General features: G+C 38.3%; 1 protein-coding gene across 5 annotated transcripts; it reads right to left on the bottom strand.

The window, feature by feature from the left end:
* Nucleotides 1-145240: 145240 nt before the first annotated feature.
* Nucleotides 145241-285439, bottom strand: SMOC2 (SPARC related modular calcium binding 2). Of its 5 annotated transcripts, none has more exons than XR_003945720.2 (14): nt 284812-285439; nt 240022-240193; nt 227794-227900; nt 226585-226684; nt 218990-219037; nt 214886-214969; nt 213652-213726; nt 188958-189144; nt 181769-181851; nt 153200-153302; nt 152036-152310; nt 149523-149566; nt 146736-146817; nt 145241-146249 (listed from the first exon to the last, which is right to left on the bottom strand). XR_003945720.2 is itself a non-coding variant. In XM_030236231.2 (13 exons), exons 1-13 carry the CDS (start codon nt 284884-284886, stop codon nt 146794-146796), a joined length of 1377 nt encoding a protein of 458 aa, XP_030092091.1. In that variant the 5' UTR covers nt 284887-285439; the 3' UTR covers nt 145241-146793. The 5 variants fall into 5 exon arrangements, 3 of the variants coding, with proteins under 3 accessions (XP_030092091.1, XP_030092092.1, XP_030092093.1); XR_007777283.1 differs by having other exon boundaries at nt 152063-152310; XM_030236231.2 differs by having other exon boundaries at nt 145241-146817.
* Nucleotides 285440-288358: the final 2919 nt, after the last annotated feature.

The raw sequence follows: 288358 nt of genomic DNA, 5'->3' as shown, positions 1-288358 counted from the left end.
TTCTCATCACTGAAGTGACAGTGATGGAAATATTGTGACTTCCTCTCTTCTCCTGTCAGAAGAGGAAATTAATACTTTGGAGAAGACAAAGGGAGCTGGTCTGAGGGTTACATGCTTGTGACTGTGTCTAAAGGATCAGATGGAAACTTCAGAAGAAAATAGACTCCACAATGCTTTCTAAATCACTAAACAGTGTGGAGAGAGATCAATAGCACAGAGTTTATCATCTGAAAGAAAATACAGAATTTTATAGCCTTCCAGCACTTGGCCAGACTAGCTGGAGAAACAGGGCAGATGGAGAAATACAAGGTCCTTATACAGGAAAATATATTTTATAAAACAAATAACAGTACAAACCCAGCAAATCTGATACCAGTTTTTGAGACCACAGAATGAGACCATTATTGTGAACACCATGTGTTATGGATCATCTCTGCCAATAATAATATGGCATCAAGGACAAATATCCACTCCTGCCATAAAAAAAACCCCAAAATGCCAAACAGCATAAACAAATGGCAAAGTAGTCATTATAATTTGCAGCCATAAATTAGAGATGAGAAAGCTTTTGCTACCCCATAGCTCATCTGCAAACATACATGATGGCTCCCAAGGCTATGATAACTATTTATGCATCCAGGCTAGACCTGGCCAGAAATAAATGTTTTCTTATCTTATGAATGCTTTTGAGAAAAGAAAGTTGAAATTCTGATACTTCACCAACACAAATGCTTTGAAATACAGAGTTGGACAACAGCCCAATCTGTTGGCACACTCAGATGCAAGGTGCTCTTCTGTTCCCTCTACATTTAATCAGAAATTTTAGTCTGGAATACAGATATTACTTCCTAACTAGAAGGCAAGAAAGGAGTAATCTTTTCCCTGTACATCCAGCTTTTGGCAATTAGCAACATAATGACTTCCTGAGGCAGAGGCTGGATCTGAACTAACAAGTTTAATATTTCTCAGTGGGCCTAACCTTCACAAATTTATCTAATCCCTTTCTTGATATTTTTGGCACATTCTGTGGCCAGGAGTACCTCAGTTAAGTGACATTTGAAAAGGTGCTCTTTCTGTTTCAGTGAAATTTGACTCCTGATCTTTTAAGACAAGAATTCCTAATTAATTTTCTCTTCAGCCTTCATGATTATTCTTCTTGAGTCATGTGTTTTTTAAAATAGATAGTTCTTCCTCATGTGAAATCTACAGAAGGCATTCATACCTCCAGCTGTTCATGGCAATTAACTGCAGTTTTCAAAGTTGTAGATGAATATTTTTCCTTCCTTGTTACTACAAATATACACTTGAGTGTGCATTACTCAAAACATAGGTACACTATAGCTTCGTTCTCTGGCATAATGATATTTTCTGGTTTGTTTTCCTTTGTTTCCTAAAAAATTAAGTTTGCATTTTTGAGCATCATTGAATGTGGGGATGATCTTTCCAGAGGACCATCCATGGTAAGACCACCCTTCTCATTATGTATTTATCCCATGTGCATCATTGTGTACCTTAATACTGAATTTCACATTTTAATAAAAATGTAGATACCTGAATCTCTTCAGTGAGTGAGAATTTTGAAAACAGACATTAAATGGGCTTTCCAATTATAAGTTATCTACTTAAAATCTAGATATTTTATAGACATTTTTGAACATTTACTTCAATATATATGTTTTTTTAATGTCATGTAGATGATCCCTGTAAAATCAATACTATTTGCACTTCAGTAACTGAGTTTTTTGAAAAATCTGAGTTTTCAAAAATCTCAAATATTACGAATGAATCAGATCATGCAATATTTGGCATAGTTAGGTTGCAATGGAAGTCTGCTGTTTATGGTGGAATAGCATAGAAATGAAAAAGCAAAACAGATTGTTTAGAGCTTCTTGGAGAGTATGTCTGACTCAGAAGACATGGATGACTGCTGCTACAGGTAGTACAAGAGGCTTAATACAGAAACCACTAACACAATCTAAATATTCGAACCTATAAGTTTAACAGCAAGTCTGCCCTTGTACTCCTAAGGAAATAGTTTGGACCCAACACTTCAATTATTCCCATTTCTTCATCCCCTCAAAATTAATCTTCTTACCAGTCCAGTCTCTCTACTTTAGTAGTCTGAAAACTAGTCCTCCCTGAAATTATATTTCTGTAATGTTTCTGTCCCAAGAGTGACTGACAAAAAGAGCGAGTGAGGAAGACCATTCTTTACAGTTACCTGCCTCCAAATGTCTCCAAAAGGATATTTTCTTGGTATCAGAATCTCAGACAATTTAAATGGCCTGGATTCTTCACCTTGGTTGGAACAGTGAAGATTAATTACGTTTAGATAGGTTGGCCTAAAACAGAATTTATCAAGAGAGTGATAATTTAATAGACCTTCTGATTTATATTCTTTTAAAATAAACAGTTCTTCTGAGGACTTATAACAATACATTAAATTCTTAATTTTTTTTGGTTTTGTAGTATCAGAAATTTCCTCAACACAAGGATGACTTGGTCTGCACATTTTCATTCTGCACAGACTTCCCAAACACTTGTTCATCTTAGAAAGACACAATTAAAACTGATTTGCAAGTATGAGCAACTATCCACTGTCCACTTGAGACAGGGAAGGAAAGCCTAAAACTCATAAATATAATGAACAGTGATTCCTCATTTTAACTGCACAAGTAAGTCAACATTTTCAAGACACCAGATTTTAATTCTGAGTTCTACATAGTTCATGTTTATAGTCACAATTCCTAAAGAGCAAGCGACTTCAAAATTACTTCAGAGCTGCTTTCTCAACAATGCAGAACTGTTTTCTCAACCATACAGTGACCTTTTGGGAACATCAGCTGACATTGGTGACCATGCAGGTGAATTTTATTTTGTGAGCTTTGGTGTTGGTGTGTATTTCCTTCCTCCATCCAATCAGTCCTTTCGGCAGAACAGAAAACCAGCCAAAGTCCTAGGGCAGCTGCCCACCTAATACAGTCTCCTCTGTCAAAAGGCAGTTGAATGCTGAATTCTTCTAAACACACATGCAATCAAAACAAAAGATTTAAAATAGTGACATTATGGAAGTCTGGGGTTTTAGGGACTTCTTCAACTCTAGTTTGTGTCTGAAACTTGCGGGCAGTAAGCCCTCAGCATATTTTTCTTCCATATATTTTTCTGGATTCTTCTTGGTCCTGAGTCATTAGTAAAGTATTACTGATTATTTTTAGCAGAACATTACCATGCAACTCCTTTTCATGATTGATTATGAGCAGGTTCAACAATACAAGTCTCACTGATCCCCTATTACAGCATATAAAATATGCCCATTAGAAAAATAAGCAATTTTTCTGTACCTTTGGCTCCTTCATTTCATTAATTGTAAATTCAAAATCAGATCTTTTTGTACACCATAGTATCTTTTTTTTCCTTCTGGTATGAATTACAAGGAAAAGTATGTTTTCCAGGTGGGAACAAGACCTTTTTCCTTTCTTTCTTTTTCCCACCTCTTCTCATCATTAGATGAGAACACATGTGAAATAAACCCAGTACAACTCAGTCAGGATATTGGGATTCATTTCCACACAATTTGACTCAGGTTTTAAGACCTTTGTGTCAAAAGAGGTTCGAAAATTGCAGGTGCATTTTATCAAACTGGTTATCCTTCATGATGATTATTCTGAGTTCTCTAATAGACACTGGAACACAAGGCATGTTGATTCTTTCCCTTCAAAATTTTATAGCAATCTATCTGTATTTCAATGTAAACTTCATTTTGCATTTCTTTGTTGGTATGGAAGTCAGCTTACTGCTCTGTTACAACCTGAATCAATTTATAAAAAAGGTATTGCTTTTCATTCCTCCAATCAAAAAATATATTGAAGTGGAATGCATTCATTCAGACTTCCCTTATTTCTCAAATGCCAGTCTTCAAGAGCTATAGCTGTTCACCTAATTGCATTTTTCCAAAGGCTCTTCTAGTGACACTGTAATTTCAGGAAGTTCCTCAGAGTCATGTAGTTAAAGGAAGGTTTTCTTGTAGAAACATTTCTAAATTTCTTCACTCTAAGTAATAAAAACAACCTAGTTATTTTCTCCCTGAAATGGTCTTATTTTTTGTGAATATTGTATTTACATTTCTGTCATTTACAAGTCCTAATGACTCTGTGGCAAGATTTTTTTCCTCTGTGTTTAAGAAATATTACCCCAACCCTTTTGCCTCTAGTAAAATGTTCCTCAAAACTCTTTTTTGACCTAACTTGGGCTTTTATGTTTAACTTGCCAAAGGTTTTGGTTCATTGTTGATTTTTGGTTTTGTTTTTATGGTCTTCATTTTATTGTCTTCATTCAATAGTTCTGAATTTTGAAGCTTTGTTTTTAATTGTCTTTGTTTTTTGGTTTTTTTTTTTTTTTGTACTTCTCATAGTTTCCTTTACCCTAAAGCTTAACTTTACCACAACTTATGCATTGCATTACCACATTCTTTTTTGTAAGGAATATGCATTTACTTTAAGATGAACAAACTCCATTCTGTTTCACTTGTTTCATTCTTTCAACTGCTCCTTTGAGTTTTCTTTTAGCACTCTCACATACTTTGGTGATCTTTTAAAAACTGATGTTGCTCTAGTGATTTCTTGCTGGGTGAAGGAACTTAATTTTCCTAGAGACTTGCAGTATCTGTATGTTACAAATGCTTCTACAGAGATGCTTTTTATAGTAATACCCCAAGAAGGTCTGTCAGATTCTGGTTGATCTGACCTACTCAGGTCTACTTCCAGAATTTCTTGTGCCTCTGTGCATTCCTTTAATGTTTATCTCTGAAAGTAGTTATAAATGATAGATCAAAATCAATTGTTTGTGCTAAATTTTTAATGACTTTAAGCTGTGTTTAACTACAGCATTATTCCTCCTCTGGCAAACCCTTTGTGTTTAGTGCTTTGTCATTTATACACTGGTATTACAGTGCTCTTGTCCTCTTTCCATCAAATTTCTGAGGCATCTGTTCTGTCACTTAAAAGTAGCCATCCTAGTACACCCATCTTGGTGTTTAGACTGAGCATTTCTATAGAAGTAGCTATAAAATTGGCATCTCATGTGAATCCATGACAGAATTTACATTTGGATTTTCCAGCTAAGTTCCTGGATCTCACATCTGATATATACAACTTAATTCAAGGAACAGGATTTGCTCCATTGGCTCACTAGATCCTTTCACGTTCTTAAATAAAGCAAATGTATACTTGTTCACAGAAAACAGCTCATTTTCACTGCAGGGCCAGATGACAAAGTGCTATTTGTGCATGCTGTCATTGAAAAAAGACACAAGAATTCAGACTAGAGATGTGTGGAAAAAGTAATGCAGTAAATTAATGTAAATGTGAAAAAATAAAGCAATAAATGACTGATCATGTGGCTGCAGGAATGAGTGCCAAAGTCTATAGCTACTGTTAAGGCTCCTTTAATGGCACATCTGTAGAATATAAAGCAAAAAAAGCCTACATGGAAAAGGCACTTCTAGTCCTCACTGTCTGAGATGGTGGTGAGGAGTGTTTATTGCTATTCATGGAAAATCATTACCAATTGACAAGCCAAAAAACATACCAATTTCTGCCAGAAGAACTAATTTTTAAGCTGTTGATGTATCTCTTCCATGACTTTCCTTATGGAATGTGATTTGGATGGTCCCTTACCCACAGCAGGAGAATGACAACCAGTCAGAGTAATTCACTGCACTGAATGGGAGCTTTAGGATCTGTTTGAGGGAATTTAACTCTACATATTTAACATCTATTTCACATATATATATATATATATATATGTGTGGTGAAGAGTTTACAGGGTTTTGCTGTATATCTAATTGTTGTCAGAATAAACTAAGCCACATTTACCTGAATATATTTATTTAGAACATCACATCTGTTTTTCAAATCCTTGGTGAACCTAAATGTTCCTTGTGTTTTGACATAGCTTGGAGCAACCTCTACTGGCTGCTTAGGTTTGAAAGGGATCTTGGCTGAAACGACTCATTCAATTTTGTGTGATGTATTGTGTGTCTCTACTGTCAAAAACATTGAACCTGCAGTGGCTGCATGTTCAAAAAGTGCATTATATGTCACAAAAGATCAGCATTCATTAAGATGTATGTGATTTTTGAAAAAAGATAGAATGGAGATCTATTTCAGTTCTGTTTTAGACAGTCTTCAAATAAACCATTCACAGTGCCCAATCCAAAGCCCAAGGTCACCAGTAAGAATAATTCAATACATTTCTAAGAACTTTGGATCTAGACTCAGATTTAACCCAGACTATATAAATATACCAAAGAAAAAACATTTTACTTTAGAGATATTTTTATTTTTTGTTATTACATCAAAAATTGAATATTAATTTATTTTTTCATTTAAGAGGTAAATATTGATAGAATACTTTTTTTTCCTGAGAACTCAACTTTAAATTTGAGAAATTAAAACAATTTATAGGATAAAGATGGACTAACTGGAAGCTTAAACAGCAGAAAATTGGATTTTCAAATTCATCAAATGTTCACTCATGCACAGTAAAGAGCACCTTATTCAGCAAAACTGTCCTACTCAATGAGTAAGGGGATATACAAGGTTACAGAATGTAATCTGCAGAATGTAATCTATGTAAATTTTACCAAAGTGGAAGAAGGTCTATGTTCCTTTTTCTACTGCTTTGTCCTCGTATTTAAACAATGTAAAACATCCTTTAACACTCTTGCAGAAAAAAATGTTTGGGCACATAAATCTGTATTTAAAGAGATATTTAAACCATCTGATTTTCATAATAAACAAACTGTGCAGCTGCTCACCCATAAACAATCTGGTAGATAATTTAGTGTATCTATGCAGAGATTAAAATAATTAGAGCATTTTAAGATTCCAGCCTAGCATTTGTGTTATCAGTAAACATTTCTTTATCAGTTTCTCTGAGATCAGGAAGGCATTGTCATACTGTTTATTCTCCCATACAGTCAAGTGCAGCAGATAATGAACAGTAAAATGTGGCCTTTTCTGTTGAATACTCAGGCCTCATTTTCTAGAACTGAAAGCTCATTGGAAAGAATGCTGAATTTTAGCCACTGCTCATAGGTAAACTTACTCCTTGGGTAGGTATATTAGTGTCAGAAGCTGGCCATATATTTCATCTTGTAAGACTAAAGTGAGATAAAATGGAAAGACAATCATAGGAAAAATAAGATCTCAACATCTTGAAACATTTTTAAATTAGTCTGCCTCTGAAAAATATTTAATTTTTAATGGAACTCAGAAGTGAGAAGCTTTTATCTAAGTCCTTTACAAAGATTAATTTATTCACATTATTTATGACTCAGTTTATATTAGTCTTTAATAGTTGAACAATTTAAAATGCCATCAAGGTAATTACCAATTGTTTAAAATTTTACATTTCTAAACAGAAGCCTTGGTACTAATGTCTCATTCTACAGCGTTTGCATTCAATGTCCATGCTTGAATGTAAGGGTTGGGATTGTGGAAAGAATGACTTCATGATACTCTTCAGAGCTTGAAGTCCATATATTTATTTAGTTGGTGTCTGCTTTTCTAGGAGAGAATTAAATCTGCAATATGAATATTTTTCATGTAATAAATCCATTTGCCAACCACTTTTTTACTCAAACTATGCTTTTTTGTATATCCAATAGAGTGTGATCATTAAATTTATTATTTCAGACAGTCTTACAGTCAAAAAAATTTTAATGTTTAGAAACAGCAAAAAGACAATTATTTCAGAATAAGAGATATTGTTTTTCCACATGGTTTATTACATTCTCGGATCATTCCAAGGGTATCTAATTAAACTCATAAAACAGCATAAAAATATGAATAATCTGCAAACTCATCACTATAAGATAGATGTTAGGAAAGTAACAAAACCCCTTCCAGAAGAATAGACTGATGAATTATTGTGGTAGGGCTTTGATTCTTCCACTGTTGGTGGCCTTTGAAATCTAAATGCAATTAAAGATAGATTTCCCAAAAGTGTAAAAATGATCCACAAAACCAAACTAAACTAAACTAAACTAAACTAAACTAAACTAAACTAACCAGAAAAAACCAACCAAACAAGCAACCCACGAAATCCCTCCAAAGGACTTTTTGTCCAAGACCGTTCCTAGCTACTGAGGTTACATTCAACATCTCACAGGAAATAAGGCATGCAGTAACAGGCATGGAGGATCATGACAGTTTCTGAAGTATGGGGGTCGACACTGATTTTAAAAAAATCAGGTAAGGGGAATCTGAGGGAAGATGAACATCAGTTACGGAAAGGAGAAGAGCCCCTTATGGTACCCTTTGGACCCCAACAAACTAAAGCCTTAAACCTAGCTGCAGGAAAGAACTAGGTGCAGCTGCATTCCTAAAACACCAGAGGGAAAAAAATCCTGTGGAAAGACATATTTTTCCCCTTTCCTTGTTTCTAAAGCAAGTGGAATCTCCAATTAAGTGAGAAGAAGACTAAAAACTAGGGGAAAAAACACTTGGAAAAAAAAGAGCTCTATCCCCTCTGCAGAAACTTTTCTTACTATCATGTTTTCTTTCTTGCTTGCTTTCAAGTCAAATTTCCAAAATTTGACCAAATCTGCGCATAATTTTTGGGATGGGGGGTGGGGGCAGGAGGGCTATAACCAATCAAATAAAATCATCATCAAATATCATCTTATGTAAATATAGTGCACTCTTCATAGGATGCCTTTAGAAAAATATATTTTCCCAATAATCACAGAATTTTTGTCCTATGATGTTTTGTTCTTTTTGCAGCACACTTGCATTTTCAAGGTCTTAAAGGAAGTACAATAGAGGTATTGTAGTATTTATTTTCCATCAGGTAGTAGCATATGCTGATCATTACTCACACCTAAAGTATTTGCCTAAAAATTGAACAAATTAAATAGAATAACAAAGCTATCACACATTTCTGCGAGTAAACCAGTTTCCCACATTACTCTGTTTTTCCATAAATAAACATTTGTGATTATTTATATTCCTCATTGGACACTATTTTGAGAAGGAGTCATTCAGTCTCCTATAATTTGCTATGAATTCATCTTGGACAGTTAATACAAAACAAAAAGATAAAATATGTTAAGTTAAAACTAAAGGCCAAGCTGAGAGAGGTCTACTGGAGGACATAGGACTAAAAGCCAGACTGGAAACCACTTGGCAAACATATAAAGTTAAGAAAATACTTGGGTTGGGCAAGGATGGCTGAATAAGCTTCTTGACATTATTCTTCTCTGCAGAACTATGCAAAAATGTCTCTGATCCAGAGAAAAATATTTCCTGAGGCTGTTTCAGAGAAAGAGGGACACAGGATGAAGAAGAAAAAATAAGGTACTTAAAAAAGGAACTTTTCCGATGTCTATCCACCCATTGTAAAACACACTGCCCTGGATTGGTGCCAAGCTGTCCCTCTGTCTCAGGGGGATAGCACAGACCCCACCTGTGAGATTCACAATATCCAGCACCCTGAGCTCTGAAACTCTTTGTAGCCAGCTCTCAGTATCTGCATAAAAAATTCTGACCTCACACATGGATTTTCTCTGGCTTTCCTCAGTCATTTTAGGGAATTTGACATGGTTCCCTGTCCTTTCCTCTCAACTTCACTTTTTCTTCTACAGTATGAGAACTACTATCGTTTCTCATCTGCAGGAAATTATTTTTCATTTCACAAGCTACTTAATTGGGTTTGTCTGTAAATTCACCTTCTTTCCCATAAAGAAGAGAGGGAACTCAGGAAGTCCACATAAAATACATGCAATATCGTTCAGATTGTTTCAGGTAGTAATCTCAGTATAGATTTCATATTTATCCTTCTCAATTCAAAGCCTTTCCTTGATTCATCTTTAGCTGCTCCCAAGTTCGGTATCTTGAAATTTTGTTATATACTGTGCTAGAGAAATCTCTGTAGCTATTACATTTTTCTAGATCAATCTGAGTAAGTGCTCAGCCTTTATCCTACTCCTTTTTCATTAAAGCTTTTTCCACAAAGGACCTGATTCCTTGTTTAATCATCAAATTCATAAAGCTTTTGATCACTAGAGATTCTGAAATTCAGCATCAATAAAAAGAAAAATATGATTTCTACTAATATGTGCTCTATTCTGGACAGGTAATCAGGAATAATATGATTACCTAGTATCCAAATCTAATCGTAATTCAACTGCCTCCAAAAGAATTCATATTAGCTATTATTAGAAATGGCTCTTGACCTCAGTTTGAACTGATTGTGGAAACATTAATGGAGCTTTAATTGAAATCTATCTCTAGAAGTCGTGAGAACTGCCTTTCCTCATCCTTTAAGAACTCACCAAGACTGCAGTAATTTTGTGTTAAATTTATATTTATTTATAACCCTGAAAGACTCCTGAAATTAAAAACTACCTCTCAAGATCGGGGACAGAGCTATAGAAGGAAGTACTGTGATCTAACTCAATTAAATAATAATAAAAAAATCTCTTTTAATCAATTATAATCCCTAAATTAAAGTCTTCATTAAACATCTGCTGTTGACTTCTGGGTAACAACTAATTATCTTAGAGCCTTTTCTTCTCAAATTTGAGAAAATCTACTCTCTACTTAACCCAAACTTTGAAACTAATTTTTTTTGACTGAGAAAGGCTTATTTTCCTTGGCACTTTGGACTGATACACGGTGGCCAAGTGATTTCAGTTTTGTTAAGTCTTTGGAAACCTTTCCTTGGCTGTTGCTGAGAAAGGGGAAACCTGACTCTTTTGCTTGTGCTATGAGTTCAGGAAAGGGCACAGAAAGAAAGCATCTACTCTGAAACTTCAGCATAAGAGAGAAAGCTTTTTTTTTCCTCACCAATAAATGTAGAACTATTAAGCATTGGACTATTTTTTTGTAAAAGAGAATTGTTATTTTTCTCCCTCGGATTGACATTGTATTTGTTCAATGAGTTTTGCAAGTTCCATCTCTCATGTCCTTTCCTAGTTGCAATTCTGAGGGTACACTGTCAGACTACTTAAAACTGCTCATTGGGATCCCAGCCATGTCTTCTGCTATTCAAACAAAATAACTCTTGAGAGGATTCACTAAATTTTTCCAGTCAAGATAAGCCAGACTTGCTGAAACTATTTCAATGTAGTATCTCTGCCAGCTGGCTTATTTGGACTGGAGCAGGTAGGAGAGTCTTCACCCTTGATGCTTGATGGGAAGATTTGCAGGTGTGATTTCAAGTGAAGCTGTGCAGCTGACATTGGGCTAACAACAATATTATAATGCCTTCAGCCAGCACAGCTGGAACAGGAAAGATGAATGTTGATTGAATAATGGTGAAAAATAATTTTGCTCAATACTTGAATTTATTGGTAAGTGAAGTATCAGCTTCTGTGTCTGGGAGTTCAGGACAGAAATGCCTTTCAGTGAAGAAGAATGCCTTAGGGTTATGTTGTAGCTCATAAAGTTGTGGAGTAGAAATCATTTTTTTAATAGAAAAAACTACTATTGTATTAACTTTAAAATATTGAAATTATCATAATGATTAAAATACAAATTGAATGGGTTAAAATCAGTTTCTATGCCCCAGTTATGCTTCAGATATACCACCCATATAACATAGTAATAAGTCATCTATAGAGGCTCAGTCCTGCATGTCCCATTCAGCCTGCCTATTTCAGGGCACTCTCTTTGATTTTGATAACTTTGTTCTTCTAATTTGCAAAATTTTTTTATACAGTTCATTTTCTTCTCAAGAGTTCGTGTTCTTGAAGGAATAGGCATATTTGAGTCTGCACAGTAAGGAGAGACTCTGCTGACCACCCATTGAGGCTGCTCTCATGGACTTCTGGCACCATCTGGTGGAGGCTTTACCTCCAAACGATAGATTATAGAAAGGTTCGATAATTTGCTTTTATATCTCCAAAATACAAAACTGATGAGCCATATCAAGACATGTATTGTGCTATAGCAGTCGGGGGTGAAGAGAGACATGGCATGTATGCTCACTTGCTCCTTCAGAGGGCTTATGAAGTGTATGGGAAGACAATATGAATTTCCACATAGAATATTTTGGTCATCCAGTTACATATATATTTCAGAATTTTCTCCTAGACATTGGTGAGTTGAGGCAGGTACAAAAATTGTTCTTGGTTAAAATGTAACAAGGGGACTTGGTTGAGAAAGAACTATCTCTTTAGTAACCCCAGAACCTTGCTTCATACTGCCAGCTGGTCAGAGCCAGAGGATTCTTGTTTCAGGCATTTCACAGCAGTGAAAGAAAGCACTGTGCACTTTTTAAGGGCTTCTGTTACAACACCCATCTTTCTGTGCACTGCTGCAGGTGTTTCCTTATGTTCAGCACAACAGGGAAGTAGCTCTCAAGTATTCCCCAGCTTGATCTTGATAGCAATGCATGCTAGAAAGTTCTTAAAACAAGCTGATGGAAGTTGCTTCTAAATATAGGGGCCAAGGAAGATTTTACAATATAAAACACCACCAGCAGAGGCTGTATGTGTCCTTCCACAAATCCCAATGTAAACCAGATGAGAAAACAATTGTCTGACAACTAAATACTACAAGATTTCTGTGCAAATGCCAACAATACAAATTCTCTTCTCATTAGATTTGGCTGAAAAATTCTTTTAAGCTAAATAAAACCATGTCCCCAAACTGAGACTAAACCTTCCCTGCAGTTATAAATATTCAGTTAATTTCTTTATTGTTTTTCCTAATCTCCTTATCCTTTTATTTCAGTTCAACTTTTAAAAAGGAGTAGCTCTTTATATCTGATACCAATAATTTCTGATCCAGTAGGACCTGGAAACCTTTTCAAGAAAATGTAACATCAGTCTGTGGTTATTAGATTGTATTATGAGAAGTCTGGATTTGCTTCTAGGAAATACCTGAAGTTCTGGATCCTTCTCCAGATAAGTCTTTGAAGCAATATGTAGGTGACATTTACACATAATGCAATCTCATTTTCATGAGGTCTCTGCTGAGCCATCTGCCCCAGCCAGTCACACAATCAGCAACCCATTTCTGTCCCTATTAATAGTTTGTGTGCCATGTAGATTTACCAGCCAATTGCTTGAGGTGACTGAAAATAAGGCTAGGCATCAGATCCACTCACATGGACACTTTGGCTGGAAAGCTACTGCTCCTTATGCACAAAAATACTGATCACAGAAAATGTCTCATCATTCCATTGTGACTGCACAATGCATCTTATTTCTAAGAGCAGGGATGCTTCCTATTCATGTTCTTTAGGTAATACTTGAGAAGACTTCTGCACTCAGTTTTCTCTGAGTCATATCATTATGAGGCATTGCCCATTTTCATTATGAGGATGAGTATGCTTTCTGTGAAAAATAATTGTGTGGGAGTAACATCACTGATGGAATAGTGTAATGTTTAAAGGACCGGGGCATGATGTGACCAAAGGGAGATTCCTGAAGTGGTGGCTGGTTGCTGTCTCCCCTTCCTGTGACCTGGAAAAAGAACAGAGGATAACAACCATCAGGAGGTGCATCTACTTCTATCCAATCCAAGCACTGGAGACTGGTTAAAAATAAGCCTATGCTCTTGGGATTAATAGTGTCATACTTGACAGCAGTGACTTCAAAAAGTTTCAGTATAGTAGTACTGATTGTGGGTTTGGGAATTCTGAGGACACAGCCTCTTGTGGTTATTAAGCAGTGTCAGGGAGCTTCTTGGTTAATTTGAATATCAGTACTAGAACTACGAGGGTAGTCTCTGTCTCAGCTCGGAGACATGGTAAGAAGCAAACCAGAGAGCTGGTGGTGCCTATGGGCTATGGACCACTTCCAACAGCCATTTTTATGCATCCAGCCTTGTTTGGAGAGACCCTAAAAGAATTTAGCAATATGGAGACAATCAAATTTTTCCACAGACCTAGATAAAGGATTCTGGCTGTCTTGTTTATCAATATTGATACTGAAAAATATACATTGTGTTTTCTAGAGTTGCCTGTACTTACATTTCACATAGTATCAATTTAAAAAAGAAAATAAATTCACTTTCTGTAAAGTTAAAATTTTGGTTAGTAAGTTCAAAATTCTTACAAATCAGGGTAACAATATATGTGCACTGTAACGTGCCAGTCTGTAATTAAAAAAGGAAGTTTTCTCTTCTGGCTGATTTTGTGGCTTACACTTTTCCATAATCTTAGTGTGTGCTCATTGCTTGCCATGCTCTCTTCAGATTAAATTACCCATGCTTGTCTTTTTCACCATTCCCAAGGCTGCTTTAGAATTGTACAAATAATGTCATAGGAGAAATTATTGTGTTAATGTATCATATGTCAAGCCCAACATCCCTGGTTAGCTTTCCATGAAATCACACATGACACATTAAAGTACCACAGATGACAGACTTAGTATATTGCTGCCACTCTCTACCCCATTCCAGAAAGCTTTGCTGGAGTCTGATTGAAGAAGTACAGCCTACTTCCAAACCAGCTGTTGCAAATTGTTGCAGTCTCTGTCCCCTTGCTGTAGTCTCCTCTTTCACCTCTTTTCATTGTCTTGTCTCAGGGTTGAAAACACCAGCTGATCCAGGTTGCCTGGGTCCCCCCAGGAGCTGACAGTGTTAGGTGAAGGCACTCAGCACATTGCAAAGTTCTTGACTCCCCTTGTACTAATGAGGCAGGCTAAATAGATGTCACCTAACAAATCTCTAATTTGCATGTGATGAAAATATGAGTATTAATGTCAGAGAAACCCTCTTCATTGGTCTGAGCTGATACAAGCTTGTTTTTTTCACTACTAATTTTTATAATCTCATGCTTTGTTTTTTGAGACAAATGTTATTCAGAGGAGAGGAAAGTGACAATGTATTGAAGTTTTCTGCTGAAGACATGATAGTAAAAAAAAAAAAAAAAAAAAAAAGCTGAAACAAGCTAGTTATCCTGAAACTATCTTATCCAGATTTGTTTAATTCATAAGACTGTAAAGTAAGATTTACACATTCAAGGCCATTTATATGATAAGGTACTCCAGGTCATATCAAGATATCCTCGTGGGTATTACAGTAATGGTGAGCAGACATTCTCTAGTGTATTTTAGTCAACAGGCAGAAAAAAGAAGTTCAATCCTTCCCTTGAAGAGGGCATTCACTACAAATGCAGTTCTAATGAAATTGTGGTTTTATTCCCCTGGCAAATTTCAGCCCAAATTTTGTGACCAATGTCTGCATTTGAGTAGAATAATCCTCAGCCACTGAGGTTAGAGTTGTTTTAGGGATTAAGGAAGAAATTGCAAATCCAGCTTCAATGGAATGGAATTTGGGGCCTTACATTTCAGCATTAGCTTTTTCTGGAACTTTTTAAAGGTTTTTTTCCCCCAGACATGCATGCAATTTCTCTTTGCTGTTTCTTATGGTGAACATTCATGTTTGTTTTCCTGTGGCTGAATTCTGCGCTGAGGTCCCTGTTGAGGGAAGACATGAGATACATGATAAGAGGAAACCTTTCAGACTGCACCCTCTGAGGGCCAAGTGTTCTTTAGATCATGTGCAACAAGTCCCAGAACATCCCATTTTAAGTCCTCCAGGACTTTCAGTGTAGCAGGGATTTGTGAGGAGGGACCTTTGCCTGTCGTCCCAGGCTACTGTGTCATTATTTTGTGTGCAGCTTCAGGATATTAAGGAATACATTTCTTTTCTCTCTGTTCAGGTTGTTCCCCACTGTGGAGGGCTGGCATGGACAAGATGCCCCATGCCCACCAAAGCCACTCTAATGTAGATCAAGATAAGGACAGGGAGAGATCACTCACCAGTTACCTTCATGGGCAGAGAAGACTAGAGAAAAAAAAATATTTTGTGACAAATCAAATCAGAGTACAATAATGGGAAATCAAATCAAATCTTAGAAACATCTTTCTCCACTTCCTTCCCTCAAGGGTGAGGGAAATAGGGGTTGTGGTCCCTTCATCACAGCTTGTCTCTGCCACTCCTTCCTCCTCAGGAGAAGGACACCTCACATTCTTCCCCTGCTCCAGCATGGGGTCCCTCCCATGGGAGACAGTGCTCCATGAACTTCTTCATAAGTTGCAGGTCTTAACAAACTGCTCCAGTGTGGATTCCCTTTGAGGTCACAAGTCCTACCAGAAATCCTTCTCCAACACAGGCTTCCACACGGTTGCAGCCTCCTTCAGGCATCTGTGTGCAATGGCACGAGACCTTCCAGAGGTTGCAAGTAAATCTCTTCTCCTCTCCAGACCTCCATGGGCTGCAGGGCCACAGCTGCCCACCAAGGTCTACACTGTGGGCTGCAGGGGAATCTCTGCTCCAGCACCTGGAACACTTTCTCCACCTCCTTCTTCCTTGACCTCAGTGACTGCAGGGCTCTTCCTATGACATATTCTCACTCCTCCCTTCTTTGTCTTCATATGCTCCTGTGTAGGGGTCTTTCCTCCCTCCCCAGCTTCTTATCTATGTTGTCCCAGAGATGTTATCTCTGCCACTGTGATGGGCTCAGCCTTAGCCAGCATCAAGTCCAGTTTGGGGAAACTTCTAGCAGTTTCTTACAGAAGCCACCCCCATAGCTCCCCCATCATGGGGAGATGGCTGCTGTTTTATCCAGAGCACAGTCTGGTGATCTGACAAAAGCCTGGTGCACAGGATTCCACCCAGAGTAAGCCAATCCTACTAAACCTCCTACTCACTGCTCTTATATGGACAGATGTGCTTACACAGGCTCTGGAGTAAAATCACTGCCAGAAAGATGGGTGAACCCCTGTACTTCTTATTGGGAATAAGAGACTTAGGTTATACAGGTATCAGAGAGTGTCTTTGTTTTTAAAAGAGCAATCTTAAATCCAGAACTGATGCCTGCAGTTTTTGGAACTTCACATCAAGGCTCTTTAAACAGATTATTGCTACAATATATCAATAATTTGATTTCAGCAAGCACTCACTAGAAAATATTAGATTAAACCTCAGACCCTCAGCCCACAAGTGTGTCAGAAGACAACTACCATGAACCAAAGCCACCTTTGCTGGCTTGCATCAGCAAAAATACTACCAAAAACACTGCCAGAAATTACCAAGATTGTTCTAGGTTAATGTAAAAGTCTTTTCTGTTGAGGAAACAAGACTGCAAAGTTTCTCTGAGAGCAGGAGTAGTTAGAACTGCTCCACATTACGTCAGTGACCCTGTCTGAAAGTTACATTGACCTGCATTCATCTTGTATAAAAACCCAGAAAACCCTAAATAGAAAAATTAGTCTATATTTAAAAGTAAGTCTAAGACCACCATTGCTCCTGATAGTGAGATAAGAAAATATTTTCATGCTTTGGAGAGAAACTTCTGTTAAAGAAAACACAGTACAACTTGCAACCTGAAAAATAAATCAGAAATTACTTAAGGTCAGGGATAAAATCTAAGGAACATTGAAAGGAGAGAGTTTTATTATTGAAGGGGTTAGAAATTTTGTAGTTGAACCATAAAATTTTAAGAGAGAAAGAAAACTCACAACCCTTTTTTCCAGACATAAATATTTTAACACAATCAAACTGATTTGTTTTCCCAGCTTTACCTTATATACAAATGTCTTGTGACACCTGAAATAAGCAAGATGGAATTTTCATTTTGTCAATGCTATAGCAAAACAAAGCATGTTGACACAGTAAGAGCAATTGTGGGTAGCTTGTTTTCTTTCTACTGATAATTCTTATGTAATATTGTGAATATTTTGAGGCATATTCTGCTTTATTTTTATCACATTTATGATTAACCAGACTTTCACCACCTTGATATCAAAGAGCCAGTAGATGGCAGAATGGGCTTATTTATTGTAAAGCTGAGCCCAGCTGCCTCTGCTCACTCAATAAATTTAGACCCTAAGGAGAAAAGATATCTTTGGGCTATGGTCCACAATGTGGCTCTGGCTGATTGCATGTGTCCATTTGTATTGCAGTTTTTATCTTTTCTATTGAATTATAGAAAGATAAAATACTGACATGTATCTTAAAGAGACCCTCTGATGCCTGTATAACCTATGCTTCTTCTTCCTCTTGAGAAATACACAATTTGGGGCTTGTTTGTTGTTGTTTTCTTCAAATAGACCAGTGTAGGAAGGACTTTAAAATGTGAGGGGGAACAATAGTGATTCCCTGCAGCCTTAATGGAAACTTGTAGGAAAATCCCATTTTGCCTGACTTCCAGCTTTACCTCTAGCCTCCAGTCTTGTTGGCACCCATTGATTGAAGAGGTTTGTATCACATTTGGAGCTGATTTCTGGAGGCTGCCCGGGTACAAGGATCCTATTTCAAAAATAAATATTTTTTGATTTTTTGAGACGTTTTTTTTTTTTTCCTTCTGCAATGGGATTAAGCCAAAGCTTTTAGAAAGCTGTCAAGATCAACCAAAAAATGAGGAAACTAGAAAGTAGCCCTCACCTATGGGTGTTAGCCTTGGGGGTGAAGTGCAGCCTCTGGGATAGAAAGTCCAAACACAAGTTCCTGCTCTGTCTGATATACTCAGCCTTCAGTCATGCTTTGTCTTGGGCTTCTGGGGGAGATTCCAGCCTGTCTGTAAGTCTCACCAGTTGAAAATATCAATGAAATTGGTATAGGTCTGAAATTAACACTTAGAGCTTTGAAAATCTCAAGTGGTGCTTTCTATACCACTGGCTAAGGCTGGTTTATGAAAGGATTCACAGTGGAGAACTAAGGAGAGAAAAGTCTTCTCTCTTTTTATCTCTGAGATTATTACAACACTGTTGTATTTTTCTGTTCCAAGGAGAAACAGCCAAACATTTTGCTTGTGATCTCAGAAAGTCTGCCTTAAAATACAGTGTGCCATATCATGTAATCTTAGCCCAAGAAGGAGTAGGTTTATTCATTTATTTATTTATTTGAGAGAGAAAAGCTACCGCTAAAACATAAGATATTTTATAGGACCTCTTTTATAGGACCTCACATTTTGTTTTTCTTGACATTTTGTTTTCCTTTCTTTACATTTACTTTAATATAGACTTCTAGGCTTGGTGAGGTGCCAAGTACATAGAGATTAAAGCCATGAGCTGGGCTGCAAATCAGTGTTATTCTTTTAAAGCAGAAATAGTTTACTAAATTCATGTTTATTTAAGCCTAATGAGTGAACTTTGCAATATGCAGTGTGCCAGGGCCATGAAAAGACAGGAGGCCAGATTATAATCTCATTAAATGAAAATAAATGGGTGCTATTCCTATATTAAAAATATCAGAATTTCATCTTTTTTGTTGCAGGCTAGATCCACAGGGAACCTACTAGGTTGTAATGCTTTATATCTGTATACCTAATAAGGAATATAGCAGCATAATAGAAATGAAATCTGAATTTAACTTCCTACAGAATTTACACAGACTCTGATCATTCCCAATGGGTCCAAAACAGCCAGCATGAAGTTCACCATACAAAGTATGCAGGCACATGCCCACTAGACACTTAAAGGAGAATATATTAAAATCCCAGTAAGTCCCAGCCACACTTTTATACTTTTCCCTGTAAAGTATGTCATGGTGTAGTCAGGCTGTTCTGTTTTACATGATAACTCAGTGTTTATAGTAGCAGTTGCTTAAAGCAAAGACAGAAATTATATAGGCAGAAGGAAGGACGACACAATATGTTATGTTCTATTGCTTTCTTCTCTCTTGACCCTCTCTATTGCATTGAGCATTATTTTCTTTCCTTACAGTGAAATTTCCACCATAACTACTTAATCTGGAGAATTGAAGAATCAGAGAATCATAGAATGATTTGAGTTGAAAGGGACCTTGAAGATCATCTGGTTACAACCTCTCTGCCATGACAAGGACACATTTCACTAGACCAGCATGTTCAAAGTCCCATGTGTTCAACCTGGCCTTGAACACTTCCAGAGGTGGGACATCCACAGCTACTCTAGATAACCTATTCCAGTGCCTTACCATTCTCACAGTAAAGAGTTTCTTCCCAATACCTAATCTAAACCTATCCTCTTTTAGTAAAAAAGTTGTTATCCCATGTCCTATCCCTGTATGCCCTTTACAGCTTTTTTGTAGGCCCCCTTTAGGCACTAGAAGGCTGCTATAAGGTGTCCCTAGAGCCTTCTCTTCTTCAGGTGGAACAATCACTCAGCCAGAAGGATTTATCCTAGAGGCTGGGAAATTAGTCCAAATTCCTTTGTATCTGCACATGTACTCATACAACGCTATGATTACACTTAATATTCTTACATGAGACAAGACTGCTCTATTAAAAAGCAATTAGCAAATACAAGAACATCTGCTGTGACTGCATGCTTTGTTTAGTCTGTTCCTGGATGGATAGCAAGCCAATGCCAACAAGAGACCTGGGGTCTAGAAAGCTTTTGCCACCTCTCCTCTACGTTAATAAATGAAACAAGCTGTGAAATGCTCCCAGTCAGATACATGGACAGTTAGATTGTTAAAACAATCCCTACCACAGCTGTGGCCTGGGAAGACTTCTGGTGCCCAGAAATATCCCCCCACACAGCTCAGGAATGTGAGCATTTCAGGGGGCATTTCCAGCATGCCACTTTCCTGCCTCCAAGGGGGCTTTGGATCCCGGAAAGTTTATGAGCTTCAACACAAGCTGTAGGATACCCTGTGTTGGTTTGCCACAGTGTCTGGAAATGTTCCTGTGTGTTGAATTCCCTAGCCTAGGGCAGAACATGTTTCCTAGCTCTCAGCCAGGCCAGACTATGAATTGAGGCAGGGGCCTCTTGGAGCTATTGTCCTGCCAGGCAGCCACCTTTCATAAGGCTGTATTTTTGGTGCATTGCCACAATTAGCATCTGAGCAGCAATTTTTAGTGCCATGACTTTTGATAGCGTGTCCTAGGGTTGTCTTAGGCTTGGCCCTGCTTTTCCAACAAAATGTCTCAGCCTTCCTATTCCTTCAGTTTTCCTTGAGAGGAAAGGAAGGAAGACAAAATAGGGGCTCAAAGAGTGCAGCTACTCAACCATGGGGGTGAGAGCTCAGAAACCCTTGCTTTCCTTGGAGGAAGCTCTTTTCACTGTCAACAGATGGAAAGGGGAAACTGGGGGTGGGGGCAGACTGCTGAGGGCTGCTTTGATGTTGGCCTGTTTGTTTGCTTTCTGCTTCCTGGACCCCCAGCCGAGGGGCTGGGACCGAGAGGCACAACAGGATGGCCGGCAGCAGCCTGCAGACAGCAGGGCAGCAGATGTCAGCTACAGGAGTGGGTGGCATCAGCTGAAAGCAAAGCAGGGATGACTTGGAAGGATGAGATCAGGGAGTGAAACAGAGTGCTAGGGAGCTCTGGTGAGGCAGTAGGTGTCTGGGGTGGGACAGCAGTGCTCATTCAAGTGGGTAAAGCACAAGTTTTGGGAAGTTTGGGAAGCTATGAGGCAGAGCCTTCTTTGAATTAGTCTGAAAGTTACTAATTCTCAACCCTGTCGCAGTTCAGCTGTTTGTGAGTGAGGATATCACATCCTAAGGGGCTGTGGCCCTACAAGCCCTCAGTCAGCACAAGGCCAGTGGGTGCTGGGCAGTGTGACCTTGAGGCTGGACTCCTTTGGGCACCAGCTCCCTTCAGCCAGGTTTCAGGCAAACCAGAAGCCCAGTTGGAGTCTCTGTGACATAGCACAGGACAGACTGGCAACTCCTGAAATATTTTCAGACATCTAAAGGTTTTTTTATCCCTTAACCTCTTTGTTTTTACAGTATCACATGGCTGAGAAAAAGTCACGGCCGAGACAATCTCATATTGACAGGTAAGAAAACAAAAATCTGGATACTTTCACGTTATTTAGATCCACTGTGATACCACACAACTGGTTTAATAAAAGAGAAGATAAATTAGCTCCAGAATTAGTCAGTCAGAATTCCCGTCAAGGGAATGACCATCTTGAAAATGGTCAGCCAGATGGATCAAACAACAAAATACCAGTCTGTATCTCACAGTTGCAATGGGACACCCTGGTCAAAACTAGTCATTTATGACATGCCAATAGGTACCTTCATGTAGTTCTCATACTTCTGTCCTAACAGATGCTTACTTCATTATTCAGCTGACATTGCCAGCGCTAGAAGATAAAGGTAATTAATATGCAGAGTAGTAAGAAAATATGCAGTGCAGTGTAAAAACATGGGTCTTCTGCAAAAAAAAGTGACTGTGAAGTGTTTCCTGGTAGGAATGCTTCCCCTGAGAGAATTCAGGGAGATGCACATGCAAACAAACAGCACTGATTCAGCCGTGGTGTACTTGCCCTTCTGTCAGTGACCCTGTCTCAGCTTCAGGAAGATGTGATGAATAGTGTGTGTCTTTGGAGACAGCTCTGGGATTTAAGGGACAAAGCTGAGGACATGTTGCATGTCCGATACCTTGGCTACAGCAGGTATGTGATTATGTTACTCTAAACACTGCAAGAAGGCTTGAATTAAAGAGGTGAAATGAAAGCCACTGCTGTTTTCGTGGAAATCCCTTTTCTCTGAGGGAAAAAGAGAAGAAGGACAGCGGAGGGCACAATTTCATTTTGTGAAAAACCTGTTTGCAAAGTCATATAAAATTGGGAATTATTTGAGATACTTATGCTCTCCCCTTTTATTTTGGTGTTTCCAGCCTTCTTGGAGAGAGTTTGTCTACTTTAAGAGAGCAATAAAATTAAATATCTATTTTTCTCTGTGTATAATTCAGCATTGCACTGATCAGTGGCCTGTGTATGATTAAGGATTAGGACTAGTCCTGCAATTCTTGACAAGCAAAACCAAAACATTGGTCAGCAACTGGATCTTTGCACGCAAGGATCTCTTGCATTCACATCTCAGAGGCCTTTGATTAGGACCTGAAGGTCCAGGCCATTCACTGCACTTTGCAGGCATTTGGGAAATGAGTACTTGCTGTTTCCAAGTCACTGTAAATTGATTAGACACCAAGCTGCTCTTAAGGTACCAAGACCAAGAACATCATATATGCACATACTGGAGCTATGCACTTATGTTTATGGAGCTTAAAGATGCTACACAATGCTTTTGTTTATGGAGTCTTTACAGTTCTGTCAGGAATACAGTACTTTAACAGAAACTCCAGATACCACATGTAGGTATGGAAGAGGTGGAGAATTGTGGCTTAACCATGGCTTCTACTTTTCAGATAAATTCAGAGGGTAAAATGGCACAATCTCTAGAATGAGATGCTTGAGTCAAGGAACCATCATTTTCTAGGGATAATCAACCTGTTAGGGAATTGCTTGCCTCTTATTATTGGTCATAAGACTGTTTATCATGATACAAGCACAAGACACTTATATCTATTTTGTATTTTGTCAGCAGAGTATTTTGCTCATTTTACAGTGCTCTTATAGATCAGGCTTGCTGAACACAACTAAGAAAAGATAAGAGGTTTTTACAGCTATGTAACTGTGTTTTGGACACAGGTGACAGGAAAACAAGATACAGAGTAACGCAAATAAACCACTCAAAGTATATCAATAAATTATTTTATTAACCTTTTTCAGTGATTTTTAAATAATATTATAATTATTAAAATTTGGAAAAAATATTGGAATTTCTAACGTCGGTATGGGAGGTGAGCCAGGCAAAATCTACAACTACAAAATGAGTAATTGCATACACAAACAATGTTTGTGGATTACAATTATCCATTTTGCCTGGTCAGCTACCATGAATGCATAGATTCAGCTTGAGGCCACAAGACTGACGTCTCCAAAGTCTGCTGGGAAATTAGAGATGTGAACCAGTTTGAAAGAACAAGCACCAATGCAATCACCCTATAAAACTCAAACCAACCCAAATGGGAAAATAGATGGTGGGAAAAGATAAAACCTTCTATTTTTGTTTTAAATAAGCATTTCACAACAAAAGAAAGCACAAGCCCCAAAACTCTTGTCCTTTTTGTGTTTGGCCAAAGTTATAATGGAGGCAACAGAACAGTGGGGGGAAAATCTTGTTTTTCGGAATAACTGGACTGAACAGACTTTGCTTCGGGGCTCAGGCTGTTAAAAAATGTCACACTGAGTCTCTTCAGCTGAGTCTTACAGGAGAAGGACCAATGTGCTGGCTGCTGTTCTAAGTTCAGCTTCAGAAGTTTCAGTGTGCCTCTTGCCACCACACTGCACAGAGTTTTATGTGTGATTGAGCATGCTGAATGCCTGCACAGATCTTATGTTCTAGCCATGTCCCTAAAATGGCACGCATGTCCTAACTGACTGTCTGCACCCTAGCCATTTCCATAGTCTGTCCACAGAAGTCTGTCTGTCTGCCTGCATAATATATTGACCTCCAAATGTAAACTAATAGTGTGGGCACCCTTAGTAGCCTCCCTTTACCTATATTGTGGCCCACCAGCATATTTGAAGAATTGTTATATTTCAGTCTGCACAGTCATCAAGGAGACCTTGCAGTTATATTATCTCATCTGTGGTTATTTGGCTGCAGAAAATCCCCTTTTCCGTGATACAGTTGGAGCCCAATTTACCACATTCCAATTAACTACCTCTGTTAGTATTAGTTTTCATGTGGTCCATTGCTTTTACTTGTGATGGGGTTTTTTTGCATCCAGAGCCAAGTGGTTAACCAAAGTTCAGGATCTTACAGGTTTAGAAAAAATCATAATGATGTTCATATACAAACAAGTATATATACATAACCCCACACCCCTTAACACAGCAAAAATGAAAGGCAGGTAGATTACTTTCCTAAAGCATGTAAGAAGTCACATTATATCAAAAAGGTTTCCCAGATGTCCTTCGCTAAAGAATTCTCTGCATCCTCTCAGGATACTTTCAATGCCTTTGCCACTGAACTGGGGATTGCAAATGAACTCCCAAAGTTGATTTATAGACACAGTCTGTTCAACCCTGAATCTGACATGGCCTGTTTTCCTTATGGTAAGCTTTCCCACGATCCATCAGGATCTCTCTGCTAAGAGTCTTACTTCACTGGAGTTGTGCAAACTTCAGTGTGCATCCAAGATAAAGGCAATGACAACTATGAATATTGTACAATGCAACAATAAAGAAAAAAAAACTGAAAAAAAACCAACCAAAAACCCCACCACCAACAAAATGTCTCCTGTGTTCCATTTTTCTAGTCATAAACTAGGCATTACTGAAGAGGAAAGGAGGGATTCAAGAGCATATAGAAAGGGCAAATGTAGCTTAGAAATTAAGAAATAAGATCATTGACTGTGAGGGCTGCGCTTTTGTAAAGCTGTATATTGCTTTATTTTCTTCACCCTGTAACACACTAGAATATCAAATGAAGTAGAAGAAGCTGATGCCTCATTAAATATACTGTCTTGTTCTTTCTTATTCTTAGAGTGTTTATTCTAGACATGGTGCTATTTCAGGCTTCTCCATCGTAGTATCCACATGCACTCCTGGCAGTGTATTTCACTCTGAGCTGATCTGTTTGAGTGGAGACTGGTCCTTTCTTGCAATTTTTTTGCATTGTTGATATGGTCTGTAATGAAAGCAATAAGAAAGAAATAATATTCACTTCCTATTCTGTGTTTCCTTTTTCTTGTTGAAATTGACAATATAGCTGTGTATATATAGCTGTGTACACTTTCTTGGCTGCTCCCTTAGAAAATGCAAAAATATTAATTTCGCTATGCTGAAAAACCAGGACTAAGCAGATTTCCTGCACTGCAGTACAAATTAGGCCATGTTCTAGAAATATAACCCAGAGAACAGATTGCTACCTCTCACACTATTTGCTGCTCTCTGCACTACTAGTACAGACTGGTCTGTCCACCTCTCATAAAAGTCACCCTTGTTCTGAAAGCCCGTGGAATCCTTGAGGAACAATCATGCTGTGCAGTAGAGATTTAAAGACTTAAAAGGTGCTTAGACCTCATACTGGTCCTTTGCACAGGAGGAACATTTCATTCAGTATAAGATATTTTTACAGTAGAATCTAGTTTTAATAACTGATATTTCAGATTGATTGAAAGCTCAAGGTGCTCTTTAGCTATTAATCTTCCTCAGAATGCATTTAGTAATTTTTTCTTTATATACTAAAAGCAGGTAACCACAATATTGTATGTCTGTTATGACTTCAGGGGACACTGTAGCATCACTGTCTGTGTTATCCCTTTTCTGGTTCCAATCCAGAATCAAGCACCTGCTTGAGACATTTGACTTCAAAGCAGTTCATTTCTGCCCAGAGGGGTAGATTTTTTTTTTTTTTTTTTTTTTTTTTTTTTTTTTTTTTTTTTTTTTTTTTTTGGTGAATGAGTACTTGCTATGGACACATGTGGATTTTCATTTCTTTTGAAGCTAAATTTCAGTAGGTGCAGTGCCACACAACATACTTATTCCAGCTTAGCCATGTCAATTACTTTATAAAGGCCCCACATTCTTCCTGTGCTATGTTGCATGCCTTTGTGTTTTCACAACTGCTAGAGATCTTAAAAAGAAAAAAACTTCAGTTTGTTAGGTAGAATGACCAGCATGTGGCTGCACTGGTATTGATGCTGAAACTTAGTACATTAAAGATAAGAATTGCTTCCAGGTATGTTAACAATAAAAGCTTTCTCAGAGGGTAAGGTAATGAGTTCATATTTACACAGGAAAAATCAGATACTGAAGCAGAATTGTGGGCAAGATCTACCATCCATCTCTCATGGTTACTTTTTCCATTGGTCCCATATCTTAATATAAGCATAGGTTTTGGATTTTTTCCATGTAAGATTATTATTAGTATTATTTCAAGCATCAGTCATTTACTGTTTAATGTACTGATATAAAAAGTAATGAAAAATTAGGAATCTGAGGAAAAAAATGTTTTCAAAATACTTGGAAATTGGGCTATCTTCTCAGAGATCAGATAAGGTGTTCAGAAATCTCTTGGTTTAGCCAACTCTTCTTCAGTGCCAAGAACTGAAAAACCCCAGATTCTGTTGTTCTTTCTCTTTTATCCATTTAAATCTCACGCAGAACATTTTTTCACAGGAAGCAGTCTCCAATCATTCCTGCAGTTATTGAACAGCTGCCAAATTTTGGCCTGAAATTCTCTGTATCTTTATTCCACTAATTTATTAAGCCATAATTCCACCAGATGAAGTTACCAAAACCTGAATTAAATATGCAATTACCAAACATAACATTCACCTGAAAAATATTGTAAGTACCTTTCAAGACCTGAGTTTGGGCTTCTGCTATTTTTATCTTACAGTGACTGAAACTCCATCTGCATATTTTATAACAGTGTACAAAGAGAATCCCAGAATCTCTCACTTCAGTCATTACATAATTTTTGACCCGGGAAATATACCCCCTCAAATCCAAGTTCTGGAAGACGAATAAAGGAGGAAATGAACTCACAGTTTCATCTGGAAAAGTAAGTTAAATCCAGTCACACCTCCCACTGAACCCAAAAGACAGCTTTTTATGTGTCTCTACATGTTAAAGGTATACTATCAGATATTTATGATCAGATTTTAACCACCATGTAATATGAGTATTGCAAACATTGAAATCATGGGGATGTAAAGTTGGAAGGAGCCTTGAGAAATGCCATAATTCAAAGCCCTGCCTATCTTGTGAGATCTGTATGGCTGCAGTATCAGCCTAATCCTTCCTTACCTTTAATAACATTAATTCTCAAATATATCCACATGGGTGCAGGGCATACAGCAAGCCATTAATGGGCAGGAGAGGTAGGAATGAGCTGGAGCACACTGGAGTTTCTGCAAGTCACAGATGTTTCCAACAAAGGAGAGACCAAAAGGCCAAATTTCTTAGTCCCCGCCTGGTCTTTCTACCACCAAGTCAGTTTTGCAGGTGAGACAGAAAATTTGAGATACAGCCTCTCATCACCTTGCTGAGAGTGTTAAACAGCATCAGATTCACATGAGTCTATGACACAGAAATAGGAGGCCACATTGTTCTTCCCTAGTTCTGCCTTTCTTTACTGCTCTAGTACACTGCTGCTTGGGTCTTTTACTCTAGGCAGTTACCATGGCCAGATTTCATAGCCCCCTCTGGCCATGAGAATACTATTAGTAGACTTTTGTCCACCAAACAGAGAAAAGAAACTCTGCATTGTGTCTATTCACTGCTGTGAAACATTCTTAAAATTTGCAGTGTCAAAGATGAAAGGAAAAATAGAAATAAATCACACTGATACGAATGTAACACCTTCATCCGTCCCTGTGTCTGTCTAATACATAATTTCTTCTTCTCTGCCAGATGTGTGGGCTGCTCTCTTCCAAGTCTTTCAGTTCAGACTTGATGAAAGGAAAGAATTTTTCCTAAGATTTTTTTTAATAACTTTAAATTAAAATGTGTTGTTAAGACCATTACTTCCGGGTGTTTTGGGACAGAGTGGCATCCAGGAACCAGCAGGGAATGTCAGAGTCAGCAGAGATTACTTGATGTCATGTGCATCAGAGAGCTGGGAGATGCCTTGTTTGAAGATGGAACGAAAGAAAAGGTGCATTGCACGGTCAAATGGAGCTGCTGGTAAGAACTACAAGTAGAGAAGGGACAGAATAGAAGGAAGGTGTGCTGCTTTTGGTTGGTTGAGAGTGAATTTACTTCACAGTAGCTGATATGGGACTGCAGTTTGGCTTTGTGCTGGAAACAGAGTTGCTAACACTGGGCTATGTTAATTATTGCTGAGCAGGGCTAATGCAGCATCAAGGCCTTTCCTGCTCCTCACCCACCCCATCAGTGAGTGGGCTGGGGGTGCACAAGGGGGACACAGACCAAAAGCATCATGCTCAACAAATAAAGCTTGGGGATAGAAGTTGGCAGTGGCTGCTGGTATTCAGGGACTGTGTAGCCATTTCTTGGTTGGTGGTAGGCAATTACTCTTTTGTATTAATTGTTTTTCTCAGGTTTTCTTTTATTTTTTTCTCCCTTTCTCCTTGTTAGCTTTCTCCTCCTTATTTTTTTTTTTTTTTTTTCTCCTCCTTTTTTTTTTTCTTTATCTCAACCAATGAGTTTTTACACTTTTACACTTCTATTTCTCTACACCACCCCACTGGAGGGGACAGGGGCTGCCAGTGAGAGGCTGTTGGGTGTTTGGATACTTAATGGAGTTAAACCATTACAAATGGAGTTTGGGAAAAGCTTGAACGCTGGTGAGCAGCACTGTGGTTAGGGGATCCTAATCCTTCTCAAGTCTTACTATTTCCCTACAGCCAAAATGCTCATGATACCTAGCAGCAAACCACTTACTGCTGTTAGTCCTTGCTGACAGTTCTGTCAGCTTTTTTTGTCAATGGCTTAAACAACAAAAATCCTCTGAAAATTAATTCTGAAGTTTTGTTCTGTTCAGAATTATTTTGTAAGTCAGCACAATGATGGAAAAAAACTTTTTTGATCTGATTATTTTCTTTTTTAAAACAAAATAAATTTGGGCTCAGGAAGGACTTGCACCAGTGGTGCTGCATAGCCTGCTAAAGAAAGAAAAGCATTTTGGAATCACCCTTCCGCTCAGAATTGAAAGCTGGCTGTCACTAAGATGAACCCAGTTAAGGCAGCTGATGTTGTGGGGACCTGTTCTTATCCTTGCCTCAGCTGGGAGTATCCAATACAATCTCTTAAATCAAAACAATCAGTGTTGGTACACCTACTAAAGAGTTGTACCTGAAGGTAAAGAGTTGTTCCCAATAACAATGTGTATCAGCTGGAACTCTCAGGTACAGGGAAGGATGCATTATATTTTTAAAAGTTTAGGTCCTAGATAACTCAAAGTTGGCATCTGAAATTAGCAAGTACCGCTAATCCTACTCCATGCAAATTTCATATCTTACATATGAAAGAGGGACATTATATACCACTCCTCAGGGAAGTTCTGAAGAAACCCTAAACAGTATTTCTAAAGTAATTGCCTGTTTCAGAGTTATGAGGACATAGAAAAGCCTAAGAGAACATAAATAATAGACATAGTGGGAAATAAAACCACCACTGAAACAACTGTTAAGTAAAGACGAACTGCCTGTTCTTTGCACTGGATGGAAAAAAAGACCATGCAATCACAAAATTTAAAATATTACAATAAAAAATATTAAAGGACTCTGTAATAAAATGTTTTCCTCCAACTTTTTTTTTTAATTTTAAATTTTATATTTATATTTATCATCATATTGTTTGTAGCAAAATCAAATGACCTTCAGGGTATTTTTGTACTATGAAGTGCATGATTACATCATACAGCCAAAAGAATTTTAAGTCCTTCATACTGAATCATGGGATTAATCACAGGAAGCACAGTCCTAAGTGAATTACATAGATCATATCAAATGAATAGAAGTAAAACCTTTCTACCTACCATGCTTCACTCCCTGTACAGCACACTGCTGTAGACTGTTTTAAATTCTTGAAAAAATATGGAAATTCCTGAGAAACTATTTTCCAATGCCTTCTTGCAAAACCAGGATTAATTTTTCCTGTTTTTTCTAGTAAGCTATTAAGCCTTAGCTGCTGTGGTTTCAGGTGGAAGAATAATATGGTAACTGACATATGGGCCAGTGTGTTGGCTGGATGTGAGCATCCAAAGCTTCACCTTAATTATAAAGGCATCCCTGGGGTGAACACACCCAAATGTGTTGCTAGGAATTTGATCAAACTGCCACATGTCTTATCCTGCAGTAAGTCAAAATATTCTCTGATTGTTTCTCCACTTCACTAGACACTTAGTACAGATCAATACATTTGAATCATAAAACACCTTGCACAGTGACTTAGAAACAACAATTTAAAGACATACTGATTACCACTTTCAGCAACCAGGTCCTCCAGCACAGGCCTTTAGGAAAAGTTGCATGATATTCCCATGCTAGACATCTTTAAGAATCCCAGTGGTTTTGCACCGTCTCTAACCCAGCTCATCCCTCATGCAGCAGATGAGTAGGTCACCCACCACTCCCCATGGTTTTCTCTACAGCACAATAACCAAACACAGCCACATTCACTCCAGTTAATTCATGCCCCGAGGTGTCCTAAGACTACTCAGAATCAAACAAGTCATTTTTATCCTTGGAAAGCAATGGGTGGTTCTTGGCCACAAAATTGAATCAGTTTAAAAATTGACAGCACCTGGGTGAGCTGAGGCAGAACTAAGCAGAGCTCAGCTGCATGGACAAACAAGAACTATTTTCCTTTTATGCCTAGTCGGAATTAGAGGATAACAAAGCAGCTTGACATAACATGAGGAGAATTGTCATTCTGTCACCTGCAACTCAGGAATGCTGCAAGGCTCAGATTGTTGCCTTGCTTTGCCCCTTCTCACTGTCTGAATTCTCAGGTTTCCTGTAACCATCATCAGGGTATTAAAGCTTTGCAGGCATCCTCTACATCTGTCTGCACCTGGCAAATCCTGCATTCTCCCCCTTGTATAAATCCTACTGCTGAAAAGTTGGTTTATACATTCCATGCACCCAGGGTTAACCTTGCAGTCTTAAAAAACTTCTGACTTATAAGCTGCATAAAAGGGAAATTAGAAACCAGAGGGAGGGGAACAGACAACAATTAAACACACTAAAATTAATTAGGTTTTTTGAAATGTGCTGGTGACCTGAACAGAAACATGCCAGTGTCTAAACCCTTTCAGTACTTTCACATGAGATACATTTTTCAGTTTCTCTGCTTTCTATCTTATGGTCATTTTGGCCTTGAATGAAGCCGCAGAGATATACTGGTTTACTCCAGATAAGCATCCATAAGATTACTTCCTTATCTGAACTTTGTCCAGAGCTCTTTGTTTGAGAAATCAGACCATAAATCAACTTCCTTGTGGTATTCATAGGAATTATTTATTGTTGGCTAGACTGGAGACAGTGTAAGACACTCTTTCTTGTGGTATTTTGGGATTTCAGATTGTAGCAAGATTACTGCAGGCTCCCAGAACAAATATGGACACACACACAAAATAAACAAGAAGGACCTACCACAAATCTGTGCTATTTGTGAAATGTTCACTATCAGAAAAAGGGAACTAAATTCAGTTCTCTCTCCTGGTATCAACCAGGAGTAATGCTCTTACCTTCAGTGAAGCTATTCTGAATAATCAATAATTAAACTAGGATGGTATCTCAATAAAAACTTCAACTGCAAATTTGTTTTTTCCATCTTCTCTCCTGATGTCATTGACTGAAGGAAGCTACATGACAGGGCAGAACTAAGTTTATTTTCTTTTAAAGGGAAAAAAAAAAGCTGGACCCAGAGGATCCTATCTCCTGTCTCTCAAAACAGTCTCCAAATCATCTGCCTACAATTTGGTAGACATTTGGTGTCAATCAAAGTAAAAGATTATGCTAAAATGCAAGAATTTTTTTCCAAGATAATTGCATGTTGTCCTCAATCAAAACATGACGACTGCAAATGTGCCATGCAGGAGAAGAACATTTCCCCACAGAGTATTTGACTGGAAGACTGTTTTCCTTTAGTGGTGGAAGTTGATTTGCAGTGGCTTGTACTGTGCATGTTTTGAGCATCCACAAAATTCTCTAGCTGATTATAATCATTCATATATTTATTATTGTGGGGTAATCTGAGATTATTTGCTCTCTGCTGTGGAAGGTGGTGATCTGGTGCCTGTGCAGACTCCAAAGCCTGCTTTTTTTTCTAACTCCATTTCTTTGGGAAAGAGTGTAATGCACTCTGGAAATAGTGTTTGCAGGAAAAGCATTATCAGATGTAGAGAACCATAAAGTTTGGCATACTCTCCAGAATTTAAGTTTAAGATCATAAACTTATGGTTCTGCTACTGAGTGGGGTGTTCAGAAATCATCCAGTTCTTCCTGTAAGAAGCAAAAGCAATAGGGAATAGGCATCTCTCTTAGCCATAGACAGATGGTCTGCTTCAGGAAAAGTGCACTAGGATTAAGCTATGGTCAAGAAGACCTGGAGAAGGGTCATGGACCATGCCACACAGTCTTCTCATCAGCTGCACTAACTACAGGATGCCAGAGTACTGGAGTGCTGGCTAGTGAAAGAGATTGAAGGCAGATAGGAAATCTAATGTCATTCTTATGAAACAGCAAGAAGGAGCAGAGTACTGGGGAGATAAAGAAGGATGAGAAAACAGTGGAGGAGAAATAGAAAAGCTTTGTATCTGACTTCCTCCAATTGCTGAGCCATTCCTCAGGCAAGAGGAGAACTGCTCAGATGCCACTAAGGCTCTGTGGGAAGTGGGTTTGTGGCTAAGGATTTCCAAGCTGTCAATGTAAGACTGCTTAACCAGTTGTGTGTCCCTAATGGGCATGGTCAGGAAGAAACAAGAGCATGGGAATTTTCTTCAAAGAAAACTAGAGATGGAGATCTGTGTGAACTTGATGGGGGGAGGAACAGATGAAGAAAGTTAAGAAAAAAAGAGCTGCTGGAAAGCCGAAAATGGGACACACCTGCTGCACTCTGCTAACTGAATTTATGGAGTTTGCAAAATACAGCCAGATTAAGTTCTCTGAAAGTGAGAAAGTGTAAATGTCTCACCTTCTCAGATAGGCTGAAAACGTCTAACTGCAAATTTCAGGCAGATTCATGTGCAGTTCCTGAGCTGACAGGTAGCTGAATCACAGGCTCCCTGTCATTAGACCCTCAGTGAACTCCATAGAGTGCCAGAGGAATGTCTCTTCTTTAATATCAACATTCAATGCCCCATCAAGAAAAATACCAAGGCTAGATTTCAATGGGTCAAATCGTGATGTCTGGAATTTGGATGCTTCCATCACATCTTGCAGTTCCATATTCCCACCACAGTCAACAACGTCCTGGTCAGTTAAGTTCAGTCCTGATTCATCTAAACCTCAGCCAGACATTTTAAAGGTCCCTGATGAATCACACCCTTGAAATGCCCATTTCTTTCCATAAGGTGGGAAGGGAATTGAGGGTGACTAAGTCAGACAAGAGCTACACCCAAAAAGTCAACTAAAAATGCTAGGGAAAAAAAAAAAGAAAAAAAGAGAAGGGTAAGAAAAATGAAAGCTGCAATTTCAAGGTCCCTCCATGTGACAAAGATGTACCTAATGAAGACCAGAACCCCCAGTTTTACTGCCAAAGAAGGCAAATTCTGTTGTGGATGAAGAGGGGCAGGGAGTTCCCACATTAATTCAGTTCCCACAACTAAAACTGGAATTTGGCCTGTTGCATCAAAGTTTGTCAGCATGACACTTCAAAATCCTTTAGTTTAACACTCTATTCAACTCTGATTTTGCCAGTTGCTGTGCTGTTTCATCTTCACAAATCCATATGTTTCACAAAGAATACACTTTTTCAAACATAAATATCTTCAGCTGTTAAATCCCAAGGAAATCAAGTTCAGCTACAAGACAGACAGACTCCCAAAAAGTTTAAAGTAAGAAAAAAAAACAATCACAAATATCTTGCCTTCAAAAATACCTATGCTTTTCCAGAAGCAGTGAGCTGAGAAGGCAAGAGAACATCTGAGGATTTCTTGTGATGTTACACAACCCTGGGAAAAATATTTCCCAGGGATGGGAATTTAAAACCAAATGGGCTTCAGCTACTTGTATGGTCATATCCAGAATACTCCAGTGCATCCCAGTGTGGTGCTATTAGATTAAGCCTTCTCTTTTTCAAATGTTAGTGCATATTCATGGTGAACCACTAAGCAAACACATTCAGAAAAGAGTGGATATGAAAATGTTCTCTGTCATCTGTACAAAAAATTGAAAGTTACATTCCTCAGGTTGAGCAGCAAGCCTCAGTCCATCTGTGGTAGCCTTAGAGAAAGTCCTTCCTTAACAATTTGGATTGGAAGGGGCATTTAGCAGTCCTTCACATAAAAGACCCCTGAAAGCCAAGCAGAAAGCTGAAGTCAGCTTTACTGAGGAAAAGGTGCATTTGGAAAACAAAAATCTGCCTCCTTCTGTTTGTAATCTCAGGATTTCTTAAAGGAGGCAATGTCTCCCCATCTAGTTGGTGAATATACTTCCCTTCAAAAGGAAGGCTTCGTGGATAAGGAAAGGGAATGCCCAGGTTTCAATGATGTGAAGGCTACAGAAGAGGTCATTCATATGCTAATGAACAAAATCAGCTTTGGGGAAGTCTCTCCTGCTTAGATTGCTATTTTTAATTTCAATGTAGATTTTACCCTCATTTAGCCACAATATTTAGTGAAGACAATGTACCTTTCAATGAACTGAAATGAACTTACACTTTGAAATGGAGTACAACTCCCAAACAATTAATATACCCATGAGATAATCTTTAGAGGTGTTATCATGCAGAAGAAAAAACCCAAAGCAACAACCCAAACCCAAACCTAACAACATTCCCCATCTCCTGGAAGAAAGTTTCACCACCTTAACTCCCTTATTTTACTGATTTTATGGTACATGACATGTATAGAAAGGAAGGTGAAACATGGTCAGGACTGGTCAGCAAGCAAGAAATTCTAACTTTGAAACAAGAGGCGTCCACAAGAATCTGGAGACTCTTTTGTTTTCCTCCTCTTCCTGCAAATACAACTTCTAAGTTCCCGTTCTTTTCAGTGATGTTATTTCTACCATGTAACCCCTTCAAACATTTAATACAATTGAGCTAGACATTTTCTCTGAGTCTTAATAAATTGGAAAGAGAATGTTGCAACATGCAATTCCCATTCCTTTCCCTCATTTGACAAACAGTGAATTTATTCAGATAGAGTTACAGCGTTCAGAAGAATAACTGATACTCATTTGTCTTATGAATTTTGTCTACTAGAAACTAAGGTAGAGATTATTAAATCTATGCTATTTGTGAGAGTTTATAGTTAATATTCATGCTTTAGAATGTATTTTTTTTGTGAACCAGAGAAGAATAGAGAAGAAATGCACTATTTATATTTGTTTGGTTAAGATTAGTTGAGATTTGGGCTTTTTAAGTGGATTTTCCTAGGTTTTCATTTATATAAAGATGGTTAATGACACTGTCTGTCCATTCACTTGAGGATTTACAAAGGCTCACCCATTATTGCCTTACAAATCAGGAAGTATGCAGGAGAAATTTTTCAGGACACAGCTGCATGTCCATTCTGTTTTTGAGGCTAAAGTCCTTACAAAGAGTCAGAGTAACCTGAGTTTTCTGTAAGAATTGAGGAGTCCTGCACCTAAATTAATACAGCTCATATTACATTGTGCAAAGGACTACTGTATCTGTGCATAAATGCATAAATACCCAATATTGGGTTTATTTGAAATATTCTTTTTGAAAAACACTGGAAACCACTTGGTACCTTTTGGTGAAGTGCTTGTTGAGTCAGTAGTGGAGGACTTTCCTTCTGCTCTGAACAAATCTGTTCTGAACAAATACCAGACACAAAAATAAACACACGATTCGAAATTCCATGTATCTCCTTATTTTGTAGTGTCTCTTCAGGCAGCTCACAAGAGTGAAATACAGAAAGTGCGTGTGGGCCAGGAGTGGGCTATCCATTTTTCCTTTCCTCAGGGGGGGAGTGGCAACCACTGTTTCTTGGCATTCACTCAGCCCTCCTGCTTTGGCATAATCAGGAGCTGGAAATGTACCGTGACTAAGTCTCTTTTATACCAAATCCAAACATTCTTGTCAACGCCAGGATTCAATTTGCATTTTCAATGCCAAGGGCCGGCAGACTAACTCTACCCTCTGTGTAGTAAGTCAATCCCATAGATGAAGGGAAAAACTTATTCAGCTTAATTTAGATTACCAAGGGACAATTCTGAGATTTACTACATGAATTATAGTGAAAAAAAATTACAGAACTTGAAGAAAATGGTCCTTTTTGTTTCTTTTCTGAAGAAAGATCTGTTGTGTGATCAGCAGTCTGAAAAAGAGATTTTTACCTTCAGACAGAACTGATCCATTCCTCAACTGCTTTTAAGATGAAAATCCTACAGTAAACCCCCCACACGTCCACTACCAATCAAGAGTAAGTGGCACAACCATTGCATGGAAGAATTCAAAGAAAGAGAAGGTAAGGAATCAGATTGCTAGCATAGTTATGGAGATATTTCCTAAGAAATGTTAAGTCAAATTTCAAACATTAATAAAACTTTAATAAAGCAGGTTGTCAGAGAGCTGGGAGAATTTTTTGATTGTATTACCTGCCAATTCAGCTCTATATTCAGTTTCATACTTGGCAGAATTTTTACCTCTCTCTGCATCATTTGTCCATCCACCTGATGCATTGTATATATATTTTTTTGGCTCTCTTCTCATCTTGGCTAGATTTGCCCCTGAATTTACCTTGTGTATCATCTCTAGAGGAAGCACAATGACTTTGGAAACCTCCTATGCACTTGCAGATTTTTTTCAAAAAGAGACAAACTTCTTTCTTTCTCATTCACTATCATACTTTGTTGTCACAGTCTGACTGAGCCTTCCCCCTTCTGTTCATTTGTATCCCTATGCACAGTATTTTTGACAATTTGTTTAAAGGCCAGGCTGATACTTTCTAGAAAAAACTCTCTGTCCTTCATTCCTTTTCTCCTGCTCTCTGTTAATCATAAAATCTGAAGCATTTCAGATTCCTATCAGCTCTGTGCCTGTCAATTTCCTTTATTCTTTTGTTTTTCCATTTTTTTACAAGTTCTTTCCTTTCATATTAAAGCATGATTTATGATCCCCTCAACACCTCATGTTCACTTTCTTCTCCCACAGCAGACAACCCAAATTCTCTTCTTCAATCTCTTATTTACTGAATTTTTTATTTTTTTTGTTTTGTGAAGCTTTTGTTATTTCTCTGTCTTCTTTAACTCTGAAAAATGATCTGATTTCACTAAACCTTCCTCCACTTTGTATTTCTCAAGGAATAATTTCCCAACTTTTTTATTTTCTGGCTTATATTTTACATTAAATATAAAGAGGGCTTTTCATCTCCTGTGCTTTTTGATGCTGATTTCGTTTGATTCTCCTTCATCTGGTGGCTGCTGCTGCCTTGAGGGGTCAGGGTATATCTTCTTTAATACTGAACAAGGCAATAGGGATGCTGAGGGTGCAATGCTAGAAATAAGTGAGCCAGAAGGGACACCCAGCAGTAGCATTATAAGGATGTGCACACCCTTGAATCACTGCATGACAATTTAGCATGCCTGTACAGATTAAATGGTCCGGTTAAAGGAGGCAACTGGGTCTTCCCACCAGGGTTGCATTGCTGCAGCACCCAGGTGCCCTGCAAAATCTCCAGTCAGGCATTTTTTTCCTTTGAGGGATGTAAAGGAAAAAGCATCCCCAGCCAGCTCAATGGCAGTGGGATGTCCAGGGCTAAACTGATGCTGTCTGGTGTGGGATCATGACTGTGTTGCTTGACAGTGTAAAGGTGCCAGGCAGGAGCAGTGCCCCACTGAGGCAATTATTCCCTGTCCCCACCACTGGTGGAACAACAGAGCACCTACTCCACTCTATCAAACTTGGTGACAAAGACCAGGGGTTTAACTGCTCATTCTCTTCCATCTCATGCTTTTGTCAACCACCTTCCCAGGGAAGATTTGGTGATAAGCTTCCTTTCTGAGGAGTCTAGGGATTTTTTAAATGACTGGATATTAATGGGAAGGAGAATTGGGTATGAAATGAATTGGCTGTTGGGCTAAATTCTGTAAATTGTTTTTCATTGGAATAAAGAGAGCAGAGGATCAGTGCTGTATATTTTGAGATTGACTTTTCTGATGTGGACCTTTTAAAATTGGAAATGGATACTTCAAATGCGTTACAAGAGTTAAGATTCCACATGGCAAACATATGATCTGCTCTGCTGCGGTTCAGCAAAAATTCTGTCATGTTCAGCTATGGTCACAAGCTGATTCTACAACTAGAAAGAGCTCTACCTCATAACTATAATTTTCATTTAAGTTTAGATTTCTCTTAGTATTTAATTAAAAAAACAAGCAAAAGAGAAGAGAGGAAAATGAACAACTGCCAGTGAACAACCAAAAAACCTCTATTTTAGACCTCTCTAGAGGTCTCTCTACTGCCTATTTCAGTACCTGTATCTGCATCAGGCACAGGTAAGAGAACAGGAACATGCCATGATACCCACAGTGCAATGTACCCCAATATTTTGTCTCTGATATTGACCAGCATTAGCAGAAAGGTGTGGAAAGTTCTCCTGCTGCTCTTTAGTCATAACATGGATTGAGCCTGGAAGTCTGAGGTTTAATATCTCTCCCATATTTTTTTAATTTTGATTCTATTTATTCCAGTTATTCTTATGGTTCATGTAAATGTCCAAACTGATTAAAACAAATCCTTGCTTCATCTACATTAGATAGATTTTTTTCACTCTTAAATAAAACCAGCACTGCATTCTAAAGTTAGTGGACCAGAAATACAGAGATTTCTGTGTAAGTTATTTCAAGGTAGATGGCACAGAGGTGGTGCTTCTTTGTGAAGCTTCTGCTCTTTTTTAGAGTACAACCCTTGTCAGACCACGATCAGTTCTAACACTTCTCTTTGCTGCAGGCAGTGAACTTTTGGAAGGTTAACCTTAGTTAAGTTGCTCTAGGTGCCAGAGCTAAATTATCTCAGAAGATATTGTTTCAGGCCTCCATGAGATGTGCACAGCTTTCAGGGGAATCAGTAGTTTAAACATATGGAAAGTTTGTAGCTCAACATGTATTTGTTGGATTTGGGTCAAGTGCAGACCTCAATGAAATTGCTAACTCAAAATCTTCCTCAGATGTTGTCAGTCTTGCTGATGCAGCAGCTGTAGCTTACTGGCTTGGTGCCATGGTGCAGGTTTAGAAACTGAGCATCTCTTGCTGGCTGATGTGGACTCACAGATGTCTGGGTGCACCTCCTTAATCTTCTCATGCTTTTGTACTTACTGTTCTCCTGGGTCAGCTCACTGCCACCTTGGTGTTCTGCCCAATGTTCTGCCTATGCGGCAGTTTTGATATCTAATTCTTCAAATTCAACATCTTCCTTTGTGCAGGCATTTTCTCTGCCTTCTTTCCTTTGCCCCAGTTTAACTAACCAGAAAGAAGATAAATTCTTGTTTTTCCTCCAAACCCATTCCCCATGCCTTTTCTTTCATCACTGTTGACAAGTCTTCCATCTTTCCAGACACTCAGATTTACAACCATGAAACTACTTTTCACTCCTCACTTCCTAATATTTGAGTCCCTATTCAATTTTGTGTTCTTTTCTTCTATAATCTTCTAAACAGACCTATTTTTCTTCTGCGTCACTCATCATTTTGCTCTCATGGCCTACCTCAACCTCCTTTTGTGCTCATTTCCTGGAACCCAGCTTCCCTTGTGCAGCCTACCTAATACTCATCAGCTAAAAATACTTTCTTCTTCCTCAGCTGAATAATTGTTCCTTTTTTATTCTAGGTCCTCTTTTCTCTCTCACTCCTTCAACATTCAGTTCACAAGCCCTAACAGAAGTTTTGTTTTTGCTGTGCCCTCATGTCTTGAATCCTGTTGTATTATTTTGCCCTTCCCACCCCTCTTGTTTCATTGCTGTATCCTCCCTTCCCATCCTTGCATGTGGAATTTGGGTCATGCTTCTTCCAGTGTGCAAACTCCCCATTTCTTGCACTTAAATTTCTGCAGACATACCACCTCTGCTCTTGCTTTACCCTAGCATTTTCTTTAATATCCTGCTTACTGTTTTCCACTGGAATTGTTCATGCTCCTCCATATCAGAAATCACTACTCATGTAATTAGTCAACTTCAATGTTTAAGCTTTTCAATTCTGTTCATCTCTGTCCTGTACTTCTTCAGTTTAAATTGCATCCCCTTTCTTTGAAGTGAGTATCCCGGTACAGGAATTCTGTTTTATCACTTAGCAGGTATTTGGAATTGATGTGGCTAATCTGCAGTCAGAATCATTAAAAACATCCACAAAATCATTGGTGAGATGACAAGAATAACAAATATTTCTCTTCATCCTTCTGGGGGACCACAGCATCCAGGGTGATCCTCCTTTGTTCCATGCATGTTCCAACCTTCTGCCTTGCAAGCACTCTGCTGGTTTTTAAGTGCATCCTTTGTTGAAAATAATAGACAGAAATTTGGCAACCACCTTTCCACAAGGATTGCAAAGAAGATTTCTGAAAAATTCACTGCTGTGGAAGTTGCATGTACAAGTTTTTTGAGGTGGAATGTCTTGCAGAGAAAATACAATGAATGCTTAGTACTCCCCTTTTTTACCTTTTTTTTTTGCCTTTAGTAACAGTATCCCAAGAACAAATACTGATGCTTTACCTTTCAAAAAAAACACAGCCTCAAAGAAGCACACTTTATATTTACAGAATGTGGGGAAAATAAATTACATTATACACTCAGCAGTATAAATTACTCCCACACACTTGCAGCAAATGTAATTGTTAATGGCAGCAGCCACAAACTTTGTAGCTGAAATGAATTTGATGGGTGTGATCTGTTTGTTTTAATTATAAAAGCTGTTACTAGTGATAGGAGTATTACTTTGGAACAGGCTTGTCAAACATAACTTCTTTCTCTGGAGATATTTTCAGTAAGAGATCTACTTTTCAAGCCAATAAAATTCCCTCCAGTCTCAAGATGAAACATTATATTCTGTAGAGAAGTTCTACTTTGCCTTCTGAGCATCTAGCTACATGATGTGATATATACATACATACATATTTATTTAAACATCATTCTTTTCTGCAAATCAATTCGCTTTGGCTGCAATCCAGAAATACTTTGAGGCAACTTTATACACGACTTCAACAATAAGTGGTTTCTGCTTGGGTTTCAGTCTGTCTCTTTCATGGGTAATGCACAAGGATAAGGGTCAAAGTACTTAAGTCTTTAGCTAATACTAATTGGAGCTGAGAAGATGAAGCCTTACTCAAACCACTATCTACTTCAAACTTGAACAGAAAGTTAATAATTTTCAGAAGTGATTTCTGAATATTCATCTTGTGACTGTTAGCTGAGACTGCTGAACATCGTACACACTAACTTCACTTGGAAGTGGATGCGCCTATACTTCTCTGTGTTCAGAAACAGCATGAATAGATCAGGAACCCCACCATTTCAAAAATTTCCAGGAGCAGAAAAATTCAGCCTGCTTTATTACTGACAAGGTTCCTTGGGAAAAAACTAGCATATGATACGGACTAAAATGTGACATTTTCCCAATACATATTTTTCTACAATACTTCATATACTGTCCCACCAAGATAAAAGTTTAACGTTCCAGTATACATTTCCGTACCCATTCTCAAATCATATATAAAATAATATGCATATGCATATGTTAGAGAGCAAAAAAATTATTCACAACCATATGGGATGAGAGAAGCTGTGAAACAGTAGCTGTAATAAAAAAAAAATGCAGATACACATTATTTTCTCATCAGATTATTGTAGATTAAATGTTACGGTTCCACAAAGAAAATACAAAACAATACAAAAATAAGACAACTGTTATTTGTCTTGTAAAAATATTTGCTGAAGGAATAAACTCCTTGAAACCTTAATGTTTACATCGCCACAGTTTAAAAAAAAACATCTTTACAGCACTTGGCTTCAAAGATTAATCCTGTGTGTGGGAATAGGAGCTCTAGCAATGGGACCAGTTTCCTGGGCAGGTCTGATTTATATGTGATTTGTAAGGCAGACTTGCCAAGTTTATGCTCCCTGTGCAGTGCTGAGGGCCAAGGTCTATTCAGGTGCCAGCCAGCACAGCAACACTATTTACAGACATACCTAATAAAAATGAGCCAAGCATGTGTCTCTCAGAGTTCCTGGAATAGTCACTTCTATACTTAAAGTATTCCAATGAGATCTTTGCCAGACTGGCACAACTAAGCCCTGGTTCTAACTCTGATGAAGTTTACTGCAACGTATATGTTATGCATCAGTGTTGACATGAGTGTGCTCATTTATAAGCATAGGTTTATTTAAAGCAATTTGGTCTGGGGGGATCTAGTACATATTTTCAGGAAAGATCATAATATTCCCTGGCATATGCATGCAGACATATGCCAAAAAAAAAAAAAAAAGACAAATGTCAAGTAACTGCACAAGGTTATATTACTGGCACCAGCAACTGAAGTCCAGCCCTTAGGTAAATCCCCATCCATAGCTTTTCCACCATATGTACTGCTGTCTTGCTAACCTCAGTCCATAAAATTTTCAGTTAATTTGGAGAACCAGTTCCACAAAGGACAAACCCCTGTTACCCTGGTTTGAGGGACAAATGGGATTCTGATATCTTCCAGAAACAGGATCAAGTCATTTGCATCGTGTGTGTTGCATTAGGACTACTTTCACATTCCTTCAAGATGAAATACATGATAGTTTTACGTGTGTATAACATTAAGGACATGGTCTGGTGCAGCAGGCATGCATCAAGCATCAAGGTGCCAATCAATATGTTCTCAAGGGGTTTTCTACTCATAAGCTAGTCAGGATTTCTTTTTTATTAAACACCTCTTCCCTTGAAAACACTGATTTTTTGAAACTGTAACTCTTCAGGAAAACATCTAGTTTTTTGAAAAGCTTTTTGTGAGGAGTCTCAGATTTAGGATGACATTTCTCACAAGGGAAGAGGAGAGCTATGTCCTATGCTACATGGTGGTTTGGAGTTCTCAGGCGAGTGCTGGTGAGGCTCCAGAAGCTGAGGGTAGCAGCTTTTCATTATGAGGCTTCTGTGTTTTACCAAGTTTCAGAGGGCAAAAAAAAAAGAGGGTTTCAAGATATCCCAGATTCTTCCTAACACAAAATGAAAACAGAAGCTGAAACTTGGTGTGTCTGTGCATGTGTGTATGTATGCTGTGTAAGCACATGTATTGTGCCCATTCTTGTTTCCCAGCCACTGCTATCACACAGTTGATGTATGGTTCTTGCTTAATATTAATTTTTTAAGGTTAATATTGTCCATGAATCCATCAACAGAGGCCCATCTCGCTGCTGGATGCTCTGGGACTTGAAGACTCTGTGAGGCAGCTGTAATCTGCTTTCTCTACAGACTGTTTTGTGCCAGACATGGATAGTTTTCACAAATTCCTAGACAGTAGTGTCTCGTGAAGACACAAAATGTCCAGATGTGAACTGAGGTCTATATTCTCAGCTGGGGAAAATGGTGTAGTACTGACTTTAGCTTTACTGTGCTGAACTTCATGCAAAGCCACAGCTTGCATTTGACCCACCACTTAGGACAACGCCACAGTGCTTGATTGCAGATCCTTTGAACCATTCTGGGTATGTGGCAAACTGGGAAATTTCTATTTGGCATAAGGCCACCTTGTGAAAACCACATTTCTGTTTTTCAATGAGGAAAATTTTGCTAGTGAATGTTCTGGTGAATAACAGAACTTAGGCATGTGGCAAAAATGCCTTCAATTCCTTGCAAAAGGCTCCATGCTGATGCTAGCCTGCAACTTTCCAACATGCAAGAATGAAACATCATGCCAGGGGCACATCTTAAAAATTACTGTTTAGGGAGCAGTGTCATAATCAAGGGAGGAGGGGAAAGAAGCTTTCTATGTAACAGAAAAGTTGACCAGAATTTAAATCTGATTGTGCAGGATGTTTGATGATGTGGTTCACTGAACTTCATACCTGAATAAGTTGTATTGGTTTTTTTTTTAATTCATAATAAATATTTTTTTACTTTAAAAATACTGAATAATGGTCAGCTGAATTTCAAGGTGAATCATGTCATGTGATGTCATAAAGCAACTGATTTTAAGAGCAGGTGCTGTAAAAATGCTTTGGATGCAGTTGTAGTTGTAAAGACAGAAGGAGTTTAGAAATTGCCTTCTGTTGTTATCAATGCAAATAGTTTATGCATTCTCTCCTCCCAACTACCTGGAGCCTTTCCCTTTGAGCAAGCAGAACAAGTAGGAATTCCTCAACTCTCTAAGACTCTTGATTGCCAAGATTCTCATAATTAGAGAAACAACGTTGTTTTCAGGATAAAGCTGGAGATCCACCGCCTGAAGTTCTTACGCCTCTTCCTACATTGCTGCTGATCTCTTGGTGTGACCTTAGGGAAACTGTTATTTATGCAATGCTTTAATTATACTGCTTGGAAATAGAACATAATGACATTTTCTTTTCTTTGTTCAGCCTCTAAACATTTTCCAATTAAGAATACTATGTGGCTGCAATCTAGGGAGTGTTGATCTCAGCTGCAAGCTTTCTGCTAAATTCAGCTTGTTTTATCAGACCATCTAAAAGTAAAGGATTATTAAATGCTGCTGATGCATTTTAAAAAAGCCTTTCACTTTGAAGTTCATCAGGTTCCAAATGCTGTTTATTCTACTGAGGCTAACAGATCTTAGGATGACTTTTTGTTTGTAGTTTCCTAGTGCCTAAAATTCTTTGAAAATTCTTGTTGTTATATTTTCAATTAGCCAGAAGCTCCAAGATGACCCTGAAGCAAACTCTTGCAAATTTTTGAAACTCAGCAAGGGCCTCTGAGGCCCAGATTCTATTCGGCAGACAAGCCTTGTGTGTGGTTTTGTGTTTTATAGCAGAGTCTCCCACAGTTCCACTTTTAATATCTCTTAAAAATTATTTTAAAATAAGCCAAAGAAGGAGAAATTGCCTAACGACATAACAAAAAGCCTGAAAGAAGCAAAACAGTCTGTGATTCAAAACATGGTACTGCAGCTTTAAATACCTTATCAAGTTGTTGAATCCAAGCCAAACTTCAATCATATTTGCAGATTTGGGTTTAAGTAAACAGCACTGCAATTGAAAATGGAATACTCTCACTTCACTGTTTACACTTCAGAAAAGTCAGCTCTGGAGGCCAGCTCTGTTGTGAGTAATAGTTTCAGAATGATTTTGTTTTCTACCCCCTTTGCATTTGGGCATAGAGGTAAACCACTACATCTAGTTAGGCCAAATATATGACCAGAAATGCAGAATGTACTGATTGTGTTTCTATATGACACAATTAGAGCACCTTTCTGAAGAGAAATTGCTTCTTTAATGTGGTAATATTTGCATGAAAATATAGAAGGTTATATAAAAATATATATAATGCATACTTAAGTTTTTTATCTTTTTTTGTTTTCACTTTCCCTTAGACCTCTGTGCTGATATCTTCCTCTGCATCAGTCAATAACAACCTGGCTTTCTATTGGAACACTGATGTCTTAGGAGGGTTCACCTAGGTCTGTGCCACAGTACTAAAACCATTTTTCCACCTGTGTGTGAAAAAATGTTTTAAATGTTGCAGTTCAGGCAGACAGTGCTGAACTAAATAAGGTGCTGACAGAAGCTTAGTGGAAGACCTCAGCAAAACAAGTACCTGCTCACTATTCCCTGCAAAAGGGAATGTGATTCTGCTGTCTTGTTGTCAGAGTTCTCTCTTTTGCCACAGTTGGTAAGATGGATTTCAGCACTCTCCCAATGAGCAACCAAGCACTAGTAATTAGCATCATATCTGGGAGGCTACTGGCCTTTTCCAGACCCAGGCTTAGGTCTTTGAACAGGCACATCCTCAGTGCTGGGCTAGAAGGCTTGCCCATCATGCCTATTTTTCTAGCAAACATTTCAGCAGCAGCAAATGCTCTTCCTTTATATAAGTATAAATAAACCAGTTTTGGAATTTTCTCATTCTTTATGGTTATTGACACGTTTATGTGTTTTTCCAGGGTTTCTTCTGTTACGGCCCGAGGACCACAGCAATAACTGTGCTTTATTATGAAGGTGAATAGATCCCACTGTCAAAACAAGGAGAAAAAACATCATTTAGATTGCAGGTACCTTAGACTTCATGATCACTAAATCATATTCAGTTTTGGACTGTATTTGAGGCAGTTGCTCCCATTCATGATTGCTTTTGTATAATGGCATAGTCATGAATGTGTGAGAGCTGAAATGCTCTGTGTATGACTACGTGAACATGCACAATCCATTGCTCTTCTTACCAGGCATTTCCTGACATCCGACATTTTCAAGGAATCGTATCTTTCAACAAGATTTGTAACAGGCAGTTCAAGTCATACAGACACTCATATCTTAAACATCCTTTCCCCTGACCTTGACAAATGCAGTCTTGTCTGGTCAGAGCCTTTGAGAACGCTCTTTTAATGATCATTTCCCCAGCCTGCTGCTTTGATCTTGATACCCTTTCTCTTAGTGCACAATTGGCTGCTCACCTCCCCCTCAAACAAAAGTGATATCTCTTCAAAGATCATTCAGGGCTTTCTTCCACCTATTTCTTATTCTTTATCACAACATCAACTTCCACCTCTGATTGACTTGTAGCATTAACCTTGTTAATTGTTGCTTGCTGCAACAATTTCCAAGCAAGACCATTTTAGTCTTGCTTGAAATTGGCCCCTCACAGTTGGAGGAGATATTTTAGCTGTGACAGTCACTTGTTAGATCCCTTTTGAGTCTAAGCAGTTTTGTTGGGCTTTTCCCCCCAAAAAAAATGGTGAAGAAATGCTTTAATAGATTAATGCTTTAATGCTGATGGTGTGCCAATACTCTTCATGTATGCCCACAATGTTACATCCTTCTCTTCTGTCCTGCATTGTTTATGTTTTGAACAGGTTTTTTAAGTTTTTCCAGATCCTAGGAGGTTTTTCCAGTAGGATCGTTAAACATGTCCAAAATATTTAAATGCTCCAGCAACACAAATCAAAGTAACAAAGATCTCTTCCTCTCCTAATTATGTGTAAAGTTTTCATAACAGCTGATTTTAAAAAGCAGCCATCTCATAACCCCTTCAGGAGGGCCATACCCATCCCACTTTACTCTGACATGACTACATTTACATTAAATGAAAAATTCATTTGCAAAAACTCATGTGTGAAAATCTTCCAACTTATTCTCCAATGCCAGCAAAGTTATTGACATGAACATTTTTGTGTTGCCAAAAAGGGAATTTCAGTTGGGTTTGGTTACGACTTTCAAGAAGGTAGTTGAAGTACACCTACAAAACACTTTTTCAGTCAGAAAACACTGACTGCCCATTGTGGTTGCACATGGTTTAACCAGCACAACTGTGGAAACAGAAATACTATGTGAATTAGACAAGGGATGAAAACCTACCAAAGAGCCCCTGAAAAAACTGAGCAGTGACAGCCTGGCTCCATTGACATTCACAGGAATTTTGATGTTATCATGAGTGAAGATAGGATTTCACAAAAGATGTTTATGAAGCCTCATACATGGAGGCCATAAACTGGGAGCATATCATAACATCCAGTCCTATAAATGTCATAAATCTACATCCACATTCTTTTAATGAAGTTTCTGGTGTAAGCCAATCAGGATTGATATGATTACTAAAATTAAAAAGAAAATATATATATATATATATATATATATATATATATATATATGTATTTCATTTAAGTGATCTGTTTTAGATTTCCAACACCAAGGAAAGCTCAACCCTTCAGAAAAGGTAGTAAAGAGATAAGAAGATAATTGCAACACATTCTCTTGAAATTCAACTCAGAAACTGTGGAATTTCAAGGGAAACATGAGGCTATTAGATGGCTGTGTGGCCACCTACCTAAGCCAAAAGAAGTTTCCAGGCCCTGAGCTGCTTTAATTTTGTGAGTTTTGTTCAGACAGCTAAAGTGGCAATCAATAAGACTGTTTAACTCCTCAATACAGTTTTTGTGATAAAAGGTCAGAGTTGAGAATGGCCAGACCACAGGCTGTTCTAAGAGGTGAGCTGGGTACATGTTGGATGGAAGTAGAAATGAGTTTTCTAGTGAATCCAGGAAGTCTACTTAAAACATAAATGTAAACAAAAATAAATCAAAATTTTGTTCAAAATGGTAGAGAAATAATACAAGTTTAATCTTACACAGGTGGCAGATACATGAAACATTTTAAAATTTTTAGTTAAGTTCTGCCTGGAGACTTCTGACTTCAGAAGAAAAATGAAGGTAATTTAAGAAAATATGGAAGGAAAGTTAAGTGATCCTTGTTAAAGCAATGATCCTTTCAAAGATTCCTCTCTTAGCTGAACAATTTTGATGTGTGCTTCATTTACTTCAGTTTTGCACATAAAGAAGAAAGAAATCTGAGTCAGGATAGCAGGGGGGAAATCACTGGGGTGAAAATAAAAATAGAATCTTTTGTAACTTTCATGCTGACTTTTATTTTAGCAGTGTGCCAAAAACAGGGACTTCTGAAGACATTCCAAAAGAATGGCTTTTTAATTATCCTACTGTTATATTGCTCAGTCATGAATCTTTTTGACAGTCTAAGTGCAAAAAGCTAAGAAAATGTATTTATAATCTTCTCTCTTTTCCTTCTCTCATGCAGGGGTTTTTTTTCCCATATTGGAGTAATAAATACTGGCATCATAATAGGGAGACACATTGAATGGTTCACTAATGAGCTGGAAGAGCTGAGGCAGAGACTTGATCCAGAAGAAAGGGGTGTCTGTGATGGATGAGACAACAGCAGTGACTTGAAAGCAGGAGCAGGGCTAAACACACTCAGGGTTTTTGGGCTTTTGTTAGTACTCCTTCTTTCTTGCCTGGGGGACAGTGATTTCAATAGGAGTCCAACCACTTGTCCAGATCTTTGGAAAGACCTGGCTGTGCATGGCCTCCAGCAGAGCTTCTCGACGCCCCCAGCCCCAGCAGATGGGGTGTCTGCAGCCAGGGACAGCTGTGCATGCACTGGGCTCTGCACAAGTGGAAGGTGCTGCTCCTGCCACATTCCTCAGCAGCCCCACCTTGCAGATCAGCTGTGGGACAAGGCTGGAGCAGAGCTGGAAGGATAAAGGAGGGGGGATTCCCCAGCTGCCCAAGAGATTCCCACGCAGCAGGATTGTCTCTTGTGCTGCGCACAGCTGGGCTGAGCAGGGTCAGAGCTGGCAGAGAGCTGCATTGCTCTGGCTGCATGGGCTTGCTGAGTGGGCTGTGGCATCCCAGATTAATGTGCACACATACTTCCTCTTTACTTGTGACAAAGGGGACAAAATAACCTCATCATCTTATTAGATTTTTCATAACCATCACGTTCACATTTGATTTCTACAGTTAAATAGACATCATGTTTGAAAACAAGTCCATAAACCACAGCCCTAGCTAATATAATAATTTGAAAATTCTTTTGGAATTTCCTCTGCATGATGTATATGGGTAATTGAAAAACTCACTGTTTAGTTTTAAAGATTGCAATTGCTTTTGACAATATTCTTACCTCAATCTAAGTTGCATCAGAGAGTTTTAGGGTTATTTCAGAGAGAATGAAAAGACTGTGGAAGGAAAAACTCTCATCTCTGATAAGAGGTATCCATATTAATGAATAGTCACTCTTTTTCTGGGAGATAACGTATTTCATGACAGTGTTCAAAGTATATATCAAGGGTATTCAAGTAATTATTATAAAAATGCAAAAAGCAGTTACACCAAATGTAAGGGCTTGTCATCTTACAAGAGGCTCCTGTGCATTTAATTATGAACAGCAGATAAAATACAAATGTTTCTCATTCTGAGATTTTTTTTTTTACTTTCTACTGCAACTGGGGCCATGGGTTTAAGCTCAATTATGTGTCCACATCTAATGAAAACTTGCATAAATAAATATAAAATGCTAAATTACCAAAGAAATCATGCAAATCGGCATTTATATCCATATCTATTATCTATCTATCTATCATTCTATCTATCTATCTATCTATCTATCTATCTATCTATCTATCTATCTATCTATCTATCTATCATTCACATTTTTGTAGATTTCACAAAAAAAACTATTTGTGACTTCAGTTTTTGCTTTGTCAATTGGACTTAGGAAAAATCTTATTAAATTAGAGGAGATTACTTAACATTTCCTTAGTAATAATAATTAAATGTCAGTAGAACCTGTTCTAACTGTTCTAAGGATGGAGAACCAGCACATTTTTTCTTGAATATCTTTAATTCAGTGTATTCCCTTGAACTTCAAAGTGTCTAATGACCTTGTAAATATTTAAACATAAGGGTGATTTTTGACAGTAGTTGTTTGCGTCCGGTCTCATGTGTCAGTACAGTAGGTGGAGAGCTAAAAAAGGCACCTTTCCCCCAAAATCTGTCCTTTAGAAAAGCTGACCTTGTTTTTTCTCCAACATCAGAGATTTTTTTCCTGTTTTGTTTAATGGTTAGAAAACACTGCTTTCCTCTCTGCTTTCATAAGAATGGTTGGAATCAGTTCATCTGTGCAGTCTGAGATAGGTCCTGCATTTTAGGTATTTATCAGCCTAGGACATTCCTTTTCCAGTCTGTTTGCCAGCAAATTACATTCAAATTTATCAGTGAAGCAGAGCTACAAGGCAATGAATAACTTCAGAGATCCTGACCAGGTTCTGTCCTTGCCATGTGTTCTGTCCTTGTCTCACAGATGGGACCTAGGAAAGTCTAAGCATTTTTGGCAGGAGCTAAAATACCTTTGCTACAAAGAAGTTGAGGAGGTTTGGGCAATTTGGGGTGTGGGGTTTTTTTCTCTCCTATTTTCTTTTTAGAGTACACTGAATGCCTGCTGGGACTTGGGTCATGGCCTGTTTCATCTTGCAGTTCACACTGGCTTTAGCTGGGATTTTCTTCTTATTTGTATTAGATAAGAGTTTTTGCCTAGGAGCTGGGCGTTCAATTTTTTGTAAGCCTTCAGGTCCATCCTTTCAGGAATCCTAGCCTTTAGTTTCTGTTTTTGTCTTTCTGCAAAGGTTACCAAAGTGTGAATTTCTGGTAAAAGGTTTATATGTTAGACTTGTTTTCTACAACATTTGCTTTGCTAAATAAGTCTGTGCTAAACCTTCTGTAAACACCTTCATATAGTTTCCCAAGATGTGAAGCTTGATATTTTATCTTTTTTAGTACAGATTTTATTGGCAAAATATATGCCTGATAAAATTTAACAGAAGTTTTCTGGTTTTGGTTTAAAAGAATGTTCAAAGCCTTGATAAACTTGACAAGTGACTTTGAAATTTTCTGTAGGTGCTTAATGCTTGGAAGTAAAGATACAATGTCTCTCTGAGGATCTTCTTGCAAGAAAAAATGTTAAACCTTCTGCTGGTTCTGTTTCATGCACTTCTTCAGTTCATCTTTAATGGGCACTATTCACCATTTTCAATATTTTTAATTTTTTTTTAAGGCTCAGAAATCTACACAAAGCCTTAAAAAATTACTTTTCTCAAATTTTAATAAAGTACATATTCCTTATGTACAGAGCTGGTTTTACATTAATGTTGAGATGCCAAAGGGAAAAATATGGAAGTAGCAGAAATTTCAAAAGTTCTTGTAATATTTTATTTTCAGAAATATCAGTCTGGAAGAGCAACCACAGTTTAGCAAAACGAAATATCTGGCTTTTTTTTTTTTTTTTGCATCAACTTCTCTTTGACTCCATTTCAGAAAGTTCTTGCTCTCTCTAATAAAGAAAGTTGTACAGCAGATAACAGTACCCTTTAGCCTTTAGGTGTTGCAACACAGTGAGGGCAGGGTATTGATAGTATTATCTCAGCTTTGGATTTTGGTGGCTTGGGGGGATATAACAGCAGGATCCCAGTACCCACAAAGAAGTCATCAGCAAGATATAGCCACCAGTGCATGGTGGAAGGATGAGAAATAACAGACATAAGCTGAAAGAAGAGATTCAGACTGGATTTAAGGAAAAAAAATCTCTTATACCATGGGAACTTTTCTCAAGAAGTAGAGGAGCCTACTCAGAGGGATTGTTCTGTCTCCATCCTTGGATATTTTTAAGGGCTAGTCAGCTGTCAAGCTCTGAGACAATTGTGTCTAACTTGAGAGCAGACCATGCTTTGAGAAGGAGTTTGCACTGGAGAACAACTGAGTTCTTTTCCAACACAGAGCCAGCTTATGATCATGCAAGGACTGGCTTCAAGAGGAGCTAAGGGTGACCTGGCCCAGTCCATCCTATAAAAGGGTGGCTAATAGACAAGTTGTAAATATAAAAATAAGTTCTTTTCTTATGACCTAGAAACATAGTGCACGTGGCAAAAAGTGGTTACCAGGTAGAATATAAATCTGTTACAACACAGAATACGATGAAGTTAAAACCAGAGAGAATAGTGCCTTCTGGCACTCTTGCCTGTTAAATTCCCCAGGTGTCCAGATGCTTCCCTCTTCTTTCAGCTCCTCTCACCCTGCCACCACCTCTTTCCCTTCAGCTACAGTCCTTTCCATCATCCCTTGACCAAAGCAGATTCTTTTCAAGGAAAGAATTCTACTTTTGAATTCTGTTACTTTCCTCCTATTTCAAGTAATTGTAGTATTGTCTTTTCTTCCATCAGTGTTCTCCCTTAGGGGAATTCTTCAAGCCTTAATTCTCATACCACCCTTTTTCAAATAGCTTAAGATTTAATGCAAAAAACCTGTTTGTCAGCTTATGTTTCCAGCTTCAGTTATTTCTAGCCAGGGTGTTTAGGAAATCTTATGCTTCCCTTCACAGGTTGTAAAGTTGTGGGTTTGGCCTCCCTGGAATATCCTTAGTGTAATTTCTGCTTTGCCTAGAGCTACCCTCAATCAATGCCCCATGCATTTGTCCTGGAAAACACAGAGCTGCTTCACACCTCTGAAGGTCTATAGTTCTCTGAAGTCATAAGTCTGAGGATCATCATCCTGAACTGTTTAATAAGTTTGGGTTTGGGGATTCCATTTATCAATCATTTTTTATTAGACCCTTCTTTTTTCCTGGCTGTTTCTCCAGCCTAACTTTGTAGGAGTTGCCTGTATGGCATATTCCTTCACAGTGTGCAAGAAGGGGGCTTCTGCCTAATCTTTACACTGTAATAAAAACTAGTCAAAATACTGGATGAAAATGTTTTTGGTGTGCATTCTTTGAGCAAACCAGCAATTCCAGAAGTCTTGCACCCTCTGTATCCAGTTTCCGAGTTCCCCACTTTAAAATTTCTGTCAACCATCCATGCCATTTTGTCTGCTTTCTGCTGCTGTTAACTGGACTTCAAACTGGTGTTCAAATATCCCCATGAAATTTTGAGTTAGTTTTCGTGAGCCATGCTTGTCAGTGGACTTGATGAAATGAGGGAAGCAGCTCCCATCAGGTACCAAATCATACTTTGAGCCTCAACACAAGCCTAGAGCTTGAGATGGCACAAATGAAATTACTATTAAGACAATTTTGTCTCAGCTTCTGAATTCTGACTGCATCCAGACAATACCGAAGTAACGAGCTCTAAAATAATCTCTCATAAACCAGTAAGCCTAAGATTTTCTTGAATTCCATTCTTCACATAAACTGAAAAAGCTGAAGGATTTTCAATATTTTAGAGCTTTTTTTTTCCTCACTTTATAGAGAAATCTTCCTTCATGTCTCACATTTCATGTCTGTGGTAAGATTGCATTTTTCCAGGATTGCCCCACTTGCAGAGGGAGCAAACCTGTACATGTTCTTCCACACAGCCATGGACTGCTGCTCAGCTCATGTGCTTGCAGGCTGCCAGAGAGCCAAGGTGACTGCTGATGCTGCCAGCTAGCCCCAGTGTGCAGAGATGTCCTCTCTGAAGCAGGCATCGATTGCCAGCACCTCCTCATAGTCCTCTGATGTCAAGTAGAACTAGTGCAGACTCCAGCTCTCTCCACACCATCTCTGTCCTTCCACTCTGGCTGATCAGGACACCTGCTCCAAACAGACTCCGTCATCCACCTCTGGACAGAACTGCAGCCTTACCTGCTATTCCTTGTCCTTACAGTCACACTGGTAAACGGATTTTTTTAAGGAAGGAAGGGTTTGAGCAGTCATTTTTCTTGCTTTCTGATACAACAGAGAAAATGCCACTTCTTGGAATTGGTCCTAAATTCAAAATATCTTTATGATTTCTCATATTTATGAGTTTAGAGATGCTGATGCACTAGAAGGAAATACCTGCTAAATTATATTTTTCAGCAGACAAATAACACCTTCCACCTTCATTTGACACCAATAACTTTCCATTAATATATTTTTGCTGGCAAACACCCCAAACTTTCTGTGCTAATTAGGAGGCAGAACAGAAACACTATTTGGCACGTGTATCGTGATCAGTCTGTAGCACAGGTATGTGTATCAGTGTCAAGGTAGTGCTAAGCTGAAGTACAGTACAACCCTGAGCATACTGTAGGAATGGAAAAGTAGAAAAATCAATTCTGTGTATTTCCTGTAGAAGGAATCTCCTATTTTTGATGTGGTAAAATGGAAATTTTTCACCTGAACACAATACACTCAGATAAACACATAAAAGAGTTCCCACCTAAATTTGCTCTGAATATTGCAGGGAAAAGCAGCTGGACAAAAGAAAATTCGAGAAACTGGACAAAGCAGGGGATCTGATGCCTATTGAAAAAATGTTCAAACTGTATCTGATTCAACAACGTATCCTCGAATCAAAGGTATCCTGGGCTGCATCAACAAGGGTGCTATCAGAGAGTCGAGTATTCTCTGAGTAGGTAAGGCCACATCTGCAATTTTGGGTTTTTCACTACAAAACAGACATGGACATAGTGGAGAAAGTCCATTCAAGGACCACTAAACAGGACAAGTGGCTGCAGCACCTCTGCTGAGATATCTGGGAGATTAGCCTGAAGAAAATGACAGCTCAATGACATCTCATCAATGAATTAAATACTCTAATGGAGAGTAAAGATGTAGCCAGGTTCTTTCAGCGAAAGGAACAGTGACAATGGGTACAAACTGAAGCATAAACACTTTCATTTTTACCTCAGAAAACACTTTTGTACTGTGAGAGTGACAGCATTGGAACAGGTTACCCAAAGAGGTTGTGGAGTCCCCATCCCTGAAGATATTTAAAAATCACCTGGTCCTGGTCCTGGGCAACCAGGTCTAGATGACCCTGCTTGAGCAGAAAAGCTGGGTCAGATAACCTCCACAGGTCCCTTCCAACTTCAACCATTCTGTGATTCTGTAATTGCTGTCTACAATTAGAGCAAGTTACAGTAAATTAATATAATACTCAGAAAGAGGTTTGGCTAAGGCGTAACTTTAAGCTTGTGTATGAAATATTTTTGATTTATCTACTGTATAGAGGGTGATCAAAACAAAAATTTTCCCTCTCAAGGGATAGATCAGCCATTTGCTTTTTTTATTCAGTGTTCACATTATTGTGTACTGTGTCATCAAAACCAGGTGCATTTTGCATCTGCTGCTGGAAGCTGACTTGAACAAAAATGAAAATCCAATAGATTTATCAAAGGAAGAGAGCATTGCTATTTCTCTGAAATCTGCTCAAATCTTTCTTTCTGTCCATGAGTAACCATAAATCTACCTGGTGTATTGACAGCCAAATGTTTTCTGACCTGTGCCAAACATAGTCAAATAAATTTTAACTCCTTTGATGCACTACTTTACCAAAACTGAAGCCAGATGTTCAACAGGTGACCTGACAGAATACCATTACTTCCCAATTACCATAAATAAAAGGAAAGCTGTCACAAAGAGTGTGTGAAGATATATCATTCTAACATTCCTGAAGATTTAACCCTTCCTGACCATTCACAAATTGAACATCTGAAAGATGTTCCTGGACTTAGTAATTAGACACAAGGATCTTGACATTATCACTTCTCACTTTTCTCCATACTTAGATACTTTGAAATTAGGTGTTTGGGGGGATTTCAGTCATTTCAGAAGCTACAGCTGTCGTTTGCAGATGGGCAAACAGACCTGCAGCATCACTTCAGAGCCATGCAGAAAGTACAATTCTGCCTCCTGTTAGGCTCAGTAAGAAGATAAATAGGTAGACTAGTATGCCCCTTGATACATTAACAATAATCCTGTAGTCTTCTCTAGTACAGCTATTTTCCAAGTCAGTGAGTTAGTGAATATAACTAAAGCTCTAGGGGTTTGCATTTTGTGTTCCTCTCTGCAACACAAGGTAGGATCTACAAGTATTTTTCAAAATGCTAATTTTAGCTTCATGCCTGGGTCCATTTATGTAATTGCATTGTGCTTGTGACACACACAATGCTGGTAGTATAGGTAATCTAAGCAGTCGTGGGATAATGCATAAAAATTAGCATAATACCATTAGAAATTTTTACATATTTTGAGGAAAACCACTCTTACCCTAGGACGATGAGCAAAAGAAATATTTTCCGGAGTCCACTAACTTCTTGGATTCATTCTGTCATAGCTAGAATGACAGAATGAATCCAAGAAGTTCTGGATGAATGAATGTTCTGGCTTTTAGCTAGACCCCGTGAATTCAAAATATTGAGGGAACATCAGATCTTAAAAGTGGTTTAGAGTGGTTACACTGAAACAAATAGATGCAAATACAGACTCTTTGAAGGATGAGTTTATATAAATATTCACGGAGTGAAGACATGGGCAATAAAATGATGCAATTTTTTATCATTCTGGCAATTCAGTTTAAGCAGTAAAAAAGCAGATTAAGAAAATTTCCAAGCAGTATCTGTGGTTAGTGTTTGAGATGTAGATGGTGTAGTACCAGCTGGTGAAAAGTCACCTGTTAATTCAGCTGATGGCAGCTGGAATACCATTGCAATGGATTTTTCACTTTAGATTCCCAAGGGAAACAGGTTCATAATAGCCACTTCAGGTACAGGAACCCAGCATACAGCTCCACCAAGGAAAAGAAAACATTTCTTCCTTACTCTGAAGTATCAAAATTCACGAGGCCAAGGAAGTGCCCTCTATGTCTATACTTATTCCAAGCAAGGCCTCTGATTAGCTGGTGGTACTGGGGAGAAAGCAGTGATGTCATTATTGCCTCTTGTGACCAGGAATGATTTGTCCAGCCTTTCATTCTTTATGTTAGTAATAAGAGCACTGTAGGGAAGGGAATGGAGATATTCAGAATCACATCAGTCCTCAGTTTTTCTTATGATTTTCAGCAAATACCCATTTACTGTGCTTTCTTTTGGCGTTTCTTTTTCTGAAGCACTTTCTGTCTCTTCAATTTTTGGAATACCTGAGTGACTAAAAACAATGCATTGGCCAATAGTGTTCAAACACCTGGAGGTTAGGCACAGCTTTGGTGACTTCAGCCCTGTATTTCAGTCTGGCTATCCCTTACTCTTGATCTCTGCACAGATCTGTACTTTCATGAATCAGCATACTTATTTCCTACACTTTTTCATTAGATTCTAATGAGCAGTTAAGTAAAACTGGGGTTTCAGCAAGATGATACAATAAAGCTGCACCGTGGAAAAGGTCTGACCCTCATCATCCTCCTTCTGAACCATAATGTGAGCAGGCACAAATTGATGTTCCACTCTACATCCCACAAGCACACAGGTGTGAGCATGAACACAGACACATCTGGGTATGAAAAAAAGTACCTCTATGACTCTGAAATCCCAATATCCGCTCCCCTCATAGTCCATGAAAAAGCCATTTGAAGCCAATAATTTGGCCACATGGAAAGGATTCTGCCTGCCTTCACCTCCATTAAGACTCATTAGGCACAAAAGACAACTCACAGCCAGAAATGCTCTATGACTAGGTTTTCTGGGTTTGATTCATGAAATAGGGTATTCCTGTATGGCTTGTTAGCAGTGAAGCAGCAAGAATAGTCCAGGATTACTTGCACCTGTCTGGATTTAAAACAAAACAAATAGAACAGCAACGACAACCACCTTCCTTTTCAACCTAAATGTTTCACAGACCTCTGTACCTTCATAGTCACCAGAGGGGGACAAAGACTCATAATGCTGAGAACTTGATTGTACTTTAATTTGCCTCAGTCAACAAACCCTTCAATTCCCTGTCTACTCAGATGCTGGCTCGCGTTTGTACTCAAAGCAGACTATTCTTCTTTTCTTTTATGGTTTAGTGTAGCCTTCTTTTAACTGCTGTAACCTATAGAGATGTATATTAGATTTCAGAATTGCTAAACCCAACAAAATTAAACATTCATGAAAGGATCAGATATTGAGGTTTCCTCATGTTCCTCCTACTAACGCCACACAACACTCCTTTGGATTTTGTTTTTCTAGATGGAAATATTGCTATCCAAGTGGTCTTTCAGCTCACACATGGCTTCCTGCTATAGCCACTGACATTTCATGAAAAACTCAGATGTTGCCAGAGAAAGATTTCCCTAAGCTTTACTGAACTTTCCTGGTACTGTTTTTCTTTGCCTGACCTTTGTTTTACAGTACTGAATTATTAGGTTGGCCTTTTTTCTTTATTCAGCATTTCTGAGCAGAAGATATTATGTCTGAAACACATTGAGCAGTTGAGGCCATTGGGCTGTACACTATGGTTGTGAAGAAAAGAGTATATGATAATCCATTAGTATATTCTTGTGGAGTTACAAGAAGGAAAAATTATTATTGGAAGACTCTATTGATCCCAAAAGTCAAGAAAAACATTCTTCTCATTATGCAGAAGGATATGAAGTATATATATTAATTTATATCTTGCAATTTTACAGACCCTGTGAATATAGACTTGATGGAAACAGAGTGCACCCTTCAGGAGTGTGCTGTTTCTACTTCTTTTTTTACTTCTTCTTTTATTTTCCCCCTCCTATCTCTCTCTTAAATGCATAGGGTTCAGCTTCCCTCTGATTATCATGCCCTCTTCTTTGAAGTAATGAAATATACAGACAGGATATATATGTATGCTCTTCTAGAAGACACCAAAGGTGGCCACATCTGACCAAGTTTTGCTTTCTTTCATAAGTAGAAAAGGATGAAAGCAACAACCAGTAATTTCTGCTAGGAAAGGTTTTTATCTAATAAAATAAAAAGCTTGCTCACACACTTCTTTCTCTAGATGAAAGTTTGTGATTATCTTTTTTTTTGGAAACATTCTCTCACATGAGGGTAAATCTGCCATGTGTACTTTTTCTCTCAGTGTGCACTTACCAGAAGGAAGAACAGTATCATAATCATGCCACATGCATCTCCCCCGCTGCATAGTCTGGTATTTAGTATAGTGCATCATGAATCATTTGCTATCTCTTTTATTTGCATGTCATTACCTAAGATACATGCATTAAATTCTCAGGGCTTTTTGGACTCTCAAAGATGCAATTTCATGCCTGACAACTCCATAAAATATATTAGATATTTTCATTTCTTTTAAATTTAAACCAGAAACCTGGCTTCAGTGGATGTTTCAATTGGTTTTTTAAATCTCTCCAAGCTTGTGACATTTGTAACTGCTCAGATGTTAACCCAAACCATTCACCCATTCACCTTGGTAACAGCATACTTTTGGTTTTTATGTACTGGGCTGGACATCAAAGACATGTTTTTATTGCAGAGATTTTATTAGCCAAGTCTGGATTTGTAACAGACCCTATTCAGCAACAGCTGAATTGTATAGACAGCTCTTCTTTGGGATAAAAACAGGTGAACTCTGATCAACCAAGTCCCAATTTAAAATCTTCTCTCCATCCTTGTTCACCTTCAACTCCCTACTCAGATTTTGGCTGGGATGGGACATTTTATGGAAATAAATACAATATTTGCTGTGCTTCTTACCATAGGAAGCCTCAGTCTTCCTACAGGAAGATTAACACAAACACACAATCTCTCCAATGGAGACACTCATAACCTATAGCTATCTGTGGTCCAAAAAGGACCGAGTTAATGATGAATGCATTGAACAATTTATTCATTTTTATGAGGGAAACAGAGGTCTTTAACAATTTGTGTACATTGCCTTCCCTACCCTGTTTCTACTGAACTTCTGGAGGTTCATGTATGTAGCACTGTCATGCCTTGCTCTTACTCAAGCCATTAGCTCCTCCTTCATTCCCTACAGGAAGGAACATCTGGCAAAATAATGGCTTCTCCCTCAGTTCAGTCAAACCCTCTTTCCCCTCAGCCCACACTCCCAAGGTCTCTACACACACATTTAAACATCCATGTGACTGCATGAATAGGGCTGAACATATTGCCTAAGCTGTGTAGCCACTACCACAAGCATGTGGTTTAATACAATCAGGAGCTCTTGATGACCAGGAAGATGTGAGGCAAGAACTCAGAAAATCTATTGACAAAAGATGCTTGAACTACATGTTCAGAAACTTAAGCAGTGTCTACCATAATTTTAATTTGTTGAGCTTCATATAAGAATCCTCTTCTGTCAAACAAGTCATGATACCAGCTGTTTCAGTAGATGTTATCAACCAGATTTTATGGTGAATGTGATTTCCCTATTACTTCCAAGAGAAATAAATGGGAGAGGATGCTGAATGACAGTTTAATAGTAATGATATCTTATATTTTTATAGTGCCTACCATCCCGGAGCAATTTACAAATAATATCCATAAAAGAGTTACCCTGCCCATCCTTGAAATGCCTCCATCTCTCTGCTGGAGGTTGGGATCCAAGCATAAAGCTGAAAAAGAGCAGATCAGCAGGGGAAGGGGAATTTTGGCTGAAAATTCATAGACTTGGGAAACAACATCTCTTGTGGAAAAAAACCAGCCCACAAGAAACCAACACTGAGGAATCGCTAAACTCCCCATAGAACAGAAGATTCTGGTCTTGTAAAAAAAGTTTGATCACATAGAAATCTTCTTGGGAGTTAATTTTCTGCAGCTGAAAGATAAAATACAAATTCTGCTAGGTAGTGAAAATGTGTTGCCATGGAACATCCATAAGTCAAACATAAGCCTGTTTTACTCACAGGTATTGTCAGTGCAGCACACACAGTTGTGTACCACACTCCCTTCCACTCTGACAGCAGCCAATTACCAGGTGTGCCAGCAGGCTGCAGGGCCTGATCTGAAGTCTCTGTTGGAAGCTCTCAAAGAAATACCTCCTCCAGCATTTGTGTCTGTGGTTGAGAGGAAAAACAAGAGCTGTACTCCACTGCTATGAGAGCAGTACTTCATCATTGTTTTTGAATCTTGGTTTTTGTATTGGTTGGCTGCAGCACAGCGATGATTTACCAAAGCACTGGGCGAATACTTTTTGTCACCTTCCTGTTTCCTACCAGCAAACTGAATGCAAACAAGTACATGCTTGGTCCATTCAAAGCTATGGGAAGTACAGATGCATAGTTTGGACAACCTATTCCTTCAGGAGTCATGCAAATAATTTAGAAGTTGTGCTCTATTCCTCCCTTCTGTGATGTCTCATTCTTAAGAGAAAGGGACCACTCAAGATTCATAGATACTTGGAGTCAAAAGAAACAACAGAAGTCAGAGGATCCACAATAGCTGCAAAAAGGCCAGAGGGATTAAACACTTGGCATGGAAATTGGTATGTTAGTCCCTGATCTAACCTAAGCATGCAGCAGTGGGATTTAGATAGAAGGGTGGGGTGAAAGGAAGAGAGGAAAAGAAAGATGAATTAAAATGGGGGAGAGAGAGAAGAAAGGAAAGAAAGAGAGAAAGAGACATCACTAGCTCTGAATCCAGTGTCATTTCAATGGATTCCAGTTGGGGGTGCCTGCATGCCTGGGCTTCATGGACCTGCCTTTCTATAGACATTGCTTTCTACAGATATAGTTTACCCCAGCCTAGAGTAAAGTTTCTTAGTTTCTTACTTCCTATCCAAATTAGTTTTGTGCAGTCTGCTCCTCTAGACCTTTCTGGAAATGAGTCAGGGGTCTTTGGTGGTCTTGATTTCTGTCCCTACTGTCCATGTCTGCTTCTCAGTCTTATTTCTGCACTCTGCAACACTGCACTGTGTTGTGCTCCAGGAACTAGAACAATGACATTTTTCCCAGAAAAGTGCTACCCCACCCCCATATAGACCCCTTCTCCAGCCCTTCCTTCTCCATCCTGCTCTTTCTCACAGTGTGTTATTACCAGCAATCTTTGGCTGTTATTCCCAACAATCCTTGGTTGGCTCCACAGCTATCTGACTATCGGCATTTGAGACATACACATTAGCCCCTTATCTTCTGGGTCTCTACACCTTCTCAGTTTCTCACTCCTCAGATGAGTAGTTTAACCACTGTTTTATGTGATGCTATCTGAAAGGTTAAAACACTCATCTGAAGATGAAGCAGAGTACACAACCATCTGAAGTGCATTATAGGTTAATGAACAATTGCAACAGTAAGTGTAACACAAATAACAAGCGTCCAAATCCAAAACATTAAACTAAAAAGGAAGTTTATTTCTTTTTTCAAATCTGACTCTTCTCCCCCCTTCACCCATTGGTAGTTTCCCCAGTGTAAAATATTTCCCACTAGCCATCAGTCTCTGGGAAAGCATTTAAGAAAGAGAGATGATAAGGGAAGAATGATTTGAGAATAAAATGTTTGCAGCTGAGAGTGAAAATTAGCTGGTTTAGTGCTTCAATATGTAAACTAGCTTGGACTTTGAAGCAAATTCATTAGAACAGGTTGACACAGTCCAAATGACAAGTGGGGGAACTCCTCATGGTGACATTTCTCATGGCTAGAACAGAGCAGCAGGTTAACTTGTTACTGAAGGATTAAGTGTTCATCAGTTACGTGTTGACATGTCTGAAAAATATTTGGCCCCTTTGTCTATGGTTCACTTTAATTCTGCCAGCCCTTTTTAACCCTAAATTGCTTAAAACTTCTGTCCTCTCCCAGCTTTAAGAAATACTATGACACCAAATTTTATTACAGATTTTACTGTGGGCTTTAGAACGTTGGCCTACAAAGTAAACTTCCAGGCTGTAAAGTAACTAATTTTCATCTCTTATTTTCTCATATACTCAGAGAGATTGTTTCTGAAAAAGACATGCACACCATCATGAACTAATGCAGTCAGTGGGGAATTCAGCCATTTTTATGTTGAGTTCTTATACTAAAACAAAAAATAAGGAATAAATAATTCTTTCTCATGCAAACTGATTTTAAAATTTGGTGATTAGAGATCCCATTCCTTAAGAACCATGATATGAAGACAAAGGCAGATAGGAAGGGGGTACTGTGTGGAGTGTTTTGGACAACTCTAAGTATTTACTAATAGAGGTCCTCTTCTCTTCTCTTCTCTTCTCTTCTCTTCTAGCTCTCTTCTCTTCTCTTCTCTTCTCTTCTCTTCTCTTCTCTTCTCTTCTCTTCTCTTCTCTTCTCTTCTCTTCTCTTCTCTTCTCTTCTCTTCTCTTCTCTTCTCTTCTCTTCTCTCTCTCTCTTCTCTTCTCTTCTCTATTGGCCTACCTGCTTTTTATTTCCTGGGGTTTTATTTCTTTTGGTGGGGAGTTTTTTTGGTTGTTTTTTTTTTGGTTGGGGTGGGTTGTAGACTTCTTTTTAGTGGTGAAATATAATAAAAAATATAAGAAATCGGAATCAAATTATGAACTTTGCAAAAAGTTAACTCTAAAAATCATTACAAAACAGGACTTGTGAAAACCACTAGTTCTTTGTATGAGGAGCTGCAACCTTTACAAATCCGTATGCTGAAATGGAGCATGGAAGAGATCAGGCCAGAATTCACACTCTTTAAGGAATTTCTCCATTACACAGGCTTTGTGATCAGGCATCTACAGTGCCTTTCCCCAACATCCTGAAAAATTTTCTTGCATTTTGCAGTTTTTAGAAACCTCTGTTATGTGTCCAGTGTTGAGATGGTCTGCAAATCTGACCAGCAGGGTTGCCAGTCACCTTGCTCAGAACAGAACACTTTCTATCTAGTTTTGATTGAAACTCTTGCAGACGGTCTTCACTCTGCACATTGTTGTGAGAAAAACTGAAGTAGCAGTGCGAGACAGACAGCTGAGACACAGCTTGCTGCTGCTTTAGGACTGTGAACAAAGCTGCCTGGCAAATTCACTGTTGCTGAGTACTGGATGCTGCAAACAGGGTGTAAGTTCTGTTACTTAGGGGATGTTGTTTCTCTAGAAGCAGATTTTCTGATTTATTGTTGTAGAGAAAAGGCCAGAGGGATTATGTGTTGAAGAAGATATTTTCTGAGGTATGCAAACACACAGGGCTGCTGCTATCTAACAGGGTGGTCACTTCAGTAGAGATAACAAACTTTATCTGAACTCAAGCACACTTCCTGATAAAGTGGGCTGTACAGCTGCTAGGTGATATTTACAATAGATGGATTTAATAAGGAAAAGGAAAGACTTTTTTTTTTTTTTTGTTATTACTACTTGGACTGGAAAGCTAAGAATGACTTCAAGCCAAAAGACTCCCAGCTTCTAAGTATATTTAACTCAAACCATGAATGTCCACTAATACTTCCCTCTGATATTATCTCCAGATTCCCAGTATAATAATTCATCAATTCAATTAAAACACAAGCACATTCTGTTTTCAATCTGTAACTTGCTAAAACACTGACCAGCTTGTTTGGGGTTTTTTTTGAGGGCAAAAAATAAAATTATTTTTCACATTTTTTATGCTCATTACACTCTGTAAGCCTCTTTTCTAAGGACCCCAAGATATATTTGTCTCAAAATATTCTCTCCTAGTATTCCAGCATCAAGAACACCTGCTCTTGATATACCTACCCTTAGTGAAGGCTTCCTTCCTTTTTCTTTAACAGGGAGGGATATTGGAAAATGTGCCTGTATGAATTTAATGTTAAGACTCATATTTACAGCTGTCTGCATTTCCAAACCTACTTTGTTCAATTGTTATAATAGAAATGACATCTTCCACATGGTGAAATGTAAGCAAAATCAGTAAGTTACCTATTGCTTCTGGGCAATTTCCATCTGTTAAACAACACTGAATTGATCAATGAAGGGTAAGAGTCCTTCATTGTTTGCTACAAACATCCAGTAAACGTCTGGATGAGAAATAAAATATTTATATTTATTTTATCATCAGCAATAAAATTACCTCTAATAGGCTTGAGTTGTGTAGACATGAAAAAAGCACTAGAAAACTACGTCAGAAACAATTGAGGATATGAAGCTATGATTGTATGAAAAAATACCAAAACACTCCTGAGGCTATGGAGATGTTTATTTTCCCTCACTAAGTATATGATAAGACTTTCTAAATATATGCATCTGGAAGCTGAAAGTGAAATAAGATCAATCAATTAGGTTAAATGGGTAAAGAGGAACCTTCAGTGATGGTCAGAATTCATCAGGGTGAGAGTTAGTTCCAAAAACATTAAAGCCTGGTTTTTATGTTTATTAGTTTTCAGTGCCCAGTGTTTTTGTTTCTCTATTTGCATTAAGGTAAATTCCTCATTATTTGCATTGTGGTACCTCTACCTACTGGGACTTTTTTGTACTTCTGCTTTCGTCATCTGGAACTTGCTGCCATCAGAAACTGTTCCAGGTTTGCTATGAATTTGAAGGCACTGGTGGAACTTGGGCTTCTTCTCTTTCTCCTTCCTGCCATCTTCAAGGAATAAAAGACTGACATTATTTCTAGTCTTTTCTTTCTACTCCCTGATGACCACTGGCAGGTCAACCTCCAAGTGAGTAAAAAGGCAGAGGGAGTTGTTTACACATTGGTACTAGATCTATTATTCTTCCTCCCAGAAAAAGTTCTCCACTTATGGTTCTGCTTAGGAGCTTTTATTCATCAAGAAATTGTAGCCTCTGACATTTTAAGCAAATTTTATTGGATTTCTGCAATACTGATTCCAGCTATGGATAGAATTTGAGACTTTTTGAGGTGACACTGAACTACCTTTTTACACGCAAAACATTTAGCTCTGTAAATGTAATTTATTTTTACACTTTCTTGCCTTTTTTTTGTTTTTAATTTTTATTCCTTCTACATACTCTATGCCTTTGTGAAACCTAATGCCAAAAATTTTTCCTTTCAGGTCCCAAATTATTCCAGGTCTTCTCCATTTCTTGATAGAATATCAGTTTTCTGTATTACACCTGCTCTTCCCCCTCAAAACTCTACACTATGCTACTCTAACCATGTGAACTTCTTAGAGAATCCTCTAGTCTTTTCTCACTCCCTACCCCTTGGACATGTCTAAATATTTTAGGTGTTTCTCATGACTGATCCTGAACATGACTGCGTACCAGAGAGATCATTTTTACTTTTGATTTCTGGGTCTATCCCAAAAGTACTTCAAAAGCCAGTTTGCACCTCAACTCTAGAATTATACTTCTCCGTATTATATTTCCTATAAATCAGCTAAATTTACTTAGGCCAAAGTTTATGCTAAGCCTTTCAATTCTGTAATATGTTGGTAGGAATAAAATAAACATAGAGAAACTATCTTAAAGTGATCTGCAGCAATTCATCAAAGCAGAGTTTTCTTGAAGACCTTACTAATGAAAATCACAAACAGCTTCTGTGCACTAAACAACACCAAATGCTTGCCCTTAAGCTCTAAGGAATCATGGAAACAGTTTCTCAGTGCATTTCCCAGTATTGATCCATAAGAATTTTCATGCTTTCAATTTTGCATAATTCTCAGGTTGAAATGAACTCAGAGCGTGCAACATGAAACGCAGCCAAGAATTCTGCTTCCCATAATTCCAGCTCAAACCCATATATCATGTATCATACCCATATAGCCTGACTTCTCTCAAAGCACTTTTCACAAAAGGAGTGCAAGCATTGACTAACCCCATGCTGGATTCCAAATTTGTAATATGGTTTTGGTTTCATTGTAAACATTTTGCATAGCTTCAGCTTTTTATATTAAAAAGCTTCAGCTTTAATATAAAAAGCTTCAGCTTTTTATATTAGTCTTCAGAGGGGTCTAAAGGAAGAAAAAACAAAATTAACTCCCCTGTCAAAAGGTCCATAACTTCCTTCATAATTGTTGGACTGGCTTCACAACTCAGATAATTATAATTTTTGGGAAATCTGTAGCTGAACTTCTGGGTTTTGCAGCAGATGTTGCACATCTCTTACAGAACAAGTGATTTTTCAACACCATTCACATAATTAACTACCTCACAAGCAGCTCTACATGGTGCTATCACTGAAGCATGGAGCCTTTAGCTGTCTGAGTATTCATACAGAAAACATCCAGAGGAAGAGTACCTTCCTAGTGGGTTAAGGACCTATTGCAAGAAATCCTGATGCACAGACCATATGGATGTAAGAAGAGCAGCATCACTCTGAGTTCAGAGATTTATAACTGAAAGGTCATTAGAGAGGCTATGCCTTTCCTACAATTTAGCTAAGTTGCTTAACAGCTTGCAGCTGTACCTACAAGTGTCCTACAGAGCTGAGAGTTCCCTAGACTACCTTAGCTGTGTCTGCACTTTGCAACACTTGAAGATCCAAACTACACATTAAACCCGACAATTTTGTTGGAGGAGGAGTGTTCAAATAAACAGTTAAGTGGCTGTTCTCAGCTATATTCAACAACAGTTATACAATTCTGAGAGCAAGCCAAAGAGCCTTGCATATAAAAGACCTTCTCTGCATATAAACTGACTTATTTCAGTTTGAGGTGAAAAGAATGAAGCATAAGGTCTCAGATAAAATTGCTACTAGGCCAGAGAGTCTGTTTAAGAAACTAATATACATTAGCAATTAGATATAACCTTCCAGGAAATGATTCTGTTTTACTGTGATATATTTGCAGGTTCATCAAAGTGAGATTCAGATCAGGATTAAATATATGTATTTGTGTGGTTACCTTTGCTACTTTCTTTTCTGGAAAAGGTAAGTACAAGTACAGATCAGTATGAAACCCATAAACAATTGCAGCTTATGAATTTTGTGTTGCTGTATCTTAGCTACAGCTTTGAGAAAATTAGTACTAATGTTTGAAGAGGGAAGAAGTTAGAGCATGTTGATATGGGAGAACCATGGAGAACTTGTGATGCCACAGGGGACATGTTCAAAGACAGTCCCCACCTGCTCACTGGGTACTTGTGAAGCCTTGAAGGCATTCAGAAGCCACTGGTGGCAAGAAGGATGATTTCAGCAATCCTCAAGCTGGGGGTTGGCTCACAGTGGCTAGGTCGACAATATCTAATTCTGTAACCTATGCACTCTTGCTCTGTAAGTGTGTCACATTTTTCAGCTGGACTTTGCTGCAATTCTTCCTTCTGCAGAGCATACATTAGGCTCTTCAGTGGAAAAAGGATATTGTGAAGCTGACTGAAATTTGTTGCCATGTTTTGTTATTGATAACTTGCATCAGAAGAGCGTGAAATGATGCTAGATATGCCTCAGCTCTTCAGAGCTGGAGAGGTGTTTGGGGCCTACCTATTCATTCTTCAGTATTTATTCAGGACAGAGTTTTTGATTCAAAAATTTAAAGCAATCTTCAAATGAGGAAATTGGACCAAGGCAAATAAACAAATGCATTTAAAATTCCAAGAATGAAGGTATTAAGGAGAAAATAACTGCTGAGAAGCAAGTGTTTTCACCCAGCTGGGTTTTGTCACCTCAGGTGAGTTCACACTCTGGTTTGACTTTAAATGATTGTAAAACATCTTCAGCATAAACAGTATATTTAACACAGTTAGAAGTGGTCTCATTAGATGTGCAGTAGTTCCTCACACCTTGTCTGCTTTCAGGGAATGACTGGTAACTCTTCCCAGTGGATGTGCTGCAGACACATTCCAGCTCACTGATGTCAGTAGCAGCTGCACCAAGAACTTTGCTGATGTGCCACATGGCTTATTTGCCAGAGCTTGTCAGATAAGAAAATAAACTTATTTCTGCAACTGTGAGTTATTCCATCTAAAGAAAATCCTCTTGGGCTCTCGTGTTGGGATTCTGTGAAAATCTTGTTTCATGATTCTCTTTCCAAAATTTAGCCTGACTTTGATTCAGATTTTTTTTCAGGTGCTTACACCATGCCTATATAAATGAGGAGAATTTGGCCTAAAAGACTTAGCTAGTTTTATCAAATTTTCTCAAAGAAATTGCTATTTTGGTGGCTTGTACAGCAATTGCAGACCAAGCTATCTTCTGTTCTCAGACCAGCTTTACACACACATAGATATTAAGCATTTCCAGACTTTTCACTGTCCAGTTATGTAGCCACAGTACTTTCCCATGCAAAAGTACAGTAAATTTTAACACTTCCTATGAGACTCCCTGAGATCTTCAAAGTCTTTTTTGATAAAGACCTCCCTTCCTGCTGGATGTTCTGAGCTTCTTCCAGACACTTTCTTTCACTGAAATCACAATGAGTCTTCTTGAGTTGTTCATAAAATCAGCTGGAAGAGACCTTAAAAATCTTCTACCAAGGAGTTCCAAACTCCCTGTCATGGTCAGGGAGCCCTCCACTTGACCAGTTTACTCAGACCGCATCCAGCCTGGTCTTCAATGCCTCCATGGATAGGGCATCCACAACAAAATCTCTGGGAAAACTGTGTCAGTTCTTCATCGCTCTCACAGTAAACAATTTCGTCCTAATGTCTTTCCTAAACCTCTTCTTCAGTTTATGCCCATTGCCCCTTGTCCTGCCACTACATACTCTTCCCAAAAGTCCCTCTTCAGCCTTCCTGTACCTCTCTTTAGGACTGGCACACTGCTATATGGTCTTGCCAGGGCCTTCTCCTCTCCAGGCTGAGACCCTGCTCTCTCAGGCTGTCTTCATAGAAGAGGCATTCCAGCCTGTGACCAACATAGTAGCCCTCCTCTGCATTCATTCCAACAGGTCAAAGTCTTTTGTGCTTTAGGGATCCCCAGAGCTGGACACAGTATCCATGTGGAATCTTCCAAAAGCAAAATAGAGCAGGACTTTCTTTCAGCTAGCACCTAATTAAGAATCAGTCAGCTTGGCCTAAACTGATGATTGACTCCCTAACACCCAATTTCCTCTTTCTGCGGGATTTGGGAATATTCATCTATCCTCTGCCCTTGTCCATTACTCCCAAATACTCCTTTCCTTCAGAAATTTGACAACAAGCCTCTGTCTTCCATACCAGCTGAGTTGTTGGAGGCTTCATACCTAAATTTTGTGGTTGTAAATGCTGGAAAGGTTCCCTGAGCTACATAAATGCTAACAAGGAACTTTTAATACAAAAGAGGGGTTTTTTGTACAATTTAGAGGGGAGGGGAGGGGAGGGGAGGGGAGGGGAGGGGAGGGGAGGGGAGGGGAGGGGAGAGGGATCTGTGTGGCAAGTGGTACCTGAAGGTGAAATATTTCCTTGTTGTGTAGGCTGCGTTAAATAGAATAAACTTTAAAATATATTTAGCTCTTTTACATTTTAATTTTTTTTTCCCATTAAATGCATTGAGAAAACATTTTGTTTACCTTTTTCTTTTTTGTATCTACCTCATTTCTGGTTTTGAAAATTTATAGTGTATCAAAATATGTAGTTCTCATTTTCTCTTTCAGTATATTTTATTGTTCATGAAGAGGAGAAAGAGAAAGGAGAACAGAACACAATTTAAAACAAGAGTAACTTGATTGTCCCTGTTATACTTTGTATTTAACAAGCTAAGTTAAAAAGGTGAGAGAACAAAAAACCCTTTCATAACCTGAGATAAAATGTAATTACAACAGGATCCATTTACAATATTTTAGTTAATTCTAATCCCATTATAGTAGATACAAGATAGAAACAACTTGAACTCACAGAGTTCAACGTGCAGATCCTACATGCCTAATCCACATTTTTATTGAGTATTCCAGTTCTTCAGCAGGTATGTTCCAGCAGATTAAGTACTTAGCTGATCCATTGCTAGCCTTCAATAAACACATTATTCTAAGCAAAAAGATCCAAGAGTACATGGAAGTCTGAGTTGACTCAGACTATATCATATCTCATTTTACTTTTAAAAAAGAAAACAGAGGGGAGATGCAATGAGTCTGCTGGGACTGGTTCTAGCCCATTTGAACTCAAATCAGCAGAAAAGCCTCAGTGTGATGAACGTTTCCTTTGCTGTGATTGCTTCCCTATGCCTGGTCAGGCATGCAGAGTTGGAATGGTCAGAAAGAGAAGTCTCTGTGTAGGGAAGGTATTTGAGGAGTAGCTGCCCTCCCTGGATAGTGACTGACCTGAACTTGTAAGATGCTGAGTCCCAGACCTTTTGAGTCTGAAAATTAGTTTCTTGTACCTAGAACCCAAATAAGACCAGCCCACCACCGCAGGAGCTGGATTGCCTCTTTCTTTTATTACTGGGTTTCTTTTTGGAAAAAAGTCTCACCAGCAATGGTCTCACTGGAGGGGCACCATAGAGAGTAATTAGGATGTCATAAGGCCCAAATCCAATGAACATTAAAGGTCTCCAAATCTATCCTGCTGTAAGGCTCACCTAGGACAGTCCCTCACTCTCTGAGTTTGAAAAGACACTCCAACAGCAGCCCAGCTTTGCAAAACAAGGTCCTTAAGACCCAAGGATCAGTGACAAGTTCAAGCTGACATTTTATTTCAGCTGTTACTTCTTTTCTGCTTTCTGTCACTTCAGTAGTCCCTGCTGAGCAGACTTAAAATAAACTTTTTTGTCTCTGGAAAAATTAATGACATTCCTGTGGAAAGCAGGTTAGTTGAAAAAGCTCTATCAAGTCCAAAAAATAAACAGGAAAGTATTATTAAGAGAAAAATAATCTTTAAGAGAACGTGATTTAATGATTAACAGCTCTACTTTGCCACAGACAGAATTCCTCCAGTGATATATGGAAACCTTCTGGGACTCTCAATTTTTACTAGATAATCCCTCCTGAATGGTAAAATACTGCTATATCCCCAGCATATCACCTTTTGAACTATACAGGCATTTTACTAATTGACCTCAAGAATAACTCTGGCCCAGATTATCTGAGGTGCATGGCTGCCTGGCTTCCAAGAATGAAATAAAATTGTTGCTGTTTTGTGGGGGCTTTTTGAAATTTTTAAGTTTGTCCTGGAGGCCTTACTAAACAAAACAAAACAAACAAACTATAAAAAACCAAACCAAGCCAACAACTTCCCCCTCTCCCTAGAAAACCTCAACAACAGAGAGAAAAAACCCCTGAGAATCAATGTCTGCAAACCATATATATTCTGTTACTCCTCATTCTGATGTTGCCCATTGTATTGTGCATTTGTTTGATCACATAGTTACCATTTTTCCACAGTGCATTCAAGAATCAAAGGGAAACCCAGACATTTTAAATAGCATAGTTTGTTTTTTTTATTGACTATAGAAGGTCCTTTATATTCAAGGAAAGAACATATTTTCTTCTAAACCCATCTTTTAGAGGTGAAACTCATGCAATGGGCCAACTAAAACTGCAGCCATGAAAGAACTTTACTGCTTGGTATTTCTCAGCATAGCTCTCTAAGTTTTCCTCCATAGAAGTGAAAAGCAATAAAGCTTTACTTTTAAGTGACTTGAATCAGAATCAAGTTAGGCACAGGATAAAGGCTGTGAAATGGTTGTCAATACTTATAAAAGCAACTATAGTGTTAAAAGAGGTACATCAAGTTCCTGGAACCTGTCAGGGAGAGAAAAAATGCTCTATTTGCTCCTCGTCTGGAAGGGTGGAAATAAAATACTGACAATACATTTAATTAGTTAAAGTCAGAGAGCAAAATCGGGGCAGATAGCCTCTCCTGTGCATAGCTCCAGTCAGCATTTGGACAGTTGTAGTTATTTACACTACTAGCTCAACCATGGGGCCAGCCTGGGCTAACCACTGTAGGTGGCTAGGAGGAGAGAGCCCCTGCCTTAGTGACCTTGAGGAAAAAAAGACAGTGAGACATAGAATGACAAACAATGCCAATGTTCCTTTTTTTTTCCATTTATAATTCAGGTATAAAAGAATTCAGCACCACTAATCAAATCTTCTGACTTTTCAGAAATCTCAATCATTACAGAAAGCTACCACCAAAATTCCTTACTTCATTTCTTTACTTCTTTGCTGCTTTAATTCTTCACTTCTTTACTTCTTTTTCACTCTTCAAACACATTTTTCTGGAGCTGTGCAAATACCTCTAACATGATGATACCTGTGGTGGGTTTCTGGATAATCTAATATGCCATGGCTGAACAGGACTGGCCAGGCAATGGGAGAGTACAGCTAGTAAGGATTTCTAACACATTTTTCTGTAACCTGTTGTTTCTACCTGGTTTTTATCTTGCAGATGATAAACAATACATAACATGAAAAATTTAGGCTGGATGGTTCTACTACTAAATCTCTGTCACATTCAGATTTCTGGAGTCCACATCTTCATGAGTAGACCACCTTCTCAATTCCCATCAGACCACTTCTTGTGACCCTTGCAAGCCTGCTTCCTGTTAGGTTTTTTCTCCTGAACTCCCTGGAGGAATAGGCTGCCACTATAAAAAAAACTGAAGAAGAAAGCAGGAGAATATCAAAGCTGTCCTGTATGCAGTGAACAAGGGCATATAGTCAGGATGTGACTTGAGGAGATTTCATAACTTATACATTTTCCCAGTGGTTGGAGATGGATAAGTCACACTGTAACCTGAGTGGTGGCTGACATGAAAAATAAAGGATGTTCCTAACAGCCAAGTCAGCAAAATCAGCAGCTCTCTGCAAAGGTACCCTTTAAAGTCCCATCAAATTCTGCCAAAGAACTCAAGGAATGAATCTGTGTCTGATTTGGTCTGACCCTTTCTCTTCAAGACTGACCTAAACCAGAAGCATTTAGCCTGCAAGTCTGACACTAGAGGAGCAAAGGGTGCTGTTTAGTTTGTCTCTAATCCCACACAGCAAAGGACAGAGATACAGAGGAGCTCGCTGCTTGTTTAGAAGAGTTCTTGCTTGCCATGCATGTTTAAAGAGACAAGAAAATCCTGTCAGACGCAATGAGACCTAATTTTATCCTGTCTGTGAAAGGATTTGAGAGTTTCAGAAGGGGCAGGAAGGCTACAAAGGGAAGGCATTTTCTCAGTTTAATGATGAGTCAAGTGTCCTTCACCACAGTGCCTGCATAGCACCTAGCCAGTTATGGGAGAGGACATTGATCCTCAGGAGGAACATAATCATTTCACAGACCACAATCAAAAATGTTTCTATTAGGACACTGACAGCTCCTGAGTCCTTGGTGATGTTTTGTGGCTTGCAGATTTATGTGAATGTGTCTGCCTGCATGCCTGTCCACCAACCCATCCATGCTTCTACTGAGCTACTAAACTGTCAAAGAGAACATTATCTGATGGCTAATCCTCATGGACAATTTCCTCCCAATTCTGCCACATACCTCTTGCCTATTTTGAGGTGCTAATTCTTTCTCAGAAGTGATGCAGGCTGTGATCAGTGCTGTCTTCTTCATAACATAGCAGCCTTCCCAATTTCTTTGGGGTTTTTGGTCCACTAAGTGTTGCACTGATCAAAACAAGGACAATGTCTTAGAAAAAAAATTCAGGATGCAGTTTTCCATTTCAACAAGATACAGAAAGTCCTGTCTGTTCTTAACAGACATGGGTGAACAAATTCTTCTTGTCTGAAGGGAGTCTCAGTAGAAACTCATGGGATAAATTGAAGCCAACTACCAAGGCATGAAAGTATGAATTTACAGCAATGTAAAGGAAGTGTGTTTGACTGTGTATACCAGTGATATCTGAAGTGGGTTTTTTTGTTGGAAAGCCCTACTAGGAATACACTGTGATTTGACCAAATCATGTGAGACACTATTCAATATTTTTTGAAAAGAAAAAATGGGCTGTGAAAAAGTTGCTTCTTTCAAACAGAAAACTGATCTACTAAGTCAAAACAAATTGCTTTCTCAGAGACACCGGGCAAAATTACTTCACCATCCAAGTAATGTAATTCTGATTCAGACTTGAATCTTCAGCTGGCTAGAACATTCAGATCAGTAGTATTTTGTTATGGTGATATCAACACAAACAAGGACTCTGCAAACTTGTATCTTAAAATACTGATATTGCATATGTGGCAAGGACTTGATGTATCACTTTTGACAGACCCTGAATATTTCATTCAATTTGGTATATCAGATTCCAGAAAATTCAGGCAGGAAGTCGCTTATATGACCTATTTTCCAATCATCATAAACTTGGGTTTACTCTGAGCTATTTCCTTTTTTTCAAGTTAGGACTAGTGACTGGCACACTGTGATTAAAAGAAGTCAAAGCATTATTCCACATTACTGAATCCATTGAATTCTTTAATGTAAGCTAAGCAACAACATCACAAAGAGAAGACTTTCAGTTAGAAGTTCAAAGTATATAGAGGGATTTAAAATGTCTATACACCCTGTCAAATGCTAAATCAAATGGAATAACCTTATGTATACATACTTTACAACTCTCAACAGCTTTCTGATCTCTTTCAGGATAAAGACATAAAGCAAACAAAAGTTTCTTTCTCGTCAGAGACACCATCTAGTTTGAAGAGTTTCAACTCTGAATTCTTTTAAATACCTGTCTCCTTCCCCCTGCAGTTATTTATATCTGGAAGGTAAAACTCTGGTCGCTGAAATGTTCTGAGCTAAAACAAAATATTAGAGGACTATGAAATACATTAAACTTTACAGGAGTAGGGAATTGCATAAAAAGTATGTTTGTGTTTCTTTCTATATTCTTTAATGTATGTATACATAACAGTTAATTTATATGTATATTTATAACCTATTTATTTATTTTCTATGTGCAGCGCATTTGCCCACATTTGCCTTCTGGCTAATGAAGAATTATCACTAGAACTTACTCCATGAAGTCAACCCATCTCTCAGTTATCTCAACCTGATATTTATTTATATTCCAAATCTACTTCCTTTACCACGTTATAAACGAAACCCTTGGGGACTGGTTTTCTGTTTGATTTGTGTTTAGCTCAGGTACAGCATGGTTTTTAACCCACGTGAGGATGAAGTCACTAGGAGCAGTCAGTACCAGGAACCATGATGTTGTTAACCACCATGGAAGGAGAGCTCCCACAGATGAGGCAATACATGGGCTAAGGGCAGGCCACCAAAAAGCTCTCTTGACTGAAGGGAGGTGTTCTGATCACTGCACACTGCACTCTTGGGCATCCTTCCCTCAAGCACGGTTGATTTCTTGCTCTGCTAATGCAGAGGGGCAACACAGGGAACTATTTCATTCAAGTGAGGATTCATCCTCTTATCCCTGCTCTGGTGGCCCTACTATCTCCCTATGTGCATTTGTCATTGTATGGAATCCTGGGAACACTGCAGTGTGTGCCAAAATCTGCTGTTATAAGACGTTGGTACCCACACTGGCATGATCTGTGGGGTTTCAAGTTTGCAGGAGAGTTCAGGAGAGTACACAACATCCCTGACCACCTCTCCTTACCTCAGCCACAGGATGACCTTAACACTGTAAAATGTCATTAGCTTATTCCCTGTGTTAGCTGAAGCTGACTGTATTTATTTAAGGGATATTTATAATATATATTTTCCTGTCCCTAGTGTTTTCATGTTTTAATGAGTTTTAAGACTTTGAGTCTAAGAAATATATGAATATGACACTCAGCCTTGACTACACAATTATGACCAGTAATTTTATAATATCCTACATCAAATTTTAAATTAATTTGGAGTTAATGTGGTGTGTCACACCAACATTTGGCTGTACAGTTAATGAAAGCTGGAATCTTTCCCACTCAGTGGGAGGTTTTGCTCTTTTGAAGACCTTTTCCACTCATATATCACCTGTGTTAAAATGCAAATGGCTTAAATATAATCAAAGCACAGAATGTGCTGTGGTAGGAATAAAAAGCTGTTTCCATCAGCATGAAGCTGCAATTCTGTAAAACTGAAATGAAAGATTTCAACAACTATGTTTTGTTACTGCATGTCACCATCATGCAATGCTACCTCTGTTGACATGTCTTTTTAAACAGTAAAGAAATCATGTTGGCTGGGAAAATCTACCAGATTTCAAATTAATAGCAAAATAAAATAAAAACCAACTATTCTCTGATTTTGAGAGTGGTCCTTCAGGGTTTTTGATGATGGTAGTTGAACTTTATTACAAAGACATTCCAATAAAATTGATTTTATCTCAGGGTAAAAAATCTTAGTATTATTTTAGTGTTGAATGTATGCCTTACTCCAAGAGGAAAATTAAACATATATAGGACTGCATTGCATATATAATTTTCAATATACAGTTGAAAATTCCATATGCAATTCAGTCCTAATTTGTTACTCTAAGCTTTGTTCATCTTGCAATTATCAAATATCTTTACTCAGGGCAGCCTTAACCCTGCCCATGTATATTAATTTTATAAACTTTAGTAATGCTAGAACTCATTTTAGTTTTTTAAAATTAAATTTACAGAGAAATTAAAACACTGCTTTTGCTCAAATACAAAAATGTAATTTTTTTTTTCCCAAAATGTTGAAAGGGACTTCTTTTAAATAGTTTTTTCTCTGTTGTTTCTGTCTTTTTTACTTTAGTGAGCACTGTTCAATTGGTTTATGATCCTTTTCATATAAAATTATCCATAGATTTATTTGATTTACCAGGAAAAAAGGTAATTCTTTTCATACTATGTATATATAAATATATAATGAGCTCTTTAACCCTCTTTTGGCCATGTAATACATGTTCAAAGGGCAACATTGTTATGAAAAATGAGACTTTTGAGGCATGGCTTAATGTTCTATATCTTTGGAAAGGGCCCTCTTAGCCTTTCCCCCCTTCTGGAAAAAAAAAAAAGAAAGAACAAAAGGAAAAAGAGCCCATGGTATGTATTCCTAACATTTCATACAAAGTTTACCTGTGATATTTTTCACCAAGTGGGAATGAAAATTTGTTTCCATATGGAATATTTCTGTAATTACAGAAAAGTAAACATACATGAGAAAAGGAGACAGAATTATAAAAGATGACATAATTTATAAATCTCTCTGTATAAACTTTTCAGAGAAACACATGGAATTATATATAATGTGTTAAATATGAAGATAAATTAAAATTGAACATGTAAGAGGTAGGTGTTAAAACACATTTTGCTTTAACTGCAGTTATCAGGTTGTCATTTAAAAGGCAGTGCAGCCAGTAGTAGAAGGACAAGAGGCAGTTCTTGGCTTCTAAGGAGGAATTTTTTCATTCTCTAAATAAATTGAAAAGCCTAAACTGATTTGCATTACCTGTATGACATTCATACAGTGCACATCTATGAAATTGTGTGCCTGGCCTTGTAATGATGCATGGGCACACAAGCAAGCAGTGGTGAGAGTCATTGTCCACTGCCTGCTCCCTAATAAGAGAGCAGTGGAACGGGACTGTTGCTCCTCTTCCAGTTGCTCCAAGTGGTTGGGATGCTGCTCCAGCCATGACAGACAAAGGGACACAAGGCAAATTTTAAGGGAGAAATAGGGAGGGGGTCCTCTTACTGCTACGCATTAAGATGCGTTTGATTTTGGGGATAAGAAAGCAAAACCTCTGACCTGCACACCTGAAAATCTGAAAACTTCTGGCCTGTTGCAGAAGCAGTAAATTTCAAACTGCAAAATAAGTAACACACTAAATCAAAACCGAGCTGTCATAAGCTGTTGGAGGTATTTCAGTCAGTGGGGTGGCTTTAAGTAGGTGTCTCAGCACAGGGGAGAAAGGTGTCTTAGCCTCTTACACTTCTAGGCTGATAGGATGAGATTAATTAGCTGAATTTGAAATATTTAGCCTAAGCTAGTCAACTAGGCTCTCTTTTTGACAGAGGAGACACAAAGAGATGTTTTGTCAGGACCCACCCTTTAAATATAAGAAAGTCTAAAAGCTACCTTTGGTAGACATCCACCTCCCTCTTTCATCTTCGGAGTGCAACAAAGTGGCTTTGACTAGGAGGCTGTGTGGTCAGTGTAAGCTGGGAGAGTTGAATCCCATCATTACTCATTTTATCCTGCATGCCCTATAATGTGTCATAAAGAAGAATGAGACCACTGTGCCTTTCTGAAAAGATGCTGAGTATTACCTGAAGGATGGCAAACAGTTAATGTGTTTTCAAAACAAAAAGAGATGTTGCTAATCTGTGTTAAATGTTTATTTCTTTTCTGAAAATATGGAGAGTATTATTCCCAAAATTTACTGCATACTGTTCAGTTCTGCAGAAGGATTCTTTACATCACACACAATGACTTTTTTTATGAGACAGAAATTTTTGGGGTCTTTTTTATTTGAGGGGTTCTTTACATAGTGTGTGTCTTAGGAAAATTATGATCCTAAATTTTACAGTATTTTGAATGATGCAGGCAAAATTCCCATTGAATTCAGCCAGGGTGGAAGAAAAGACTGAAAGATCTGGATGCAAGTAATGATCATTTAAGCATCTGTTACTGATGAAAGTATTTGCCAACACCTCCCCAGTGGCTTGATCTATTTGGTTTTGTGTACTGCAAATGGTAACCACGCAACGAGCGAGTTGTTAAGCAAAGCAAAGCCGTGGGATTTGAGCCACCTCACAGGAAGGTGCACACAGTCTCTTTCAGAATGCTTGTGAGCCATCCTAATTGTGCTTATCTCCATGCAAGAACAAGTATTTCAGAAAGATGACTGTAATTTTTCCTTCCAGACTCTTTTTGCCCCCTTACAGATAGAATGGTCATCTGCTTTCCCTTGGCATTCCATTGTTACAAATTGTTATGGGTGTTTCCATCCTCAGGGATAAGAAAATCGAAGAAAGCAGTCAGAAACTGTAAGTGTATTGATATCCAAGTGGACTGATTCAAGCTGAAATGCACTGTCCTGTTTACACATTGGAAGGAACTTGTCATCTTTCAAAACATGACTAGAGTACGGGAAATTTCATTAAGCTGAATTCAGAGCTGAAGATGTACAAAATACTGTACAAAATACTGAAAAAAATATGAGAAACTGTTTGACTATCCCAAGAGACTAAGCCACCCACAAGGTTTAAATTTTCCTCTGCACTCTCCTGTAAAATGGAATGGAGACATGCAGATATCAAAGTGAATACAGTATCACTTCATGTGGCAATTTGGGGACTGAATGTTAGCTGTTAGGGCTGAAAAATGCACAGTTAAATATATCAAACAGATTATAACAGAAAGTAAGTTGAGAAGTTTCTAGGTAATACAGCTTTTTAATGTATCCAAGTACAACATTTTTCATGTCTTTAGTTATGTGCCATTAGTTACATTATTTAGATTCCATATAGATTAGACAAAAAAAATATACACTTTTGTCTTCTTTTTAAAATTGAGTTAAAATATTTGAAGTTTGTGAATAAAGAATTAAATCTAGGAAGTTATTGCATCTTTTCCTAAAGCAGTGTGACAGTTCAACACTTTTAAAAATAATGTTATTCTACTGACGTTAAATTTTCTCATGCTGCAATAACATTCTTTTTTCATATACTGAAGCTCTGAGAACTTTGGCAGTTTCACATCCCCAGGGTTCAATATTTTTTTTTCCTTTTTTTCTTTTCTTTTTTTTTTTTTTTTTTGTTTCAGTTACTGAGGGTTCACACACATGCTGAGTTTAACTTCGGGTTTCTGGGCTCATGCAAACCCTAAAACTCAAAGCAATACTCAATCATAACCATGTTTTCTATGGCTTGGAACAAAATGGTAAACTTTCTGTGGAACTCAGAGACAGGATTAACTTGACAGGCAATCTCTACTTTAGAAGTTCAGCCTGAGCTCATTTCAAAGGTCAGTAAAACTTGGAAAATCTTCTTGACAAATTTGGGACAAATTGAGGATTATGAAGACTACTCAAAACACACCAGCCTTGAAAGAGGCAAGTAATCCCTCCTGTTTCTCTTTTGTCCTCCAAACCAGTTGCCACTGAAAGAAGGCAATCTCACATAAAAAATATGTGAAATTGTGAATATTTTTCATAAAAAACATGCACAATTCATTCAAATAAAAAAGGCTTAATTATTCTTCTGCTTTTTACAGTTCAGCTGTTCCATTTGTCCTACATTCAGCTGAGATATTTTTAAGTTAAGTTTATATTAAAGAAATTCAGGTCTACGATTCAATGTCAATCAAAGTGCATGAAATCTCTCTCAAACAAGTGAGTCTTTATTTTTTTCATGTCTGAAGGCACCTAACTACATACCATCCCATTTAAGTTATGTTTAAGTCCAGATCTCGAAAAAATAAACCTAAAAAAAAAAACAACTAAAAAAGAAGTGTCCAGTCTTTCATTATTTACATACTTAATGTTGTTTGATTCAGAAACCACAATGTAAATGTTTTCTTTTAAAAAATCTGTAAGCATCAAGATATATATAAATATTCTACAAAACGATCAGTGTGTTCTCACCAAAAACAGATGCCTTGCAAGTATTTGGCTTGTTTTTAAAAAAAACACTTAAATCATTTTTTGAGGTCTGGCCATCTATACATTCAAAGTGCAAGTGCTTTTAGAAGAAATACTTCTAAAATGTGTATTTATACATTTTTCATGTCTATATGAAATAAAAAGTCTTTACTTAATATTCAGAAAATCCACTGCGGTACAGGTGTACAGGACTTTCCAAAAATTGCTTGGGAACAAGATGAATTTATCCAAACGGCCCCTTTTACAGGAAAGTTTATTCTGCTGTTCACAGTGAATACCTTCAAGTTTCCCAGCTCCTTCCAAGGGGAGCATTCCAAAATGTCTCCAGGCAGGCAGTTCTGGATGCTCCCTCAGCCCCAGAGCGCTTTCAGGGCCAGAGGAGCGAGCTCAGAGAGCGCCAGCAGCGCGGCTTTTCGGCACGGGGCGCAAAGCTCGGGCTGCCTGTCCGGGCTCACCGCCACCCCGGGCTGCTGGGAATCACAGCTGCTCCATCCAAATCTGGGACAGGAGCAGCGCTGGCTGCAGTGCTTGGCCAATACAGCAGGTGCCATAAAGGAAAAAATATGTGTACAAGTAAGCCTTCTGTTTGGTAATTGTTTATCTGGGTCAGCTGCTCGCTGAGAAGGACAGACTTGCTCTTGGCACCTGTCCTCAGAGCAGTGAGAGTCTGTCCCCTGCAGCTTTGCTTCTTACAGGGATAAAACATAGCTCCAGTACGCCAATAATTTAATCATAGGAGTTTAAGCTTTCATTACTTTCCTAAGTTTTCTTTTCCATGCTTTTGCAGCAGTCACTGATCCATGCTGGAGCACAGTCTTTTTATTATTTACTCTATTTTTGAGGTAGCCAAGCCATTTCAAGTCCCTAGTTGCTAAGCTACAGCACAACTAATAGGCCTTATCCAGAAACACTCATTGAGTGTGTTAGAAAATTAGGGCAAATAATCTTAACTAATTGTAAACTGATGAGGCCGGATCTATCCCTCCTCATTCTGAAGGCCTAAAATTTGGGTGTCTAGTCTAAACTGATCAATCTTACATCCTCTCATCAAAGGAGAGACTTTGCTTTTTTAAAGAACAATTTGATTATAAAATGGGCAGCTAAAATACATGGCCCTTACAAGGTGTATATTTCTTACCTTAACTTTTATGGGAATCCTACACAACCAACTGAAATAAGAAGCCCCTTTTGGGTGAAGTGGAGCCCATCATTGGTATCTGCATCCAATGTGAACCTACCATGCTGAAAAGTTACTTCACTGAAGGGCTTCTTAATAGCTCAGCAAGGAATAAAGAGTCTGAGCTGGCTAACAGCAAGCAGCCTCCACTACACAGAGATTTTCAGCATAGTCTCCTCAGCTGTTGTGAAATATATGTCTTTGCTATTATAAAGTGGCTTTCATGAACAAATACAAATGTGTAAAAAAGATGTGTTAAAAGCAAAGACAAATGAACACACGATGAAGTAATTAGAAACAGATGACAATATACTGCTGTTTGAAAGGAATGTTTTTCACTTGGTTCTATTAATGTACAGAGAGCCGCAAAGCTCTTAAACATCGAAGGTTTCTAACATGCACTCAGTTGCAGAGAAGAAACAAATAATTAAAAAATTCTTCCATTGCTCTTTCAACAATGTACAAGCATTACAAGGACAATATTCTTTTTCTGTACTTCTCCTAACTTAAATCACATGGCAAAGCATAAACAGTACATTACACATAAAAACATAATGTGTATGCAGAATCATTTTTATTGAGAAGGCAATCTGCCCATGCTTTTCATGTAAGTTTAAAATGGTTTCTCTTCTACTTTTGTTGGCACAAGTGGTATTAGACACACACCAGGATTTAACCACTTTAAGTCATAATATTCTTTGGCCAAACTGCACTGACTCAATGGAGATTGTAATTTGGGCTCCTTTATTTTCAAGGTCCTTTGATATTTCAGAGGATAGTTTACTCTTCTGATCTTCTCTTCCAGAAAAATCAAAATCACTTTTTGCTATTTGCCTCTCCAACATGTTGATAAGTCCCAGATTCCCTTTTGTTAACACCCAAGGACATGTGAGGCAGGACCTCCTGCAAGCAGCTTTGTGTATAGCTGATTTTTTCCTACTCCTGTCTAAGACATCAATTTCTAAACATTACACAATAATGCACATTTAATTCCAGCTTTTGGGTAGAAGTAAAACATGACAGTTCTGTGACCAGAAGGTCAGAAAACAGCCAGGACTGTTTCCTGGCAACTTAATAGCATTTGGGTTTATAGCCTAATTTCATAATATGTACAGACTCTTCAGCAATCCTAATTACATTCTTAGCAAGGAAAGAAAACAATCTCAGATACTGGATTAAATCCTGGAAATGGACAGTTCTAACAATATGGTATATAATCTTCTAAAAGTTGGTGAACTGTAGAACAGAATTCCTTCCTAAGTAAGGAATATTATATTTTTGGCCATAGGCCTTCACCAGAACTTGTAATGTGTTACATGAAAAGCTCAAACCACATGGCTCAGACAGCCATTTGTAGAAAACTTTCCACTTCTCCGTGCTCTGAGACTAATGTTAGGATCAATTCTCATGGATTTCAGGAGGAAGAGCCAGCTGACCACAGATTTGGCTCAGAAATCAACTCTTTTACATCAGGGGCCATTCTTTTCTAGAGGGCAAGTAAATATTTTTACAGACATGAATGGAACTGGACACAAGATGATCTGGGACATCAATCAAAGTTAAATTGCTTCTTAAGTGAGATGTGGAAAGAAGATAAGACTATTTTATTCATTGCTAATATTATGATATGTTTGTGTAGAGCAGAAAGGATCTCACAGCACTACAAAAAGATTATGCAGCAGAGAACTTACAGTCTAAGTGATAAAAAAGACTAAATGCAGAAAAACTACATTTGCTCCGTAGCGTCAGCTGCAACAGGACAAGGAGTGTTGGCTTGTCAAGAGTAAAGGATTTTATAAAAATATCTACTTTCTTCTTGGCCCCAATGTTTTCCACCCATCCTGCAAAAGAGAGCCTACTATAACTGGAAGTGAAATTGCAAGACCATGAGGGTTTATTAATCTTTATGGGGTTTGTGAATATCAATCTACTCTAAAACAAAGATTTTTTTTTAAAAAATATGCAAATAGGTTTCTATATTGAAATCTAAGATGGATAAAATTGTTAACAATTAGTTGAGTCGTTTTTAAGCTGTTAACTCAATATTTGCTCAATATTTGTATCACTATTTTGTAATTTGTAGATATGTTTGCTTCAGACATTCCTTCCTCTTTTGACAAGCCTGGTAACTGGCAATCTTCTATGTAAAATACTTAGTAGTTCTGACATTCCACTGGCTTGACATTTACATTTCCTGACTCAGATATGGTCAAAAGGTGTCCTTCACTGCATCATATTAAAATTTGACCACTCATTTAGCAAATCACAGAAAGGCAGCTATTAATCATGGAGTTTGTATTTATTTTCTTACAGAAGGTCCAAATACTGCAACTTTTATATAGAAAATTTTGCATGCAAATTAATTTTGGCCTTGCGTTTCCAATGAGAAGAAATGAGAACACATCTAAGGTTTTTAAACATAGAGAATAGTTTCATAGCTTATAAATCTGCTTGCTGATTTCAGCCAGTTTTTTCAGGATGCAGACTGTCCAGAGACAAATACAATCATATGGAATCTATGGAAATGGGTGTTTTCATAAATGTTTGAGAGATCATTCACATAGCCAAAAAAAGAGACAGAAGATAGAAAATAAAAACTTCTGAGAGTATATAGGTGTTGAATGGCTTGAATATCACAAAAATTGCTGAGGTTCATTTGTAAGTTGAAAGCTAAGATGCAGCTTTAAATAGTCACTTTGATTCCAGAACCCTGACTTTACTGATGTCTGTCCTTCAGCATCATGCCTTGAGTCCATCACTTCTTATTTGAGCAGCATAAGGCTGTTTAAACAGGCATTCTTGATCTCAGCAGAATGGAGAGAAGTCATTCCAGACCTAGTATCTCTCTGGGCTTGGTTTTGTCACTGTAAGTATGCTCAGCAAAAGGAATGCCAAACCTGAACTTTCCTTGAAGATATTCCATCTGCTGTGAGCACAGAAGGAGGCAGCATAAAGCTACAATGTCACCAGGAAAATTCTCAGTTACTGAGGTAACATTTGGAAGATTTATATCTTCTAGGAACCATCAGGCTGAAGTCCTTAAAACCCTGGGGAAAATGTCCTCTTCTTATACTACAAAGTTTACACAATTTCCCTCCCGCCTTGTTTGCGTGATTCAGACTCAGTTGCTGCTCTTACCAGCTGCCTTTATGGGTGGCATATCCATGAATTTTGTGGGAAAGGACCCCACACAAGTAGAGGGTGGACAAGAGGACCTAGTACTTTAAGGCCCTTTTCTTCTAGCTGTGTTGGCTGACATCATTAGTGGTCTGACTCTTTAAATTCCAGACTCTATATATGAGAGATAAATGAGTGCACAAAACACAAATCTAGCAGCAACTCAGGCCTGCCTTCTTAAGCGGTTTTAGTAGTCCATGGAGAAGATGAAAGGCTCCTGTGGGAGTTATTTGAAGCAGACAGTTGTCCTCCAGAACTGCTACAGCCTTTAGGGAGTGAAATGCATGAGAAAAGGTTCCCAGGAATAGAATCATAGATTCAGAATATCATGGGTTGGAAGGGACCCACAAGGATCATTGAGTTCAACTCTGATGGCTGATATTAGGCTTCATGAGTACTTGCCCTTAATTGTTGTGGTCAATTCTTTTTGATTCACAGGAATATTTCAGTCCAAATAAAACTGCAGCCCTTCAAAAACTACATCCCTTCAAAAAACTGTCCTTCAAAGAACTGCTGTTTGAGGACTCTAGATGAGTGAAGCTTGTGTGACCAGGGGTGAGAGAGTGGCTGTCTGGCAAACAAATGCTATAGATCCAATTAACTTCCCCGAGCAGTGTGCAGGAAACTCATTCATCATAAAATCTGCAAAAGATATTTTATTTTACTCAGTGATTAAAATGTTAATTATGTTCATTCTTTAAAAGAAATAAAACTGAAAGCATGCTAATGCAGAGACTCACTTGCTAAATACAGCTTCTGGAGGAGCAAGGGTGAGGTGTTACAAATCAGAAATTTTGAGACCCGTGGTGACAATTCAACACTGTTGTTGGTTATCAGGAGTTCCTACAAAATATTGTGAGAGATAGGGAATTACAATCATCCCCAGCCTCACAGGTTTCAGATCAGGAGCATCATATACTTGGTTGGCCAAACTGGAGCCAGAGAGCATCATCAGTCATAACTTTTTCTTAAAGCTAATTGAGTTCACCCATTTTTTTCTCCATTAGACGCATGTAGAGAATTTGCCACACAACATTCAAGTCTCCTCATCATAAAATGAGACTCTGGGCAATTCTGAATGACACTCTTCATCTTTACCTTATTCTTTCCCAACCCTCGGTAAGGCAGATGTGCCAGTGTCTCAGCAAGTACGAAAGCACAGACACATGAGGCATGTATCTCACTCAGGGTTTCTCTCATGCACATGCATGCAAACTGATCAATAAAATATTGCAGCCAGTGGAGTAAACCTTAAATGAAATTTCTCACTCCTGTAATAGAAATAGAATGGAGCCTTGTTATAAATGCTCCAATTTCAATGTAATCCTATTCATAGAGCTGCATCAGCAATGTAATTATTTGAGCAGGTTTATTATGTGGAACTTTGTGTTATCTGGAAGAAAAACTCAGGACAATAAACCATGGTAAACAATAGCTACTTTATCTTCTTTCATTTTACCAAGAAGTATTGGTGGAATACAATTACTCTTAGAAACTTAGCACATCTGAGCTCTACAAGGCTGAAAATAAAAATAAAAACACTTAACACAATTTAAAACAATATTTTTTAAGAAAAGTTAGTTTTGTTGAGTTCTGTTGGATGAAGCTGGGCTTCCTTTTTTTACTCTTATCTAAATCCATCTCAAGCAAAAAATCAGTGCAAAAGGAAGCATTAAAATGTATTTTATTTTTCTGCACATCTTTTGTTTTTTATTTTGAATGGATTTCTCCGTACTGTAGCTTGCTTGAACAAATACTTTTTGTTGTAAACACTTTCAATTGTTTAGACAAACTAAATGTCAGCCAGTGCTAAATGCATTTGCAACAAGAAATCACCAAATCAAAATAATGGCACATGTATCTCAGGCAGCATTAAAGGACTTTAAACAGCAGTGTATCCAAAACAAAAATTCTACATCAAACATAGAAACACATGGTTAATCTGTTACATCTGTTTAGTTAAGTGATGGCCTTAATTACTTTTAGTCACCCATGACTCTCACAAACAGTCTCCACTTTAAATTTAGATTCAGACATTTTTCCATTTCTCTAATTAGGATTTACTCATGTGTAAACAAGCTTGACATTGGTTTACCCACATACATTTATGTTTTTGACTGTGTGGCCTTGCAGAGCAATTCCTGCATGTTTTCTGCCTATTCATATAACAGGCCTTCTTGTCCCACATGCAAACCTCAGCAATAATTTGTTGACCAGTGATTTTAATTTTTTCCCTTCATAAATAAGTTTTGAAAGGAATATATCTATAATTTAAACCTTGATTTTCATAGCCATCTTTTTGATAATCAGAATACTGCTTTCTCAGACATCCCTTCCTCCTAACATCCAGAATGGGTATGTATCTGGGTTATTTTTTCCCTTCTCCTCTTTTCTACAATATACTAGGAGTGGATGGAGCATGGACAGATTTCAGCAGGCAATTGAAGCCTCCAATAGAATTTCTGCTGACATAATGATCAGCATGAATTTCTTTAAGGGTTACACCCTTGTGGATATGGTCTTTTGTTCAAGTCGTCTCTGGAATGATTTCTCTCAAGCACAGAATAAAACAGACTGAGCACATATTTTCAGGCTCCACCGTTAAATGAGCTAGATTAGGAACAGAACATAGATTTGGTGGAGCTAGTGCTGCTGAGAATCCTTCAAAATAACATATTCTGGGACATGAAAATGAGATTTTAGCATCTTGCTAGAATTTCTCTCTTTGTAGTATTATCTCAGCACCCCGTGTAAACAGGTCGACCATCCTGTGAACATCTACAATTTTGAGTGTCCCCAAACTGTGATTTACCATCTGATCACAACCACCATTACTCATCTGCAGAGGAAAGAGTTAAAGTATGGAAGTAGTTGCTCTAGAAGATGTCAGCTGTGCCAAGGACTCCACAGCATTACATCACAACAGTGAGAGGAGACAGAAGCCAATACATTCATGTGACACCTCATATGACACTTCACTCCAAGCAGATACTGTAAGCTAGGAAGTTCAGAGTGTTTTATTCTATTTTTCTCATTTAGTTTTATACACCTCAATTTCTGACCTCTTTCCATTTGCTGCCACGTTATCTACACCTAAGTGCACATTTTACAGCAGTGAAATATAGGTTATACCTATTGTATAAATTATACAATTATATGCCGGTTTAAGTAAACTATCAATTTGTAATTAGAACAATTTTCCTGTTTAAAAAGCTTAAATTTGTAATTTAAAAATAATCCTTATTTGGGAAAAAATTTTGGTTTGTTCTAAATTGTATCTCCTCCCTTCTGTCAAGTATAATCTTCTTTATGGACTCCTGTTATTGTAGTTTATGTAATATGTAGTTTAACAATGCCAGCTGGTATCCGGTTGCTATAGCCAACACTACTTGAAAAAAATTAGAAAAGAATTAGGAAAAAACTTATAAATTAGAAAAAAATAATTCCATTGACAATAACTGTGTTATATGCAGGTCAAATTGACACAATCAGGTTAAGACAATTTTTTGTATAAAATGCATTTATTGATACCTTGAGCTTCTCCACTGTCACTGGACATACAGCATTTAGAAATTCAAAATCTGCTATTTAGATTCAGCTATGATGCTATTTTTGAACTATTGCTGACAAATAATCCTTTCCATGCCATTACCACTTCTTGATGGAGCTCTCAAATTTGACCTAGTCCTTCAGTCTGTACTAAGAATTTTCAAATCCAGACATATGTATCCAGCTTGAGCAGATGAGGAATATTGTTACTCTAAAACTCCACTGGCAGAAGGCAGCCCTAATTTATGAGATCAGAAAGAACCCAGGTCAAAGGAAACTTACACATCCATATACCATATGGGAGTATTTTAACTGAGTACCATCTCTTTGAAGTTTGCTTAAGGAGTGGAAATGAATGACAATTTATATCATACTTGCTCTGTTCAAAGTATTACCAAAAGGGTCTTGGTAAGAGAAAGGGAGGGAGAAGCAAGGATAGTGTTTGTGGCTATATTTATCTTAGTGTAGGGAGCAGGCAGTGAGGGCAGCTCTCAACACTGTGAAGTTTTGTTAAATGACAATAGCAGTTGAGGAGGGCTTCTAAAAACAAAAAAATTCAAAACATGTTGAAAAGGTATAAAATGAGAGACGAGAAAGCACTTAATAGACTGAGAATCAGTAGAACAAATGTGAGCAGGTTTCTACTCTAATATATTTTTTTTTTTTTTTTTTTGCAAGGAAGCAGGCAGAAGCCTTTTGATCTGTTTTAAAGTCAGTTGATAACTAGCTTAGCCCATATCCAAGTAGTGTGGCTTGCAAATTGGCATCTTTGTATTTGTCCTTCTCTGGAGTCTTCCTTAACCCATGTAGAAAAGACCACTCACAAACAGTAAGGGCACAGAATAGGCATTGGAAGGAACAGAAAGAAAATGCTCAGGTTTTACCATGGGAGAAACTAAGTTCAAGTATTCTCAGAAAATCACTGAAAAATATTTAAATAAATAAATTTATTGAAAATCCATTTAGATTTTTATTTGTTTGTTTGTTTTCTAGACACAGCCAACACTAGTCTCTTATTTCAAAACAAAAGAACTGCTTTTTTCACCCAACATCTCTGACCAAATTCATCTATATTTAATTTCAAGGACGCACAGGCTTTTGCTAGCAGCTTCCACGTATCCATCCTATTCTTACTTTTGCAAAACTCCATTTCTGAGTGAAGAAGTCACATCTATAGTTTTTGGGGAATGATTAACAAGCTGGTTTATTCTGCAATTTCTTCTGCAGATTTTCATATGTTTACCCAAGACAGTTTTGCCTACTAGCTCTTAGATGGTTGGTTCCTTCTTTGTGTTCTAATAGAGGTAGGTGATAATACTTCCAAATCAACTGTGATTTTTCTGTGCACATAACTTTTTTTCCCCAGGTTCCCTCTTTCTCTGATGTGACATTTATACTATGGAGTTTTCATTTGTTGGTTTGTTTTAGGACCCAAGCCTGGCTCCTCCAGAAGTGACTCTGAGCATCTGGACTCACTTTTCTACCTTTTTTCTCCTGATCTTTTGTGTAGACCCGAGTGTATTCTATACAATCAAAAATGTGTTTCATTTTCTAGTGAATCACTGTGGCTGCCAAATACAACCCAAATGGCAGTCTGAAAAACAGAGTCTCCTAACGGGAATAGAGAATGCAAAAATGTTTCTCTAAGGCACCTGCCAGAAACCTGTTGATGCATCATCTGTTGGGAAATAGATGGCAACAGTAATTTCATGGGTAGTGAGAAATGTTGCTTTTACAGAGAGTCCCTTAATTTCTTTGGTCTGTTTATAAAAACATCTCAGTCTTTCTACCCTCTCCAGTTAGTTCACCTACTTGGCTAATTCTTCCAATCATTTTAATGACTTGGAAAATGTTTGCTTATTTATTTTGCTTGAATTTAAAAGCAAAATAATCTTATTCAAGGCAGGAGTCATAGGCTCCTAGAAAAATTGGCCAAGTAAACACTTTGCTGAAAGATACCTTTGTAACTCAAAGACACCCTGGAATTTTTAGGGGCTATTTTCCCTCCCCTTTCAGTGCGTGTACCTTTAGATAAAATCATTAGATGAACATTAATGATTATCTCACTAATAGCTGCCTTTCTGCAAATAACTAGCTTTGGAACTGAAACACAACATGCAGCAGAATGTTTTTTTTTTAGGGGAGGATGATCTATCCTGATTAGGAATGACTTACTAACAAACGTGCAGGTTATATAGGAGACCATCTCAGCATTCATGGAAGTGCCTGCTCACCAGACTGGTTACGCCTGCTCATAGCATCTCTCAAGCTATGGTTATCTAATGCAACTTCCAGACAGGATCTAAAAGCTGAACTGGGCCAACATCTCCTCACCCACTTATCTGATTTCAACCCCTCAGCCTTGATGATTCCAAGGGTGGCTCACAACACAATCACACAGTCATATAGGCTGGAAAAAACCTTGAAGTTCATCAAGTCCAACCTTTGACAATCACCACCTTGTAGGCTAGACCCTGGCATTAAGGCATTTACTTCTTGAATATCTCCAGGGATGATGACTCCAGCACCTTCCTGGTCAGCCCATTCCAAATCTTAATGATCTTTTCCAGACATTGCAGTTGCAGTTTTAAGCTGTGTCCTCTCACCTTGTCCCTGGTTTCCTGGGAGAAAAGACTGATGTCCACCTGGATACACCCTTCTTTCAGGGAATTGTCAAGCATGGTAAGGTGTTTCCTCCCCCAGCCTCTTTTTCTCCAAACTAAACAACCTCAGCTGCTTCATCTGCTCTTCATAGGACTAAATCACTAGAGGTTTCACCAGCTTCATTGCCTTTCTCTGGACACACTTCAGCACCTCAATGGCCTTCCTGAAGTGAAGGGCCCACCCAGAACTGGATGCAGGTTGCAAGGTGTAGCCTCACAGTGTAGAGCAGAGAGGGACAACCACTGTCTTGGTCCTGCTGGCCACATTCTTCCTGATACAGGCCAGGATGCCACTGGCCTTCTTGGTCACCTGGGCACACAGAGTTCCTCTGCTGTTGACCAGCACTCCCAGGTCCTTTTCTGCCAGGGAGATTTCCAGACACACTTTCGCCAGCTTGTAAGCCTGCCTTGGGTTGCCTGGTGGCCGAAGTGTAGGACTTGGCACCTCACCATGTTGAACCTCATACAGCTGGCCTCAGTCCATCTGTCCAGATCCCTCTGTAGAGCCTCCTACACTCCAGCAGCCAAATGATTGCATAACTTTCACCTCAGTTAATATTTCTCTGCAGATAAATTTTGCTTCACTCCAAGATAGAATCTACTTCTTTGGTGCATGGTAGGATATGTCTGGGATGAGTTTCTAAAATGATGTGACATCTTCTGCCATTTAAGGCCACAAATTAGTAGAAGGAAAAGCATTGAGGAAGGTTCAGAGCAGAATTATCCATTGATCTGAATAATAATGGCATCTGCAATTACTCATGCTGGGACAGAAGTCACAAGAACCATTAATCCTCATGCTTCAGGACATAATTGAGCAACAGCTGGAGTCAGGAATAATTTCCTCTATGGCAGACCATTGCACAATTCTGTGTATTAAGGATATTTATGTCTACATTTGAGAAGGCTGGCATCAGCTCAGTTGAAGACAGAAGGTCAAATTAGATGGTCCTCTGGTTTCTTCTGTAGCAATTATTATGTTTTTACACTGATACAAACATTGTAAAAATCCCAAGCTGTCTCAGGCGTCATGTAGGAAATAATGGCTGCTTCTTCATTCTCATTTTTTCCATCTGCTTTGGATAACCTAGAAATTAATACCAGTTGAGTCTGTGGTAACTTCTTGAACCAACAAGTAGCAAAATGAGGAAATGGAACTGCAAGAGACCATGCGGCAAATAAACATCTTCCATATCATTGTGTCTACTTTTACCAGAACTGGCTTTTAGCAAATATACCTTATTAGGAAGACCCATCTCAAAACATATTCAACCAACCTCTTTATCATCACCTTGGTGTCTCACATTGACTAGCTGTATCTATGTGATTTCTTCTGGCAGCATTTCCATGAACGACCAAGTGGAAATTATGGGAATGGAAATTCAGATAAGAATAAATAAGTAATTTAAATATAAAAATTATGGAGGTTCAGTACTGCACTCTTAACCCTGACAATGTTGATTGTTTAGCTAATTCAGTAAGCAATGTTTTATGAGTTAGTAATGCAAATTCAGCTGATTAGATTGATGCTGATAACCTAAGAAAATAATGAAAAAAGAAAATTCAGTCTCCCACAAATATTTCCAGTTTTACAAATTATGCAAAGTTTTAGCATTTATATTGCCACTCTTTAAGACAAGGAAGCTGCAACTTGTTTTGAACACTAACAGAGTAGGTAAATTTTCAAACTCTGTTCCACTTCACACTCATAACTGAACATTTCTTTTAGCTGATATCTTCTTTGACTCATCTGTATGGAAGCAACCAGGCTCAGCCATTGTCCAGTGTAAACACAAAAACCCTGAATGAAGTCAGAGGAAAGCTCTGTAATCATCTGGTATAATTTGAAGTTGATAGTTTTAGTTTCTACTGTGCCTTAGTCAAGTGTTGCTTGACTTTGATTCTGCCTCTTAAGGGTAAAATTCACGTCTGTATAGATCATAAAACTATTTAATAAAAAGAATGCCTCTGAAGCCATTTATATCATCATCATCATCATCATCATCATCACCTCTATTAACACTGGGGATTACTTTTCTTCTGAAGATGGGAATTTTAATCACCAGAAAATGCCTATAGTTATTCTGAATGTCCATCCTATCATCATAGTAACAGATATGAAGAAAAATTTGTACTATGGAAAGTTATTTACTGAGATTATTCTGGGTAACTGCAAGTAATCATCCTGTGATAGAAGGCCCAGACAAACTGAAGCAACAGGAATCTACAGGCATTTAAGAAGCTTCCTTGTATTTGAAGTTGAAATAAATAAAAGATATTGCAAATAACAGAGATGGTTAAGTCATAAATCAAGTCACATTTGTGTAAGGCACTATATTCAGAGTATTTCCAAGAAAGCTGTTCTGAAAGAGTACAAATTGAGACTTAATTTATATTCTATCTTCCCATTTCCAGGTTTTTGTCTTTCAGAATTAAATACTTTATTAATGGAGGAAATACACTGAAATTTTAGTTTTAGTAAAAAACCTTTAAAATACTCTATAGAGAAGATGTAATAAGGATTATAAAAATTTGTACACTGTAAATTACAATTTCCAAATAAGCAATCTACAGAGAAACATTGACCAAACAAAATAATGTTTAAGCTAAAATATTTTCCCTATTTCTTTCTGTGTATCAGATGATGGGAAGATTAAAGGGGAGAAAAGAAAACTAAGGGGAAGGAAACTTAAAATTAATTTTTCTTTCTGTCTCCCACCACCCTTTGTTTTTTCCCATTGTCGATATTGTTCTGTTCTGTCATCTGTTCTACATTAGATCGATATCTCAATACATTCTCTAAGCAGTTCTTGCAAGAGAGAAAGGGAGATTGAAAGTAACTGAGAGACATAAAGGCATTGTGATGGGAAAGATGGGCACATGATAAATCAGAAATGATTAGAGGTTTTTGAAGATGTGGAAGAGCAAATTTAGCACTTTAGGGAATTATTATAAATAAAGTTTTGCTGTTTAATATCTGCACTATTTTCCATGAAAATTAGTAAAAGAAGTAAAGTCGAGTTTATTGAATTTCAAAGAAGAAAGGTGCAGTCTCTACCCCATTAAGTTTTTTGGGTTTTTTTTGATGATGCTTTATTATTTAGCTATACTGACTCTGCATCACCACATACCATAAGCCTTCATAATCTTAAAAGTTCTTGATTTGGTCCAAGAATATTTTGTTGCCTCCATATATTTTCTAATTACAAGCTTTTAGTTTTAAGGCTAAGTGACATCTCCTTAAATTGAGTTCTGATTAACAACTCTCTGCATAAAGAGACATGAGCTGTTTCAATTTGATTTATCTATGACAGACTTTAGGGTTAAAAAGCCCTTAAGCAGTTCATGTTCATATACAAATTGACTGGAGTTTTCAAGAAGGACAAGTTAGAAATTTAGCATTGACACAGGTTCTCTGGCTTTTTAGAATACCTCAAAAAAAAAAAAAAACAAAAAAAAAAAACCCAAAAAAAAACCAAAACAAAACAAAAAACCAACCAATTTCTGGAAATATTTTGAAACCCATGTCAGACAGTGAGATATACTAAATCTTGAGTACCAGTTTCTCAAGCTGACCAAGACCAATTTATAACATCCATAATTAATAAATTTAACCACTTGCATCACATTATTTAAGCTTACTGGAAGATTTTCTACCTCAAATGAGCACATGCCTTATAAAATCAGAGACATACTACATGTGCAAATAAATATTCTGATTTAACTTTTAAGTAATTTTTTTTTTAAAGTAAATTAAGAGTGACAGAAAAGAAGTTATTGTTTAGAGATTTCTAAAATCAGTTCTAATTATTTTCAATACTTCTAAATGCAATGGATAAGCAGGTAAAAATAATTATGCCATTTGTACTGGAAATGTAACTTTTTTGAGTCCAACCCTGAAACAGCAGGGACACCTTCCACAATGTCAGATCGCTCAAAGCCCCGTCCAACCTGGCCTTGAAGAAAATATCTTGAAGGAATTCAGTGAATAAATTTAAAATATAAGTTCCTATGTACCCAAGGCTGTACACATCTACTTTCCTTCTTTTCCTAGATCAGTATTTCTTCCCCTGCCTCTCCCTGCTCTTTAGTTTGTCTTCTGCTAAGCCCTGTGATCTCTATTCTGTATGTGAGAAATAGTATCTCATTGCTAAAATCAGACTGCTCATCTCTCTTGAGCCTTCAAGCCTGCTTGGACTGGTTTGAGCAGATCACCGATAATTGAGATCTAGGTATCTGTCAGCTCAGATGCTACACTTCTGCTTCCTGCACATGAAACCCTTCTTGAATTAATTTAAAAAAAAAAAAGAAAAAAATTCCTGAACTGAGCAAGAATGTCATACAAACATATGGAGCAGATGATATTGCTGACTTAGGCCAGATTCAGAACTAATCCGATACATATAAACAAGATGTCTTGGTAGATGGTAAATAAATAGAAAATGGTAAATAAAGAGAAAACCACTATATGGAAATTATTTAGTCACACAGCATTGAACAACAGCCTTGTTTAGAGTGGCTAATAGACATGAGAGTTATGCCTATAGAAAGTCATGTAGGAAATCAATCAGTTAGGAAAATGTAAAGTCTTCACAACAGAGATGATTTGGCTTCCTGTGTCAGGAAGTCAGAGATATTCTTCAGAAGCCTTATGCTTGTCCTTGCTTGAATTAAAACATGTAAACCACACTAAGGAAGGAGCCTAAAATTAATTTAATTCTGCCTCTTCTGTATATCCTTCTTTACAAAAGATATGGTGTAAATCCAAAAAAAAGTAGGTAAAGACAGCTTAATGAATTCTAGTCTTTTTTTTCACAGCTTGCTGTATCTCTGTCCTGTCCATGCTGAGCACTTTCTATAACCATTCTATTATTGCAACAGCACTTCTAAAGATGCCATGCTGGTAGGCAACAGCAGAGACATTGGTAAATAAAAAGCAGCTAGACTTTTGTCATCTCTTCCTTCTTGGAGCAAAGCTGGGCAGCATGGTGGGAAGGAGGAGCAAAGGTCACAGTTTTCATGTCCTTGCCAATATTCCCACCACTGTTTCTGCAGTATTATATTTCTAAATTGGGTAGACAACTAAAATCAGACAAGGATGTCAGGTAAGGGCTCTATCACTTGCTGGACCTCTGAGCTGGCTGAACATAAACCTTTCCAAACTGGAGACACATATCCACACTACTGTGACACTGTTACCATGAGCTATCCTTCAACCAGGCACCTTCACAGCACTGGGGCTGCAGGCAGCATGTAACCCCATATTTCTAATTTTAGCACACAGATCCAAATTTTGTGACAGAGTAACCTGCTTCAGTCTTTACCAAATCCTTGTCTTCATGTATTTTTTGAAGGAAACTGAAACTTGGACTCATATATTAGTTTTTCTGCAAGTCCTGTTTCTCATCTTTGCAAACAAGGCAGAATAGAATAGGATTTTGATGAACAAAAGTATGTTCTTTTTTTTTCTTTTTTGTCTCAGCTCATGTCTTATAAGAAGGATGAAAATTAAGCACACATTGACTCTAAGCTGCAGCACATGAGGAAAAAATTCAAAACTGTGCTGTCTTTTATAACCAATGGCAGAAATTTCACAGTTTCCAAAAGCAATTTAAGTTACTGATGCATAAACATATTGAGATTAGTTTGTGCTCTGTTTATTTCTGGTGGAATGATGAAAACCATTGAGTGAAGGCCAAGTATCAATCTTAGTCAGCCACACTGTGGTGAAATAATTGCAGCTTCATTTATCCAACTCAATCCACCAGTCACGTGTACTGTCCTGGTAATTAAGTATTTAACATCCTTTGTTCTTCTGCCACAAAAAGCTGTGGCAAAGCAAAATTTGGATCAGGATGCCTTGAAACAGAACTGAAAGCTGTTTTTATGATTATTTGCAAAAATTAATTCCTTATTTTGCAAAACTCAGGGAAGCAATTATGACTTTCTGTACCACTGCCAAAAATGTAGCACTTAATTTTCGTCTGTTCAGTGACTGGCTTTTTATGCAGGCATTTGCAAGTGAGAATACCTCCATAAGGGCTCTTTGTGTTTTTAGTCATTTTTTTTTTTTTTAATGTAGAATATGTGGTATGGGGGTAATATGATGACTGTAACAAGGAAATCTATTAGACATCACTCAGAGAATGGTGGAATTCCCAGCATTTAGGATTATAAAACTAAAATGGATTTATGGCCAAAAACAATCAAATGGGTGCAATTCTTCTTTCCAGGTATATGGGATAGATTTAATTTTTTATTCATTACTTTATTTTAAGGAAAAATTACATAAATTCTATTTGAAAATATTGTCATCGAAAAGTGCTACTTAACCTCAGCAGAAAAGAATTTGTTGGATTTTTCCCTTTTTTTCCTGTTTTCATTTGCTTCCATTTCCATTAGAGAAAACCAAGAAAGAAAATCAAATTAAATTGTGGCAATCCACCTCAATTGCACTCCTATCTCCTGAAGCCAGGAGTGCAAGATTTGCTGCCATGTGTGTGTCCCATGTCAGTTCAAACCATTTTTTACTCTGTGATTCAGGTCAATACCTTCAACCAAAGAGCTGTAAAAGAGTTTGTGCATAATGTGTTATCCTTAAAACTGGTGGCTTGAAACATGAAGGAGACTTGATTTTTCAAATAATTTTCAATTTTTTTAGGAGATAATAATAATTTGCTTCAAATTATCTGTGATTTTTATAAAATCAGCAAAGTGTGTGTCTGGGTTTTTATTATTTTTATTATTACTATTGTTATTAATATTATTATTAATGAAAATAATAAATATATTTAGAGGTTATATTTGTTTGTTCTTGTCAAAATATGAAGTTTGTGTTCAAAATACCCTTCTGTAACAAAAGCCTTTCCTCTGTGAAGGTAAATGACCTGCATGACCAAGCCAATTTAGGTAGACTGGAAAGCTGATAAGAATTGGGAAGAAGCTAGGGATTAGATTTCATGAAACAAAGTCAGAAAAAGGCTACAAAAAACTGAGATAACCCTAGAAAGAGCAGGAAAACTGGAAACTGGTTCCTTACTGAACATATTTACGGTGATGAGACAAACACATTCTGCATTTTAGCTCTTCCCTGCAGTAAAGGAGCTGTGCTGGTATAAGTATTCAATTTCTGGTTTTGTGAGGATGCCCTTCCCAAAGGTGCTGTGAGACAGGCACTGAGTCTCTGGATGCCAAACCTGGGGAGGGGAGGGCAAGCATGATCTGGATGAGTGTGAAACCCAGGCACAGGCAGCAGATCTCAGCAGTGTCAGGGATGACACCATCTCAGAAGGCTTGAGCAGCTCAGCCAGCCTAGGTGGGAGGTCAGGAACCAGAGACCACAGGGAAAATTCATTTTTTAATTCCACTAACTTGGCTTGCAAGCTCCTTGCAGGACAGTACAGAAAGACATGAGGATCTGATGAAGCATGGGACGGATTATTTGCAGGATTATGTCAGGTAAACATACTTGTCAAATTCTGTTGATTCAATAGGCTCTTCTCTGAAATGAGATAACAAAAAAGTTTAGTAGTCAGATGCAATTTTTCTCTTCTGGGTTTTTTTAGTTTTAATATTTTTTTGCTAGTGTCAAACCTGTGCTAGTGGTTTGAACATCAATGAGCCTCCTCATGCTTTATTTGCTTTGAAACTACCTAGAGGGATATTATGCTGTTCCATCAGCCCAGAGGAATACTGTATCAGTCATAAATTCACTGATGCTCTAGATATTTCCCATCATTGGACTCCCCTAATAGTCAGAAAGAACCTACAGTAATACAAACCTCTTTCAGAATCCAAGAGATACACAAATGTATGCAACAGAATACATAGTGAGCATACATAGGTTTCATATTTTTAGCAAGGGCTGCATAACTCCTTCAGATCTGATACTCAAATCCAATGAAATATTCATTTATCTCCATTTCCTTTTCATGCAAAGACAGTTAATTTCTTCATTCCTTTCTCTGGATCACCTCCAGGGTTATTTTTCTGGATTTATGAATTACAATATTCTGTTCTCTCTAAGAGAAAGACTAAGGGCAGTAATTAAGCACAAAGATGCTCCATTCTATGAAAACGCATGCATTTTTGAAAAACACACTTTATTAGGCTATTTTTAACTTGATTTATCTAACATAATATATGTTAATATGTTAGTTCTCAGTTGCTCTCTATATAACTCTAAATGAATGTTTATAAAAGTTTTCTGCTTTCCCACATCATCATATTTTATTGCTATGAATGGATGGGAGAATGTACTTATGTATTCCCCTGCTTTCAGCAGCTGACCAGTATATTGTCAAATAACTACTTATTTGGGAGAGTTTAATTTATGACAATTCCCACATATTTAATTTTCAGAAAATGTTAACTATCCAATGTTCAAGGCTGTAAGGCCATGTAATAAATTCAGCACTTAGCTGCATTCACAATTGTCAGTCACCTCTACAGATCTTAGCCATACATTGCCAAAAGAAAGGCTTTTTTGTTCATGGTTTGATTTGGTTTGTTTTCTGACTGAGTGAGAATAAATCGTGTCAGCTGTAAAAATCCATTGCAGGGTGATTCCAATGAGGAAATGGACACATTCTCTTCTGTTTTGAAAACCTAAGGGTATGAAACCTGATATTTATGAGGGATTTCTTGCAGTGACTGAAATCTAGAAAGTTTTTGGAGTGTCTCTTACATAGTAAGAAAGAAGCTGGTCTCTTTTTTCAAAATTAGCAAATGAAGAAAGAAAAGCATTGACACACTGATTCATACATCTTGTTGCACACCAGTCACTGGTTTTTCCAGACATTTTTTCCTGATGGAGGAATGAAGGCTTTAAGCGGGTACTTATGTGCAGACAAGACCTGCACACTATCTATATCTCTCTCTTGTCTTTGGACTTCAAATTCTTAAACTTCTTGTGGCCCCTTTGTTGCAAAGTGTTTGGGTAAAGTTGTGCATCTTGCTGGGAAGATACAACCCAGAGTTCAAGCCCACCTCTCGTGTTTATCTTTCTCCATCACACTAGAGGTTCAATCAGACCTACACATTTATGAGGCCACTCAGGCTTTAGTGACGTTCTGGTTTATAGTTTTTTTTCCTCTTTCTGGGAGAATTTTAAACAAATTAATCCCTTCCCTTTTCTTCCCTTGCCTGGTTTTGGTTCTTTGAAATATAATATATTTAAGGAACTCCTGGGGTTTGAAGCATACCACCAGGCACGTGGGTTCCCTCAGGTTTGTAACCCACTCCCCCAGCCTTTCTGGCACTGAGGGCTCAGACTGAGTCACACCTCTTGCGTTAAGTCCTGAGATTTAAGTCAAACATTGCATAGATACAGACCTGGCCAAAATGTGCAAAAATAAATAATTAGCACCTATGGGGATGTTTCTTAGCCCTTGAACAACAAAATTAAAAGCCAGTCTATTCTGGTTTTTCCAATGCTTTAAGGACAAGTATGTAGTGTGCAGGAAAAATGGATTATAATTATAATGGGAATATAATTAAAAGAATTTGGAAGATTTTTTGTTTGAGCCACATGAAATTGCTCATATAGATATCAATAAAGTGTTCTTGGAATGCTCCACCAGCACCTATAACAATCCTCAGATCAAAATGTTGGGAAAAAAAGATAGGAATAAATTATTCTCACAGTACTCTAAAAAGTTGTGTTAACCCAACCACACAATATCTCATAGGCACAAAGAGATTTTTATCCAAAATAGTGCCACATGAGGTTTTAACATCACCAAATGCAAAAATCTCTAAGCAATTTTGAACTAGATGAGTTTATACAAATAACTTTAAATAAAAAATTACCAATATTTGGGAATTACTTAAGAATATTGTCAGTTGTTAGTCAAGAAGCTGTAACCCCATAATCCAAAGGGAGGGCCTCACTGATTAGAAAAACAGCAGGTTTAATAGGGAAAAATAGAACAGCTCTTTAAAATATCTAACTATTGTAAAAGGAGGTAACTTGAAAGAAATTACTGTAAACAGAAAACAGGACTTAAAATCAATTGCGTAAACTAAAGGCTGTGATGAACAAATAAAATTCTTGCAGAATGAATCTTATTCTGTTTGTCAGTGGTAGAATTGTCGATTGTATTATAAAGAAACTAAAACTGTTTAGGACATGCTATCAGAAAATGCTTGAACAGAACAGGAAGATGAAAAAGTCAAGGTTTTTCTTTATTTAGTACATGGGGGAAACAGAGGATCTGTTCATATTCTACAGATATCACAGAAAAAATCATAGAAAAACAATTTGATTTTTAGGTAATTTTAAGAAGCTATCTAGTACATTTCATAACCCTCTAAATACTTATATCTTTCAAGGCATTATTTTTTTTACTGTTTTTACAGACATCCAGCTCTGAAAATTTTTCAGTCTCATTTGGCTTCCTATTCCAGTGTTCTGCTGTACTTGCCTATACCAACTTGTTTCCTGTCAAGCTGTTCCAAATATCTTTTACTTCCTGCTCCAGATTAAGCCAACTGCTTTTTGCCCAATCCACCATGGTCACTGAGAACAATTAATCCTTTCATCCCTGCAAAACTATTAAAACAATTCAGCACTGTTATTATGTCCACTTCATTCTACTTTTTGTTAGGTGAGACAAATTCTCATGTTTCCTATACTTCTAGATGTTTTTGTCAATCAATGTTTGGATTCCCTTCAATATTTTCATGTCTTTCTTGAAATATGCTGTTCAGAATGGAACTCCAGCCACTGTTAAGAGCAGTATTATTTCCTATGTCTGGTCCAGTTTATACATCCCACTGTAATGTTAACCTTTCCATAACATCCAAACATTTCTGATTTGTGTTCAACAATGATAAAATCAAATTCCTAGATGAGCTTCTAAAACATGGCTGCACTCCTGGAGTTTTTTTCCATCCTGTATATGTGTGGCTGATTGTTTCTAAAACTTGTCACTACTGGATTACATACAGTCTTTTTTCTTCCAGAGAATTTCTTCCGTTGGCTAGGATAATTTTGATTTTTCTTCCTACTCTTCTAGCTTCCAATCAGCTGTAAAATTTCATGACCATGATCTCTCTTCCCTCCTCAAGTCATGAAAATATTGAGCATGCCTAGATCCAGGGCAGCATGACGCTGGATAAGTTCTATCACTGACTATTGCTAACAACTATCTGGAGCTGCTATCCATTTCATTTTTGCATGCACTTTAGAGTCCACACAAGATTTCCTTAGGATCCTCAGAAGATGATCAAAAACCTCATTAAAAGGAGAATATACAATGCCATTACTGTATTAGCTGCTCAGTTACTGTGTGAGAGAAATAAATTAGGCAGAATTTGTTCTTGGCAAGTTTCTATTAGTTCTTAGTATGATGAAATAGTTTCCACTTTGACAGAAGATACTAAACAAAAACTACTAAAACTTGACATTTCAACCAGTGAATAAAGGTTAACTTGCATCCAAGATTTTAAAAAGAGCTTGTTGAGTGTCTGTTTAAATTGCAAATATAATTTTCCAGTAAGTTTGGAAAGAGTAGGGAAGTTCCAGTAGAATAGAAGAATCCTAGTGTCATGCCAATATTCATAAAAGCTAAATAGAATGAACCAGTTATAATCCTTGCCTTCCTAAACACTAGTCTGGCTATCTAAACAACTGGTGAAGGAGTTCATTAATAAAGATTAGGAGAAAGTGGTGTAATAGAAGTCAATTAAGATGGCCTTTACAGGAAATTATGTTTTCACAAAAGACTTTGAATTTTAACTGTAATAATATTTTGATTGATTAAAATGCAAGAATTCATACAATTTTGCCAAACTTTTGTGAAATGTTTGTCATGCTAATGGATTCCACTTTATAAAAACAAACAAAAAACACAACCAAGAAATATACAACAACAGCAACAAAACAAGAAAAGCATAAGAGAAAACTAGTTAATTGAGCAGGAACTGAAATGTAATTGTTTGCAGGAAGTCATCTCTGAGTGGGTAGGTTTCAGAGGGGAATCCAGGGATGATGATCTAATGTTAAATTGTTTTCCATTTGTATTGCTTTTCTGGGGAACAATGGGAAGTCATTTCTGACAAACTTTCAGGTGACAAAAATAATATTGATAAGACAGAGAAGTTTCCTATAAGCCAGGAACAAAGAACCCATAAAACATTTTAAAGATATCACCTATAAAATCATATATTTAAGAGCAAAAATATCCATCTCATAATTTTATGTGTATGTCAAAAGTCTCATTAAGCCCTGACTTTGACCAGTTGCAAGCCATGGTCACATTGCAAGACTATGGGCAAAGGACGTCATGTTCTATAACTGCATGAATAAGAATGTATTGAGCTGAAATAAGGAGCTTATTATTTCTGTTCATTTAATTCCTGCATTTGGCACAGTTCTAAAAATAACATGCCGGATTCTGGTCATTGCAAGCCTGGTAAAAACACAGGTAAACATGTCTTGTTCTTGAAATCACAATATTTACTTTTACAAAAACATAGCTAAGAAGTCACTTGACAGAAGCAAAATGTTAAAAGTCTTCATCTGCATACAGTGAGTATTGAAAAGATATTATTCTTTGGACAGTTTTGTCCTATTTCAATGGTTGCAAATAGCAGAAGGAAAACCAAAATTGTGTAAGCATCTAAAATGTAAATATGTAAACAGTATGTCTGCTTACTAAGGGGAAACTGGCCAACCAATTCATACATGTAGAAAACTGAAATAAGTAGAGGGGAAAAAATACATTTATATTCCTTAAACTTTCACATTTTTTAATATCATGTAATAAGAAATGCCTGTATTTCAGTCTCTGTAAAATAGAAATACCTTTTAATTTCCACTGTTTTTTCTCCATGTGGAGTCCCTTTTCTTCAATTAGTTTTGCTACAGATTCTTACCTGCTTTTTGGTATTCTGTTTTACTTTTCACATAAATTAATTAACATGGATTTTTTTTCCCTACAGTTTCTCAGATGGGCCTGCAGAGAAGGAAATAAAAGCAGCCAAGACACAAGTCATTGAGTGTATAATTGGTACATGACTAACGCATCTTGCACAATCTCAGGGTGAGCAATGGGTCTGAATTTGACTTCTGAAGTCCCTCAGAAACTCACACCATATCTACCTGTGAAAAAATAACTCTAGGGATAAATAGTGATGGTATTTGTGCTCAACCTGTTAGATCTTCCAGACAAGAATGAACAATAACATCATCTCCCATGAAACCACAAATAGTGCAGCTTATTTGTTTAAATACACCACAAAAAGTCATGTAGAGGAGTACATTCTTTGGAAACAAAAGTGAGCTTGCAGTTTTTTTTTCTAACCTTTTGCAGACATAAATATTAGTCACTTTCTGAGATTTTCCTGTAATCTGTCCTAATTATATTTGTACAGTATTTTTTCATCATTAAAATGAACTAAACTTGCATAGAGGAATTTTTAAACCGCCAGTGTTGAAACAAAACCACATTGATGCACAGTCCAATGTTCTACTTAATGAAACGTGCTTTCCTGAAGACTTACATCTTGCATAGGATTTTAGTGATTTTTGACAATTTAGAAGACAATTTTTATGGCTTCCATTTCACAAATGTTTTTGTAAGACATTGCACACCCAAAAAGATATTCTTCTCAGTTACAAAGAACTTTAAAACCAGTAGAATAAGAGCATCGGTCCTCGAACTTCCAAAGCCTGCTGAGTTGGTTATAGCTTTGGAGACAGGAGATGTCACAGACATCATTTATTGATTAATCCAAAAGAACAATAATGCATTTTTTACAACAGAGATAATCCATTTCTGTGAATCATGGACAGCTGCAAAGGAGATGAAAGGAAAATGCAGGGTTAGACTGACTGACAAGATGACAGTATTTCCTATGCTGCTTGAATAGCATCTCATAGCTATAATGTTCATCTTGAGACATGCCTCTAGCAATATGTTCATAGCATAAATGAAAACATAGTGCCAAATACTTACCTTGAGTTAGATGAAGCCTGCTGAAGACTCTATGGAGTCCATCCTTAAAAATTGATTATCCATTTAAAAACTGAAATCCATCAGCACAGAAACCCCAGAACACACCAGAGGATTTGACAGGAAACCTCTTTAATTTTTACCACATCCAGGAACTAAAATTCAACACTTAAAGATTTGGTTAAAAATCTGCTTTGGGCTTTGAGAGATCTGAGCTGTTCCAAATATTTTTAATTCAAGTGAAGGGACCCAGATCATTTAAACTTACGTTTACACTCAGGTATGCCATGTCTGGTTACTCCCAAAAGACTGTTTTAGCAGATGAGAGGTGCCATGCTGGTTGTTTGGGGAAATAGCACATTAAACAGCCTATGCTGTGGCATCAGATACAAAATGTAGTAGTTAAATAAAATATTGCTAATATTGCTAATAGCTTATGACTTAGGTTGAAAAGTTGAAAAGGATACCAGGAAAAAAGTAGGTTTACACATATCTGTGGGATTTAATTGCCTTCACTTGCATGTGAGGCTCATAAATGTGTTGCCATGTAATTGTAATTGATTGGTAACACGTATGCCCACAGTAACTCTGCTAACTTGCCCATGCTGCTTTTGGTCCCCCCAGAATGGGAGGGAGCTCCACGTTGTGCCTTCAGCTGTCACTGTTTTTATTTCTGAAAGATTTTTCCTAAACCAGAGCAAACAATTAACAGATTTTACAAAAAGTCAATTCATGCCTACCAACAGCACTAGACAGCTAGAGCAAATTTGTCAGCGTGGTATTGTAAAGTGCATTCCTGGAAGCTGCTGAGCCCCTAATAGCACCATTTAAAAGTACCAGACTGGAAGGCTGAAAGACTTTAATTAGATAGTTTAAAGTTAGAAGGCTTTTAATTGCTACGAGTTAGGTCCAGCTGAACAGAAAAAGAAACATCCAGCTGCACATGCCAGCCTTGCCCTTGCCGTGCTCTTCATGCCCATATGTGGCTCTTAGCCACTACAATCTCACATCTGTTAAAAATTATTTCTGAAAATATCACTACTGAATGATTTTCTACTGTAGGAAGATATTGAAAGGTATTTCTGATTTGAGCTAATCATACATATGCATATTTTCTGGAATGAACTTAAATATTAGCTATCAAAATATTTCTGTTAAATTTTTGTTTTCCAGAATGCTCTTTTATGCAAGGCTTTATTTGATTTCACAAAAATAATTACAGTTTTCAATATCTTCTCTCTTCAAAAGGATAAAAGTTTAGTTCTACTGGATCAAATTAAATTTGCAACTAAAAAATTATTATTTTGTCAAATAAAAAGGGGATGGGAGAGGGGTAATTTCAGTATAAAAAGCTGAAGTGGGGGTAGAAGGGAAGGGAGAATGCAAGCTTGAGATCACCCATGATTGTTTCCTTTACTTACATTTGAGTATTTTGAGATTTTGGCTGAGAAAGAAGTGCTGAAATGCCGTGACCAAAATTGAAATTGTGGTATTTTTGGACAGAGTGGAAACAGGAAGGATTAATAACCTCACAAAAGAGCCTTTTTCTCTTGAGAATTCCAGCTTAATTTTGTAGTTTAGTGTTGCAATATTCTTTTCAACTTGAAGCTATAAAACAAGACTACTGAAAGATTACTTCATATTGCAAGGTGAAGCAATATATTTTAGTGCAAGAACAATGCAAATGTGTAGGTTCATGTGTGTCAAGGGAAATATGCCTGTAACATGGCAAAGCTCTGAGGGGCTGCATCTCAGCTTTTTAATTGGAGAGCAGATTCCTGCAGAAAACATTCAGGACTTCAAAAAAAATGACCAGGTTTCACAGGGCCCTCAGTCAATTGCCACACAAAGATCACCTCTGCAAAAATTTTGCATCCTCAAGAGTCGAAGAGGTTTGGGATTTCTTCCTCTAGGGCAATACTAATTTGACACAATTTTTCCTTTAATCCCTAGGTCATACCTGTACCATGCAGCACTCAATTGCTGAAAACCATCAAGAACTGTGTGGAAAAGAATGAATTTCAAGGACACGTGCATGAAAGTTTTCCTGAGTACATCCCTTCCTAAGATGTGTTGAAACTCACAGATGAAGTTTAAATTTTCATACACATTTTTTTTTAATCTAGTGATTTCAATTTCTTGATTAGCTTTGTTCTTACAAAATTTGGGGCCCTAACCCAGCCTTTTAGTACAAAGCCTTGCCTGGTTTGACACAGCCTGAGATTTGAGGATCTTCCTCTTCCCATGACTGGCAAAACCATTGTGGTTACACGTGTATTGAAACTTTAAAAATAGCTAGGCTCCATTCTTCAGTCCTGAGAGTGAGTAGCTTAGACTATGCACACCTACACTTTCCAAAACAGGCTGGCCAAATCCAGCCTGAGTATTGCTAATGGTTGCAGGCTTGTGTGTGCTCCTGATTGTTCCAAATTACATGCCAGGAACTGTTTGAACAATTTCTCAGCAGAGATAATCAAGGTTCATAGAGTGTGCCCATCCTTGCCTATGCTGTTTGATCAATCTTGTGTATTCCTTCTGAAGAGCAGGAAGCACATTTGATGGAAATCAAAATGTCACCAACCCTGAATGATGGCTCCTGCTACCTGGATGTAGTTACATTTCTACAGAATTTTGGTGTAGCCAAATAAAAAATTAAACATATTTGGGGATAATGTTTTTCTTTGTTTCTTTGGGGATTGTAGCTGCCTGGCAGGATCAGAAATAAAATATTATCCCCATATGGGGTTTATTTCTTCTGTATCCAAAATGGTTTTGCTTCTGGGTGCACTTAGGAAAAGCTGAAGATACAAGCTGCAGGAAACCTGAGGAACAGAATAGCTGTGCTCCCCCTTCCTTCTTTATATAGCTGCAGTTAAGGACACTCAGGTTCATCTTTCTGTGTTTTGTGATGGAGAACAGAGATATTTTTTCAACTATGATTTGTGATGTGCAAGTAGAGAGCCTTTATCCCAGGCTGCTGAAGCTCTTCCACTTAGATAAAATACTGAGGTGTTTAGGCAGGGTGAGAAACTGTGTTCTGGTTGTTTGTATAAACTGATGTTAGGAAGGTCCAGTTTGTAGTCCATGTTCCAGGTGGATATCCAGAAATCTAAATAGTTATTTTTGCAGCTGTAAGACCTTTAAAAATTTGATTACTGGTAATCTCATGCAAAAAAAAGGTTGTATTTGCATGAAATTAATTTTCTAGATTTAACACATTTTTTCTTATCCCAATTTTTTCTGAAGACAGAATCAGCAGTGAAAGCCCTCTGTGCTGTCATAGAGACCATTTCTCCTCACTTTCCTGGTCACAAAACTTTGCTGAAGCCACTGGAACTCTTGTCCCTGTGAGAACCAACTTGCCTTTATACTGTGTAAGCACGAACTGTTCCAGGTCCAGTATCAAGGTACCAACTTCATGCAATTTGACAGGTGGCCCCAGCTTGCTTTGCATACCAGGGTTTCTCTTTGTTACTCTACATCACCAAATTAAAGGGGTTTGTAGCTGTCTTTAGGGCAGTGCACCAGTGGAAAACTTGGGAGTTCACCAGTGTGAGGCAACATCTCTCTGCAGCCACTCCCAGGGCATGCACTAAAGTTTGGGAACCATGGAACTAGGCAGTGGTTCCAAAGGGCTCAGAGAGGTAATTGCTATGTCAGTGCTAAGTATTATTATTATTTTTCTAGCTATCCATAGCCAAAAGATAATTATATGATACACTATACATCATACTAGAGCGGAAGACATACTTGTCCTTGGTTTTGGGTACAGTTTTGTGGAATCAAAAATGGAGGGGAGCCATATCTTTCAGTGTCCATAAAATGAGAGCAGCAAAAGAAGGGTTGATATCTAATATACTACTGGTAAAGAAAAACACATGGAAATGTCAGGGAAAGGAAGGCTTGAAACGTGAGTGATCTACAATCCTCACTCTGCAGAAAAGGAATTGCAGCACACAAACAATGCCCAGACTTTACACCTGGATTAGACATCCCATTCTTTGCTGTATTCCAGAGGGTATTATGTGCTTCCATATCTCTGAAACTTTAGGGAAGGGCTTGAAATCACACAAGCTACTATGGGACCACTTGGAATAGTTCCAAGCTTTTCTAGGTCCAGGGGGAACAATCTAGGCAGTGGGATAGGATCCTGATCTTTTAAACTCATATTAATAAGATCATATTTGCAAGCAATAAGGCAAATGAACTCATTGGTTTGAAGGCTGACAGCAATAATTTTACTGCAAACACAGAGTTGCATGCTTCAATGCTATAACAAACAGAAAAAAACCTATGACCTGTGATGAAATTATTATTGTTGGCCCTGTGGGATATACAGGGTAATATCAGAAATGATGGTTAAGTGTTGTTTGTACACTGCAACCCTCCCTTAAATGCCAACCTCTAATAATATATCACAAAACAGCAAGTCAGCATACATATGTCTAATAATCAGTTATTTTGTGGGTAGTGTCTGGCCTTGCTGAAAGTGGGTCCAATCCCACACAGGCAATACTAATCCTTGCAAATACAGTCAGAACCTATTTGCAGATAAGGGCAAGAGCAGTCAGGACCAGTTTAGGATTTTATGGTGTTGAAATACCCAATAAAGAATCTGTAATCCCAGTCCTGCAGTTGCCATCACATGACTGGAACTCAGAAATAATGCCTCCTTCTTAAAGGATGCTTTTGAGCAGTGCATCCTGAGTGGCTTTAAAAAAAGAGAGACATATCTTCACCCTTTTTTACAGTGTGGGAAACCAATGCACACCAAGATGAAATAGTACAAAATGAAAAGTCAGTAGTCTAGACAGGAATAAATGTCAAGCAACCTGAGCCTGATATGCTCTTCTCCAGTGAACTGGGGGAGCCTTGAAAAGCTGGTTAGGTGTGGAGTCATAGTTTCTGCCTTCAAATCTACTCTAAAACCCATTGCACTCATAATAATTTCATTCAGTATGTCCTATAGACTCATTTTTATCACCAGAATTGTTTTCATCCAGTAGTCATGAATGTATTTTGGTTGGGTTTTTTTTTCATAATTTACCTGTGAAAGAAAACAAGTACAGAGACATTAAAAGTGGAGGGACATGAGTTATGCCTTCCCTTACTCTTAGGCCCTGATTCTTCCCACTTATTAATCAGCTAATACATGAGAAGTAATAAAGATTTTATCAGTATGTTAAATGCTTCAAGCTAAGTCAGTGAACAAATGAGGAATATTATTCTTATACCTCTACTTAAAACAGCATTCAAGTATTTCTGAAGTGACTCAGAGAGGTAAAAGATCTACTGGAATTTGAAAGCTGTCCCCATAAACACTTTTCTGCCTTTTGAGTGTAGAAAAGCTACCCATGATTGAGTGCAAGGTAGATGAGGATGAATCATCAATTAGATTTTTGTTGTTTCGGGTGAGCAGTGTAGATATCGTTTGTTTTTTCAAAGAGGTACTAAATAGTGATTTCTAAAAGGAAAACACATTCCTCTCTTCTGCCCCACCTCAATGTCATTAGGATTTCTTCCAACTGTCAATGCAGTGTCTAAGTGCTCAGTCTGGCAAAAAAATGCCATTGGCTTGGGTTTTCAATGGGAGCCCAGTGGCTCAGACTCCAGGGAAAGTGGAAGCTTTTATTAAAGTACTTCAACTGTAATCTTTTCTAGGACTTGAAAACTTTAATGCTGACCCATTTCCCATGAAATAGGATGAAGAGTCAGCGTAGTCTCACACTTTTTCAGTGGCCTCTAGTCATCCCATGTCTCTTCTCTGCCCAATACTACAGATAGGATGATTTGGTGATGGGAGTCCTTTACCATCTGACTACGTCTGTGTAACTAACTAGGCCAATTTATCCCACTCACAGCTGTCAGTTCACTCCACTCACTCCAATTCTCCAGCATTTCCCATACCACATATTCCCAGCTGGAGGTTACTGCTACATCTTACTCTTCTCCTGAGCTGTTTCAACAAGGAGTGACCTTTTCAGGGAAAATGAACTGTTCTGGTTTAGGAGATGTACACAGCTGTTCTTTGCTAGTCCCTGGCTGAAACAAGATACAGGGTATTTACAGCCGTGCTGTCAACACAACTGTGGAATAATGGACCAGAGGCAGTAATTTTTATGGCCTGTACAAAATCAGCTGCAGGTCACCTTTTCCTTGATACTTCCCTAGCCTGGTGGTCTGTGGTTTTCATATATCTGTATATATGTTACATGGATATGTTTTGCATACATATGGGTGTGTGTATGGGTATGTGTATCTTATAGATATGATATACATTCATCCTTTATTTTTCTTTTTTCTTTTCTTTTTTTTTTCTTTTAGTGTAATAAAATCCACAACAGAATGATCTTTGCTTGATGAAACAAAAAAAAAAAAATTTGAAAGAGATGGGAATAACGAGGCGGAATGGAAAATCCTTTCAAAAGACAACAATAGTACAATAGTGTAAGCCCTCAAATAAAAGATTGTGTTGCCAGGAAAAATTACCTTTGAGCCAACGTAACAATAACAAAAACATGAAGAAACCATTAAGAAGAAAAATACAAAGAGAGTAAAAGAAAGGCTCTAAGGACTCAGAAAGAATAAGGGCACAAATCGAACTGACAGGCTAACTGCTGTTTTGTAAACCTCTGCACTAATAATTCAAATGTAAAACCCCTAAAAATTGGAAATGTTTTAGCATGGGTTCACTCTTTCCACACATTGTCACAAAAGATACATAACTGAATCTGACTCCCTAAATTACATGAATATTACCAGCTACAGGGAGAATCTGATGAAGATTCAAAGAGCAACTACCTTCTCTGCAGGTTGGAGGTGGCTAGAGGGACTCCACAGCAGCAATGACCCTTTGAAAGAAGGGCAGACAATGTTCAAAGCTCCTGCCTGAAGGTATCCATTGCATAACGGTGGGGGGGGAGGGGGAATTTCCTGCAAGTCCACTGAACTCATACCCAGCTGGACACAGAAACATCTGTCCACAGGCATTTGAATTCAGTCCCTGTGGGCACTGAGGAACTGGTCTGGGAGCAAGGCAAAAAGCGGTAATGTTAGCTAAGAAATTAAGAGTTCCTTTTATCATGGTGCTCTTCCTTCTTCTTGCAGACAGGCTGCAGAGAGCTTGCCAAGCACCCCTACTGGCACAGTTGGATGATTAGCATGCTCAGGCCTGCAGGACCATGTGTGTGTGCTGGAGGGTGTGTTTAAACCTCTCCCTGCACAGACTATGAGTCTGGCCAAAGCAATGCCGACCTATCCCTGGCACACTATTTGTGTGTGTGTGTGTGTGTGTGTGCACTGCTAAGACTCCCCTGAGAGGCCACACAGAGGCTCAAAAGGGGTGCAGAACATGGAGAGAATCTCCTAGAGGGACAGAGACTCAAGGGGAAAATGTGTTCCTCGGGCATCAGCTGTTGAAGCAGCAGCTGGAGTCTATCTTCATGGATCTCTGAGAACTCCTCCAGAATTTCTGACTTCGTCTATGCTAGAGCAAATACCAGATTCCAGACAAAATGAGGAAAAATGGCTGTCAAAACTCCCCCATAGATGAGAATACAAGATTGGGTATCCATCTAAAGAACTGTATCTTTGTGTGAAGCTCTTCTGAAGAGTCTAACCCTTCTAACCCTTCTGTCTCTGGGTCACTGGTCCGAAAAGCTCATAATTCTGTTTTCTTTAAAATTTTGGGGATTCTTACTTCTCACAGGTCTGCATATACCAGGATGTTCTCTCACAAAACAGTACCCCTTGCATGTATCAAATGCCTATGAACATCAACAGCTACTATTGTTTTAGGGAAAAAATTCTTAGGGATAAGGATAAAAAACCTGAAGCTTTCAACCTGAATTATCTGCCCACTGAACCCAAACTTCCCACTGCTTCAGCCACTCAGCCCTCTGGTAAGCACAGCTTGCCCATAACAACGCCCAGTCCACCCAGATTAATGAGGTTTTCTGTTTGCTTTTTCTCCAAGCTGGTTTAGATTCTCCCCTTCTCTTAACCATAGAAGTGGACACATTTTCCATCATGTTTTGGTTGGCAAGGGATGTGGAAATCTTACACACCCACTGCTTCTGAGCAAACCTCCAGGATAGGCTGCTGTTGCCACTGGTATTTAACTCTCAGTGGCCAGTACTATGAAGATACCTGAGGGACAGTAATTCTTAATTTGGCATAAACTTTCCTCCAGTGTGGTGCTTGACAGTCTGGACCTTATTAAATACCTGGTAGATGAAGGCCCAGCAGATGTTTTTTATTGTCCTCAGAGTCAGATTTAGGAGAGATGTCTGGATCATGGGCTGACCCAGCCTTGCTATCCAAAGTTAGCTTCATTTCATTTGGAATGTTGTATTCACAAAATCACTTAAAGAAAAAGAGCCTGAGAATACTTAAATACTTCAGGTAAAAAAAGCAAAATAATGTGAAAAACTGCCACTAGCCTAATTTTTATTATTCATTACATTTCATGTTGGATGATTTAATTAATGAGCTTGTCTGCTGCTAACTCCATACAGAAAACGTCATGCATTTCATTATTTATTTGTTCATTGGTGTGGTTTCTTTGTTTTGACTTTTCATTTTGTTTAATTTTCCTCTGTATCCCCAGTCCACAGAAGGCAAACCATGATGTTCAAAAGGCTGTTTATATTAAAAAACAACAAAGCATTAGACCAAAACCGCAGTCCTGTGCTCATCTATAGCTAACAGTTAATAACAGATATACATGGTCTAACAAAATAAATGCCTCCATGACCATTTGCCCAAAGTCAGATTTGGAGGTCTAGAAAAGCTGAGTTGTTTATTCTTTTAAGCACACCTCTGGAGCTAACATAGTCACTAAGGAAGAGCAGTCACAGATCATGTTTTGTGAAGAAGGTTATCCCACAAGATTCCTGAATCACCCAGGCAAAAGCAGAAATTATTACCAAGCATGAAAAAGAGTAGCTAAATTTCTGCTAAATGCATTTGTATTTGCTCTTAAACGAAAATATATTTTCAGAACTGTCTAATTGATGTCTTAATTGCAAATAGGCAATCTGTTATAATAATTTAAAGGTGAAAAATACAAAGACTAAAATCTCAATCTAATCCAGTGAGTCCATTTTAATTTTTTTTTTTTTCCAGGGAACATTACATTTTAAGAATAGAAGTCTGGGAATTGGCCCACATAAAGTCTGAATACTGATTTAACTAAATCAGTCTAGAATTTGTATGACTTTGTATGAATCAAATAGATACTGTGCAATAACCTGTTCTGGAATAATTTCTCTTAGAACTGTTGATCTGAAATAAAAGCCTCTTTATTCCACAATCATTTAGTTGCTGCTGAAGTGGAACATTCTGGTCATATTCCTCAGTGACAAAAAGCACTTAAAGACTTATTTTGTTATGTGCAAGAGATGTGAATAGAAAGAAGTGGTTTATTGATGAAAATCCAAGACAGATTGTAAATATCATTCTTAATTTGCTTTTTAACAGCTAATTGTCTAAAAAAGAATAAAAATAATTTAAAATATTCTATATTTATTAGAATAGCTGTTAAGCTGTGATTACATAGAATTGATATTGAGATACAAAGGTACACTTCTCAGTTTCTAGTATTGAACCTAAACATTTAAGATTGTGACAAGAGTCAGAGACATGCACATCCATAACAGGGAGCAACCTAAACAAACACCACCAAAGTAATGAAACCAGTTCTGAAGCTTAAACCAGTTCTGAAGCTGTGCATAAGAACAGCTCCTGCTGTGTTAGGTAATATGTGGTCTATTCTCACTGTTCCTGTCTTGCTCTTGCTACTTCAGCTGATTTCTTTTTCAGCCTTGGACTTCATATCTCAATCTTCCTATTTCATACAAGTGTGCTTAAACAGCTCATTTTCTACAGGGAAAATATTGCAATAGGACATAGTAGTCCATTTTGTAAAATCTTCTCTTATTAACAGCCGAGCCAAATGTTCTGAGAGCATTGAAATTATTTCCATTATGCCATAGGGGTGTTGGGAGGGAGCGAGGTGTTTCTTAGCCCTGCTTATCTCATCATTTCTGCTTCAGTGCTACCTTGAAAGAAAACAAAGGTGGCTGTGAGCCAGGAATAAACAAAGCCACGCACAGACCATGCAGTGTAGGGTCAAGTCATGTCAAAGACCAGATAATAATAAATGCAGAAGAGGAGGAAAAGGATTTAACCTGGTCTAAAAAACCCTACACTATAACACTGGGCATGTATATGTTTGTCTCTGCAATGTGAACCACTGGGACCCATATGCCATCACCTCTACCCACAGTTTCCTGTAATTGATGTGCTTCCAGAGATGGTTTCTGAATGATACCACGGAAATTAGAGAGGAAAGAAGGAAAAGAACATGCCCTGTCCTTACCCATCAGATGATCTTTCCACTGTCATTTTATGTAGGTACTGCTTTTCTGTTAGTTCACTCATGTGTGAGTAATTTTTTTGTGTATGTCAAGGAACAGATTTTACGAACAAGTACATGCTGGATTCATCAAAAAGTGATGTTGTGTAATGCAGTGCCTGTATTTAAAACTGGAAGCCCTAGGGTGTATATGAAGAACAGCATCTTGCATGTAGGTTTTGGAACAAAAGTACATTTTCTCCACCCTTGGACCCTAAGACTTCATTTATCTTTGAAGTCACAAAAAATAAGTCAAAAACCCCCTGACATCTTTTGCAGTGGGACCAGAACTATTCAGGGCAATGTAACAAAATATAGTTGTAGTAAAAGATTGGAATATTTTCTGCTGAAAAACTATCATGTGAAGCCAGAAAAGAAAAATCTGAAGGGAAGAGAGAGAGGGACATGTCTTATGCCCTTTTCAGAGTATCATGATAAAAAGAACTTTCAGAGGGCAGCATAGTTAATCTAATATTATCCATCCCTAAGAGATACCACTTAAAAAATAAGAGGGAAGTGAACAGGTTTTGGATAAACAATAATTTTGACTACATTGAAATCAACAGCAAAACATTAAGTGTCTTCCATGGGCTTGCATTTCTTGCAAAGCTCTCTTCTATGTCTGCTAATGTGCAAATCACTTAGGCACGCGTGGAATGCTGAATTAGCAGCCTGTCTTTTAGCACTACAAAAAATAGGAAATAGAAGGTGGGTAAGATGAGAGGAAATGGGTAGTAAATTTTGAGGAAGCACAAGTTAGAGGAAAATTGGGAGAAGAAAAGGCAGGGAGGAAGCGGAACATTTAGTTACAATTTATGACAATACCAGAAGTAGATAAACAGTTCATGATGATGGAAAAAAAGTGGCTGGCAGTATCCAAAGTCACCACTGAGAAGAGATATTTTAAGTGTTTGTTCAAGTGAGTTATTAATTAAAGTGTTAAAAGTCAGCACCTATGTTATCTGGTCTAGTTTAAAGTTAATTTATCTATGGCACATCTTTCATTATACCAGAGAAGAAAAATGCCAAAATGCCACTTTTCATATGACCATGGCAGTAGCAAGCTTTGTCAAATAAAGGGTCATCCAGGCTTCAGATTAGAAGGTAAGAGGAGGGTGGAAATTCTTATGAACCACAAAAAAAATAGGTGGCAAAGACCACCAGGTTTAAAAATGAAGTTGGTTTATGTCATCTGCAGGCATCAAAACTTTCCTGAGTGCTTTATCTTCACATATTTCTTTAACAGCTCATAAATACCAATATGTACATGTAGATACTCCCAGGAGGGCAGGCTTGGGGATGATGATGAGGAGTGAAGTGACCACACCTGATTGGTTCACAGGTAATCTTTGGGTAAGAGGGCTGGCTGTTCCCAGACCCAGGAGAATTCTCCCTCCTGCTGCCTCACAATCAAAGTCAAGTTGGCTAAAAGAGACAGACCTATTCTGTTTGAAGTCACAGTGCTGGCACAGTTTCTTTAATCTTGGATGAAATTTTCCCAGGAAAATTCACTGATGTGGACAAGTTCCCAAATAACAAATTAAACTACCCTCTGGAAATTTAAGATTGGGCAAAGAAGGGAAAATAAAGAGAAGACATTCCCAATTTCATCCTGAATGTATTCAAGGGTAATTTTTTGGGGTAGAGGTGGAGTGGGATGGTTTTTGTTTGTTTTGTTTAGGGTTTAGTTTTTTGTTGGGGTGTTTGGGGAGGGGGCCAGGGAAGGCATGTGGTTTAAGGAATTTTTGGTTGGTTAGTTTAGTTTAGGGTTTGGTTTGGTTTTCTGGGGTGGGGCAGGGACACACAATGCAATAGTTTGTCTGACCACATAAGTAAAGTACAATGTAAGTAAAATTACCCTAATTATAAAATCTGTTGGGAAGAACTAGAGACTTAGTTTTCCCTGAAATTTTCCCATCATAGAATCATGGAATGGTTTGTGTTGGCAGGGGACCTTAAAGACCATCTGGCTTCAACCCCTCTGCCATGGACAATTTTCACCAGACCTGGTTGCTCAAAGTCCCATCCAAACACAGCATTGAACACCCTCAGGAATGAGGTACCCACATCTTCTCTCTGCAACCTGTGGCAATGTCTCCACACCCTCACAGTAGAGTTTCTTCCTAACATCTGATCTATATCTACCCTCCTTCAGGTTAAGGCCATTCCCCTTGTCCTACATACCACTATACCCTTGTAAAAAAGTCATTACTACTGATGGTTCAGGTCTTCTGACAAGAGCTCTGAAACAGAATATAATGCCAAGTTACACTATAGGCAATATTATCTAGGTACACTCAGAAGGAAAAAGGATATAAGAGATGCTAAAGTACCAGCTCCAGTTGGTGCTCTATTTACCTTAATGAGAAAGAGAAAAAATGATTGGCATAAAAAGCCCTTTGTTTATACAAACTCTTGGAGAGTTCTTCAAGGATGACATTTAATTGTTGTTTAGGAGACAAAGTCTGCAATGGCATTCTGGTCATTCAGACCATATACCAATAGGTTACAAGTTCCAGGACCTGGAGACTGGGACTGGAGTTAGATATGCATGTTTGGGGGACAGGGTGGGGAAATAAAAATCTAACCAGTCCCCAAAAGCTAAACTCTAACTGAAAGTTGGAAGAAAAAAAAAATGGTAAAGAAAGCTGCTAAAAAGGAGCATGACATGATTGCTCCAACCCATTGCCAGTTGAGAATCAGGCATGTCTGCTTCTTGTTCCAACATGTTCAGTCTGCTCATTAACACCTTATACATAAGCTTCTTCTACAGTCTGTGGCACTTCACTGTGTTAGTGGAGGGAATTTTGTGGTTTCAAGCCTGAATTTTCGCTGCTGCAGATCTAGTTCATCATTTCTGTTCCTTTCCTGGAAAGAAGACAAAAACAGTACTTTCCCCCACAGTAATGTTTTAAGCGAGAATATCATTACATGGTCTCCCTTCAGTTCTTTTCCAGTCTCACAGACACCAAATACACACAATTCTATCAAACTTGCAGATAATCTGAAGTCTAATCACTTTCATTTAATGAGATATAAGTAATTTCAGGTACTGCATTGACATTCCATGCCAGTTTTTTTTCACATTTTCTCTATTAAAAAATAATACAAGAATAACAAGCCCCCACTCTTGTCATTTGAAAGACCCACACAAACAAAAGAGGCAACTAACTGGATATTTACAAAAAAAAAAAAAAAAAAAAAAAGTTTAGCTGACTCATTATATACTGATGAGATGTTGAAATTAGGAAAACTCTTTAAAAGCCTTCTACATCATTACATTGCTTCAAGTGGGCTTCCAATAGTGACTTCCCAGGTCTCTCATGCACAAGCCTGGCCAGCTGTAGCCCTGCAGCTTTCAAGCCTGCCTGTGTTGCAATGGGCAGCCTGGTTGCTGCCAGGCACAGCAGATGAAGGTGTCCTTCCCTGCCACTTTGACAGTGCAAGCTAGAAATGCCTAGGGCAGCGCATGAACTTTTCACTTGCAGCTAAGCAGAGTCTTTGGGCCAAGGGAAAAACATGCTGCCACTATGGTATTTAAACTGCCTACTTTGGTACTATATGAATTACAAAAATCTCATTTTTAGTCCTTTAGGAATCTATTTTTCAAAACCTGCTTTCTCCCTCAAGGCCCATATGTACCAGAACAGTAGAGCAAGTAAGTCTGTGCCTTTTTAAGCTATTTTGTGTATCTGTTTCAAGCATCATCAATCCCAGGTGTTTGCAGGCTTTTGCCAAGAATTTTCTGCTTTCCTTTAGAAGCAAACATTGAACAACCCAGGCAGGAAGGAACCTCAAAAGATTATCTGGTCCAGCCTCTAAATAACATTTCTTATTCATCTTATTACCATTTGCAGGTATCTCTCAACCATTTTTCAAGTTTTCAAAAGATTATGGAAATCCTAACAACTCCCCAAACAAATTCTGAAGCCTTTGTGGCATTTTAAAAGAGGTATTAATAGGTAGTAGAAGTTTTGTGGCAACACAACAGTTTACCACGGTGCAAAAGGCAGGGGCAATTCCAGCTTTACTGATTGCTGCAAAAAGACTGGCCTTCAAGACTTGCAGCTCCTAGTCCCACTAACCCAGCTGGCAGTCTGCTAGCACAGCAGTCAATTGAAGAGCAGCTTCTGGCAAGTGCCAGTGCCTTTGCTATAGTATAGAAGTTGTGCTTACCAGCTCTCAAACACACTTGGCTTCATAAACAACTGCTTCACTACAATTTCTCTCTCTCAGTTTGGGCAGAAATGCACACTAACTGTGTCCTCTCACACGACAGGTTAGAGCCCTACGCAATACAGAAGAGGGTTTCGTTTGGAAAAAGTTTTTCTGCTGTGCCATGCCCTGGTCTTGCAATGAAGTGGGCAAGAGGAAGGTCCTTTGTTTATCTCCCTGCTCCCACTCCCACCTCAGACAGACCTCCTGTAGGAAGATAAGGGCTGTTTATTGGTTTCCTTCATTAGACTGTTCAAATGAAGCACACAAACAAAGGTGGCAATGTCTTGATACTTGAGGAAAAATTGTGTTAGGAGATATTATGTGTTATTTTAGCATGTTCTGATCTGGGACTGTATCTGAACATATTCTAAATTCAGCATAAAGCCCAAACATAAGCCAATAGATGAACAAAAATTTACTTGGATTTAATTGAACTTAGATAACTGTCCACACAGATTTGATACCAAGGGAAGATATTTTTTATTTGTTTCTGTTGCAGGGAAGTCCTGATTTAGGCTGAATGGGCACCCTGTTTAAATTGAAACTGGATAGGTTATCCACAGACTATGAGATCCTACAACACCAACAGGCCATGCTATCTGACTTGGCTTTCACGTTTTTACCAGAAAATCTTATCTTCTGGAAAAATAGCAAAGGATTCATTGGAATAACACAAAACTGGAAAATATTCTACTTCCTCGGGTTGGTAATTCTCATTATTGGATCCATGTCCTGTGACATGCCATGTCCCTGCCCAGACTGGGGGGCTCCCCAGATGCTGGGCACAGCCCAGGGCGCTGTGTCAGTCCCCAGGGCCACCAGCCCTGTTTCAGTGACTCTGCAGCAGGCCTGGTCCCTGCTCCACTCAGTCCTGCCAAGCCAGGTCCAAGTCTGGTCCAGACCTCAGCCTGTCTCCATCCCCAGGAAGGTGCCTGATGCCCAAGGATGGGACTGTCCCAGTGCCCCCAGCTGCCTGCACCCTGCTGGGGTGGCAGGACAGGTCCTGTCATGCTTTGTCTCAACAGAGCCCCATGGGCAGCCCCCTCACCCTGCAGGGGCTGGTCCTGGCAGATTCAGGAGAGTCATACTGGGCATTTTTTCTCTAGGGAGACACCCCATGCCAGTTAAAATGTTTCTGTGCCTTCTGTTTGGTTATCTAAGCATATTGTACTGTTAATTTTTTTTTCCTTGCATAGTAATTAAATTCAAACTTTTTTTCTGCACCTCTTCCGGTTCTGGAAAAAAACTTTTCAAAGCTGTGATTAATTGTGCACAGCCCTGCTTTTTTACAAACAGTCTCTATTGGAAACAGTGATAGTGTTGGTTCTCTGTTCATCTTCACAGGTAAGAAGCCAAAGGTCCTTTTGGAAATTACTTCAACCAGAGGCTTACACTTGCTTGTTATAAATGCACTAAAGAGCCCACCCTGTGACACTCATGTAATGTGGTTTGAAAACAATACTTTTGCTTTTAAAACGTGCATTTTGCTGTGGAGACGAGGTCCAGAACTCAATTTTCAAGTCCTTTTCTTTCTGAGGATGCCTTTACTATTTTAATGGTGATGGCCTGAGGCTTCTAGACCTGGCAACCATGAACAGCTTTTCATCTTTATAAAAATAAGCTGAGATCGTTCACAGAGTTTTCCATTGTTTATCAGCCCTAGTAAATATTTGTGGGTGTCCTTATTCATTAGCTATTTCAGATTTGCAAAGGACTCTTTCCAAAATAAAAGAGAGCAAAAAGAATCAGGGGAAATATTTAGAATGCCAGCAGTAGCAGCAAGCAGTGTAGTGAATGCCAAGGCAGCTGTAACCTTCTCTGTGGTGGGTCTGTTGTGTCTTCCTGCTCCACTCACATTGTCCTTTCTGCATCCTGGACAACACTGCCAATTAAAACAAAGCCTTTACCTTGCAGCTCTACTTGCAAACAGGGTTGACTGAGGTTTGCTGCTGGAACAGCTTAAAGTAGTCAGGAAACAAGCATCCAATCCCAGCTGTAGTAGGTATTGTTTTAAGAAAGACTCAGAGCCATGTTCTCCTGGTCATGGCCTTCTCATCATGTAAAGAAGAGCTGAGGTGTCTCAGAACATGCTCTTGCTCTGTATGGAGTATTTTGAGTATCTCATGCATAGTCTTCCAGTCTCTGGTAGGAATTTGAAAGCATTGACACTGCTTTCAAATCATCCAAGGTGTTCCTCAAGTCTGAGCTTATTTCTAGAGCCTTTTAGATACAAGCATTATGTTGTAGCTGGAAAGACATAGAAAAAGCATTACTCAAAACTTTGATGCTAATTTTGGATAAAAACTCATAATGAACCTGAATACTGGTTTTTGGGAAGTGCCACCTTGATGCATTATTTTTGGTATTTCACTTGCTTTCATCTTTACTGGCTAGATTAGATCTCTCAAAGCATACTTCACAGAGCCCATCCCTCATTCTGCAGTCCATGAGCTGACCACAAAAGACCAAGGTCACTGAACCACAACATCTATGTGGCAACAACTCCAAATATAATCTTGCAGGATATTTTTTTTATTAGAAAGTTCTTTTTTTCCATTAAAAACAGATTCTTTTCAGTCCTCTGCCCCAGGTAACCTTTTTTGTTTATTCCCAATTAATTTAAACAGGACATTTTCTGATTGCCCCCACATATTGAAAAAAACCCATTATACTTAATCTTATTATTTTCGGTCAAACACAACTAAACTTTGGGTAATTTTTTCCCATTTCCTTTTTTCTGTAAAGATTTATGTGAAATTTCCCTTTATTTCCTTTTTTTTCTTTTAGTTCTGCATTCCTACTTATAAGGTGGTACCAGTGGAGGATCTCACAGGAATTTATTTGGCTGAGTTCATTATTCCAGTTATCTTACATCTTGGGTAGTTGAATAATTATTATAAAATTTCTTTTAATTCATTTTGATAAAAATTAATCCCAGTTATGAAAATAAAACTGCTGAACCTAAACAAAACAAAATGAGTTAGCATTTCAAGAGGGAAGAGTAGAAAATTTATTATTATTCTTTTCCTTTTATTATTCTGTCACTTAACAAAATCCACAAGTTGTGCTGTCCAGCACTGGTCCACACCATAAGTATTACCCCACCACTCTTATCAACCGCTTGGTTGTTCAAGTGGTTCAGGTTTATGTTGCAGATTGAAAGGTCTTATATTCTTCCTTCTAATATTGTTTGGGTTGGATTCGGCAAATTTTCACAGGTAGATGTGCTCTTATCAGCTTTTTTTAATAACTAAAAAGAAAAAAAGGATATCCATTTATGGGGGGGGAAGTCCTCAAAGAATATTGTGTAAACCCCCATGCACTTGGAATTAATTTTTATCATATCTTCACTGTGAGACCAAAGCATGTCCTTCTGCACATACAAGCACAGCTGCATGACAACATGCATGTTGTTCCTTAGAAATCCAGTATTATCCACAGCACAAACATAGGAAAGAGGAGAGCTTATTGAAAATATATATGTATACTTTTAATATAATGTGTAAATATTTACTTTTTAAAGTATGGCTGTGGTACTTAAGGGAATTGGCTTGTCTTTCGGGCACTCCCAGAAAAGTCCTATTCAGCAAGGCTACAACAATACCATCATTTGAGGATGTCAGAGTAACAGGTCACATACCAGCCTCAACCACAGTATTTCTGGGTTTTGTGATTGGCACATGATACCAATGCTTAACATTTTTGAATGATTTTGGGAAAAGTGGAAAGGAGGGAGGAATTTTGGCAATAGGTGTGCAAATTCAAATTCAGAAAGGTAAAAATGAGAAACTCTTAGTCCTACTCCAGGTTAGAATGGAAATAAAGCACATGCATCTTAATCTCCTGTCCCTTTTCTATTTATGAAACAAATCTGTTTCACCTCCAGCTGCAAACTCTGTCTACTTGGGAATATAAATTATTGTCACAGCTTATGTTAGCTTGATATATTTTGGTTGCTCATAATGAAAAGAGTCTTTTTATAGAAGGCTAGGTAATATTACTTTTGTTCATTATGTACTTCTCCAACCTGTTTCCCAAGATGATAATTATAATAAAACAGTTGTCATTCTGAGTTTTTCATTACTTCCCTTGAGATAGCTGTCGATGCAAACAGCCAAAATCATGTATCAGAAACTGCAGTGCTTTTCTCAGAGATCCCAAGCTACCAGCATGTGGTTCTCATTTGGAAAGAGTGAGAAGGGGCAGTGTTCTCATAATAGCTCCAAACAAAGAACATTTACTTGAAACAGAAGGGTACAGTGAGAAGTGATGTCTTCAGGAATAAATTTTGCATTTTTAAGCCAAGAATGGTACAAAGAGGTGAATTCATTTGCCACCCTCACTACCTGCCAAGATATAGAGAAAGGTCACCTATATGACCCTAACTACCTGATGAAGCACAGCTGAAAGAGGAAGCATGTGCAGGAATGTACCATGGTGCCAGGTTCTAAGCATATCCTACTTGAAACTAAAGTTCATTTAAAGATTGATGAAACATTATATAAATTAAATGTTTTCCAGTCCACTGCCACATGCAGCAACATTAAAACTATACTCATCTAAATGCCCTCCTACAACCATGAAACTATTTACAACTGTTCCTGTTGTCTAAACATGATGAAAGACTCTAACAAATTTTTCCATTCTAATGCAATTGATGTTTTTAGACTGTACTAGATATACATAAAAAGCAGTCATAATTCTGAAACCTACTCAGCCCTACTGTTTAGCATAAATGTAAATCCTTTCCAGGATCACCCTCCTACCAAGGATCACAAAAATTATATGTACTTAATCATTTTCTAGAAAAAAAAACCAAACCTGGTCTGAGTTAAGCAGAATTTATTAGCTGGCTTCAGCATCTGGAAAGATTCCAGTAATAGACCTAACTTATCTTAAGATTATCTATAGCTTAGGTTCCCTCCTAAGCAGAAATGGTATGACAAAGCAAGGAGGCAGAGAGGTTTATAAGATAGGTAGCTTACACTTAATAGGGGAAAAAAAAAAGAAATCAATGGCTACAAAGTCTCTTAAAGAAGTTTGGCTAAATAAGAGGAAATGTAGATCAGGGCAGAAATCATGGAAATTAGGTCTAGGACATACTAGTGCCTTAAGCTTATGACACTGACATGTTTGAAAGGGATGCTCTTGCTAGACATGATACTATTATTTTCTGATAGCCAAAAACAGAATTGGAGGAGTAAAAAGAAAAATTTATAATATCTGACAAACAGTTGAATGCATTACAAAAAAAGAAAACAGGCTGTCTTCAGGTAAGTAGAATTAAGCCATATTACTTTTCAAAAGAGACAGTTTCTCTGCTTTGGGAAAAAAAAAAGGAAATGCAAATAAGTCTAACTTTTGTTAGGAAAATCTGTGTTCCTGAGAGGGTGTCTTGTTCTGCACTAAAATTAAGTTCAGCTTTAAGGAATTATTTAGTAAAACCAAAATCTTCCTTGAAGTAGGATATGCTTTTCCTTTTTCACTTCTCAGTGAAAATTCCCCAAGCTGGCCCAAGTAAGGATGAGAGAGTTTGAACAACTTCATTTTTTTCCTACAAATGAAAATTGTTTTCCATGCCACTTTTCATTTGGATACCTTTAATTCTTTGAATGTTCTGAAAAAGGAAGGTTTTCAGCTTGCATGGAGATCAGAGTTTAAAGTGACCATATTGTTATTTTTGTTATCAACGTTGTTGATTACCCAACTGATTATTCCCTTTTGGCACTAGGCCCATAGGGATGGCAAGACAGAGAAAATCATATATGCTCTATGAAAGCTAGCAGGAAACCTATTTTCTTCTGGGGGGTTCATAAAGAGGGGACAAAATAGTTCCCAAAAACTTTCCTGAACTTGCTGAGGCAGGGTGCAGATTCAAGGACATCCCATGAAACTTAGATAGTCTAGTTAACCACCCAGAGCCAAACTTTCAAACATGAGGCTTTGAGAGGTTAATGGGGAGTTAGGTACAGGCAAGGGAAATAAGGCAGGTGGTGCAAATTAAAACAGATCTGTAGCTACTCTGTCTATGCTGTGTTTGAATTAACTAAAACAAACCTCCAAATACCAGAGAACAGCTGTGCAAAAAAAAAAAAAAAAAAAAAAAAAAAAAAAGAAAGTCCAGAATTTCACCCTTTAGATGGATTTAATGCAGCATTTCTTGTTCATCCAGTGCATTTTGCTGTCTGGCAATGTTATGCATTACAGAATGCATGCCAGTTAAGCATGATTTTGTTATTGATTTTTCTCTCAGAGTCTCAATGCAATGGACAGTCATGGCTTTATTGTGTTTCTGACACACCATGAGACAGTATAAATGCAGTTGTCTTGATGGTGTACGAGGATGGGCACAGAAGGGACTTCAGACAAGTAAGCAAGAATTCAGAGGAGAGATCTGGGCAGAATGAGAAGGCTGCAGGACTGATTACAATAATGATAAAAAAGCAACCCTCCACGTAGATTCCAGGGGGAGGTAAAATAGGATAGGGTGGGAGTGACAGCAGGGATTTCTGCCAGATGTAGAAAGCAGAGAGAGGACAATGCTGGCTCATGGCAGGATGCCTGTTTTCTTCCTACCAATTTTGAATAACTTCCAGGGAAAAATTACACTGAAGAATATCTCTCCCTTGAGTGCCTGTGTTGCTGCAGTATGAAATATAAGCAGGGGGGTTTGGCTATATCTTCAAAAGGTGAAGCAGAATGAGACAAAAAGTTTGTGTTATCTTTCTGCTATTAAAGGAAATTTTGTCCAACAGTTATCATGAGAAATTGCCTAGTTATATTTTTTTGAGGATTGCAGCAGAAAGACAAAATACCAAATTAAGTTACAAGGACTCCAAAAGTGAAAGCTGTTTTCATTTGATGGGGTTGATTTTTTTTACATTTACTTGCCCAGTAAAATGCTTTAGGGTTTTTCCCCATCTTTTAATTTATTAATTCCATGAGCATGATTCTTTCTTTCTTGTGTTCTGATAGTTAAAACAGCAAAAGGGAAAATTATTCTTTCCAGTCAAAAATAATTTTTACATCACCTTCACTTCCAAAGAACTTCAGAATAGAAAATAATGCTCCATAGAATAGAAAATAATGCTCCATTTTATTATTTTTAACATTTCAAGCTGAGAAAAACAACTCCCTAAGAAAGCAATGCTGTGACTAGAACAAGAGGAGACAGTTTGTCTGCTTCTTCCTAACATGAAGAAAGCCCCTATAGGCTACTGGTGCTCTTGTGCCATTGCTTTGCAAGAGGGACCAGGAAAGTGACTGCAGCCTTTTCCCTCTCTCACACTCCTGCCACCCATGGTGCAGATTTAAGTTAGGCATCTTCAAACAGAAAAGGTTCAGACAGAGAGACCATAAATCCAACTGAAGTTTTTCTCATGGTGGTATGTTGTTAACTTACTGGCACGCCACTGGGTTTGGCTTTGTTTAACAGTCTGGCATTCGACAAAAAAAATAAATCAGGCCTTTAATTTAGATGTTAACTTCATTCCTTCACGTTTCAATATTTTCATCCAAGGCATTTAAAATGTACCCATTATTTTTGCAGATCACATCACCAGATAGTATTAATAACAATAATACCTAATTGGCTTTTATTTTGGCTAGAGCTTATTTCTCTAGTCCTAATTATTATAATAAAAAATAATATGTGTTGATTGTTACACAAGAAAAGAATTAAAGAACTTTATTTCTACACTGGAGTTTTGTTCCTACTTAGATATGAAATTACTTATCTTGACACAAGTTTGTGAATCTGCAGTCCAAAGTTGGCCCAATTAAACTAAACCCACTGTAAATTCAGAAGAGCAGTGCTTGCACGTGACAGGCTTTTCTCCTGTCACGTGCAATAGAGCAATATTTCTCTCATACCCAAAGTCTGTATTTGGCTCCATACAGATTTGGGTCCTATGTATCAAAATGGAGTCTGACTGTAGTGTAAATTGTCAGGTTTTGTGCTGGATCTGAACCATAGCTCTCAGATTAGACTGGATTTCTGTTTCTCCTAGAAGTACATTATATCCCCCCAACAACCTAACAATTCTTGGCAGATTAGTGAAAAAAAAACCCCAACACAATGTGCATGAACACCTCTCTAAAAACTTCCTGGGAGCCAATCTGGTAGTTGAGAGCAACCACACGACAGAAAAAGATTAACATCAGTATACCAATACAGCTGGCATAATTTCTTTGAGAAAATACCATGCTCTTCATGGCACAAATGCAAACAGGCTCCCAAAGTTATTTCACTGTTTTTTTTAAATTTGACTTAGAAGATTCTAAAGAGAACAGCAACAGAAAAATTAAGGCAATGGTTCTACACAAGGTATGGAAAGAAAGTATGAGGATCTTGGAAAGAATCCTTTTCTTCAACAACAGTCTTTCCCATTAGAAGAAGGCTAGCATGGAACTTCTTGAAGCTTGTTTAGTCTGGGAAAGAATAATTGTACTCCATAGTCTGATTATGGTTTCAAATTAATTTTCACGTGTTTACTGCTCCCTAAGCAAACCTATTCACAGGAATTAAGAAAACCACATACAAAATCTATAAATTAGATTTTTTTTCCAAGAGTTAAGGGGGTGTTTTCTAGCTCCACTTAATTATTGAAATGTAATAAACATAGGCAGGTGGGGAGGAAGTCAAAGTGGATAAAATAAAGCCAGGGTTCCATTTCATGGTGTTGGGCAAATTCCATGACTAATTATTCATTGCTTCTGTGCAGAATGTAGCTGTGATTTTCCCTAAATTCTGCTGAGGTGCTGCAGAACTTAATTTGTTTCAAAATGCATTCAGACTTGCTCATGGTACTGAAGAATGGCACGCCTTAAACTTGGTTTGGAAGCAAACATAAATGTATCTCTCAGCCTATGTTTTCTCAACTGCCTTAAGACTGAATAAAAATTGGAAGTGAGGTAGACTCACCTCTTGGTAGACTCCAGTAAAATTGTGCTAGTTATTGTAATTATATCTGAATGTGATCAAATATGCAGAGACCTCTGGCACATTTGGCTGATTATATTGCAGAATCACAGAATCACAGAATATGCTGCGTTGAAAGGGACCCACAAGATAATTGAGTCCAATTCCTGGCCCTGAACAGCACCATCTCCATGCACCTGAGAATGTTGTCCAAATACTTCTTGAGCTATGTCAGGCTTGGTGCTGCAACCATTTCCCTGGGGAGCTTGCTCCAGTGCCCAACCACCCTCTGGGTGAGGAACCTTTCCTGATATCCAGCCTAAACCTCCCTTGACACATCTTCAGGCCATACTCTCCAGTTTTGTGACTGGCCACCAAAGAGAAGAGATCAATGTCCACCCCTCCTCCTCCTCCCCTCACAAGGAAGTTGTAGCTACAATGAGGTCTCCCCTCAATCTCCTCTCTTCCAGGCTGAACAAACCAACTGACCTCAGTCTCTCCTCATATGGTTTCCCCTCAGGGCCCTTTATCATCCTCTAGACCCTCCTTGGGACACTCTCTAACACTTTAATATTTTTCTTATATTGTTTTGCCCAACACTACCCCCAGCACTAGAGGAGAGGCTGCCCCAGAGCAGGACAATCCCGTCCCTTGCCTGGCTGGTGATGCTGTGCCTGATGTCCAGGGCTGGCCCAGCTGGCTGCCAGGGCACTGCTGACTCAGGTTCACCTTGCCACTGACCAGGACCTCCAGGTCCCTTTCCACGGCACTGCTCTCCAGCATCTGATTTCCCAATCTGTCCATATATCCAGGATTGCCCCATTCCAGATGCAGAGTCTGGCATTTTCCCTCCTTGAACTTCACTGGTGATCACCCAGCCCTCTAATTTGTCAAGGTCACTCTGCAGGGCACCCATTCCTTTGAGAGAATCAACAGTGCCAAAATCATAAGAACAACACTTTGCCTGTAATGCACAACTGGATGGTGTGCATTAGCATCCCCTGATTTCCATATTAGGGGATGCTGAGCCATGCCACCAATTTTTTTTGTTTGATGTCTGGCCAGACCCACCTAACACAGATAAAAGGGTCTTGCTATGAACTAAAACTTCATTCTCCTTTTCCTCTGGGTCAAACTTGTTGCACTTCTCCTGCCCTTAAACCTGGCAGCTTTGTGAGGTAAGATTTTCTTAGCATTCAGTGAGGGAATGAAGCTTGGAAAAGAAAAGGAGAGCAAAAAGCATTTATTTATTTTTAGCAAGAAAACTATAATTTTTCAACTCAAGCACTAAAGAGGGTTTGTTTCAAAGTGATACACTCCGTTTTGGAGCCCAAATTGACATTTCTTTGTCCAGGTGATAAATCTCATGCCATGAATTTACTTAAAATTCCTAATTTTGCCTGGCCTCCTTTCCATCTCAAGTAACTATTTTCTCAGGTAGTCCTTCCTGAAGGGACAAGTATAAAGTGCAGACATTTTTATCTAAAGGAAATTACTAATTGCTATGGAGGGGCTTCTCTTCACTGGAACAAGCATGTTGCCAGAATGGATAACAGGAGTAGGATCTATCCTTTGCAGTCATAGAGGGGTGACATTTCTTTTTCACAATTTTAGTTAGATGCATAAGAGTGATCAGATATTCCAATTAGGCCTAAGGTAAGGCTTAACTGAATAGCTGAGTTCTGCTCTCTTCCAGAGAGCAGAAGAAATGGATCATTTCAAGTGAAAATTTTCTCATGTCACTGGCTCAGTACCTTTAACCAAAACTCTAGCAGCATTAGCTGAATATTTCTTAGAACATAGCTGAGCAGATTCCTCTCCCTCTGATTTGACATACTCCTTGTAAGCTGCTAGGAAAGGTAACCATGGTATGGTCTAAATATTCATTGATTTTTCAGGTCTGTGGGATGGTGGGAAAACAGTCATTTCCACTAGCTTAACAAGATGTGAGAAGAGATTGTTATCTAGAAATGTTTACAGCTTAATGTAAAACCAGATGTAAACATGGAAGCTGCTTGTGAGGCACTGCAGCTGAAGCACAAAAGTGCTACATCCAGCCAACTCCCTGATGAGTTAATTTCGTAATTAACACAAGCAGGATTAGAAACTAGATCTCACTCACATTGAAACCAGTGATCATTTTCTCTACTGAGCCAGACAAATAGCACAAGATCACGGCACTTAAAACACAAGCTGAGACTCAGTTCTCTACTGGGACAGGTGGAAGCTTCATTTAAGTACTCATTAAACCCTCATGGATTCTCATGAGATCAAAGTTATTCATTTACCACCTGTCAGTCCTGAAATCATTAAGTCTCAGACAGACAGTCATTCCAACTCTCCTGGGTGTAACACAGCACAAATCTGTAGATGTGAACAAGGCTCGGCTCTATGAAATTTAGGGAAGTTAAGCATTCTTGCTCCTGATGTAACTCTTCACAGTTTTCTTCACACCTTCACAATAAAGTCTTGTGCATTGGCTCCTCTGCTGCCATGGGAAGGGAAGGTGATATTCCATCAAATGGCTGGATATAAGGTTGTTGCCTCAGGTATGGTTAGGTACATCTTGGATGCACTCATATTTGGAATTTTAACTCTGAAGAAACCATTCTAGTGACAGTTTCTGTATTTTAAGGGAAAGGAGCAAAACATGAATGCTCCAAAATAACTGTGTAATGAATTTGCAGATAGTTCATTGGACAAAACCAAGAATGCACAATTTACTAAGCTAAACTCATCATTGTATGTTAGATAATGGGAAATTAAAAGAGAAAAACAGAAGAGAAACTGTTTTATTTTTCTTTTCATTTTTTCATTTTTCTTTTGAAAATTATATTTCAACTAAATTGTGTAATTGTATGTTAATATTGGTTACGAAAAGTATGTGGACACTTTATCAGTATATGATTGTTCCTAGACCAAGACCAATAATAAAATTTTTCTTTAGAACAACATATTATTCCAGCAGAGTTTCTAAGTAATCATCACAAGCATGTCTGCAATTCTGCTGTTTTAACTGCCTAAGAATAAGATCTTAGGCAGTTTAAACACAGACTCAGTTTTGAAAAACTGCTTTGTTACTGTCCCCCCACAGCACTAACAGTAAACTTGGATATCATGGGCAAGCCAGTTCTCATTTATTATCCCTGTTTGAAAAATTGTGCTTAATATTAATATATGAAACAATAATCTAAACCACAACAGACTTCTGGTTTCATTTTACTCAATAAAAATAATTTTTAAGCTAGTGATAGTATATTTTATAGACACTGGCAGAACAGCAGGAGGACAGATGCTCCATCTGGAGGAAAGCTTTGAAAGATGCTATCATAAGCATTCTCTGGATAGTTCATCTTCAATATTTTGCTATAAAATCAATCAGTGAATGTGAGTTATACTTTGGGACAAACATTTAATATTTATGATGTTAGGCACCACAAGGGGAAATCTGATTTTTTTAGAGTAGTCTGTAGGAATGGTTAGAGCATCAGAACATGTTTTTGGATAGTTGTTTTAAAGTATCTAAGTCTGAAAGTTTTTGTTCTTTCCTATGAATTATTATTCAGGACACCCAAACATGATACATTTATGTTTATTCTAAGAGGATTTTGAATTCCTCAGACAATTTCAGAACAAGGAGTGAGGATCTTCAAGATATTGTTTCCACAACTCTTGTATCTTATTAGAGACCAGTAAATTCAATCACACATGCCAAACCATCAGAAACCAACCCCTATGCACTACTTCCAGAAATATTAAATTTTTTTCATAAGACTCTTTCCAGTAGTTGGTTCTGTGTCCATGTATATAATTAGCTACATGAAACTTGTCTAAACATCTCCATTGAATGTCAGGACCTCTTTGCATTCCTGGGAAATGCCTAAACAAGTTAATGTAAGATTGGAGGCAAGATTCCCAGCTAGGCACACATGGGTGAGTCCAGATGTTGGCTCTCAACTGAATCTGCAAGCCCTTCCCAAGAGTGTCTCACTTGGAAAGCACTTCAGTAAATTTCTGTCTGGTTTGCTGAGTTGCAGTGATAGGTGGCTCTCAGCAGGGTGAAGGGGATGTCTGCTGGCTTATGGACAGGGAGCAGGGCAACAAGCAAAGTTTCTTTGGCCAACTCAATCTCTGTCAAACAGTGGGTCAGTCTCTCAAAGCTTTCATCCCAACACAGTCATATCTCATCGCACAAAGGCAGATAAGAAGGAAACAAGATTCACAGTGTCAGTCAAAATAAGAATGGCTAGAATGTTTTTTCCCCCATTTTTAGCTTTCAACTAACAAGAAGAAAAAGTTGCCACTGGGCTTTGATAACAACTAAATGGCACAATGTTTGCAATCTTTAAAAATTTTAATTTATTTTAAAGAGAGGATAGAACAAACTTGAAATCTTAAGTAGCATACCTGAAACTAAATATAGCAGTGAGTATTTCCTCCTATATAACAAACAAAAAATGTAAGTTTTACAGATCCTAATCCTACAAGCTAATCTCACCTCTAATTAAACCTTAAGCTAAACAATTCTTTTAAATGAGTGGCATTAAGGGTATTTTAACTTTCTTCCTTTGTATTGCACATCTATTTTGAAATTCACAAGATGTAGAAGCCAAGAACCACAGAATCCGCAGTCTGACTTCCTGTCATAGGGATCAATCTAAATAGATCCTTGTTCAGTCACTACTTCTCCAAGCTTGGAATTCTGTCTGAGTTGGGAATATTTTCAAGGATACACCAACCATGATTTAGGAAATTAAGTTCTTTTCCCACAGAAGCACATGGAAAGTCTTCCCCACATCCTGCCTGTATAATTACCACCTAAACATTTGGCTATGATAAACCTTCAGCAAACATGAAGAAGGAATTCTTCATTTCATTACATGTCACCAGACATAGACTCAAGAGGGCAAACAAACACAACATAATTGAGAAAATCAGCAACACTGCTACAGATACCAAAACACAAACCTGTAGTATCAGTTAATTCACAAACTGGGAGAAATCAGGTTTTCCAATAGACCTCATGGCAGAATGGATTTTTTTTTTCTGTTCCATTGAAAATGAATGTTAGTGGATTCATGTATGGTATTATCAATACTGTCAGTATTCTCTCTACTGTGGTAATCTCGAACTGTGAACTGTATTTGTTGATGGTCCATGGCTCCATTTCTAAGAAATCCACAAAATTGTGAAGAAGTATCTACTGATAGTACCTTGTATTGACTCTACAAGAGAAAGTATCTCATTTGAAAAAAAAGTTAGATTTGCAAACTGAAAAAGGTTAGAAATTGCTATTACAGGAGTTTTCTCTGCTGCTCATTGCTTTAGTAAATTGATAGGACAGTTGACCCCTGACACAAGCTGAGAAAAATACAAGAGAAATTGATGTTGATCTAACAATAACACTTCAAAAATACTCACATAAAAGGATTATGTAAAATAACATTTGTCCTAAGAATGTTACAACACAATTTGACGTCATTCACCAACTTTTTTATGAAAAAGGGTACTGCCTGAATCCATATTTGACTACCAATTTGGTGAACATATGGAATTGCTAAAAGGCCACAAGTGTGTAATGTGCTTTGCTACCTGCTGACACCAAGATGTTGGACTCAAATCTAGTGAATGCCTTGGTAGTGTTGAAAGTGTTGCAGTAGGTGCAGTAAACTGTACATTGTCCTATGTTTGGTGGCCCTCGTGGCCATGGTAGGTGGGAGTTTCTACACGTTTTTGAAATACGGATTCTGGCATTATATTAGGAGGACAATAGATTAACCCTGAGGGTTTCTGTACATTTCCCAAATAAATAAAATTGGCAGGTGCATCTTCTAAACCTGCAAAGAAAACGGATTTTCATCCATTTTCTTTTCATCTCGTGTTTCATACCAATTCATGGCCTGGCAAGTTACCGAAAACTTCCTGCTATACATCTTGTATTTCAGTTGTCACCAGACCACAACAGGAAAATATAACATGAATCCAAACATGAATCTTCCGTGTGATGTATGTGCTTGGCAGGCAGGCAAACAGAATGTGCTTCAAGTCAGCTGAGACTTTAGTTAATGATCCATTTTTCTTTTCTGCTGGTATTTTTTTCTGATTTCTGGCAGCCAACAATCTTCATTAAACTTCACCAGAACTTCTGCACAGAACTATTCACCCCAAACTTCACCATCACTCTATGCTGTTAAAAAAGCTTTACGGTAAGTAAAGACTCTCCACTTTTGCTGAGATTTTATATAGGTTTCTGTTTTCAGAGTAACCAACTAAATTAAACCTGAAAACCATTCTGAAATAACCCATATTAACATATTTCCTCTTCAGAATCAACGCCCAAGGCTTTCTAGAACATGTGCAACCCAGTTTGTGCGGCAAACTGCGGATTTACCATGCTCCAGGAAACAGATGTGTGTATAGCCTGCACTGCCAACCTTGTTCTGTTACTGGAAACAGGTTCTCAGAAGACTTGTACAAGGTTGCTGAAACTCAACTGGGATATAAACATTGCATATAACTTCAGAGACTCCATTCAGCAGGGGAGATTTTATTCACTTTTGGAAACAGTGCATATAAATGTAACTTCTTGACTGATTGCTAAATATGAGATTATGCACTTGCTCCCAACTCAACATTTTTATATCCCACACTGTAATTTGCTGACTTTTCAGAAAATATGGTTCAACATTTTTTTTGTCCTGATGATGGCCTAAACCATTACATCAGTACAGATGTCTGTATTACACATTAGCTACTTTGATCCTAGCTTTACCCAAGAGAAAAAATAAAATTCAACTTTAAAAAATGTATCTGGTCTATAAAAGCAGCATTTCCATGTTCTTGAAATCCCTATCTTGGATTCACATACACCTCTTCATTCAGAAAGTCAGCCAATAAGCACAGATTTGTTCCTTTGAACTGGGGTTAACTATGCCCTTGTCTGAAGTCTTAGTGTGAATTAAATTCAAACTACATGTTGCCCTAACTTACTGCTGGCAAACGATAATTTCTCCTCTCTGCTCATGGAAGACAGTCCTTGAGCTCTTCTGCAATCCAGACTGGGCTCCATCTGTTTCATCTGTTTATTCATGCCTATACTTATTAAGCCTGATGGAAAGGCTGCTGTGAGCCAGGGACTGTTTGTAGGGATGGCTCATGCTGGGGCTTGTCTAGAGTCTCGCCCTCTGCCTGATCCCACAAAGCCATGATCTGAAGCAATGGTGCTGGAGCCCTGCTTTGAAATGGACCCAAGCAGCGCACTTAAACCTGGCAACCAACCAGATGTGCACTCAGCCCATCTAGCAGCGCCCTCCAGACAGGTTTTTAAGGCAAAGAGCATAAGAAACTCCAGAGTGAACTGAGTATCACAGCATAATGCCCTCACCACGCTTCAGCCTGAGGTGGAAGGGGAAGGGGCAGCAGCACTTTGTAAGCAGGCGAGCTCACAGCCTGCATTCACTTACTGCAGCCCCTGGGACCAGAGAACTGGGCACATTTTACTCCAGAGCACCTTAACTCCTACCTGTGAGAGCACTGAATGTTGGCTCCCACAGGAATGAGATGTGACAAAGTGATGCTTCCACTCCCCTCTCAGATCTGGCTGACTCTTTAAATCCACACTGTTCTCATTAGAGTCCCAGGCTCTGGTCTTAAACACTGCTTTAATGTTCCCAGGGAACCGGAGCACAGCTGGTCTGCACAGTGTTTTTGGGAAAGGTAGGGAACTTTATATGGGAACAGAAATCTGCCTGCATGTTGGATTGTCTGAATAAACATAGGTTCTGCTGTTAACCACAACACTGAGTGTTTATTGAAGGCAATTCACAAAGACAGGGGGCATTTTATTTATATGCAGAAACATCTGTAGCAAATGTATCCTATTTCACTATCTGTTAAATGTGTTCTTCAAAAACTGAGTTAAATATTCACTAAAAGGAAAGCTAAAAAATAGTTGAAAAGGGCATTTTACAAGTTTCCACATGTAGTTTTGCCTTGTCACTTGCACCTCAATCATTTGTATTCTATTCCCCACTATCTTTGAAACAAAGGCTGTTAGCCACACAAAATTTTCTCATGGTTTTGAGATAGACTACAAACATAGGCAGTTTAGGACAAAAATAATGAACTCCCTTATATTTAAGGCAGACACCCAAACAATGGGAATCTGGTCTGTGAAATCTTGTAAGATGATGAAACCATGAAGTAGATCAGCATGAGCTGAATTTTGTTTATGGAAATATGTGTAAAAGGTGATAAATATTAAGAAAATTTAAATACACTTAATTCCTTGACAGAATTTTGTTCTCCTAAAATAATGATTTTCTTTGTTTTCATTGTTTGTTATATAAAAGTACTGATTAATAGAATTACAATGAAAGACAATGTCCATCTAAATGCATGAAGAACAAAATACAAAAATACCACAAGCAATGCATGTTACTAATATACAAATGCTGCATGATGATCTGTTCTGTTACTTCCCTCTCAAATGTGTTACCTATTGTCCAGAAGATTGGCAACACTATTTAACAGAGCAATTGGTAGAAGTGTGTTCTTTCATGGTGTGAAAGACTGTTTCAAGCCCCTAAGAAAAGAGAAAAATAAAAAAAAGAAAAAAAAAGATACACTAACAGTTGCACCAAAGATGCTAAAGTACTCATTACTGACTTCTCCCCCTCAAAAGGCCTATACACCAACAATACAAACTAAAGCAAAACTTAAAAGGGAAAATTTATCTGAAATTTACTGTTTCGTTTTTACAGCCCAGGCCATAATAAAAAATTTCTTAAGCAGACTCCATCAAATCAGTGCTGAAAATTGTAAGAAAAAAGGGGGATCAAGTATATGATGATTGAGTCTCAGTGTGGCAGTATTCAGGGATGTCTATCTCATCATGGTGCCTGGACCCCCCTTTCTCACTGTGAAGACGACATTCAGTCCTGGGAAGTTACATCTCATCGATTTCAGAAGAGAATAAAACTTCATATTTTAAAAAGCTAAAATTGAGCAGAGGCTCTAAAGTTTAAAACAATCTTCCTGTCACTGTCCATCCCCTCTCCCTCACCTTCAACCATCACAAGCAAACAGGAAATCTGTGCCAATTGCCATTGTCTTCCATTTTCCAGTTGTACTGCCTGGTTTAAGGTGAAAACCTTTCAGGCAAAATCTGATATGCACTGGCTACGCTGCCTACTGCCAGGACACAGATTCTGAACAGTTCAAAGTTTCTGGGCTTTAAATGGTGCAGCAGGTGCTGGCTGTAAGACAGGCTATCTGGTCACTCTCATTGCAGCCTCCTCCTCTTCACCTGGAACCTCTCTCCCATTCCCATCTAAGCTGTTGATGGGCATGTAGATGGCTCTCTCTTGCTTCAAGCAGCACCCACGTGAAGTCCCTTCCCAGCCTCTCCCTAGAGACACCCCAGCCTATGTCAATTTGCTATTTGCATTGGGACAGCATGTGATGAACTTGTTCCTATATCTTCTCCATTGCACTGCTGAAAATCCAAAGTGCAAGATGCTACTTGCATCTTGCAAGTTAGCAATTTTCTAAGTAATTTTTCAAATGAATTTTCTAAGTAAATTTCCAAAGGTAATGAAGTCAAATTCCTTGTCATCAGGTCATGGAAACATTTGGTACCTTGAAAATAGTTTTAATCTGAACATGTGATATTTTCTAAAGGCTCCAAAGTTTTCTTGAACATCTTTCTTGCAGTCTGTTTCTGTGCCTTTTTCTCTCTCACATAGATAGGAACTTTGAAAGATTAAAGACTTTGAGAAGCATTTAAATAATTGGCTTTTAGCCAACCCAAGAGTGAACATAAAGGAAACCACAAAACAAAAAAAAACAGACAATGAGAATTAAGAACTTTTGTACTCCTTTGTCATCTATGTGTTGATTAAAGAAAATGTTAAACTGTAGGGTATCACCAAAGCCTGCAGAGGATTTGTTGGTGAAATGTATGAAAGAAAAAACTAAAAAAACACAGCTAATTAAATTTTGCTTGCATCTTTACTGAATAAGAAATACAAAAGGAAATTTATCTTTGTTGTGGTTCCGATTTCCTCATCCTGCTCAAGTCTGCTCTTAGTTTAGAAATATCCTGGTTTCTTCTTTCACATTTTCATTAAACGTTGCTCAGACTTCCTGGATCTAAAGGAAGCCTTTGGATTGGCCATGAAAACAATGTCTTTTGGAACAAAGCACTGGAGCGACTGGGATACCAAGGACCAAATTCAGACCTTATACAAGGCAGGATAAACTTCTTGTACTACTCAGAAAGTGATGCTGTATGAGAGAGATGCTGTGCCCAGAAAAATGAAATTTGCAGTCTCCTTTTCAACCGTGTCCCTTCTAGTCTTATTCTCCCCTCAGTCTCTCAGACTTTCCCTCCTCATGGGAGCCTAATGACCTATTCTATTTCTTCCTATCTTTAGTATTTCTATCCTTGCTTTGTTTTCATTCATACCCTTTTAAGCTCTCCTCCAATTTCAACCTGCTCTCTCTCCATTATGTGTTCCTTTGTCTGCTCTTCCTTCGTTTTCACATCTGGCTTTAGCACAGTTCTGGCCACCTTCCTCAGTGCCTCAGGCTGTCTCCATGATCCTATTTTGATTTTTCTCCTCTCTCTCTTTTTAGGTTTTTTCTTCTCTTTTTTTTTTATTAGCCTTTTTTAAACTGCATGTTCTATATTATTTTTCCTACCACTTCAGTCAGCACCTCTTCCTTTGTATATTCTGAATTGCAAAATATTTCTTGAAATCTCTGTAAGGCAGCAGTGATACAATTCAGGTTCCTGGGATAACAACAAGCTACAGAAAAAACCTTCCTTCCTCAACAGTGAGCATTCATTACAAAGAACTGTGCTCCAGAAGCACAGCTCCTTTCTGCAGAGCACTAAAGAACCGATGTGTGCAGACACTACTGCATTATATGGTGTTGAGCAGAAGGAGGAATTAACTGGTGGGAGTTAACTGAGCACATGCATCTATTGAGGAGTCACAGTATTTCTCAGATGCCCTGTAGCTGTGATTCAGACTGCCTCCCACTCAGTTGAAGCATGATGTTCTCTCACTCTGAGCACGGATTTGATGCATTAAGCAGGAAGTTAGGGTTTGTCATTGATGATATGGGGCAGGAGTTTTCAGTTCATCACAGCCCACCAGGGTAAAAAAAACCTGAGCTATGGAGCAATATCCTGTACTTTGCAGTATCTGTCACCATGTTTAATCTCCTGTTCTTTGTTCTGGGTCTTTGTCCCTCTGGTATTGCAGCCTGGGGGGTCTCGGAAGAATGTACCCAAGCTGCGGATTCAGGAAGAATAATTGGGAAGATACAAACCAAGAGAACTAGAGGTACTTCTTGGGTAGTGGTCAAAGTGGATTTTGGTTCACACCAGCCTTTAAGTGAAATGACTGTTAAAAGTAGAGATTTGCTAGAATATTTTAGGTTTTGAGTATGATTGCAATCAGTCTCATGGCATGCTTGCTTTGCAAGCTGGAATAGCCCTCCTTATATTTCTGCATATAATTCACACTGCTTCAACTGTTTTGCATAGATACAAATTAATGTAAATACCCTTACCCACATTGCAGTTTTCTTCACATTTCACATGAATTCAGTGCTAAATCCAACCATTCATCAAGCCTCAGTCTCGTTTTTCTTTGCCTCACACAGGCATAGCAAGGCACTCAAAAATTCAGATGAGGCATGAAAAACTGTTTGGAAACCTGACTGCTTTTAAACAAACATGATTATTCAAAAAAAGTTGGTAGAAAAGCAAGAACACTGCTACCTTTCGCAATGTCCAATTTTGGGACAAAACAGGTGTCCAAATGTTGCTTTACCACATTGATATTTCATGCTTGTTAGTTAAAGGAAAATAAGTTCCAGGATAAAAATAACCACTAAACCAAAAAAAATACTTATAAAAGTGGCATTTCATAGTAAACCTCAATCACATTAAATCAGTCAATCATGGTTTAGTGAAACAATATTTCTCACTGGAAGCTTCATTTGCCACTTTTTTCTTTCTTTCTTTTTTTTTTTTTTATTCTGACTGACTACTTAGAACAAATAGAGGCAACTTCATGGAGTCACTTCCCATACTGAGTGGGCTTCATAAATCTTTATTTACTGTTATTAGTAGCTTAATAAAAAATTGCAGCTGTCCACCTACAATCCCACCTACTGTGCTGATCTTTTATGAGTGGTTTTCTTCATAAAGTACCCATTCAGCCAAGAATGGATCCCATGACTGTGCAAAGAAGGATTCTGTATTTGATATGAAGCAAGAAATCCCATGCATTGAATTGATGTTAAGTAAAGAGAGTATCTAGGGAAAGGATGACTCAGATGACTCTGTTTTATGTAAAAGATTGTTCATATGCACAGAATGGAATCTCAGTTCATTATCTTACCTTCCATAAAAGCTTTGTGTGCCACCAGTGACATGAGTAGGAGAGCAAAGTGTATGACTGTCCTAGGGTGACGTTATGACGCTTGTATCCCCATTCATGTGTTCTATTACTGCTGGATATTATGTTCTGTGCCTTCAGGACTGGCTCAGAAGAGTGAATGTTTTGTTTTGGTTTCTTATCAGCTGCTCCCCCATGGCTGCCTGTCTGGCTGGTACAGAGACCGGGCAGTACATAGTGCTGCTTTTGCTTTTCACCTGGTTTTTCGCTTTGCTCTCGCTCTTCCTTCTGCTCTGCTCCTGCTTTGCTCTTGCTTTTTGCTTCTGCTCATTAGTTAGTTTAGCCAACTAATGGACTGTTTTTCCTTTCCCTTTTTTGGACCTACTTGAACCTGCTCTGGACTGGGACCTGGGAAAACACTGAGAGAGAGTTTGCACCTTGTGGCTGCAGCAGCTGCCCCAGCGCCAGAGGGACTGATAACAGAGCAACCACCCTGGGGTGGTTCAGAAATTTCTGAATTTGTCATCTTTTTTCAGAGTGGTGAAAGAGTGGTGTAATCCAGTATTGTTCATTTTGTGTGCTGGGGGGTGCTGTGCATGTTAAATAAACAAGTTCTTTCCACCTCTCTCCGAGGAATCTTTCCCGAATCGGTTGGGGGGAGAGGCTGTGCAGGTTTGCTTTCTGGAGGGGCCTCCTTTTGGAGGTTTTCTCCCAAATTTGCCTTAAACCAGGACAATGAAAAAAAAGGAAAGGTGGATGTAGTAGAGGCAAAATACTGTATATATTTCTATCAGTAACTTAGATAAAAATAGACCTCTCTCCCTGTTATCCCCCCCATTGGTTGTTCTAGGGAAATGTGATGTTCTCAATGCTTTCCACATGAGCTATTGTTTAAAGAAAAAATAGCATGTATTATTGATGCTTTTTACACAAAGGACATGTTTTCACTTATAAAACTTGAACTGAAACAATTAAATTGGACAAAAGAGTACAGTTTGTATCAATAATTTACTACAATCATTCTAACGTTTCAGACATCAATAAAGTTAATTGGTTCCTATTTAATGTCAAAGTAATTACTCCAAAATTGCATCAGTTTGCTATCCTAAAGGAAATAAAAGCAATAAACCTCTCACTTTCAGCTCTAAAGATTCTTATTTAGAAACATTAATTTCTATGCCTTAACTATATAAAACACCAGTGAAAATATTTATAAGGGACAACTATATTATCTTTGACAGCAAAGATTTCTTAACCTCCATTAATCCATCTTCTATTACTACTATAAGAAAATATTAATTACATCTATCAAATCTTGGAAACACTTAAATTTCTTTAATGAATCAATCTGTATTTTTATTTTCCTTCCAGCTTACTAAGAATGTTTGCTTTCTCCATTTGCTTATGATAATTATCAAGGGCAAAAGGGTGGTCTAAATAAAAACTACAGTGTATTGCTTTATTTACATGCAGTGATTATTTTTAAAGTTTCTCTGTTTCAGTCTTTCAATATCTGAAATGACATTATTGAGAAAAAATGTCATTTGGAGCACTTATCAAGGTATCAATTCTACAAAATGAGCCCCTGAAAGATAGGTATTTTTTTAGACTGGGAGAAGACTGACAATTAAGTGGTTTTGGTAAAAATTAAACTATGAAATTGGCCTAAATGTAGGGAAAGGAAGAAAATTAGTATGCTTTCCAAAGTGTTGACAAAATATGGAGCATGTCTCTCTGTGTGGCCTGTTGACTAATGGACATTGCAACAGGCTGGACTAGTCACTGAATACATACACATCTTTCAAACTTTATAGTCTTCTCTTTAGAACCTTATAAAAGCTCTAAACAAATATGTTCAGCAATAGCTGGAAACAGAACAAATATTGGTCAATGAGAAGCAGAATATAAGGTTTTTTTTCAGTAACAGGATTAAATTTGAAATTAAATTGTTGCACATGGAGTAGGATAAAAACTAGAACTAATTAATTACTGTGTAAATAAACACTGTAGTGTGAGCCTAAGGGCCTATCCACATGGATTCCTTTTCAGTATCCAGACTGTTTCTAGTTACAAATAGAACATTTATCTCAGTTTAAATATTCCTGTGGACATATGGGAAATGCAGGAAGCCAAGGTGAATTTAGCAAACTTGCAAGTATGATTCCATTAGGGATCTGGACTCTACCTGGCAGTATAAGAAGTCAGTACTACTTATATTCAAGTGGTGTAATGGATGTTAATTGACATAAATCACAAAAGTGATGACACAGAAATGTATACAAAGAGGAAACACCTCATGTTTCATTTGTTGTAGAGTTATTAAATGACTCTATGTTGTAGAAGTCTTTGGCTACTTAAAAATGCCTTTAGCACTTACCTGCACTTCCACCACTGTTTAAGGCTACCTGCCATATAATCATGCTGCTATCCAAATCTGCCTCCCCACACAACCTCTCTGTTTAAACGTAGGGCATTTTCAAACCATGGACACAGCAAAATATTTGGCAGCCTACATTTATATTTCTCTAAAGCCCAAAATGATGGAATTAAATGCTTCTTCCAAAATGCTGCTTTTAACCATGCTGTGACCTCCTAACCAGGCATTGGGAACTCTGAGGGTTTGTATCCCTCTCCTCATTGCTTCCAGCCAGGCTGAAAGCCGCCCTGAAGCTCACACTCACATGGAGGGGAAAAGGTGTCATCTCTATCTATGCCACATTGCACTTTGCTGAGAAGAAGCAAGAGGTCAGGCTGAAGCTATATGGAGAATTTGAGGAAGCAATGGTATGACTAAGACATGAATGATCTTAAAAGAGAATTCAATAAAGGCAAGGGAAGTAGACAGACACAATGCCAGGTCATGAGGTTTCTTGTAAACTCAAAAGCAGTGGTGAAGTCATCACTGTGTGAGACTTCCAAACAAGTCTCTCTGTGTTGCAAAAGAAAAGTCACCAGCATAGTTTGATAACATACTAATCTTTAATCTATAAAGAAGATTAATTTCAAAGTTTAACATTATAAAAGAATAACAAATACTTTTTAAAACAAAAATACAAGTTAACACACAGTTGCTTTGGTTTCTCCTGTTGCCAGAGCTTAGAGTACACAATTTCTGGGACACAATTCCATTGCATACAGTGTTTCCATTACTTCAGAATTCACTGGAATTGAAACGACACATTTTGATTCACAAAAAGCTTTTCCAGGTACAAACTCAAGCAGGGTGCTATTACAAATAGCTGGTCACATGTCAGATCCTCCACATTATTCAAACAAATCATAATGAAATCACTGCTTGCTGCTACATTCCTGCCTTCTCATGTCAGCTCCTAGATGCCAGTAGTCCTACCACTGCATCGATCAACACAGCTGCTTGTAACTCACAGTTGTTCAAGAGCAGAACTTTTTTCATTTGGGTCCCCTGCTTTAGATTCACATCCAGAAGTTCTTATTCCCCTCAGACACACATATAAAAAAAAAACATTGGGGGAAAAATGATGGAGAAAGTACGAAAACTTTCGAGAAGTTTCTTTAGTCAGCAAAACAAAAGCTTCAGGCAGGGGCAATGTGAACAGCCCCTCCTCTAGTGGGCCCCCAGGCAAAGCCAAAGGGTTGATAGGGGTAACCAGGTGTAGAGGAAAAAAGTTTATCCTTCCCTGTCAAAATAGCAAGATTTACAGTTCTGACCCATACAAACCCTGCTTTGCACTGACCATGGAAACATGCTTTTAGGGCCCAGGCTGAACCAGACTGGAGTGACACTACTCTCTACCTTACTCCTTTTTGGTTTGCTGTATTAGCAATGCAAGCAAAAGCAAACAGGAGAAAAATCCTAACAAAACTTGTTAATAAAGGCACTTCAAAAATTGATAAAAAGGATACAATGTTCTATAAGCATCCCAAGTAGAATAACTGTTTTTTGAATCCATTAGTGGTTGTATTCTCATTGTATGATCTTTGGAAAGCCTAGTAATTACAATAAAAACAAAATGAAATCAAATATTGCCACCAATGAAATATCTGTTCAGTAAAAAACTGCAAAACCAAGTAAACAGCAATTTACACAATTCTCTCAGTCCTGCAAACCTGAAACATTCAACACTGCTTGGACAAAGTTGAGAATACAGTAGATTTTTCAGCATAACTCTACTTACATGACAGTATTAAGAAAAATAAGGCATACTATTGAAACCAAAAATACATAGAATCAGGTTTCTGTGCTACTGTTTGCTAAAAAGTTAGCTTTTAAAAAATGGTTTAAATGCAAACTTTTACATCTCCAACAATATTTCAGACAACAAAAGAATACACATACATTGTATGTGATAATTTTTCAAAACTAGCCATTACTTTTTCACAGATTAAAAAAAAGTCTGTTTAAATATCTCATTTCTACAAAGTGAATTTACATTTTTAAGTACAAAGTGCAAATACTACAGTTGTTTTTATTGCCTTTTGGTGAGGAAATCTCCCACATGTCAAAGAGATCTGCCTTGGATTAGTAAGGTGTTCATCCTTGCTTCTTCGAAACTTGCTGAAAGGAAGTTGGGAAAATCTGCATTATTAATGATGTTTTCAATTAGTCCAGCATAAAATTCTATCTCTCTTTTTCAATAGTACCCATATTCACTATCAGAAGAGAGTTCTGCATAAATATATACAGGGAATAAAAGAAATTCCTGCCCTGTAGTCCTTCATGGGATCTACAAGCAAGGGTATGAGCAATATCTTGACTACTTACCTATGGCCCCTTGAATCCACACCTGTCAAACACAGTTTTAGTAATTGCCTGGGCAAGTCCCAGGTTCAGTGTGCCTCCTAGGGCATGTGATGTGTAAGGAACGAGCTGCTGGCTGAAGTCTCACAAACAATCTGTGGTTTCCTTACAAACTTTTTGCTAGGCTGCAAAAAGCAGCACTGACGGCTTGTGGGCATGTATGGGTGTGTTTGCTGGACAGGGTGGAGCTGAGCAAGGGAAATGTACCTGGCCACTACCTGAGTCCAGTCAGACCCATCCCCTATTTGACCTTTTGAGAGCAACCACAGCTGCACCACAGTAAGCACATTAGTGTGTGTTTCTCTGTCTGCTTTCTTTCATTAAGCTGTTTTCTCAACAAACATGAAAAACATGAGCTGAAGCACACATAGCATGTATTTAACTAAACTGCTGCTAAATAATAAATTAGTAGAAAGCAAGCTTTTTGAGTGTGTGTCTCCTGAGTGTTGCAAATCTGACCAGGCCTCCTCAGATGGGTGGTTTCCTTTGAGCAGCTTCTATGCTTTTCAGTAGCTTCCTTTCAAGTGAGAAATTCTGTGATGAAAACCACCTTGTGCATTTGCAGCCATGTATTGTTCAAGTATGAAACTGCCAACAGATGGTTTTCTTAGCCAGCCTTAATGCAAGGCTATCATTTGTCAGCAACTGCTCTTAAAATAATTGATGCTGAGTCAGCAAAATTATCTGACAAAATTGAAAAACATAGATGTTCTAAGGACACTTTTATTTCCAATTCCACAAGTCAGTATCCGATTACAAGAAAGGGGAGAGGGCTTGTCATGCTTCAAGTGCAATGCACGTGTGCCAGTAATTGCCATTATATAATTAAAATAACCCCTCTGAATGCTCTGGGAGTTCTGAAAGGATAATTGTTTTCAGGCTGTCTTGTTTAAGGTGTAAGTGATTTGTGGGGAAAACCTGAAAAATTAAGACCACAAACACTTGTTTAAACAAACAAACTTATCACATTATTGTAGCTGTGAGAGTATTTTATATTCCATCAAAGGTATGTAGGAGGTCTCTGGTAAAAACCACAACCAATGCTGAGCTTGCCCTAGGAAGTGCAAACCTAACATCAAACAAAGCAGAGATTAAAAAAAGGGAACAAATCAATGAGCAGCTTTAAGAGGAAGATTTCTCTTGGCTTGTGGGTAGGTTCACCAGGGTTCAGTTTCTAACAAATTAATCTAGCTTTATGACAGATGGGAACACATTTACCACACCTTGGATTTTGGGGTATTTTTAGCCAAATTCCTAATTTCATAGGTGCAGCATTACCTGAGCTGTTCTTATAATATGAATAAATGAATAAATTTTAAACCATTTCATCATTTACTGATGCTTTTGTAGTCATTAATTTAAGTCCTCTAACTAATACAATGAGGTTTAAGAATAGTGTGAGGATGACTCTTTTGCTTGACCACTCAAACTACTGGACTCACCAGTTCTCCTTCAAGACCATGCAAAAGTACTAGGAACACATAACAATATTGCCCAGAAAAAAAATCTTTAGGATAAATGGTTATTAAAATAGACACATACAAATTAAACCCCACTTTTTTAACCTATTTCCTGGCCTTTCTCTGAAGTCCTTCCTTCTCTAAGTGCACCTTTCTTTAATGGGTTAAAAAACTCTGCTTTTGTGTGTTTTGCAGCTCTGAACAGCTTGAGTAGCCAAACCTCTGTGGTGGTGCTATTTCGAAAAACAAGATCAAGTCTTTGCAGAAAACTGATCCAAAAAAAATTTATGGCTTATGTTGTCAGGGCACTTGGCATTTTATTTTTTCCAATCATTCTGCAATTTTAGTTTAAACACAGATTAGACTGATGCAAAAGCTAGTTCTTCAGCATACTTTGCTCAGCCAGCAAAGGCATCTGAAAGTGACAGCTCTTTTCATTGCACTAAGATTTTAAAAGCTGTTTTAAGCCATCATATAATAATGCAGTGGGGTTTCTGAAATGTATAGATTTTCACAGGGCATGCAAAATGCATGGCTTTGTTCATTTCAATAAATGTCAGTTTGTGTTTATAGTGTGACACAAAGGAAAATTGACAGAATTTAGCTAAAGTAAAAGTTAAATGAAGATGAAGCAGTGCACATTTAAAAGTGCATGGGAATGCTGTCATTCAGGAATGCAGAAGACTCAAGAGGGCTCAATTACACTCATCAAATTATCATAAATGTCCTATATGTCAACTAACACTTTCCTAGGAACATCCACATGCAAGCCTAATGCACTTTGCAATTTATGCACATTTACTCTGCACCTGTAATTGACTGATTTAGCTTTCCAAACATAGAACTTAAAATTCATTAATTGGGGTGCTGCTCTGCATTTTTCTGGCAACTCTACAAAATAGCAGATTAATGCAGTTTGAAGCTGCAATGATGACTGCTAAAACCCCAAGAAATTCAGCTAGGAGAGGCAGAAATGGAGATCTTGTTTTGCCCAGTACTCACCTGCCTGCTGGATGAAGTGCTCTCAGTGTTGGTTCTAGGGACCGCTAAAGGAAGGAAAATAAAACATTATAAATATGGTTTGGAAGGTATCCTCAAGAACTGAAGCCCTCATTCTGAAAAGCTATTTTTTAGAGCAGGGTAAGTGCACAGCTTTCAATAAATGAGATAAAATATTTCAGACCTTTCATTGAAACACCTACTTTTTTCTTTCCTCAATACAGGTATTGCTTATTTCAAGGAGTTATATGAAAGTTGAACAACAACATCTCTTGCCAGTTAACATGTCAAATTTGCTTACAAGATTGCATATAGTCAAGGCTGAGCATTTCAAACTTACTAAATATTTAGTAGTAAATATAGTCTATTATCCCTGGCAGTAAAGAAACACGGACAAGCAGACTTATGGAAAGCATTCACTTTGATTAAAGATATCAGAAACAGTTCTACAGAGCAAAAGATAAAAGATAAAAAAATAGATAAAAGATAAAGATATCACAGAAACATTTCTACAAACCAAAAATATTGTTTACATTGCATGTGTAAAAGGACATGATTATCACTGTTTTTTAAAATTTCTTAGTTTCAAAGACAGTGCCCGAATTAGGGGAAAATAAACCCTCAAAAAAGCTAAATGAATTTTCTAGTCCAATAATCTTCCCAAGCTAACTTGTGAGACTAGGGAGGAACTTGCTGTCTTGGTTTTCCATGTTAGTCTGTGAGTCAGGCAAGCTGTACTGGAATTTAGGGAAAAAAAACTGGACCTTGAAAAATTCTACAGCAGCTAATACTCCCTTCAGAAAACATGCTTTACAACTATTTGGCTTCTATGTTGCTTCAAATTATTCTCACACAAGAAACTTGGGACTCACACAAAATGATACAGAGCCACTTCTTAGCTCAGCTCTGACACCTCAGGTGACAAGTCTCATATTTTCCTAGAGATGTAACTCTAACTGCAGTGAAGTGGTAATTGATTTCATTTGTGCAAGTGTAAGAAGTATCAGAAAGGAAATTTTAATTATCAAGTAAGAGAAACAAAATAGAATAATGGTATTCCAACAAAAATAATTTTTATTGTCTTGTCCTTAAAACTATGTACTTCTAGTAAAGCAACCCAATGATTTGGTGAAGAACTTTTTTCCAACTGGATACCATTAGTTTTCCAATGCCAAACTTCTGGGATTTTTTTTCCTTCCAAAGTTGAATGTTATCATTATTGAAAGGATTTTTTTTGCAGTTTTGTTACAGAACTTCGGTTGTGGTGGTCACAATTTTTACCTCAGCCAAATCTCTGTGTGATCTTCACATGATTTCATGCCTCTTACAATTTTCATTTCCAAAACAGACAATTTATCCTAATATTTTGGAGGTTTTCTACTGGAATATGATGACAAAAAACCTGGGGTTTGTTTTCAGTCTTGCTATGGCTTTCCTTTACTGCCTGTGTATTGATTTTGGACCCAAATGTCATCCACAACAAGTCCTAAGAAAGAATGCCTGCTGCAGCAGGACAGAATTGCTTCACTTTCCACATTCATAGATAAAAAATCTATCTGACCAAAAGTCACATAGATTAAGATAAACATAAAGATACCAAAATTCATCCACCTTCATATTCATTTTTTAATCATCGTCTAAGTGAAAATTGAAACTTATCATTATGAGGCCCACAAAAAAAGCCCCAGGAAAAAAATTCTGGATCTGATCAATACTTGTTCTGAGAGATCTATTACTGTGAGCCATAGACAATTTACTTCACTAGTAAAATGTAGACTCCTTCTGTCTTTCTGCAGTATTCCTCTTCTAGACTTGAATACAACCAATGTGACCTTTGTTCCACTGTCCTTCCCTCATTTTAAGGTACCAGACAAAACAATTTACCTGTATTCATTCTTCCACAACTTCTCAAAGCATGGGGATCTACTGCTGCTGATTAGAATTTTTCTTTTTTTTTTTTTTTTTTAATTTTTTCCCCATTTTTAGGAATTGTGTGATTGAACTCTGCAGGTATTATTATACTCTGTGGTTAGTTGTTCCCCTTCCTACTAGCTTGGCAGCAAGGTGAGGTGTCTGTGTATTAGCTCTATTCCACCTGTTTGGCAGATAACCACATTCCTCTTTGCATCTCTAAACCACATTTGAGAAATGAGAATTCATTAGAAAGCTCAACCATGTGCTTGCTTCCAGGAATCCAAAAAGTACAGGTGTGATACTTCCACTCACTCAGAACACAGTTCTATAATAACACTAAACTGGCTTTTTGATGATTGTTATTGGATCTTCTTAGGTTTCCTACTGTAATCCACTTAATGGTTAGAATCAACAGGAAGTTTTTGATTCTGTTGGAGCAAAGTGATCCAGAAACAACTTTCTTGCCATCTGCCCTAAGCAACAGCTGCATTAGCTGCAGACAGGTGTATTCTTTCATTTTGTAAAAGCCTGGCACCTACAAATATCAGGCGTCATAAGCTTTGAAGAATTTAGTGAAAAAGACAGAGAGAAAAGGTTCTTACTATGGCGTTTCTTTGTTTCTGCTTTACCTTCTTCTTTTGTTACTCCCAAGCAGCCCATTAATTCTTGAACTGACAAGGACTTATCGTTGTTCACATCACAGTATTCCACAAACTTCTTCACACATTTTTTGGGCTTTGATTTCTTTCTTAGGAATCTCTTAAATGGCTTGATTTCCTTCTTGCCGATATCACCACTGGAATTTTTATCCAGCTGTTTGAAATACCAATGGACGACTCTCTCTTCGAGAGTATGATTTGGATCAGGTTCAGAAACACTGGAAAAGAAAAAAAAAAAGAGATAATTTAGTCTTAATTCTGATATTTAATACCTTTATTTCAGAATAGTTATATCACCGTCAGATGGCCGTCACTGTTATGTAAAACTCCCTAGTTTTGGACACTGAATTATAGTGAATCTCTCTTTTTTTCACTTTGGCCAACAATATCCTAAATTTTACACTAAGGGCTAGAATTTGCTTTTAGTGTACACTCTGAAACCGTGTTGAGGTCAGCATCATGCCCAGCAAGCAGTGCTTTCTCCTTAAATTTCCTAAATGAGAGAAAAGTGGAGAGAGAAATAAAAGAGAAAAAGATTGCTTCATACTCAGCAGATGCATTAAATGTGTAAAGTAACCAACTGAATTTGATCAGCAATCAGCACTGCCAAATACCAAAGCTCCAATTACAACCCATGATGGATTCTCTTAAAGCTACAACACCTAAATGTATTGAATTACAGGATAAGCTATAAAAATAAATGCTGTCTCCTCAGATAAGTACCTGACCTGCAGACGCCCTAAGTTTGACAGCACTCACACGTTTTTAACGCTACCTGTGACTGTTGATAGCATTGGTTTGTTTTGCAAGCAACTAGGAAGAATATGAATCAGGAAGGTAGAACACATTTAGGAAATAAAGCCTTGAGAGGAGAACAAAGACTGACACACAGTTGCACCAGCAGCTACAGATAAACCCTGAGCTGCGCTGCTGAGAATTCATCATTCAAGTATATCTCTGTTTAGTGAACAGTGGTAACCTTGAAGTAAACTCTCCTAGATAGGTTCTTGGAAATTCACCCTTTATGCAGGCTCCTCAAAGCCCTCAGCAATCTGTTCACCACTGTGGGAATCCTTTTAAAGACACACAAAAAGATCTGAAACCCACCGGCTGGAAGACAGTGATGGATCAGAGACCGCGTGCACCATATCTGTGGACAATGCATCCAAAACACTCGTTAGGAACTCATTCTTCTTGGCCCCAGGACAACCTGGAAAATCAGAATTTTTTTTTTCTTTTCATGTTACCTGTTTTTATAACACTTAAATTCCAACAAAAGTTTAGATTTTGAGACAGATATTACTCCCTGTACACAAATTTCCATAAATTGTGGACATGTTCATACCATAATTCAAAGAGAAGCATTTAAATTCAGGTTCATATCTGAAACAGAGCATGAATAAAAAACCCAACCCTTTGAACTTAAGCAAGTGTGAATTTGTTTTGCATATCTTGAGTCCTTTTATTTAACTTTTGACCACCATTTTTCCTTCTTTCGGATGTCTTTAACATGGGAGTCAGAGTTTGAAAACAGCAGCTTTGAAGCCATAAAAGTTCATTCATGACACAAGACAGAAAAATGGACTAGAAGTTGACAGCACAGTACCTATTTCAGATTCCCACTTTCACTCCTCTTGTTTTCCTCTAGCTTTCTTGACACACATATTTTCAGTACATTGATTTTCCTCTCTGTAACTCTTTCCTCTTTCAACTCCTTGTGTCCTTCCCTTTCCACTTGGACAGGGGTTAACTAGCACTACATGGCACCTAGCCCAATAAGCTGCTGTTAGTTGGTACTTTGGTTCATACTGTGAGAGCTTATGGTGATGCTAGTTCATCCTCATAATCACATTCCCCATGCTACCAAGTTCTTCTCTGAGAGAAACAGACAGCATGTTTCAGATACATAGTCTGTCAGAAAAATATATACTGAAAGAGCCCCTCTCCAAGCAGCACAGCTGGAGCAGATAAATTCCTCTGACAAGCACATGGATGTTGACACATGGAGGTTTGTTTATACAATACACCTGCTTCCTCTTCTCTTCCCTAGAGCCCTGAGCCAAACACCAGGTCTTCCTCTAACCCTCCAAATAGCTGAGTTAAAGTAAAGGATGATCCATGATCAGTGACATGGAGATTACAAGCTTGAAGCTAGAGCCCACGGCAGGACTTTCACAGACAATTCTGTGCTGGAAGCCACTTACTGTAGTTCTGGTTTAAAGTGAAAAAGGGAAATACTTTGAAGTGTTGTGGAAAAGTAAGATTAGTCAGTCAGTAGGGATTTGGTGTTTTACTAAATTTCTCAGCAACCTCTGGAGTGGGCAGTGGGGCTACCTGAGCCTGAAAAGCTTCATCTTACCCACCAAATTATTTTTTAATACATCCCATGCTGATCCAAGGAAGTAAACCTGTGTTATATTAGCCCTTAGTTGTGCTGCAGTCAGAATAGCTCAGCTATTATGTACAGCAGGAGTACCCACTAGATATTTTTGTCTAACACATTCATGTAGTTATGAGTTCCTTGCCTTTGGCACCAAGGATATTTTATTTCAGTAACTGTAAAAGGTATATAAAAGGCATTCACTGAGGCAAGTTTCACTGCACTAAAAGTACACATATGAAAGCAGTTGTCACTCTGTTGCATATGTCCCTTTCTCCCTAGTTGTGGGTTTTTTCTGTCACAACTGGAAAAAAGAGGAAAAAGAAATGAAGAAAAAAAAAAAACCAAAAACCAAAACCAAGCAATCCAGCAGCTATAAGTTTGAGTTCAGTGAAGCAAGCACTTCAATTTTCCTTGAAAAGAATGAAAGCTAGAAGGGTGGCAAGATATTAATAAGGGAAGGATGGAAAACCGTTCCAACAGGTTCCATTCAGTGCATAATCCCTAATGCAAAGAGTGTGCTGCCAAATTAAGTTCAGGCATTCCAGCCATGAAAGCAAATGGTGCATTGTCATTTCAACGAGGTCACTTAACTTTGTGAGCCACGAAAGCACATCTGTCCAGAGGCAGTCCCCGTGCAGCAGGCACATCCCCTTGTGCCAGCACGCCAACCTGAATGAATCAGCAGCAAGGCCCTGAGCAACCCACTGAGCTCAGTGCTACCCCTTGCTAGCAAGGACAGCACTGTGGGCCAGAGCTGGTTCCCTTCAAAGGACAGCTGAAGAGTCTGTCTGAGGCTATCCACGAAGGCCTGTCTTGATTGTTATGAGCTTTATTCATTTCGTGTTGGAGTTGTTATTACCAACATCAGCCAGAAGCCTAAATTCTGCTCCAAGCTTAAGTTTTGAATTGATATAGAACTTATGGAAAATGCAGAAAAAAAGACCTCAGCATGTAACAATGCAGTGCAACATGGAGCAAAGGAATTTGACTTTTTCCTTTCTCTGTCCTTTTTTTGGATAGTTAATAATGTCAATATCCAATTTGATTTAGGAGCTCCACCATTTATGAGTGTATTTCTGAAACATCTGGAAGAAACAAAAATCTGCTTTAGGTAGTTTCCACTGCTATCCAGGGAGCTGCTGAGTGTACATATGCTACAGATACAGAGATCAAAATCCTCACTTAGCTTGCCATTTGTGAGATACAGCTAAGCAGGGGAAAGTATCAACTTCTAAATTCACAAGAAATCGCAGGAAGAAAATTGCACAGTTTAAAGCCTGTCTCTGACAATTTCTCCCTAAGACTAAGAAAGGTTTCTAAATGTGTATTTCATAAAGTTGCAATAACAGCTGACAGCAATAGAAATCTCATAGAATACAGAAATTGCTGTTAAACACAGTAAGTTGCTGTGAAACATTCTAAATTGCAACTCCACTACTTAACGTAAAATGACACCCCACAAAACCTCATCAGTCAAATACAGAGAAAATATTCAGGTTCTCCCAATTATAAGTTTTGCTGACGTGTGGGCAATCACACAGTAATTTACCCCACAGTGAAATCTCTGTTCATTGCAGGTGTTACTCACTCAGGATAATTCTCTGGAGGCTTCATGCTGAGCTTGAATTTTCAGCAAATTTGTGGATGGCAAGACTGGAGGAGCTTTAGCTTGATTGCAATGAATAATTCACTCTTATTGGGCTAAATACAGAAAGCAAAAGACTAGTCTCTTATGGGAGCCTTATGCTTCTTGCTATGGTTTATAGGCTTCAGTTTCTTCTTCTGCAGCTGCCTGTCCTGTGTGGATTTGACAGCTTACACACATAGTAATTTGTTGTTAAAGGGTGGAAGCTGAAACCACATGGAGCTAACATACAGGTTCAGAATGTAGACTGAAGTGTTTGCTTTAGGGATAGTGTTACCCAGAGTAAATCTGAGACCAACAGATACATACAACAAATGACAGGAATACACAAACACCTCATTTCAGCTATAATATAAGGGAAATTGGAGAATCATCATTATGCATTCTATCTCTCATATATACACATCTCTCTATACATATAACTACTTTTAACACTGAGAATGGATTTTTGAAGTTAAATCTGTGGGGAGGTTTTCCATAAACATTCTAAAATATGCACCCACCCTAGTGCCTTGGAGCTCCCCGCTTGGCTGATAATAATCTACCACTGTCAGTCTTGGAAGATTATCTTTTACAGCATATCTGAAGTCATGGCTAGAAGAGCATTTTGTTCATTTTTGTAAAAATAGGAATACAACAGATGAAATTTTCCACCTTAAAAGGGATTGCACATTAATCTTCCTGCAAGAGAGGAAACTGCCTTGAGTCAGTCACTCAAGATATTAAAGGCATGACAACTTTAGATTAGCAAATATAAACTTTCTTTTTTATTCCGTGTTTGCTAATATGAACATAAAGCTTAGTGGTGCACTCAAATACAATGATTACTGAAATTCCTCTAAAGATTACAAGTAAGTTTTTGATCTGCCAAAAATCAGAATGACCACAACTATTTATGCTTCATTTGTACCTTTGATTTCACTGAAAAGCAGTGTTATGCAGAACAAAAGAATTTAACAAAAATTTTCAGTGCTACTGGTTATCCTGGCACAATAGACAGTTCAACAAAACCTTTTTTCTTGGACATTTATTCTATTCACACACATATGTATAGTCATGAGTTTATTTCTGTTGATCCATGTGAACCACGAGTTTGTGTTTGTCTAGACATGCTGAGGGGCCTCCTCACTTTTTGGAGGACTTCCTGAGCTCTTCCTGACTCCCTTTCCAAAAAAAAAAAAAAATCCTTCAAAAATATGAGCCTGGGAAGTGAAATTTGTTACTCTACTGATTACTAAAAATCATGGTCTCAAATCATGTCTCACTGACAAAGTCACTGCCTTTATAATTTTATTGAACAGAAGGACTTGATGATCTAAGAGGTCTTTTCCAGTCTTAAGAATTCTCTGATTCCATGACTCTATGCTTCATTTCAGTCTTTCCCTCCCTGCAGCTTCTGGTAACTTCTCACAGACAAAAACTATCTACTTCTTATTTTGTATCCTTGAAGGCTTGAGGACATTACCTCTCCTTGTTAACATCCCTCAGGTATTACAATTTTTTATTAACTTTCTTTTTTCTCCTAAATATTCATACAATTTAAAAGAATTAAGTTAAGCTCAGAGACAAATTTTCTTTCATATGTCCTCACCCAAATTTCAAAAATAAGTAAATAAAATACAATGGATATTAGCTGTAGGGGGCTACTGATCCTTTGCTTTGTAGCCCCAGATCTCCATGTCTTACAGGAAAGAAGTATTATTTCTCAACATGTGCAGGAAGCAGATTTCAGTTCTTAACCTGTATTTAATTTGTTGTTACTATTTTAAATTTATCTTTCTCTTCTAATTTCAAGGGATACACAGACACACACACACCGAAAAGTTAACAAAGGATGTCTCCCAAAGCCCTACCCTTCAACCTCAGACATTCATATCATACCAAAGTTCTTTGAGAGGGATTTGTTGAACTTGAGCCTGCTGAAATGAGATGTCTCATCCACAATAGTTATTTAAGTTCAGTATAAAGGAACCCATTCAGAAGGCATTCATCCCAACTACCTGAGGGTTTTTTTTCCTTAGAATAGAAGAGAATCTCCCTTAAAAACGTTTAATTTCTTCCCTATTAACTGAGGAAGCCCAGACAGATAACTTATATTCCCCGGTGGTGTTAAACAGGTTGTGATTAATTCTATATATGTCTGTTTTGCAAATAGATTTAGGCTCTAACTACTCTCCTATTCTCTGGGTAAATGTGGAAGAAGGAAGGGATAATATTCATAGCAGAAACATAAAATCCTATAAGCAGCTTTTGCAGACAACTGAGTGACAAAGTCTAGGGCATTTGTTGATAGGAAAAACAGTCCATTACGTTTATTTCAGTTCCTGTACTATTATTACTAAACAAGAAAAAGGAAATCATTTCATATCATCAAAGCATAAGACAGGCAATATGAATTGGCTAACTTCTGATTACCACTTTTTAGTTTGGCTTTCCCTCCATTAAAGGCTTTTGAGAAGTGAATTTCTTGCTGCTAACAGCTCTGAGATGTCCCTGTGACAACACGGAGTGATGAATCACTTGAAACACAGTAATCCTTTCAGAGGCCATCCAGCCAAAAATCAGTGCTAAACTTGAGAAAGTCTTTGGATCTTATTTGCCATTCTTAAACATTCTCTTGTAGACCTTTACCTTTCTAGGTTTGACTGCAAATAGGAAAAAGGTCTAAAAATTCAGATCATAAGTTGTGCCTCTTTACTGCTTGACTGGATACAAGAAAACTGATATTTCTGTTTGGCAGTCCATGCCTACAATATCTACTTCACTTTTGGGGGCCAAAGACATCTCAGCAGGCTGAGAAGGATCTGGCATTCTCAGAATTTAGGTTGACAGTCTCTGTGCCAGTGCCAACTTGCAGCCTTTAGAGGCTCATCCCCTCAGGTTGAGCATGACCTGCAATGCAGTCGTGTGGGTCGAGCTCCAGAGGAAGAAACACAATGCATTTAACAGAAGAGTTGGCACAGTGACAGAACTCAATCATCCCACTGATTAGGACGCAGAGAGAAGTGTTTAAAAATTAGAAAGGTACCCAAAAATGTGTAGAAGAGAAAAGCAACTAGATCTGATTTTCAAAACATTATACTTCTGCTTTATGTACCATTTTTCATGACTACCTGGACTTGAGATAAACAGCTAGTACCTCTGACTGCAGTAACACTTTTAAGAATAGCTTATTGAACTGAAATAATTCGGACTCCAGTTTTATACAGTATGACAGGCATTTGAATCTCCTCATTATCATTCTGAGAGTCTTAACAATTAGCAACCAATACTGCTTAAAGAGTAAAACTGCAGTTCTTTTTAGTAGATATTTATTACTTCCCATTTACTTGTATTTTCATCATGTTGTTATGTTTCCTCTCAGGAGAAGGGTATAAAAGAAAACATATTTAATTACCTCCATTTAAATATCCATTAAAAAGGAAAAGCTATTACAAAGAATGTATGTTGTTGTAATTATGGAAGTGACCTCAGAAATAAGGCGCATAATTCTGGTCTCTTGATGGAAAAATTGAACTATGGGGACTTGACTTAGTGGGGATGTTTTTTACATTACTTAATTAATCTAAGCAGCTTGCTCCTTGGAAACTTTCATGAAAAACAGCCTTTTCTACCAACTGATGTTGATTTTAACTTTTCTGGCTTCTCTTACTGAGACTTTTACCACTGGAAGCACAAGCTGAAAATCCGCAAAGCACCCACTATCATCTAAGGCCACAAAAAAGGTCTTTATTCAGACCCCAAGAACCAGTGTTCATTAAACCAGAAGAAGGAAATCCAGAGCTCTTGGGCCAGCAGCACACATTCCTTTCAGAGCAATTCTCTAGGAGTCCCCATGCACAGAGTGGTACCTTCACACCTGTGTGTGATTCTCATGTGTATACAGAACACAGAATGGATGGAGATGGAAGATTAGTGCTCCATAAAGATACCTTTTTGTACATGATGGATCTTTTCAAATAGACCTTTGAAACACCATACATTCCTTGTTTTGGGGGTTGGGTTGTTTTGTTTGTTTTTTTTTTTTTAAAGAACAAATAGAGATGGTACAGAACAATGCCAACCTGTGGCACACAAACTGAGTATCTCACAGAAGCAGTGATTTGATGTCTCTTGAATCTGGAAATAAAAGCAGTGGCAGAACCACCAAAAGCAAAACTAAGTCAGTACTACCAGGGCCCAATTCATATTGTTAGATGATAGAGGATGAGATGGAAAAGAAAGATGGGGAAGGGAGGAGCACAAAGGAGGAAGAAGATCCAGCAATACTGCAAGCAGTCATGTAAAATATCAGTCTTTACCCTTGCTTTATTTTGCTTATACCTGTGAGTACTGAACTCGCATTAAGAGACAAATTTTCACCAGTTTTACCTGATTATTTTTTTCCCCCTTCCTTCCATAACTGGCAAGTGACAGATTTAGAAATTGGATATTCAGTACAGAGGTAGGCTAGAATTAATGGCAGGCAGGCATGGCTATTCTTTGGAACATTAAGTATATACTCAATTGATTGAATCAGAATGGATTTTTACAGCAGTGATTAAAAAAGGTTTATAAAATGGAAATCCTGGAAGTAACTGAAGTGAAACAAGAGTCAGCAAGTACCACTAAAGCATTACTTGAACACTATGGAATGAAACAGTCCTTGGAAACCTGGCAGAACAAAAATCTCCCTTCTCTTTATGCAGTTTTTAATTCGGGATCTGCAGTCTTGTTACCTTTCTGGACACTTTCCATTAAACATGATAGATTTCCTCTGCAAATATCATTTCAAATCTCACTGGCTCATCCTTTTCGAGACAAAAAACTGTAGGATGACTAATACAAAAAACATAAATACAACATACAAATCCTCAATGTGGAACTCTTACAAGGTATAAAACTACACAAGAATGAAATGTCCCTAGGTCCTGCTGAAGGAAGTGTGCATATTGTGACAGACTGACTAGGTCCAGGCTTTAATAATTAGACACTATTTATTTAAATTAAAGATGATGGTATTCAACATTACCCAGCTCACTTCTCTAGGGTTGACAGAGGTCTCTGTAGCTACAGCAGGTTCTCAAACCAACTTTCTTTGCAAATAGACCTCTGTTTGGAACAGATCCTCCAAGTCAAATGTAGTAGTGTGTACCTCATTAAACAATAACAAACTAAATGCTCAAGTAATGATGAACTGGATTTAATCCCACAAAAAGCAGGCAATTGAGAGTTAACCATGCCACCCTTAATTTGCAATTTACAGTAAGCCCTGAGGAAATGAACGCATCCTACTTGGTAGCAGAGATCCTGCAATGACAGAAGCACAATGGAGCAAATTAAGGACGGAGATTAATGTAATTATGGTTCTAAAGTGTCTGCCAGGAAGGATGCAATGCAGCTGACTTCATGTAAAACAGTTTACAGTGTGTGGTTTGATTACAAAATGCCTTGGGTCACTTTACAGCAGGAAGATCCAATTCCATGACAACACTCCATTAAGGATTATGAGGACACTTTCCTCACTGAACCACTACACTGCAGGTGAGTTTCACTGGGTACAGCGCAGTCTGCTTCCCCTGTGCATGTCCAGCATTCAGTCAGGTACTCAACTAAGGATATCCTGCAGCCGTCCCAAGGACTGGATTTCCTTGTGTTTGTGCAGAAGCCCACCCTGTCAGCTTCAGCAACTGTCATGAAGTGCAATGCCAACCAGGATCCCCAGAAACAGCTGACTCTTGGTACTAACAGGTAATATCCGAAAGGGCTGAGGAGACAGGTTATTGAAATGTGAAAACCAGCCAGGCTTCCTGACTGTGGGACTCTACAGGAAACGAAGAGAGAGGGAGAAATATCTCATCGTCCCCTCCAGACATCAGGCATGGTCTACAAGCAAACATGACCCCAATTTTCACACAGGCTGTCATGGCATGGCATGCTGCAAGACTGAGCCGGTGTAGACAGTTACAGCAGTGTGTGAGTACAGTTTCTGGAGCAGGCCATGGAATCTCATTTATTGATAACACAGCAATAGAAACACACCAGCAAGGTTCTCAGCTGTCGTACTCTGTGCTGAAGAGTGAATGGAGAGAGATGGAAACAAGGCATTGCTTTATAAGTTTGTGCCCTGGGTATTGAAGGAGATAGGGGAAAATTCAATCTGAGTGTACAACAGCAGCATCCCAAATGCTCAGACCCAGCAAAACCAAGTCCTTCTTGGGTGTGAATACTAACCTGGCTTTCAGCCTTGCATTTTACAACAGTGCTTGCCTGTTGGTGAAGGAACTGAAATAATGTAATTCACACACCCCACATTTCCATTCTAACTCTACTGGGAATAAGTCTCTGGTATAAATACACATACTCTAATACTGATTTAGTATGCAGTGGTCATTTTCCATTACAAGTGAATGAATGTAAAAAACTCTTATTCAAAGCTAGAAGCCCATCCTCCATACCTACAGATAACAAATACTGTGAATTCCATACAGACTTTCAGTCTATGAACTTCACATGACTAAGGTAAACAAGCCCTATGCAGATGACTATAAAAGGGTTCACATGCTAGATTGTCAAAAGTCACTTGGTGTTCTACTGCTGGTTAAAACCAGGAGGCAAAAAAGAGAATGTAACGAGCAGAGAAAAAAACCCCAACCAAATACTTAAACCTTTAAAAATGCCCAGGATTAGATCAAGAAATTCAAAATGTATGTGTGGATTACAAGAAAAAGGCAAACAGTTATAACCCATCCATTTCTAGCAACTGATATAAGTACACTTGCAGAGGATTTTACAAGTTTCAATTATGTGTGCCACTGCAAAGACTAGAGCTTAAGCCAGAGCAATTTTTGTGGAGAGGACATGAATATATGGTAAGGGCAGTGAAAGGAGGAGAAAAGCATTGAAATTGCAAAGAACCAGGTAGAAAAAGGGAGAGAAGAGAGACATGGAAACCAGTGGAGAAAAAAGCTGCTTGAAGTTCCAAGCAAATTTGCAGCCTGTGCACTGACACAGACACCTCCAACAGCACTGACAGAATATTAATCTTCCTCCCCCATTCTTCTCCAAACAAAACTGTGATTCACTGAGATAGCTCTGGCGTTCACATGAACTGGCTTCTGGTGGTTTTGTTTTCTCTGCTTCTGCCAAAGCCATGTGGATAACATGGCTGAATCTCTGCATCTTTAGCTGCATTTGCAGGGACAGAAGGGTTTTATATCTTCCTATTGCTTCTGGCGCTCTTGGTATGTGACCACGAAGTAGCTCTCTCTCAGCCTGGCCAGAAAACAATTCCATCATGTGGAAATAGTCAGGACTTGGTAGTTTATATTTTACTCTGGTGCAAAATGAGCTTTTAATACCTTTTTTTTTTTTTTTTTTTTTTTTTTTTTTTTTTTTTTTTTTTAAGAGCAAAACACCCTATTCCATCTTGGCCAAATAGCTTGGTGATGAGGGTACGCAGCTGAGATGGAGGAGACTGAGGTTCAACTCCCTGATCCAAACCAGACAGAGCAGGGAGTTGAAACCTGGCTTGCTGTTATCCCAGTGGAATACCCTAATCTCTGACACTAGAGAGTTAGGTTCAATTCCCTGCTCTGTCTGGTTTGGATCAAGCATTTGAACCTATGTTCTTTCCTCTTCAGCTGAGTACTCTAATCATCAAGCTATTGTGTGTCCACAGAAGGGTTCCTTTTGCTGTGAGCAAACCCTCAGAACAAAGAAAATGTCCGAAACCATTCCTATTGCTATATTAAAACATTTTCTTCAGCAGAATAACAATAGCATCAGAACTGGACAGTGTGTTCTTTAAGTCAGGGCTTCAACCTGCATGACATAAAGAAATGCATCCAGCATCTTCCAAAAAGCCTGGCAAGCGTGTCAACAGAGTCTTCTCACTAGATCAAATGAATTCATGAGCTTAAAGAAAAGCATGGGCTCCAGTGCTTTGCTGGACAAAGGCACGGTACTTCATAGTCTGAAGAGTCAAATTCTCAGTAAAAAGGTTTTTTGCCTTGCATGTTTTGGTCTTGACGCTTGTTGCCTCACCAAACAACAGAGTTGTGTGAATGGATGCTTAAGCAGCACTTTATAAGCCACTGCTTATAACCTTTTTTCAGCAAATACAAAAGAGAAGCCTGCTGTTCAATATAAAAATACATTAAGTCTGTTGGATTTTATTTTCTAACTTTCAATACGTTCAATTTCAAACTGAGCATTTAAGCTTCGCTATTATTCAATTTCAGTATTTCACTTAGAGAACATTAAAAGAATTGATAATACAACATCCAGTGGTATAAAATTGAATTCAGAGCACCCTGGAAAAAATTGGGTAGCTGGAGGGAATCAAATACTCAGATGTCATAGAAAAGAGTGTGAAAAAACGTAAAAGAAAACATTATTTATAGGGGCAACAAAAAGCATAAGGTACTTCAGTGGTTCTATCTCAACCTGACAATTTCCATTGTTCACAACACAGAGCACAACCTTAATTTGTCACTTTTTTTTTTCATTTTCATGAGAAACATTTCACTCAATTGTCCAAATTTTGAATATAAAGGGAACTCGGGGCTCTCACACAGTACCTTCAAAAACACCAAAAAAATCTACAACTCGACTTAGTACAGCACCTAGGTGCTTTGTCTATAATATCAAGTGTATCTTGGGTTGATCAGATGGAGCAGAATCAATTTGATCCATGAATTTCATGAATGTTTGAAGATAAAAACATCTATCAAGAAAAGGGGAAAGGATGGGAGTTCCAAATTCAAATTTTACAATCATTTTTTAGTGAACTTTATTTAATCTCTTTTCTGGTTTTCTGCATGAAAAGTATCACTTTTCATCTCTCAAGAATTTGAGAGATTCCATTAATTATGCTGATACGTTTGGAAATGGTTACCAGGAAACAATGAAGAAGAATATAAATGCCTAGCTATCAAAACCCATTGTAAGAATAAATTGCTCTTCTTTTATGACAGACATTTATCTGTTGACTCTACTAAAAATATAATGAGTATAGAATGTCCTTGCTTTATCTGCCCTGTATTACAGTGTTCTGCTTTATCTGTAAACAGAGATAAATCACTAAGAAGAAAACTTGGGCTTGGGGAATTAGTCTTTTGCTGTTGAAGTAAAAATTTTGGTTTGGCAACAAGAAAATTAACACAATTAATTCCTACCTGTCTCTAAATTACAAATGTTACTAAGCAAAAGTTCCGAAACTAAACATCTGAGAGAGAAAAAAAATCTGTGTGAGGGAGTTTGACTTGAGCCTGTGCACATGAATCCTAACTTTATAAAAAATTATAAAATTCATTTGTAAAGAAATACTTTTTTTTAAAAATGTATTCCTTTCCTATTAGCCAACCTGTGAGTTCCATCTAAGATAAAAGGCATAGAAAGTACCTTTTTCCAATTGAACATCTTCTGAAATTCATAGTAGAAAAAGGAAAAAGTTCAGCATCAAGATATTCACTGTACCCCACAATGAGCTCACCTTTTGTATTTCACCTATATAATGGCAATTAGAGTAAGATCCAGTGGGTCTGTTTTTTATTCACTCCCCATCCAGACAACCACATTTGATGAAGAGTTAGGGTTTAATATATTCCTTCCTCAGATTCAGGTAATAGTTTTATGATAAGAAATTAATGCCTCTCCTTTCATATTAAACCAGCGTTTTCTGACCTGCTTCCAGGGCAGCTTTCCTTAAGTGGATTGTAAAGAATCAGAGCAGTTTATATCTATCCACATTCCTCCTTCCCTCACTGCCTTCCACACAAAGTGACTATCAAGTGAAGCCTGTCTGCGAGATGCCCCACCGCCAGATAAGAAGGAGAGCTAGCAACAACAAAGCATTCACCCAAATGCTCAGCTAAGCCTCCAAGCTTAAATCTCAAGCAGCTAAGGAATTTGACAAAACAAGGTTTCACTGTAGAATAAGCCATACAGTTTTCACTCTCCCAGAAGAACCCTGCTTTCCTAAATAACCCTATTTTAACCAAGCCACCTGCCTATGTCAGGGAAATTAATGAACTTCAAAAGTAAAAACAACTCACGATGAAGAGCAAGCCCTGTCTTTTTAAACATCAGAAATGCCAGCACCACAGCAGTGTGCATTCTTTTTCACCAAGCCATACAGGGAACTCTAAATTAAAGCCCAATTCCTGTACCTTACATTTCCAGCCACCACACTGTACATTAATCTCTGCCCTCGATTTAGTTGCCAAGTTTGCATTAACACTGTGTGATGCATGTGTGGAACTATGAGCTTGGCTCCAAGAAAACTGTGTACCCTGTTAATGCAGGGATCAACATACCTGTTTAAAAAAAATTATTCTTTATAAAAAGTTCAAGTAAGTGATTTTTTTTTTATTCCCTATTGGATTAAAATTTTCCTATTGACAATTACACCTAGTGAACAAAAAGCTACACATATATCCTGTACAGCTCACAGAACAAATGAACTGGACTTGTAAACATGTGAGACACAGATGTTGCGACTCTGTTTGCCTTCATTTTTTTAATCAAGAAGAAGGAACAAGGGAAAAAGAAATACAGAAGACAAAGGATGAAATCAGCATTGTGTCCAAGTGAGTGGACTGTTGAAATAGAAAACATGATTTCAAACAGCTCATAACAGATTGGAATTTCAGTGTTTGCAAAAAAAAAAAAAAAATAGCCCAGCTTGCAATAGGAAAGTTTCATGAAAAAATTAGTAAAACTTAAGGAATTCAGAGGACAAAGTATTTTTATATAAAAGAGACTAGCTTCCTTTGATTCAGTTGGAACCAGACTAAGTTCAAAGAATAATTATTCCTTTCAAAATTTGACATTAGGATTGCATATCTAATATTAATTATTTTTATTCATTACTTTGGTTCAAATTGATATGGTAATGTCAGCAACACCTAGAGCATGAACTCCCTGTTGGTGCTGTTTATGAAGTTTAGATGACCCTAACTTCTGCAGTCCAGCTGGTGTCCTAATTATGATGAACTATGCTTTGCACAAAGCTGATAGGAAAACTGGGATCCAGCTGAACTACTAAGGAGGAAGGGAGATATTTACTAAGAGCTCCTAATTAACTAAGTGCTTGCCAGCTGTAAAAAACCCTCATGTTGTGTAAAGAAAGTAGTCCTTTGATATATATGCAGCATACAATGCATCAATCTCATTTTTTTCAGAAGCAATCTTCCTGCTTTTCTAAGACAAAAGATGCTGAGACACAATTTTAAGGGCTGTAAAATAAAATGTTCTCTCATGCTTAAGTACCCTCCATTTTTTTTAATAGGTCTGCATGAAAAATCCCAAAGATAAGTGTGCAGAGCAAAGTGCTGAAAAATGTGGCCATTTCTAGTGATGTACATGGTAACCTACCACTCAGTAGCTTTCAGACACACAGAAATCATTGAGAAGTGGAGAGCCTGGGTATGCTCAAGGAGCCACATTGTACATGCAGTGAACCCAACATCACCTGAGGCTGTTGAGCTCACTGACACAGCAGAGAGTAACTCTTCTCCCTCGGAGCAATGTGTCACAGAACCAGCTCTAGGCAAAAAATGCAGGCACATATATGTGCATACAGGAAAAATGGGCTGGTCAGAGCAGCTCATCCCACTTCTGGTAGGGGAATAGCTCAAAACCCCTGCTAAGTCTCAGTGACAGGAAAATACAAAAAGAGCTCAGCCATCACATCTCACCCCCAGCCCAGACTGATGCCTGTGCAAGCTGGCCTCTGCCATGTGTGCAAGGAGCATGGGAGTCTCAACTCATCTGGGCACGGTGGTGCACACAGATGGTGTCAGCCCAGCCTCATGTCCTGCAGCCCCACTGGAGTCTGGAGTTTGAGCTGTCTTGCTCCAGAGTAGGAGAGCTGTGGCAGAAGAATGGATGTCCACCCAAACATTTGGAGAGAAGAGGATGTGAAATCTTCCCTCCAGGTCCCAGCATCCTTCCCCAGGATGTCAGTATTCACAAGAGATACTTGGATTGAAATGCTGACACTCCTTGAAACCTTCTAATAACCCTTGCTACTGAATTTCATTCGTTCTCTCCTTCTGTGAAATAAAAAGCAAGAAAAATACTAGTATCAGAGGTCTCTTTTGTGAGCCCTTTATAGGTATCCTGTCCTAGTTATTGGTTTCCTTTATACCATTTTACACCCTAAAAGAACTCATTACAGTGAGACTATTTTCAATTCAAAGTAATGAATTAGAAGCAGAATTTGAACAACAGCTTCAGAGATGAAATAAAATAAAATTCTTCTTTAGAGGAAGTAACTGCCAAGCATACAATTACAAACCTACTTTCAAGAAGTTATCTATATAATCAGCTGCATGATATCAATTATTGAAAATATTGGCAAAATATGTATTTACTTTTTCTGTTCTTAATACAATGACACAATGAAATTCAGAGTCAGCTTGATAAAACTGATTTCTTTCTCTAAGGTTCATCACAGTAATTCATTACAAACAGCAGAGATAGGATACAGCTTGCAGAATGGCTTTGATTCATTTCAAAACATGAGAAAACTACTGAGAATATATATGGAATACATTTGTAATAGAACCTGTTTAAGACCCTTTCCTAGGAGTGTGAGTTGAAAGGCATAAGAGGATCTCTGTCTGTAAATGTGAATTTTAGTATAAATACAGATTTACATTTAGAGCTATGTTAGTTATCATATAAACACCTCTAATCTGCATAAATCAGAAACACATTATTCCTGTGTGATGAAATTACTAGCACACATAACCCCAAAAAGCACCAGGAGAAATTTCTATACTCCAACTTACCTTCCTAAACCCTGCACAAGTATATGCTATTTTGGGAAAAAAGAATCCCAAACTCTCTTGTTAAATATTTCAGAGAGTTTAAGAACATTTTATTAGGAATATTTTTGTATCCTTCCAGCTCTTTCTTTGATAGTATGAATTCAGCTATACAGATTTCAGAGATAGACAAAAATCCTAACTAATAAAATCCTTCTCTAAATAACACCAAATTAGCTTTCTGCATTCAAAGCCTAAAGGACAAGCACCAGATATACTGAAAAATTTCCAAGGGTTGAAATATGTGCTAAATATCCTAATAAAAAACAGACAATCTTTTATTTTCAGTTGTTCAGAGATATTGTTGTGTGGCCATGTAAATATTACTTCTCTGAACCGAAATTACAACATGGATATTTCCAGCATATGAAAGAATAACTCTGTTCATTATTGATGATTGATGATTATATTTAGATGCACACAGAGGTGCACAACTAATGGAGTCCTTTATGATGCTTGATGAAAATGAGAGGGACACAGCAGTATTAGCAAGTGAGATTGTAGAGCCAAATGCCAAATGCAATTTATGAGTTAAATCCATATTTTTCTTTACAGCTTTTTCTGTTCTTTTCTCCAGCAGATGTGTATAGTAGAAAAAATACTATAGCAAACTAGTACTAGTACTACTAGCTAACTATGTAGCTGAATGTGCTACTCAACAGCTATTCCTAGATTCTGCTTTCCTCCTCAGTGAGCCAGGTGAATTTTTCAAACTCTGGGTTTATTTTCTGCAGACAAATCTGCTGCCCAGCTCTAGTAGACATTTTCCATTATAACTGTGTCTGGCTACAAAGCTTAGGAATTCGCTTATCAGTACTTCTCCCCATTATAAAGTTCACAGCACAGAAGGGTCTGTAGTGATTAAGAAGCCATTAGAAAAAGCTGATGAATATTCACTCTGCTTCTTAAATTAATTTCATTCTATGACCTTTGCTTTGCATTGAACTGTGTTCCAAAGTGAATTTCAAATTGGATCATTACCAGCAAGTCTGGATTATGTACTCAAAGAACCCAAACCTCAGACTCATAAGACTCACATTCTACAACTGTCCAGTTGGAGAACAGGGACTGAAAACCCCTGACTTTGCACTGGTTATGGCTGTCTGTGTCTCATTTAACAATCAGAGACTACATAGCACATAGAATATCAAGGGTTATGGAACAACATAAACCCTCACCCTACAGACACTTATGCCTGGGCTTAACTTTACAACCACATGTAAAAGTTCCTTTGATTTTAATTGAACTAATCACAAGAAGAATGCAAGTAAGTGTTTGCAGGATCAGGGTTCAGCAGGTCATGGATTGTACTTTAGTAATATTTACAATTAATTGCTTGTGGATGACTTACAGAGAAAAAAAGCTTTACCAGAAAACATTTCTAGATAGCAAGCAAATTCAAAAACTTCACAAATGTAAAGGGCAAAATTTGTGACTAATTTATATCCCAAAATTATTCACGGATTTTTGCCATATGCTAACATCAGGAATCTATGAACAGTAGCACTCCTGCTGAGCTAGAGAGAAGCAAATTTCTGAACCTTGTGAAGCATTCTGAATCCTTTGAAAGATTTCCCAGATGTTTGTATGGGGTCATTTCACTTCTTTCTTGAGGGCTCTTAGTTGTGGATGCCTATAAGCTGTACTTAACTAAGGAATAACACCATCTATTTGAAAAACACTGAGGTAGTATCATACAAAATGTCATCCCTGTGAACAAGAGTATTTATTCTACATCTCTTCACTGAGCCCAGAAAAATGCCTTCTCTGCAGTCTAAATACCTGATGCGAAGAAGGACCTGGAGGAAAGCCAGCTGGCTTAAGCTCAGCCAGTGTGAAATGAAGGTGACACATGCTGGCAGACTGAAGCACTTTGAGGAATTGGCAGGAACTTTCACTGCCTCTCCAGTTGATGGCATCTGTCCACCCATTGTCTGAGTGGCTTTGCAATCAGCTTAAATGTGAATTTTCCAGGCATCGTCTTGTTACTCTGTATTTTTGTGCAGTGCCCAGAACACTGGTATCCCAGGCTATACACCTATAAACTCCTGTGAGGCCAACAATTAACAACACTAAGCACAGAGTCTTCCCCAGCTCATTTCTGGTTGCAGGTTCTCCATATTAACAACATGACATCCTCTATCTGTGGTTTGCATCAAGGTTACAGCACTTCCTTACCAAGACAAAGCACGTGAAATTAATCATGTCTTTGATTTGCTGTAATGAGGAGGACAAAACCTGGCATTACTTTTGAGCCTCAGTCAGAAACTATGTTCAATAGCTGTATTTTACTTTGCAAAATGAAGTCAATCTCAGTGATATGTGCAACACTTTTCTACTGGTGATCAGTTCCACTGGTCTCAGATAAGCTATGCTGGTATTTAGAAAACAGGAGCATTGAATGGACTGATTATCAGATACAGCCTTTTTCTCAAAAGAAGCAAACAAAGTAATTATTTTTTGCAGCAGGCAAAATATACTGCACGATAGTGCATATGAGACTATTTCGGTGGTTTTAAATGTGCAATGTCATTCCTTGTTTGAATACAACCTTTAGGCCTCCACAACTGAAAGCCCTTGAGGAGGAATTTTTTTGCCTTTTTGCAGGGGGTTACACAAAAAAGCCTTTTGGAGGCTAAAACAAAAATATTTTCTTCAGAAAAAATATACCCAATGATGTGAGATCAGTGTTAACAATTTTGACTACATCTTGTTCATTTTCCTTGACAAATAAATTAGGCTAATTGCTTGACACTTTCAGTCATTATTCAGCGTAGTAACCACTGATGTTATTACTGTAACACATTAAGTTATTCAAAATGTTAGTAAGTGGGAAGGCTTGCACTGGCTTAAATGTTCACAAGCCCTAGCCTTTTAAGTCTGCATTTCAAAAAGTCACTGATGAAAATCACAAAATTTCTAGGTTGATTTATTGTAAGTACAGGATATTTTCATAATTGCTGGGAATTGAAAATCCCCACTGAAATCACAGTTATTGAAGTGCTCATTTTATTAGAAAACTGGAACACATCTCCAAGTGACTAAACACAAGGAATAAATGGCTAACCATTGCTGTTCCCTCTTGAAAATATAGCTCCAGATATACAGTCAATCTGAAATGAAAATATTTATTTTTCCCTGTCCACAGATTAAACATGAGAGCTGTTTCTGCCACATAATCAAGGAGAACTTGTATCCAAGTATGAAAACACAACAAAACAAGAGATCCATTTTGAAAGGAACAGTGTTACAAATCCAAGGCATGTTTTTATTCAATTTTCTATCAGATTATAAAGGAGAAGCCCCATACCATGTGCCTTTGAGGAAATAGTGTCCTATTATGTGCCTCCCACTCACCATCATGATAAGATTCAGGTGTCATTTTTCATTATGATTACAGCCCTGGCACACTAAAAGGTTTTCACCTTTTCTGTTCAGTTAATATGAGCTTTTCTTGACAGCTTTTAGATTGCAAGATGATAATGATTGCAGGCATTCTGGCAGAAAACACTGAGGTTATTCTATATCAATCTTCCCTGCTGGTGTTGGTTTTTCCCTACTGCTTACACAAGAGCTGTAATCCAGTTGCCCCACACTGATCCAGTATTATGAGATAACTCTCCTGTGCCTTCACTATAACAGAGATTATTTCAAGATTTTTTAAAAAACATTTCTGGAAGCTTGTAGTTCTAAGAATACAGCATCAAAGTTTGTTAAATGAGGCAAATTCTTTAATTCCTTTTAGGTTCCAGTGTGATCAAAGTTTCACTCTGCTTATGGTAGGATTTTTTACTGGGCACAGACACTACCTCAGTATCCTACAGTAATGTACTTGGAGCTGTTTTATAAGGGTCTGTGGTATTTTTACTTATTTTCACCCCCTTTTATAAGGGTCTGTGGTCTTAAAAGAGGGCAAGTATCTTGATTTTCTTCATACTCACCTGTATTTTCTGCAGAGACCTTGTTAAAAGAAACAAAGATGCTTAAAATGTACTGTTTTCAGTTTCTTTTTTAATTATTGTTTAGGCTAATCTCTGCATTGAAGCATTTCACATAAATTCATTCCCTTCTTTGTCTCTTTACTATTAGGAAAAAAATATAGAAGGAGAGTAAATATAATATTATGTATTAAATGTAACTGTACAGCTGGTGTGAGACAACCTCCTGGGGAACCAGCCAGATACAGGAGAACATTCTCCCTTCTGGGCATTCTCCCTTCTGGGCACCTCCTACCTGGAGGTGTTCCACTGCTCGCACTGACAGCAGGCAAGATTGCTGTCCTTAAACAAGTGTCTGTTTGCAAAAGGAGGACAGAAACAAGGGAGGAGAGAAACAGAATATATATTCTTTGGCATGGCCAAATGCTGTGAAGCGAATTAAGTCAGTGTTTATTAGTTCTATTATAGTCCTTTACAATAAACATAAAATAATAGGTTAATATGAAATAGAGCAATGAATGAACTGCTATTGCTGAGCCAGTAGCATCACCTTTAATTAGCATGCTTTTCTCTTTTGTTAGCTGTGAAACAGTTGTGTCTTTCACTGGCATTTTACTAGTAACACAAATTCTTTCACTGTAATTTTTATAGGCAAATTTTCAAATTAAGTTCTCTCTTAGGTTATGTGCTTGAGATTATTTTTTTCAGATATTAATATTTCTACTGCAGGTTTGAGTGAAGATTCATTTTGATAAAAGATTATTACAAATTGAGGCAAAATTAAAGCAGTATGAAGAACTGTGGCCAGATCATTATTAATCAAATCAGGATGAGATGATGAATAGAAGAGGGTGTGCAGGAAATCAATGTGATCTGCAGAGCCTTGTAAAGGAACTTGGAAGACTTCCTCCCTCTGGAGCTAAAAATTCCCACTGGGAGACTAAAATATACTCATGTAGCCAGACGATGGGGTAACAATATTGAAGTTACTAAATTCAAAAGCCCAAGTAAACTATGGTAGGTTTAAGCACTGAGTCCTCTTTGGAGGACCCGCTGCTGTGAAGCCACAGCAGTGGACTCAGCACTTGCTTGACCCGCAGAGCTATGTAGTGGTGAGGATTACTGCCTCCCCCTCCCTAGGCCACCACTGCACACTCTAGAGGAGACTGCAAGTGCTCTGGGAGGGGAAGCTGCCAGTCCCCTTCCTACCCCAGCACTAAGGGACTGACAAGGAGTGTTCGTGGCCTTCCAGCATTCCTCTGCACAGAATCACAGGATCATTGAGGTTGGAATAGATTTTTAAAATCATCTAGTCAAACCATCAACCTAACAACAAACTAAATCACCTATAAATAAAAACACCAACTACCATATACAGACACGTCTTCAACACTTCAAGAGACAGTGACTTAACCACATCCCTGGACAACTTATTCCAATACCTAACGACTGTTTCAGTGCAATTTTTTTTTTTTAAATATCTCACCTGACCCTTCCAAGGCACAACTTAAGGCCATTTCCTCTCATCGTTTCAACTTGAGACATGACAGGAGAGACTGGCCCCACTTGGCTGCAACCTCCTTGCAGGTAGTTTTAGAGAGCAGTGAGGTTCCCTCCCTGAGCCTCCTTTTCTCCAGGCTAAACACTTCCAGCTCCCTCAGCTGCTCTCTTCTTCATAAGACTTGTTCTCTAGTCCCTTCACCAGCTTCACTGCCCTTCTCTGAATACCCTCCAAAACCTCACTGTCTTCCTTGTTGTGAGGGGCCCAGAGCTGAACAGCATTGAGGTCTGGTGTCACCAGTGCTGAGTGCAGAGAGAAAATCGCTTCTCTAATCCTGCTGGACATGCTATTCTTCACACAGGCCAAGATGTCACTGACCTTCTTGGCCACCTGGGCACACAGCTGGCCAGCTGTAAACTAGTAACCCAAATCTCTTTCTGCTTAGCAGTTCTCAAGCCACTTTTCCCCAAGCCTGTGCATGGGGTTGTTGCAATACAAGTGCCGTACCCAGCACTTGGCTTTACTGAACATCCTGCAGGTGTCCTCCACCCACTGATCCAGCCTGTCAAGATATCTCTGCAGAGCCTTCCTATCCTCCAGCAGAAAAACACTTCCATCTAATTTGGTGTTATCTGCAAGCTTACAGTGGATGCACTAAATCCCTTTATCCAAACCATTGATAAAAGCTATGAAACAAGACCAACCTCCATACTGAGTCCTGGGGAATACCACCAGTGACTGGCCATCAACTGGATTTAGTTCCATTCTCTACCATTTTCTTGGCCCAGCCATCCAGCCAGAGTTTAATCCAGTAAAAAGTGCATCTGTTCAAGCCAAAAAAAGACTCAATTTCTCCAGGAGACTGTTGTGGAAGATGGTGTAACAGCCTTTACTGAAGTCCAGTTATTCAACAAGCACAGCTTTTCCCTCAACTTCTAAGCAAGTAACCTTGCCATAGAAGATTAGGGTGCTCATGAAGGACCTGCCTTTCATAAAGCCCCATTGGCTGGGACTGATCCCCTGGTTATCCTGCACATGCTGAATGATGGCACTCATGATGATCTGTTCCATGACTTTCCCTGGTACCAAGGTCAGGATAACTGGCCTTTAGCTTCCCAGATCATCCTTTCAATCCCTCTCATGGATGGGTGTTACATTTGCTAATTACCTTCTGGTAATTCTGGGACTTCCCCAGTTAACCAGGACTGCTGGTAAATGACTGGAAGTGACTTGGGAATCTCTTCTGGCCAGCTCCCTCAGCACTCTCACTGCACCCCACCTGGGCCCACAGACTTGTGGGTGTCTAATTGGCATACAACGTCACTAGCCATTTCCTTTTGGATTATGGGGGCTTCACTCTGCTTCCATATCAAATCTCCAGCTCTGGGAGCTGTACCTCACCCTTGAGCCTCATCTCCTCCCTTCAGACCCCATCATGCTCCAGGCAGGTCCCCTACATCAACTCGCCACAGAGCTGTTCAGCTTTGCCATCACTTCTCTCTCATGAAGGTTCACACCAGAGTTGAACCAACATTTCCTGGTCATAGTCATTATTTAGGTAGCTCTGCTCTGTACAGAGCCTTTTGGCCAAGTACCTCTTGGTAAATAGGACAGCACAGAGCTCAGGGCAATGGTTACAGGCTCATTCAAGACAGCCAGCAACTTCATGTGGTTGGTTGACTACTCAAGATTCAATAGCAGAAAGGAGTATTTTGAGTATTAGCTCATGCAGCCAGAAAGCTGGTTACATCATAATAATATAATCCTTTTAAATCACAGCTCAGTGGAGACAGTTACATGCCAATTGACCTAACAATTTGAAGCTCATGGGAAGGCAGGCATGTGTTAAAAATTTGCATTATGCCTTATCTGATGCCTATAAAAAAAGGAAAGATTTAGTCATTCCAATGTTTAAGAATGTGAAATAAGGTATGATTAGTTTCTACCTGTTGTTGGTACCAGACTACACCAAGGAAACAAAGGACTGTGTGGAAACACACTAAGCTAGATGAGGTAGGGCAGTGATGGTACCTCAGTATTTTAGCTGAGAAATTCTCTGGCACCTCATAAAACCTGATGCAGTCATGGTCAAAAGTGGAACCACTGCATGATAGAATGAACCTCAAAAGGAAAAGCAGTTAAGCCTCTATCACTTTCTTTTTCTTTTAAGATGCCTTTGAAGTGAGACACTTCATATAATGGCTGTTTGGCTGTGGGTGTTGCATCATTGTGGTTTGAGTGCTTCCGACTATTTCCCTTCAACTTTGGAAAAAGATACGCTGCCAACAACCAAAAGTAAACTGTACTTATCCACATATAATTCTCCCATACCTTAAATCATGAGTTTTGCTCCACAAAACATAAACTGTTCAGGGTCAGTGCAGGATTATCCCATCAGAAACACAATAAGTAAAAGCATTACAATAGGAAGAGAATTGGGCAGTTAGAATATTTTTGTTTCTTTTAAGTAACACAAAAATGAAATAAACAGATGAGTTAAACTGCTCTCACGCATGATTTGTAGGAGAAAATATTAACTACTTGAATGCCAAGGTTAATCTAAGCTCAAGATCAAAACAAGAGCTGAGCCAGTAGTAGGCTGTGAAATTAGCAAACAACTTCTAGTTTATATTTAAGGAAGAGTTTTAAGGGACTTTTTTTGTTTGGTTATTAAGTTGATTAACTATACAAGGGACCTTTGTCAAGACATTTCAATTGAGTCATAAACTTCCAAGTTTGACTTAAACTGTAGACCATCAGAGTACCACCACCATGATTAACAGAGCTTAGGCCCTGGATGGAAAGCGCTGAGTTTTGCATTTGGATTGTGGGGAAAAGGGGGCACAGAGAATTCAAAATCTGTCTCATAGAGGCTGTGCAAAACTAATTTGGATCCTTCTTGTGCCACCGAATAAACCCTGGACAATAAAAACCTTTCAGATGCTTCTTAACTCAATGCTATCAAAACCCTGAATACTCACCTTTTTAGGAGAAATGGTCTAGAATCAAAAATTGTAATGATAATCAACTGAAGTGAAGGGTTGCTAGTAAGGACTGAAATAGGAGTGAAATGCTGATCTTATGTCACCAGTAAAAACCTACCGGTGCAATTTGAATGCAATGGAAGCATGCTACTTCCAGCACGGCAAACTGAGATCAGCATCTCAGGAAAACAAAATATTCAACAGTGAAGAGCTATGCTATTTAGAGAAAATTAAAATGGGAGACTTTCAAGACTTTTAGTAGATTGATTTACTACATCTGCACATTGACCCAAGTCAGTATACTGCATTACTGTTTGAGGCACTGTCATTTCCAAACTATACTTTCCCTTCTCAAATTATCTTTTTGTATGAAATGAAGTATCACAACTGTAGGAACTTCAAAAAAACCCACATCATGTTAAAGAAATGGAGAAACTTAAACAAACCAAAATAAAATGTAAACAAAATTAGTTGTCTGGCTTAAATTGACAAAACCATAGCAACCCAGTAAAGTCTTAAAATCCAGCTTGACACTGTGTCCCTTGCTGAAACCTGTGTGTCATTTACTCATTTGTTGGTTTTGGCATTTTTTTTCTGCACAAAAGATTAGTGTACTGCTAATTAAAAAACATTATGTGATCAAAATGGCATTGCCCAGAATACTTTAAAATATTTTCTATTTACTTTTCAAATTTCAGGCCTGGGTAATGAAAATCATATTACAGGAAAATAAGATAAATTCCCAAGTCAGGTAAGAATACAAAAATCTTAAATCATATAAAGTACTATCCAAAGTTTATCCAGCCCTCACACACTGCAGAGCCTAAAAGAGATACTTCTTTCTTTCAGTGCATACTTTTTAAATAAGAAAAGGATTTGCCCAGGAGACAAATAATCTGAGTAGTCTGGCACTGTCTCAGTATGCTATCATGTCTTGCTTTCTTACACACCAAGGTCCTTTTCTCCCAGGTTGCTTAGAGCAGAGGCAAGACTAGCTTTACAAACAGGAAGCTTGCAGGGGCACCCACACCTCATTTCATCACACTGTATTGTGGAGGGATAGAATGTAAGAAAATAAAGACAGTGCAGAAGGTAGGCTCACACCTGAGGAATTGCAGCTGTACTAATCACCAAAGATTAGGAACAGGCCTGCCCCTAATAGACCACAGCTGTGTCTGACTAAAAGAAGAGTGCTACAGAAGAGTGGGTTAGCTGGTTGGGAAGAGAGATGGAGTTGTTGGCTGTGCTTTGAAGGAGGCAGTGCTGTGAGGAGCTGCCCATGAGAAATCAGTGAGGCCCATGAGAGCTTTTGCAATAAGATGACTACACTGTATGTTTAGCTTAACTAGCCTCCAGGCTAAACCCTTTTAAATGCTCTTGATCAGCTTATGTAGAAAAATGAATTCCTCTTTAACACACCAGTAATCCAAAGTATGGAAAAAACTATTCAAGACCTTACATCACAGAGATTCCATTTTACTGTATAACACAGAAGAGAACAAAAGGTCAAAATACAAATGTTTGAAAACTCTTGACTGTGAGAAAAATAAAAAACCCTTTTGTTTCCATAGTATGTGACATTCTCTACACTCCTTCTTGAGTTCAATTTCATTACCTCAGAATAACCAGTTTCTGAGAAGGATCATAACTCCAAGTAACCTCAGAAAAATGCTTTGGCTTTAAAAAAGGACTAATGGGAAATCTAATGGGAAGAATTATTATTATTATTATGTAACTTTCAGTCCAAACTAAGAGATACAGGTGGCTTGGATAGTCCCTACAAACATTAGACTAGCCTTCAGCTTCATATGCTTTATATTAGGTTACCTTAGGATGTGAAGGCTTTAGTTAGTGGGAATTTTGCTGTAGATTCCAAGGGACCCTTATCTGCCACAATTTTGCCTTAACAAGGTATCAGTGCTTGCCAAAAACTGTTTCTTGGTTTGCTTACAAATTATTGCTAAAAATATTTGCCTTAACGTATGATGGGTTCAAATTTTCAGGCGGTATAAATCAGTGAAGCTGCAGAAGCATGCCAATTTAATCCACATGAGGATCTACCTGTAGGTTCTATCCCATTTAAGATCATTCCTAGCAGTAAAGTAATTAATTTTAAAATCTTCCTGGTTTTACATGGCAGGTATAGTGAGTTCACCAAGGGCTACTGCATTTTTGTGGCTCTAATCAGCAAATCAAGCAAACCCATCCTTTCAGAAATGTATTATTCCTTAAAAGTAAGACTCCAATTAACCTAGTTTTTTTCTTTATTCAGTCCTGGCACCACTCAGCAATTATATGCTATATTTAAATTTAGACAACACAGTTGCAAACATGCCTTTGGCAAGGCTGCTTACAATAGAAAAACTGAATAACAATGATTCATTGCTATTAAAAAGTTGATTTATATTAGCTATTCACACAACTTTGTGTTACTTGTTAACAACTAGAAATACTTGTACAAGCTCATCTTTCAACCTCCTTTTTTTCAAAAAACTGTCTAAAGTAAATTCAATTCATTTCACTTGATGTAGTACTTTCATGATAAGAAATAAATTTGCCATTTATTGGCAAATGCACTTGTGCCTTTAGCCTTACAGGGAGAGAAAGAAAAGAAATCAAACATCTTAACACAACTGCAACTGGGAAGTAGCCTCTTCCCCTAGTTACTTGTACAGACTTATGTACTTATTCCATGCTGCTGCAGAATAGGAGATTCTTCTAGCTAACCTATAACTATTTAAGAAATTTTGGTATTCGCCTTAATTTAAAATAACACAAGGCATTTGGAAGTCAAAGATTAAGCAACCTAACATGACAGAGAGCAAATCCATGTAATGCATATCAATTATAATACTTATAGGCTTGCACTGCTGTAGGGGTTTTTTGACTAAAGCACACATAATACAAAATACCATCATGTAAAAAAAAAAAAAAAAAAAATTATACACCATTGCCTAACTTAATGAAAATTACTTTATCAAGTAAGAGCTTGCAGCATTGAAAATTCTTGTTAACTATATCACTTGTGTCTTGATTTTAGATAAGTCTTTATTACTGTACTGTATGACAGCCTAGCAGTTTAGAAAAAAAAAAACATAAGTAATCTTAAAAACCTTCATCTGCCCATTCTCCCTCTAAGATTCGATCTAGCAAATGCTTTTCAAAATATTTAGCAAAAGGTAGGACCAGTAAGCAAAAATGACCAGTAAGTGATATCTTTAACTGCGAAACTTGTTTCTTCAACTTCTGCTCTGCTATAATGTCTTCTAAGTCAAGTTCTTTACATTCAGAAAAAAAAAACATAAAAACAAGTAACCATCCAAGTCTGTAACTATGCAAGTGTTGTGTGAAATAATTTGTTGAAGATGGTTAACTTTCCACTGGTTTTCATGGAGTTGTAAATAGCACAGAATAATCTGGTTGAGAAGGGACCCTTGAAGGTTATCTTCTCCAGCCCCCTACAATAAGCAGGGCATCTTCAACCAGGTCTTTTGGTTAGCTTCTATATAGAACACAATTTAGAGTTGTATCAAGGGTTTTTTTTTTTTAATTACACCTTGTAATTAAATTTATTTCATGACATTAATTCAGAGAGCATTAATGTGTGTTCACTCAATATGCATTTCAACACTGATGGGCATAGTTTGAGAATTGCCTGAATGCTTCTTTGGCTGACCAAATTAGATTACTTTTCATGACATGAAAGATCTGCACGTATTATTTACTTCTTTCTGGTTCTTTACAATGGCTGACAGTGACTTGCAATTCTCTCATAATGTGCAATATCACTAAACCTGCTACTCCTCAAGTTATTCAAGCATACTAAAAGGACATTTCAAAAATTAAGGAACTCTAGTGATTTCTGTGTAGCTCAGCTATCCACACATAAGATCTCTCACATGATTATAAAAAGTGTGAAAAAAATGAAAACTCTAATAGACACCATTTTTCCTTCATCAAAGAATAATTTCAAGTATTATTGTGAGGTAAACTGACAAGGATACTCTTGGAGAAAAGTAAGATGGATACATCATTTAGATTGATTTGAAGATGGAGGCCAATTTCTCATGGATTTTGCTAGAACAAGGATTATGAAGCATAGGTTTTGTTATCCCAGATATATTTGCTGATCTCTCTGACATGAGAGCAGTGAATGATAATTCCAGTAAGTAAATGTGAAGGCCATTAAACTACTGACTAAAATGAGACTTACTTTCTCTGACAAGATCCCAAGACCCATATTGACTTACACTGTTGCAAAGTCAAAGACTTCAGTCAGTGGCAAACAAATATAGTGGTATATAAAAGACACACTGCTTTGATATAGTGTAAGGAATTGCTTTCTAATTCACTGCAGGGAATGGACAAAGCATTGGAATGCATAAACATAAATTTATCCGTTTCACTGACCTTGAAGCTGACGTCCTTTGTACAAATCCTTTGTTTTTGTTGGGTGAGCTCTGGCACCATTATCACATTTAGGTTGTTCATACCTAAAGAACAAACAGGGAGAGAATAAAACCAGTCAGGTTAATTGGATTAAGAATTAATTCATTTTCAATTTTGTAGTCCTCATACCTTCTAGTATTTAGGGAATAAGCCTGCATTTTCATTCGGAGGGCAATGCAAACTTATCTGTCTATTTTTCACTTACCTGAAAGAAACCGTCTTTATTCTCCTGGAGTTGATAAGAAACTAAAAAAAAAATATTCTCTCTTCTAAAGCCCATTCTACTGGGAGAAAAACTAAAGAATTGCTATAAATTTTAGAAAATAAAAATTATTTTGAAAAATATACCAAAGAAACCCCACAGAATCAAGAAAAAATAAGGCTGTCTCCCACCTGTAAAACAAAAAAAGTCATAAACAATACCACAGACAGTATTCATGCTGGGAAACACCAGAGCTACAATTTCAAAATCACAGCAAGGCAGGTACTATAGTTAGGTACTACTACAGCTCTAAATTCATGTGCTACTGTATCTTGTAAAAAGAAATAGTTTAAGAAAGAAGGGTTAACCATGAATGTTTTGAACAAGAGTGAAAAAGTCATAGGATTTCCAGAAGGAAGGTAATTGGGCTGGAACTGCTTAAAGTGAACTATGAAGAAGACTGAATCTCCACCTGCTACTGAAATATTCTGGCTCTTCTATGCTTGCTGAGTTTACTTAAAGTCACTTTGTTAGTCTAACTGGTAACAAGAAATTCTGCTATTTGTACTTCCAACAAACAGTGACTTATGCAACATGACTAGCAAGATTCTTTTATGCAAGACCAGGAGACATGGGAGAGTCTGCTGCTGAATCTCACCTCCTCCATGTCCCACTATCAAAGCATGGTGGTTTTCCACTCACCTCAACAGAGTCTCTTTCTGAGTAATTTTTACTTTATTGTCCTAAAACAGACTGAAGTTGCAGGACTTAGCAGGTAGCACTTCAGAGAATGTTTCAATTCTCAGTTAAATTAACATGAATCGTGTCTATATACATGTGTGTGCACATACTGTTCACTAAATAGATTCAGGATTCTTTCATAGTTTATATAACTGAAGTTCTCCTACTCCAACTTCACCAAAATCACATTTATTGCGTGGCATACTTAAATTTCTTATTAAATTATACTAATCCAATTTTTTTGGAACAAACTATTTATAAAAACATTGAATGGCAGCAATGCTCTGGATTCAGGTCAGACTGCTTCTAAAAACAATAGCTAAATATTTTTCTCTTAATTATCAGGCAGCATAGAGAACTGCAATATTGTTTTTTCCTTTGGAGCTGATTTATTTCTATACCATCTGATGAAACTGACTACTGGCCCACCAAGTTTTGGCTGCTGCAAGAAGGTGCAGTACCATTTTTATGGACATGGGAGAGCTACAGACTCTTTTTTACCCTAAAGAATGGCAGAAATAGAAGGTGCTTTGATAACATGGGTTGGATTCAGATACTTGATGGACGACCATTTCAATCAGCCAAGAAAACAGTGAAAAGGCAATACCCACTAATGCAGTATCTGGCAAACAGCCTGGCCCCTGATTAATCTGATACCTGACTCTGCACTCCCCTCCTTCTCTTCCCTTACTGTGGCTGCTCTGTGCCTACATTTCATTTTTTGGCCTCTACTCTTCTACCCTTTGGGCTGATATTTTTGTTAAATACACTCATGGTTCATCATATACAAACTAAATCTATAAAAGCCCAGTAGGTGTTAAAATCCTGCACTGTGAAAAGTCTATGTTTAACTTTTTAAAGCAACTGAAGAAAGAAAACAAGTCATTTAAAATTTACCATACAGGAACAGCCATGCTAAAAACTGATAAGAAAAAGAGACTTGCCTCAGTTTTCATGGAGAAAGAGTGGGAACAGGATAGTATGTCAGAATGGAACATGGTCAGGTTAAAACAGTGTAGTTACAAGACATCCCAAGTTACTCTTTTGAATTTAAAAGAGGAAAGAATCCCTAGCAGTAAATGTATATCTAGAATTGGCAAGGGCTTGGGAAGACTTCTTTGTACCTCTGATCAGTCTGCTGGGAAGCAGTGAGATTTACTGAGGTGTACAAAGCAGTAGAGGATGGAGGCTTCCACAGGGATTCTACCGTGTGGGCAGCTTCATGAAACAGATTATTTATGTACCTGTTTAAGTTTAGAGAATCTCGTGCAATTTTGGGGTTTACTCTGCACGAGATCCTGGTTGCTAAAAAAAGTCACATGTGAGAACACAGCCCCATGGTTTCCACTGAGCCAAAAGGCTGAGGTTCATGCTGTGATTTCCAAGAGGCATTGGAAGCCAGCTGGTGAGGACCACACCAACACTTTTGTGGGAATGGTTTTTAGCCTTTAAATGCATTACCTCTTTTTAATCCAGTTTTATTCCACAACTTCACCTATTTCTTTTGTTTTACTGTCTTAAATGTCCTTCATTGACATGCCTTTATTTTAACTTTAGAAGGAGTTTATTTTTTTCTGAAATACCTTCACTGCCAAATGATTTGTCTTTTTTTCAGATGACAGTGTATTAGAAGGTAAATGAATATTAATAACTTCCTTTCATTTTGAGGGTCTTATTTAACATGACTGCCATTTATTGAGGTGTTCAGAACCTTATGACAAATTTTATCCTCATGAGTACATTCAAAACAAATAACAATCAGAATGCTGAGCTGTTCTGGCAAAGGCTTTCTGGATCTGTCTATCCTTTCAAGTGTTGTCCCTAAGCAATTCAACACTTATTTGCAGAACAGAAATTTCAGTGTGCTATGCACCCATCTTCCTACCAGGAGCACTAATGTCATCAGTTCCTGCAGCAGAGTTTTAAGATCCTTTAATTAGTATTTTGAAGTGGAAAACTAAAGGACAGTACACCAAATTTTGCACAAGCCCCTGGCCGTTTAAACTAGGAAGGACTCACATATTCCTTCTTTCCATTCTATAAGAATTACAAAAGGACAAGTGTATATACCTCATTATATTCTGATCCCTATTTAGTTCCCTCTCCCTGAAAAAAAAGTTTAGTTTTATCAACACAGAAAATAAAATTAAAATCAATAAATAATTAATGGGATTCCAGCCCATCTAAATATTTCTCAGAAATGAGGTCTAGACATTCCTCTTAAACTCCAGGCAGTAATTCCACCAGCTTGTTTACCAAGACTTGAGATTCCTAAATACATCAGTCATTCTCTATTTAATATGAAATTCCTAAAACTGAGTTCTCTCCTTACCCATCTGTGCTCAGAAATGTCCTCTTTGGGGATATCACTAAATTTTACTTCCGCAGAGCTTCACTGAGGACTGACCTTAAGTCTAACAAAGCTGAAAAATTAGAAATGGTCCAGAACATAGCAGCTGATCTTTTTAGTATCAGTCATCAGGCAGAGCCCTTTTGTGTCTAAACCATATGCATGGAAAGATTGTATCCAATTTTCCAGCCTTTCAACCTTGAGAAGTGCAGCACAGTGAAAGGTCTTCCTGCTGCCTCTTCTCCCACAGCTGAGTGACTGTGTTGTTGCCAAAAACAAGAGCCCAGCAGACCAAACAGGGGAAAAAAAGAGACAGAGACTGATTCTAGGTCCATAGGTGATTCATCAAGGGGTTGGGAAGACCTAGAATTCCAGTCTGTATGACAGTAGGAGCCAAAATGGCACGTACTGCAGGCACACTCTACGTATGAATAGGAAAGCAAGATGGTTGATTTTTAAGGATCATTACCTTCAGTTTCATAAATGGTTCATCCTGACATGCAGGATGTGTCAGGAAGCCCGCACAGATGAAGAAAGTGCACCTAACAAAATTCATATTTAAAAAGGAAGCATACAATTGGTCAGCTGATACAGGAGGAATAAACAGACACTGTTCAAGCGTGCAGGGATGGGGTTAGGAATCTGGTAAGGAGCAGGAAGGCAACAAGAATTTCCTACATGCGTATCAGCAGCAAAAAGAAGACATGGGAAGTTTGAGCCTGCTGCTGGGAGTAATAAGAGACCTTGTGACAAAGAACAGAGAGAAGGCAGAAGTACTCACTGGCACCTCCTCCCTGGTCTTTACTTGTAAGACCAATCTCCAAGGAATCCCAGGTTCTTGAGAGCAGCAGTAAAGTCTGTAGCAAGGAAGACTTATCCTGGGTCATGAAGGATCAACTCAGGGATTGTTTGAACAAATTGGACATACATAACTCCATGGGACCTGATGGGATGCACCCACAAGTGCTGAGGAAACTGACTGATTTGTGGGCCACTGTCTTATATCCGAAAGGTTGTACAGACTGGGAAAGTTTCCTGGGGACTGGAAGAAAGAAAATGTCACTTCCGTGTTCAAGAAGTGCAAGGAAGAGCCAAATAAGCCAGAGATCCTCACCTCAGTTTCTGAAAAGGTGATGAAGTAAATCCTCCTATAAGCTATCTCAAAATATATGAAGAAGAAGAAGGTGATTGAGAGTTGTCAGGATGGAATTATGAAGAGGAAATCATATTTCCCCAGCGCTGCTGCAGCTTCCTGTGATTCTGTAACTGCTCAGTGCATAATGTGAGATGGGCTGATATTATTTATCTTAATTTTAGCTAGGCTTTTGACACTGTCACTGAGCATATACTCACAGACAAACTGATGAAGTATGTAGGAGATAAAAGAACAGTGAGGTGTGTTGAAAACTGGCTGAACAGTCGGTGTCAAAGAGTTGGGATGAGCAGAAATATTTCAGCTGGAAGCCAGTCACCAGTGGAGTGCCCCAAAGCTTGTTTATTGCTAAACAATATTATTTAATCTCTTCCTTAATGACCAGGACAATGGGACATGGAACAACTTTAGTAAGTTTGCAGATGATACAAAACTGGGAGGAAGTGTCTGATTCAAAAGATGGTTGTGCTGACATTCAAAGAAACTTCAACAGGCTGCAGAAATGGGTTAGCAGGAATCCCATGAAGTTAAAAAAAAATGCAAAATTCTTGCCCCTGGCACAGATTTACTCCCTGCATCAGTACAGTATGGGGTCAACCAGCTGGAGAGCCACTTTGAAGAAAGAACCTGGGATTTCTGATGGATGCTGAGTATAAGGCAGCAAAGAAGGCCAATAGCCTCCAGGGTTGCTTTAGAAAAAGTTCTGCCATCAGGTCAGATCTTTGCCCTCTCATTCACAATGGGAGAATGAGACTTATCTGCAATGTTGTGTCCAGCTCTGAGCTCCCCTAACAAGAAATAAGGGCACACTGAGTCTAGCAAAGGGCTATGAATATGATTAAGGGACTAGAGCTTTTGATACAGTAAGAAAAGAATGCTGACAATGCTCACCCTGGAGAAGAGAAGGCTCACGGACAATCTTAATGGTGTCTCTAAGTGTCCAAAGGGAGGAAAATGAAGTTATAATCTTCTTGCTGATGTCCAGTGGTAAGAAAAAAGGCAGTGGGCACAAAATAAAATACTGAAAATTTTATGTAAAGGTAAGAAAAACCTTATTTTTGACTATGATGGTGATCAAACACTAAAACAAAATGCTTAGAGAGGCTATGGATTCCTCATTCTTAGTAATTCTCTAAATAAATTGGACATAGTCCTGAGCAATCTGCTATAGATGATCTTGCTTTGAGTAAGGGGACTGGATTAGAAAACCTCCAGAGATCCCTACCAATCTCACTGATTCTGTGACTCTATAAAATAAATTATATCAATAAGAACTAAAATACACACCAAAAAAAAACCAGAAGCAAAAGACAAAAAAAAAGAGAAAAAAGTAAAAGAAACAACACCACAGACCCTCCCCCAAAAAAAACCCAAATGAAAAACCCACAAGAAAACCCTAACTAAAAAAAAAACCTCCAAAAATAAAAAGAAGACCCTCACCAAAACCCAAAACACAACAAAAACAAAACCACAGCAGAAGCCCCATTGCTTGATGAGCACCAAAAGATGATTTGGACTCAAATTAGGGAACAGGAAATAAAATTATTTAAGATAATAATTCAAAGAAGGATTAGCACTAAAAAGAAGAAACAGCGAACAAACCTAGGGGTGGGAAACAGAGAAAGAGCACAAAAGGGAGCATCTGGAATCTCTAGAAGTCATCTTTAGATCCTCATACAATATGTATAGTGATCCTACAGTTTTAGTGTGAAATTTAGACTATTGTGTTATGACCATTTATGGATCTCAACTTGTCAAAAGCAGTTGATCAACAGCGACTTTAGGTGATAAAATCAAAGAATCCTTAAGGCTGGAAAAGACCTCTAAGATCATAAAGCCTGCTTCAGATGGCACTGTAATTGGCATAGTTGAGACTATGGTATAAACATCGAGTAATAACTCAGCACTCGAAGAATATGTGAAAAAGTCCTCCCCAAGAAGGGGAGGATTTACAGCAAGCAGCTTATAAGGCATGTTTCTTTCACAAACCTTATGCAAATGATAAAAAAGATTTTGCCTAAGTTATAAAAGAGTTATGATTGCATCAAGATACCTATACTGCCTGCCAGCTCCATATGAGCTTCTATAGCATTTCTACAAGGGCCAAACCTCAATAACCAACCTAAATGACATCCTTTGGAACCTGATATGTGCTTTGCCTACATCTGCACTATGTGGCTTACAATAAGTTACCCTGTATCTGGCTCAGCTGAGATGACTGAACTCCAACCTTCTATTAATAACACACTAAAATGATATTTCCTTGCTATGGGTTCCCGAGGAGTTGTTCCACCAAAGACCATCATATGAAATAGTTGAGGAGGTTGCTGGAAAAAATAACAAAATAACTAGGTATTTCTGAGGTTGGATGTCATTTGTCTCATAGACCATCTCACTTGCCTCCTTTATATTCAGGATAAGGAGTGTGAGATTTCCTCTGGGATTATTCATTATACACTTCAAGTCTTGGATTCCTAGCATAAAAGAGGAGTAAAGAAGAGGACTAGGATGGCAAATTGCCTGTGCCATTGCAGTGAAAGAGCCCATGGCCATCTGGGCTTAATTTTTGATATCTCAAAATACTTCACTTTATAAAAAACCTGTATGACATAATTCCACCAGCAATAGAAATCTACACGATAGTCCATGGACACCAGGATTAGTTTTTACACAGCTTTTGAGAACTGAACTTGTACTCCCTTACCTGGTTGAGGTACCGGGGATGGGACGTCCCGTATCCACCAGAACACACCAGCAGTAGCCCGTGGAAGGATGGCACTGCACTGGTTTGTAGAGGCCACCCTGAGCACACTCTGGAATGAACACATTGTCTTTCTGGGGCTGCTTCGCTTCCTCCAGGGCGGACTGAAGTTCTTGATCGCATGATGATGCTTTTGGATGGAAAAGAAAAAGTACTGAAGAAGATAGATGGAAAAAGCCTACTCAATTTATCAAACAGATTTTATACATTTCTTTGATTGCATCCAAATATTTTCTTTGTGAAGGCTTGCTACAGCTTGAATACCAGCTACAATGGTTTAGGCTATATATTGTTAAAAACTTTAGTTTCCTTTTCATGCAGCTGCTTCATTTTATAGACCTAATAGTATTTTAAATGCCTCTCTTCCTATACTTGATGTAATCTATGGATAAGCATTTACTTTGTGACTTTAAGAAAATCCTCATGCACTCCACAGTCACTAAAGAATGGATTCTTTTCAGAGGCAAGAGTAAAAATCAAACTGCTTAGGATTCCTTAAATGAATTATTTATCTAGATATTAATTTGGATTTTTATATTCTTCTCATTCTTTCCAGTTTTGAAACCACCTCTTGACACAGTGAGAATTCTTCCATGTTCTTTTCTGGTGATTCTGGTGTTGGCAATGTATGATTTGCTCTGGAGAGCAAAGACCCAGGAGAAGAATACATTTTTATGTCATGGAATCAGTACATCCGAAAATCTTTCAGAATGTGTGAAAAACTTACATACCTATACATTCTCAATATTTACATGAAACTATGAGGCAAGGGGGAAAGAACAGAAACCACAGGGCCTGAAAAGGCCTGTCAGTTTACAACAGTCAATAAATTAACACCTCTGGTGAGAATTTTTGGTCATTAGTAAATCAGTATATGTGAAACTTCAGAGGCAGTAAATAAGAGAGAGTATTTATTCAAGCCATTATTTTTCCAGGGACTTTAAAATCACCCATCATGTGCAATTTAGATTGTCAATAAATACATTTCTAAATAATTCACACACTATCCAATAGGAACAAAATATTAAATATTTGAAAAGCAAGAATATTAAGCCCTCTACAGATGTTCAAATTACTAACAGGAAAATTTCAAGCCAGTAAAATTTCAATCAGTAACAGATTCTCTTCAGTTAAAGAACTGTCATTTTAATGTTGCAATAAAACATAAAATTTAAAAAGTGGGTAATATTTACTCTTCTTTCAAACCAGTTAAAGGATTTACTTTTTGACTTTTAATAGTTTAGTGCACAAAGAACAGGTTGAATCTTGGCTGAATATTCTAGTGCATTTTAACAAATTTCTGCTCTAGGGTAATCTGGTTTTCTTTTATCCAGAGTTCAGAAAATGCTTTGCAAACTGTAGGCACCAATAGAAATTCACAGAATAATGCTGCTCCTTGACAGTTTTTTGCATATGTAAGTGTACAAAATCAGTAAGACTTCCGTGGCAGGGGAAAAGGTGCTAGGAAGATAAACACCTTCATATTTTAAATGGCACACAATTCCCTCTATACAATGGCCTGTTTTACAAAACAGTGTGTTTTTTTCCAATCCATGTAAAAGAGAATATCACTTTCTAGCTTGATTACACAAGGCACAGATGGAGGTCTTTAGTTGATTTTTTTTCCCCTCTTTTGTTGCATATAGTATTTGAACAGGGTATCTAGATAAGTTGATGGTTTTGCATACTTTTGTCTTGGTCTGCCCACTGACATAAACAGAGATTGAATACCTCTCAAATTTCCAGTGTTTAGATAATAAAGTGTACTTAGAGAATCACTGTGGTAGGGACAGAAACACTCTTTTAAAAAGGGGAACAGGAATTATTTGCATATTGAAATCTTCACAGAAATAACTATAGCTTGACAAAGTAGAAATCTGTCACCAACATCCTCCTAGAGCAGCCAAAATAAATGTTCCCATCAGTGAATATGGATTATGATGTATATCAAATAGCAAGCTGTAACAACTCTAGAAAACACCTCGCTTAGCTTTGTAGTTCACTTTTTATGTTTTGTATACAATCAGGCAAAAAAGAGCACGTGGGGTAAAGCAGCTACCATGAGAGAGAGGAAATAATTACTTTTTAAACTCCACTAAATTAATGTCTCTTTCATACTGATAAACCTTGGGACCATGCCATTTCTGTGACCTTCTCTTGGTTTATGTCCTTGTAACTAGCAATGTAATATGGCAGATGTGCAGGTATTCTTATCTCCCCAAAACACAGATTTGTATGAAAAATACATTTGTATGCTCCCAGCTTTGTTTAGAAAATACACTGGTGTATAAAGACCACATAGTCAGGTCATCCAGATAAACAACATGTATCACCCAGAGTGGGTGTGATGGAAAATTCCCAGTGCAGAAGCAGATATTAATTTTTTTCAGCTGTGAGCATAAGCTGTGCTCTCTAATTTCTGTGAAGCTCTAGTTTCTACTGACTGAAACAACCCATGAAGGACTGCACTGCTGACTCATGGGCCAGTGCAGTCACCTCTGTTAAGGTGATTCAGGTGACAGTGTTAGACTTAAATAACTGGTCTTCACTAATTTACTTGCTGAGGCAAGATTTTCTACAAGCTGTTGCTCAAGCCAGAAATTTGTATCTTTTGCACTGAGGTCATTTTTCTTCTGGTCTTTTTATTCTCTTATGTCAGGTTTTAAATCTCAAAGGCACAGAAAAGCAGAATTAAGGGGAAGATGTCACAAGAGGGCTGAAAACATGGCTTATAGCTTTAGGAAGGACAGTCAGAGGGCTGCTTGAACTTAACATTAGAAGTGAGACTGGAAACAGAGCAGACAGTAATCAAAGGAAGGTTTAAAGACAAATGACTTTCCCCTTTTAAAACTTTTAATTTCTTATCTTTCCCTTACAGATAGGAAATTTTAACAAGCAGAGGAACACTTATCACTGGGCTTAAATTAGTTTTCAGAAAAAATCTAGATTTTTTTTCTAACAAATTAGGAAAATAAAAAGGATATGATAAACACTACATTTGTCAGTTCTCTATGAGCCAGATGACTGAGTCATATTACAAATCTGCTGAACAGAGTCCTTTAAATTCATTCAACAAAAGTGCACAATAATTTATCATTTTTCAATGGCCCATGAGCTTCAGGTCAGCCATCAGGCCATCTGCCCAAGAAAGTAATTTCTGAAGTCTAATGTCTTGTACACTTTTGATGAAACCATTTGTGTTACCATTATTACTTCCCTGTTTGTTTTTCCCACTAGAATACTGATCCTACCTAAAGGAAAACTGGTCTAAAGTGCTTATCTATCTATAATCCTGCCTGCCAGAACCAGAACATTAATCCTTTGTGTGATTTCCTGTCTGAGGGACCCATTCATCCTCTTTCAGACTTTTCTTTCAATTAGTTACAACAGGAGTAGTGGAAAGATGCAACTGTAGCCCTGTGATGCTAAGAGCCCTTATCACAAGAGCTACCATACCACTGAAAATAATTGCCTTTGTAATGTCAGAAGAGTCATGGTCAACAAATGTTCATTTCCCAGGAGAACCAGTGATAAATGTCATTAACTCAGAAAATCTCTGACAGTTTGTCCAAACAATCTGACAACAACTATGAACTGGAACCATAACAGATGGATGCCAGAAGTTCATAAAATGAACAGTATGGAAAAGGATCTATGCCACAATAAAAGTCGGGTAAATACCTTACTCATTAAAATGCATCAAACTTTCTCTGGAATGTGTCACTACAATAACATTCCTTCTGGGAACAGAAAAGCACTGACACTCCAGTTTCTTCTTTTCAAGGAATGTGCTTACAGTGTTGTTATTTTACTTAATTCCTTCAGTTTTACCTTGCCAGAAGAAAAGAGATAATTTCCAAGCATCTTAGTAAAAAAATATAAACATGGCTAAAAAAAATTCCTTTCTGCATAGTCTACCATTTTAGTGCTATAGCTTAAGTAATTTATTTCAGGTTAATAAACATTTCTGCATTTCCTACCCAAACTCCATTTTAATTTAGGCTTATAAGCAGTACTGATTCAAAACAGACATTTCAATCATATAAGGAAATACAGCTTCTTGTCCAGTTTTATGCCAAGAGCCTTTGTACCATCCACCCAGGGGCCATTTCTGAATGACAAAGTAAAATTCTTGCTCACAACTAAGAGTGAGTTTAAAATAAAGCTTTAGATGCAATGCATGTTACACTTCCAGTGTCACAGTTCTATTTGATTTCTTCCCTCTTCATTTTAAAGATTAGTTGCTAAATACATTTTTCACGTTCTGTTTTAAGATGCCTTTACAGTCCATTGCAAACAACCAGCTGAAATGCTGCATCTTCTGTCAATAAGAAATACACTTCAGCTAATGACAAGCCTGGAGGAGAAGTTTCACATTTTGTATAAAACATTTGGTCAATTTTTTCTGCCAGTCCTCTTTAAGAAAACACTCTGGATTTCAACAAATCAAGTTAATTCACAAGATATTTTTTAAAGGAAACTTCAGTTAATTAAAAAAAAAATAATTCCATTCATTTTTGAGAAAAATACCTCAATAGTAATAGGATGTAACACTTTAAATCCTTATTTATTAAAGACTCCATTTACTCATCTGTGATGGGCTACCTAAAATTTTAATTAATGTTTACTAGGGAATGTCCTAGAGGAGAATAGCAGTGATTTTTCTGGAAAAATCATCCTGAATAATCTATTTAACTGCACATTTTTCTGTTGCACATCTAAAACACTGAGTGCTGTATCATGTATGTTAGGATAATCATCTTCTTATTCTTGTAACATGCTCCTTATTTCAGAAAATCAAGGAGTTTTTCTGTTGTATCTTATCACAACTTCTCCCAACGTGTGGAATTTCATGATTACAAATAATTTGAGTTGGGTTTTTTTGCATGAATGTAGATAGCTGTATTTATGTCTAAATTTCAGTACGGTTCACAGGAACAAGTTGTCAAATCTGCAGGAAATTACAGAGGCATCTGTATGGTACTTTAACATCTCCTGCCACTATACAAACATTTCCTTCCAACTTCTTTAACCCCACAATGTGCATATAACAAACAGAATCCACTCCAAGAAATTCTGTTTTCAGTTAGTTCCTTCTCCCTCCTTTTCTCATTATCATAATGGGCCATGAAAGGGCATTTTAGACAGCCTAGTTTTCAGGGTAAATGGATTGTTTATTAGGGCTTGAAGCTCAGTGTCCCCTACAGAAAATAGGTAACAAGAAATATGTGAACAAAAAAACTTCCAAAAGTGATAAGCAAGTTCTAGAGGATTACAGTGTAACCCTACAGGCAGCTAATATTCCAGCTCTACCTTGTTTCTGGGAGGATATACAGACAGAATATAATCATGTAATCATACCTAAATTGTATGATGATTTCTGCTAATCAGAGTGTTCTTCAAATCATCTGTCTGTCCTAGTTAACTAAGCCTAATTTAAGCACACTTCAAGTACTAATTTACAGAAGCTTTTTGCTAGTTTATTTCAGTACACCATGATTAGGATGGACAAATACTCATTCCATTGGTGCCCATAAAACAGTCCAAGAAATTTCATATCTCATGAGAATAAGAATTTAATCCATTTGCTTAGGATGAATCCTCTTTGAACCAGTGAAGTTGATACACCCTAAGGAAACTGATCAAAATATGTTTTTATATTTTTAACTACTTTTCACATTATTTCAAGTTTTATCAAATGGAATTGCACTTACATTACACCAAATTGTATTTCCACATATGACCAAAATGTTCGCATTAGAAAGGAAAGTGGGAAGTGGGATAATTTTTATTCAAGATATGCACTTCTTGCAGAGGAGTTGAAGTTGACTGAATGGCAAAACAGTCTACTAAAGCACTGGCTCCATCAATCCAACTCCAGCAAACACACCCCTTCAAGGTAAACTGACAGGTTCTTTACCTGTAGCTGACCAATTTCATCACCCAGAATCCATCAATTATCTTCCTACTATAAGCACAGCAAATACAAATGACAAAAATTCCTTAAATTATTTCATCCTAGTAAAGTAGAGATGTAATTCCATGGCTTTCTATTTTTTTAGGGTTTCCAGCTTTTGTCCAGACATTCTCTAGCATGACAGATTCCTTCTCTGAGGAGGTAGATGAAGTGGTATAATGCACTTTGAATGCCACCTTCTTACCCTTTGTGTAAAGTAAGCTGTTTCCTTGTCCATCATGGCCAGAGCATGGGTGTCTCACACCAATCTGCTTTAAGATTGTTTTTATTCAAACCAGGACACCTGTTCTTGCAAAAATTTTGCTGCCTGCCACCTCCTGACACTTTCAAATAACCTTGATTCTAGCTGAAAATAAGTGCAGCTAAATGCTACCAAAAAAAAAAAAAAAGCAAAAAATAATTTGCTCATGCTGCTAGCTTCTTATAAAGGCTGTTCATTAACCTGGATCAAACAAAGAGTATTTATATGGGCCAGGCTTCCCCCAGTAAAAACCCATGGAAAAATACCTACTAAACACAATGGACAGTACATCAGGTCTCAGCTGAATATATTCATATGCAAGCATGTTTCCAGTTAAGCCCAATATTTGTCCATGGACCAAGTACTGATTGTAAGGAATAGGATTAATTTCAGTAATAAACACTCAACCTTAGACCAAAAATCTAGATGGCAACCAAAACCTAGGGCTAAATTACAGCATTCATCTCATCTGGTGCCACATGTTTTGATTTACGTTAGGTTCAGATGAGCATCAGCATGAGGGTTCTCAAAGCCTGGAGGAAGCTGTCAACTTTCCTACCCATATTCTTTCTCATTTGTGAAAAAACTTGTGGGAACCAAATATTGCAGGCCCCTTGTGTGCATTTTCAGAGAGTGCTCAGTGTACAGCTGATCACTATTTTGAACTTTTGGAGCTTGGGCTGATGATTGTGGCTCAAAAAGCAAAAAGCTCATTGCTTCAGCACAGCCCTAATGATTAATTTATGTATTTTAGTCCATTGAACAAAGAAGGATAAATCACAGACAGATGCTCTCATTTATCTATGTGGTGTCATATGCAAAGACACTGCAAAACACAAGGAAAATCCTCTGAAAATGAACTGAGCCCATTAAAAAAAATTCAAAATACAGAAACCACTAGCCCCCCTTTAGCTTTACCTGAAAAGAGTACAATCATAATCAATATCATCTTCTGTCATACAAACTCCACTTTTACCTTGGGTCTGAGTCAAGTAGCCCTATATCAAATCAAGCTTCCTGAAATACACAAATTCTGTCCTACCAACTGGCAAAAGTTTGGGGGGCCATAAGACAGAGGTCTGAAATGTAATGGGATGACACGCTCTTTAACCAAAACCCAAACCCACTTTTCTGCTGGGATTTTTTTTTTTTTAAGCTTCTGGTTTAGGGAAGTTTTTGCACATACCTCTGCAATTCTTTATTTTCTTAAGATTTGAAATCCTGTAACCACAGTTACTGAGAAAGACTATAACCACAGTCACTGCAAAAGAAAAATAACTGTTTTGCCTTGAAAAGCCTGCTATTTTAGCATTCTATTTGATTGTTCCTTTGCTTGCTTGTTTATTTATTTTAGCCCAACTTCTTGGTTCAACAGATGAGAAACATTATTCAAGTATTCAAATTTATCCTCTCACAGAATTATAACTAACTTAAATTAATCAGCTATTCACTTGTGATCCTTTTTCTCTTCACTGCCATTGAACAGATTAAGGGATCAAACTATCTACTTCTTTGACACCAAATGTAATTCTCTAGTTTACCATTCCTACTCAGATTGAATAAAAGAGTAGTGTGAGATTTGTCCCAACTCGAAAACTCACACAGAAATTAGTCTTCATTTACAAACATGACACAATCAGATTCTAAACATTTAAATATTAGCATTTACTTCTACAGTAGTAAAATAAGGGAGAAACATGGACTATACATTAGATTACAGATAGGAGTTACTTCAAAGATGTATTTTGCATTAGAGCCAAATTTCTGTATTGAATTTCCCAGGGTAAATATTTTATTGTACCATCCATGAAATGTCAAAGTGCAGTAAATCAAAAGCAGCATAGTTTTGTTAAATCTTTAACAGCAGTGTGTAAAAGGATAGCAAGCCTTTGCAAAGTGCCAGGCATAATCCAAGGACTGTTTACACCCTACCTTCCTCAATGGATCTTTAAAAAGTACCTTTACACAAATCAAGAATCATTTAAAGCCAAATGGACAGTGTCATGGCATCAGGCTTTACAATGAGAGTGGAAAATCTGGTCTTCTAAAGAGATGAGCTCCATCATCCTGCTTTTGCTCAATTAATGGGAAGAGCATGGACTATCATCTCCAGGTGTTCTTGCTAGGCTTTGACTTCCCTAACATGAGAGAGGATAATGTGCAAATGACTGCCCCACTCTGAAATGATACATCTGAAAGCAGTTATTTTCCAAATGGAATGAAATCTGGTTTTCCTACAGAAGAGGAAATACTGGTACCTATTATTGTTACAGATGGCTGCCTCATCCTGCCATAGCAGGGCAGCCCCACTGCGTTCAAACTGCAAAACCAACCAAACAAAAAAGCCACCACCCAAATAAAATGAAAGTCACTGACTTGTCCCAAACAGAGTGGCTGGCTGGCCAGCTTGCTATAACAATCTGAAGGCTCATTCATTAAACAAAATTGCGTAAAGCTATCATTCTTGCTTTATGAGTATATTGACCAGCAAATGTGAGTCTCCTGCCAGGGGAAAAATGTCTCATTTTTCAAGAGAGATTTGAGCGAAAATAAAGCTGGTTCACTTTTTCCATAGAGCTGTGAAAATGAAATTCTTTGCCAGGTAAGCTGAGGATACATATTTGTTTGAATAGCTGTACTAAAAATTAAAAACCAAAATAGGCAAACAGGAGTGCCTAAATTCATACTTGGGCATTTAAATAACCCAGCCATCTTACACAAATGTTTGTCCAGCTAGCATTTCCCCTCCATGAAACAGAAGTTGTTTCTCTTCCCCATTTGGGAAACTGAGCATGTGGATGTGACTTTGGATACTTGACCTTAGGCACTCAAGTAATTTTCCTTTCAGAGGTGTGCAGTGGCATCTCTGGCAGCAGCCTGGGTCATGTTCCTGCCACTGCTTCACACTGCTAATGCTGTTGGCACCATGCAATGTTTTCCAGCCTTATTGCTTAACTCCTGCCTGAGGTGACTGCGCTCCACCAACATTCAATTTTCTAAGTATCAACTCATTTCCACCTTACAGATAGAACCCTCACCACTGCTGCAGAAGCCAGTAGGAGCCAGGAGGATTTCTGTCAGTTTTATGAGAATGTGATCTGAGATGCATGGTTTAAAAATGTGCAGATAGGTTTAAAAAAAAAAAAAAAAGAGAATGTTATTTTGAATTTTGGTAGCTCTCCTTTACATGTGTCAAAGTATCTTAAAAAATGGTCAGTAGTGTCTGCGCCTTTGTCTAATTCATAGCAGACTGGATGGGCATTACTTAATGGTAAGTATTTGGCCCTCAGGCACTGAGCAGGAATATTAAACAGGCTGCTGAAGCAGAAATGCTCCATTTTTTTCCTCAGTATTTCAGGCAGTGACTTCAACAGCCATAATACAAAAGTTTATGCTACCATTGCCATTATCTCTCAGATAAGTACCCTTAAAACCTACTGGGTTTAAACAATCTCAAAATTAAAAAAATGTAATAATACTGAGAACATAAATACACCCTTAAAAGCTAACCTATGACAGAAGAATCAAAAACTTTTCTACTGCTTTTTTCTTCTTCATCTCATCAAAGAAAAGGCAAGAAGCAGGTGGAAAATGAGCAGTCATATTATTGCTTGTCTCTAATTACAAGGGCTGTGTTGTGCAATCAAAAATCTTTTAACAGAAAAACAACTTCTCTAAGGTGGTATCATCTGTTGGTTATACTGCTCCCAGAACTCTTGGCCTCCCTATGAGATTCAACAACATGAACATGAAGCCTGGTCAAAAGGTAACTGCACTACTTTAACCCTGTGTAAAGCCAAAAGCTCATCTCAGATTAAAGGCTGTACAGGTCTTTGCCCCACAGCACACTATATCCAGAGCACATTATTTATACAGCACATAGGATGTCAGTGCTCATTACAGGAGAGCTCCAGGATTCAGAAAGAAGACTGTTTACTGATTTTGGCAAAGTTTTGTGTGCAATAAAGAGGATGAGCCAAAGAAGAGTAAAAGCCAGTAAGAATATTCTAATGCTAGTTCTTTCGACTCCAATAACTTTTAATATAGTTTTATGTTGCTCTTTCTTTTCTTCTTTTCTTTTGTCATATGGCCATGGTTAAACAGCTCAGCTTGTGCTTTAGTTTCAAGAGCAAAGACAAATCTTTGGCTTGGCTTTGCCTTCAAACTTTGGAAAAAAACAGGGGCAATCTGAATTAAAAATAAAAAATTCCAATTCCACCCCACTTTCATCCCTGTTTTCAAAAAAAAAATAGTTTTCTGAAGAGTAGATAATGTTAAATATGATGTGAGAGTCTATGCTTTTGAAGAATGGGAGACCTACAATCATATTGAAAAGTTCCAGGCCAAAATTTCTGCTCTTATGAACTGGAACCATTCCATTCATACAGTAGGGATCAGCAGCAGAAAATTTAGTCCCAAGAATATTCAGAAAAATTTTAAAGGCTTCTTAAATAATGCATTGTAGAAAAGACCTTTGAACTAGTAAAATGAGAGTTTTAAAGTGTCTAAGGATCTTTAATCTTTTGTAATCTGTTATTGCTTTATATGCTCAGAAGATCATTATTTTAAGTGTTTAACATGCCACACAAATGACCTGGATAAATAGTAAAGGCCTTGCAAAAATACTTCCCAGCAATCTGCTGTGTGTGAAAGTAAAGAGCAGGTTTCCCAAAGTATGATTTTTCAAGGTGTTTGCTTGGTATTTCCAGCCCTTTCAGACCTGTTCCCACCTCACCTCCCCACACAGACTTATGCAAGTACCTCAAGCCATATTTACTTTGAAGCCTTCTACAACTAAGGGAGAAAATCTGAAAGGCTGGTTTTTGGCAGTACTGTTTGAATAAAAGAGATTATAAATATTTAACTTTTACAATGAGCATCACAGGAAAGAGCAATGTAGGCATTCAGTCACCTAATAAGGAAACGTTTTTATTACCGTGTACGTGAAGACAGTTCTGTTATTGTTTCTACATATAATGCATCGTTTGCTTTGTGTTCTTTTTAATTTGGGAAAATTAAACATTGTTTAATGTCTTGACAATAATGCAAAAGGAAGCTCACTGCATGATGCTCCCAGGAGGTTGTGAAGCTATTGCAATCAGAACTGCTGCTAATTAAATCTGCCTATTGTTACAAAGCATTTGGGGCCAAACCAACCAACCACTGGCATAATTAATGTAGTTCACAAGGGCCTTTAGCAGTACTAGTTTTCATTAATCATGAGGAACAAACACAGGCTAAAGAAGAGTGGAAAAGCCTGGGTATTTACAAACCTGTTTGCCTTGGGTCTCATTTGGAAACAACTACAGTACAGTCCCATGGCAAGTACCCTTGAACACTAGTAATTTTGCCTCATACATGTATGCACATTTTCATGAAGGTAACATGCAGAAGATGCAGGCTCTCCTTTGCATCAAAGAGGCAAGCCTATACCTCTTTTGCTTGTGTTCTACATGCATATTTTACAATGACACAATGACAGGTATAGAATGAAGGGGAGGAATATTTTAAGTTATCAATCAGTTTCAAGGAAAAAGATGGAAATCCAATGTCACGATTTACATGACTGGGACACTGAGATCAACAAACAAAACAAAAGGCATTCAGGATTAAAAAAAAAGGGTGCCTTTTCATTTACAGAAATGCCACTATTTCAGTTGGTCAATACATCTTTTCCTTCACTTCCGCCTGCTATACTGCCTAAGTCTGTTAAGCTCTGTATTGTATTCCATAGTCCTGTTCTAGATGCTGTCTCAGCCATCTCTCTGATGAAACCTTTCTTCTGCTTGCATTGATCTGTCCAGGCTGTGACAGCCCTGCCCAGAGCAGAGCCAGGATTAGAGCCCTGGAGTTGCTGGCTAGCTGCCCTGAATACAAGCAATGAAACCACACTGTATCCCTCCACTAGCTGATGTCAGATGTTTTCCCACACAATACTTTGTAGGCTGCTTAAGTTTCCACAATGATATCCTGAGGAAGTGATATTGGCACAAAATACAGCCCAAGACTCTGAGCACCAGTCAGTCAGACCAAGAGCATTGAAATTATGACACTTGTATTGAGTTTTAATGAAAAACTCAAATGAACTTCCACAAAACAACTCACAGCTTTGGCTAAGGTGATGCATTCTAACTTAGGAAGCATTCTAACTTAAGAGGAATTCTTATTTAGGAAGCATTGTTACTTAGAAGGGTACTGAATTAATGCTGAAAATTTATTTCACTAGCTTTAGCGTCAAACATCTAGTTGCTCCTACATTTTGGTATCCTTCAGTATCCTGCAGTATGAATAACACAGTGGGACAAGGTATCTCTGATACAGTCTCTGACATCCTACACAGATAGGTAATGGCACCTTTCCAAGTTTACTCAATCTAGGAGTCAAGCTCCCTCTCCTATTCTTTGCAATCACTGCTCAGCTGGGTGCTCCTAAGAATTCTCAGCTTGGTTTTGGGATCACTGTATTTTCAGAATACAGCCTGCAAACTCTTAGCAGGATCAACAGCCTTTATTTCTTGGTTATTCTCCTCAAAAAACCTCCAGGTAATGCTTCTGTCTGTCTTACTTAAAAGGAGAAGATGAAAGGTTAGAGAGATGATAAATCAGTGTCTTACAAGAAATGTTAACCAGCATTTGAGATTGCACAATGATATCTAGTGAAAAATTGAGAAACAGGCAGTGAAGATCATCTACTGACAGGAGAGAAAGAAGACTGCAAAGAAAGGATTACAAACATAATGGGAATTCTCTGTATGCAACCAACCTTGAGGATGAATAACTGAGACTATGATAATATTGCAAAAAGCGCCAATAAAAGTAGGTATGAAATAAAAGATAAATTAAGCTTAAATACAGTAATCTGATTCACAAACTTTCCTAATCATACAGGGGATGAAAAGACCTGAAGCAAGGCACTTTCCCTCTAGCTTTGCTGTCGACAGGGAGTGCTCTATATAGAAACCTCATAGGCTCATTTTGACAAGAATATTGGAAAGGTAAGTGCACCGCAACATCCTTAGCATCATGGTTAGTTGTGTGACATATTCTCTGATGTGTGAAGGTATTTCTGAATATTCAATTTTTCTGAATATAAATGAGATTCAGTGTGCAAAACACATTATCTGGTGACAATTAAGTTGTACATAATGATAATAAAGAGAAAATACCTTATTCAGCCTTTCAGCTGGCAATACCAGTGGAGTAGAGAAGCCCATGTGCTGACAGCACATTCATTAAAGTCAAGAAGAATTCCACCTATGTAACAGCAGCAGGATTGGGGTGGACTGTCCAGTTGTCACTGATTCAGCAGACTGATTTACTGCATACTAGCTACTTCAAGAAATGAGTGTGCACTGTGTTTCCAGGAGAAGACTTAACTCCATAATCAGTCCTGTAACATTAACATCCCTATAAAGAGAAAAACTTTTAAAAAATTTAAAAAAACCCTCCAGGCCTGATTCCCCTCTCTCCTCATAAGTCTTCCAGTGGTATTAGCCTTGTAACTGCAGCCTTGTTACTCCCATTTACACTGCTCCGAGTAACACAAGGCTTCATACCTGCTGAAACTAAATCATCGCCTCCTACAGTCGTGTTCTATTATTATATTGGACTGTTTAGCTAAAGGGATGAGCTACAGGATGTGTGACCACATTTCAAGTCACTGTTCTGTACTAAAGACGTTAGTAGGGAAATGGGAAGAAGTGACCTTTCAAACCATTGACATTTATACTGGTATTTTTGGCTTTGCTGCTCCTCTGTTGTGTCAATTCATAGGAACTTAAAATCATATCCCAAAAATGATCTTAAATTGCTTTTAAAATCTGATAAGAAACTTCAAGAACAATGAAACTGTAAGTCCCTTAAACTAAGAGGCAACCAAACAGGAGAGCAATGAGATTAGCAATTTTCTCATTACATCTGGCAGTTTGAGATAATGACTTTAGCTACATAATGGGAGTTTTAGGAAAATCAGAGAGGAAACAAGAGCAGAAGTTAAATTTCTCCTCCCCAAACCACTTAGGCAAGTAAACAAAGAGAAAGCACCCCTACTTCCTTGCCAGTCAGAATAACTGGGCACAGGGATGTTCTGGAAGAGTAAAGTGCACCAGAACAGTGTGGTCACGAGCCTCTGCCACTAATCCCACCTCTGACTCTGTTAAAAGTCTTCATTGAATCAAATTATGTGGATGAATTCAGTAAGAAACAGGCAAACAGAACCATCAGTCTTCATCTTTTGGAATTTGGTTTAATACAGATGTGAAAATTTGGCCCAATGACTGAGGGAGTCACTAAACCCATCCTATGATTTGAACTTGAACATATCTTGCAATTCTGAACTATTTTCTTTCTTGCAAAAACTTTACCTCAGATTTTGGAGGCACTTGAAGAGTTAATTTAACTTCATAGTCCTCTGCTTCCAAACCAAATATCAATGAGTTTGTTGCCCAGATCTAACTGGGTGTACTGGAAAATAATTAAAGGGCATTAAAAGTCACCCATGTTTGAGGAATTTATGTATTTATAATGCTTTCCAGTCCCACGAAAACTGCATCTACTCATTCCTTTAAATAGAGGACAATAAAAGTTCTTTCATTTGATAAGTTGTTTTTACTCACTGAAGAACAAATCTGGAAAGTTTAAATATCACTTAGATCTCACTGGAAAGCAATGGTACAAGGTAACTCACTGTTTAAATGGCAAGAACATAAATTTTTTCATAGTGTGTTATGACTGTAATACAGTTGGTTGAAAAATTTTATTTTGACTGTCTGCTGGAAGACCAAGTACATGAATAAAAATATGTTTTTCATTCAAAGTGTTTCTCTTTGATAAAAAAGGGAACAAAACAAAACCCCTCAAAAAGCTGTTTGTGTTGAACTTCACAGAGAACCACACAATACAAGATTCCTCAAGTGTCTGTGTTTATAAAATGGGGACATGATTACGTTCTACATATACAAAGGACCCAGCATTCAAAAAAGGAAGAACTAAAGAAGTTTTAAAATTACAGCTCCAACAAGGCATTATAATGTACCATCAGGATTTTGAGTTTTGAGCCAAAAACATTCAGTTATTTGAAGATATTTTTAACTGAATTTTTTTCTTTAAGATGCACTTCTTTAGATGAAAATACATATATTTAAAAAACAATTTCTCTATTTAGTCATGTGTTTTCCACAGAACGCTGCATTTTCAACCAGTTTGGCCTATTAAGGTTTGCCCTCCCTTTTCTCTTGTGTTTTGACCAAGAGAATTTAAGATCTGAAATTTAATTTACAGCCTTAATTGTATTTAAACATAGTTTTATTTGTGGATGAATGCAGATACTTAGCCTGCTGTTTTTAAGCTAAAACAGGTATTAAAAATTGCTTAATGAAAAGCAGTGGTCTGTCTCTTCAACCACTGCTTCTTCTCCAGTAACACAGAAATCTAGTGCATTGTGGAAACAATACATTATTCCTAGGCAGTCATTCCTATGCATTGCAGAGTGCAGGGAAAATATTGAGTGCCTGGCATTTATCTGGAGCAGTCTGATTTGAGAGATGACAGAGCACAATGGTCAGAGTGCAGTAAAATGTAAAGCAAGCCAGTTGTAAGACAATAGTTGTGGAATAGATGAGAAGATCTTGAAGTGAGTTTATGTACCTTAGCAACATTATGTGCCTGCAAGAACTTCTCTTGCTCTAGGTGTGGCTTTGTGTGGAAAGGAGGATCTACAGTGGGAACTGTAACTAACAAAAGAATCCAGTACACTGCATTAAGGACAGGGTAGGGTAAAGGATCCACGGATGACAGCATTAACTTTGGATCTTAACAGTCCATAAAAGCAGACACTGCTGTAAAGACTCAGACTAATGCAACAGCTTCACTGCAGACATATGGCCAATGCACAGATTTGGGGGTGAATTCCCCATCACATAGAAGTCACTGTACGAGCTGAATTTCTCTTGCTTTTGTACCAAATGGAGAACAATAAAATTACTGATGAAGCTTCAAAAAGTTCCTGCATCATGTGGCAATTTGTTACAGAATTACAGAAAAAGCCAAGTTTTTTTTTTTTTAAATAATTAAACAATGCATGAACTGTAACACAAGTTGTCAGTCTCTTCAACAATTGTGTTCAGAGATACATGGCTTGGCAAATAGGAAATGTGGAATTCATATGTGGTAAATCATCCAATTAAAAATCCCTCGAAATTTAAGCAACCATGACTAGCCATAACCTGATCTACCAGGGAACATTACATGGTCCTCCCACAGCCTGTATTTACATTAACAACAGCCAGGACTTTTTTTATTCAGATGAAGCGGTAGAATTCCACAGTCTATATACTGGTTTTCACTTCTTTTTCAAACCAAGCTTATTCCATTATTGGAAGGGTTATTATTGCTGGTTATTTGACTTATCCTGATAGAAGAAAAAAACTGCATCTCTGCATAGAACATGGACATTTTCTCCTAACTATCAGGTCATTGAATGATGATGGAACTCCTGGCTGCTCTTACTGTTTACCCTGTTGGAAGACCTATCTTCTACATACCACCCAGCAATTGTAGTACAGCCACAGCCAGAACCAGACTGTCTTGTCTGAAAGTTTTATCTATTTTCCAGAAAGATTATGTCATTAGATATGATCCAGTCTAATATGTTTCTGTGCATTAACATGATTTACATGATTTGTTTTCATCTGTCACTAAAATACAGATCATTAACCTGACATTCCTCTTAGGATTTATGGACCTTATTGATGTTTTTATGATTATGCAATCTGATGTCTGGCAAACCATAGAAATCTGTGGGTAGGTGGAGGAATGCATGTCTGAAAACTACAGGAGAACTTCAAGCAGGACTGCTTTGTCATTTACTTGCTGTAGAAAGTAATGTGATATAATTAAAAATGGTCAGGAAAGATTACTATCTTTTGGCATCAAATTTTAACACATGCAGTAAAATAGAAATTATCAGCCTTGCAAAAAACAGATTTTTTTTTCCCTCCCACAGTGCGGTCCAGTAAAGCCCTGGAACATTCTGAGGATAAAGAACATCAACTGGATGTAAAACAGAGCTCTTTTTCTAATGGTTTAGGATGGGAGGGTTTTCTCCTGTAGTGGGAGGAAAAAGCTGGAAATGGCAGTGCTTGATCTTTTTTAAGGTTTTGAGCTAATATGTAAAATTAAAATGAAGATAAATTAAAATCCTTGTGAAAAGGATTATTAAAGATAGGACAGTTCTATAACAAGCATGATCCAGCAGCCTATGAATTAAGAATGAATCATAATATACAAGCAGTGTGGGGAGGTCTGGAAAGTTTAATCTTCTTGGATGACTCTGAAAGAACTGAAAGAAAACAGCAATTTTCCTTTACCAATTTAGGTCAGGCAAGGCAAAGCAGGGCAAGGAAAAGAAAGAGGACCAGAGTATGAAGAGTGATTTTGTTCACTGGTGAAGAACATGAAGAGGTTGAAGAGTACTGTTCCCTCTTTTGTAACAGGTAAATCAAGACTAGAGAATCATTAAAAATTGCTGTTGAAAGTAATAAAAAGTTCTCTATTAAGAACTAATTCAACCATTTACTGATTGGCTGCAGTGATGTGAACATTCAGTAGTTTTTAAGCTGTGAGTTTTTCAGCTGCCAGAGGGTATCTTGCAAGCAATATTTGGAAAGAATTCTACTCTAAAACTATTGTGGTTCTTGACAGAAAAACAATAGCAAATGAAGGAGAAGTAAAGAGGGCTGCCTCCTACACTTTAAAATATAACAGTAGTGCATGTAACAAGTTGTGACAGTGCCACACGGATCTCGCTGCCCAGCAGTTTCTTAACAATGCTAGGTTTACAGTAAAATGCAAATCAGAAATTATAGTTCACTCAGAATAATTAAGTTCCTTCTTGAACTCTAAAGGGAGCATTTAGTGAATCAGCTATAAGAGTCAACCCAAAAGTCTGAGACTGCCATAAGACTGTGTTTTGGAAGCTTCCAGTCTTCATCTGAGTATTTCTTACTAAAATTCCATGCAATGCTTTTCTCTTTAACTTCCATGCACCACGCTGCTGAGAGAACAGGCCAAACAAAAATTGTTATAACAGCTCATGTCTTTCAGCACCCACAGACTTTACAAGGCCCAAAAGGCAGATCTATGGCTAACATAAAATATTTGGACTTGCTGTAGATGTCATGAAATAATGTTAGTGCTTTTCCTTGTGTAGGGAACTGACCTGCAAATAAATCCAAAGTAGAAAGTTCCCAGAAAAAATGTGTGGACTTGAACTTGTCTAAAATTTAGCAAAGACTGATTGCCATTTGGTATGGACTGAGTTCCCATTGACAGAATCCTGTGTTGATTTGATAGCCCGTTGGGATGTTTGAAGACATTTAAAATCAATACTTGTGCCTTCTACTTTCCTTTCAGGGTTTGAATTGACGTTTTTAGGGCTTAAGCCAATTCCATTTCAGATACTCTGGATTGTCAAACCTCTGTGCAAGAACATTACAGGTCTCCAACAGGCTGTTGTAACTTTTAGCCCATGACAATGTCAGACACTCTTGGCATGACATGAATATGCTTCAACAATTTATTACTACGCTTTTGACTTCTCCAGCTACAGCTAATGACAGCATTTACAAGTATTTGCAAATCAAGCAATTGCAATGGTTGAGTGTGGCTCATACCTCGGTAATTGTTGGAAAGAAACACTGTCTTTAGGGCTGAAATGAGCTAGTAACAGGCAAAAACCTCCAGTTTTTCTGTGTAATTCAGTGGTTTTCAATTAATGGACCACTTCTACTCAGGCTCTTACCCTATGCAACTTTACTATATGTATTAATTTGAAGTCCATTTCTGAGCGTCCAATATAGGCATAATATATTAAGAGCAAGCAGGCATCATCCTCACCTGCCCCTCCTTTAATGCCAAATACAAGCAAATTTAAGAATGGAAGATTTGCCACAGTTCTGCAGGACAACAAAGGACTTCCTAGGAACCCCTGCTGAAAAAGACAGGCAACAAGCTTTTAAAATACTTTCTTCCCCCTCTTGCCTATGTTCTTTCCTCATTTTTTTATGATATCCATTTTGATTTCCCTCTGTTATAATTGGTTACATATCTCAAATCTCCACATTGTGCAATAAGCCTAATAAAAAATACTTTTAGAAAACTTCTAACTATTTTGTAATAAATATGTAAGTGGAAACATTCAACTGAATCTTAATTTTTCCTTGCTAGCTCACACAACTTCTACTGCAGGTAATTTATCTTCAGTGAACATTTAAAGCAACATCTGGAAAATGCAACAATTAATGAGAATAAATAAAAAGTCACAGAGCTGTTACACAGTTTTCTGTCTCTAGGTTATTAATTTTCCTAGGCTTAGAAAACAACAGCTCTTAGAATTGATGTAATTGGACAAACACATGAACTCTTACATTTGTTCCCTTTGAAAGAAAATGGTTTCTTGGGGGGCGGGGGTGTTTATGCAAGTTTTTTATCTTTAGGACTGACTTTTGTCAGAGTAGGCAATACAGTGAGAAGTTGGTCAGATTGAGCTTGGAATGAACATGAGCACCGGAATATGGACAACAAAACATGCAAGCTAATGAGACAGAAACCTCACTGACAACCAACATAGTTTCCATGTGAGAAAAACTCTAATGTACAAATGCTTTGAAGCTGTCAGATGACACAGCAATAAAAACTGCATTCACCTCTTAGAATGTCACTCTGTCATATTAATCAGCCTTACTGCCACATTTTGCCAACAGAGTCAGACTATACAGACAGGTAAATGCTTGCAGCTATTTTGTATAGATACAGACATATAATTATCACATTAGATTTCATTATTTTAGTCTATTAAGAAGGTATTCTCAGCAGACATCATACAGTTTCCATTTGCATTTGCATGGAGTCTATAACACATTGCTGTATGTGCACATCAGTGTTTTCCCAGATGGTGTTTTGAGAATGAAACTCCTGTTGGATCAAACTCTCTGGGACTAATTGATAAAATCTTGCAACAGATTTTTTAATCCCTGAAAATGATAGTCTGTAGCAAAAAGTCAGCAAAAAACCACTATTCCCTTGTGTCAGAAAATTAAATAAAAAGCTATGTGTCCCTTTCACATGTGCACAGGTGAAGTGAAATATTATGATGATTCTACATTACCAGGATATCTAGATTAAGGGGTTTGAAATCTGGGTACTCTTGAAATCACTAAAACCATGGTTTGGGGAGACAATTAATTGTGATTTAGGATTCTTCATTCTGGAGGAAAAATATCATAATCACATAAATCTGACCCTGCATCAGAAGCCTTAATGGCAGATCAGGATTTTCTCTGGGTCAACCCTATTTGACGGTGGATTATGCATGGCTTGTCCACTAGCACCTGCTTGAACCATATAAGCATAAAGATGGCAGAAATCACAGAGCTGGCACAAACACTGGAAGACTCATCCCTGGGTTTCAGATGAAATGTGAACTATTGGGTCAACAAAGAAAGGCAACAATTTCTTCCTCTCTTCTGTTTTGGCCATACTGGATTATCAACACTACAAAGACCAGTTTTACAACCCCTTTATAATGCTAATTAAATACAGAATCAAAAAATGTATGATCAATGAACAAATAAATCATTAGTGCTAGGATACTATTATATCTCCACAGAAACAGATGAAAGTTTAATAATAATAAGAGAACTGAATAGTAAATAGGTGAAATTGTACTGTATTTTAGCCACCAGAACAATATTCAAGCATTTTTTTTATCTTGAATTACATTATCACCATAATTTCTAAGGTCTTTAAGTACCTGTATACATCTATTACAGGTTAAGGAAGACTTTTTCTTTCCTGTATTTGCAAAATTAATGAAATTTTACACTAAGTATGGTTTATTCTGTGGTGTTTTCTACAGTTACATACTTATTACAAAATACAGATTCTACTGAGAAATTACTGAGTACTTTAAGAACCTTTCTGAACATTAAAAATCTTATCATTTAAACTCACCCTATTTATTTCTCAGGAAAGTGCTCCCACAACAGACTATTCCAAAATTATGGCTCCCAAATTCAAGCTACCAAAATGAATTTGAAGCTTCACTGGGCATTGTGAAAAGAATTAAACTACACTTTCTTTGTCTATACTCAAACACAAAAAATGGTGTACAACCTCTGTAAAACACCACACTCTGTTGCCAAGAATCCCACAGGGATATAAACTGCTGATAGAGCAGATGTAGCAAGGAAAACCTAAGAGATTCCATCCTAGCAGGAACTTAGACCCTGAATTCACAGACACACAGCAGTGTAGGCTGTGACTTAATCAGAACCCATGTAGTTCCTTGTTCAATGTATTCTGTTTATTTTCTACAGCTGCTGATAAAATTCTTACTTCTGTCAATCTGATATGGCAAATCCGCAATGTTTTCTGTGAAATGGAGAAAGAAATGAGGAGTGTGGGGGCAGTAATAAAATATTTACAAAGGCACTGTGACATATGTTTAAATATCTCAGCAAAACCTATTTTAGCAATGAGATGAATACTCAAAGTATGGAAAGAAAAAGTATTTTGGAAATCATCTTAAATGTACCAAAACAGCTATTGAGATGTTTCTGCTCAAAACAGCCACTCTAAACAGAGCTATTGTAACATAATCCAGTGTTGATGGCATTTTTTCCAGGAGTAAAATTTTGTCTTCAAAAACTAATAGGTTAAATACCACTCCACAAATGCCTTAAGTGAAGGCAAAAGCCTATTTCTCAGAGCCAAAAAAAAGAACATACACTAGAAGGCATTATAGAACATGGATATATAACCACTAGTTTCATGCCTTGCATCTGTGAGTCTTGAAAATGCCATTACTCTGTGCTAAATTAATTTAGGCTTATTCAGTCAAATGAATGCACTGGAGAACCAATATAAACTAGAATTTCCTGAGCCATTTTCTATCTTCCAAAACCTAAAATAGTTTATGCTGATTTTACTGGCTAATTGTAACTGGCAGATCATTTGCAGAATAGTAAAAGCAAACCACTTCATGCTTAAAAAAAATTTAATGTATTAATTAAAACAAATTTAAAGTATTAATTTGTGACCTTAACTCACAAAACCTTTTTCCTAAGGAGATTGATTTCTCAGCTCAAGACAAGTTTGTAGATGACATGTTGATCATGGTACACTAGAACTTATATTCAAGTGAAAACTAGCAAAAATAAAGCAGTATAGACTAAAATAGTAAGTCATTAAATAGGATATTAGGATCTTGCCTGAAATTTTAATTTTGTCCTTTTTTAAGTTATGTTCTATAGGCAGGGCTAGATGATAGTGTTATTTGCACCTCAAGAATTTCTTTGACAGCACTAGGATTACTATAGAAAAACAAAGGAAAATTTAGCCCTTTATGAATAAGTTTGGCTTCATGTTTTGTTTTATAAACACAGCTCCTATGCAGAGATAAATTTTTTTCTTTTTCCCCAGACACATACTTTTCAATAAGCTTTCTAATGTTTTTATGATCAAGTCTGAATCAGAGTTTACTAAGCTAACTGAGTGAAGAAGACATCTATATTTATTCTTTATGTTGAAGCCTGGAAGTGGGAAGACAAAGTTTACAATCCACTGGATTCAGTGGCAAGTTCTTTCCTGCCCTGTACACATAACAGTCCAGAGCTGATTCTCTGTGGATGTTCCCAAAAGCCTTGGCACCACTCTGAGAGGTAATAAGAGAAAAACTTACACTTTTTCTCCAAGACCTTAAAAACCTGCCTACAACAATCAGTGAGAACACTGTTTTTAACACCTGGATTCCCCTTGATTGATTATGTCAATCTGGCACATCAGATATAGCTACAAATTACAGAAATATTTGCTGCACAGTTCCTCCTGAAGTAATTCTGCTAGCCTGGGTATGGCACCACCATGGTGAACAAGTCCTGTTGTTAGCAAATCTAACAGAGACATGCTCTTGATGATGGGCTAGGGGTCACAACACAGGTAAACTATGCTTCTGATTCCTCTTCTCTGGTAAATGTGTTTTTAGATGGACTGGAGGTTATCAACTCCCAGAAATAAACCCACCTTTTATATTTTTTCTCTGTGTGTGCACTCCAGTCTGTGTGTGTGTGTGTGTGTGTGTGTGTGTGTGTGTTGAAGCTTCTGCAGCTACACTGCAAACTCAAGAAGTCTTGCTTTAGTCTCTAACACTGTAAAAATTAAACAAACACTCCTAAGTGACAAATTTCTATAGACATATTTTACGCTACAGAAATCCCAAAGGAATTCTGTTCTTCCCTCACTGACTAAAGAAATGAAAAATTAAATCTCCAGCATGAAAAGTATTTGCTTCAAACTCTTGTCTACACTGTTTAAGGTTCTTCCCTTAAGAGCCTACTGGAAAATAAAGGAGAGAAAAATTAATAATAATTATTGCACTGATGTGAAAAATGGCTTGTATTAAGGAATCTTTAAACCTTTTAGCCTCTTGCTTTCTTTCTTATGATGATTGTTTGTTTTTTCTAAATGCTTTTGGCCCTCAATGCAGTAAAATACTTAAGCACAGTACTTAATGTAAAGCATAAGTTTAATTTCTACTGGATTTGAAACATGGTTTAGGGTTATTTACTGAATCATAGCCTTCATCATTAATGTTTCCTTTCAAACTACACATTTTCCACAGAAAAAGAAACCAGGAACATTCTCTAAAGTTTATTCCACTGAAAGGAAGAAGCAATGAGAAAGGCACCAAAATTTATCATCCACCAAAGCACTGAATTTATCTGAGTACTCTAGACAATTCAGTCTAAGGACATTGACCTGACATTCCTAATCCAGGTTTAAAAAGCTCAATGCTAAACAGTGATGAAAATAAGTAAAGCCAGAATTCCACAATTATTTTTTAAAAAGCAACCTAATTAATTCACCTCAAACCAGTTATCAGTTCGTAGATAGCAGGTGACTGATGCAGAAAAAAGCAGGTAACACTGTTTTCCAATTCCTGCTCACTGAAAACTGGCTTCTGATGAGAGTTTGCTTCTTTTCAGGTTTGCCTCCTAAGATTCACCACCAAACAAATGTATCCCACATTGTCGTTTTACAAACCCCTTCTTGCTACATATCACCCAAAATTAAGCAGCTAACAAAGAGGAAGATAATTAAAAAGAATGTAAAAAATAAATGTCTGACCCACTAAACAGGTATAACCAGAGACTTTAGTGGACTAATACCATTTTAGCCAAGTAAAGCCTGGCCAAAAGTACTCCTCCATAAAGGAATGTATGATGCATGAGCTTAGTAAATCATCACCATTGCTAATCATTAAGGCACTATCATACAAAGAGAGAGCAGCATGATGGTTATTAAAATGGTTCATTAATACCTGCACAGGAGCTTTGCAAAGTAAGGACAACCTAAGTTTCTTACCTGAGCTTTTATTGGTTTTGTTCTGTCTACTCTTTACTTGCTCAGTCCATAAGGTAGGATAACGAGAAGCTATATCTAGAAAAAAAAAAAAGGCAACAGAATATACTTTAAAAAAGCTAACATTTTTAAAAGTTATTAACAACTGAATAAGGGCTAGTTTTAAAGAAACATGGATCTTTTTAAAAAAAAGGGAACATTGGTTTATATTAGGGCAGTTAAGTGTAGCTATGATATTTTCTGAAAAATCCCTTTGCCAGGATTTTTCTCCTGAGAAGCTGAGAGGCCTCAGGAACAAAATGTAAACAATGATTATCTGCTGCTGTGGAATGCAACAGGTGCATCTTTTATTGGTCTCGTGTGGTTGTTTCTAATTAATGTCCAATCACAGTCCAGTTGGCTCAGACTGTCTAGTCAGTCACAAGATTTTATTATCATTCCATTCTTTTCTTTCCTTGCAAGCTTTCTGATGAAATCTTTTTTTCTATTTTTTTAGTCTAGTTTTACTATAATATAAATTGTAAAGTAATAAATCAGCCTCTGAAACATAGAGTCAGATCCTCATCTCTTCCCTAGTCCTGAGACCCCTGTGAAGACCACCACACTTAAGACTATTATTCATGCAAAGGCATGAACAGTCCTTTCCTTATCCTATTTGTACAGAAGATTTCTCAATCTAAAAGCTGAATAAACACTTCTAGATGAAAATTATGTTTAATTAAAATAAAAATGTCCTACTCTGGACCCAAAATATATGATGGCTGCAGACCCAAATTCTGCAAGATTAGCAGTGAGCAATAAGGCAGCCACAACATTGGAATATTATTGCTTATTTAATGGCAATTCATTTCTCCAGAGGCAAATAAGCCTCAAAAAACATCAGCCTTAACAGTGACATTACTAGTCATTACATTGAGGATAGAATTTACCCTTTGACTTGTTTATTTGAACATAGAGTTCTAATCTGCATTTCGGCTCATGCTTAAAACCTGTGTCTGCCCTCAGTCACGACAATTAAACTTGCTGATGTTGGTCTCCACAGGTAAAGTCTCATCTCCAGACTAGCATACAAAATTCACTGCCTGCAAGACTCTAATGTGTTTGTTGTCTTTGTTGCTCCTAAAAAAAGAACAGAGGTTTGCACTTTCTTGCAACTGCCCCAGCAGGATGGCATTTTATGTTGTGGAATACAGTCCCCAACTGCACAGTTTAATACCTCACTGTTAAATTTGCTCACCTTCTTCATCACCCTGAGGCTGAGTCTCCAGCGCGGGAGCTGAGGCATCATCTGAATTCAGAATGGAAAAGATTTGCAAGGAGACTACAATTATGAGAGTAAGCTAAATAAGTGTACATACATGATTGAAAAGAATGATTTGCACATAGCCCCGGCCAGTAAACAATAATTTAAACATTCTTTATAGGCAGCACACAGCACAGATATATTAGATATAAAGACTGTGTTTTATAAATGGATGGGGTTTGAGGTTATGGATGATGAATTTCTTGCAAGTTCTTTGGTGATGTATGAAGCGATCAGGTTTCTCTCTGGAGTGTAATTCTTCACTTCTAATGCTGCACACTGATACCTATGGATTATAACTGAAAAATCAGCATTGCTAAGACATAATTAGATAAATGTATAGAAGAAGTGAGACCTGTAAAAGCAAAAAGAGCCCGGAGGGAATGAGCAGCTGCAGACACTTTAAAATCAAAGGGATTTTTAAGTCCAGCAGGATCTATTCAAGAATCAAGTCGATATACAATAAGATTCACAGATTATATAACCAGAATATTGTTTGCACACTGTTATCCTCTGGTCATCATTCTCCATCCACCTACTACCAACCATTACTGCAAGAAATGAGGGAGGGAAAATTACAGAAATGACAAGATGATGTGAGTCATTTTAGGTTCAGTAAAACACTGTGGACATAGTGCTGGAAAAGAAAAATTAAACATAAAAAACTATTTAAACAAGATTTTGCTAAACAGAGTAAAACCAAAGACCCATCTTTACTTTATTATGATTTTTTGTTATTTAAAACTATTGCAGATGTGGGGTAAATATGACTCAGGAGACCATGCTAGTACATATTTTCCAGTCATGATTTCCTGCGGCATGGGGCTAACTCCAAGACCAAGGTGTACTGCAGTAAACAGCATCTTCTATGCAAAGGTTTTATTACTATTTCTTGCAGTTTCACAAGTGGATGTCAGACCAAAACAGTTTCCAGATTGTTTTCTTGGCATTTTCATGGAAGACAGAATCAAAGGTAACTGAGAAGCTGCTTCTGGCATGTAGCCTTACCTGGGTAATGAGGGAGCAGCAGCTTTTAGGCTAACACACTGTCTCTTTCCTTTCCTTTCTGCTAGTGCAGTTCCAAGAGTCTCCTGTTCTCTTTGCTATCACCATCACTGCTTGGGGTATTTTTAAGTCTGTGTTGTCTTTAAATCATGCAAAAGGTTTGGGGTCGCTCTGACCTTTGCCTCTAAGGGTCATAGTCTAGGTCACAGCAAATACAGATCCCAAGTAGATCTTGATATCAGGTAAAACCAAATTTTTAGCCATGGAATAGTGATCTTTATACAAAACCAAAGCAGCAGCAACGGGAGCTTATTTTCAATGCAAAATTATCTAACCAAGGCATAATGAGATTTCTTTTAAGAGTGCTCATTCTTCATGTCCACACAATGGCAGGATTCTTTGCTCCAATGCTCTGAAAGACTGTCACTCCTCATTAGTTTTGCTGGCATTTCTGTGGTGTCCTCTGGGTGGTGGAATAAGACCATTGATTAATTTCAGAGAGGCCATCAAGCATCCTACTGTACTGAAAATCAAGACACAGATCATCAATCAGTATGTGATTCAGAAAACCCAGTATTTCAGAAGGTAACTTATGGTAGGCAGATATTACCCAGAGCCAAGCCAGGAATTTGGTCTGCATTTAAATGACACTTTTCTAATCATCTTTTGGTACACAATTTCAGTTTAATCTTTTGCAAGATTTAACTGCATTTAACACATTTAATCTTATGCAATTATCTGAATTTCAGTGTAGTGCTGCAACTCAGTGATAATCAGCCCAATCAAAATTAGGATCCTGAACTTTGTTCAAGCAGCATTTAAAACAGTTATGATGTTTCTGTTGTTGTAAAACAACATATTTTTAATGACTGATATGAATTAGATATCTCACAGACAAATTGCACAATTCTTCCAGGCTGGCACATGCATACCAGTTGGTATATTTAAACATAAACATGTTTAAATTCTGTTTGCTGTCAGAGTTCAGTTACCAAGAACACAGTCCTGCAGTCAGTTAAGAACCAGAAAAAAGGGATGTGATCCCAACTCTGACACCTGTGCTTTTCAGAGTATAAATATTTTCCTTGGATAGAGGAAAGAGGTGTGGAGCCAGAGAACATACATTAGGGAATAAATTTTAAGCTCCATTTCTGTTTAGTTTAATGTTTAAATTTACAAACATGCTAACAAAGCCCCTGGTCTCCAATATCTGCAGCTGGAAGTTTTCTTTCAGTATTACAATACCCAGAGAAAGCAAGGTGCACAAGTACAACAGATATGGCTCACCAGCTCCACATCTATGAGACATCTTGGAAGAGGAGACTGCCTCAAGTTAAATCTGGGTTGTTTCTTGAGGAGAGTCCTCAAGGCCACACCTTGAAGGTCTGAAGCACATCCTCTGGAGAACACTGTGAACACTGAGAACACTGTGAACCAGCCTAAGCTTGCTGGGCTACAATATGGGAAGACACCCCTGGTTATTCCACAGGAAAATGTGGAAGAAAGAGGAGCAGAGAGTGTTATGGTTGTTGCAAAAAACAACATACTGGATACTGCTGTGCCCTTGCAAGCTGAGCTACAGAATATGTTTTACTACACTGGCTGTGAAGCTGAAGCACAGCTCCTTAACTCAGATGGATGAATGATCCTGGTCCCTACGCCGTGGGAGTCCCTAAGAAATTTTGGATGTCTCTGAAAACACTACTTTATTTAAAGCATAAGGCAGTATCCAGCTGGAAGAAGGGTGAGGAGAGGAAGACAGCAGCGTTTGAGAAGAAGCAGGGACCACCTGGGAACCAGGTCAGAAGCCTTTAATGCTGCAGGCTTGTGCTGGAGAACAAAAACCAGGCATGAGTAAAATGCAATCATGTCACTTTAGACACAAATATACGTGGTAAGAAGGAGATTTGATAAACTGTGTTCATTTCCTTGTTCTACGACCGTTCATCCAGGGTTCAGTAGTTCATCCAGCACAGCCACAAACAAAAATAAGGAATACCAGTCAAGTTTTATACATGGAATAGTTCATTCCGTTCAAAGCTGAAAATGAAAGTCCAGACCTGAAGAAAATGGGCAACCTAAGGTTAGTGGAACCTGCAATTTGTCTGGAAATACATGAAGGACCAATTTTTCAGTAGCTTGTGATTATTAGCCTTAAAGAAGTCCTGATTCTTTTAGCCTAACAGCACTATAGTTTATGTAAATGTTAGGTTTTTTGCAATGCTGCAAAAGTGCCTGTAAAAAAATTCAGTTATATTTACCATGCACCAAACAGAGAGGCATTAACATTAGAACAAAAATGGGTAACTTCTTTAAAATTAATTTATGCAGTGTAACTGGTAGAAATATTCAGTATGTTGTTTTCAGCTGAATCTAAAATTCTTTCAAGTGTTTGGAGAGTGTAAATTTTAATTTTGTTTAGAGCATAGACATCTCATTCATTTTAGTCTGCAAGCTATGTCATATTCACATCTGATTTTGTTCTGCCAAAAAGATATACATCATGACCTATATCAAAAAACAACAAACTTCTGGCTATAAATGTAAGCCATCAGATGAATTAATCCCAATATAAAGCCAAGTGCTGGGTCCAAGATGACTCAAGCACTGACTGCTATGGAAATAAAGTGAGAACTCCAGTTCCCAAGATTTTGGGACGGCAGGATGTTGTCTTTAACAAACAGACAGAATAATCTGTCCTCCAGAAAAAGCAAAAAGTATGGGAAAATATTTCAGAGTATAGAATTGGGAAAGAAAGTTGCTGTCCAAACAGCACTGAATTGCAAAGTCTATAGGACTAAGACTAGAAAAATATGGTGTCTATGCATACATACATATATATAAATTTAAACTTTAAAGTTTACTAAATATCTGCAATGCAAATATAAAATTGATAACATGCATGCATATATATTACATATGCAGCTACAATATATCATAAATTTATATTGATAATTTAAATATATGGAAAACCACAGTAGTGTCTCTCACAGCTATTTTAGCTTCTATTTAAAGGCCAACTAAGATATTTACCTGTTTTGCCTGCTCCTTCTCGTTGTGGCAGCTTCTCACTCACTGAACCTACAATTGGAAGAAGGAATTAACCAGAAAAATATTATTTTCACTTTTAATATGCCATCTAAGAAACACAGTTCTGCTGTAATGATTCATTTTTGTATATTACAGCAATAAATATCAGCAAATTCTTCCTTTGCAAACCAAAGGTTTCAGCTTTGCCTGACCTCTGCATTCATGCACAATCCCTACACTGCCAGACTCCACTTCTTGGCCAGCACAAGACCTGAGAAAGAGGCAGCATTAAACACTACACAGACACAAGTCCAAGAACATGCTCAAGTGCTGCAGGATGACCCTTTCCCTTCCCCACTGCCCCAGCAAGGACAGGTCCTGCAGGAAAGAGCATCACCCCAGAACCACTCCCTTGTTGTCCCTCCTGCAGGGCAGCTCCCTCCCTCTGCTCAGTTTTGCCCTCGCACCTCAGATGCTCTGAGGGACTTTTTCAGCCCCTAGGCCAGGCCTGGCTCAGATTAAAACCAGTCCTTTCCTGCTTTGCAGGCCTTACACAAAACCTTGGGGATGCCCTGTGCTGGTGTAGCAAAGTGTTTGTGTCCTGGGGCAAGCACAGAGCCTTATTCTGAGCCTGAGCTGGCTCACAGCTCATCCCCAGAGCTGCAGCCCTTGGGAGAAGAGACAGCAGAGCTGAGAAGGGAGGCAAGAAGATTACAAGAGATGGGTTTTCACAGCTTATTCTATCAGACTGTACTCCAATCCAACACAGAATCCAGCCTTGCTTTCAATCCATCAAGTAATGGAGAATCCACTAATTTTCTTAGCAGTTTTTCAAGGGGGCACTTATCCTTAGGGTTTAAAATAGAAATCTTTCCTTATTTCTTGCATATGTGCCATTTCTATTTTTATGATTCTAATTACTAGACACTTTTTAACAATTTATCTGTCTGCTGCATTGAAAATCACCTTTAAAAGCGTTATTTTTCTCTCTGAAGAGCCACATGGAGTGATCAAATCTTAAGAACATGAAGTCTTTCCATTCTTACAATATAGTCTCTTCTTACACACACCTACTATAAATAAAATAAAAATACCAAAAAACCACTAATCTGTCACATCTGACAGATGCTTGTAGGTGTGTGAAATAATTTAGCTGCCTTAATTTTCTTAATTTGTTAAGTTATTGGAATAACTATGATCACTGTGTTCAAAAAAAAAATAAAGGAAACCCAAACCTTGCAGCACATTACTTGTGTTCTAAAAGGACAATTTAAACAAGAGAACCCACTAAATCACAGGCCTTGCTTACCATGCTGAGCTGATGGTTACTTCAGCAGGAAGTTTAGACAAGGAGTTTGCCAGAGGGGAGATGCCTAACATTACAAATCAGCCCTGATGATTTTAAAGGCTCCATAAAAGAATACATGGCATTGCAGCCAAGATAGTAAACTTCTGATGGATTCAGCTCTTAATACAGCTTTATATATTCAAATTACAGCTTTATATATTCATATTAAAATGTTCTTGTTTAGATTTGTTTCCTTTTATGGCAATAGTTTATTTTAATGTATTTTCACTATATAATGTTTGAGTCACCAGAAACTGAATAAAGTCAGTGGTGCATCAGTATTAACTGAAGCAAGAAAGAGAAAGTCACTATCATTGTAGGAATTATATCCATGGGTGTTTGGGATAGCTGGTTCTAAATGGGCTCCAGTACTAATCCATGCTGTTCACTCTGAGAAGGAGGCAGATTTTGTATTTATGCTGAAGCCAGAAGATCTAAGTTTTTGGTGCTTGGCTTGCATTTGATAAAAGGCTCAGCTTGAACTCAAATAAAGTGTTCCAGTGTTCGGAAGTACTACACACAAAATTACAGGTTTTTCTAATTGCACCAAATACTAGTGATCCAATCTTTCCTCAGATTTCATCCAGCTACTATTAACTCTGTAGTTTCTGAATTTCATTTTGGTTCACGGGCTTATAATTATAATTTCCTTGCAAACCCAGACACTTTAGGCCCAACTCTCAGTCACACAAGCATTTTAAACAGGCTTTTCATTTCGGAGTAGAAATGATGTCTCAGCAGGGGGAATGTGTGTGATGAGCTGCTACTGATACTCACTCTGCTCCAGCTTGGCACCAGGGTTGTCTCTCTATGTACATTAGAACTATTACAAATTGAACTGGGTTTATACATAAGTAATTTAACACATTGGTGAAATTTATATAATATCACACATCTTAAACTAAAAGCAGAAAAATTTTTCCAGATGCATTCACATTACTTCATCTGTATGAGAAACGGTGAGAATGGCTAAAGTCTGGGAGAATAAAATTTTATTTTTTTTACCCTAAATTTTCATGAAAAAATTAGGAAAATGGATGGAAGAGGAGAATGGCAATAACTAGTAATAAAAACTAACATAATCATACTGAATCTAGCTTCAGTAAGAAATTGGATGGGTTTTATGAAAATTAAGTTTCCTGGGCCAACATTACTTTTTTAAATAGTCTTAAGAAGTCAGTAATAATATTCACAGAATTTCCTATAAAAGAAAACCTGTGCTCTTCATATAGTTCCATCTGAAATTTTCAGTTTAGGCAGCATAAACTTTTCTTGTCCCCAAATCTGAGGTAAAGAGTTATTGAGTTTGCATCTTTTTTCTACCATTTCCTGAATATATTTAAGGTAGAAGCACTTCTAGCTGAAGTGATGAAAGGAAGTTGCATTTGCAAGATTTTAGGAAATTGTGTCTTCAATATCAAGATGAATCCCCATATTTTTAGCTAGGCAGGAAACAAAACCAGCTTATAACTTTTCTAAAAGTTAGGTAATGCAGCTGGCTTCCAAATTTTCAGTACATTGTAAGCAAATAATAAATATCCTTATGGAATGGCAGAGGATAAGAAGGGATACTAGGTTCAGCAGCATTACATCAAGAGGAAGAATTTAGCATCTTTCAAGCTTGTACACTTGCTTTCTGATCTTTTTTTTTTTTTAAAGGCAGACATACTCATGCCTTAGTTTATGGCACACCCCACAATTCTATCCAATTTCACTCTAACAGCATCTGAGGCACAATAAATCTTCCAGGGAATGTGATGTGAGTTTTGTGGGTTTTGATTTTAGCATATCCATTTCCTATCATTCTGATCATATGGGACTGGGCTATAAAAAAAAAAGGTGAAAGCCTATTGTTAATTAGAGAATATTTGATATATCATCACTGAATGCAGATATCAGGAAAGGTAAACTCCCCCTATTATTCTTATCTCACCTATGGTTGTGTCTGACTGTGCATGTACACACAAAGAACTACATATGAGGACTAAATACCTAGATGATTCAAGGATGGATATTTTTCTCCAGCTAATGAAAACAATTTAATGCAAACTTTAAAAGTTCATTCCCTTCCCAAATCATATTATCTGATCACAGGACTATACTGGAAGAGTTTGGAATTTCTAAAGGTAGTTACTTGTATTTTGGCCATAAAAGATGATTATGCCATCTTAATCAAAAAGGAGTAAAACTACTTCACAGAAGAATAAAACGTGTCTCCATACCTCTACAATCTCACTGGCAGGAGCCCAGTGAATTTAATAGTGCATAAACCCCCTACAATAGGCAAAGACTGTATCTTCCCATGATAATGTAACACCTGCTTCTCAACTTCTGCCCCATTTCTCAGGACTCCCTGCCTATGGAATTTCTGTAGTTCCCTGCAGTGCTGATAACAGAGATGGAGAGTTGTAAAAATGTCCTTTTTTTATGTCTGGTGCTCTTTAGTGAAAGTACTGGGAGACATTAATCATTTTTAAGGAGCTTTCTTTTTAATGCCATCATGGGAATGTGTGTGATTTACTGTCCCTCTCACCATTGCTCCTGCAATGCTGAAGACTATTTCCATGGAGTGGAACAGCATTTTGAGATTTATCATGTGTGTCTTAGCATAACCAAATGTTGATGTGGGAAAATCTGAAAAGGATGGAAGAAGAGTCTCTTTCGGGTAAAGAAATAGTTATTAAAGCAAAGGTTTACATAAAACAGTTGGAAAGTCACACTTTTTTAAATGCTGCTTATGACCTTCATCCTTCCATATCTTATGTCTCTTGCACAAATGGCAACTTAAATAAGAGCAAAAAGAAAAAGTCAATGAGCAAAAAATGGCTCAGGCAACTGTTGTTGAAACATAAAAAATAGATATGGGACACTTTTTGGACCCGAGATAAGTTTAGGAAAAACCATGTTATTTAGCTAACCAGCCTTAACAGTTAGGGAAATGTAGAGGTTGTTTTGCATATCCAGTATCACACAGTAAATGGGAAGCTGGAAGGGGTTGGAATTGCTGAACCAAACTCCTAACTGCCCATCCTAAATTCTGCTCTATATTTCCTCTATTGAAATTCAAGTTCTTCCAGACTGCCATTTTCTTCTTTCTTATTTCTGAGCATTCATCAGAAGTAGTTCCACTGGGGGAAAATGAAAGGCAAGAAATTTTCCTTTAATTTCAGAACAGCACAGTTGATTAGAAATGTATTTTAACCCAATCTGAAGTTGATGAAAAACTAAAATAGAACTGAAAATTAACTGAATATTTTCATTAAAGCAAAAAAATTTTCACACATTCCATGGTAGCACATTACCTGTAAGAAAATCATTAGAAAAGCATCTTAATTGTCTGTACAAATTTTCCTCTAAAGGAAAAAGGTGGCAAAATTGATCTTGGGAGAGAAAGGTATGGTACAGGCAAACTTAGAAATTTGTATAAATATCTGAAATACCTACAGCATCCAGCCTGCAGAATACAAAGAAGCAGTGAGAATAAAGAAACATGCTGGTGTCAGGATGCCACCACTGCAGATCTGCCTGTATATCAGAAACAGCAAGGCAATTCCTGCATCAAGGCTAGCAAGACACAAGGCTAACAAGGGACAAGAGTGGCAAAAATGGTATCTCTGTAATACTAGTTGAAACAGGAATATATCCATACAACTTCAGTTGACCCACTGAAGTTTGGGTTATAATTCCTGTGCATAGTCATACTAAATAAAAAAGTACAAAAGGGAATCAATAGAGATCTGGAAAACATCAACAGACTTGTGAGGAAAAAAAACCCCAACTCTGTTATCCTAAACAGATGGCAATTTTGAATATATGCTTGGAAAATGGGAGAAAGATGCAGTTGTGCGTGAGACTTTCATTTCGCAATAAACGAACTAAGTTTTGCTTTATTATACCCCATAACTTTCTGAGAAAATCTGTAGCTGCCTTCTCTGCTGAATGAGAAGGTTTCTCCAGATCTCTCAAAACTGAGTCCTTAGCCAATACCACTGTAAAATCCCCTAGCATTTCAAGTCTTACTTCCAAACTCTGCTGTGGCTGGACTTCTTTCCTGAGGGACAAAGGAGAAGTGGTGAATAGTAAAACACGAGAACACTGATAGAAGCACAGGATGAAATGTGCAGAGATAATCCCACAGGGTCTCATAACAACTGAAAAATTACCCAAAATCTTTCCATGGATCAAAATCAGACTCTGAATTCTTACCTGTGCCGTGGAGCAGTTTATTTATCTCTGAGCTACTAAATTCAATTTGAATGCTATTATGACCTTCACCTTAGCATTTCTGTAAAAATAATTTCCCTTCCCACCCCTCCAAAAATGAGCAGAAGCAGTCTGGCAGTTTACCTGCTAGGCACATGAATATACCTTTGAGAGGAACTAGGGTTAGGTTCCTGTAGTGATATAGAATAATTCTCAAATTAATTTTCTGGGAACTACACTGCAGTTGCTCCTCAGTAATATGAGTACCAATACAAAAAGTGAAAATATAGCAAATAATTCAACATTTTGAGCCAAAATAGTGCCATGTGTTATAAGACACCAGACAAACAATTATTTATTGAACTTGCAGCATGAGAATAACCTTTTATTCACTGACGTCAGTGAAAGGACAGGCAGGGAGGATATAAAAATGGATTTTGCAGAGAAAGAAACAAAGGTGCACTCTCAGAGAAGCCCTGGCTATGGACACGTAAAAACATCTCTACTCAAAATTACACTGAAGCAGAAAAGTGTTGTCCTGGCCATAGCATCATAGAATCACAGAATGGTTTGCAAGAGAATTTAAAGTTCATATCATTCCAAACCCCGTGCCACAGGCAGGGACACTTTTCACTAGACCAGGCTGCTCAGACTCCTATCCAACCCAGCCTTGAACATTTCCAGGGATGGCACATCCACAACTAAAGAAGAATCATCCATGTGTCTTCTGAAGATGCAGATGAGACATAAATGATAATAACACTAAAATGAAAATGAATGCACATTTTCCTCTATTTTAAGGTTTCTGGATATTTTATGTTACTTTTCACTTTTGAGTCTTGTTTCACAGTGACTTTTCAGACTGGATTAATAGGAATATTCTGAAGATTATTATTTCTGGATAAAGTTCACCTACAGGCAAGAGGTGGAAAAATTCTGCAAGTCATTTTAACTAGAAAGACCTTAAAATAAAAATAACTTTCTATAAACTTAGCTGAAACTTTTGCAATGGTCTCTTCCTTCCTCCATATATTTATTAAAAACATCAATGTTGTGCCTGAATGATTGAAGTAGACCAGGACAGGTAAATTCCTTGATTCACTTTCTTTTTCAGCTTTGTTCACGTTACAGGATTGGCTTTTTAAAGCTATTTATTCACTTTCTGACAGAGAATGGTGCTGCAGCACAAACAGTTATACAATAGATAGAGTGTGCAAATATTTGTAGAGCTATTTCTGTACAATTCTCTCAACCTCCAGGGGCATGAACAGCGATTCTAACAACCACTCATACACCTGGGATTTGTATTTATCATAAGTGTTAATGAACTAGGGTCAGAAGCAAACCCCAGAGAAACAGAACCTGTTAATTGTCCTGATGAAATACAAAAGGCAGCCTGCAAGGCAGGGAGTTCGATTTGCCAGTAAATTTCTGCAGGCAATTTTTTCATTTTGCTCTTGATGCTTTTATTTTATTATTTCTCCTCTGGATTCGGTCATTTGTGGAATGTGCTGTGGGAGTTCTTTTATTGGCCTATGTTACAAATGGGCACTCCCACTACGTTTTTTCCTGTACTCTAAATATTGAATTATCAGAAAATGCAAATCCCTCTGAAATGTTTTTGCAATGAGTTTTTGTGCAAGAGAGTTTATAATACAAAGTGCTGTATCAGCAGTTTGGTCACCTGGTTTCATATGTGGACACATAAATATGGTATAAATGACCACTGCAGAAAACCTGTAATAGCTAGATTAATGTACAAATAAAATAGATGGATGCCAGAATCACAGGAAGGCTTAAGGTGGCAGTGACCTCAGACTTCATGCACGGCCACATGAAAAGCTGGACCAACTTTCTCAGGGCCTCATCCAGCTGAATTTTACCAGACCCCAAGGATGGGGCATCCACAGCTTCCACCACCACCACCTGTTTCTGGGCTGAACCACCCTTCTAGTGAAAACTTCTTTTGCTAAGTCTAATCAGATGCCACAGATAAACTGCTGTTCATGACATACCATCGTAACCTAGCCAGACAAACAAGATTTACCTGGGCAGCGGGGAGTTTTGTGGGCCACAGCAGTACCACTGATAGGACGGCCATTGGGAGTGACACACCAGCAGTATCCAGTGTAACTATGGCACTGAACCTGTCAGAAACAACAAGAACCATGTGCAGCTTGTCAGACACGTGCCTGTTATCCCACAGCATTCATGGCACGTGAGAACTGAAACTTATCCAGCAAACTGTATCGACAAAACCTGAAACAATAAACCACAATGACCCCATCTCAGCCTTAGATATGATTTTTTAGCATACAGCATATGTCAAGCTAAGTGTGGTAGGTCCTTCAGAATCAAATTGAAGAGAAAACCATTGAACTGTGTGGTTGTTTACACCCTTAGACAAGTGAGGTGCAGGTGTTATAAAAACCTCGCAAGGAAGTTCCTCAAGGGACACATAAGCTGTTCCTGAAACAAGCAATCCTGAGTTTTTTCCCACATAGAGAACATATTGTTCCACCCACTGAAGGAGCAGGACAGAGTGCTTCTGCCAGCATTATTCATATCCCAAGCTGTCAGAAAGGAAACTCTTGGAATTCCTCTTAAAAACCAATTGCATTATATTTTCTAAGGGCCAATATCACTTGCCTCATCATGCTTAAAAAAAAAGAAAAGTTGTCTTCTGCACAACTCCAGGATCAAAATGCAGTACAGAGGGGACAGAAGGGGATCGTGATTGGAATATGTACCTCAGGATAAGCTTCTAACTGTGTTCCTTCTGGATTCCGTGATCTAAGTAAATTAGTCTCAGACCACATGCTTGTGAAGAAATTCAGCAGAGAATAAAGAAGGATTCTGTATGATTCATGATTTAGCACTTAAGATATGGATTCCAGTTGCAAGATTTCTGGTTCAAATCACGAACAGATTACAAATTCCAAGCATTTTACCATCTGATGAGTATTCAGGGGGCTACAAGAATGATTCAGCTGCCTCATCCTAGAAGAACAGGGAGTGTATTACACGAACAGTGGAAATGTTTGGCTCTTTTGCTGGCCAAATGTGAAAAAGAGAACAAGGACTCAACACATAACAGATTTTCCTTCTTTTTTTTTTTTTTTTACTTGTTGGTACAAATTACATTTAATTTTGAAATTACATTTCCCTTCATTACATTTGTCTCTTCTTCAGCCTTTTCAAACACACATACTCTGACCTTCCAGTCACGCAAGACACTGAATGAAAAATTTTCAACCTGACTATATGTGCCATCATCATTGCATTCTGGGATGAACACTTGTTGAAATTCTTTGCGAGCTTGTTCTTGGGTGTACTTCCTCTCAGCCACACATCTGGAAACATCTAGAGAAAGAGAAGAGGTAATGATGATGCAATATGAAAAAACAATAAGTGATCATCTATATTATGAAAAAGACAACCCTGAGACTTGTGCAAAGAGAATCAGAATTTTAACAAGTTTCTTTTGCCTAACAAACTATATTGTCTACTACATATACTTTATGTCAGCTATGCAGCCAAGAGCTTAAAAAAGACACAAATATAAGATGTTGTACCTTTTACACTAAAAATTTTAGCAAGTTGCTGATGCAGAATCAGAACTTCAGAATCTGCTTGAGCTAAGCAATTTCAGGAAAAATGAGAATACCAGGCAAGCTTAAGGTAGTATTAATGACTTCAAGATGTGACTGTAACATCTGAATTAGAGTCATTTCAAACACACAAGCAGAGAAATTTGCTGCTTCTGATCCCTGCTTGGTTTAAAGACTGTTTGACAGAAAGTGGTTAATCCCATTTTAAGGCTAAAACTGTCCAGTGATTACCTGTGAGACAGTGGTGTTGTGTCATTCATTAATGTTTTGCAGTTCTTCAAAAGCATGGGAACAGCCTTTCTAGTCCATGTAAGGTGCAAATTAAACAGAACATGCACAGTGAATCAACAGCACTTGACAGAGGTTTGCATTCCTAGGAGCACACAGGTGAGCCAGCTGAATTCCCACAAGCACCTTCTCTGTGCCAGTTTGATCCAGACACACATTCACAGAACCAGCTTGGAAACTCAGTGGAATGGCAGAAGTTTCTTTTTACAGGGTAAATCCTTCACTTGTCACTCCCACTGAGCTTTGGATAACTCACTTGGCAACATCAGCATTAAAAAATCCCTTCACGTCCCAGGCAATCTGGTGTGGAAGTGTAGCACAATGAGGACAGAAACTTGTCCTCAGCATCTGCATTCTGAAAACAAACTGGGGCCCCTTAATTCTATTCTTCCTATTTCCCTCCTGATCTTGGATTCATGTGCACTAGCTCTGTGTGTTACTTTTCTCTTCTCTAAGGAGCACTATGAGAGTTCATGCTGCTAATATGCCCCAAATACAAACAGTTTCACTTTGAAAAACTATGTTTCAGTCTTAGCATCATTAATTGTATTATGCTGTTTCAGGAGGGGTACTTACAGAGATGAAATGATAACTGAAAGGGACAGAGAAGTTCAAGCATCCAGAAATGTGAGAAAGAAAAATAACAAGGAACTGAATTAATTTGTACTATGGCACTTTAATAGTTTGTTTTTTTGTTTTTTTTTTTTTCTCCAAGGCAGAAGTATAGCCAATGTACTGTGCAGCTCAGGTAAAATCAGTTAATGTGTGCACTGCCAAAGATTTTTTTAGGGAAAAAAATAAAGAGTCATTTTAAGCAAGCTTTGGTGTAGTAAGCATTCTTCTGAGCATGGTTTGGTTATACAGTACTTAATAACATGTGGTTTTAATGTAGCTAGTATTTTAACTGAAAATAAATCACTCCTTTGTTGGACCTCTGTCCTCGTTTTTCTAGAATGACATGTGGTTTAAATGTCTAAAAGGAAAAGTGATATAAATTCCATCACATAAGGTCTCTGGTATAGAACCAGCAGAGTTGTAAATTATCTTCAATAGTTGAATTATCATAAAAATATGCCAAGAAGAGAAGTTCTGCAAAGCTGTCCACCACTTGTTCCTAAACAGCCTGATGCTCTAAAGGCCTCCTATTCGTGGATGATCTAATATGCTTTAAAATCAACAGTCACCACGTTTGTTGGAATATAAAATTCACATTTGAAGTCTTATTTTGTATTATATAACCATGGAAACATTTTAAACCTGTTAGATATTACTGTGCTTCAGTATACACAAAATAAAACAACGAGGAAGATCTCTTATCAAGTTAAGCATCTGAAAGTGAATAAATTCAAAATATTATTTCCAGTTCTGTTTTGTTTTGTTTTTTTTTATTTTACCAAGATATTACTGCAGTAGAATAATTACAGCACTGAGTTGAGGTCCAAACCTGACAGAAGAAATGGAATCAGGTGATCAAGATAAAAAGAAGAAATATAAAAACATTCATACTCAGAATATTAATGACCATTGAATTGTTAATTCAGAGGAGCTAATTTCCTTCAAATAAAAAAGAGATCATTGAAGAGAAAAGAAATTACAATATTTTCTATAAATTTATAAGATTACACCATCTGATTATCTGCCTCTGCGCCCTAGTTGCAATGCCTTAAAAATCTGCTGCATAACTTCCAGAAATTTTTCCAAAGAAAAAGAATTCAAGACATTTAAGGGCTATACATTTATGCAAAAAAACAGCTGAAAAAGGATTAAAAAAATATTTCCTGACATTACTGAAGAAAGGCTGAAACATGAGCTCACATCAAAATATCAGACAAGAGATAGTTGTAGGGAAAATTTGCAGCTCCTAACATGCATAAATAAGTGATGGATGGCATCCCAATCTGTAGGGAGAAAAACCTTCAACATGGCCATTGCTCATGACCATTGAGCAAAGGCAAATCTGGGATTCACTGTACAAAGCCTCCCTTGACTGCAGCCAGACAATTCTTGTCTACAGACTCCTCTGTGCACCTGTAGAAGTGCAGGTAATGCTGCACATGAAACTCAAATTAATAGGATGGGTCTAGAATTATGTGGTTTGCCAGAATTTAGTTCACATAAATGAATCAATATATAAATAAATAAATACATCTAAGGGGATGAGTAACAGTAAAGTCTCTCACACACAGATTCAGCTTTGCTAGCTACCTAGGACAGGAATCATTCAGATCAGGAGGGACCCTGATTATTTTGAAATTAAGACCAAGAATGAAAGGTGATAGGACTGACCCAGTACCTCTGTACTGATTAATCAGCCCACAGCTTTTGACTTTTCAACATTGCCCCTGACAAAAGGGGGGCAATGTTGAAAAGTCAAAAGCTGCTCACACTGCTCACCTCACCCTGTCTTGTGAGGTGAGCAGTGTCCCTCTGGTGACAAACCTGAGAGCAGAGGGGACTCTGAGGCTGCAAGGTTGTGGAAGGATGACAAGCACTGTGTAAAGAAGCAAAGCTTTCTTTTTTTTTTTTTTTTAATCTGTTTTTGTTTAAATTTTTGGAACTTTCTAGTGGGAAAATAAGGGTCTTGAAACTGTTATAAGTTTCTTACTAGAATTCCCTCTATACTTTATTTCTTTTCCTAACTAAAGTATTAATAAGGAAGCCAGCAGGCTCAAGTTGGTTTCTGGTGTATGACCTGGTGAAAATGCCATTAGGTTCTAGGACCTGTTAAAATCTGTCTGAAATGCAGCCTAATTTGCCTATAGTCATACAATAAGAAGAACTAATTTTGCAGATATGCATGTCCAGCTGTAATTTGGAATTGCGTCAATGACTACTAAGTCAGTGAGATTTTATCCTCTCAACTCCAGGTAAATGAGCTTTTACATCCCACAGCCTCGTGGGGAATTGGAAAAAAAAATCTCCTGGCATAGAAATTGAGCATGAGTTTACCACAAAACAGAGTCCACTGGGACTCTGTTAGCTGTCAAACTGGGCTGATACAAGGCTCATTGCATTTTAGCACTACATGTTGGCCAATGTGTTGATTGTACCTCTGTGACCTAGCACCTGGACCTCAAAAGCAACCAGAGGTTTAATAAGATGAACACATCTTGAGGTGTACAATAGAAGACAAAAATAAGTGTATGGGAGTGGACAGAAATGCACAGGACTTAAGAGAGTGCAGAGTTTTAGCTGTTTGGGCAGGTCTTTCTGAACTACCCTAGCGACAATTCTGACTTCCAGGAGAGACCGGTAACCAGAAAGCACAAACAAAATAAAAAGTCATCTTAACTCTGATCTAAGTTTCTCTGTGCAACAGGGAAAACTTTCACCTATGAAGTGGTGCCACTACATTGCTGCAGGACCTTCCTGAGATAGCACTGAAGTCAACAGGAAATTCTGGAAATAGAGTTAACCTCACAAACAGCACCAGCCTGACTTGGAACTAATCTCATTTTATGCTTTATTTCCAACAGTACAGCTCTGAAAACACTGAGCTTCAGGGAAAAAACATACACCAACTTCAACTCTGCTGGCTAATCCTTGAATAATATATCAAACAGAGGGAAGTTTACTACTGCAAAGTAGAAGTTTATCATTATAACAATGACACAAACTCAAGGGTGTAAACACCATCTCTAAGGTGACATTCAGTACAATTGATTTACAGGCATTTTGGGGCTCTGCAGGGAGTTCTAACCCAGATTCTCTCATGGAAAAGTAAACAGCTTGCCAAAAGTATAGATAAATCTCTTGCAAAGATTTCAATTTAGTTCATCCAGTATTTTTTGGTTTGCTATGTATCACAGTAGGAATAAAAATACCTTTCTCAGTCCCAATACATGGAGCAAACTTTGCTTGCTCTGCAAGAGATTATTGTGTTTGACACAACCTTGTTATTTATTTAAGTGAAAAATACACTCCATCCTTTACTTACTTATTTTGTTATAGATGGAATATTCTGTGGAACATATCAGAAACATTTACTACTTTGTAAAAACTATATATAAAGTGGTTAGCTTCATCATTTGAAAGTCTCCTTGAGAGCTTCCCACAGAGTCAGCTGTTCTTACACTAAAGAGAAATCTTTTCTAAAGTCACATAGATGTGAACAACCAGACCTAGTGTAGACACACGTAATCCAAAGACCTTTCCCTGTTTCCCTCTGCACCTCGATTTTGCCAGAATAACTGTGTACACTTGTCCTTAAACTTAGAAACATGCCGTGCAACAAGCTGTTTCAAGTTGTTCAATAAAGTGCTCACCTGAGCACTTTATTGTATTGTCCTACAAACCAGAATTTATTTCTGCTTCTGCGCTTCTTTTTCACTGCTGTACCTTTTTGGTAACTGGTAGTGATATGATAAGAGTCAAACAGTCTTTTTTTACAGTTAATTTAGCACAAAAATTTTATTTGGAGCACAAGACACCACTTGGTTTATATGGAATAAGCCACTCATGAAAATTTCCCATTATATTTGACCTAGGTCAATGTAAATTGTAAAGAACTGATTGTGTCCAACAGCAAAGCAGATAAAGAGCTGTAGCCTCTAGTGATAGGAAACACGTAGCAAACTATACATGCTGAAAGTATCAGTTTTAAAGATGCAGGGATATTAGCCTCTTGGGTTGGAAAGGATGTCAGCACAGACATTTAGCCTGACAAAACCATAAAATAATGACTTGCTGCTTCATGACAAGAGCTGGCCAACTCTTTCACTATTTATTTTTATAGTTGCTTTCTGGATTCAAACAAAACAGCAGAGCAATCTTAGCCTAAACTCTCCTCTATTGGCATCTAACAGTCAGAGCCAGGCAGTGTGGGGTTTCTTTGTTGTTTTCTTTTTGCTTTTGCTTTTTCTTTTTTCCCCTTACATTTAGCAACCACACAGCCATTTAGATATCTAAGCTCTAAGATAAAATAAGGAATGCTGTGCTGGATTCCCTCTTGGCACACTATTTCAGTTTGCTAACAGTCGCATTTGGAGAGATACAGTCTGATTAGAACTGAATCAAATACTTCAAGAAAAACTAAAGCAACAATTTTCTGATTTTTTAGATGCCAAAGGCTACACTGGCTTTCTGAGAAGAGCAGAGATTTGATAGTTTGGAGAAGTCTATTTGGCTAATTCTTGCACTGAAATCTGAGAAGGTTTGCAAAGGTTTGTGTTTCTTAGTCTTTGGCACAGTATTATTGCTTTAGCACTCTCCACTTCTTTTAGGACCTTCATTTTTTTATGACCTCTGAACCTCAAACTGAAAATACAAGAGAAGAAATGAAAACTCCACAAAAAACCCAGAAAAATATTACTTTCAAAACAAATTGTTGTATTGCATATTTGGGTTTATGAAGACCCATTTTTTGTGCATAAGAATGCTCTTACATGCCTTATTTCTGTGCAGTCTGGCTTCAGCAAATTCCGCTTGGAGAAATATTATCAATAAAAAATTCATAATTTTAAAAAGAGATAAACTCTATCTCCAGAAAACTGTGGATACTATCCCAGTGTTACTTGTCTTATGTTCTAAGTACCACTAGATACATTTAAAAGAGCAAATAATATTCCACAAAAATATTCCAAACATACTTAAAACTTCATTCATTTCATCAAATACTAGAAAGTATAATCAGAAGCCAACTCCACTTGTTTAAGAGATAACATAATTTGTAACTTCTCTATGTAGATACCTTTTTCACCATGCTGGATATTTTGTTTTTTACCACTTTTACTACAGTGGCTTGATGTGTAACATCTTGACACATAATATAAATGAAGACTCAAAACCAAAATGAGGCTGGGGCTGACAAGTATTTGCATCAGGATCGCCAGCCCCACAGTCTGGAAACCTGAAGTCATCCTACAAATTAAACACAGTGTCTACAATGAAAAAATATGTCTGAAAAAGGAGGAGATAATTCCTAGCTGAAAGTACTTCAAGACAAAAATCTGCCATATAATCAATCTTCTTCCTTTTCAATAATCCCAAAGTTAGTACCACTTCTCAATATATTCTGGGTTTAATATGTTTTTTTGAAATAATGAAAAAAACCTGCATCGTTCTTTTTTTTTTTTTTCCTCATTAAAAACGAGAAGAAAAAAGAAAAGGAGAGGTGAAAAGGGAGAACTGAGGACACATGAAAACTGTTCTATTTTCAAGGTACAGACTGTCCAAGATCTCACTCTGTTCAGGTTTATTTTTAAGGCTGACACCTTGGTCCAGTCCCACTTTTGCTCATTTCAGTTAGAAAAAGAACCATACCTACTCACTTCTTTTTTCTCTCTCCAAACGAAACATCTTGGGAGAGTGTTCTACCTCCCAAACACATCCCACAGGGCTGCCTTCCAGGCAGCAGGTGCACTGGCCAAGCCAAGGTCCCTGCCCACACTCCGAGCTAAGGGACATGCTCAGGCACTGCCAGCACACGTCAGGCTCATGCCCGCCTGGCTCACGGGCAAACCTGAGCTGGATGCCAGCCTCCATGGGAATTCTGGAAAAGGTGTGCACTCATAAACCACGTCCAGCTTTTACAACACAGTTCTCTAGCTAATAGGCAAGAGTAATGTCTCTCCAAATTATGCTTGGATTCACTAATTATGGGACCAAGATTAACTTGTGGTCTCAAAACAACTACTGCCCAGCAATGCCTTCATTCTCTGCACAAAGGGAAAAATCCTATTAGCATGTTTATCCAAAGGCAGAAATTTCAATTTATTTAAGCATGCTTTTAATCCATTCATTAACTTTGTAATCACAGTTGAAATGAGTGAAACTTTTCACTCTTCCTGAAAGCCCTAATTTAAAAAATGAAATGCTGAGCATTTTCTTCTTTAAAAAAGTCAAATTGTAAAATACCTGTTTTATGAGAAATTTCACTCATATTTTGATGTGCTTTGGTTCTTTATGTGACTTGTGAGAAAGAAGACTTCTTATATCTATAATATATTGTAAATCAACGACGACTCCGACATTGGCGAGGGAGAGAGAACGATGCATCTGACTCCATCATCAGAAGGCCAATGATTACTTTATTATACTACACTGTGTACATTTCATCTAGACTGAATCTGCCAGGCACTCACTCCTGCCCACAACTGCACAGCACTGCACTCATCTCCGATTCTCTCCTGACTGTCCCGTGGCAGTCCCACACACACACACACTTCTTGGCCTTGATAGGCCAAGGGAACAAAACATCCTCACTTTGGGTAAACAATCTCCATACTGCATTCTACTTTAGCACAACACAGGCACAGCAAGCGAGATAAGAATTGTGTTTTCCTTCTTCTCTGCTTGTCTCACGGATTCTCTCTACAGAGGGCATGTGAATACCACAATAATAGCTCATAAAAGAACAGCATTTTTAAACAGTGAGGCTCTTTAAGATACCATAAATTAATTAAGCTAAACATGACCTACATAGGATTTTCAACCAAGAAAGGGGATCTACATAGCTACAGAAAAACAATGACACTACTCCGTGTGATGGCTCTCCTCAGTGTACTCACAAAGCAGTAAATCACTGTTAGGGTCACATCTGCAAATACTGAGTATGTACTCAGTGTTACACAGATTAAATTCCAAGCCCCTCAGAAATTAAATATCACTGTGTAAAGCTCCTACATTGCCATTTTTAGAAAGGACCACTCCAAGATTTGTGCAAGTCCTGTTTAGCGGGTGCTTATACACCCAGGCTGTTATTACATGAGGACAGTGAAGTAAGGAAATGTGATCCCAGCTGGCAGTGGAGATTTTATAGGGACTGGAAATTTGTATCAAAACTCCAGCCATTAGAGAAGTCTTATTTTAGTGAAGAACTGGTAGAGAAGCCACAAAATCCAAGTGCCCCAGCTGGGATATTTTAAGGACTCTGTGTCAGGGTAGAGGTATGCTGGCAAGATACATATGAATTTGTTTTTTCATTGATCACAATGCCAGAATACCAAATATTATTACTGAGCGACTTGCCTAATACATACAGAATATTAATCTCCAGGGCCCCAATTATGGTATGGGGGTATATACACTTAAAAACATACCAAGAAATGAAATTTGTGTTCTTAATGCTATTTAGGAAACAAAAAGTGAAACAGAAAGTAAAAAAAAAAAGCTGAACAGCCTTAAGCCTGTAAAAGAAGGCACCTCTGTGCATGCTGCCTGCATGGAAAAGTCCTTGGCCCATCTTTTCCCTGAGCCACATAGGTACAGTCCTCAGCAGAGCACAGCTGGCCACTGCCCAAAGCACAACAGGGAGCATTTATCACCTTACCTGCCTGGCGCTCACACTGTCTCCTTGCATTGCTTAATTAATTCCTGCAGACATACTATCTGTTTCTTTCTGAGGAGTTTAAAAGCAATTATATTGCTTTCCCACTTCTTGTATGTTTTGTTCCTTTGGCTATGCTGGGCCAGATTTACTGTGAAGCATTTGTGTGTGCATGCGGTTGATCCCCATCACAGGTGATATTTTAAAAACCCTTCCTAACTGTTAAACAACACAAGTATTATTTCTCAGCTGTCAACACACATTTATTTATTAGATTCGTAATCTCATTGCACAGTAAATGTCTGTGTTGAGCAAGTGGCAGATCTCCAGGACTTTGGAATTAAGATTTTGTTTGGAAAAGTCTCCAAAAATGTGAATGTTCATCTACAGTGTACACAGATTATTTGAGCTCTTAGAAACTCCAAACATAGGCTGGAAACTTTATAAGATTTTAGCTTCTTATAGCATTTCCAAGCTTAGCAATGGATTCCAGCAAAGGTTGGACATGGACTTAAAATAAAAATCGTAAAATTAATGCCTTCAGAAATAAAAAAGCTAACAGAACAGTCTGTTTCCATGCTTGTTTTGTTAAAGGTGGGTTGTCTTTCAGAAATGAGAGGAAGGTTCAGGATTTGTTCATTTTCAGGTTTGTTTAAACCTGAAATGCTTTGATCTCTGCTGCAACCATCAGGAACTAGAACAGGAGTACAAGGGAAAAAAAATGCCATTTTACTGTGATCTTTTAAGATCTAGAGTCTAAAATTTGTTTCCTTTGCAATGCTAAAGAACTGCCTGGGCTGAGAACTCTGGCTGTGAATGGAACTTGAATTAGAAAGGGAACCAGCACACACAGAGCAAACTATCTTTTTGTGCTTTTAATATTTAAGTGTTCAAAACCAAATAGATGAGGAAAAAAGTTGAGAACAGGTGAAAAAGAGAAAAAAGAGTCAATATAAATTTGCCTTTTGAAGGAAAAAAGAAACAGAGAAAGCAGACATCAGTCTGGTAGTAATTCAAAATTCCTTATGGATGTAAAAAGAAGTCACAGTTCTGAATATCTAAACAAGAAATGATGGACTCAAAATTATTCCAAAAAGCTGTCAACATAAACTGTCAAAGTCTTTTGATTTATACTGAATAGACTGAACCAAACAAAGGGCTAGTCATCATTAAATTAATTAAAATGGTACCTGGAAATATTTTGTTTCTAGAGAAGATTTTTGTGAGGTGAATGAGGACTTTTTTTGGAAGACAGGAGGAGACAGAATTAAGATTGCCTTTTCTGATCAATGGCAGATGATTATCACAGCACAGGTTTAAAGTTGTGAAGTCTATAAAAGGAATCACCTCTTTTCTCCTTTCAGAACATCCACATGGAAACATGCATGTTTCTTTCCCTTTTACCTGCAAGCTCAAAACTTGTTTCAAAACCAATGCTTTAATAGGAAGTTAGGGTGGGTGTCTGTTTTTTCACGCGTATAGACAAACACTTCCAAAAGGATCAGTTTTCATTCCTACATGGAATAAAAGTAAATTCTGAAACTTTGGAAGTTGCTCTCTAATGAAACATCACTTTTTGGTTAGCCCTACTAAAACAACCCTCTGCTTTTTGATCAAGCATCACCTGCAACAACAAATTTTATCAGTAAAAACAACTGGCTCAAAAGGTCTTAATCAGAGCATTTCCTTGGCTCTATCAGAATGTTTGATATGACTATCAGAACTATCCCTAGCAATGCTAAAACTGAAACAGCAGCTAGGCCAATGAGCCATCTTCTTCTTCTTTAAAACTTGTTTTTACAGCTTGAAATATATCTGATGATCACAGACATAAGTAGGAATAAAGACACTGGTCACTTCAAACATCAAGACTGCTTTACTGAATAAGAAATACCATGAAAATGTAAAATTAAAAGAGCACTCGTCTCTTCCTGATACTGACTAAGTGCATTAATGGCAAATATCTGTTTATTACCAATCAAAGGAAAAAACATTTGATTTAAGAGAACATGATGTATACCTGCTATCAGCAATATTTAAGGTGCCTAAGGTGTCTAATTCCAATTCTACAATTCTGCTGTATGCATTAATAAATAAACAGGAAATGAGTACTTCTCCAAATTGCAGCTATTGACTGCAGAAAAATTTGACAGCATCAATGACAAAACCCTCAGTAAAGCAATTCTCATCTTAATGAAGAAAATTTCTTGCAGATTGCTTTTTCAATATGGTATGAAATACAATAAAGAAAAACACTCAAAACTAATTTCCATAAAGCTCTAATGTATAAAATGAACAAATACCAAGTGCACAATAATTGTTTCTGTCGTTCATGAGTGTAACAAAAGCTCTGGCTCAGGTGGCACCATTATGTTATCCTTGCTCACCACAGTAAATAGATCCATCACGTAGTACAATGGTTTACTATGAAAGGGCTGAAGAATGAGGATACTGTTTCATCCAGGCAGAAGATGAGACAGAATGTCTCTTTGAAGCAGTCTTGATGCTTCAGAGGTTTGCAGGAGCTAATGGAGAGAGATGATGTAGAAAATTGCCTCCTACAGGCTGAATTGGTGTGGTCCCTGGGGTTTTCTTTCTCCCATCCCCTACCTCCTCTCCCTGCCACTCTCTTTAGGACAGAGGGAAAAGTAAATCTTTATGACCACGGCTATTCTTACATTTTAGAAAGATCACTGTGTTGGGAATCACCCTACACTTCAGTAAGGTACTGCATTGTCTAGCACCATGCTGCTCTAAAAGTTAAAAGATTTAACTGCAAATATTTTGTTGGGCTGCATGTCACTGAAATTCTCTAAGTGGAGATCAGAAGTAAAGGAGTGGATGATGTAGGCAGGAATGGCCTGTGAGGGCTCCATGCATAAGCTTTTTTTTTTGTTTTCTCTTTTTTTCACTCAACTCACCCTACCACCACTACCCTTACCCTTACACTACGTGATTGCAGTTAGGAAATACAAGACTTAAATTGACCATCCCAAACTCAAATACCAAATTGTACTAGACAGGCTAAACCTTGAAAAATAACTATTGTAGGAGTTTCTCTGAACCTGCCAGTGATATGGTCCTTTTGAACAAGGACCTGGCCATGCAAGTTCCTTAATAGTGACTTACTGAAAAATAAGAGGGTTTGGGAGTCACAATTTTGATGAAGGCTCAAGATTAATTTATCTTGAGATAGAATATTGTTATAGAAATAACAGATTTCAACCTTGCTTGCTTTTAGAAAACTCTTCAAGTCCAGCACTCCTGGTTTTTAATTCACAGACATTTCATTATGGTCAAAGGAAACTGATTTTCTCACCTTTGCAGTTGCCTCGGTAGGCTATCTCCAGCTGAGGGTCTTTGCATTTTGCTCGTTGAAACTCACACCGGGACAGAAAAGTTCTTCCATCAGATGCACAGAGTGATTTCTGAGGGGAACCTGCACAGTCCAGGCTGCATTCTCTGTCTTTGTCTTGGTCCACTCTCAAAAACTAGGGAAAAAAAGAAATTAATGCTGTAGGAATGCTATTCCTGTGTGAAAATTGTTCTGTCATCCCCTTCCCCAGAAAAGATAGACAAATCAACCAAAACTGAAAAGAAAGTTCTGCCTGTTTTGGGTATTCAGATCCTAGCTGATTCAGTATATCTAGGGTTTTTCCACTGCTGCTGTGAAATGGCAGTGACTGCAACATCTCCATTACATACACTAAATCCAGTATCACAATTAGGAAGTCTCTGAATCTCTTTCAACCATCATGAACCTCAAAACAGCAACTTGGGAGTTTTTGGAGTGAAAATGGTGATTGCAGAAACAAAAATGAGACAGCAATGGATGCTTGTCTATTTTATTAGATGTGTATTAATTATTCCACATTGACAAGCCGAAAAGTCTGTTCTAAGACCCAAGTAGGATTTTTAACATAAATGTTCTCATTGTGGATTTCAATGCACTTCTTTCTAGTTTTAACACAAAGTACACTGAACCCGACCTAATTGTTCATCTCTCCAACGCCAAGACAGGAAGGCTGATGAGTTTGGCATCACCCTTGGCACTGTGAAAAGAAGGAGTTTCTCACCCTGAAAGATGCTGCCAAAAAAACCCTAATCAGATCTGATGCCACTACATGCCAGCCAAAACAAAGACAGATAAAAACAAAGGTATTACTTTATCTTCTGAGCTCTTGCAAAGCTGGGACTGGGGAGAAGGTGAATTCAGTAAGTGCTCAGGTGAATTTCTCTCTTTCTGCTTCTTCTGAACAAGTACAGAATTAAGCCAGGCATACAGCTACCAGGAGGTAATCAATGTCCTAAGCATGATGAGGTGCCCTAGAAAAGATCCGTATCCAGCTAAAGCCCTGTTTTTCATTGGTGCTACTTCATCATTACAAACCTCAGGTAGAGAAAATTTTGAACTTCAGATGGGAAACTGAAATTATGAGGAGGAAAATTTCAAGGAAAAAAAAAAAAGAAAGCACCAAGAGTAGTATGTATCTGGGATTAAAAATTAAAAAAAAAATTGCTATGTATAGTTCCCCTGCATTTTATTACACATAAGAAATATAAAAAGAGAGCTATAAATCTCCATAATCTTCCTACTTAAAACTGTGGTCTATTTCCACTTCCTATCATTTAATGTGAGGAAATACAGATGTCTTTCTGGAGAGTCTGCATGAAAATGGAGAGATTATCTCAAAAGTATCACTTTAAAATAATAGTCATATTGTTGGACTTTTACCAGAATTTTTATTTTTTAATGGCTCACTAAGATAAAAAGGAAAGCTTGCTTTTCCCAACGTTTTTGAGCAATTTTTCACTCCTAGGAATAATTAACTTCAGAAGCAAATTACTCACAAATTACACAAAAACCCCAAATCTTTCTCCAAGGAATCTAACCACAGAGTTCCAGAAGTGGAAGAAAGATGTTCCTTGCTCCCCATGTCGGCGTTATTTTGCAGTTCCTTGCCGACAGAAATTAATAATTAGGTGAGCTGAGTGGGAAGGGAGAAAAAATGAAGTAATTCCCCTTTACCTGCACAATGAGCAAGAGTTAAGACAGTCATCCATGGCTCTGAAAAACCCCCAAAGCATGTTGGTCTCCAGGGCTTGCCTGGGTGCCCTGATGAGATGCACAAGGGGAGCCCTGTGAGGTTGTCCTGGCTTCCCTTTCTTGCCTGGGAAGCATCTGCAGGACTCTGAGATTGGGCCTACCTAGGACTGTGAAAAGGATTTCTCAATGAAAAATGGAGCCCACAGGGCCCCTGGCAAACAAAAATGAATCCAGTCCTCTGCTTTGCCTCCGACTTCCCCTGTGGATTTGGTGATGGCAAGTCAGGTGATCTCCCTCTATCTGTTTTGCAAAGTAAGGAATTCAGCCTTTCAGTGTGTAGAAGACTGCCCCTCTGTAATGGCTAGGCACTTTGCCGCCCTTAACTTATCCTCAGCAACATCCCTGTTGAGCAGAGAATTAGTTTTCAAAAGCACAGGAAGGCTTTGTGACCCACAGAAAATCATGCAGCAGATCAGGGGACTGAACCCAGGCACCAGAAGAAAATCACAGACAGCAGGAGTCTAGCCCCTGCACCATTTCTTCCTCAGAGTTTCCTCATTTGTTCTGTTTTGAACTGTTGCAGGAGTTAAGATGGGTATGCCTGAAAGGAACACTGTGGACAGAAAATCCCCTTAAATTTTCTGAGGAACAAAATCCACTCTCTTGAGAGCACGATAGCTCACAGATAAAGCTGTATTTTAAAGGGCATTTATCCAAAGAGTTTTATTTAAGTATTTTATTATTTCAAAGCCTTAGAGGAGATTAGGGCAAATTAAGGGTTCAAGGATATTCAAGCAACCTGGAAAAGCAGAGGATGAAGACAAAACCACTTGAATAGCTTATTGGTTAGCCAAACCTCACTGGAGAATTTGGGTTGTACATTTAAACAATTTCCACCAACCTAGTGTAACTGAGGGATTTAAGAGCAGGAAGGACAAGAAGGCAAGCACTTTTAAGGAAACACAGCCTGAAAGAGAGACTAGCAAATGTACTAGGAAAAAAAACATGCAGAAAGTTTTTGATTGACATTTGGAAAATACTTCATTGTCATCTTTACTAAAGCAGTGTAAGATGGTACAGGTCAAAATCAGTATTGCTTGCTCACATAGCCAAAGGAATTGAGGAACACATCTAAAACTAATGCTGAAACAAGAAAGGGCTATGGAATTTCTCATGAGAAAAGAAAAACAAGCACAATCAGTGACAGAAAAGCTGGGATCACACTGGTTCACATCTTAGAGCTCTACTTTCCTGTGAGAATAGCACTTTTGATTAAAAAAGGACAGTTTAGAGAGAGAGAAAAATGGTTCAATACAGACCAGAAAGTGACTCACTCTCAGTACTGGTTCATCTATTTCTGTCTTTGAATTCATTTAACAAACTTGTTATTGTACAAACACGTGATTCACTGAAAGAAAAGCTTAAAGCAGCATTTCTGTTGAATGCTGGTAATGACTGAAATTAGGCCAACAACAGTTGAACAGCCTGAGATGGAATTATTTTGAACAGCCAGCATAAAGTGGACAATTATGGTTAAATCCTATTAAAAAGCAAAACACTTTTAACTGAGAGACACCTCTTGCCCTAATGACACAGAAACCAGCCTAGTCATGTTTCAAAAAATTGGTTTCAACTAAAAATTATTCCACAGATTCCAGACTCAGCTGGAATGGCTGTAACTTATCTTCTCCTTTACATTTCAGTATCATTAATTTCAGCCTTTCCAAAGCACTATATTTGACAAGACCCAGCTTCCAAAGGACTTAATATTCTGTACTAGGCATTGCTTTAAAGTCTCATGTAGTATTTCTGAGAAGAAAGAATGATAACGGGCCTATAGCAGAAAAATGTTTGATTTTAGGTTTCCCTCATGAATAAAAGCTGATCACTAAAGTCACCAGATATACCCACTTGACAGGTATAAGCATTTCTGAAATATTATTTACTGTCATATATTTGTGGCATTAAGGAATTCCAGTGTTTTCCTCCACTGTCTCACACTTCAAAGGATTTTAATACTGGATTAAATGTATCACTGATGGTCCCAGTGATCTTTCATCTCTCTGTTACTGAAGTTCAGAGTATGAAGCAGTAGACACATGAAACCTTGCTTAAAGTGGAGGAAAACATTTATGCTCTGTTTTTTACTGTTTTCTGCTCTGATTTATCTTTCACCTTTTTTTTGTCACTGGTGCTACATCTGGGCTATGGACAGTCAGGATTCCAACCACAAACAATGTGTTGCAGCCAACAAGAACGTTTTTCCAGTACCTTAAGAGTAGGAAATGGATGGTTTCCTTTCTGTGCTATTAAACTATTTATCAAAATAGTATGTGTATACCCTTGCTCCCTGTTATGGTGTCACACATATCTTTACCTTACACTGTTCACTCTTATGCAGGGATTCGGTGTCATTCCTCTGGCCTGCATCCTGCAGCTACATCATCACAAGGGCAGAAAAGGTCTTCACATAAAACTGAGTCACATGCACACCTCTGCATTTCTGGTGCACAGATCTGTGACCCCACCCACCCTCTAAAGTTCGGAGAAGCTCTCCTTGCTTCTAAGCAGATGACAGTATAAGGTGAGGAAAATGGTGCCTGGCTAGAGAGCCAACAGCTGGATACACCTGCAAGCTGAACTGCCAGCCCAAGAAAGCAGGAGAGTCAAGAGCAATGTCACAGTCTGGCCATGGGAAGCACCAGCATCTCTGTATTGGAAGAAAAGCTGACAACAGACATACTTAGGCTGAGGTGTAAAGATTAGTTATTGAATGGGGCTCAAAGCCTCTTAAACAGTGATGGGAAATGCTCTACTCTACATTTCACAATATAGTGCACAGCTGTAGATTTTGTCTATAGTTTGATGCCACTTTTTGATTAATCTGAGCAAGGCAGGACTGTTTTCCTTTTTTTTTTTTTTTGGTTTTTTTTCCTTAAATTAGGGCCAGCTTGCCTCTAATACTTGCAATCCTGTAGAGACATCCTCAACACAACCAGACTGCACATGAAGCATAACTCATAACCATGCTAAACCTATTCTTAATTTGCCCTAATATAAGTTTTCTTTAAAATGGTGAAGACCAGGAAATCATTTTTTATATCTGTGGCTAGAAGTCTTCATTCTTTTCTGTAACATCAGCTCAGAGTCTGTGGACTATGAAAAAGACAGACATTCAATTCCATGGATTTGGATAGTTCATCAGATGCTTTTAACTAACCTTTCTGCAATTTGCAGATTCCTTCAGTTTTGACTGGACCTACATACCCTCCACTGATACTAGGTATTTAAGCACATTCACAACAGGTTTTTATTTTATTATTTTTTTGGACCCCTTATAACTTACATACAGAATTTTCCTTTGACCAAGTGAATGCTACTTTCAGAATCTAAAACACAGTTCAAGATTGCTCATGAAAGAGGAGACTAACACCTCATCTTGGAAGGCTGAAGGCCAAAAGGGCCTAAAAAACAAGCAGAAGAGAGAAGATGGATGCTAGACATCACTGATTTGCTTGGAAAAGCCTACTGCAGACTACAGCTTTGTAAGGCAATTTCTTTATTCTGCATCTGGTTACTGTGAGATGCTGAATGTAATGGTCTGACTTCCCTGCTGCTGCAAACAAACCATGGAGCAGTGCACTCTAAAGTGGCTCTGTACTGAGAGCTTTGTGCTGGTGAAAAATGTCCTGATTTACAGTGATATGTATAGTCATGCTGTTCCTGTCTGATAGCTGCCTGATAGGCAGATGTAGAAATCTCCAAGCTAGGAATATTTCCTTCCCTCTGGGCTTGTCTATAATGGAAAAATGAGTTAGACCACAACAACACGTGCATGTGTGTGCATGTATGTGTTTGTCTGCATATATGTAGACATATGCAAGTTATAATCTGTAAAGTCATATTCCCATGTGTATTTCAGAAAAAGGCAATGATGTTTAAATATCCATGTTACACTCTGCCTTAGAGAGCATTCCAATCAGCTAGCCGGTCTCAATCTGCTTCACTGAAACAGCACTAATCTTTTCAATGTCTATTTCTTTAATGTTCTCCTAAGGAATCAAGCAGAATGTGATCTTAATGGTTCCTTTCCAACTCATATTCTATGATTCTAAAGTAAATTTACAGAGCAAACTTTACTCTCATTCCAATGCCATGGGAAAGCACTCAGCCCTAGCACTGAAATGGATGGAAAACTTAAATTCTCGTCATCCCTGTTATTAAGGGCAGTACCAGAAGATACCTTCAAAATACCTGCTCTGCATAACTGCAGTACTCAACCAATCTTAAACAGATTTGTTCAACTTGTGCTGTTCCATGACAAACCCAGAGCGGGGTACTTGAAATTGTGATCTCCTTTTGTTTACAAACATACAGAACATCACCATTAAGGTTAAGCTTGCACGGAGGAATTTACACAGAAGCCATCACACACTGGGCCTGTGCAGCCTCAAGAAAAAATGACTGTAAGGAGACCTCATAAATGTGTCTAAATACCTAGAGGTGTGTGTCAAGCAATAGGACAAGAGAAAACAGGCAGAAAGTGATGCACAGAAAGCTCCACCCGAACAAAAGGAAGAACTTCACTGTGCAGGGGACTGAGCACTGGAAGAGATTGTCCAGAGAGATTGTCCAGAGAGGAGATATTTCAGAAGCAGCTGAATGCAATCCTGTGCAGTGTGCTCTGCTAGAACAGCAAGGCTGGACCAGATGCCCCACTGTGGTCCCTTCCAACCTGACCTGAATTCTGCAATTCTGAGACTAATCAGATGTGATTCTAGAGCCAGAACATGTCCATGCTTGCTATTATAGTAGGCAAGGGCATTTGCACTTACAATAATCTCATCAAAACTCTTCTGCCTCTTCTCAGGGGTTCTTGGTGTGCACCAGAATGTTCCCATTATATTCCCCTGCCAGACAAGTGAGCAGATTACTGATTTCAATGAAGTTATCTCAGACTTGAGATAAAATGAACATTTGTTCCATAGAGCTCATTATCCCTGTTTATGCAAAAAATTAGTGACCCAGCCACAAGAGTGCAGCACTCTCCAGGAAAGCGAGCCATGATCATGGTGTCATAGTGTGGAACTAATTGTGCAGACTACAAAACTAGAAATTGGAAGCTTTAGGATAAGCTTCACCTGGCTTGGAAAAGACATATCATGTCCTAAAAACATCTCTTGTACCTTATGAGCAGGACAGTCTGATAAACTGGCCCTCCTGTAATTGTTTCATGTCCTATGAGAATAACCTATCCTATAGTGTCAAAAAAAACAAAGGGGAACAAACTGTCACAGTCCCTGGTTTCACACAACTGGAACAGAGGTGGGCTCTAGGTTTCAAAAATAACTTTCTCAAAGGTCTCCTGTAGGTTGTGGATTTGCAGGGGCACACAGGAGGCAGAACTGTCTCTAATACCTGCTGAGACACTGTTTTATTGAAAAGGGCTGTGTTAAACCTTTGCAAACAGACACCCCCCACCAGCACTACTTCATTGTATTTCATGAAATTTTTCATATGTAATTGATGTATTGTCTTTTTCCCCATAAAATTCTTCCAGGATGGTTGAAATAAACAGCTAGAGTATGCAATTTTACTGAGTGGGAAGTTGAGGTTTGGGTTTGCTGGGGTTTGTTTTTGTGTTGTGGTGGTGCTTGTTGTTTTATTTATTTTTTTTTTAAATCACCCAGGATTAGTACTCAAAGTCAGCTCCAAGTTACCTACATATCAATTAGAACAGTGTTGTGCTTCACTCCCTCAGTGCCTGGAGTGCAGTAAAGCTCTTGGAGCCTCACTGCCAAAATTACAGTCTCCTCTTGTTATGACCGGCACAGAAAATTATTAAACAGAGTTGTGCTTTGATTGATATGTTTTGCTTTGGCATGTTATTTTTCAAATGTTTATTGCTTTAACAGGTGTTTTTTTTAAGTGACCTCTACTTTGCTGTATTGATGGAGGGATGGGGGGGTGAATGTCAGCACATCCATCATTTCTTTTTACTGCTGCTTCACAAATTACTAAAAAAGGCAGAATATCTCAGTTGTGCAACCACATAAACTAGGAAGTATTACGCTGAAACTGAAGCAAACCATGACATACATTTTTTCTTGCTTTCAAGAAAGCATTCATGAACACATGAATGCCAGAAAATGCTACAAGAACAAGAAGTCCAAATCTACTCTATTTTCCTCTCTATGTCTTAAAAAGAAACTCAAAGGTAGTGAAACTATACCTCTTGAAGGGCTATTCTCTTCAGTAGCTCAATTCTAGGATCTGGTTCCATTGCTACTAATGCAAATATACAGACAACAACAGAAGCAGGCCTGGGCTCCAATTGAGTGGCACTCAGCCATGGTGAATCACCCTTTCAGAAGGGCCTTTCCCTGATTAATTTCTGTGCTCCTGTAGTACAGTCTTTTCAAGCACAAAGCACTCACTTCCAATAAGTCACGCCAGAAGCTGCAAAATCTGAGCATCAGAAGCAATGTATGAAAAATATTTTGGCACTGACCCCATAAAACTAAAAATCAAATAATGGTCTTAATTTTCAAGACATCATAAATACTATAAGTGACCCTAAAACACACTTTATCTGACTACACTAATTCATTTCCAAGATGAGGACTCCTTCATATTTCATGAAACCACTTATTTTTGCAAACTGATCCTAGTGTATTCACTTTAGAAAAAAACAGCCAACACATTTAATACAGTAGATATTTGGAAGTAATAAAAATGTACCTCAGCAAGGGCAAATGATCTACAAACAATCTTTTCTTTTCTTCCAAAAACCAGGTTACCTGACTTTTCAGGGGTAAAAAAAAATCTTCCTGTGATTTGTATTAAAGTTATTTTTAACTTCAGTTTAACATTAAGAGCTGGCTTTTTTTTTCATTTTGCAACATCCAAAAAGTTAAACAGTATTGAAACTTAGGGTATGCATTGCCTGAAAACTGAATGTTAGATTGGGACAGGAAGCATGACAGACTTGTACAGTGCTCAAAACAAGCTAGCACCATCTCCATGTACAGGTAACTGTAAGCTAGAGAGAGCTCAGCACTTTCATTTTGTCAGTGTCCAGTGGCATCACTTCTCTTGGTTTCAGAGTATTACCAGCAGAGTATACAGGTTCAACAGAGTCAAAAACCTACAGATATCAAGACCTTTGGTTACCAGAGACAGGAAAAACTAGCATAAATTTAAGCTGAAACTCAAATTGAAAAGCTTTCTCATCTGAAGGTATTCTGTTCTGCATCTACTATAATCCACTGCTTGCTGGCTGTGTCATGTGTCCACTGCTCTGCATTTGTCCCAAGTCAGTGGTAACTTCATGCCCTTCATTCTTGTGGTATTGTTATTCATAATCTTTTCTTTGGCGGGTTGCTGTCATTTATAGCGTTTCTTCTCAGTTGCCAGAAGTCACACAGGGAGAAAATAAACAGAGAAACAGTGGGATGCATTGTCTATGTATTGAATTATCCTCTAGTTTACTTAAGCTTTTCATAAGTACTGACCCAGCTTTCAGAATACAAGTGGGCTAGCACAACCATCCTGTTAGCCAGTTTCCTGAGACACAGCTAATCTGTTTGCCTCTTATCTCTCACAACCTCAGCAACAACTTGGGAAAATAGACAAGTTTTACTTCTTAGTGTTGTTTAAAGACCACTTGTTTGAAAAATACTTTGGCTTCCAAAATATTGAAAAGCTATTTTAAAATGCAAATAAAAGTCAGATCAACATTTCTATATTTGAGAGATCTATTTTAGGATTAGGGAATATCAGTACAGGCCGTTTACAGTGTCTGAGGTAGCTTAAAGGAATAAAACTAAAGGCAATGACCTATAACTCAAAAAAAAGAAGCTTTAAGTTAAACCTCAGCAACAAATGCCAGAAAACTCCAGCATACAGGACACACAAAACTCTGAAAATGAGCTTCTAGATGGTCGTTTCCAGTGTAAGGTATCGCTGTTCCTGGAATCACGAAAGGGGGACTTCCTTTCCAGCTCACCTTTGCTCTGCCCCCACCACATGCTGAAGCAGCAGTCCAGCTGCAATTACACTGAGGGATGTCAAAAAAGAAAACTTCTTAAGAAGCATTTACCTCTGTGAAAAGGAAATAGTTTATTAAAGGAATAGAGGGACCCCCTCAAAAGCTAAAGGGAAACAGTGCTGGATGTCGCACTGCAGACTTGTAGGGAACAATCTCTCTTTGTGGGGGACAGAAAGGCTCAGATACACAGGGCTTGCCTACATCTGAATTTCTATGCAACTCTATTTAGTGCCTATCACGATCGGCAGGCAACTGGCCACTCTCCATATGGCTGGTTGCCTTCTCTTCCTAGGGGACTAAAGAACACAGAGGCATCTCAAATGACGAAGACACAGTATGAGACAATATCACAGCAGAGCATTTCTTTTTATAATTTAAATCAAGCAAGCAACTGATTCACGCAGGGCAGAAACTCGATAAGACATCAAAGGTCTAATCCCCGAGCCATAAAGCTAACTTGCTGACAATAACTGCAGAGCTCTCACTCTCTTACATTTATCACTGCCATCAGCTCCTTCAGAACAAAGTATTTGGGAAAGAAGGCAGGCAGCTGAGTCTGGGAGGCAGATTTTGCTCTTGCTAAACGGCTGATCTTAAAATAACATGTTGCTAGGTTTAAATGCTGTCATCTTTAAAAAGAGGAATCATGCTAAAAGCAAAGGGTTTAATAGTACACATTTAGAACGTACAAGGGTTTAACAAGCCAGTCTAATGAAAAAAAGAGCCACTTTCCACAGGAACGCAAGAACCTGTAAACAGTTTTCTCAAACCACTGGCAGTTCCATTTCCTCTCAAGTTTGGGGTTTTATGGAACTCTTGTATGTTTGTTTGTATGTTGGGCAAAAACATTTTTCCTTTAATTTAAACCATTGTTTTGCAAGGAAAAAAAGTCATTAGGAAGCCATTTATCTCTAATTATTATGAGGACTTTTTTAAAAGAAAAAACTCTTAAATATGAAAGACAAAATTTTGTGTGCATCTAGCAGTGGATAAAAGGGGTCAACAAACCATGATCCAAACCAGACATAAAAGAATTTTTCCAAGTTCTGTTTCACATTTTAAGTGGCCTCTGCTTTCTTTGTCAGAACTTTTCCTTGCAGTTCTTTGGCTTCTACACACCAGCTGGCCAGTAGCTTTAAAATCTGTCATAAAAGATCACCCAGTAATCCTAGGGATGTTAAATTGTCATACTAGCAGTACAACCCATCACTCCCTTTCCACCACAGACCCAAATGTGTGAGATTTCTTGATAGAATAAGGAATTCTTACAGATGAAAAACTAAATGGAGGAAAATTTGAAGAGCTTCCACTTGAGTTCAGTGAGCAAAGACCTCACAACAGTTGGTGCAGTACCAAAAAAAAAATCCCCAAAAAGGCTGTAATGACAGTCACATACACTGTATTGTAGATGAAGAATCAACAGCAGAAAAGACTATCTCACTCCAGAAGTAAAAACAAAAATTCTGCTTTTAAACATAGTGGACATGAGAACACAAAATAAGACTATAACAATTTATTGAGATCCTTTTTTTAAATAAAAATCACCCACGTCAAAGATTTTGTAAAGTTTAAGGGTTTTTAATGTTATGCAATCAGAATGAATTTTTGCATACTTGAGGAAGTCTAGACACTGTATCTGTGATAACAAAATGCTTGTAAGCACTTTGAAAATACAACAGATAAAGAACCCTAGACCGCTAAAGAACAGGTATTTCATTTTAATCATATTTTTTCTCTCCCCACAAAGTGAAAGAATTAAGGCCCAGCAAGTTACAGCTCTTACCAAGAGCTTATATTAACATCATATTTTTACAGCTCAAGAGTGAAGATTTCTGCACTCCGAAGTCTCTGATGCAATATTTTGTATTTGTGGTTTCTAGTTATACTTGAAAATTAGAGAATCTTTTCCTCTCAGATTATTTTTATTGGAAGCCTATAATTATCCCATGTTACAGATATTTTTTATATGCAGTGGGATTGACCAAAAAAATACAGGCAGAGGTGGCACCTATGATACATTTTCCTATTTCACTGTGGAAAATGGCTCCCTGATATGGTTTTGCAGAGATTATAGCATGTGGAAGAATATTTAAGAGAGCCCATCCCCTTCTAACACATAGACCCATCATACCAATTCCACATCCTCTTCCTCCCAATGTTACAAGTTGTTGCCTTCCTTGGAGCATGGAATCTGACTTTCCCAAATCTTCTTTTGTCCTTTAGTGCTTGTGAGGTCAAACAGAGCCACAGCTTTGTTTCTCTGTTGCATGGAGTGGCCTGGAAAGACAGCAGTCTGTTGGCTAGTTCTGACCACATCCCACTGACACGGGAGGAAGAAAAGAAATAGTGATGCCATTTTTAAAAAACTTAATCTTTTTTCCCTGTCATCTGCCTCACAGAGGATAAAAGAACATGCTCTACAGCAGATGCTAAGGCATTCTCACCTCACTTTATGTTGTTGCCTGAGGAAAAGGAACATCAGGTGACTGGACTGAGGACAATTGCTCATTCGCCACCACTCTCTGTAGGGAGAGCTTGGCCAACTACCCAAGGAGAATTACAAGCTGCTCACCACAGGCTACTGATGCTCTCTGTGGACAGCACTGAACCAAATTTAAAGTAATCTGAATAAAAATGACAAATGACAGTGTAAATATATTCAGCCATGAAAATGGCTTGGACTAGATGAACACGGGTTTTTTTCACGAACCTTGGCAAATGTAAATCACTGTTTAACTGTTCAGAAAACAGGAGAGCAAATGTTTTATGTGAATTCAGCATGCCCATATTTACTATGGGAGAGGCCTTCTTCTGTTTAATGTAGGCCTGGGGGCATAAAACTTGTCCCTTATCACCTGGAACAGATTGCCTTTGATAGCTGAGTTATCCTTCTGTCATTGACCTGTTGGGTGCCATACGCTCAGCCTGTATCCCTAGCCACCTCCTCCAGTACCTGGGGGCCAGACCTTTTCTTTAAGTAAAGCTCCCTGAAGTCTGTCACCTCTGCAATCTGCACCACAGCTCTACTCACAGCTTACTGAGAGCAGCATTATTAGCTGGCTGACACATCTGCCATGGGACAGACTGACACATCTGCCATTATCACTGTCTTGGACCCAGTAGAAGTATGTTCTGCTATGAATCTGAAAAGTAGAACAGTAGAAAAGTATGTTCTGCTATGAATCTGTCAGATGTGAACAGGTGCCAAAGCACCACGGATTGCTGATGCAAACAACTCCAAACACTTTGTGGTGTTTTTCCATTATTGAAACAATCCATAGAAAACAGCTACACCTTTAAATAGTTCTCTTGAATTCGTGTTTTAGAAAGCTAAAAATCTAAATCCTTTGCAGCTCCTGTTGATACCCAAATATACATTCTCCCCAGAACTTGCCATTAAAGGAGAAAATTTCTGCTAGTATCAGTTTACAGTTAATTTAGTCACAGAAATGTGGTGACTTGTTCAAAGTCAAAGAGGAAGTCTGTGGCAATGCTGGGAATTAAATACAGGACTCCAGAAACTCCTTCCTGTTTTTTAACCACATGTGTCATTCTTCCAAGTGGTCTTTCCTACATAAGATTTAGTCATGGCTGAAATAAGCCTGGTTCATTAACAAACCAAGGACATGGCAAGACAGACAGTATGAATCCTTCAAAACTGGCACATGGATTTTCTTGTTAAAAACACTTGAGGATATTTTGTAGACTATTCTATGACTTTTGTTTTAATTTACAAAAAAAAAACCCAGCTCTTCAGTGAATGTCATTTTTAACACAATCTAGGATGATTTTTGCAGGAAAAAACACAGGCTGATCTGTTTGGACTCTGCATGCCATTAGTTCTCTCAAGTTTTGAACAGAGTGGTACTGATTTTTAGTTCTTTTAGGGGAAATTCTGAATTCAAGGCCTCTTAGTGTTCTCCACTTCTGAGCCTAAAAGAGTAGAAGAGAACAATAATAATTTAGTTTGTAAGAGATACACAACTATAATCTTTCTTCTTGAAATAACCATGTCTCCCTCAAAATAAAGGCAATATTTGTACTCTTTCCACCCACAATGAACTGACTAAATCACAGACATTTTATCTTAGTGCTTCTTCAGACCTCCCCCAACAAAAATCAGACTATCATTACTTGTCTTTGTAAAGCATTTCATAAACCATGAATGAAAAATACAGTAAGAGCAGAACATTAAATAAGTGCCAAAGCCATGAGATCAGGCTCTAAACATGGCCACAGACTTGACTTTTGCTTTAGATCTCTGCAGCTTATTTATGGCTAAGCATTAATTACTTGTATTTTATACATTAGCTTAGTGCAGTGCTTTATTTAGTTATGTGGTTTTTAGCTTGTAGGACCACCTCAGTTTCCAGATACTCCTTTATGTAGCTGTCAGACATAGAGAAACAATGACAGCATTGTTAATATATCCATCAAAACAGAATAGATATGATACATTAATATTTCTATAGCAAACAGACAGTGTTAAGGCAGAGGTGTATTTTTCAAGGTTTTTCTAAACATTTTTCCTTACCACTAATTTGTTTAAAAGCTATACCTCAGTGCTTCTTCACAGCAATATTTCAACCAAATTGTGAACTGATCTGAGAAAAATAGGAAACACTTCTACCAAGAAGAACATGTTCCTCAACATGGTTTCCATACTCAAACACCTCAATATTTCTTCTCACAGCTGGAAAAGCAGAGGGGATTAGCATGACAAGAAGCTGATACCACAATTTTTCTGCAGCACACCATGCTTTTAATATCACAACAGCTCTCAGGTAATCAAACTAAATAACAGTAGGAAGCCTTGAACACAGAACACATAAGATGTGTGCCTACTAGCTGCTCTTGGAGGAATGAAACTGCATTTTGGCTAAACTCTTTCCCTCCTTGCACTGAGAGTTTTATTAAGGAAACTGGAATCTGCTTGAAGCTGAAAATGTTTTGTTTCTGTAAAATACTGTTGAACCACAGGAGGATCCAAGCTAACTAAATATGGAGCAAGACATGTTTTTGTATACCAGCCCAAAATATTCTCTAACTGATTCATTGGTAACTTATGACTGGTTTGGATATAATCTCAACCAACCATCATTGGTCTTGGGAGGTGAAGTGACATGAGTCAACTGTAATTAATATGATAAAGAACAGCTCACTCTTATTGCTTAAGTCAGTCCAGTCAAAGCTTTGCTTCGTGCAACAATATTCCAGCTGCAACCTTTAGAAAAGGCAAATACAAAGGGCCATAGTCCATTCCACCTGTCATACACCTCCTTTCTCCCTAGCTCAATAGTAAAATACTCTTGTCCAGATGGAGGTGAAATATAGTATCATGTTTTCATGTGCAAGAACTTGTAAAAAAAAAACAATAGACAAATACAGTATTTTTAATATGGTAGATGTGTTGCTTATATGTCTTCATAAATTGTTGCAGCCCATTACTAAACATTCTTGTTTCTTTTTCCCGTTTTTAAAAATTATGTCAATCAAAAGGTACTCCAGTATCTTTCAGCACAGCTGACATAACCCTGCACAAGAATCCGACTAAAAGGCCTGTTCTTTGGCTACAGGAATGTCACATCCAGAAAACACAAAAACAAGCACTGAAAGTGACATAAAACTATTTACAAATAGAGAAAATTGTATTAATAAATTCAAACAGTGAATTTTAAGACTATATATAATAATTCCTGCAGAAGTACTGCAGACAAATGTCAGGTTTTAAGCTGAATCTTGAACTCCAGATAAAGGAGCAGGTGACCTGGTGCAGACAATAAAAAGGAGGTAAGTCTAAAAGCTATCTACTGTCAAGCATATATAAAATTCCAGTAGGGAGAGAGCAAGTGTTAAATCTGGGGGCAACTTGTTTCTGAGCAATGAAGAGTCTAATTTAAACCGTTAAGCCTTAACTAAGCTTTAGCTGTCGCTGAGAGAGAATATCCACCATTACCTAACTATAAAGGTGTCTAATTTAAAGTTTTGGGGATGTAGAAGTTTCCCCAGTCACCACATAGGCTGATGTTTATCTTTGAGTTTTCCTCAGTTCTATTGTTTTGTTTTCATGTACTATGCAAGCTGGACACTTTTTATATAAAGTTGTGTTCTTGCACATCCTAAACAGATTATCAGCTTGAACATCATAGAATTCTAGAATTTCCTGAGTTGGAAGAGACTCATAGGAATCATTTAGTCCAATTCCTGGCCCTGCACAGGACCACTTTAAGAGTCACACCATGTGCCTAAGAGTGCTGTTTAAATGCTTTCTGAACTCTGTCAGCGTCGATGCTGTGACCACTTCCCTGGGGAGCTGTTCCAGTCTCTGATTACCCTCTGGGTGAAAACCTTTCTGATATCCAACCTAAATCTCCCCTGGCACAACTTGAAGCCATTCCTTTGAGTCCTGTCACTGGTCCACAGGACTGAAGAGATCAGTGCCTGTCCATCCTCTTTCCCTCACAAGGAAGTTGTAACTGCAATGAGGTTTCCCCTCAGTCTCCTCTTCTCTGGGCTGAATAGACCAAGTGACCTCAGCTGCTCCTCATATGTCTTTCCTCCCTTCAACATCTTTGTAGTCCTCCTTTGGATGCTTTCTGACACCTTTGTATCTTTCTCATATTGTGGTGCCAATCCTCCTCTGATGAGTAATATGTGATATATTCCAAATAACAAAAAACTAGTGCTAGAACAAACTTGTTGTTAATATGTTATCAGCTTAAGCTGCACTTAAGATACTAAAAGAACAGCTGGGATCTTACAAAATTCACCTGTGCTCTCAAAACTGTTTCCCTGGTGACACATATTTGTACACAAAAAGAAAATCCCCACTATTCTTTCCAGGATTCACACTGCTTGCAATCTTTGAAATACTGCTTTTCTCAAGGGGAAGCAGTCTATGATTGTTCATCCTTTTCTGCCTCAAAGTTACAAACTTGAATGGCAACTTAAAAGGAAGTATCAGGATTTTTATATTCCTTGGCCAAGACCTAGTATTTAATTTAAGAAGAGCTAGTAGATTGAATCGTCTCCGTGCACTCTGTTTTATTACTTGCCCAGAGCCACCTGAAGTACTGGTTTCTTCTATCTGATAGAATATGCAACTTGACATTCTGTGGGATTCACTCTTTTCTCTCATGCTCCCTTAGAGGGTTATATTTTCATGCTAAGCATTACTGAACTGGTAACTGCATGGATCTTACCCTTGACTGACCCTGGCTTATATTGCTCTTGGCTCAAAGAGGCAAGAATGAACAACCCCCAGTAAGAAGTCTGACCATCTTCCTCCAGGGGAATTGCAGCTGCAGAGAGACCACGTATCATCTTTGGAAAATACAAATCTGTAAGGCAGTTTCTCTTTGTGGCATAATATGGAGCAAGTCAGATCACTTTCACTAGTACAGATAAGTCAAATCCCCTCCTTTGATGAAACAGAAGAATAGCAATTGCATCCGAATAAAGCTACAGGTAAAGGAATGGTAATTTATTTTCATCCAGTAAGGATCTAGAAACAAAGATTAGATTGAGTAAGCCTGAAAAACTACACAGGAACACTCAACAAGAGGGTTTTTGCAGCAATGCTTCCCAGAGCTCCTGTTTCTGGCCAGGACAAGAAATACCACAAGAACAGCCACAGTTTAATCCGAAACTGGATATGCATGCAAGAATAATGAAGAAGGAGGGATGGGGAATGACAGACACAAAAACACAGGACTTTTACAAGCTCTGTCCAACCTAAAGAAAGGCTTGGGTTTCTTTATAGCTCAAGTTCGGTTGAAACCTTTATGTAATTCAATAGGGAAAGCTGGAGTGGAAATCAACACTTGATCCAGGTCTTATATTCTCTTTACCCCAAATACTGTATAATGTTGGTTCCTAAGAGCTGATGAGTGATAGCCTTAAAGGTGAGAGGCAAACAGCACAATGGCAAATCCAGTGAACTGACAGGGTGCAACAGGACATGGCTACAAAACGTGTGAAGAGAATTCAGTGGTTGTAGCAGAGCCTGGAAGAAACCAGTAGGTGGGAGAAAGACAGAAAGGAGGATGGAGCAATGGCACTGAGTGCTGCCTTAAGAAAAGTGTCAAGTAGCCACTGTACAGAGCAGCCATTCCAACTCATATTTGTATTCTGTGCATCCCATTCTTGTTCATGCAAAGACTTGCAGACAGTTTCTTCACAAAGTGGATGCAAGGAATACATTTAATTTCTGTATTATCAGCATAGAGAGACACCATGGGGACAGCAAAAACCTTTACTTACGCCTCATCTAATGGCAACAGTTGCACTGACTTTAGCAAAGTTACTCCTGATTTACATCTGTGTGAAAATAAGTCCAATGTGCTCAAGGAAATACTAGACACAGCTGGTACAGTTTAGAAACATGAAATAGATGTTTGTAATCATGTGATTAAAGAAAAAAAAAACCAAACCACAGAGTTTAGATCCAAATCCAAATCCTCCTCAAGCTCAGTGTGTTTTAGATCCAAGATTTTGATTCAGGCCCTTGTCTGTATAAATTGTAGCAACTCAAAATTTGCTGTAATTTTAACTAAAATATCACACCAAATACATCAGCACCTACTTCAGATTTTAAAAGCTTTGTGGTAACTGGTAAATTAAGTTGTGGAACATAACAGTAAGTACTTTTTGGTCTAAAACAAAAAAGAAACATGGAAAATAAACATGTTAACAGGCAAGTGCCAACTTGATGTTCCACTGAAATTATAAAGTCCATTGTCCATAACTCAGATATGATCCTTAATTTGCTATATCAACAAATACATGACCATTAGAAGAACTCATTCCAGAGTTAAGCTGTAGGACACCTGTGACAGAACTCAGCAATTTCCAGCATGCAAAACCTGTCATGGTTTCAAACCCAGTTTTTGCTTACAGTTAGAACTCTGCTCCTATGAAGATTATCCATCAACCTCAGCTGTTTCCTTGCTCATATATTTGTGGAAGACATTGAACTCTTTTATTGTCATTAACAGCAGCAATCCCATTTCCTTCCATAGGACAAGTCATTGAATGTTTACATTAGAAAGCAGAATTTACCTATTATGAAAACATTTGAAATGCAAACAAACAGGCAAAATACCTTTCTCATTCAAGCAATCTGCTTTAACTTCCAGCAAAGGCAAAGACCCAATAACTTGAAACTGAAGTTAGAAAAATTCAAACCACAAACTAATTTAATTTTTAAAAGCTGAATCTTATTAATCAGATTATTTTACATACCCTTAGCATGAATGAGAAGCCCATCTAGGAGCTGCCCATCTAGGAATATAAAAATGCTCAACACTTCCCTAATGGGCTACTTTTTTCTGAATTTTGAAGTGTTCATCTTTTTTAATGTATATCCTGCAGCTGGTTGTATAAGAAGTAATTAACCCAGTAATAAAATTAAATCATCTTCCCACTCTTGAGAACCAGTGGCCAAACCAAAATATGTCGACTATGCAGTTAGTTGTGGGAAAAAGGTTTCTTTCCTAGAGTCTAGGCCAGTCATTCCACATTTGAGAAAGTTCTTTCAAATTAAGTTAAAGGTCTACTGACTCCAGCCACAGATGTTTTCTCTCAGGGGTGGTATATGCTGGCAACCAAGTTGACAATTCAGAAATATTGGGAATATGCAAAATAAGCCTTCATTTCCCCTTTCACTCTGAACTACGACAACCCAGTAATTAAAGTTTTCAAAGTAGTGCAGTCAGACAGCTTCAAATGCTCCTCTTCAGCTGGCAGTACTGAAGAACAAAAATGCAAAATTGAAGCTCTGTGCTGAATGTTAGTACTTACTGTAACTAGTTGCCAGCCTTCTTCCCAGTGCAACATTTTCCCAACTGATCAGTATTTTATCTTTTCCCAGTGGGAGAATACTCTGCCTGCTTTCTCCCATTCAGTTGCTTTCACCATTTCCATAGATTTTGCTCCGGTAGAAAAAGGAACAAGGCTGCGGGGTATAACAGCAACCTTCAGAGGAGATCCCTAGCCTCATCCCAGACAGAAAAATAGCAACACTTACAAGGATATGAACTGATTTTCTCAGGCCCACCTGAACGATCTTACACAGCAAAACTGTGTATGCTAGCTAAAAACAAGTAGTGCTATACTTCTTGCTGTCATCTGAGCACAAAGCACAAAGAGGGTGAACAGAAATGTGGTTTCTTGAGTCTCTAAATCAACAGTGACACTATTCATCAAAATGAAACTACAAAAGCTGTAATTGTTTCCAAACATCCATAAATTAACTCCTATGGCTGAGAGAGATCCACACTACAACACCTGTCACCGCCAGATGTTTTTGTTTGCTCTGTAGGAGAAAACTCAATGCTTTCAACAAGAGGGGAAAACTCTCCTGGTGTTTTTTGGTTAAATAGTGAACTTTGATGCATCAGTCTGCTTATGTGTATATCTGCATTCTTATCTATCTATTCAGAACTAGCTTACATGTGAAATCATGTTTGTTGGTAGTTTTGTGGGTTTGGGCATATTTTCTTTTCTTTATACGGGCTACGTGACCTGCCACAACCACTTTTTTGAGTGCCTGGAAAAAATTCTGAGCCTGGAAAGATTTAGGGAGAGAACTATTTCAGTTAAAGCATATCTGAGTCAAGGTCACATTGCCAAGGATGTATATGGGAAATTTTCCTAACTAGTGCTCATACTGTGATCCTTACATTAAATACAAGAAAAACCTACAAAGTCAGATTTATAGAAACAAATTATATTATCTTACTGACTTAGTATACTATGGTTCAGTTTCAATAAAGAACATACTGCTAAGCATGAGAGCAAGGAGGAGAGATACTCTTTCACCCAGAGAGTGCATTCAGTAAAATAAATTATTAGTATCTTTTTTCAATCAGGTAGCTACAAAGTAGGAAAAAACTTCTCCATTACACAAGAGCAGGAAAATTCACCTATATTTGATTCACAGCTGCAAGTAACATCTATAGCTTAATTAAAATCTTCCAGTCAATACTGAGATAAGAGGAAAAATGTCAATTGTTTCCAAGAAGGCCAGGTGACACTTTGTCAGCCCAGCTGTGCCTTTGTCAGCCCAGCTGTACCTTAAGAGAACACACACAGATAAAATACAGGTTTCTGGAAGTAGCTGAACTTGAATTTTCTGATCTCTGTCTGCTTGGAATTTTTTATCTACGTTTAAGGGTGATAAGCACTCATCCAAAAACCCAAGCAAGTCTGCAATGATTCTTCACTCTGGCTCAGACAGGAGACTCAACTACTTTTGTGTAAAAAGCTACAGTGATGAATTCACAAACTAACAGTAAATGGTTGAATGAAAATTTCTATGGTGGCCTAAAGAACTAGGGAAATGGAGTTCCAGCTATTTCTGTTTCAGAAAGGTGCAAAGCAAATTTTCCAAAACTGTCAGTTTATCCTCTGCAAAAACACAACTGTGAGGAATTGTGTTACCCTGAATGGAGAAGAGTTTTAAACACTGCAGCTGCCTGTTGCACTTTGAATACCGATCTCTATCTAAACATCTTTTTGGCTATTTGTCACTAGAATGGATAACTTATGGAATTGAAAGATTCTAATAAACCTGGAAAATATTTTACCAAGCAACTGATTAATTTTAGCTTGCCTTTTGATGCTGGTTTTTGGACTCTGTAAGAAGCCATTGTAAACTACATTAGTGTACCCAGCTGTGTCTTTTCCTTGGAAGTTACACCATTCAGATTAGCAGTACCTAAAATGCTGAGGTGCAGAGAGTTATTTTCCTCTAAGAAGTTGATAAACTTCCCCACCCTGTGCCATTGTCTCTGTGGAAATACACCGACCTACAGACCACAGATAGAGAGATTTACAGTTTATGTTTTAAACTCATTTGAATCCCTAAAGGGTAAATCATTAACTACATTGACCAGTAGATTGATGGGACACATCACTGGGATAAACAAAAGTTAAACAAACATCCCTTTTTCAGCACTGGTAACTCAAGGATATTTCCTTGTGATACCAGGACTTGAAAGTTTACAGGTGAGATCAGTGTTCAAGGGTTTTTGACCCAATCAATGCAACAATCACTTGTGATATTTCATAGAGAAAACACTAGCAACACACAGTGTACCTGCAGAAAACCAGACCTGAACACAATGTGTTATGCATCATTTTCCTACGAGATTTAAACCTTCCCTGGACTGTAGATTCCACAGATAAGGGCATCCCCATCTATGTTTGGCTGAACTTCTAAAAACTCATAGTAAAATCCTCTTTTCCTTTATTTTGTAATTTGCTACTTCTAAGATCCAGGCAGCACCTGGGATTTTTATTATCTGTAAAGCTACACAGGGCAAACAAAAATTTCTTTAACCATTTTGCAGCATTTCAGTTGATGTGTTTTAGTGCAGGTAATAGTCTTTGTGGTGAAAATGCTCAGCTTCAGGAATTTTCCTAGCAGACTAAGAAACAATTTACTACTTTATCCTCTATTTTATCCCTTTTAGATTCTATTAATAGAAAAGCTCCATGGTAACAATCTTATTTTCTCTGCACTGGTGAACTCAATCCAGTTTACAGCAGTCAGTAAAGTGTTGCTGACTATAGTGCTTTTCTTCTCAAATAGGTGAGATCTTCAACATTTCAGGAGCCAGCTGGATGTCAATCTCCCCTGTTTTTAAGAGACAAGAAAACCAAAGAGGTTGGTGAACTCTTGCAAGGACCCATTTGTAATACAACCTTCGGTAGGGTTTATTCTCCTAATCTTGAAGTGAGCACATACTGGGAACTGTTATCTGTCTTTTCCCTTCCAGAAAGGTGCAAGATTCTTCTGCTGACACCTTAGAATACTACAATTTATTTTCCTATGGTGAAAGTCCCTATTCCTTACAGGATCTCCTAGTGTGTTTAAGTATTTTAGTTTCATCCTTGTAAGTGAACAGTTTGACTACTTGCTGAGTAATATGGGCAAATCCTGAATCACTGAGAAATGCTGTTTATCATCACTAAACACAGCAGCATCTCACAGAAGACAAAATAAATAGCAGATGTCAGTAATCCATCACTGTGTTCCCATCCACAAATACTACAGTTCAAAATCTTCCAAGTTGCAGCTGTGCAATGACTTCCATTTGAATAAGGATTCACTGCCATAACAAGAAAAAAATTTTCCTTTAGTTTTCTAATGTACATATCCAAGGGCTTTTCTTACAACAGTGAAATAAAAAGAGGGCTGGACAGTGTGTGGGGGCTGGTATTCAGCAGAATTCCCCAGAGTTCCCTTTTGGAATATGTGCTGCAAATTCACTGATGCAGGATGCCCCCATATGCAACAGAGACTTAAATACACAGTAGTAGCTTAATTTAAGAATATTGGCACTGTGTTCACAGAAATTTTGAGTGAACTAACAGTAACATACAGATGGGATACAAAGGCTTGAGATGTAACTCTTCCTTTTTTCATTGTTTCTCTTGTGTGGCTTAGAGAACATCTTTTCAACATTCTTCACATCCTCCCCTTCCCACCACCCCCAGAACAGGGGTGACATTTAGTTCTCCCAACCATGAACTTGTGGAATGAATCACACACAGTGCTAGTGCAGGAAAAACCTGTTTCCTGAAAGCAACCACAGAGCTCGGAGCACTAAGGCTAAGTTATAACATTCGAGCTGGCATTAAATCCACCCTAAAGTTCAGTTCATGTAAGAGTTCACCATCATATAAGATTTTACTGGTGATTGCTCAAATTGAGTAACACAACAACCTGTCTAACAAATCACCTCCACCAGCACACTGTTCTTCCAAAGGGAGAACTACATGGCAGCAGAGCTTGATCCTCAGATTATTCAAACCAGAAATGCAAGGTTCAAGAATTTCCATTTCCTCTGTATAAACTCTCATTTGTTCCTGCCACAGAGCTACAGGTTTCTGCTGCCACTAGGCCAAAACAGCTTGACAGAAGCACTCAGTTTGAAAATTCCTGGAAAGATGGGATGTTTCTCAATTCTTCTTTCCAATGAATTTATTTCTCCTCCATGTGCCACAAGCAGGATTCCAACAGTTCCCTCCAGCAAGTTAAAAAATATCAACAAATCAGTTTAGCAGAATCCTTGATGCCACCACTGCCGCAGAGAGGTACATAAACCACCCCAAAAAAGCACTTCTAGGAGTTTCATAGTTCATGACTTCACACTTGAGAGTCTTACCTCACCCAGCCCCAGAGATATTTGCCCTGACTGCATCAGATGTGAACTGGACAGGGCATGGAGGTGACTGCATGGGTTCTGCAAAGGGGGCTTGCCTCTCTGAGATGTCATTGCCCAAAGAGCTACTCAATATCTGTACAGTAATAGCCACAAAAAAATGGGACTGAACCCATGAAAATAGACATTCTCCTCACGGAGATAGCTGCATAATAAAAGGACTGAAAGACATTGGCTGACATCATGAGAAGAGTTTACTTCCCAAATCATTAATCTATATTTTCAAGGTCCCCTGCAGTACAAAAACATAATGCTTTTCTGATCCTCAGAACTCCCTCCCAAATGCTTGGTATCTTTTGCTGAGTAATTGAGCTGTTTCATAAATTATAGTTTGTTAGTGCTGTACAACACATTATAGATGGCTCCTAAAGAAGGTATTGAAAGTACAGAAGGCACAGGAAAAACTACTCCTATTCAGATCTGCTGCACACAGGCTGTGTTCAGCTCTGGTGGGCAGAGGGAGAGCACAGGCTCCTTTCCCACTAGAAAAACAAATATTTTAAAATCATCTAGAGTACAACTTTCACTAGGGATCGTCTCTCCACCAGATTTTGTTTCTAGAACAAACACTTAGTTCAAACCAGAACACATCAAATATTGCCCTGATTATCTAGGCAGCGAGCACTGTGCCCTGTTGCTGGCACCACAGGAAGCTGTCACCTCAGCAGCCCTGAGCTGCCAGTCACAGAGAAGCAACCCCTTGAAAGCCCTCCTGAGAAATCCCAGTCTGCTCCTTTAGCAGAAGCAGCACTGCGATAACCACCGAGAGCCAATAAATTCCGCTCAGAGCACTTAGGCAAACATGCACTGACAGTCTGGCCCCTTCCCCACACCTCAGCCCCACCAACAGCTCACTCAGACCCCTCCCAGCCCAATAGACCAGACTCCCTGACACCACCAGCTACAGAAAGGCCAGGGAAGGAGGGAGCTAAGCAGAGAACTACAGCAGATCTCCTTGACAGAGAACTGGTGCAAATGGCAAACAGGTTTTATTTCTCCTTTCTCCAGTAAATGCATATCCTCCATTTGATGTGCTCCCCACAAGCTTGTATCAGTGAAAAAAATCTATTTCTAATTACATTATGTTAAAAAAGCAAGGCTATTGCAATGATGTGACAAAATCTCCACTACTTAAAGAAAATCTCAGTGAGGAACAAGGTGGATCATTCAAGGTTAATCCACTTATTGTGAAGGCAGATAGAATTTAACATAAAATTTTTACCCCACATAAACTCTTCATAAGTAGTTCCTGTAGAAAACTTTAATAATTTCATCAGCTTCTGCCTATCCTGAAAACATCCAAAAAGGTCAGACAAGCCTAATGTAGCAAAAACAATCAGTCAGCAATGAAAATTTCCAGGAGAACTGTAAGATTCTAAAATTCTTCCTATTACTTTACTTATTCGGATTGATCAAAAATATCAACTACAAAAGGAAAATCAGCTCCAAATCCTGTAAATTAGCTTGGTTTTAGTGTTCAACCTTATGACCAGATATAACAGCAACATAAATTACTTTGCAAGTGCTTTCAGTGTAAACATTTCTCCTAAAGTCTGGGAAAAAATCCTGATATGGTAATGTAAGAATGTGAAAGCAAAAGTATTTCTCTTGCAGCAAGAAATGAGGAACGGATACTTTTTTCCTTTTTTTCTTCCTTCAGGGAGGAGAAAATGTCAGAGTTTTCTTGTTGTCTCAGGAAAGCTGATGCTGGCAAGCACCTTTCGTTTCATAACTGCAAACACAAAGCATGAAATCTGATCTTTCATCAACATGACATCAGTTCTTGTGGTCTAGAACTATTTCTGTCCAGACCTTGCAATATAATAGAAACTGATTTCACCAGGGCATTTCTGGTGTGAATATTTGAAGGCAAGCCACGTGTCTGTTAGTTACCTGCAACATGCTTACTCAGTTTAGTTTTCTGAAATTTGAAAACAGTGAGAGATGTATGTGACAATTACAACCATGGTAATCTCTGGCACCCCTGAAGTACCCCCAGTACAGTTCCTCAGTTCCTGCTGAGGAACAGGAACAGTTCCTACATCATTAGTCTTGATGAAGGTGGATATGTTTGCCCCCTGTTGCACAGCTCTTGAAAGCCACAGCAGCATGGGCACTGTGCCATGGTAGCACAGCCACACTGAGCTATGTGGTCTCCTGCTGCCAGGAGTGTTTGATCAATACTTGGCTGCAGTGGGGAAATAGCTATAAAGCACCTGTCCTTCCTGTGCTGCCTTCACTTGGGCACACAGGTGTGCACATAGACAAGGACAGGTCCCTCTGCAGCTTCTCTCTCTGGCAGCCCCACCCCCCACCACCCCATGCTTACACAAGGTTTAGTTGCACATCTTGGTTTATAGGGTGTAGAAAGCAGGGAAAGCAATGTGGAAAGTGTTATTCATTTCCTGTAACAGCTAGCTACTCACACCTGAGGAGATTGTGGACGGGGAAACTTTACCTACCTGCAGGCTGCTGTCCTGTCAGAAATATGAACACAAGCTGTCAACAGCTTGCTGCTGTCTTGCAAAACAACAGTCAGTATGATGTGGGAACCTACAAAACCTAATGTTCCTTAGGTGCCCTGGGTGATTACATGTAAAACTGCAGCATACACATTGCTTCCACAGTCTGTCTGAGTCAGCCCACTACACAGAGGGTTGTATTTTTCTACAATTTTCCACAGATTCTCTGTTCAGTCTTTTCATAACTTAGGGGATGATGAGACCTTCAGTTTTGTACTGTGCTAGCTTCTTTTAATTCTCCTTCTCCAAGGGAAAAGTCTTCACTCCCAAATAGAAAAGCAACCTCAGCACAGCATATGTGATCAAATCAGAAGTTAATTGTCTCTACTGCCTGTGCATTTCATAGCAATTAAAGCTACCAAATCTGTATTATAAAAAGTACAATGTAACTCAGCATCAACTAGAATGCAGAGGCATTCTACTGGGGTGCTTATGCAGACACCAACCAATCCAGTTTCATCTTGTAAAACTAGAAACAACAGCTTGGCCTGTGCCTGCCTCAAGTTGGTTTGTGTCACCTTGCCCAGATCAAAAATCTGGCAGCTAGAATTTTTCATCAGAAGAATTATTTTACAGACTATAAAGATTTTTGATCCCATGTACAGGTCCTGAGATAATGCCCTTCACAAAGGTTTGGCTGTCTGAGCTCAGGATTAATAGAGGGATAGTACAGCCCACTGGCAGCCCCTCTTCCCTGGTGTCCCTGCAGAGGGGCTCCCATGCCATGCTGGAGAGGAGACAATGCAGCTGAGACCTGTCCCCACCCATGGGACCTACTTTACAGCTACACCCTTGCTGCTCAGCCCCTGCCTGATCCACTGCTCCTGCCCCATTCCATCTTCACCATGGGCTCTGCTCATCCATGCCCATATTCCAAACTACAAGTGACCTCCCCCTTAAAGAGCAGCCCATACCCGGGGAGGCATCGGATGCCAGGGGCTGGGGCTGTCCCAGGCCCCCATGGATGCCTGCTCCTGGTGGGGGGGTGGGACAGGCTCTGCCTGCCCACAGGGAGCCCCCACTGCTCCCACTCCCTGGTCCTCACAGCACCTGACACTCCACTGCAGACTTCTTGCCTTTTACATTACATTTTTTACCATATTAAGAGGCAGTTGTAGTGGTTCAAGTAAAAAGGAATTGATCCCCTGAGACGAATGTGTAATGATTTTCTTTGGACCGAGGAAGGGAAATTCATTTTTAATTAAACAATATGAGAAAAAAGCCTTACATGTGCTAATTTGTTGGACTGAATTGTGTTTAGACTGGGTTGTTGGAATGTTTTGACATTGGGTAATTAGGGTAATTGGAGAAAACAGCTGGACTATTTTGACACTAAAGATTTTGATATGGGTAAGGTCACTCTGACACTAAGATCATGAAAGTGATATAAATGTAAAGGAACTTGCACAATGAAACAAAGCAATTTTCTATATAACACCAAAGATACCATTAAAAATACATTAACTAAATAGCTTGGGATTTTTCAAAAATGGATCTTTGGAGACATCTCCCAAATCACACCTTCATACTTCTATAGATGATCATATCTGCCATGCAAAGAAGAGTTTGAGTATGAAACAGGAAAATGAAACTGCAATAATAAAATAAGCAGCTTAACTTTATAAGTGTTTGACTTTGGTAAAAGTTACATAAGGACTTTTTTTCCCTCATTCTGCAGGGATAAATCTACAGCTGTCTGTGAACTCTATGATATGGTCAGAAACAAATTTAGCAAAAGTAACAGCCAACAGCTTGACCTGTCTTATCTCAGTCTCTTGTTAATAATAATTCAAAATACAAGTGCCAATTTATCCCATACTTCAGATGTACCTACAAGATTGTCCTGCATGGCATGACAATTAACCAGTATTTATTATGCCTACAAGTGTTTCAAGAAAAGAGCCTGATTTGATAAGATATTTCAAGGCTGGAAAATATTCTACAAAATCTGCAAAATCCTTGGACATTTTAGCTACTCTGTGTTAAAGATATGGTTTTTCTGAACATAGGGCTTGAAAAGCTGATTTTTAAATGAGCCACATTTATGGTATACATCAAATCTTTCATCAGAAATAGATATTCGCATATTAAAAATCATAGAGAAACTTCTCAAGAAATTTGCAAAAAAAATATTTCTATATTTCTATAGTGAATATTTCTATAGTCTTCAATATTAAAATAAGATGGTGTGATTGCTAACAAGAAGCTAAGTCAGAGAACCTGCAGAATTTGCTAATTTTATAGAATACCTTTCAGATTACAAAAGATTCACAGAAGCAGAATCAGTTCATGAAACTTTTAAGACTGCATTAATTCCTGTTTAGCAAATATTCTGTTACTGATAGAAAACCGTAATTACAGCAGCCTGTAGTTTCATCCATGTTACCCTGTGCATGAAATACTGCAGCTGCTTGAAGTTCATTCCAATTAAAATTGTTCTACTTAAAAATTGCTGGATTTCCTGCATTTTTGTCTTCTGACAGCTCTCTTTGGAAACCAACCTCTTTTGCATTATTATGCATCTCTGGAATACAACAAGAGTGCTTCTCCATCTCCTTAAAACATTAGCATTTTAAACACAGAATTTCAATAAAATCCACCAATTTTACAGAAATCTTTCAAACAGAAGAGCTGTTTTTTAAGAAGTGTTTTTTCTAAAAATGCAACATTTCATAGGCAAATTGCTTTTTAAAAAATCTTACTTTAAAAAGCCTAAATTTCTTATTCTTTCTCTCTTTATGCTAACATAATTTTTAATCACTCGTATTTTTTATTACATAGCTCTTATTATGAGAGAAAACATTCATCTAATCAGATTAGCTAGATTTCACATGCTTTGTTATTGGTAACAGGTTTTTTTAAATCTCAGCTGATGAAAAGCCATCTATCTACAAATGAAGGAAATCAGTTAAAAGCAAACAAAAAGACCAAAAAAAGGAGTCAGTACATGCATGTACATGACTGGGGCAAGGAGAGCACTTACCCTAGTATGCCTGGAGCTAGATGGCTATCCTGTATGATATTAACACATTCTTCTTCTTTTGTGCTTTCTTTTTTGATCCCTCAAAAATATATGTACCTATCTTTGGATAGGTGACTCTTCTCTCTATTTTTCAGCCCATGCTACAGCTGATACAATTTTCAGCCTTTCACAAACGGTCTTTGAGTAGATGAGGAAGCCATCCTTTCCACCAACTCCGTTTCCATTGGCTCTTGAAGAACTACAGAGGTGATGGTAAATAAATAGCAACAAGTGGGCAACTGAAACTGTGCCTTGCATGTGAGGTTGTTCTTGTACTCAGCCATCAATCAGAAACACAGCAGTGACCTGCCAGTCACCTAGGAATAAAGCAGAAATATTCGCCGAAAATATTCTGAACCTGCTTGTTTCCTGTGGTTCTGAGGGGCATTACACTGTCACCAATCTGGCCTTTACCAGAACATCAGGATTACCTAACAATCCCTAATACATATTTTCCAAGAGGAAAGGATTCCCAGACAGATTTCCAAACAACCTACTGCATAGAAGGGGACTGCACTTCACTAGACAGATCAGCCACAGGATAAGGGAAGTGTCCATAATGAAGCTGAGTGTGGCTGATAAATTATCCCTAGGGTAACAGAGTACTGGGTATGCATTTTATTAGGTGATGAGCAGCAGAAGGGTAACATCTGGATTCACAGTCCATCAGGCTAAATCTGCCAAGTGCTCAATTCAAGTTCAGTTTATTTGAACACCACCATAACAGTTAAATGGATTCCCACGGCACAGATCCCAATTCAACATGGAAAATGAAATAGCAATAACTCAATAGTGTCCACCTCTGACATGAAAAATGCACTGAAGAAAAATGTCTATCTGAGAGACAGCATATATTAGTCAACAGCTATTTAAGATAGCAAAACAGCAAGCAGCAGAGATCTCTGGGCTAGAAAATGCTTAAAATATTGATCAATGTGCTACCACAACAATGCAAGTGACCTGACCACTGTAAGACCAGCCCTTCTTTTCATAGCATCATTCACAGCTTCAGGTTAATGGACACGAGGGAATCCTGGCCACATAAATTGAAATAACAGCACTGACTTGTTTCACACAATTGCTAAGACAGAGGCTGCCTGTTGAAAACACAAACTCCCTTATTCCATGTTTTCATAGGCAATCTGCAGGAGTTTTAACACAATGTGCAAGCACTTCTGGACAACATGGGACGTTGTCAGCTAAGGAAGCAGCAGGTAAGCAGCAGGAACCTCACCTGACACACCTCAATCAAGCTTGGGCAGGATTCCAGGCCATGGGGGACAGCAGGACTGATTGAGAGGCATGAGCTTTGAAAAGAGTGCATTGTGAAACCAATGCACACTGAATGGGCTTGCCCAGATAATGCAGTCAGAACGAACAACAGGTATTTTAGCACTCCCAGCTTCATGAGGTTTTCTTAATGATTGTGTTGATGAACCATACACAACCTTAGGTTTCATTTAACAGAGTTGTATGCACAGAAAGTCAATGTCACTGAGGTAATATGAATCATTTGGAGATTGACTTACAGGTTTCTTGTAAGAAAATAATTTTACAAAAATGTGTGCATGTTATTTATAGTCCATTTTATTTATTATCCATTTTATTTTGAAACAAACATCCTGGTTTTGAGGGGAAAAAAGTAATATAAAAAATGCTGAAACTCAAGTTTTTTTCTTCACATATTTTTGGCATGAGCACAGCTCCCCATGCTGTTGACTTTAACTGCTGTCTCTTCCAGGTTTTCCTCACTTCTATTTCAATTGAGCCAGTGCTTTGACCATGCTCAGATATCTATCAGCCAGTCTTTGTCTCCCAGAAGAGTATTTGGAGCCTTCATTGAGCATGCTGTTTAAGAATGGCTGTGTCTTGGTGTGCCTTTGCCACAAAACTAAAACTATCATATTCAGAGGGAAAAAAGAAAATTGGTAGTGTTATAGTAACAGTTTTGGTGGACATGGGATTTATCAAATTCACAGTAAGAAAGCTATAGAGCTATATTTGCCCTTAAAAGGGAAGGCTAGTATTTTAACAAGTTTTATTTCCTGAATTAATGGCTATTTCAGAGGACCTTTAGGTTCTGTACTCACATGCATTTGTCAACAACATGTAAGAAGGACAAATGAGACAACAGGATTGATTCAAGAAAGTAAACACCATCCGGTAGCAAAAAGAGCATGGAGAGGTGATTTTACACTCTATATCCCCAGCATATGCCCAGTGGTACCCTTGTGACCAAAATCTACCTGCATGTACAAAAAGCTGCCAACATGTTTCTGTTATGAACAGCCCCACCACGCAGATACACACAGACAAAAAGATTTTATAATGCCTCCCAGGCTTCATATCCAAACATGCACATTGACAGTATCAGTTTCAGGCACTTCAATCATCTCCAGGCTCCTCTGCACACTCCTGCCCTTAGGGGGTAGACCCATAGTTTCCCTTGTTCCAGATTCAAGAGGGCAGACAGATGTCCAATTCCTTCTTGCTCAAACTCCCACTGGACTCAGCAGGATGCTATGGAGAAGGCTGGACACACCCATAATAAATACTGTGGAATATTAGAATTGCTATTATGCAATCCCTCCTCTGGGACCCACGTACAGCTGAACCTGTAGCTCCTGCATCCAAAATACACAGGCCACAATCAGGGATCCACTTCATCTGAGTGCCTGCTTCAGGCATTTCTGCTCTCCTAGTAACACAGGGATGTACAGAAGCTAACTGATATTCCAGAGAACCAGGACAGAAGATGCACTTGTGACATCTCTCTTTCATAGGAAGGACTGAAGCGTGGTGAGGCAGAATCATTTCTGGTCTTTCAGAAGAGTGTACTGGCAGGGCAAACCATCTCACTTCCCCTCACCCATGCTACTTCCCCATCTGAACTGCCTTGCAGGCACCTGGCACACACCATGACACAACTTTTGAATCAATGCAGGGCACAGAATGTGTGTATTGGACATGCAGCCCTCGGGCTATTTCACAGTCACACAAACGAAAGGAAATTAGGTAATCAGCTCCAATTATACTTTGGCAACAGCTTCTAAATCTCACTGCACCGAACAGTTCTCTAGCAAAAACAGAAGCAGTAAAAAAAAAAAATCACAAAGTTTTAAAAGATGTTGACCTTTATTCAAGCAAGAAGCACCAGGTATGAGAAAGTATATAGTCCAGGCACACCTGCACACCTGCTTTGCTGTTGTTGACAGCAGATAGCTGCAGGGCTCTTCCTGAGAGACATCCTGCATACCACAAAAGAGCTGGAGAGTATGAACTGTGACCCCCTTCAGCTTTGATAGACTTGTCTTTTTTTTTTCAAACTTTCCCATCCATCATGCACACTCTTTCTAATGTTTGTCTCAATTTTACAAAGATCCCTGGAGGGAATATCATTGGATCTCTGACACTGGTTTAATTGCTGTCAGCTGGAAATAGTGAGTTTTTACATGTGATTAGTCCTATTTGTAACCTCCTAATTTCATTGGAGACTTCTGGTTGCTTCTTACTTCTATTAAATGAGTGAGATTTCCTGACATGGTTGTAAAATGAATCTCACTTGGGAGTTTTCTCACCCCCAGGTGTGTTGAGAAGACTCAGGATAGCAGTTTTAAAGATATAATTTACTTTCGTAACAAGGAAAGATACTGTGCGACCTTTTGATTTCTCCTGTCACAATAAGCAATGCAGACAGTAAAAGCTCTATTCTGTCATTATTTAGAGTGATAATCATGAGAGCTGCTAAAATAAAATCAACCATTGCCTGAGGCAGTTCCTGAAGTGACTTGATCTGGGATTTGAAGGGAGATGGTGTTCTTTTTGTTCTTTTCAGTCTTTAGATAACACAAATTAATCAACTAACAAACACAGCTGCCCTGTAGCACTTCCAACACGGCCAAAACCTAACAACTTAGAAATCTTGTCAAATGAAAACTAACACTAGACTCCTATGCATCATCCCCTTAGGCCAAAGCACACAAACAAAAATATCAGATCAAAGCAATCAGATCAAATTACATAAACTTCATAAAATATCTGACATTCTGGTTATTAACCTCAAGGGAACTTTAAGCTTTTATGGGGGTTTTCCAATCATTTCTGAAAAACAAAAGGAAGAAAAGGTTTGCATGGGAATGTTTATAATGTACTCCTGCATATACATTTACGGCTGACACAGGTCATCTTAAGGTAGAAAATGGCAATCTAGGGAATTTATTGCAGCTGATGGATACAACATGCAGGAGCCACAGAAGGCCTACAGGGAGAAGTCCTTGATAATGCTTGACATCTCTCTGAATTTGTCAAGAGAGCCTTTGGACCAGGTTTCCCAGAGAGTTCTTGGTGCTGCTGCTATACAAAGTACCCTCAGAGGCTGTAACACAGCAGCAAGAACAGCCCTCAGCTCTTTGGTCTGCACTCACAAGACAGAAGCATCTTTCATCCAAACCCATCTCCTCTTCTCCTTTGAAAGGTAGGGAAGGGCAGTGGGTAGAGAAGCTTCAAGCTCCATCTGACCTACATGCAAAAATAGGAAGAGGCATCCAAACATTCATGCTATTCTTGGTAGGAAAGACCAGGATGCATTGATTCAGGGCTCTATTTCTTTAGGGGAGAAAGAGTTTTGCACCATGAAAGGAAACACATACCACAGGCTGAGAACCCCAGCTTTAGGGCAATGATAAGGTTGAACCACTAAGCTCTCACAAGTCAGGAAATACCAAGCAGATGACACTTGGCTCTCGGCACTGTGCAGAACCCTTTGGACAACAGCATGACAAGACCAGAGAATAGACAATTTTGCTGATCTCTTCCTGTAATGTTGAATTGCTTGCTCCAATTCTTTACAAAGGGCAGAGTAGGATCAAACATACGTATTTGTGTTTGTGTATGTGTGTGTGTGTATACATGCATAGTTATAAGAAAGTCTATACAAAATAATCAGCATGAATAGTTATAAGAAAGTCTATACAAAATAAACAGCTTGGATAATTTGCAGGGGGTGTAAAGAACCAGACTGTGGCCACAACTGCCTGATTAACTCTACTATTTGTATAACTTCTATTATTTGTGTTCAGTCTCACCTGCAAGAAGGTGTAATTTGAGATTTATTTATTACTGAACTAGAAAACTGTGGCAGACCAAGAAAGTGAACCAGGAATGAGCCTCTTTTGCCCAAAACATTGTACAAACACAAATAGCTTCCAATCTATACACAGAAAAGCCATGTAAACACTGAAGACGAACTAAGGAAAGATCAACTGGATGGGGAAAGAGAATACTAGAGAAAAATCTACAGCAGCCAGAGAGAGCCCAGTCACAACTATGAGTCCCAAAGGATGCCAATTTCCAGGTCCTCTGGGCTCACTCCTAACAGCAGTGTTGCAGTAGCTCTTTTCTTTGCTTTCACCTCAATACTACATGAATTGTGAACCTGTGGTTACCTCACCAGTCAGTCTACCAAACCAGGGTCTACTGAGCTTTAGTGAGTCTGTCACCAGCCACAAAGATGAAAAAATCAATCGCTATCAGACATTTAGTCTTGGTATCAGACCTGGCTTTGTCATGTAGTAGGAAATACCCTGCCCCTCCCATTGCTGTAGACCTCTCCTGGTCTTGCAGCTAATGAACACAAACACTGACACTTCATAAGAGAAATACTTGATACCCATTTTGGAGAAAATTGCTGCACTAGTTACAGACAAGTAGACACTTGAGCTTTGCTTTTTGCCATTTTCCCTTCAGATTGAAATCAATTATCCATGCATGAATATTGCCTTGTAATTTTATTGCAAATTAATGGAAGTCCATTACCAAGCAATGACAAAGCTTTTGCTCTGGGAGTCATTCAGCACCTGGAAAAGGGAAGCTTTAACAGAAGAGCAATTTACCAAATGAACACTTCTTTCAAAAAAACTTTCCCTTTCTTTTAGAAATGTAATTTATGGAACCTTTCAAGGAGAAAACATGATGGGAAGACAAAACCTCCTGTTTAAAGTTCAGATTTGCAATTTAATCCACTTAGGACGAAATCTATCAAAAATTTGTCATGCTTGGAAACTGCCGTCCCAGGAGGAGATGGTCTGAAATACAATCCCATTAAATACAGTCTAAAAAATAAGTTGTCCACTTGGTTTTGTCTTGCTCATCAGAATTTATGTAATAATTGCTGCAAAAAGAAACAGCGTGGATCCATGCAATGAAATGAATATGCCCTATGCTTTCTGCAGACTGAACCCCTCCTTATGTCTCATAGCCAAGAGCATCTCATATGTTAGGCCATATATCCCTCTTGTCCTCACCAGCCTGCTCTGAGCTCTCATGAGTGCTAATTCATGCTAATTAATGTCAGGCCACACCGTATCATTAAAGACACTTTCTTTTTGCAGAACTTTTTTCGACCTTTCAATAGTTTGTGCCAAGACTTTTTTCCACTTGAGATCTCTCTCATTTGAGCTCCCATCTGATGCGCTACTGAGTGGCAAGTACTGAAAAATCAAGGTCCCTAGCTGCTCCCCTGCTCCCCTCCGGACTGAAGCTACTGGGGAGGGAAACCACGGCTTCCCCTCCTTCCAGCCCCTGCCAGAGGAGCCGGGGCAGACCGCGCTGCTCTTGCTCTCCCTCCCGTGGTGTATCCCTGCAGTGCCATGGAAGGAGAGGGGACCTCCCTGCCCCTGAGGACGCTGCACCAGCGGTGCCACCGCTCTGTATTTGCAAGGAAATGGACAGGGGGAGAAATGGAGAAATACCTGTATGGATCTTCCCATCTCTGCTTTTTATTTTGCGTCACTTAATACTTTGATGGCTCTCTTCCAAAAATAAGCCATCCAACACACCAGAGATAATTCACTGAACAAATAAACCTATGGCTAACTCCAAGCCTGATTTAGTTTTCATTTTGACAATCTTTTTCATTTCTGCACCCTCTTGTGGGGACAAAAGTATCTTTACAATATGTGCTACCCTCAAGGACATAGTAGCATACTTATTTCAGGACCAGGTTTCACTCACTTGATTTCATTTATTTGAGAGAAACTTTTCCTTTAAAAAGTGACATTTGCCACAGTGATTTTTCACTCTAGAAGACCCATCAGCCCATGTGACAACTGCTCCCTTGACTTGAGCAGTGTTATATGGCACTATAGGTAAAAAAAGGTGATGCACAGTGACCACACCATTAAAAAATATAACTTTACAGAGCCAGGGTCAGTTTCACTGACACCCCTTTGTCTGCACTAAGTGGCATCCATGTGGAGGCTGCAGTGAATGAGAACTGATTAAAACACGGTGATTAAATGCAATAAATAATTCCTCACCTTCACAGACAAGGGCAAATAAATTAACTGAGACAACTGAACCAGAAACCATTGGTAAGCTGTGTTCAACGTGCCCTCCTGCTTCTAATAGAGAATCTCCTTTTAATTTTAAGACCATTAGGTTCACCTCACAGTCCCAAAGAGGAACACAGCATGTTTGGATGACACAGAAAATCAGGATAAAGACAAATGCACTGAAACCAGCATGGCACACATGTATCAGCCTCACTGAGAAGAGATTTTCACATTTTAGTATCACCATCATTCTGACATGCTGTCAATGCCATACTTCCACCTTGTATTCTCAGAAGAGCAGCTCCACACCCTAGATTCTACCATTTGCAGGAAGATGCCACTGTGAAGAGCAGCATCTAATAAAGAAAAACATTTGGGAAGCAATTGTCTAGATGACATGATTTAGGTCCCCAGCTCACACACTTTGTATTCTGTGATACTTCCAGACAGAGATGGTCTGATTTAACAGCATTTCTGTACAAGTAGACATGTTGCAGTTAAAATATGGTTAAAATGGTTTGCATGCCTACTAAAATGTCACCCACTTTTCTCCCCATCCTTCAAAGTAGTGATGAGACTCAATGGCAGATTTTACTTGGACTAAACACAACCATTCCTCCACTTTACTCCAGATAAGAGCAAGAAAAAATAATGGAGCTGAGGCATTGCCTTCGCACCCTGACATCCAGGGGTCACCTGCAATCTGCAGTTTTTCTCTGTACTGCAGCTTGCTACATGGATCATAGTGAGTCCATCCTGAATACCAATAAAATTATTCTTCATCTGTCACTACTTGCATTTCAAAAAATTGTACTGATCTCTCCTGAGCTTTTACACCCCTGATAGTTCACTCACTGATAGTACCTTGTTTTCATTCTGAAAAAAGGTCAGAATATTCATAAATGCATGATAAAGGTAGGCCAAGTAAAAAGACTGTGAGCACTTCACGGCAGCAATTTCATTCAAAAAATCTGCAAAACACAGCAAGAAGCCATGACTTAACGAGCATTCCAAAGTAAAGGAATTTTTCTTTATTTGCCTGTAAGTACTCTTTAGGTCTCTAGGACAGATTCAAAGATTTATAGCACGTGTATGACAGCTAATTTGTATACAGTTCAAAAGTGAACACACAGAAGACAAGAAAGGATATTATTACATCCTCAAAACAACTTAAAGGCAACACAAAAGAAAAAAAAATTATCTTTACTCAGTGACTCAGAAGATGACACAACAAGCAGCCTAAAGTAAATGAAGGGAAAAAAGCTAGGTTTTGGATAGGTATGATGTAAACAGTCTCGAGCAAGTTTTCTAGCAACCCACTGAGTAAGCCAGGGAGAGAGCTGGAAAGCATCGCCTTCAGGAAATGTTTTCTCTTTCTGTCCTGACCAGAATTCTAGGTTGCATTCTCTATTAGCCTGGATTTTCAGCAGCTGATGAAACACTTAGCTGTCATTTTTAAAAGGTAACAAATTAGAGAGAGAAAAAAAATTCACTGAAGGGCAGTTACTAACTCATCAAAGCAATTTCTTCTGCAAGGACTGGCTGGAACTTCCATCTGGGAGACTGACTTCACAAGTTCTTTGGTAAGATGCAACACTGCATTAACTTGGCTGCTTGTGGACCACTGATAATTTGGCAAAGTCATATTAAGCAACCCTCTCATACTAAGTGCTATCACACCAATCTGAAAACTAGTCCATATTTTTCTCGGTAGTTTTCACTCCCCCATAACCAAAGCTTGTATCCCTGTATCCCATGCACACCACTGCACTACAGCAATGGCTGTAATTCAGACCAATTCCCTGTGTACATCGGGCAGCTAGGCAAAGACTGAAAAATTGCAGGAAAATAATGCAGGTATTTATGCTATACCTTCTCTTCTCTGCTCAGTTTATTTGCTTATGGACAATATTGTGTTACATCTCACTATCCCTCCTTTTCTTTTGGCATAAATTATTATGTGTGAGATTAGCATATTGCAAATTTTTTCTGAAGTATTTTCTCTTTCCAGGTTTGCCTCTAGTGTTGCACTGTTGCACTATCACTGTAGATAATATTAAGGCAGTGATTAGCAATTAATAACCAGAAGTGGATAAAGAAATGTCAACGGAAGCATATCCTGTGAAAATACACAAGTCTGTTGAGACCAAATGACTGGCATCACCAGAATTTTTGCTGTAGAAGACAGTAGAGGGGCAGAGGATGCAATATTCATGAAGTAAAAAACTGCTTTGATTATATTAATTTGGAAGAAAGGACTACAAATTTTAATTGTGAAACGGCCTTCGTCATGAATCTACAATGTCAACTCTTTAAAAATCTTCCCCAGAGCACAATACTAAATCAAACAGAAAATTAGGATGTATTTGGGTTTTGAGTCTAAAGAAAACACAAAATTTTTGGAAATCCCTAAGTCCTCTGCAAGATGTAACCTCCTTTCACTCGCAGATTGCCCAAGAATGTTTGAATTTGTTCAGATAAAATACGTCACTCCTGAACCAAACTCGAACCTTCATTGCTGTTCAAAAATAGGTCTTTGATTCCAATTCTTTCTCACTCAGTTTTTAATTTTCAGGCGCCTCTGCACTTCCTGGTCTCAGGCCTGACAGGAAATGAAGCACCAAAATACCATGAAAATGGCTGTGCCTGTGGTGAGGCTGGTCTGGCTGAAGAAATGGAAATATGAGCAAAGTCCCGAGCAAGCCAGATCTTGAAAAGATCTGTAGCCTGGTTTCCAGACCAACAGGGTTCAGATAGGTTTTGGATAGCAGCTAAACCTTTGGAGGGTTTTCAGAATGAACTAAACCTTGAAGTTTACCCACTGTCAAGAAATACAGCTGTTCCTTGAGGTATTCAGTAGGCAACAGGGGGCCAATGACAGCACCAAAAGCGGACACAATATGCAGGATCTTCTTTTTGTTTGCTCTGTCCTGCTCTTCCCTCCCCACTCACGCTCATTTCTAGTCTTCAGTTCTAGTTTTAAAAATTTTATGGGCATGCAGTCAACTGGCCATCTCCATTAATGTCTTACACATTGTAAGGTGCACTTTATGTTGGCTGCATGCACAAAAAGTACTTCTGACCCCCAATGAAAAATTTGCTGATACTTTCTGTATCAACTCCCACAGTTTTTGGTGTTGTTTCTTTAATAAGAAGTGTCTTGAGAGTTTATTGCAAGGAAGCATTGTTGAAAGTGTTTTATTTTCAGAGCTGATGTACCCTTGCTTGTACCAATGCCCATTTGCAGTAACAATGTTGTTAGGATCTGGAGCCACTTACAATTTTATTTATGGTCTTGGTTTTTCAGTCACAATTAGAGTAACTTTTCCAAATGTTTTGGTTTGCAGGCGCCATCCAAATGGGTCCTTAACTTGGAAAGCTTTGATTGTGTTTAGCTTCCCTTTACTGAACTACCTTAGTGGTCCATCTTATATTGGGCAGTGTTGTGGAAACTATCCAGTGCACTAAATGCTATTGAATACTCACAAAGCATGTGCCAAGGGAGAAAAAGAAAACAATTGTTCCCCGAAATATTCAGCTGCTGATGAAAGAAACTATTACCAGGCAGAGGTGTTCATTTCAAGAAGTAATTTCAAGCAAACTTTCTTCCTTTGTAAGATCTATCAATTGTATTGAGAAAAGCCCATGGTACAGCAAGGCTTTGAAAGTATAAATAGTTTGTGGTATGTTGCAAGTCATCAAGATTTTAAAATAAGAAACACTTGTCTCCTATTGTTTGTAGAAGTACATCCACACACACAACACTGCAACTGAGATAAAAGCGAAGTTGATGGTTTCAAAAATGCAGTATAAACAATGACAAAGTGTGTTAGTAAATGCAGTGATCATAAACTTACTTATTTGAGGAAGAAAATGAGCTTTCTTCAAAGCACTGTGTTTCAAAACAAAAGTACCTATATCCTCAAGATATGCCTAATTTCCCTAAAACAAGGAGTCAGCAAGGCTCAGATCTCCTCATTTCATACACCCAGAAAGAATGGCTACACCTCACAGAGCAGAATAAAATGCAGCATTGCAAAAACATTCCAACAGTGTGTTACAAAAATTGCAGAGTGCTACCTGGCTTTCTATAAACACAGTAAAAGGACAAGGCTACTTAAGATATTTTGTAGAATACATTAGTATTTGACACAAGGGGAGAAAAGAACAAGAGTAGCCAAACTGGCTGCAGTCCCTCCAGATCTCATGGGTTCTTATGAGACAGCTCTCAGCCTACCTTTCCATAATGAAAGCCATTGTTCTGTTGCCAATATTTGTTCATTTGAAATAACAGTAAATACAACAATAAAGAACATTATCCTTCTGCATGCATCCCTGAGGCTCAGTTAGCAATTAATAATTAGAATATTACATTTCACCTCACTTTATCTATCGTTGCAATACGGTCTTACTCAGGAGACCAGAGTCCAGGAGAAACCTTAGCAAAGAGTAATCCTGGTGACAAGAAGCCAAGACTGGGACAAACTCAAAGTAACTTTGGACTATCTCTAACCCAGTGAACACATAGAAACTCTGAAACTCTTAGACACCGGTGTACATCATGGCTTCCCAATAAAGATTCAGGTATGCATCAGCCTATCTCATCAGCCCTTCTCTATCTGGCACATAGGCAGTCAAGTAAGTTCTGTCTGGGTCCACAGTTTGGGCAGAGAGAGACAGATTGCAACACTCACACTCACTTTAGATTATAGCCATGAGGTCCAGGGGACCAGACTCTAGATAGACTGGAGCATTTCCACTACCTGCTAACTATTCTGATGGATCTGCCTGCCAGAAATCATCCTAATAGCTGTCATGCAGTCGGAAGCCATATGCCCATCACTTCTTGCAAACCTGCAGTCACATAAGACTGTGAGACAATCAGAAATCTCTTGGAGATATTATTTGTGTGAAAACTCTGTGATTTATTGCTATTGGACTATTGCAAATCTTCCAACATATGAAAATCACATATTCACCTGGACTACATACATGGGTGGTTCTTGTGAGTATTGCTGCCCAATTAAAATGCAAAAATATTATTCCTAATTAAATGGGGAAACAGGTCTGTAAACTACTGAAAGTCTTTTCCTAAAGTAATACTTGATCCATTCCTTGAGCTAGTGATGACCTAAAGTTAAAACAGGCCAGAGATCTGTTTATAAAGATGAAAATCTTAAAGACAGATGCTGATATCCTCCCTCCCTGCCATGCCATCACCCAGTTTGTTGCTTAAAGCCCAGGCAAGGAAAAAACCTCCGATCCATGTGTTACCTTTTAGAAAATGGTAGAGTGGCTTTTGCTGCAGAGAAATATAATTTTATTGTCCTGTCTCTGCCAAGGTTCATCTTATGTCAGATTTACGACTGCAGTAGACTGTTCCCCTGATATTGCCACCACCTGGCAAGATGAATATACCTCTGACAGTATTGTGATCAGGGATGTGCATTGCCTCTCCATGATCATCCCATCATTTTGATAAAACCCAGATCTGCAGTGAAACACACCCTGTTCCCATGACCTCTGGTTGTTTACGAAAATTTCAGCCTTTATCTGTTATTCTTCAAACCACAAATAAAAATAAAATCTGCATATGATGTGTAGAAAAGAATGGCCATTCTCTGTCGCCGCACAGTGGCACAGCAGGTGAAAAAAAAAGGCATAGATTTTCTTGGTCTTTCTACACAGCTTGGGTTTGTTGTTCCTTGTAATTATGCAGATACTATCCATGGATATTTGAGAAAGGTACATGTGGAAAGGGGTTATATAGTCTGTGAGCTACAAGCAAAGTGACTAAAGGAGTTAAGAATGATTAAGCAGTGTGGTATTTGTTGCAGTATTATTGTGGTTTTTTATTGTTATTTAAACAGGTAAGTACAGAAATAGTAGAAATAAACCTGCCTCACTCAAAGTTCAGCCTTGTGGGAAGATGTAGAAAGTGTATGTGCATCAGCGTGCGTGAGTGTTGTTTCGTTCCTACGGGCGTCTGCCTGTCCCTTACTTGTTTCAGGGAAGGATTTCCAATGTTGTCTAGTATTTGTATGGGTGAGCCCCTTCCAGAAGAAGAGCACAGGCAGTGGAAAAACTAACATGAGCTCACTACCTACAGTCCTCTACTAACAAGGCTAGCTACACCCACCAAAATGTTCAAGTTCATTTCAGTCTGAAAGTTAGACGTCTTCAAAACTATTACCTTCTGGGTGGGAATTCCACCAGAACTGACTTTTCTACTCATGGTTCATAAAGATGCAGACTACTATAAGGTACAGAAATGAGTAATGCACACTTTGAATTGGTGAAGGAAGGAATAGAGGGTATTATAACATCATTCAAATGACAGAGAAGTCAAACACATTTGCATGAGTCTATGGCATTTAATTTTTAAAGAGTTTGACAAAGTGAACTTGGCCAGATTTTTCTTCCCTTTAGTGATACAGACAACCCCTCACTGAATAAAAAGTATATTCTGCAGTGATTTATATACATATTTAAAATGGTTTTAACATCATTTGTGTTATGTACCATCTGAAGATATTGTAACAGTCACAATCACTCTTACTTTACATTTGGACAAACTAAGGGTTTTTAGCATTTCCAGTTTACTTCCACTACTATTTAGAACTCTTTTTATGTACAGGAAAAAAGAATATTACATGTCCTATCTTGCAAATTGTGTTTATACATTTGTTAAAGTGAACTTGAAAGTAAATTGCAATGTTAATCTGTTTATTAGAATAGTATATATCACCTGACCATGTAAGGGGGCTTCAAATCAGGGTCATAAAAAGTAAAATATGAGAATCACTTGACTTTATCTATCCCACACTTTAAAATGCCATACACAATAAAATTCATGGAGCAAACTCAGTCCTTTAAGACTTTCAATTAGCAGCTTCTAATCTACAAATCATTTAAGATGGAAAAAACCAAAAACCCCAAATTTAGTCAACAAGGCAAAACTTCTCCTGAAGAATTTCAGGTATGAACACCTCAGCCATCCCCCACAGCCATTTCACCTTGAGCTGTCCCTATAGCACCTTACTCAATAAAGGGGGAAAGAATGAAAAAGAAAAAAAAACCAAGCAAGAAAACTCAACTCTTGGGATTTTACAGAAATTTTCTGAAAGACTTAAAAAAATAGGGTCTATTTCACTTTGCAGCTGCCTGTAACTTTACCATAATAAACTTTAAGCGCATAGCCTTCACCAAAACACTTAAAAACAGCTTGAAAGAAGTATTTGCTGCCCGTTATGTTTACTCAAGCACTTGTTTAAAAACACATTTAAGGAAAATGTTTTTATTTCTACAGATTGCATTAATTATAGCTTTGCAAACACTGCAAGCTCTACAAGAAGACTGAACTGAGCTATTAGCTGCAAACCTCAGGTCTTGGCTAGAATAGTGGTTATGGCTTATTTAGTAAGCCTAATGAACTGGCTCACCCATCTCTACGCGGAGTTCCATGTATAGCATCATGGAGCCTGGAATAGCCAGAAAGGCTTGTTTCATGTTGCTTTATAATTAAAAATAAGTAAAATCGGTCAGCCCGAGTAGGTCCAAAAGCGGACCTCACTGCAGCATTATTCCTCTTCGGGCAAATAAAAGCATTAACAAGGACATTAACGCTGGACCGAAGCTCTGCGGGGACCCGCAGTAAACCTGCGCTCCGCAGCCGCGGGCCGCGCTTTCCCCGGAGGCGCTCGGCGGGGCGGCGGTGCCGGCGGCTCCCCGGGCGAGCCGCGGCGGAGCTCCCGCCTGGCCGGGGCTCCCGCCTGGCCGGGGCAGGGCGCAGCGCTCGGCCCGGCAGCCGCGGGCGCCTCTCGCCGCCCCGGAGCCGCATCGCCCGCTCAGGTGCTCCCGGGACCGGCCCGGGGGGCTCCCGGCCCCGGCGGCGGGGTGGCCTTACCGTGAGGGCGGAGAGCTTCTGTGCCGGCACGGCGGGGAGCAGCTCCGGCAGCAGCAGCAGCAGCGGCACCCACATCCTGAGGCGGCGGCGGCGGGCACGCAGCGGCTGCGGGTAGCGAAGGACGGGGACTCTCCTTGGGATGTCGCTCCCCCCGACGCCTGCTTTGGCTCCTTTTCAATCGCTCCGGTTGGGAGGTCCCAGCTCAGGTCCTCAGTTTTCTTTTTCCCCACCCCAGTCCTTAAAATTTGAGGACGGCTGTAAAGCTGAGTGGCGGCACTTTCTCCCTCTCTCTGTGTCCCTCCCTCACTCCTTGGGAGTCAACCCCGGCTAGGAGATGCTCCCCCAGCCTCTCCTCTCCCGGAGCCCTCCCACTGCCGGGGGAATCTGCCGGACGCCGCCGCCTCCCCCGGGGCGCCGCGCCTGCCTCCGCCTCGGGCGAGCTGCTGTCTAGCCCAGGGGTCCCTTTCTCTCCCTTGCAGCCCTGAGCCCTCGGTGGCAGGGATAGCGGGAGGAAACGACTGGGACTGGAAGGGAGGACCCACCACCACCACCACCGGGAGCACGCTGGAAGGCACAGCCGCGGCTGCGGAGGCTGGCGGTGTGCGACCTCTCCGAGCCGCTCTGCCCCTTTTCCTCTTATCCTTCCCCCTCCCCAGCCCGGCCTCCGCTTTCTCCTCCCAGACCCACAGATCCTCGCCGATTAACCCTCCCCGGTGCTCCCGGGGGGTCGTCGCTTGCTTCCCCCGCAGGGTTTATTCCTCCCCCACGCCCCCGCCACATGCTGAATCAACATGTACAGATACTGGCAGCCCCTGGCAGGCGGGGGAGGTGGTCCCGACCCCCACCCCGGTGAGCCCCGACCTCCTACCGGAGCGCCCCTGCCCTGGCCCCGCCGCGCCTCCCGCCGGGCACCGCACGGGGCGGGAGCCAGGACCGTGGCATCCAGGTTTCTGAGCTGGGACAAAAGCCAAGGTGGCAGCTCCCTGTGGGGCAGCCGAGCGTCGCTGGGGGCTGCCAGGCGCTCCAGCACGGCGGGGAGCGGGCACTGCTGGGCTCCGGAGGGATACCCCGGTGAGATGCGGACGCTGCGAGGCTGCCGCTAAGCGCGCAGTTAATGCCAGGGGAAACCTTCCACCTCAGAGCTGGGCTTTTCTTTCTCATCTCTTAAGAGCCAAACACAGGTCTGTTTATATTTCCTTACTGTGAAGGAACTCCTCGTCCCTGCTGCCTGAAAGAAACCCTTTCACTACAATTTTGTCATTGGAGTTCCCTGCTCCTGCCGGGGACCCAACAGCTCACTGCCAGCCTGCAGAGATCCCCGCAGGTAAGCGGTGCTACAAGGGATGCTGAAGCTATCAGGGCTTGCTTTCTTCTCCGTGTGAGCGTGTTTGTGGGACGGAACACAAAAGGGCTTTAGGAAGGCTGCAAAGTGGCACACTCCCTACACACTAATAATTTCTTCAAGCATTAAATCTGACATCCTTGCAGGCTTTGTCACACGTGGCTCAGTGAAGGGCTCAGGGTAGAGCATGTCTCTAAAGCAGTAGCTGCATGCATGATGAACCTAGGTGGAGAGAAGTAGGTAGTAATTACAGAGACATTTGGGTGCCTTACTTGGGTGCCTAGGGTGAGACACCTACTGCTGACTCCTCCAGATCCTACAGTGTTCAATGGATGCAGCCAGAAAGGTAGCTGCAGTATTGCAATGCCTCAATGAGCACCCACAGTCACAAAAATTTAAAAAGGTTTTCAAAAGGTTTTGTTTTGTTTTTTTTTTTGTTTGTTTGTTTTATATTAGTGCAATACAACATTATATGATGCAATTTTTAAAAGTATTTGCACACATCTGTGTGTACTTTTTAAATGGGGAAAAAAACCCCAAAGACACCATATTCTATCACCCAGGTTGGAGCATATTCGAGGCCCTTCACTGCACCAGACCTCTATTGCTCTGAAACTAGCAGCATCTCTCTCACAGTGATAGCAAGTTGCCAGTTGCTGCATTAGGCGCTGCAATACGACTTTCCAGCCTGGGCTTCATAGCCCTTTCCTCTTAGCTGGGTGAAATTTGGCAATGTTGATGTGTCTGTCAGAGACAAAATGATTTTTTTTTCTTGTGACCATGACTGGCCTCTTTCATACCACAAAATTATTCACCACATGTACAGAGTCCTGTTTCCCCCATCTTTCTAGTCCTCTTCCATGTTCTCCAGTCTACCCCAGTTTAGGTCCATGTCCCCTTCATCACAAGCTCATGCCTGCTCTCCCTTCTCTTTCACTTTGCTCTTTGTATATTGCAAACCCACCAGCTCCTTCACCTTCAGTTCTGTGTGCACTGCTGGCATGCAGCTGGGTAAAGGCAATTCATGGCCAACAGTCCCTTTGCTCTTGGCTTGTCTGTCAGGACATGCTGAGTGGCACAGCACACAGTTTGGATTTGACGTTGCAGAAAAAAATACATTCTCAGAATTGGTGAGAAATACCTCTAATAAAAACAAACTGCAGGTTTTTGAGGGTTTATAACTTAGTCAAATGTGAGTGGATTTACACAAATTTGACAATAGCCAAAAGGACAAAATTCTGCAAAAATGCAAGTTTAGAGTCCAGAAGATGTTGACATTATCATTTTAAAATAAAGATGATTTCCCAAAGTATATTAAACTGACCTTTTAGGGAGGGGACAGAATATAGAGATCAAGTCAAAACTGAGGAGGCACAGACCAGTGTGTGTGGCTGGCTGTCCTTGGGAAAACAGACAGCTTTGAAAAGCACCATCCTTCAGCTGGACTTTTGAGTTTCAGCATGTTGCATTTTTCATTACTAGAGTTTACTGTGTGGAGATTTATCACATTTTAGTGAGTATTCAGTATGAGGAAGAGGACTTAAACCTCTGCAGGGCAACAAAAATGGCAAAAATATCCCACTCTCATCATGACATGAGAGCAGTGCTAGTGGCATTCCCACCTGCTAGAGACAGAGTTCTTCTATGCTCTCCCCATCGCCCCATGCAACATGCTCTTTGGACTTCTCAGAAGATTGCTTATTGCAGTGCAGAGAGAGACATTGCTGTTGATTCACTCACCTTGCATTAAATCAGAGGTTTAGTAAGGAGCCACAGGTGCTCCTCTTTCAGTCAAGTGTGGAGCCTGGGATGGCATGGCTGGGGTGAGAACCAAACCCTGAAAAACCATCTGGTGGCTGAGTTAAAGGAGCGCCAGTCAGGGCATGCTGAATCACACAGCACACAGTTGGCAATAAGGATGTGAGCACCAACAGAGGCAAGAAGGAAAAAGAGAGAAAAAAGACAGCCTTTGGAAGTGTTGCTGACAAACCTGGTTTCCTGCTTGACTCTTTGGAAACAACCATGGGATTCTGCATGATTCTTGGAGCCTTGGACAGAAACTACTCTGTGGAGAATGTCAGCAGGAGGATTTCTGTCTGGGGAGGATAAATGCATCCCTAATTCTTGCATCTAGATTTGCACCAACCATTAAAATCATACAGGAAAAGAGCTATTGTGTGAAGTGAAATAGTGGCTGTAAAATGC

The sequence above is a fragment of the Serinus canaria genome, chromosome 3 (genome assembly GCF_022539315.1).
Source record: "Serinus canaria isolate serCan28SL12 chromosome 3, serCan2020, whole genome shotgun sequence".
Taxonomy (NCBI): Eukaryota; Metazoa; Chordata; class Aves; order Passeriformes; family Fringillidae; genus Serinus; species Serinus canaria.
This window is presented reverse-complemented; position numbering and strand designations above follow the sequence as displayed.

Coding starts and splice junctions, on each gene's coding strand:
- SMOC2 (XM_030236231.2), bottom strand. CDS start 284,886: ATGTGGGTGCCGCTGCTGCTGCTGCTGCCGGAGCTGCTCCCCGCCGTG. Junction 214,970..218,989: donor AGAAGGAGCAGGCAAAACAG/GTAAATATCTTA, acceptor TCATAATTGTAG/TCTCCTTGCAAATCTTTTCC. Junction 146,818..149,522: donor GCACTTCATCCAGCAGGCAG/GTGAGTACTGGG, acceptor ACTTCCTTTCAG/CAAGTTTCGAAGAAGCAAGG.